Source organism: Rutilus rutilus, assembly GCF_951802725.1.
Source record: "Rutilus rutilus genome assembly, chromosome: 7".
In the NCBI taxonomy this organism is placed as follows: domain Eukaryota; kingdom Metazoa; phylum Chordata; class Actinopteri; order Cypriniformes; family Leuciscidae; genus Rutilus; species Rutilus rutilus.
The window spans coordinates 21,165,666-21,454,023 of NC_140221.1; the positions used below are offsets into that span (position 1 = coordinate 21,165,666).

Genomic DNA, 288,358 nt, shown 5'->3' on the forward strand with positions numbered 1-288,358 from the left:
GTTAATGAAAATATTTGTCTACAAATGTAAAATAGGCTCAAAGTAAATAAAAAATTCTGCAGTTTAAAGGATTAGTTCACCAAGAAATAAAAATCCAAAGACACCAAAGGCACTTTATAGTGATATTGACCCAAACGCTAATTATAGCCTAAGTAATTAAATTAATATAAAGGGGCGAATTTTCCACGAAGGCTTAAATGAACAACTTCTAGTCGACTAGAAAAAAATTTAGTCTGAGGCAGCCCTTATTCCACATATTTTCGAACCAGTCTCAGGCCATTCTGGGTTGAGCGAGCGACCCTGCGGAATGAGCGAGCGGAGCGGGATATTCAGAAATGCGCTCTCCGCTCAAGAGCTCTGATCGGAACAAACCCGAACCTCACTGTCTGCCGAACTTGCGCAGAAACATCAAAATAGACATAACCAGCTTTTTAAAATTGTTTTTAAAACTAAATATTTAGCCTACACTATTTTACCACAAATTATTAGCTTTTGTCGATTTTTTATAATTTCTGCCAAAATTAGAATATATTAAAAGTTTTTTTTGTTTTTTTTTTGAAGGAAATTTTTGGATGGGCCTGTTGAAAAGTGGGTGGGCCTAAGCCCGTCAGGCCCACCCATAACGCCGTGCCTGGCGCAAACAAAAAACCTCTAACAATTACACCTCTGTTTATTATTATCACACAAAGAGCAGCCTAGGGGCCCCTGACCACCTTAATCCGCCCCTGCATAGAAGGTCTGCTGGGTCCAGTGTTGTTTTGGACTTCACTGACTTTCATTATGGTGCTTATATTATGACAGAATTTAAATTTTTGGGTGAACTGTCCCTTTAAATTCACAGAGGTTCATGAGGGTTGACAGCAGGTGTCAGTAAAAGCACTGTATGTTGACTTCAGATGTGTTTGTGCATTTCTCTTCACACACAAATCCATATTTTAACAAGAAATGTACAAAATATCAATTCAATTTGTGATTGAACAAAATGGTGTCTTCGCCCATGAAGTTTTGAATTAAGTGTGACAGCATGACAAACTGCAGAACTGGTTTTAGAAATAAGAAAAACTAGTCTTAGTGCCCATAAAAAATCTGGTATTAACTGGAAGGTTTTGAAAAGAAATTTACAACCAAGATAATGATGGAAAATGAATGAGAAATATGAAAGATTCTGCACTATTTCAAGGTCATTAAGCAATATGACATTGACCATGTGAACCCCTTGAACGAAAGGGTAGATTTCCACAAGATGCTCTTTGAAACATGGATGAATATCATTTGTAATGCAAAAGGTCATCAGCATTTTCACTCGTGGTCTGGTCTCGGACCTTTCTGAAAATACATTTAAATGAATGTTTAAAGATGTTTGCTGCATTGTGTTGCTGTCAGAGAATGTTCACAGATTGGAGAGTTCACAGAGTTTTCTGGAGATATCATTAATTCACACACTTGAACACTTTGTATCTACTCTTATTATTCTGCAACTCCTCCGTTCCACAGACATCGACCATCTTACCCTTGTGAATTTTACATCCACTGCTGTGGTGGTCAACCATTTCAATGCTTGATTTTTCTGATGCTGTCCAGTTGTCTTCCCATACTGTAGCCTTGTTAGTCCTTTATGACATTTGTCAAAGACATGGTGTTATGAAAAGCTGAAAATAACAGGCTAGTCTTTCCTCTTTTTTGCTTTAACTTATTCAGTCCAATGAATGTGCAGTTTCACTCCCAATAAGACTGTCAGTGTAGCTGTCAGCATACATTCTGCTCTACAGTAGGTGCCACTTTTTGACTATTTAAATTCTGCAATGCAATTTCAATCAACCTTGGGGATAGAAAGAGAAATACAGCGAGTTAGTCACAGAAAACATGCTGGAGATTTTTAACATTTATATATTTATTTCAAGATGTGAGAAACAATTATGGTCAAATATGGGTCACAAAAACTACAATTAGTCAGCTATGTTTGTGAGTATGCAATTTGTATTATAGTAATGGATTAATGTGTGGCAATTTAATTAAATGAAAGCTATTTCATTCTTTATTTTTCACAAATCTTGCAGATGTTTTAGTTTTTTTACAGAATTTGTTGTAGATTTAATTAGATTTAATAGATTCTGCACAGAAGCACAATACATTTATAAAAAATTAATTATACAAAATAATCTCAAGTAATTGTTGTTACACATTTAATATTAAAATATGTACATTATATTAAATGTATTGGGTTATTTTGTTAGAGGGCAAATATATGGGGTGATCATGAAAAATAGCACCAAAAAAACTTTTAAATCCTTTCTAATTCAAATCTAATTCAATGTTCCAGACACCTCAATCAGTTCCCAAAAAGCAAAGAATAAGTAAATGTATATGTCAGTCTCTTAAAAATGACTTTTTAGTCAGATTGGTTGTGTTGCACCTCTTATCAGGTTTTTTTGATAAAGAAATTCCTTTGGCTCAAGTGTGCGGTTCAGATTATAGTTTCTTGACAGCTTTGTGTCAGAGATTAATAATACAGAGCCAACATTTTGACGGGTCTTAATTATTCAGACCTCATTCAGATGCAGGAAACGGACTGCCTGATAAACATAAACCACAGCTCTTCTTCAAATTGTTAAAACTTTCTGGGAAATAAACAAAGGTAGTTTGCTACATAGGCCTAATCCTAAGTAATGTAAAAATCAGGCAGGAGGGCATCTTTGTTACAGCTCTCTCTCTCTGTCCTGTGCCCATATATATACCCTTAAAAAGAGTGCTAATTGACACTCTTAATGGCTTTATTCCCAAATGGTCATATTGCGATCTGACCACTGATCCCTGTCTTCATTATTTGTTTCTGAAATTGTTTAGTCTGGTATATGGAGGGCAATAGTTTGCTTGAAACAACAATCAATCTACAATTCAAAAGCCATTCAGGTATATTGCAGAAATATTGATTACTTTAGAGCCCTTCATTCTTCAGTGCATAATTTGTTGTTCAAAAGCTGAATTGCACTAATTGGCTGTATTGTGTTGAGGGTCTAAGTGTATCATCCCTTAATAGCTGCCATCAATATGTCAAGCAGAAGAACCTGTCAAAAACACAAACTTCTTTCTCAACTTCGGATTTCTTTGGTCGGTAGTCTTTATGCACCAACATTCCCTGCTTTTGTACTCAAAACGGGTGTCATTGAATTTCCCATTTGCATTCTCTGGACAGATTAATAACTTTCCACTTACAGCCACTTTGATGGTTTTGCATTGATGTGGTACAATGCGTCAAATGACGCTTTTCCACTACACAGTACCAGCTCGCCTCGCCTCGACTTTTTTTCGTATCACCTCCGGCGAGGTTCTAAGCGAGCTGAGGCGATCTGAGGTGAAAACACGACAGACTGCTGATTGGTCAGAGAGAATCGTCACTATTCACTGCGTCATTGTACGCGCCAGACGGAGTATCCTGAATAAAAACAGCAAAAACAAAAACATCCAAAAACAGCATAGGCCTACACTTGATTTCCTCCATTGTCCTGTGTGTGTGGGTAGGGGGTGTGTGTCGCGTAGAAGATTTAAAAGAGAGAAAGGGCACAACATTACCTGATGGATCGTTGGTAATTTTTTTGGGATGATGAACATGTCACTGTTTAGCAACATTAATGCACACCTCCTCCTGAAGTGACTTGCGATGGCCCTTCGCCGCGTGCAGTGCATTAACACATTATTTTCGAGCCGCATCCTCGCTTCATTCTCAAATATTATTGTTTGTCTAAAGTGGTTTAGACAAACTATATAATAAAATATGACCAGGGAGACAATCAGCCCACGCAGTTGTCTCTCCATAGTAAACAGCGGAGTTTTCTGCCTGATTTTCCACCTCTTTGTTTACTTCTGGGAGTTCTGTTGGAATTTTCCCGCACGTTAATTCTGACCAATCGAAGTGCAGTTATGGAAATGCCTTCAAGACACATCTGGCCAACGAGTGATCTGGATGCTGTCACGTGACTGCATTTTGGTTCGTTTTATCAACTCATAAACTGATTCGGACCAGAGCAATCAGTGTGGTGTGAAAAGGAACCAAAATGCCTGAAAAATGCTACAATGTATAATGTTTCGCCCTTGGTCCGGACCAAATGAACTGAACTACAGATGTGAAAGCACCCTATATCAGCAGCAAACCGTACTGGAGTTCACATGAACCGTAGGCTACCCCAGACCACCTTTTTAAGCGGACTCGAGTACGGTTCGCTGGTGCGCACCCGAGTTCGGAAGACAGCGTTCACAACATCATCCAAATGAACTCTGACATCATTCAAACCCTGGTGCACACTAAAAGTGCTAGTGTGAGGGCGCTTTCATACTTAATTTCATACTTAATTATTACTATAGCGCCACCTTTTGATCAAACGTGACAGGCAATTTATCATATTTATATTTTTTCAACCAATTTGCCTAAAATGCCTAAATAAATATCTAAAATTGATCATTTTACAGTTGGTCTTAATGCGCAACAAAACCAATGCCAATGCCAAAAACAAAACCAATGCTTTGTTTGTTTTTCTTCTCATTCTGCCATGTTGTGCTTGGCCCCGATAATTGCTGCTCGCAGCTATATTTACTATATTTATCCTTTAAATTTAAATAAATGTTTGGCCTGGTCTGATATTTTACTTTCTAACGGAGTGGCATTTACAGTTCAAAGTGTCACTGTACACACAGTGGGATACATATTATATTCTGTACAGGGAAGGTTGATGAACTGAAAAACAGAATGTACCAAGTTAAGATGTCTGTGATTGTCACACATCAGTAATTATTTAAGAATCGACATTATCACTCATGTGAGCAGACCATCCATATTCTTCATTTGCCATCAGTGCTGATGGCTGCAGACTGACGCAGTTGATGTGTGAGAAATGTACATTTGCCCCTTAAAGGAACACTCCAATGTTTTTTGAAATAGGGCTTGTTCACCTTCTTTCCTACATTTAGATAGGTGGGCAAATGCATTTTTGTCTCAGTGCATGCATTGTTTTAGTTTAGGCGCTAGCTTAGCTTAGCTTAATGAATGGAATCCTTTGTTGCCAGCTAGCATGTCCTGAGTAAAAGTGATAAAACATTTTTTTTTTTAAACCCCACCTAATTAATCCTTGTGTCCTGCGTATTCACAACGAGTACAAATAGCGATGCAGATTAACATTAGGCGATTTCCTAGGCAGATATTGACTTGGGACTATATTAGGGGGAAGCACAGGCAAAGCACTGCTACTTGGGCGCAGAGATATCACGCAACACATGAAATGTGAATATGTGGTATAATATGTGAATGTGAATACAGGTATAATATGGGTCGATCTATACATGCGTCATGTTTAAAATAATAACTTACTCTGTGGACTGCTGTCCATTTGGTCCATTCGGCGTGGGGCGTTTTTTCCAGTTCACTTTATCACACCGGAAAAAAAAATCGAGCACTGTAGGATGGATCAACGGCGTGAAATCCTCGGTAGCTGTGACACAACTGCGGGCGCGCTCATCTTGATCTGACGCGTTGAGCCTGGTCATCGATGGCAGTAACTTGTCCCACTCGCCACAGCACAGACACTCTATTTCAGTCGGCATAGATTGGCATATTCCCCCACATTCACACCACCAGTTCGTGTTGGCTCTCATCCTCACGTCCTCAGGCTGTTGAGCGATCGCAACCTCCTCCTCCTGTCGTTCTATTTCCAAAGCACGCAGCTCATCTTCTGAAAACTCTGGTTCATAGAGGTATATGGTTCTGGATCTTGACTGTCTGAGAAGTCACCCTCTTCGTCTCTCACAAAATCAGCCATGTTCATCACCAATCATGTACTGTAGGAAAAATTCATGCCGGTATGTTGACGGAAGTCGTGGGATTCATGTGTTGCGTGATATCTCTGCGGCCAAGTAGCAGTGCTTCGCCTGTGCTTCACCCTAATATAGTCCCAAGTCAATATCTGCCTAGGAAATCGTCTAGTGTTAATCTGCATCGCTATTTGTACTCGTTGTGAATACGCAGGCCACAAGAAGTAATTTTTTATTTTTTTATTTTTTTGAATCACTTTTACTCAGGACATGCTAGCTGGTAACAAAGGATTCCATTCATTAAGCTAAGCTAAGCTAGCGCCGAGCCCGTCAAACTAAAACAATGCATGCACTGAGACAAAAATGCATTTGCCCACCTATCTAAAGGAAAGAAGGTGAATAAGCCCTATTTAAAAAAACGGTGGAGTGTTCCTTTAACACACAGTGATGAATTAGATTTTGTTAATTGATTTTCTGGCTGGTCCAGTGGCCTGTATATCACATTAGGTAAAGAGTGAGACATTTTTTTAAATTAATGAAGCAGTCGACTAAAAATGTAATCCAATGTGTTTAGCACAGACATGTTTAGTCATGTTTATACGTAAATAATTTTTCTGCACTATATGCAAAGCTACTACCAATCAATGTTCTCAAGGCTGACAGCATGTCAAATTAGAAACAATTTAAAACAGAGTTGTGTTATTGACCAAACAGACAGACAGACATATTATACACAATGTGTTTTCTCAGACTGCTGATGCAAACAGAGTGATCACCTGTAAAAGAAATGGCTGTCACTTGACAGTGCTTGTTTGGACTTTAAGTTTGTGTTTTGATTGGTTCCTGTTTTCCTTTGTTCTTTTCCCACCACTCCTTCGTTTCTATGGTTACTGTCATTTAGGTCAGCTGTATCACCTGTGTTTAGTTAATCATCGTCCTCTGTATCGCCTGTGTTCCATTAATCAGTGTCATCTGTGTTTGTATTTAAGTTCCGTCTGTTCAGTCAGTCTTTGTCTGATCTCTGTTACATTTTAGTGTGCGTTGCTACCTGTTCTGCTGTCTTGTGATTTATTATATTAAACCTTTGTTCTTGGAAATATATCTTGTCTCCGTCTGCCTTTCTGCAACCACCCAAGATCAGACCAGCCAATATTGATGACTAGGGCTATTTTTGCCGCCATTGCTCAAAAGAGCACAGAATTTTTTTCCTTCATGGTGAACTTTGTGAAACCCTCAAGCTGCTTTTCTGGATCGGGGCCAATTTCCACCAGGCCATCGACCTCTCAAACACTGATGGACTGAACTGGAGGGAAGCCATCAGCAGGTATTTGGTGAGCGTCGCGTTCCGATCCAGAGACGCGGGTCCGCCAGTCTCCAGCTCCATCGTGGTCGGTGGATCCCCGGTCTCCGCCTCCGGCCTCTGCGACCAGGACTCCACCTCAGCCCATCTGTCCATTAACTCTACCTTGGCTCCCACCTCCCTCATCTCCACCGTGGCCCATCAGTCCACCAGGTCCACCGGGCTCCCTCGTCCCTCCGGCTTCACCTTGGTCATTCGTCGGCTTGCCCTCGCCTCGGGACTACACTCCTCGTCCCTTCGTCCCTCTGGCTCCGTTGGGCTCCTCACTCCCTCCAGCTCCACCTTGATCCTCTGTGGCTCCGGCTCTACCGCGGCCTTCTGGATCACCGCCTGCGCCTCGGTCGCCAGAGCCGTCAGCATCGCCATGTCCCTCCAGATCCTCTGCATCGCCTTGGCTCATCGGCTCTCCTGCTCCATCCGGGTATCCTATTCCACCTGCTCCGCCTCCGTCAGTCGGCCCCCTGGAGTCACCTGCCCTGCCTCCACCATGGCTCCGCCCTGGCAGCCTGCACAACCTGCTCCACCCTGGTCCGTCCTGCCTTCTGTCTGCCCTTCACCTGCTCTTCGTCCTCCTGAGCCCCCTCCCTCCACAGTTGGTCTATCTATGGCGCAAGGAAGTGCCGAGGGGGGAGTACTGTCACGTGTCAGTGCTTGTTTGGACTTTAAGTTTGTGTTTTGATTGGTTCCTGGTTTCCTTTGTTCTTTTCCGCCACTCCTTCGTTTCTGTGGTTACTGTCATTTAGTTCAGCTCTATCGCCTGTGTTTAGTTCATCATCCATCATCATCATCATCATCTATATCACCTGTGTTCCATTAATCAGTGTCATCTGTGTTTGTATTTAAGTTCCGTCTGTTCAGTCAGTCTTTGTCTGATCTCCGTTACATTTTAGTGTGTGTTGCTGTTCTGCTGTCTTGTGATTTATTATATTAAACCTTCGTTCTTGGAAATATCTTGTCTCCGTCTGACTTCCTGCAACCACCCGTGACAATAGCCTGATTAATTTTCCAAGTATCATGACACCCTTAACTTGGTATTGATTAAATGTGTACAAGGCAAAATACAAAGACTTGCCTTGTTACGTCATATAGATTTTATAACAATGTTGAAGGAGGGGGAAGAGTGTGAAAAACACTTCTGCATCATAGCCCAAGTTTCAGTAAATGAGGACTAAAGGGAGACGAGCTGACAGGACAATGAATTTGGCAAAAGCTCCTCTGTCAAGTGTCAAACCCCTTGTGTCTTTTACAGATGAGTGATGGAGACTGTTACTAACAGCACATCAGATCAGCTCACAGCAAACACACAGATGTCCTAATATACCTTGGTTAAACTTTACAGAGTGTTAACTTATTTTAACAACTACATTTGTACTGCTCTGATGTTTTTTTTTTATTCTTTTTTTTATTACAATTCAATACAATCCTTATTACATTCTATTTGCATACCCTTTCTTTCCATATATATATATATATTATATATATATATTTTTTTTGCTTTTTCGTATTACTATTTTCTCCCATTACCTACACTTTATTTATAGCCAGTTGATTTAAGACTTTTTAATTATTTGAATCTGAAGTGTGCCTTGGACTATCTTTTTTTTTTCTTTGAAAAATAAATGATGCTATTTGTTGTTATTCCAAGTACAAAAAGTTTATATATCTACATAACTGCATTGTCATAATACAATACAATCACAAATCATAATAATCTGAGCAAAACAAACTAAATCTGAACCTTATATGAATATATAATAGGGTTACTAATAAATAATAAAATAATAAATAAAACAAACCCCTTTTTTCCCCATAGATGTTTTAATGTTTAGCATCAGTCAGCATTACATTTATTTCAAAGTCAAAAAATGTATTTCGAGTTTCCTGTTTGCTGCAGCCATAAATAAAGGCTACAGTTTCAGGCACGCTCATTTGCGGTTGTAAATTGTTTTAGTTGACATGCATGAGATTCAGCCATGAATATTCTTGGTAATATGACTGAAACACATTTTCTATTATACAAACCTAATGCATTACAATCCTCAGCCGCCGGGCCGGCTGTGTGCGGGAATGCTTCATCAGCAACACATCAGTTCAAGTTTACCCCAATACAACTCCATTTCCTTTAAGGCAAAGAAGTCTTTCATCATCAACACATATTCAATGCTCTGCAAATGTGGCGAAAAGCCTTGCATTCTCTATAGCATGCACTTTCCTCCATTGTTGCTCTCGCCAAAGCGTTTTTAGTGAGGAAAGACATTGAGAGTTTAATTGCAAGGGGAAATCTGTGCTCTCCTTGGCTCTGAAAGATTAACCATTAGAGGAACTTGAGAAAATGGGAAGTGGCTAGCAGAGAAGAAATGCCACAGGGTGCCATGGATCACTTTCCTTTTAATGGCCCAGTGCCGTTAAAAGCTTTTCTCCCCCTCCTGATCGTGACTCAAAACATAATTGACCTGTAAGGCCCTTAATGAACATCACATATCACAAGCCTCTGAAATTGTAGCATCTTATCAATGAGCCAAGCAGTCTGGCGGAACGAAATTAACACTCAACAGATGCCTGTTTTGTTGAAGGTCATGTTCCACAAACCAAACAAGCCCTCTTTATTTGATGCATTGATAATACCTGTTGAAGCAAACCATCAGGAATAATATTTGTACAGTACCTTTTATGTCTCAAGTACTTTGATGTTGAAATGTGGAGACTGATAAATGATATAATAGAATTGCTGCATAAATTTCATTTATATTATTATTATTATTATTAAAAATGTTTTCCCCCATAGCAAGGCTACACTGTTTTGACACACTGAGTTAAACTGGAGCACGATAACCTTTCCACTTGCAGTTCTTCCAGGATTCTTACACCAGCGTGAACTGCGAGTTTGTATTGATTGAGTGTCCAGTGCGGCAGACATGGATGCCCTTTGTGCTCTAATTAGCAAAGCTGTGAAAAATGAGCACTGCTGCAGAGCTGATAAATGCATTTGTCAGACTCGTACATGCACTGTGTTAACAGAGCTATTTCAGCACAAAATTCTTCCTGGTAGGGTGAGGTTATGATGCTACCTACAGGGGCCAGAAACAGGTTGAGAGGAAGCTAATAGGTAGGGTCCTGCTTTGCTGTTTGAGTGACAGGAGCTCATGCTTGCCTTGGAGCAGGTGTCCAGGCATGCTGTGGTGTTCACAGATACCTCTGCCACCGGCTGGGGTGCCACGTACAACGGGAAACTCCATGTTTCCTCCCTAACCCTAAACGCGGAGGTTCTTACCCCCAGAGGTTCTTAACACCATCACTTCAGCTCGAGCGCCTTCTACGAGACGTGCGAACGCCTTGCATTGGCTAGTTTAGTTTAACTCTAAGTAGACTGGCCTCTCTAGCGAGATTCCCATTCGTCGGTCTCGACGTGGCGTCTCCGTTCCCTCCTTCAGGGAACGAGGGTTACCATATGTAACCTAGACGTTTTTGTGCTAACGTTTTGAGAACATTATAAAGACCACATAACTTTGAACAAACATTCTGTTAATGTTTCTGGAGGAACATATGTTCATAACCTTAAGATAACCTATAGCCAAAGCTCTGAGAACATTCCTTTTATCTGGGATCACACCGCAAATTCATGCTCTCATTTCAAATGCAACTGGTGGCATTTCGCATCTCAGTTTGTTTGTAGTGAAACCTTTTTTTTTTTTATAATGTTACAATGTTCTTTCAAATAGTAGTAAACATAATTTCATTGACCTAAACGTTATACAAAATGCCTTGGCATGACAATAGGTGACGTAGTTCCCCCAGTGCAGGCAATGGGACAGGAGTCTAATCTTATTATACCAGAGGCAAATCTGAACCAGCCTTCATGTTACTTTGTAAAGATATCATGGCGTCAGGTTCTGAAGCTCAAATCATTTGGCTCCACCCCAGCAAGTGTGTTTGACAGACTGAACTGCCAGATAAGAACTGGACAATCATTTGTTTAGTGCAGCTACCTGAATAAGAGCATGAGAAATGTGTGATACTCTCCCCCTCTCTCCTGGAACACAAGGTCTTACTGTCCTCTCTGATAATGTGAAAATGATTTATGGAGAATTATTTAATTTTTTTTGTACATGCTGATTGTTTATTCATTGTCATCTGGTATGAAAATAAGAAAATAAAAGGCCTCCATAAAAGCATTTCTTCCAGATTTTGTTTGTAAAGAGAAGATACATTGTATAATTCAGTAAGCTGCCAGAAAGCGTCTATTATTTTAGTTAAATAATCTTATATGAAATATAGTATGATTATTTTTTGACCAAAAATATTATACACTGCAGTGTTCGCACGCTCCAGGTAGACTCTGTGCATTAGTATTAGGAATTTTCAGTGTATCTTTTGGCAGGTTGCATCATTATGCTATTAGGTGACTGTTTTTATCACTTTATTCACTCAAAAACACTGATACATTCAAGGACAAATAAATTATGAGTGAGTCATTGATTCATTCACTCAACTAATATTTTCCAATACACTGATTTATTCTAGAATTACAGTTATGAGTGAGTCATTGATTCATTCACTCAACCGATTTGTTGAAATACACTGATAAATTCAAGAACAAAATAAGTTATGAGCTGTAGTGAGTTGTACGGACATACTCTGCTGTTGATTCTGCATTGGCTATTTCCATCGGCAAAAACAAACAAAAGTAACTGCCAATTGTGTCTAAAATGTAAGTTACTGTTCTATAAAAGCAATATCACATATAAGCTGCTGGTCTGAAAATCAACACGGCTGTGATTCCGATAAGTAATTTGCAGGTAATTTGGAACAACATTCATCTTGATTGTGTGATATTATAAAACCTATATCCAGTGTACCATCCACACTGATTACATATTAATTGTTAGTAGTCTGTTCGCTGGGAGAATCATTACAAATTGTTTCAGTGGGCAGTCTCAGAGGTTTGTGCCCACTCTCAATATTGTATTCCCATTTTCTATTTGACATTTTTTTGTTAAATCTAGTTTAGATGGCACTGTTTGTTCTTCTGGGGAAGACACATTTGTTGCTTGTGGAGGTAAATAGTTTAACAATCAATAGGAAGGTCAATGAAGTACGAAAATAAGTGCAGTGAAGACCGGAATAGAAATATTGATTTCATTGCATACAGCTATGAGGCATGCACAACAGTCATGGTGTGTCATGAAGTCAATTATGAGGCTCTTTTGCTGGGGTGTGGGGCAAGGTGACATTATCAATATCTTTCAGCATATTTCTCATCCAGTAAAATCACCTTCCTGCTGTTCTCTAACCCATGGTGTTTCATTTCTCAGTGAAATGGTACGAAAACTTTCTCTTTCAATTGAAAAACACTCATAAACATCCAAACAACAATAAAGGATTATTAAGGATTGTTTATCCTTAAGGGAAACCACTTAAAATTTGAATTGCTAAGTAACCGTTTGATAGACAAGTCTGTGTGATTTAGTAATTGCTTTGAGACAAAGAACTCTCCCCAAATAAAACTTCAACTGAAACTGAACGACTCTCTCAGGAAATTTCAATAGTTGCAGAATGAAAGGTGATTAACTACTAGTTAGGGGTCTACACACTCTGATGTTAAGGCTTAAATTAGTTCTGGGCTGCGATTACAGAAAAACTAAGCTTTGTGACATGTAGGTGTAGTGGTCAGGTGGGATGAAATACATTTGCGATCAGGGATTCTTCATAAAATATGGAAATATCCAAACAGATACTTGATTATTTCTTCTCTGACTAAGTTCATAATGATGTACATGGACACCAGAATCTCATTAAACACTTTTTTCTTTCCCTCTCTCTCTTAATTCAGCTCACACAACTGCAGTGAAAACAGAGATTCACCTGCAGCTTAACTTGATGTAGCAACTTCACTACAGCAAATTTAACTGAAGATATTGGATTAGTGGCACATATGGACTGCGAGATCATACAGAGGAACAATGAGGAGGTGGAGAAGGTCTTTCTGTGAGATGTCCAATCCAAACCACAAATAGGACAACCCAAAATACAATGCCATTAAAAAAAAAAAAAATCTTTATGTGAGTTGCTTTAAAGACAATGTCAAAGTATCTGTGAACTGAGAGTTCTGTGTATAATGGAGTGTGGGGAGAGTTGTTTTGTAGCTTGTGAAGGAATATAATAAATGCCTGACCTGAATGGGTCAGTGTTCTTTTGGTATTCTACAGGGAGGCATGACATTTTCTTATCGACTCTACGATAAAGTTGGTTTCAGAATAAAATTTACTCTGCAAAACAAGGTTGGACTATATCAGCATTTAACAAATGTTTTGAAACTGAGAACACAGGTGCCGAATGAAAAAAACAAAAAAATTAACATATATCTAGGATATAACTCATACTCCACCCCAGCTCAAAATGGTCCACTATATTTTGGCCACTGCTGATAAGAGGAACAAATATACATACATTCTCAGAAAATAAAGTACGTAATTGTACCTTTAGGGTACAATGGCTTGTCACTGGGGCTGTACCCTCAAGGGTACAATATTGTACCTTAACCTTTAAAAGAAACGGTACATATATGTACTTTTTAATGCTTTTTGACCCTCAAAAAGGTACATATATGTACCTTGAGGTCCAATAATAAGCCCTAGGGCGTACGTTAGTGTAGATTGTACCTTGGCGGACAGAAATGGACTCCTACTGTACCCCTATTTCTGACAGTGTATGAACTAAAAAGGTTTGCCACCATTTTAGTTTTTAATTTCAATTAGTATTTTTATCTACCATCTAAGGATCATTTTCCTTAGACTAGAACGTTTAAAACATAAACAATTTTTAAACAGTTAATTTTTAAACATTTCTTAAACAGAAAATTTCCTAAGTGCTTTGTCATCAGTGCACCATATTCTCCATAATTATCTTTTGATATGCTTCTCAAATAAGGCAGTGTTATGATTGCCACCATCACTATATATATATATATATATATATATATACAAACTTAAAAGTCTCGTATGCCACTCCTCAAAAGTGCTAATAAATCGTCAAATTTTTCTTTCATTTTAGTTTAAGTATACAATTTCAGTTAAAGATGATTAAATATATTTGCACAATAACAACCAATTATGTTCACATACTGCTACTGCATCAGACTATTAGACTGTCTGTCTTAATCTATTACTAGGTTTATGGAGACTCTCACAGATTTCTCACAAATACAGCTAGAACTCACAGTTTAGTGGTATCACTAGTTGAAAAGTGCTGTCAAATGCCAGCCTGCCACCAAATTAATGGTCTTATCAAATAACACATACCTTATCACAGAGGAGCATAATAACCTTTAAAACGTGAGTGCTATTCAAATAAATAGCACCAGTAGAAGACTGTTTTAGTGCCTAACTGCAAATCCTTTCCCATCAATAATTTTCAAATCCTTATTCCCCATTTGAACCAGTACCAAGGACATGAGCTTGTTCTTTTTGACTTACCATACACATCCACACAAAGCTTTAAGAAGCAACAACAGGTCGAATCACCAGACTTTAAACAGGCCGTTTTGGGCTGTCCATGGGTTATGATATGATAAACTGCTGAGGAAGCCTTCAGGTCTATCCAATTAAGAGGGGATACAGAATCATGACTTCAAGGACCAGAAGCAATTACAAATTCTGACAGTAGCCTATTTATTATTTTATCCACATCCATTCCCCTCATGCTAAGCTATCTTTATCTTCTGTTGTAAGTTTGGAATCCATGCTGCTGTCAAGGGTTAGGTGTTTTTTCATGTTTTAGGCATCTTTGGGTTTCTGTTTTTGTTCTCTACATTAAATTAGTAAGTGTAATATGTATAAATTGTGTGTGTGTATTATAGCCTATATATATATTACAATGTCTTGTAGCTCCTTTTGTTGGTGCCTCAGTGTTTGTAAGCATCGCCGTGTCCTGTAAAGGACATTATCTGTTTTCTTTTGCAATGTTTATGCTTTGCACAAAAATAATGATATGCATGTTCACAATATTGGCACAAATACGGATGAGAAAAGTTTGACTGAATCTGTTGACAATATCTTTGCCTGTGAATTGTGCCTTCTGAGAACCACCTTTTTGTTTTTCATTATAAATAGTCTGATGCATAAATAGTCTGATGCAGATCTTCTAAATCCCCTCCACAGGGATAATAATGGCATGTTTCTTTCAAAAAGCACCAGGCAAAACAAAAAGAGACAACCCTCACAAAGGAGCAAGTGCCAGACAGTATATCTTACGAATCACCTAGCTTCAAAGTCTATTCAAACACACATAAAACTGATCAAAGAGATAGTACTCCATGGAAACTTCCTTTTCTTTTTTTGCATTCTTCTAATGTGCTGACATTCAGGGCTGTATAGAGGTGTATTTGAATACCGCTGTAGAGCCACATGTGGAATAGGGGGCAAGTGATGCCCTGAGAACAGAGGGTATAAACAAATAAAGTCATAACCACATGAGTGACATTTAAGCTGGTCAGTATTGCTGAGATTCTCAATCTCTCGCTGTATGTCGATATGACAGTGCTTCTCACCATCTCTGCGGGGAATTTTATATTCAATTACATTCTGCATGTTTGAAAACCTTCCAGTAAATGTCAAAAAGTAAATAAGATGGGAAGCCGTGCACCATGATTCCCTTGAAGATGGAGATTTGGAGTCACATGCACTTTGAAAGGAATATTGAGGCTTATGGTCTCAGCTCGCTTCCAGGTCACTGGAACATCGAGAATCAGCACAGACAAGCCCAACTGCCTCACCTTGAGCCCGAGCCTTTGTGAACAGATCTGACTTCCATAGAGGATAAAAAAACATTTATGTTTAGCTTACTAGTAACACTAATTCTAACTACAGTGTTTCAGCAGAAATAGGGGAAACTATAGTGTTAGTTGTCATATGTTGTACTCTAGAATATTTCTCAGGGTGAGTTTATTTCTGAAAGTCATTTTCTGTAGACACATACACGTAATTTGTATGGCCTTTAAAAAAAAAAAATAAAAATAAAAAAAAATCACTGCTAGAGAGAAACCAGTCACTTATGCGTATTTCATTTCAAGGCTACAATTTTTCATAGCATAGCACTACTTTTAGTAAAGCATAGCCTACTACTAAACCAAACCTTAAAACTTTGGTTTGAGTAGCCTATATAAATATATATGCAATGGAATAAAATGCTAAAATTAAAAGTTGAAATTTAGGGGTTAGGTTTTGTGACAGCCACCTACCAATTGAAAGGACCCAATAAATTATATAATTATTTTTATATATTAAGACTTCTGATATTTTATATATTATATAAACAAATGTCTTGAAACTGACGTGCACGCCCATCAATAGGGTTTGTGTAGTTTACCTGGCCTGACAGGACGAACAGGAAGTGGATTATAGGTTAGGCTACCGGATTCAATGTTTTAACTTAGCCAAAATGCACACGGGGAAAATGGTACAGAGCACTGTTAAATATAAAGTACTTGCAAGCGATATGCAAGATGATAACGACAACGATTGTACCGAAGAAGAAGACAATGAAGAAATTACGATAGATTTCCATTCGTAAGTGACAAAATGAAAGTAAAATGAGTTTGACGTCTGTTGTGCACGTTAATTTCAAAAGAATCTGATTTATTGTGAATTGCATTTTCTCTCATGTCGTGGCTGCTTTCATTGATGTTAGTACGAGTGTGCGACAACAGGTGCTCTACCCTGCTAGAGACGCGACGCGACGCGACGAGACAAACGGCAACGCAGAACACCTGCATTGACTGTAATCGGATCATCTTTCACGTTTGGCCGCGTCGCGTCGCTAGCAGCAGCAGCAGCAGCAGCAGCAGGAGGGTGTCCAGTGTAAATGTTCTCCTCCTGCCAGATAAGAGTTGTAATTAATTTTCTTCAGCTATACATTTAATCAGTAATCATCTAAAATTCTAGATTTTTTTTTTTTTTTTCCAATCATGCCAATCATGCAGCAATCACTCTTCAATTTAAAAAGAACAACAACAACAACAACAACAAAAATTGTTTCAATAAATCAGTCAAACTAGTTCACAAAATGGTCTGAAAGATTTTTTTTAAGAAGGAATTCTTCTAAACATGATAAACGTATTGTAAAATTAGCGCATATGACTTGCGGACTATATCACAAGTCTTGTGAAGTCATACAAAAACTTTGTGAGAAACAGACTGGAATTGATAAAATTCGACCAATTGAAGCTGATCATTTCAATTAGCATTCGCATTTAAATGGAAGTTAAAGCCACTGGTTCTAGTCTGCGCCTGGCACTATCGTACAGATGTAAACAATAAGACCATGAGTAAGTAATGACAGAATTTTCATTTTTGTTTGAACTATTCACTGTCCAACTTTGCATTGTATTCCAGCTATCAGCCACCAGATCAAAGTGATGGGCCAGCCACTAAAATACTGATTTAGAGCAGCATATAAAATCAAATAAAAACTACTTTATATTTGTGCTTTATGAATACAGTCCCTCCAGACTCTTATTGTTCTTACTCTCTACAGGTCCTTCATCAATCAGCAAAGACAGATAAGGAAAAGAGACACCTGTATCAGGGTCATGGTGGCTATGATTCTTCTGGGAATTGTTTTTGGATTTTTGTTGTATGAATGGAATTGCTATTGGCCTGGAGTTGAAGAGCGTCAGGACCTGTCACATCATCAGGAGCCTAACAAGACACACAAGACCTCTGAGGATGAAGACCACGAACACCACAAGCATGGAAAAGATGATGATCACGATGATGATCACGACAAGGACCACGACCACAAAGATAATCATAATCATGATCACACTCATGAGCACAGTCAACCACTGTACCACAATGCTGCTGTCATCACAGACTCAGGCATGACTCCTTTCATTAACATTTATAATAAAAATGTGTGTTATGACAGAAAATCCATAAATGTGTTTCAAAACATATCTTGATGCATTCAGTGTGACTTTTTCTTTATAGCAAACTGCTCCAGTATTGGTAAGAAGCTTCTCCAGGAGCAAGGGAATGTGGTTGATGCCGGGATTGCTGCTTTACTCTGCCTAGGAGTTGTTCATCCACACACTGCTGGATTAGGTCAGTATTGTGTACTTTTTATCACTTCACCTTCCTTCACAAATCAGATATTTCAGGGGAACAGTCTCGGTTGGTCAGAACAAAAAGTCAAATTCTCAGTGTTGTAGTCGAGACCAGCTCATTGGAATCTGAGTCAAGACAAAGAGCAGAATAGGGTTGAATCTGACTCAACAATTAGTCTGCATGCTTCTAAGCCCATTACAAGATCAAGTCAAATCAAGTCACATTTATTTATATAATGCTTTTTACAATACATATTGTTTCAAAGCAGTATCACTTTTACGGTGATAACAGGAAAATAATGCGACAATGTTTGTTTCGGCTGTACAGCAGCTCTGAAAGAAAATAGTGTTGTTGTCCAGCTTAAAGGGATAGTTCGGCCAAAAATGATATTAAACCCATGATTTACTCACCCTCAAGCCGTTCGAGATGCATATGTCAATCATTTTTCAGACGAACACATTTTCAGTTATTTTAGAAAATGTCTTAGATCTTTCAGTGGTTATAGTGTGAAGCTATGGGGTCCACTCCTTCAAGTCCCAAAAATGTGCATGCATCCTTCACAAAAGTAATCCATCCGGCTCCAGGGGGATAAACGAAGGCCTTCTGAGGGTAATCCGTGCGGTTAAACGACTCTTACTACGCTACGTCCTACGTCATACGCCAGCATCCATCTCCTGTGAACGCGCGTCGACCGTTGCCGGAAGCCAGTTATTTTCATTTATAAAGTTTTAAATATGTATAGTTTTACGACAAAACCGCACGGATTACCCTCAGAAGGCCTTCGTTTATCCCCCTGGAGCCGAATGGATTACTTTTGTGAAGGATGCATGCACATTTTTGGGACTTGAAGGAGTGGACCCCATAACTTGACATTATAACCACTGAAAGATCTGCTGCGTTCACACTGCAGGGCTTAATGCTCAATTCCGTTTTTTTTTTTTAATCAGATTTTTTTGCAAGGCCGTTCACATTTCCAATTAAATGCGACCTTTTGTGATCTCCTGTGTGAACGTGAAATGACCCAGAAGTGACCCGCATGGGCAAAAGAGTACTCAACGGTCAACGACGTCACTTGTTGTTTGCGGAAGTAGCTAAACTTCAACTAACTGTGATTCTCACACACACACACACACACACGAGCACGCGCAGCGACCGTTACACCAGTAGCGGTTTTTGGCACGGGCGAACCGGGCAATTGGCCGGGGCGGCATTTTTGGGGGGGCGGCGCTGCCGGCACGAGCAGAGAAAAAAAAAAAAAAAAAATCTGCGCCGCGAAGCGGTTTTCTATTATCTATCATTTCACTGTGTGGGGAATTGGCAAATTTGCGCCCCCTGCAGCTGCAGGTGCCCCTGCTTGCCGAGAAGATGCCGTGCTGAGAAGCTGTTTGTTTGAGAAGGGGAAAGGGGAGCGGGCGCGGAGGCGCGGGCGCAGATGACAGTTCACCTCTGGGTCTCTCCCAAATGGAACGGACAAGGGGGGGATCCATATAGTTATCTAAGTCAGTCACACCTCGACTTTCTTCCAAATAACGCACATTTCATTCATAATATTATAAATACAGGCCTCTATATTTCCTGCACATTTTTGTTTTTCTGAATTGTCTGAATGGCTAATAAAAAAAACGATTACTTGGTCACCACCACCAAGGTGAATTGGTTTAGTCTTGACTTCTGGTCATGACTTGTCGTGAGTGACAGGGGGGTGACTCGTCGCTCGAAGGGGGTCTCGCCCAGGGTGTAATTCAATGTAGAACCGCCACTGCGTTACACAATAGCCAGCAGCCGCCGCTGACCTATCTAATATCAGCACAAATAAGTTAACATAACGTTAGTCTACTCTTATTCACATTGGATATATAATGATGGTGGCCGTGGGCTTTTATTTATTTTTTTAATTAACGGGCTCGTCGAGGTCGACGCGATCGGCCGATTTACCTCAGCTCGACGAATATGCAGTCCGTTTTCAAACCGACGACTACTTCAACGCAGATTTATGACGTTTGTCGCGTATCAAAGACGTGCAGGTCGGATACATGCGACCTGGCCGTTCAGACTGAAGTCGCAATTTCAAAAGATCGGATACGTATCGGATTTGGACCACATACCCAAGTGGCCTGGGTCGCATTTTAAAAGATCCGATCTGTGTTGTTCAGACTGTCATGAAAAGATCAGATACAGGTCGCATAGGGGCAAAAAAATCGGAATTGGGTCGTTTCAGCCTGCAGTGTGAACGTAGCCTTAAGACATTTTCTAAAATAACTGAAAATGTGTTCGTCTGAAAAATGATTGACATATGCATCTCGAACGGCTTGAGGGTGAGTAAATCATGGGTTTAATATCATTTTTGGCCGAACTATCCCTTTAAGTAAGTTCAGTGTTGATTCATTTCTGTTGTAAAAATCATTAGTTATTAATTTAGTTAATTTTTCTATACAGCAGCTCTGGAGAAAACAGTATGTCCTCGTCCATCTCAGTTAAGTTCTCATACAATGGTGTCAGTGCATGCAGATCAATAATATTGTTGAATATTAAGTGTCCCCAACAAAGCAAACCAGAGGCGACAGTGGCAAGGAACTCAAACTCCATCAGGTGACAGAATGGAGAAAAAACCTTGTCTGGCCAATAAAACGAACAATGCATGAAAATGATGATTCAGGCAGGTCAGAAGTTAGATTGGGATTGGGACATTCAAAATTTTTAATCCAGTTCCATCTGGTTGAAGATCGCATTCATCACGCCAGTATGGAGACAGGTTTTGTTGAAAATCTAAAACGAAATTATGGTCTTGTATACACAATCCTCTTTTGGTCTTGGACTCGAAGGAGTTGGCCTCGACAACAGCACAGCCAATGCTATTAACATTCATTACTGATTTTGAGATATGTGATTGATTTTTATCTCTTTTCGAAGAGTGATGTAATTTCCTGAAATCAAAGTTTTAATGTTTAACTTCCAGTATTCAGTGTAATTCTCTAAAAATACCACGAGAAAGTTTTGTTGAAGTGTTATGCATTTCAAATGGTTTAAACAAGTAGTTTTAAGTCTCTTTAGATGTAAAATAATGTTTATGAAAGGTCAAAAAAATCCCTTCTACATGAATATTTGAGCAGTTTAGACTCTCAAATGCATACTGTTGTTAATGTCTACAACTAATTACCGCTGAATTTGCCTTTCATGAGGTTACTAAAAGCATGAAGTTTTGTTTTTTTGAGGCTGTTGAATGGTTCATTTGTGCTTCCCTTTTCTTCAAGGTGGAGTGTTTTCTGCAATTTTGTACAATCACTCGACAAAATCATTTAAAGCAATACATGACACCTTTCAGAAGCTGCCTACATACAGGGCTCCCTCATTATTGCAGGGCCTTCATCTGCTGCACTCCAACTACGGGCATTTAGAATGGAGTCGGCTTTTTGAGGGCGCCACGAAACTTGCTAAAGACGGTTTCCTTATCGATGGAATCCTCTCCAAGGCTTTAAAAGCCCACAAGGACAAAATACTCCAGCCAGGATTGTCCGATCTGTTCTGTGATACGGACGGCCGTGTGAAATCAGAGGGCGACATTGTTGCCAATAGGAATCTATCAGAACTTTTGCTGAACGTCAGCCTAAATGGCTTCCATTTCCCAGAAAAGCTAGCCGTAAAATTGGCTCAAGATATTTCTGAAGCTGAGCGGCCGGCATTCCTTGCTGCCGTTCAAGCCGGCAGCGGAGAAATCAATGAGCCCCTTATCTTGGAAAAGGAGAAATACATGATTCTTTCAGCCCCCTTAAATCTCGCAGGTGCAATGGTATCCAATTTATTAGATAGAGTGCGAGAGCAAAACCTTACTTTTCTGAGCCACGGAGATCTCGGGAATGCCTCTGCCTCTTATAATGCTCTCTTGCATTTGGTGAATGAATTCTTCAACACAAGTCAGAGAGAGATATTCACATTAAATACCACAAGCAGTCATGTAGGAGTCCTTGATAGTCACGGCAATTTCATAGTAATCTCCACCTCGCTCAACAGCACATGGGGATCCGGGCAATGCTTACCAAGTAGCGGAGTCATTCTCAATGACTTTACCTCAGACATCACTCAGGTTCCTTATTTTAATTTTCCTCTAGTGCTCAAGATATATGAAAACGAAGAGGATCAAGACGACGAGACGCTGTTTGTTGCTGTGACTGGAGGGCTTTCTGCTCTGATTCATTCTGTGGTTATGCTGAGAAACCTGGTTGACGTTGGGCTGTCTGTTCCTGAGACTGTGAGCAGTCCTCTGCTACATATAGAGCAGGGAGGTCCTGGGTCTCTGTCTGGCTGTATGTCTGTCGCCACAAACAACACTGTTGTCTTCCGTATGCTTTCAGAGCGAGACAGGTGGGTAAAGGAGCTGGGGGAATGTTCAGGTGGCTTTCTGTCCATGCATCTGCAGCTGAAAGCAAAACATGTAGGAGCCTATGGAGCCACTAAGGTTAATGCTGATGGATACTAAGGCAAAAAAGAAAGAAAGAAAAGAATTCACTTTAAGAGCACTGCACGCACACTCCCCATGACTGTTGTTATGTCCAGCCTCACATTACAGGGAATGTTCTTTATGTGAATGTAATTTTTGTGTTTTAGTGTTTTAAGAGACAGACTTTCAGCAATTCTTTTTTAAAAATAGAATAGTTCCCCTGTTATATCCTTAATGTTCTCTCCTTTCAGCGTTTTCAAATGCCCTCCTGAGATGTCTTCATATTGATTTTTTTGGTTTTGTTTGATCCTGTGAATCATGCAGTGACTATGCAGTGCACAGTGAATCGATTTTGATGAACCTGATGAGTGAAGGACTGCTGCTTTATAACGTTGTTTTGATAAACACCTACAGATGTTTTTATGAAGTTTTAATCACTTTTTTCAATGTTTGACTACATGAGAAAACTAAGTGAAGGTTTTTTGCTTCTGGAGTTGCTGATTTGTTGTTTGGAAAAAAACGAAAATGCGAGTAATAACTATTTCACGAGTTAGCGATTGTACCATGTGATTGTTATGGAAATTGTTTAGGGGAAAAAAGCTTCAAGGTCCTTTTACTAAAATGCCAGTGGGGTGCAAACAGATCTTACATAAACATATAAATGAGATTGTACAAATTTATACAACTTAGACACCAATTCGCCAAAAAAAAGTTGCCATGAGTTACGAATTGCCATGAGACTGCGTTGCTTTTGATAGATTGATAGAGTTTTGTAAAGATAGTTTAAACATTTTGTGCCAATGCAAAAAAAAAAAAAAAAAAATGCTGCTGAAGCAGATTTCGTGATTGTAAAAAAAATGAGGTGGTCTATCTTTATTGTGCTGATTGGCTGCACTGTCAGTTTTGATTTTAGTTCTTTGCTGTTCCCCTCATTGTCTCGGTTATAAAGCCAGGAATTATACGGAAGTATACATTCAAGACTATTCCATTTTTGTTGCAGAATCTGTCGTTATTGCTTAAAGCTGAAGTGTGTACTTTTTGATATTAAAATGCTTTTTCCTAGACCATTTTTTTTATGCAGAGACAACTGTAAAACATTAATAAGTTGATCCCTGCCAAAAAAGTTTAATTGCTGACTTTGTGCTGCTTTTAAATTCTTTGTTTGATCATCCAAAACTGCCCAACAACAGCTCAACAAATGGCATGAGATTGGGGCGGGATCATCAGATTATTTAACCAATAGAAGACAAGGAGTGTTTTAAGAAAACAGATTAGAAAACAGTCATTATTTCTGCAATTAGCTACATTTGATGACAGTAGGGGAAATACAGACAATAGATTTAAATGTCTTCTAACACCACTACGTTCTCCATCTTTAATACTGAAATAATGCAGGAACGCACAAACTATGACAGAAACTGCATAGTCCATTCATACTATCCAATGCACTGATGACACAGAGCAAGACTTGAGTAACGATGTTTGTCTGTTAAAATGTAAATTATGAATAAAAACACATGATTTAATGAAACATGGATCATTGTATGCATTTCAATAGTGACCTGTTTAAAACGTCTTTGTTCCTAAAGCATAATGCTTCTTTCCAGTTTTTCCAGAGTGTTAGTCACGTTTCCTGCTCAACCACTATACTTCATGTTTTAGAGTGGGTGTCAGGCTTAAGTGTTGTTCATTCTTTGGACTTGTATAATTCATGTGCTGTCACTCTGCTCTCAGTGGCTGCAAACACATGCATATCTTAATTAAAACATGTTATGCCGCTCCTCCCATTTGTGACACTGCGCCCAGTTCGCTGTCAGTTTAGACTCCTGCTGAGCCACTTCCTTTGCAATACAGACACCCAGACATTTACTGAAAGCACATGGATTAGATAAGAATTTTAATACCATGTCCTAATTACACTGCAAACTGAGGCACAGTTAAAGGACATTTTGTGAATTGAAAATGATTTTAAATGAGTGATATAAATGGCTTTCATTAGCTTAGAAGCCTACCTCGTTTACCTACTCGCCATCTAACCACGGCCAATCTCACCGTGTCCCCAATCTCAGCGTGACATCTCTCATCCATTACCATTTTGACTAGGAAAATTGCAAAAGATTGCTTCGGCACATGACAGAGCCTTAGAGAATGTGTTGTGTGAGGAGAAATGAGCATAAATGCCCTTTGGCAAAAAGCTGCATATCAAACACAAAATGCTGGATCACAGAAAATCTGGTTTAGGGAGGGCTTGATTTGTATGTGGATGTGGGAGGACAGGGTTCACTAAATTAAGATTCTTTATATGTTGATTATTATCATAAAATCACTTCATTCACTTTGTAAAAGTTTGGGGTCTGTAAGATTCAATGAATTTTTATTCAGCAAGTACAGTTGATTAAATTGAGTAAATTAAATTGATCAAAAGTAACAAAAAGACTTCCCATTGTTTTAACAAATTTAAAATAAATGCTGTTCTTTTGAACTGTCTATTTATCAAAGAATCCTGCTAAAAATGTATTAAAGCTTCCACAAACATATTAAAGGGGTGGTATAATGCCCTTTTCACAAGATGTAAAATAAGTCTTTGATGTCCCCAGAGTGTGTATGTGAAGTTTTAGCTCAAAATACCCCACAGATATTTTTATATAGCATGTTAAAATTGTCACTTTTTGAGGGTGAGCAAAAACGCACCGTTTTTGTGTGTGTCCCTTTAAATGCAAATGAGCTGCTGCTCCCAGCACATGGGGCGGAGCTGCAACAGTTTTTGTCCTTGTACCTCACACAGACATGCACTGAAAATGTCAATGTTTATGTTCAAACCGGAGAGACGCAAGAAGAAGTGACAACATGTAGAATGCAACAAGACATTTCTGAATGGTTAGTTGATGAATTTTTGATTTAATAAATGCAGCCTTGCTGAGAATAAGAATCGTCTTAAAAAAAAAAAAAAAATCTTACTAAACCCAAACTTTTGAATTGGTAGTATATGCCCAAAACATTCACAGTTGGAAGCGAAGCCATGGTTAAATTCAACGCTTATTTGCGAAATCATCACCAGGTGGCGCAAAGGGAGAGTTTGCAGCATTGCTCAGTAAGGCTGGAATTGTGACATTTTTACTTGTTAATCAAGAAAATAAATAATGAAATAAATTACTGGTAATAACAATATGGCATTATGCAGTTAAGGTCATAATGTTCAACACTGTTTCTGTGCAATGGAAAGTCAATGGATGTATGTATAACTAAAAGTGGTGTACAAGTTGTAGAAATGTTCAGCCTGAAGTACGATGATAATTATTCATTAACAAGTAGCATGACACATGATGATTCTTCCCTAGTCAAAGGCAGTTATGGTAGGATATATTGTATCATTGTGTGATCTCAAGACAGAAAAACAGTCCTGAAGCTGAAACTGAAATTGATGTGTGATATGAGAGCACTTTAAGAGAACTAGTGCAGTGATTACATTGATGCAGATGGGCATATCCTACAGGCCAAAGGAAACTGTCCTCATAGGCATCAACATAGTACCTGACATACAGAGGATGATGTCATAATATGAAGTTGTGAATAAACGATTTATTTAAAAAGAAATGGAGTTTTGAATCCCAGAGGCCTCTGCTTGCGGTTTCTCATCTCTCCAGTATACTTGGGTATGATGATGACAATCTATGCACATCCATTAGACATCAAAATATGGTGTCATTTTCAAGAAGTAACACATTACTCTTTCACAGGGCTACATATGAATCCGGTTTGATACCGAAAAAATAAAACGTTTATTTGTTTTATCAGTTGCTTTTGCTTTAAAATGTCTCCCTCTGATCCTCACTATACAACCGGAAATATGAGGTTATTTATTTGAGGTTTCATATTAAAACCTGGTCTTGGCAATGGATACTTTTCTAAACCCTCTATAAATCGACAATCAATTATGCTGCAATGGCAATACAATGCAATCCAAAGTACAATCAGACATTCCACTGAAAACAACTATACTATACATGTACATGTATACATTGTGACTGGATCATAACTATACTTATATATTTTAAAAATGTACAGTGTCACATTTTTGTGTCTCAGTGCAAAAGATGTTTAGAAAGAAAACTAAAAAAGCAGTGCCCTTAATACATCCACAAAATGTTCTTCCTTTGCATCCTCTAAACACAATAAAACATTTGGTCATTTGAGTGCCAGAAAACAACGAATAAATTACCTGACATTTTTTTTTTCATTTTTTTTTTTTTTTCATTTTACAGTCACTGTCAAGTAGCAGCAAAATCAGCTCAGAAGTTTTAAATAATGCACTAATAACAGTGCATCGCTGTACTGACACAAACCATTCCCAGATACTAACAATGCAAACGATATTAACGATAATAGTAATCCAAATAACGATGACAAAAAACTTGTACATATATGCGCGTTTCTGTGTCGAAAGTCAAAAGTTATTTACAGTGCATCAGTAAGTTCTCTGGCTTTGTTTTCCGTGTTTTTATATTCCAAAGGAAAGGAGAGGAAAGGCAAATAAAAGTCCACGTCGCTAAACTCCATCAAACATCATCAGCTGGTGCATATGCTGTTGATGGTAATGATCGCTGGGTCCACCAGTCCCATCTCCTCGTGCTCGTTCACACAGAGCTGGTAGCCGCAGCCTCGCCGCCGCTTCAGGGGAGTGACTTTCACGTCTGGTTTGGCACGTGGCGGAAGAAGGAAGCCGACGCTCCCGGCGATGAGCATGTGCCAGATGCTGTGGATGTAGAAGTAATTCTCCTCCGTCTCCACGAAGGCGTATAAGGCCACCGCTGATGTGGCAATGGTGGTGCCGGGGAACAGGAAGAAGACCCAGCGCTTCCAGGTCGGCGGGTAACAGCGGCGCCGGCGGATGGTGCGCACAGTCTGAAGAACACAAAGCAGGAGACACATTTCATCATGAATAAATCAGCGTGGTCTAAAACGCATGAACAATGAGAAAGACACATGAATTAATCAGGCACAAGGGCCAACAAGGCCCTCAGCCACCATCAAGTTCACCAAGTGTGGATTATGTCAAATTGTTATTCTGGGAAAGTCACTGAACATAATTGTGGAAGCCCATTTTTGTCACTAAATCATAATTATGACAAAAAAAGTGTAAATTATCAGCTAAAACTTTATAATTATAAGCTACAAAGGCCAAAAATATGACATAAAAACTTGAAATTATTAGAAAAAATGTCAAATGTCAATTATTTTGTCATAGCTGACTTCTCAATTTCAATTTATTATTATTTATTTCAAAATTATTACTCAGTCGAAACTGAAAGATACTAAAGTCAGAATTATGAGATACTATGTGATAATTTGACCTTTTATTTTTGAGAAATTAAGTGAAAGATAAGAGAAAAAGTCTTGACCTGACTTGTCTCATGATTCAGACTATCTCGTAATAATAACTTTATATTTTAATAAATATATTTAATAAATTATAATTTACCAAAGCATTTTATCCATGTGGCAGAAACAGGCTCCCAAAGTTAGGTAACTTTAAGATTAAGTCAACAAATGTTTAATTTCACACTGCTGTTGGTATTCACCATGAATCCTGACCTATTATATCATTTTTATGTAATAATTCAAACACAGATGCAACTGAACTTGACAGCCAATATGAATTTTCATTGTATGGAAAAAAACAACGACTTGAGTGGAGTGACCAAAATAAGACATAATACAGTATGACTGTTCACAGCATTTAAAACACCATTTTTACGTACAATAATTGTGCAACATTATTAGACACATTTTTGTTGTGGAAGTTGTATTCAAAATACAAAAATCTGTGCTGGGCCTTGCACCTGTCCCATCAGATTTAATGCCCACGATGCTTCTTTCAGACCAACAAAGATCTGATGTCCTCGAGCCACTTGCTATTAGAGTTGGATCCAAACGCACACACTTAAAGTTGGACATACAATTTACAGACTTCATCGAAATTCAATTCTCTAGCCTGTAGGGGTCCTGATATTTATGAACACCGTAAAGCAGGCTGTCCTCCCACACTCTGCACCACACACTCTTCACACCGCTCATGCTCCTACTAATGCAATTACATGGTTTTAATCCATCAGCTGTGCACAGAGAAACAGCTCAACAGATGTGTATAACATATGTAAACTCTACAGCTAGAACTGAAGAGGCACTTTTTAGCCCAATAGAATAGTATCACAATAATTCTGACTAAAATATACATACTGCTAAAATATTGGTTGTTGGAAACAATAAATGTGCTAAATGTGGAATTTTAAACCTACAAGTATATTTTTATGAAAGTGACCATTATAATGGGGTAACCAAATGCAGGCTAATATAATTAGTTTATGCTTTTGTTTTTATTTTTATTTTCATTTTTAGTTTAGCCTTTAGTCAATTTAAAAACAAAAGCATTATTTTTTAGATTGTAATGTTACAATGTTAGAATGTAATGTGATTTTTAACATAATATATTGCATAGCCTAACTATATTTGTTTCCATATACTTCAATATCAACATTGTTTGTAGGATATCATTGGGCAGAATGTGATTTTTTTTTTTTTTTTTTTAAATAAATACAGATTTTCTTTATCCAAATAGAAAAACGTAGAAAGTACCGAGATATATATCGTATATCGCCTTTTAATCAAAAAATACAGAGCTATGAATTTTTGGCCATATCGCCGACGCCCAGCCCTAGTTGGCTCCAAGCAGCATCTAATATGTGTCCATCAGACTTGCTCTCCCATCTATAGTTGTTCTCCAAATCATTATTAACCCTCCTCCTGACAGTGCAGAAAGAATGAGAGAAGGGAGAACTTTTCTCCCTGTCTGTCATGATATTTCAGTTGTTCCACTAGTTGACAACATGACTAGAGCTTTGCCACAGGTTACATTTTTATAGCCATGGCATGAGTTTTAACTGCCCTGTGCAGCTATGGGAATATACAATGTGAGCGCTAGCACACACTCAAAGCTGAGGTTTAATATCCTATGACAGTATAACAAGTAACAGGACTGAAAGCAAGGGTCTGAAATGGACGAGACACTTTAAATCTCACGATTCTACATTGTTACCGCTGTCAAGCATGTGCAGCAGCCAATCAAACACACACAGGTGACTGCTGACAACTCAATCACATTTGTGCTGCATATACTATAGGAAGGTGCAGGACCTCAGAGACATTGAAAATATCCTATTCCCTCTGATTACTGATTCAGCTCCAGCATTCGTTGGCTTCCTGTGTAATTTCAAAACTGAAGGTCTGCAAGTTTGTGAAACTTTTTAACGGCTGAGGAATTTAATTTCTTGTCCTCTGTCAAATTACAGTCACATACTTCAAAAGATCCTTATCTAAAAAAAATCCCGGAAAGGCTTCAAAGCCATTATATTTATTTTGTCATTTCCAAACAATGGAAAGAACTCTCAGTGAATCCTTTCTCACGCCGATTGTGCAAGTTTATTGAATGAACCGCACAAGCAGCCTTGACGGTTATTATACAAGCATTTCTCTGTCAAAATTGCATTTATGTTTTTTTCTGATGTGATTCAACCACTGTTTATGCCAAGAGCTATTCATTTTACTAAAGTATTGTCTTTGAAGACATTGAAGAGGTAGAAACATTCCTCAGATTATCTGTTATTTTGCTACAATTTACCTCTGTTTTAATCTAAATGAGAATATAATTTATTCAACAGAATAAATTAATATACATACACTTAAATAAAAATAATTACAACTACTACTACATTAAAGGTCAGTGCAGGTAGAAACAGTCCCTTAATGTAACTTACATGCTTAAGGGGCCTTTTATTTTTTGACCCTTAACTATTACTTTCTTTGGTGTAACCTAATGCAGTCATGTTGATTCAGTCATTTTAAATCATATTTTGACACAAAAAAAAAAAGATAAAATAATAATAATAATAGTGATAATAGCTGCAAGCAATAAAGTATATCTCATAAAGTATATCTCATCATCTCATCTCATCAAGCAGCAATTACCGGGTTCAAGCACTTTAAGGCCTTTATGGAAAAGACCATTTATAGCCAATACAAGCAATTCACTAAGGAAACATAGTAGCTAGTTTTAAAGCTTTTTAACAGTTAACGAGGTTGAGTCAAAAAATCTAGGACTAGTTCGCGAAAGTAGGTTTTTGAAAATAATCTCCAATATTTAATGAACGGTTCGATTGACAGCGGTGATCTTATTGGCAAAATTGCTGTGAATTAGGAGTTCTACCATGTGGTCTGAATGTCGTGGGCTTGTGCGAAAAATCGCGTGATATATAATCCTTTCCGCACATGAAAAACGCGAGGGCGCCCCCAGGTGACCGATAAATCTAAAAAGCCATTTTGTGTGTTTTGTTCATTATGAGCCAAAGATATAAGACACTTGAGCTTGAGACGAACGGTTTAGTAGTTATGAGCCATTACGTACTTTTGATCGCTGTAGCGCCACCATCAGGCCGATTGGGGCGAGCCTTGGTGACGTTGTAGACGGGATGGGTACTACCCATCCCTCAAAGTTTCAACTCTCTACAACTTCTTAGCTAACAGTTGCTTGGAGTTGCTGACATGTTTCAAAATGGTGCAATGTTTTAGCCAACAAGACAGTGATATAACAGTATCAGTAATATAAAGTATATTTATATTACTTTATAATATATATGACCGTAATATAAAGTTAGATTTGGTGGCGTACACACACCCAACTCAGAAACTGAAAAAAAATTACTTGCATGGTGTCAAAACACTCTTTGTCTAGTATCTTCACGAAATCTTATCAAAACTTTCCACAAATCAGCGGGAGACCGTCTTCTGGCAGCGAGAGAAAATAAGCAGAAACACAACCTGCTTGACCCTGACTAACTATGTAAAAGGTCCGTGTTACATTTAACCCCGCATTAGTTTGTGTCCCACGCTCCCCTATCAGTATCATTGTGAGCTTAATGAGTCCCACAGCATAAACCATTATGAGAAAGAAACATCCTGCCCTCTGTCAACATTTCTCCACTCATTAATCTTCAGGCACATAACAGGTGCATGTTGCAAAAGGAGAGAAAGTAAAATGGACGAGCTCTAAATGTGACATTTAACCGATGGGCCTAATCTGTACCAACCCAACCTAAACTATACCCACACAATGGCAAAACGCAGCTTCATATTGGTGTAGATCACAGCAAACCCCAGATGTCCACATCTTCATGCCGCATACTGTTTATTAATGAGGACTGTTCTCAAAATGTGCGTGACTCCCATATGTTCCCTTTGACTTTCATTGGAATTGATTCTCATTTATATTTCACATTATAAGGCAGCTGTTTTGACAGAACGGTTGGAATCCAACACCCATGGTTCTGACCACATCCTCAAACACTACAGGCTTCTCCTGAGATGATTCGCACTTATTTAACCATCTCTGAGAGTTATGCACTAATATATTACAAAGAATTCATCAGCCAAACAGGATATGCCTTCAGATATTGATTGGATGACGCATTAATCAATGATGCCTGGACAGAAGCGGAAACATATGTGCTTCACACCTCAGATCTAGTTAGCATGCTCTTGGAGCATTGTTTTGAGAGAAATGCTACAATTTATGAGAGCTAAATGTATTAGCCCACAAGCTGCTCAACATAATTGTTTGTTTTTCAGTAGTTATTTATCATTCTGTCTTTGAGATGTTGCATCATATATGAAGCTCAGTGAATGTATTCACATCACAATAGAAGCTTGTTACTAGCGACTGGTTAACATGGCTCAGTTAGCCCCTGCTGGTAGACGCTGTAATTACACCATCTGGCCACAAAGAGCATCTTTCTCCATTGATGCCATTACAAATAATATGCATGTATTCTGATGAAATACAATTTATATCAGAAACAAATCATTACTGTTTTATTGTTAACTATAACATTAAAACTATTAAAATGTTTTTTTGTTTTGTTTTTTTTATTACTGAAATAAAGCTGAAATAAAATGAAAATCAATATTAGGTGAAAGTTAAAAATGTCGTCTTGTCAACTAACTGAAATAAAATAAGTTAAAGCTAAAGAACTAAAATTACTAAAACTGAAATAAAAGTAAATTAAAGCTAAATAGAAATATTAAAAAATAACACAATTACTAAAACTAAAAGTAAAAAGAAAACTGAAAAAATATATACAATAAGTGAATTAAAAATAAATAATATATAAGCATATAAATAATACAACACACTAATATTTACATTCCCGCCTATAATATATATATCCTGAATTTTCTCTCAGTATCCCCCCAAAAAAATGTTATGCCATTTGATACTTTGTATTACGGGCCTCCCAGATAAATTCCTTCAATTATTGGGGTAAATCATAAATATTTCCTATTAATTTTACATCATAACATTCTGTTTAAAATTGCAAAAAAAAAAAAAAAAAAGACTTCTCAGATATTTAATGAGTAACATATTTCATAGGATATATAGCATAGCATGTACTATTTCATAATCTGCGTAAGAGGATCTATAAAGTGGAGTTGCTGAAGCTCATAACAATAAACCGCATGAGTCAAAGATCACCGTGCATGGAACAGAGCCATAAGCAAACCACCGCTTTGGAAGCATTACTGCTGATGAACACAAAAAGTTTGCAAAGACCTCCTCCAAGTTCCATAGCACCACTAAAACAACAAAATGTTTTATATTTGAGGGGAAAAAAACAATGTGAAGCATAGGGACATGTAAAGAAATTGGTCAGCTTTGCTGCATCAGGCCCTAATTGCTCTAAGACTACAGTATGTCTTGATGCTCAATTCTGATTCATTGCAAACATGATCTGACCTGCATCGGATTTAGGACCACATATTGAAGGAATCGAAAAGATAAGATTCCATGTGGTTTGTGCTGTTCACACGGTTATAAAAGAAACCAGATCACATACGAGCAAAAACAATCTGATGTGGGACACTTTTGCCTGCAGTCTGAACTTAGTTGTATCAGGAAAATCAGTGTTTGACTTTGAATCTGATTCTGAAACTTAAAGAGGTCATGCAACATGACATTAGTCCAAAAGTAGTTGTATATCTACATTGAGTGTATTCTTATAATGCCCGAAGACTTTAGGTATACCAAGAAGGGGTACTCATATTACTATGAATGGGAGAAACTTCAATGCGCATTATGGCGGAATAAGTCCCGCCTTCAAATAAAAGAGCCAATCACCAATTGGTAAAGTCATCGCATCACTGCAGCTGCCTTTAGAAGTTCTGGTTGTCGCAGAAACAGTCAATGTCATTTACATTAATTTAGCAGACGCAGACAATTTAATCATTTAGCAGACGCTTTTATCCAAATGAGGAGAACAATAGCAGTAATCAGACCAACAAGAGGGCAACAGTATACAAGTGCTGTAACAAGTCTCAGTTAGTCTAGCACAGGACACATAGCAAGGTTTATTTTTATTTTGTAAGTGCTAGTATTTATCGGTCAGGTGCTGACATTTTTGGAAAATGGTCAAATTGAGATAGGCAGGTCATTCCACCAGCTGGGACCAGTCTAGGAAAAGGTCTGTGAAAGTGATTTCGTGCCTCTTTGGGATGGCACCACTAGGCGTCGTTTCACTTGCAGAACGCAAGCTTCTGGAGAGAGCATAAGTCTGAACTAGCGAAGTCATGAGACGCTTTGGCTGGTAAGGTTTTTTAACGCTATTTGACCATTGGAAACAATATTTAAAGGACAGTTCATGTCAGATTTTGTTGCTGGTTTGAAATTTGTGGCAAGCAGTTTTTGAGATTTCAGCATTCCCCCATTCAAGTAGGCTTGCTGCCAAAAATGGCTGTTTTGCAAATATGTCCACCGAGTGAACACTTTCCTTGAAAGAGACTTTGTAATGGCTTAGTCAGAATTTTGACCTCCTATAAACTGCTGTGCCATAATCTAGAGCAGGCCATTTTAGCAAAACATCCCAAATATGTTCAAGAACCAAAACAATTCTGAAATGAAACACCAGTCAAAATACCTAACTGAAGGACTGATCAGGCACAACATAAACATTTCTTCACAAATAAATCACATAGGGGATTCCAAAAGGCTCTCATCCTTCCCCTCAAAACACTATTTTTTAAACATCCCGTGCCTTTATTTGGTTTGTAGGCGCTACTCAAGCATTATTCTACAATAAAAAATAAAATGTGTATTCCTCTAGCTAGCAGGTGTGATTTGATTTTAAGTGTTAGAATTCAAACAGAGGTTGTTATTGGACATAAGGAATGAAACTCAAATTTCAGCCAATGCAGTCAATGTAAGGGTGAGAGAGAATCTCTCTCTCTCTCTCTCTCTCTCTCTCTCTCTCTCTCTGTCTATTAATATATATTTTTTTCTCCATAAGTCTGGAAGTAAAAACCCCATTCATTTTCCAAAGAAATTAATTTTAAACAATAACATTAACCTTTCGAGATTTTATTAACCATGAATAGATTTTTTTTTTCTACATCTCAGAGATTTTCTTTTTGATCTCAAAGATTTTTTATTTTTTTTTATTTTTTATAATTAAAATAACTGATGACCAGTAAGCAAATAGTATTTTTTTCTAATACATTTTTGGTAACAACTTTTATGATATAATGTTGGTAGTTAGTTTAGTTCAGGCTTAAAACTCTTCACTAAATAATTTTTGAATAACTAAAACAAATATTTTGTCATCTAATTTAAGCTCATCTGTGTATATTCAGAATGCAGAGCCCAAAAACAAGAGGATCACAGAAGATAATGATAAACTGCATTGTAAAATATGATGTGGAGCATGTCACAAGCTTGATAAATTATAGCTTTTTTCCTCAGTTAAAAAATCACACTCCCAGAGAATCACACAGTGGGACGCTTTGTACTGTGTTTGCGTAGGCTCGGGGAGCATTGAAATGGAGGTGTCAACTGACATGTTTTAACTACAAAGAGCCATTATGTGCCATGGAGATGATAGACATGTGTATTTGACAGTCAATGTCACATTCAATGAATTTTAGACAGAATTAGAGTAATCTGTACACTGGTCTTTCAATCTGACATTCAGAAATGCAAAAACATTTCAGCCTACATTATTCATGTATTCCTAGTACGTAGTGCTTAATGTTTCAAGTGTTTGTAGTGTTCTATTAATAATAAAGTTATTTAGTAAATAAGATTGGACTGGACTGGAAGAACAACTGGTATTCCAGCTAAAACCAGCAACATACCTGCTTGGCCAAGCTGGGACACCAACTAGATCAGCTGAAAACAAGCAAAACCAGCTGGGAGAGGGAGACAAACTGGGAGTCCAGCTACACCAGCTAAATACCTGCTTGATCAGCCAGGAAACCCAACTAGACCAGCTGAATACAAGCATAAACCAGCTGAGAGACAAACTGGAAGTCCAGCTAAACCAGCTATAAATACCTGATTGACGGTGGAAAACCAACTAGACCAGCTGAAGACAAGCTTAAACTAGCTAAGACCTGCTTAAATCAGCTGGGATACAAACTGGTATTCCAGCTAAAACAGCTAAATACCTGCTTGGCCAAACTGGGAGACCAACTAGACCAGCTGAAAACAAGCGTAAACCAGCTGGGAGAGAAATTGGTATTCCAGCTAAACCAGCTAAATACCTGCTTGGGCAGGCTGGGAGACTAGCTGACCTGCTTAAACCAGCTAAAACCAACTTAAACCAGACACCACCATGTGCTGGTTTAAGCAGATTTTTTTAGAAGACAAAAACATGCAAACTATGATTATAGTGTTCAATATTAATAATAAAGTTACTTAGTAAATAAGATTGACTGAATGTGTGATAGAAATATTTTATGTAATGGGTATTTTCAACATTAAATGTACAGAGAAATGCAGACTAAGGATGCTCAGGTCAAAGGCCATATATACTTTTTTTTTTTTTTTTGAACATTATATTTATTGAATTTTTAACAAAACAAGCAAGTGATACATTTGACATAAACTTAATATTTCACAACCTAATCCCCAAAGTAAATAGAAAAAAAAATTTAAAAAAATAAAACACACATAACAGAGTAACAAAGACAATGATAATAAAGAACAAAAAGACCCCAAAACAGCTTGGCAGTCAGCTTTACTTTCTTAATTTCCTTCATAATGTCTCAGAAACTCAGTTAATGGTGACCATATTTCTTCAAAATTTCCTCCCTTTCCTCTAACAATATAACTGAGTCGTTCCAGTACAATACATGATGCCATCTCCTTCACCCACATATGATTTGAGGGTGCATCCATTTTCTTCCAGTACAGAGATATTAACCGCCTGGCCTGCAGTAGTCCAAAGTCAATCAGTTTTATTTGTCTGGAGCTAAAAACACAGTTCTCTGGATATATACCCAACACACATATTTTTGCCTCAGCAGGTATGTTTACTCCAGCAATCTTTGACAAAGTCTGCGTGACTGACTTCCAATACTGATGTAATTTTGGACAGTTCCATACACAGTGAAAAAAAGAGTACCCTTATCCATCTAAACATTTACTACAGCTATCTGGGATATTAGGTGACCAACGGTTCAGTTTAACAGGAGTTATGTATGTTCTCATCAACCATTTATATTGGAGGAGTTTCATCCTAGTATTAATTGACTGTTTTTTGGGCTTTTAAACATGCAGCTTCCCAGTCTGCCACCTTTATCTCCTCTTGGATGTCAGATCTCCATGCATCCAGCTTATCAGCGGTGGATTCCTCATCATGTGTTAGTAAAGCTGCATAAAATAAAGAAATATGACCTCTCCTTTCAAGATTTTGCAATATAATATTCTCTAGGTTTGACATCTGTTTATATTTCGACATAATGAAATGTTTAATTTAAGGCCATATATACTTCCTGTTCAGAAACACTTTTTTTTATACTGGGTGAAATGGTCCTTCCATCCTGATAGTAGTCAATACATTATGTGTTTAGAAAAAGGAATGAAAAAAATCAGACCTCTGTAGCAGCTGCAGGACAGTAAAAACTCTGACCAATCACTGCCATTCGGTGCGAATGTAAAGAACCAATCAGATGCCTTCATGTCTCGTGCCCGCCCCGAGCCCCACTGCACGCGCTGCCCTGCGTGCACTCATCACATGTCACCGTTCCCGGAAATATTCAGCTCAAAGCACCTGCATATGCAGTCAGCGAAGGCAAACCAGGCAAAAACTACTTCCTCGGACCCTGCCCGCACTCTTGAACGACCTCCTCTGCTTCGCCCTCAACCCCGGACCTGTCCTCGAACCGACGATGCGGTAACGTTACTTGTCTCCGGACTCGGAGTGTACGTTAGTCTTCATTAGAGTCAACAATGTTTTCATCATGGAAACTCTTACATGCAAAACACTGTATATGTTATGAATCTTACACGAAATTCACCTTCATCACAGTGTAACTGATGGTAATGGAAAAACGTGTATCAATGCAACCTGTTTTTAGTTTTGCCTTATAAATATAGCTCGTTACCGAATTAAACTTTACCATTATCGATATGCTGGCTTGATAGTGAGTACTAAAAGAAATCTTATTTGTTTATATTCATAGTGATAAAGTTAGGTATTTTATTACATGTGATTCTGACATGATGTCACTGTATGTACTGCCCTCCTTCCTCTCCACTCGTCTCAGGTAATAAATGCGTCTTGTTCCAGCCTGAGCGTTTGGCGTCGCGCGTTCATGTGTTTTGGGGGCGTGGCTTTGGAAGGAGCTCAGAAGGGAGGGGGTGGGAGTGAATGGAAATAATGAGCTGTGTTTATTGCAGATTAAAAGGTCTACAGTCACTCGATTTTTATATTTTCTTTTTCAGAGTACTTACATTTTAATTATGTATTGGTATATAAAGACAGTTTAAACAAATTTGGAATGTTTTTTTTTAGAAAAATGATTACCTACCCTACCTTTAACCAAAAAGTGCTTAACACAGTAGAACTAACAGTCATATGATTAGCTAAGATCATTACAAACCAATCACCAGAACAAATTACAGTGAAGAAGACTTGAGTGACATTGATTTTTACTCAACTGTATGACATGTATCTTTCTATTCAGGAGACTCACTTGGTTGTTGTGGTCGGTGATCTCCTGGCCGTGAATAAAACTTGATTTCTACAAAGAGCAACTTGAGAGTCGTGTCAGGTATACGCTGCACAGCTGAGAAATAGATTCTACGCTCAAAAGACAACAGCAGAACATCTATGTGTGATTGATAGAAGTACTAAATATTCTACGGTCAAAAGACCACAGCAGAGACAGTGATAGTGTTGGAAGACTATAGAGCCGCCCTCGGGGTGAGGCTGTAATACTCTGAGTTAGTATTAATGTGTCGGACCAGCGTACACCTGAGAAGGACGGTGAGAGTGTAGAGATGCTAAAGACCTGTGTGCTCATGTGTGATTATAGTAGCTTCTTGACGGGATGCCGTCACCTTACTTCAGGGAAGTATTGTATTGTATTGTAAGTATTCAGGTAATTCAGGGAATTACCTCGAGATACTGTAGTTATTATTTTTAACAACTGGAAGTTGTTTAAATTGTCCGTGGTGAAGAAGTCAGATTAAGTAGGTTGTATTCGTATTAAGAATTTCCACGACAAATGTTTAACACCATTTTTTTGCTGCCTTGCAAATTCTAGTTATTCATGACATTTTACCATTTTTATGGTAAAGTTCTGCAATTACTAATGTTTTAGTTGTCAAAAAAAGTGTTAAGGCAATGGCCTTAACTGCCTTAAATGCACACTGAGTCCGAAATTCGCATCCGAAATTTTTGCACGTTAAAAAAAAAATTCGACCTCACGTTATGTCAATCATGCTTGCACACTGTCTACGAAACTTTCGTCCGTAAAAAAAAAATTCGGATTGGGTTCGATTTTCTGCGTTTTTCGCATCCACAGCCAGTGTTTTGTGAGGTTTTTTGAAAATTCAGAGCCACCGTACAAGCGAACGACAAAATCCAGAATGACGTCTGACAAGTTGATACACTTCGTCTCGCAGCACAAGTACTGTATGAAAAACAAAATGCGGATTACAAATACACTGAATAAAATATAACCTGTATACAGCTGTTCTGTCTGCCCAGCGCTTCTGTGTGTGTCCGTCCATTGACATACTGCCAGTTTCTGTTCAGGATCGATTGGTTCACGGAAATTGGTGGTCTTCTTTTTAATATGTGGCTCCAGTATCGCTAGCAAAGCATCAAACTGTTCCACTGACATTCTGAGGTAAATTTTGAATCGTTTGGGATAATTTCGCAACTCCTTGATAAGGAGGTGAAACTCTCCTTCCTCTCGGCGCAATCTCAGGATTGGATGGACCCAATATTTCCTCTTTCTTTTTCTCTTTTTAAGAAGAAAGAGGGCAACAAATTCATCCTCACTGCTTGACGAATCCATTTAGTATTTTTTGCGTTTTTTTCCGCAAAGGTTTAATAAATACGCATCGGACTCAGTGTGCAAGGTTTCTGTGCGTGACGAATTTTACTGCTGACGAACACGAAAAAACGCATACGAAAATTTCGGACTCAGTGTGCAATGGCCTTTACAGTAACTTGCATCAAAAACACAGGTATAGAGTGTAGCAAACAACGATGTACCTCAAAACCAAAATTGCAACATCTAAATGTCTTTAATTCTGTCCCAATGTGTTTTTTCTCATAATGCTCTATTAGAAGCTTTATTAGTGCTTTCAGATGTGAGTTCAGAGTCAAAGGATGAAGAAATGACCTTTGCTAGTCATAGTTTTGTTGAACATTTGCTATTCTCTCTCATTATTTCTCTCTCACACAATGTATCTTTGTAGCTGCAGAAGAAGTTCACTGGCTCCTCTTCTCTCTGCATGTACAGTATGTCCACCAGCACATTTGACTCAAGGGAGGACGTGCTTCTCTCACTCAACTGTAATTTGCCAGAGGCTCTGGCAAAGACTTTTCCTTGTCCAACACCCATTTTTTTTAATCTTCTCACTTCAGAAAAACAGTGTGGTCGCTAGAGGAATTAGCATAAAGTACAAGCTGCCTGGTAATGGAACAGTGAGTGCGTCTCTAATACTGACAGAACAGAGAAACTTTTAATGCCACACCATGCTAATGCACAGATAAATGCAGCCCTAGGTAGCTCGAAATGCCTTCATAAATTATAGATATTGAAAAGGTGCTTCTTGTCACTCAACATTCAAAGAAAAAACTAGCGTTGGCATTTAACTGCCGGATCCGTTATACTGAAATAACATGGTTATTTTTGGACACATAGGCATGTTGCCTTTTAATATGATGTATTTACTACAGTACATTTACAAATAAATATCTTTTATCCATTTACAAAGCTGAAAAGCTTTGTTTTCCCTGTTAAAAAAAAAAAAAAACCTTTTGAAACCTAGACTGGTTTGCTTTTTAGCTGGGACACCAACTAAATCAGCTGAAAACAAGCGAAACCAGCTGGGAGAGGGAGACAAACTGGGAGTCCAGCAATAGGACCTGCTTGATCAGCCAGGAAAACCAACTAGACCAGCTGAAGACAAGCTTAAACTAGCTAAGAACTGCTTAAATCAGCTTGGAGACAAAATGGTATTCCAGCTAAACCAGCTAAATACCTGCTTGGCCAAACTGGGAGACCAACTAGACCAGCTGAAAACAAGCGTAAACCAGCTGGGAGACATTTGAGACAAACCAGCTAAATACCTGCTTGGGCAGGCTGGGAGACTAGCTGACCTGTTTAAACCAGCTAAAAACCAACTTAAACCAGACACCACCATGTCCTGGTTTAAGCAGATTTTTTAGAAGACAAAAACTTGCAAACTATGGTAATATTATCATCCATGACAAACAACAATGCCTTTATCTTGCAAACATCTCCAACATCTGTTAATTTTTATGCTCCGAGTCAGGTCTAGTATAACGGACATGCTTTCTAGCACGTTTTATTAATGTATTATACATAAGACGCTTTACAGTCCTAAACACACGGAATCTATGCATGTGCACAATACTACTTACCCAGGCGATGGCCATGATGCCTAAAGCGAAAAGGCTGGGCCCCAGCAGGTTCCACAGACCATGACGGTCCAGCTGTAAGGCCATGGACAGAGCCATCGCCCCCAGCAAGTACAGCACCTGGTAGGAGAGCGACAAAGAGGGAGAACATTAGTTCAAACATCAACAACTCATCATGCATCGAGGCGATAGTGAATCCCCAGTCCAACCCTCTGTCAGGCAGACTGTAAGTAAAGAGAGGTGCTGCTAAAAATGTCCTTCTCGTACTCTTTCCTTCCTCCGTGAAGTTCAGAACTGTTGTGACAAGGGTGATTTGATTAGTGTCTGCAAACTTCAGCACTCAGCAAAACGCATTCACAGGCGAGCACACACAATCACCTAACATATATAGAACCATTATGCCTGGAGGGGAGCTATTTTTTCTTATTCTTTCCATTAGATACTTCCTTCACAAGCAGAAGCTCCCTCACTTCATATCTCTGATTCTAAATAACACAAACACTGTTAATCACATTCTTACTGTCTTTCTCCCTGTGCTCTCTTTCCTTAATCCTTACTCTTTCCCTCTGCAGACAGTTGAGCAGCTGAAGACTGAACTAAAGAGAAAGTGAACCTGAAAAGTGTCCACCTATATTTACTCTGCTCCACAGCGAAATGTCACCATCATTATGACAGCACATGACAGACTGCTGACATTCGTATATTTACACTCTGTGTACGCTGTTTACTGAGGTGGACGGAAATTCTGCTCTCTTGCACATCTTGGAAAGCTCTTTTCCTGGCAATAAAGTCCATGAAAAACTACTGGCCTCTGTGAATCACACAAAATGAATTTATAGAAATTGATGACACAAGAAATAACCAGCATTTCTGGGCCCCAGGGTCTTCATATGTAATTTTAACCATCAGATTGTGGTTATTATATACAGTGGCCCATTTTTAATACTTAGACTATCTTTTAAAAGTTTGAGGTTAGTAAGATTTTTTAATGTTTTTGAATTTATTTGATCACAATTACAACAAAAACAGTAATATAATGAACTACTATTACAAATGTATTTATTTAAAATCGATTTATTTATATATATATATCTTCAGTGTCACATGATCCTTCAGAAATCATTATAATATGCTGATTTGCTGCTCAAGAAACATTTCTTGTTTTTATCAAAGTTGAATAGAAAGTTCAAAAGAGCATTTGTATGAATTGCTTTTCTATCACTTTTTATCTATTTAATGCATCCTTGCTGAATAAAAGTATTAATTTAATTTAAATTTTTTATTTCAAAAAAAAAAAAAAAAGACTGATAGCAAACTTTTAAAGTGTGTGTTATATTTAATGTAGAAACTGTACACACAAAAATATTTGATCTAACTGAATATTAGCAACAACTAAAAAACGTTTATGAGCACAGAGTTACAGACCACAAGGTTTATGGTAATTGAATATGATTTGTACCTGTTTGATAATGGATTTGAGTCTGGCCATGGCGATGACAGTGACCCATACAGACATGAGCGAGCCGAGGAAGTCACAGAACTGCAGCACGTCATACTCCATGATGCAGAAGACCACAATGCCTGGCTGGTCACAGGCATGATAAAACTGTTCAGGGGTGAAAGATGAAAACAAAAGGTCAGAGGAATCATGAATAAAATATGACACTCTGACATGTCACTGGTTCTTAACTATAATCTCCATACTTCAGCTGGCACTGATATACTGAACTAAGACTCATGATGGGTCTGTAAATAATACAGCACTTCTTCAAGCACTTATTACATTATTTAGGCATGTTTGTCCAAAGCCTGAGCAAAACAGAATGCAAATCTAGTATTAAATATAAATTATACAACAGTTAGTTCCAGTTCTATAATCTGACTGGTCACAGTTAAATTCATTTACAAGTTACAATGATTTCAACCATAAGCCATCCACTCAGAATTAAGAGTTGGGATTATTCCTTTTATAAAAAATATTATTCTTGAAGCTGTATATCTTTATTTTATTTTAGATGATTCATGTCAACATGCAGATAACAATTGAAATGCCTAATTTTGGGCATTTTTGACTGGTTTAAAGCAGATCTTCAAACTCACAGTGGAAAAGAACATGGTGAAAATATAGACAGATGCCTCCAGCAGGTAATGACTGCGGATGGCGATGGTCACAGGTGGGACGAACATCAGGTTGCTGAGGCACAGAAGGAGAGTGGAGAGCAGCTGGAACCCGTACGAGTACGCCTCAGTGTTGTCCGTGCAACCCCAGCCATCCCAACCTAGAGAAGCACACATGTGTTACAGACCACTCGAAACTGTACTTAACATGGTCCTGCACACTACAAGATACAGCAAAAGTGACAGTTTTAAGCGTAAATCTTGAAAGCTTCAGTCCCTGTTTACTGTAACTGGAAAAAATGTGGAAAACATTCATCATCAAATATTATTTTATGTTCAGCAGTTTGGAATGACATGAAAGTGAGTAAATTAAGACATAATTTTCATTAATGGATGCGCTATCCCTTTAAAATGAAGTACAATACTGTTTAAAAGTTTGGGGTTAGTAAGATTTTTTTTAATTAAAGGAAGAAATGAATACTTTTATTCAGCAAAGATTCATTAAATCGATCAAAAGCTGTTACAAAATATTTTTATTTCAAATAAATACTGTTCTTTCTATTCATCACAGAATCCTGGGAGAAACATGTAATGCACTTTAAATATTAAAGGGATACTCCACTTTTTTTGGAAATAGGCTCATTTTACAACTCCCCCAGAGTTAAACAGTTGAGTTTTACCGTTTTCGAATCCATTCAGCCGAACTCCTGGTCTGGTGGTACCACTTTTAGCATAGCTTAGCATAGATCATTGAATCGGACAAGACCATTAGCATCTCTCTCAAAAAAATGACCAAAGAGTTTCGATATTTTTCCTATTTAAAACTTGACTCTTCTGTAGTTACATCGTGTACTAAGACCGACGGAAAATGAAAAGTTGCGATTTTCTAGGCTGATATGGCTAGGAACTATACTCTCATTTCTGCGTAATAATCAAGAAACTTTGCTGCCGTACCATGAGTCCAGCAGGCGTAATGATATGACGCAGCGCCTGAAAATACGGCAGCAAAGTTTCTTGATTATTACGCAGGAATGGGAGTATAGTTCCTAGCCATATCAGCCTAGAAAATCGCAACTTTACATTTTCCGTCGGTCTTAGTACACGATGTAACTACAGAAGAGTCAAGTTTTAAATAGGAAAAATATCGAAACTCTTTGGTCATTTTTTTTAGAGAGATGCTAATGGTCTTGTCCGATTCAATGATCTATGCTAAGCTATGCTAAAAGTGGTACCACCAGACCAGGAGTTCGGCTGAATGGATTCGAAAACGGTAAAACTCAACTGTTTAACTCTGGGGGAGTTGTAAAATGAGCCTATTTCCAAAAAAAGTGGAGTATCCCTTTAAGCATTTAATATTTTATGTTTTCAATAAGAAATGTTCAGCAGAATGATTTCTGAAGGATCATGTGACACTGAAGACTGCAGTAATGATGCTGAAAATTCTTCTTTGCATCACAGAAATAAATTACATTTTAAAATATATTCAAATAGAAAACAGTCATTTTAAAATGTAATAATATTTCACAAGATTACTATATTCATGATCAAATAAATGCAGCCTTGGTGAGCATAAAAGACTTCTTTCCTGAACATTAAAAAAATCGTACAGACCCCAAACTTTTGAACGGTAGGCTACTGTGTGTAAAATATACTATTTTCCATGTCTTCAAAGCAAACTAAGGTACAAAAAAATTATAAATAAATAAACAAACAAACAACACACATAGGCAATGCATGTAAAACTAACAAAGGAAGGAAAAAAAAAAACATCACAGAAATACACATGTACTTTCTCCCTGGTTCGCACACACATTCTGTTCCTCATCTGTCAGCTGTTGTAAACAGCTTCATAAATATAGATTGGATTCGGGCAGCCTACTGTTATATAAACACCATGAAGGAAATAGATGCACTGCACCTCTAACCTTTCATAGAAAATGCCAGAAAACATTTCACAAATCTCTCTGATTACGAAGCCTTAATTAGCCATACCACAAACACAAATCCTCAAAGGCATGTAGTGATTGAAGTCTCACTGAGTGTCGACAAAGACGGTCAATTGAGCTTTACCAGACACTCGAGAACAGAGGAGACTTTGCGTGTGTGCTGTACCACAGCACTAAGCTGTTTGCCAGAAAACATTAATTAAAAGGGTAAATTTGTCTATGCAAATGACAAAAGAAACTATGTGTAGGAATCCAGAGGGAAAGTAAAAACGAGGCACCAGAGCTTCATAATGGCGCTGTAATTGAGAGGTTGTGATTAGCAAATTTCTCAGGATCATCAAATGTCCTCTAATTAAAAAAACACTTGATTTGTGATCTCATCGTTATAGAGCGACATGATTGGCACATGTGTAATTGAACCATTTAACATGCCAATTAACTTTGATTGGCATCTGACAGTAGAGGAGAAAGATATTAAATGGAATTATAAAATATTACAGTGATTATCATCATATTAACTGCTCGGGTGATCTTTCCCTGGGGAAAGGGGTAGACTTGTTCACTTTGTTAAATGACACAGAATTTCTACTCCTTTATTTTCCTAAAAGCTGAAGTGTCAAGGAGTTTTCAAGCACTGTAAAAAAATTCTAACCTCTCCAAGTCAAAATTTTCTAGTGACTGGTCACATCTAAATTTTTTAATTGGCCCAAGTGCAATTCTTGTTGCAATAGTCTGTTAACATTGGCTCAATGAGAAATAATACGTCAGACTAATTGAAAAATTTAGATGTGATCAGTCACTAGAAATTTTTGACTTGGGGATGTAATTTTTTTTTACAGTGAGCGCATGTGTCACATTACATGTGTAACAACCTAAAATTGCCCTGCAAGTCACCTCTAGAGATTACTAGGGGATTTTCTTTTAATTTGTGAAACAATTCCTATGTCTATGATGGCTTGTATGAGTTGATTGTTGTTTTATTTTATTGTAGGTTACTACTACTACTACAAAAAAATGCAAATCTATATTTGTAAAGAACAAAAAGCTATACAACCAAGCCAAACTGAAAAAAATCTATGAGAAGGTAAAACAAATTGTGGCATTAGGTAAATGTGCACTCAATTATTTCAACCAAAATCCAGAATAAGTTAATAATATAGGGGCCGTTTACACCACACTGTTTTCAACTAAAAACGGAAGTATTTTTATGCGTATGTGAATATGGACATCATCACAAGTGGTTATAAGAATTACACAAATCAACACAAATTATAACATATTGTTATTGTTGGAGAGGCTTTTGAACTGTTAGGTTCTGATTTGGTAATAAATGAGTAAACCCTTCGGGATGCCGGTCAGAGCACGAATAATGAGGAGACAGGTGATCAGATTAACTCTGTGTATTGGAGGTAGATGGATGAACCACAGAGGTATATTCAATGATGTACATAGTCTGGAAAATAAGTACAATAAAGATAATGAATAAACTAAATATATATACAATAATAAGCATTCACTGTTACATAATGTAAAATAATTATTCTTAATTCACATCAGTGACATTTCTCCTCAACATCCAGTTAAATAAACAGAAACGAGGTGTTCCACAGGGAAATAGGCTGTAAGCAACCATGTCACCAATAACATACAGCGCCCATATATGGATAACATTTTGGCAATATGAAAAGTATTCAAATGACGCTAATCACTCGTCTAGTATTATAACATCTTAACAGACCAACATCATATCATGAATAACCCATAACACTGATCTGCAACTTAATAAAGAATGAATAATCATACTTTAAATAATATTACCGATCTGAATAACATAACGATCTCTACAGGACATGTCCGGGCATGCACGTATGTCACGGATGAAAAAAACTCTGTTCGGATCACTTTAACACAAAAATAATAAAATTATCTTACTTTGAGGTCAGTGACTAACATCGTGACATTCCATCTGCAGCAATCACTACGAACCAACAGGAATCAACAACTTTGCAGCTAACAGGTCGAACAGATCACACAGACACAGCAGATAGCGGCAGCTCAACTAACTACTGTACAACATTACCATGACTACGGTTTCATAATAAAAGTCCCCACTAAATGAGCCTTTAATACAGCCGCCCCCAAAGATGTGGAGCATCTTTGCTTCCTTTAAAAGGTGACTTCACTAATCAGGGTTAGGAGCATTAGGGCCATTCTTTGGTAAGGCAGGCAGGATAACCAGGCGGGCTACCGGTCTGGTATAAACTTGGCCCTTTATCGCCACATCAGCTGACCGGATATGACCATCCGGGCTTAGGTGGGTCTTGATGACTTGTCCCACAGGCCATAAGCTCCGAGGTAGTTGTGGGTCTACAACCAAAACAAATGTTTTCTCCTTCAAGTCGGGAGGAGAGGCTTGCCATTTCTGACGAGTTTGGAGACTAGGAAGATAGTCCCTAATGAACCTGGACCAGAATCGGTCAGCTAAGACCTGGGAATGTCGCCAGTGCCGGCGACTTAGCATCTCTGATTCTGGGTAAATGACTTGAGGCAGAGATCCATCAGGCCGCCCCATGAGGAGACTATTTGGCGTCACCGGGTCAGCATCTGCCACGTCTGATGACACATACCCTAAGGGTTTTGAATTCAGGATGGCCTCCACTTCCAGCAAGACTGTCATTAAGACTTCCTCTGGAACTGACTGTGAACCCAAGACCGTGTACAAGGCTGATTTAACAGATCTCACCTCCCTTTCCCAAACTCCACCGAAGTGGGGGGCTGATGGGGGATTAAAGTGGAAATGGATCCTCTGGCGGGCAAGCTGATTCTGTATGTCAGGAACTAATGCGGCATAAGCTTCCCGTAACTCCCTTTCACCCCCGCGGAAGTTCGTACCTCGATCCGACCATAACTCAGCTGGTGTCCCTCTCCTCGAGACAAACCTTCTAAGAGCCATGAGGAAGGAGTCGGTACTCATGCTTGAGAGTAGATCTAAATGGACGGCTCTCGTGGTCAAACATTTAAAGAGAATACCCCAACGCTTCTCTGTACGTCTTCCGATTTTGGCCAGCAAGGGTCCAAAGCAGTCCATTCCACAAGAATGGAAGGCAGGCTTGAAAAGCCGAAGGCGAGCAGAGGGTAGATCTGCCATCTTTGGGATTGTCGGCTGAGCCCTCCACCGTTGACATTCTGGGCAGTCATGTTGAAATCGTCGAACAGCTTCGCGGCCACGTAGAATCCAGTAGTATCTCCGTATTTCCGCGAACAGCCGTTCAGATCCAGAATGATGTAACTTGTGATCATAATGGTGAATGATCAAGCGGGTGACTGGGTGATTAGGATCCAGGACCAAAGGATGTAAAACTGAGTCCTCAATGCCTGCAACTCTCCTCAAACGACCTCCTACCCTAATCAGACTACTGGACGGATCCATTTCAGGGGCTAGGGTAATTAGTCGACTTTTGGACCTGACTGACTTTCCACTCCCTAACAGTTTATAATCCTCAGGGAAGGATTCCTGCTGCACCCGTTTGAGGATATGAAGCTCAGCCTGATGGTAATCCTCAGCCTGTGGAGAAGTCCCTGGAGAAAGGGTAGTTCGAAGTTCTTGGGCTGTCACATCCAATAGTTCCTGCCAGGTGTGGTAGTTCCATCCATCAGTGTTGCCAGAAGAGGGAGGGAAGGTACTGATCCCACAGAAAGCAGATTTCCGCAGTTCAACCTTATCTGCCATGGTCTCAGCCTTAGGTATTACTGGCCATTCCTTGGGATCCTGGAGGAGGAAGGAGGGTCCTTGGGACCATCGGTTTGGTGCAGCAAGGTATTGGAGAGATTTCCCTTTCGTGAGGTCGTCGGCTGGGTTGTCTGCAGAGCTTACATAATGCCAAGAACACTTATCCGTCAACTCCTGGATCTCAGCGATTCTGTTTCCCACGAAGACTCTGTAGCGACAGGACTCCGAATTCAACCACTGGAGGACTGTGGTAGAGTCTGTCCACAGGGAAATAGACTTGATACATAGGGTCAACTCATTCTCAAGCAACTTAGCCAACTGTGCTGCAACTAGACTTCCGCAGAGTTCCAGTCTTGGGATAGAGTGAGTTCGTTTAGGAGTAACACGCGAACGTGCTAGGATGAAGGACAGGTAGGTCCGACCTTCCTGGTCAGTAGTCCGGAGGTAAGCCACCGCTCCATATGCCTGCTCAGAAGCATCTGAGAAGACATGTAACTCATGGGTAGCTCCACCCATTCCAACTTCAGGAGGGACATAAGGTCGGGGAAAGGTGATACAAGGGAGATATCGGAGTTCTTCCTCCCATGTATTCCAAGACTGGATGAGCTCAGGTGGTAGGTTGGGGTCGTCCCACCCTCTCTGCTTGTTCCACAGTTGCTTGATGATGACTTTAGCTCGAGTCGTATAAGGTAGAAGCCAGCCAAGAGGGTCGTATTGGGAAGCTAGGACCTTATAGATATTCCTCAAAGTAAGAGTGTTATATACCACAGGTCGGTGTTTGTAGGACAAAGTGTCCGTCTGCCAGTTCCAGCTTAGACCCAGCGTCGATTCAGGGACGTCTGACTTCTCCTGCGTTAACCACAGTTCTACACTCTCAGCTCGGGCATTGGTTGGTAGGTGACTCACCACGCCAGGGTCATTGCAGGCCCACTGGCGAATTTCAAATCCAGCTTCAGAAAGGATATTCCGTAGTCGGTCAATCAAACTTCGCGCTGCATCAACAGTAGGCAGGCTCTGCAGGCAGTTATCGACATAGAAACTTCTCTCCACCGAAAACCGAATCGCCTCATCCGTCTGGGGGTGTTGCTGTACATGGCGTTGTAGTGCATAGGTTGCACAACATGGACTAGAGGTCGTGCCGAAGGGTAAAACCTGCCACTCAAGAATCTTGGGTGCCTCATCCATCTTCAAGTCCCGCCAAAGGAAACGGAGTAGAGGACGGTCCTCAGGTAGAAGACGGACCTGGTGGAACATCGCCTTGATATCCCCACTCACTGCAACAGGATGTTCTCTGAAGCGGATAAGGACGCCCAACAGCGAGGCCCCAAGGGTAGGCCCTGGCAACAGGTACTGATTGAGGCTTTGTCCTTGATACTGATGAGAACAGTTAAAGACAATGCGGAACTTTCCATTGTGACTAACAATGTGGTGAGGGATGTACCAACATTCAGCTGAATCAGGCAAAGGGACAGTCGCTTCCCGAACAGCTCCTGTCTCAATGAGTTTCCTCATTTCCTCTTTATAGACCTCAGCTTTTACAGGGTCCTTCAACAGACGCCTTTCAACACTGCGGAGGGTAGGTAGGACTGACTCCGTAGGTGCATTCAACAAAGGCATGTCCTTTCGCCGCAGTAGGGGAGTAGCTAACCGATTGATGCCTTCCATCTGATGGGTGATAGTTTTCATTTCAAGCAGCTGAAGAGCCTCCTGATCTTGCTTTGACCGGGTTACCTCTTTACCCTCCCACTGCGGAACCGTATCCAGCTGCCACAGTCGTTGAACGTTCTGGAATAGTTCATCCTGAACTGGAGCCATGGAGGTTAATAGGCATTGCCGTGCTGCAGGAGGCCACCCCATGGAAGGTATGGGGCCCTGGAGCGTCCATCCTAGGCGCGTATGAACTGCAGCTGGCGCACCCGGGCCGCCCCATCGAACAGGCTCTGTCGGAGTTATGAGATGGGGCTGATCGGAACCGATGAGAAGTAAAGGCTGGACTTCAGTAAGTGTACGGATTGGAAGACCCCGCAGGTGTCTGTATTTCTGTCGTAGCTGTTCTACAGGGTAAGACTGGCGTGACAGGTTAAGACGATCTGCTGTGAAGGCATGTTTGATCTTATAACTGGTTTGGGGTTTACAGAGGGATGAGATCTGAAAGGATATAGAAGAACCATGAAGGACCTGAATATCGTCTCTCACTGTTCGCAATGGAAGATCTTCAGGGACACCCTTGATGCCCAAGGCCTTAACTGCAGTGGAGAGCAAAATAGTCCTCTCCGAGCCGTCATCAAGAAGAGCGAAAGTGTCCAGGGTGCGATCTTCATAATGTAGATTTACAGGAACCACTTTGAGCATGACTCGACCACCGACAGAGGGTTTATCCAGGAAGAGCCGATCTGGAGAGGAATTTGTCAGGCAACTCTTCTCCACCTGAGCTGAATCCTCCCTCGGGGATGGACCAACGTTCACCTCATGAAGAGGGCGGAGGTGGGTGCCTTGACAGAGGTTGCAGGGCTTCTTAAGGTCACATTGAGCAGCATGGTGTGCCCTAGCGCAGCGCCAACAACGGTTGTTACTCCGAATCCATGTCCTGACCTGGTCTGAGGTAAGCTTATTGAAGGATGCACACTGGCTCAGGTAATGCTCAGTCTTATCACAGAATGGACAATAACGTTTTACTTTAGAAGGCTTGGATTGTGAAACGGGACCTTTCCGAAAGACTGGAGTCTCAACCGGGGGTTCTCCAATCCCATGCAGGATGGTCACAGTTCTCTTTCCGGAGTCTGACTTGGCGTGAAAAACCTTAGACATTGGCTCGGCATCGTAGCTGTGGCACCATGTTTCGTAACGGAGCCAGTTTGAAAGGTCAACCAGATTAGGGGTTGTGCCGGCTTGGCGGAACATATGGCGACGAAAGTCAGCGCGCTGCTCAGGGGGAAGCTTACAGAGAAGGCGCGCAACATGGGACCCACAACTCAGCTCCAGTTCACCGTCACGTCCCAAAGTTCTCAGTAGGCCCACTAGTGACTGTACCTGGAGAGCGAACCTCTGGAAGGCAGAAATATCACCTCGCTTGATGTCAGGACTCTCAAGAACGATGGCAATCCTCCTTAAGGCTAGCTGATGCGGTTGGCCGAATTTCTCATGGAGCGCAGCCATTGTATCACTGAATGGGGTAGGTGAGTTCAAGTAAGCATCTGCTATCATTCTAGCCTCCTCAAGCCTAAGATGATCCACTAGGATCTGGTATTTGAAAAGTTCAGTCCCGTCTGGAGGGAGCAGGTTCTCCAAAGCTATCCGGAGTCGGGCAAACTCACCCGGATCAGGCCTGCTGAACTTAGGGATTGTAGGTGTAGGTCCTCTATACACATACTCAGACCCAGAAGGTGCTACAGGTCGTAGATGGGGTTCTGCCTTTGGCGCTAAGGCTGGAGGATTCGAATAAACAGGCACAGAGCTGAACTGTAGGGAGATAGGCACTGACTTGTGGTTGGCAGGCAAGGGCATGGCCGCAGGTGTTAACAAGTCTTGAAGCTCTTTAGGTGTAGGAGGGGGAGGAAATCCCCAAGCATCAGGAGCACAAGGTTGAGAAGGGCATGACTGAGTAGCTGTGGAAACAAATGGATACTTTCTGGTCCCTGGCATCACAGGTGGGTAAGTCGTGGCACCCGTATCAGACAACACAAGGGCATCCATCCGTTTTCTCAGGTCAACGTCAGGCTCAGGCCACGGCGGTGGGGGAAGCTCAGCGACGTGTCCAACTTCCGCTAAGGTTGTGGATTCATACAGCCTCGGGTGGGAACTGGATAACTGAAACGCTGTTGGCTGTGCTGGCGATAGGTTTTGTCCTCTAGCTTGACTGAGGTCGGCTCGAAGGGACTGAGCCACCTGAACTAATTCTCTGACTTCAGCACGGACTTCTCTCAACTCCCTTAAGTCGGCCTGGAAAGCCTGATGGGTCTGCATTAGTTGTGCATGCTCCTGGCGCAGATGCTGTCGCTCACTGTCATGTGCAGAGGTAGTGAAATCAGCTGCCAGTGGCGATGAGAAGGATGTCTGAGGGAATGCAGCATGCTGTGGAGGCATATAACCAGAGGACATGATCTGTGAGCTACCAGAACATTCCAGGTCACCACCAGGGGCGTTAGCATAAGGCTGGAAGGATGGGGGAGGAGTCCGGTGGACAGGTGCCTCCCAGGTGCGTGGAACATCATGCTCAACGACAGGTCTGCCTCGGGTATAATGTACCTCATACTGCTGTAGGTAAGCTGGAGGGTGAGTATTGCGCTTAGGGCGAGTTCCTCCAATCATCTCCTCCTCAGAGTCCATAACGTCAGAAGGGAATACTCAAATCCGGCTCGAAGGACCAATTTTGTTGGAGAGGCTTTTGAACTGTTAGGTTCTGATTTGGTAATAAATGAGTAAACCCTTCGGGATGCCGGTCAGAGCACGAATAATGAGGAGACAGGTGATCAGATTAACTCTGTGTATTGGAGGTAGATGGATGAACCACAGAGGTATATTCAATGATGTACATAGTCTGGAAAATAAGTACAATAAAGATAATGAATAAACTAAATATATATACAATAATAAGCATTCACTGTTACATAATGTAAAATAATTATTCTTAATTCACATCAGTGACATTTCTCCTCAACATCCAGTTAAATAAACAGAAACGAGGTGTTCCACAGGGAAATAGGCTGTAAGCAACCATGTCACCAATAACATACAGCGCCCATATATGGATAACATTTTGGCAATATGAAAAGTATTCAAATGACGCTAATCACTCGTCTAGTATTATAACATCTTAACAGACCAACATCATATCATGAATAACCCATAACACTGATCTGCAACTTAATAAAGAATGAATAATCATACTTTAAATAATATTACCGATCTGAATAACATAACGATCTCTACAGGACATGTCCGGGCATGCACGTATGTCACGGATGAAAAAAACTCTGTTCGGATCACTTTAACACAAAAATAATAAAATTATCTTACTTTGAGGTCAGTGACTAACATCGTGACATTCCATCTGCAGCAATCACTACGAACCAACAGGAATCAACAACTTTGCAGCTAACAGGTCGAACAGATCACACAGACACAGCAGATAGCGGCAGCTCAACTAACTACTGTACAACATTACCATGACTACGGTTTCATAATAAAAGTCCCCACTAAATGAGCCTTTAATACAGTTATCATGAAAAAAATGTAATTCCTTACAACAGACTCAAGGATGATACATGTTTTAAAGATTTGTGTTCAAAGGATTTGACATTTTCTTAAAGGAAGTAAAAAGGGACATTATATCAGAGGAGAACATTCTAAAATTGGGATTACAGTGAATGTAAGCTTTGCAAAGATGAAATTTATTATTATATAATTTAGTATTATCAGGATTAACAACCTTAGAATGAAAATCGGGCAAAATGTCAACAGGCATGTGCGTTTGGCTCGAGTGCACTGTAGTAAAAGAATGAGTATGTGTGCATGCAGGCACGTAGTCTTTCTTTACAAAATGACATCGCCAACTACTTGTCTGGCATGCATAATGCAGCGTTATTAGTCGATTTCGCGGATCCATGAGAACGGGGATCTTTTTGATAACGTTGTCATCTGTACAAAGAAAAAACTTTATAGTTTTTAGTACAGCATTGTCGTGTAAACATACCCATAGGCAACACATTAGTGTAGGGTCCAGTTATCACTAACTTTCCTTATTAGCATTTATATTACTAGGATATTGACTGTTTATTAGTACGTATAAAGCACATATTAATGCCTTATTCTGGATGACCATATTCTACATCCCTAATCCTGCCCAATATCTAAATTTAACAACTACCTTACTAACTATTCATAAGCAGTAATTAGGAGTTTATTGAGGCAAAAGTCGTAGTTAATTGTTTGTTAATAGTGAGAATTGGCCCTATAATCTAAAGTGTGACCATAATGTACACTACAGTTTCAAAAGTTTAGGGCCAGTAAGATTTTTGTTGCTGTTGTTGCTGATGAACGAAATTGATCATTTTATTCAGCAAGGACACATTAGATTGATCAAAAGTGACAGTAAACACACTTTCTACTTTCTTTATAGAATTTTTTTTATTTCAAATAAATGCTGTTCTTTTAAACTTTCTATGCAACAAATCATCCTGAAAAAAAAATGTATCAAGGTTTCCACAAAATTATTCAGCACAACTGTTTTCAACATTGATAATAATAAAAAATGTATCTTTTTGAACACTAAATCAGCATATTATAATTATTTCTGAAGGATCATGACTGGAGTAATGATGCTGAAAATTCAGCTTTGCCATCACAGGAATACATAAAAAAAATATATATACTATTTATTTTAAATTGTAATAGTTCACAATGTAAATATTTCAGTGTTTTTACAGTAATTTTGATGAAATAAAAACAGCCTTGGTGAGCATTTAGAGACTTAAAAAAACCATAAAAAAAAAAACTTAACGACCCCAGACTTTTGGGCATTTGTGTAAGTACAATGCAGACAAAGAGAAACAAATGAAAATAAAATGCAATATATTTCTTGACAAAGATATCACCAGGTCTTTGCTGATTCCAAGCCATAAACATTTTCTTATCTGAAACTTCAATTTAGGACACACACCAAGAAATTCAAAGACAATGCATTTAATTGTTTTTCTCAATGTTATGACTAATTTACCCCACTCATTTGATATAAGAGAACACATAAGAAAGTCTATGAGTACTCACCTGCTTTACACTCGCATGCAGCATACAGGTAGTTGTTGGTGCGCAGGAGTTTGCACTGGCCATAGGTGCCGCAGTCATTGATGCAGGGGGTCAGGTAGGAGCGAAGGTACACCTCAGCTGTTACATTAGTACACAGCTCAAACCTACAGAAGAGGGTTTTTTTAGGTTGAACTCAGTCACACTCATTGTACTTTCTTAGAAAATAGAGAGCAGCACAGCCTTATAAATAAATTATTTTGTGTTCCATGGATGGAAAAAAAGTCACACAGGGTTGGATCAACTTGAGGGTAAGTAAATGATGATAGAACCTTCATTTTTAAGGTGAACAATCCCTGGGATGGAAGTTAAAACTAATTCAAAATTACCTCACATTCAAAGGTGAGGAGACAAGCTATAATCTCTAGTGGGAAGGTAGTAGCCTATGCGTGCAATTTCAAATGAAGATGTCAAACTTTACCTGAACTCTCCCTGTCAGGGCTCATTTTCATTTTGAATGAGATAAAGTACGGTTATGAGAAGCTATGTCAACATAAAAGAGAATATATGAATTGTTTTAAGTATTTCAAAGCAAAGGATACACCCCACAGTTCACATGCTGCAACTACTGAACATGCTAAATGTGGATGAGGGTAAATATGTGGGGCCCTATTTTACACCCGGCGCACTGCAGCGCCAAGCGCGATGCAAGTTTTTTTTGCTAGTTTCAGCCCGACGCAGTTATCATTTTCACGTCCTGCGCCACGTTGTTTAAATAGCAAATGCATTTGCGCTCATTTGTGTGCCGCTGGTCTGAAAACGAGGTGTGTTCTGGCGCATTGTTGGACCGTTGCTATTTTGAAGCAACAGAAATAGACTGCGCCATTGACCAACTGAAACCTGGTCTAAAGTTAATGGCACAATATTTTATTTAAAGAGCGCATTAGAAATGTGCGCCTATAGGCGGGTCCACAACGCGCGTACACTCTGCTTATTACACACACAGGGACGCACATACATCAGAACACAAACATGCCAAATATTTAAAATAAAAGGATTACAATGTAAAAGATTATTATTATGTACATAAAGATATGGTGGAATTTGGCTTGTCCCGTAGATGGTCTGCTTGCGCACTTTTACCTCGAGCATGAGCAGTTCCGTTTGCGCTCTGGAGACGTTCGGTCTTTCCACTATCAAATTCTGTCATGTAAATAGCGAATCTGCCATGGCGCGAACGCAACTGCCATTTAAAGGGAATGGGAGATGAGACTCTGATTGGTTTAACGCACGTAAATCCCAAAACACAATTTAAAACCTATTACTCATTAAGAGAATAGGGAAAACCCTTTTAGACCCTGCGCCTGGCACGCCGACCATTTTTCCTGTCGTTAAACTAGCAAAAGTGGATTTCAGACTAAGTGAACTTGTGCTGTGCGCTTTAGATCATGCGCTTAGATCGTTAAAATAGGGCCCATGGAGTGCTATGAATATTCTACATCCTTTTCTCAGCTTCGAAAAAATGTATACTGCTAAACCGAGGTCTGATAATTTAGTGTGAAAACACTGATTCTAGATTTGATGAGATTCAAATGTCCTCACCCGTGTTCAGTGGCACACAGAGAGCGCAGGCTCAGATACCACGTTCCCGTCTGTGGGTAGGGTATCCTCAGCTTGGTGATATTTGTGGTGGTGTTAATGGAGAGATGAAATCCTGAAACTGATTCTGAAGAGGAAAGAGCACAAACAGGTAAAGGACAAGACAAATGCTATCAAATTCCACCATTGGTTATGACTGAACTCACAGTTATTATTGTGAGAGTTCTAAAGAAAACTGCACAGATGAGTGATGCTTAAAACTTAGGTTATGTACCATAAAATAAAATGAATGTGGTAGAAGCAAGTTTACCACATCCTGCCTGCAACTATGAGATGCAATTTCTGTGGCATTTGCATATAAATGGTGACATCTTCCTTTGTTTCACCTGAATTGTTTCCTAAAAAGGCACTACATTATTTTTAGTGCCGTGATTTTGGATCAAAGCCAATAGGGAACTTCATGCAATGGTATAAATTGAGAGATGTCTTCATGAACATTATAGCAAAGGGCATTGGCCCAAAGTAATTTAAAAGACAACCAGAAATAAATTTAAACATTCCCTACACTTTTTTTCTTCCCAAAATTCAGTTAAAAGTACATAAATAAATAGATAATAAATACATAAAATTGGTAGCCTGTGGCTACCAAAACGTTCACAGCAAATAATGTAATAACTATAATGTATATTCAATTCATGTTCATTCAACTAGCATATTGCTAATTTATATTAATACATATTAATACATGCTAATACATATTTAAACTACTAAAATCTGCTTTTACCATAAATCATGCTGACAACCACCATAATATGGTACAAAAGAAAGGCCACATCAATTAGTGTAAATCAAAAATACATATATAAAAATTGGACAGTATTATCCTCACAAAGACAAAATATGACACTAAAATAATGCCATCAATATTTACAAAACAACATTAAATATAAACCAGACAATGGCACATAACTGATTACAAAAAGAAACATACATATTTTAATAATAAAATAATATCAATCATTTTACTGTTTTTCACTGCAAATACATATAAATAGATCTAAGTAAACATATTGTTATTTACAATATAATGAATAATAATTAGTGCTGTCAAAACGATTAATCGCGATAAATTGATTCTAAAATAAAAAAAATGTTTATATAATACATTTGTGTGTATATACTGTAAATGTCACGGTTTTGGCTTTATTGTCATGGACTTTTAGTTTGTATTCTTCTGTTTCCTGTTTCCTTGTTCTGTTTCCCGCCACCCATCTGTTTCCATGGACACTGATCACCTTCCTCACAGCTGCCTGTCATTTATGTTCATCACCCCTGTGTATTTAGTCCCTGCTTGTTTTCAGTTCAGTGTCCGGTATTGTTGGTGTTATGTGGCTTGCTGTCCTGCCTGTATCCTGAGAATCTTGTATCCAGTGAGTGTTTGATTAAACAAAACGTTTATATTTATCTGCCTTCGTCTTCCTTGAGCCAGTACGTAACAGAATACCGGACCAACACTAAAGAACGCGTTTGTATATATATATTTTTTTTTTCCTTTTCGTGTTCAGTGTTTTTTGTTCCGTTTTCACCCCTGCTCTCACTATGGACTTCCCTGCTGTTCGTCTCATGTGCCTTGAGCAGGGAGATCGCTCCCTCGAGGAACACCTAGAAGAATTCTTGGATCTTGCCCATCAGACCACCTTCCCGGACTACTGCCTGTGCGGGTTCCTGCGACGCGGACTCAATGCTGTCACTACCGCACAATTGTCTGGGGAGGGTCCTCGAGGGAGCTTCGCTTCATTTGTGGAGTGGGTGCTGGCGTCCTGCGGATCTGCGTTCACCGTTGAGGATGCCGCCAGCCCCACTCCCCATCCAGTGCCCAGCCAGAGCCACCCAGACGGCGAGGAATATCGACCTGAGCCCACCGCAGGTAGCGCGACGGAGACCGCGACGATGTACGAGCCCGTGCCTATTAGAGTAACCGAGGACCACATCACGACGGAGCCCGAGCAGCGCGCGCCTGACCAGGTGTGTGAGCCGGCCGAGCCATCCATCGCCGAGGGAGTACTGGTGGACTTCGAGGGTTCGGAAGTGAGCCCCGCCCACCCCCCCGCTACTGAGAGTGCGTCTCTGGAAAGCACACCATTTGACTTTGAGTTTGGAGAGGAGATTTGTTTAGCGCCTGTTTTGTTGCCTGAACCTGTTTATCCTGAACCTGTCTGTCATCCGCCTGTTCCACCTCCTCTCCTAAACATCCCGAACACTGTTTTCTTCTTTGGTTTTTGCATTGGACTTCAGTCTCTACCCCAGTCTCCAGCCCTCGTTACCACCCAGCCCTCTATGTCACCCTTCAGTCCCTCGGTACCACCTCTGCCTCTCAGTAGTGGGATACCACCTCGGACCTGTCGGGAGTCATCTTCGCCTGAGTTAATTGAGCCCACGGCTCCGCCTACATCCTCGGTTTGCTACGATCTGTCTCGACCTGCTGACCTGGCTCCCGAACCTGCGCTCCTTCCTCCCTCGACCTCGCCGTGGACCATCGGCCATTCGGTCTCGCCGGTCTCCCTCGGGACGTCGGCTCCACCGAGGTCAGACGTCACTTCACCTCTGCTGCGGACTTACGGCCCTTCCGCTATGCTCTGGTCCTCCACCCCTTCTGCTACGGCTTGCTCCGCCCTTCCTCAGGCTCCACCTACGCCCTCGGTCGCTCCAGCTCACCCTCAGACCTCCGGATCCCCCCCTCGCTCTCGGGAGGTCGTCGCTGCGTCTCCGTCGCGGTCATCTGGTTCTCCACTATCTCTCCACTACCTCGGCTCATCGGCTATGTGGTGGGCTCTTTCCTCGCCGTCGTCTTCTCCACTCAGCCCCATGGCAGCCCTTATCACCATCTCTCCATGGCTCCTCCCTCCGTCGACGCCGCCGTGGGGTGCCACTCTGGCTGTGGCCTGGGGTACTTCCATCACGCCCCTGCTCAAGGCCCTCCACTGGCTCTCACCATCATCAGCACCACCCTGGACCCTTCTGTTCAGCCTCCTCCCGGTCAGCCGTCCTCCGCCCGAACCTCCTCCTGCTTTCTTGGTCATCTTTTCGTCATCTCCTGGATCCTCGTCTGTGGCATCACCTCGCCCACGTCCTAGGACCCTTCTGTCCCTGTCTCCTTCTGTTACGGCGCGAGGTCGCGCCTACCGGGAGGGGGCGATATGTCACGGTTTTGGCTTTATTGTCATGGACTTTTAGTTTGTATTCTTCTGTTTCCTGTTTCCTTGTTCTGTTTCCCGCCACCCATCTGTTTCCATGGACACTGATCACCTTCCTCACAGCTGCCTGTCATTTATGTTCATCACCCCTGTGTATTTAGTCCCTGCTTGTTTTCAGTTCAGTGTCCGGTATTGTTGGTGTTATGTGGCTTGCTGTCCTGCCTGTATCCTGAGAATCTTGTATCCAGTGAGTGTTTGATTAAACAAAACGTTTATATTTATCTGCCTTCGTCTTCCTTGAGCCAGTACGTAACAGTAAATGTGTGTATATATATATATATATATATATATGTGTGTGTGTGTGTGTGTGTCCGTGTGTGTGTGTGTGTATGAGGGGCCATAAAAGCCAAAATCCATTATTCTACTGTCACAAACATACATTCTCCTTTCACATACATACATTTCTACTCTCACATTCACATTCATTCTCCTTTCACATACATACATTTCTCTCACACACACTTACATTCTCCTTTCACATACATACATTTATACGCACACTCACATACATTCTCCTTTCACATTCATACATTTCTGCTCTCACACACACATACATTCTCCTTTCACATATATTTGTTGTTGTTTTTTTTGGTATCCATTAATTCCTCTTTAAGCAGGAAGTCACACTCAGACCCGGAAATACATATGCAAGACTTACTCAGCTCTTCATCACAACTTTACAATGATGCTATTCAAAGTAATCCTGTTTTCTTTTCAAGTACAGTTTTTACTTTTTGGAGTAGGCCTAAGTAGCAATGAACATGAAGGGCCCTATCTTGCACCCAGCGCAACAGACTTTGTACACCATGTATCATTCCTATTTTGCACCCGACGCACAGCGGACTTTTCCCTCGACAGACGCACGTCGGTAAATTAGGGAATGAACTTGCGCTCCCGGGGGCGGTTCAGCGAAAAGAGGAGGCGTGTTCCGGTGAAAACGTTGCATGGTGCTATTTAGAAGTTCCAGAAAACAATTCCGCCACAGACCAGGAAAAACCTAGTCTAAAGTCAGTGGCGTGTTTTCAGTGGCGCGTTCAGTTGCTATTTTAAGGGCGCATGCTTGGCCATAATGTAGCGTGTGCACAACGCACATACACTTTGCTTCTCTCACACAGACGCAGCAATTGCCATTTTTGCAAACCATACATAATTACAAGGAAAAATATTCCACATGAGGGAAATCATTGTGGTGTCCTTGAAGGTGTGAAAAAATAGCTTACACATTTACCAAAATTATTATACGCCTGTTTAACCGAAGCTAATTTGGGTGGGTTTCTCCCATCCCCATACAATGTCACTTTTCTGTCGTTTACGGCCCTGACGAGAACATCGGTCTCCTTGGATGTGAACCGCTCCTGGTGTGCGCCTGGCAAATCCGCCGTTATAATAGCAATCTGCCATGGAACAAGCATGCCTGCTCTTAAAGGGAATATGAGATGAAGCTCTGATTGGTTTATTTCACGTTATGCCCAAACCACAGCTATGAGTAATGTAGCTACTTCAGACCAACCCATTTTAGATTTGCGTCGGGCGCAAGAGTAATTTATCCCGCTGGTATAATAGCAACAGTGCCCGAGATCTGCCCACAAAGTTACTTGCGTTTCGCACTTGATACTTGCGTTTCAGATCGTTAAAATAGGGCCCGAAATCAGACAGTAATAATATGCTAGAATGTACTGACCAAATGCAAAGAGAAACAGATTATTTTGTGCATGATAGGCTGCATTGAGAACTCCGTGATCACATTCAAACCCTATGTGGATTTCAGTCAGTCTCAAGATTTGTTGAGGATTCAAGAAATAGAGCAGCAGTAAATACATTGGAGTCCTTATACGGACGTCTAAATGTAGTGCGGACTGCTTATGAATCCAGACAAAGAATCAGGTCTGAGAACAGTTCCTGTTATACACAATATCCTGTTGCACACACAGAAGAGGCTGTTTTTCTGGTGGCACATCTAATTTTTATTTCTGTCACACACTGTAGGCTACAATCTGCAAATTCAACAAAGACAACAATAAATTAGTTTTTGTTTCACAGTGTTGAAATAGCTGGCAGTGTGACTTCTTTGTGTCAAAAAGTGAAACGCTCTTTCAATAAACTCACATTACACATTTATCTGATACTGTATGGTCACAGAAAGTGAAACAGTGTATTCCACCAAATAAAACAATACTGACATTAACATTTCAATAATCAGATAAAGCTCAATTAACATACACCAACTCTATACAAGCACTTTACGTAGCTATTTAACTTTATAACTGTAAACTCTCTTTACAAAAACATTGAGTGCACTGAAAATGTATCTCTTTTAAAGTCCACCTGAAATCAAAATTGACCCTATTTACTTTGTTAGCGCATATTACAAGTCTTGTGGTGAACAATTAATCTGTGCAAGTTAATACACAGAAATTTGCCGTGGTAATCTTTAATCAAAATCTGAAAAGTTTCTTCCGGTCTGGAATGGCGTTCCTTCTCTGATGACGTCAGTTTGACGGCTAACCACTCCCCTCAAACCTCATAGTCAGTCTGCTATGAGCGAGAGATGGAGAGGAGGAGCGCTAAAGTAAAACCCTGCCCTCTGTTCAATATTCCGTTTCACTTAGAAATACGTCACAACACTGAAGAAAAGTCATTTGCAACTTCCGGTTCACGCGGACTTTAAACATTGTCAAGTCGCGATCTCCCGCACGACATCCGACAGCGCGGCTGCGGATATATGGCTAAGTAGCTAGTCGGATGAAAAAAGTTCTCTCGCTGCTGTTCCTGAATTTACCGTAATCATAGTAATAGGCGCAGACGCACACCCATTTTTTGGGCGGCTGACTTGACCGTGTATTTTCAAACCCCGGCTGGCTTGACCGCAGTCCGGTGACCCCGATCGCGCCAGACCTGCCTTCCATTTTCATTATACGCCTTTCGTTTCCACTATACTCTCTCTCACACATATACATTATTCTCTTACATGCACATATTTTTTTCAGACATACATACATTTTCTTCTTACATGCATTTATTATTTATAATATTAAATACATACTTTGAATGCATTTGCATAAGAGCAAAATGTATGTAAAAGGAGAATGTATGTGTGTGAGAGTAGAATTGTATGTATGTGAAAGGAGAATGTATGTGTGTGACAGTAAAAATGTATGTATGTGAAAGGAGAACGGTATGAGTATGAGAGTAGAAGAATGAATTTTGGCTTGTTTGGCTCTTCATAAATAATAATATATATTTTACAGTAAATCTTTCCAATAAATTTACTAATTGATTTTTTCCACTGTAAAGCCTACTGTAAGGTAATTTAAAGTTAAAAAGATTTTACCATAATATTTTAGCACTCTTTTTATTCATATTCCAAACTTTTTCACAGAATGGGAGGGTGAGGATAACTACAACATAGCTTAAAAAGTCTTACCAGATTCACATGAGACTGACGTGTTGTCATGAAGAGACAGCGGCATCCCGTGATTCAGGCAGCCAAAGATCGTAATATTCTCTCCTCTTACTGAAGACTAGAGGGGGAAAAAAGAGATAAAGTAATCCAGTTTGAATCCTGTTGAAGATAAGTGAACATCATAGTTAATTAACAAGCCGGTGACACAAAGCAGGTCAAAAGAGGGTTTGGCGGGTAAAGGAGAAGGCTGTGATATAATCGTTCGAGATGTGATAATTTCATAGGAATATCAAAGGGAAAAAGATTCTTTGTAGCTGAACGAAAGGCCAATCATCTCCCACCGCGAGCCTCCTATCCACAGACGTCTGAAAATAAAGACGTTCGCCCTTGCCTTTCACCCTGTTCATAAATAATACATGATGAATGGCTTGATGAATAAGCGAATCCAGGACATGAGGCAAATTAGTGATCGCTCTTACACAAACTTTGGAGGAGAGAGAGGAAAAATAACACTTTGAAGCAAAGTATCATGTTCTCTGACTAATCAGAGTTGTTCATTACATTTTACGATAGAAATCAGTCGGACAGCCTATGTTATTGGTTAATAATTCAATAACATGTCTTGTTCTTGGTGCCATTTCAATGCCAAAGAAGGCATATACTGTATATGTCCTCTGTGAGGGCTCCCAAAAGTCAATCATCTGGACCTAAAATACCACCTGTGTGTGTGTATATGTAAATATGTATACACCCATATATGTATACACATATATATATATATATATATACACAGAACTGTGCAAAAGTCTTAGGCATGTTAATACCCCCCCCCCCCCCCCCCCCCCCCCCCAAAAGGTTTTAAGTCAGTTATTTATATCTTTTGCTGTAGTGTGTCAGTAGGAAATTTCAGTTTACATTTCCAAACGTCTCTGAGATGCTTGAAGAAACCTTACTGCAAAGCTACCTGAAAAACTATGCGCAAGTGTACCTGGACAAAATCCGTTTTAAACGCAAAGGGTCGTTACACCATATATTGATTTGAATTAGTTCATAGAAGTTAAATCATAAATAAATTCATATATATACACACATATATATATATATACACACACACAGACAGACACGCACACACACACATATATATATATAATATACACGTAATATACACACACATATATTATATAAACAAAAACTTTGATGTTAGATGTGATTCATCGATTTGACAGCACTAGGAATATATGTACAGCGGGGGAAATAAGTATTGAACACGTCATCATTTTTCTCAGTAAATATATTCCAAAGGTGCTATTGACATGAAATTTTCACCAGACGTTGGTAACAACCCAAGTAAGCCATACAAAGAAACAAACAAAAATAAGTTCAGAAATTAAGTTATGTGTAATAATGTGAAATGACACAGGGAAAAAGTATTGAACACATGAAGAAAGGGAGGTGCAAAAAGGCATGGAAAGCCAAGACAACTGCTGAAAACTTACAGTAATTAAAAAGCAATCCAGCCCCCTGTCAGTGGAAATTAATAACAGCTGGTTCAGTCCCAAATGATGGCCTACAAAAAGGTCTCATTGCCAAGGTGTCACACAAGACACATCTCATGATGGGTAAAAGCGAAGAGCTGTCTCAAGACCTTCGCAACCTAATTGTTGCAAAACATAATGATGGCATTGGTTATAGGCACCATTCTAAGCTTCTGAATGGTCCAGTGAGCACTTTTGGGGCCATAATACGGAAGTGGAAAGACAATCATTTCACCATAAATTTGCCTCGACCAGTGCTCCTCGCAAGATTTCTGATAGAGGAGTGAAAAGAATAATTAGAAGAGTTGTCCAAGAGCCAAGGATCACTTGTGGAGAGCTTCAAAAAGACCTGCAGATAGCAGGTACTGTTGTCTCAAAGAAAACAGTAAGTAATGCACTCCACCGCCATGGCCTGTATGCACGCTCACCACACAAGACTCCATTACTGAAAAAAAAAAGCATGTTGAAGCTCATTTAAAGTTTGCTGCACAACATTTGGAAAAGCCAGTGAAATACTGGGAGAATATAGTGTGGTCACATGAGAGCAAAATTGAACTGTTTGGAAGCCATAATACACACCATATTTGGAGGAGAAATGGCAGTGCACATTACCCTAAAAACACCATACAACTTGGTGTTGGCTCTTGGACAACTTTTCTGATTATTCTTTTCACTCCTCTATAAGAAATCTTTCGAGGAGCACTGGTCGAGGCAAATTTATTATGTTTTGCAACAATTAGGTTGCGAAGGTCTTGAGACAGCTCTTCGCTTTTACCCATCATGAGATGTGTCTTGTGTGACACCTTGGCAATTAGACCTTTTTGTAGGCCATCATTTGGGACTGAACCAGCTGTTATTAATTTCCACTGACAGGGGGCTGGATTGCTTTTTAATTACTGTAAGTTTTCAGCAGTTGTCTTGGCTTTCCATGCCTTTTTGCGCCTCCCTTTCTTCATGTGTTCAATACTTTTTCCCTGTGTCATTTCACATTATTACACATAACTTAATTTCTGAACTTATTTTTGTTTGTTTCTTTGTATGTATGGCTTACTTGGGTTGTTACCAACATCTGGTGAAAATTTCATGTCAATAGCACCTTTGGAAATATATTTACTGAGAAAAATTATGACGTGTTCAATACTTATTTCCCCCGCTGTATATATATTAGGCTTAGTTATATTTGTTTTATATTTATATGTTTATATTCTTTAAATGTTTTTTCTATTGGTTAAATTTATAACCCTGTCTATATAAAATATATAAAAAATAGATGCATAAATATTATAATATAAAAATAACCACGTGCTGAGATATTCTATACTATTCCAATTTGTAATATCTTGCAAGCTTTACTCATCCATAACAGCAAATCTATGGCATTGTCTCTTCCTGTATAAGGCCTGACAGCTTTGCACAATAGACAATGAAAAACAAGAGCCGCTGTCTGTGACATATAAATATCTGCAACCATGTAATCTGAATGAACCAAGAGTGTCTCAAACACAGGCTTTTTTCGAGCCAGTGTTTTTAGTAATCAGTACAACAGCAACTGGAATTTCCTGGCTTCTCTTTTGCTCGATATTCAGCGTGGAGTGCTTTAATGTCAGTGCTGTGCCAAGCACCTGTGTTGAGCTGGCCTCAGACCAGACCCCAATCAGGGATGTACGTTTTTAACAATGACGGATGACCAGCTGAGTTCACTCAGGCCAGCTCTTGGCTGTCATTCAAGACGGTTTAAAAATTAACAGCCCACAAAAAAAGTTTCCTTCATGCATTTCAAAACTGTACTGACCACAAGATGGTTGACAGATCTGCCGTCAAATGTTAAAGCCACATCTACCGCAGTATTGGCATTCATTAGACAGGGCAACACCTGATGAGTGGAAAGAATTGATTGTAGAAGAAGCAATGATGAGCAGCATTTGCTGTTAAGAATGAATATTCCGCCAATAACTAGGATAAAATGGACTAGTTTTGTTCAGTATAATGTTTGTGGACGTTTTGAAACACACTTGGCAAAGGGAGCAATGAAAGACAACTTCAATGCCTTTTTATTTTTACCCAGAATGCTACCGGACTACTATTAAATTTGTGATGAAATGGAAGTAGCGACAGATCGTTCCTTCTGTTACACATAGTGAAACAGATTACCGAAAAAGAAAAGAACAGTAGGATGGAAACTTGTTTCAGTTCAATGGTTGTTGATTAGATGGAGGCAGATCTGAATGCGAGCTTGCAGTCGATTGTAAGAAAGGATGGGGTTTTAAGCTGACTTAATGATTGGAGAAGTCCGGCATACATCACCAGAGAAAAAGTTTTATCAGATCAAGTTACGACATTTTGATTACAAATTACGAGGTAAAAAAAAGTGATTTTCTGTATGAGCGAGTCATTCACTCAACAGATTTGTTCAAAAATGCTAATTAGAAATAGCCCGGCTAACGTCAGACCTCTTCTAATTGAGACGTGGTCTGGGAACCACATGTTCATTTTCTCATATTTGAGGCGTGGTTTACGAACGCCCAGAGCCGTTTATTGGGCGCTACGAATGTCTATCAAATGCGCCTGTACGTAGCTCATAGCCAATCGTTTCAATTATACCAGATGACGTATGTAGAGCGACAGAAATTCGACGAGGAAGAAGACTAAATAAACTTGCGTTCTAAACTACTTAGAACACTATCTAAGGCTGCATCGAAAGGTAACTTCGCGTCTGCTGCCATGTTGGATCCATAGATATAAACAAACTGCTTCGGTGTGTCGCATAGACGTCGTCATCGTCTTGCTGCTCCCTCCCCATTCTGTGATTGGTTCCCTTTTTGAGGGGAAAATCTGGTCCATGGTGTCCAGGCTGCCTAGCGGCGTGAATAAAATCGCGCTGCGCGCAGGGCAGCATAGGGAAACCCAGGCTAAATTAGAAATGGAACATTTGACTCAGTGAATCATACACACTGATTCGTTCAAAAATGCTGATCCATTGAGCAATGAAACGCCACTACTGCTTTTTGCTTGTAAATGTGCGGACTTTGTTTGGGACTATTTTTGCTGGCAGAGAAAATGCAGACAAAATAACTAGCAATATTGTATCGAAAATATAAGTGACTCAAAATTTAAATTCTTATTTATTGACCTGCTGTATAAAGAAAGTATCACACATGCAATCATGTTGCTTTCCTTGTGATAATGCTTAAATAAATACAACAATATAACTATAAAATTAAGTAGGACCTTTTTATTCTACTCCACTTAAATGTTAGCCAAACTGAAAGCATTATATGCTGTCAGAGTAAAATGGCTGAATTACATCTAATTAAGGGAAGCACAGAGAGCTTAATAAGCTGAAGAACAAGGAAGGAAGAATGACACTCAGATGGGAGGAAAATCGAGGAAAATCAGATTTAAAAATACACTCTGTGTCTCTGCTCTCCAAAGCTGATGGGGTCCAGTTATTTAGATCTGTTTCAGCTCTTTTCATGTGACAGTACTCTGAACTTTTTTCAGCTTTTCATCTTCAGTCAATGGAGTATAAAAAGAAAAAAAAGGTAATTCAACTGCAAAGTCTTTCAACTGCAGTGCCATTAGAATCAGGCTAGGTTCCCAAAGCACTATAAAACATTAGTCGCACATAAGTACTTAATATCTACGGCAGTTATCCCAAAAGCATTGTTTCCTAAGCAGTGAGTGAACATTTTTGTAAATGAGTAAGAGCCTCTGACCACTCGTAACCTATTACTTGAAGTTGAGAACTTACTTACTTTCCACTTACTTTTGCAGTTTATTGGGGAAAAGGGACAGAAATGCATCTTTATTATTGCAAAGTTACTGTATACTATATTCAAGAATAAAAAGTGTTAGTAAAAAAAAAAAAAATGTAAAACAATATTTTACAGTCATATGCATGTCACACTATAGGTTTCAATTTGCATAAAGGCAACAGGGTATAACTTTGTAAAGGCCTAATAACCTTGTCACGCTGAGGCAAGGATGAAGCAGAGAGAGAATCCATATGCAAGCACACATTTAATAAAACAAACAGGTAATCCAGGCGGAACACGGAACTCAGGACAAGAACAGGTAACAGCTACATTAAACAACGACCGACAACCAACAACTGAAGCACAGAGGTTTAAATACACAGGCAAACAAGCTAAACAAGATAACAAGGGGGTGTGGCTAATTAGAAACACCTGGGAGAACTGATAAGCAAGAAAAACTACAAAGGACTACAAAACATGACACAGAACAGGAAATAACTAAAGTCCACACAAGACGAGGGAAACACAAGACAGGAAACATTACATAGCCCCCCACTTAAGGAGTGGATTCCAGACACTCCTCAGAAAAGAAAAGTCCAGGAGGGTGGTGGGTCGGAGGCGGACCTGGGGGCGGGATGGAGGGCCAGGCCCGTGGGGCGGCAGAGGACCTGGAGACTGCGGCAGGATGGGAGGCCAGGGCGGATCAGGCTGTGCGGGCGACCAGGGCGGATCAGGCTGTGCGGGCGACCAGGGCGGATCAGGCTGTGCGGGCGGCCACGGCGGTGAAGACCCTTTGGGAGACCATGGCGTGGCGGCCCTCATGGTCCCATCGCGGGACCTACTGCCCCCCCCCAAAATCTTCTTGGGGGCAGCTACGGGGTCATAGGCTGGAGACACCGGCTCAGGAACAGACACCGGCTCAGGAACAGACACCGGCTCGGCGGCGGCCATCTTGTCAGGGGACACAGGCTCGGCGGCGGCCATCTTGTCAGGGGACACAGGCTCGGCCATCTTGTCAGGGGACACAGGCTCGGCAGCGGCCATCTTGTCAGGGGACACAGGCTCGGCGGCGGCCATCTTGTCAGGGGACACAGGCTCGGCGGCGGCTATCTGGTTTGGAAACGCTGGCTCGGCAGACGTGACGTGCACAGGCTCTGTATCGACAGGTGTGACGTGCACAGTCTCTGGCTCGGCAGGACTGACGTGAAGCTCTAGCTCTGGCTCGGCAGGACTGACGTGAAGCTCTGGCTCTGGCTCGGCAGGACTGACGTGAAGCTCTGCCTCTGGCTCGGCAGGACTGACGTGAAGCTCTGCCTCTGGCTCGGCAGGACTGACGTGAAGCTCTGGCTCTGGCTCGGCAGGACTGACGTGAAGCTCTGGCTCTGGCTCGTCAGGACTGACGTGAAGCTCTGGCTCTGGCTCGTCAGGCCAAATGAGAGGAGGAAGATCGCTGAAGTCATCAACCTCGAACATAGGCTTGGCGGGCACGACGCTGTCAGTCACAGGCGCGGCGGGCATGATGCTCACAGTCTCAGGGGCGGCGGGCACGACGCATACTGCCTTGGCCTCGGCAGCTCTGGCGTGAAGTGCGGGCTCGGCTGGACTGGGGTGAAGTGCGGGCTCGGCTGGACTGGCGTGAAGTGCAGGCTCGGCTGGACTGATGAGGGGGAGTTCTGGGACCACCGGAACAGGGACCACCGGACTCAGGACCACCGGACTCGGGACCACCGGACTCGGGACCACTGGAACTGGGACCACCGGACTCGGGACCACTGGAACTGGGACCACCAGACTCGGGACCACCGGAAACCAGCATGGCTCTGTGCTGGACGGAACCAGTGGCGAATAGGGCCCTGGGCTGGACATCACCAACCCAGGGTCGAAGAGGGGCCAGAATGGAGAGTGCTGTCGGGACTCCTCTCGACCACCTCCTCTACTGCGGCCTCCACGGGACCCACGAAATATGACCAACCGGGTCCCCTCAAAAGATTGTCCTTTCTCTGGTGGCTGGGGAAGAGACACTGGCAAAAATGCTGCTGGATTCATCATTAGGTCGGTCGTTCTGTCACGCTGAGGCAAGGATGAAGCAGAGAGAGAATCCATATGCAAGCACACATTTAATAAAACAAACAGGTAATCCAGGCGGAACACGGAACACGGAACACGGAACACGGAACACGGAACACGGAACACGGAACACGGAACACGGAACACGGAACACGGAACACGGAACACGGAACACGGAACACGGAACACGGAACACGGAACACGGAACACGGAACACGGAACACGGAACACGGAACACGGAACACGGAACACGGAACACGGAACACGGAACAGCTACATTAAACAACGACCGACAACCAACAACTGAAGCACAGAGGTTTAAATACACAGGCAAACAAGCTAAACAAGATAACAAGGGGGTGTGGCTAATTAGAAACACCTGGGAGAACTGATAAGCAAGAAAAACTACAAAGGACTACAAAACATGACACAGAACAGGAAATAACTAAAGTCCACACAAGACGAGGGAAACACAAGACAGGAAACATTACAAACCTATTCATAACCTATTCATAACCTAAGCATAACTAACCTAATAGAGGGATGATAAATGATCTATAATAACAATAATACTATTAATATTCATTTTATTGTTATTAATATTCTTCTTATTTATCATTATTACTATTATTATTATACAAGGAATATGAAACCCTGCAACAGTTCTCATGCATACATAAATAAATAAATAAATAACAATGACATTAGAGTGAGCGTCTCCTAAGTGAGAACACGTACAGTAAACCTTCAAAAGAACAGTCATACTGTGTATAATTACGCAACATACAATAACTTCTACTTAAAGGGTTAGTTCACCCAAAAATGAAAATTCTGTCATTAATTACTCACCCTCATGTCGTTCCAAACCCGTAAGACCTTCGTTTATCTTCGGAACACAAATGAAGATATTTTTGATGAAATCTGAGAGCTTTCTGATCCCCCATAGACTTCAACGTTACTACCACTATCAAGGCCCAGAAAGGTAAAGACATTGTTAAAATAGTGACTACATGTGACAACAGTGACGAGAATACTTGTACAACTTTATTTAACAATTTCTTCTCTTCTGTGTCAGTCTCTGACAAAGTTTGTGACATACAAAAAAATACAAAAAGTATTCTCATCGCTTCATAACATTAAGGTTGAACCACTGTAGTCACATGGACTATTTTAACGGTGTCTTTACCACCTTTCTGGACATTGAAAGTGGTAATAACGTTGCAGTCTATTGGGGGTCAGAAAGCTCTCGGATTTCATCAAAAATATCTTCATTTGTGTTCCAAAGATGAACGAAGGTCTTATGGGGTTGGAATGACATGAGCGTGAGTAATTAATGACAGAATTTTCATTTTGGGGTAAACTAACCCTTCAACGTGTTTACATATTGGTTGCCATTCCATTGTACAATAGCAAACGATACAACCTGAAATAATATTCAAAATGTGATTTGCAACATTATATGCTTATAATTTACTTAATACTTAAATTCTATTTGCAATATTTTTAACCCTGCCAACTAATTACAAATATGTTATTTTGTTTGTCCTCCTGAAACTGACATTTTTTGTTATTAAACCTTTGTTTTTACAATGTCTTCCGAGGGACCCGGTACATTCACTAGCTGCCTTCAGACTTGAAGGGCATAATTACCTCATGAGCAACGAGCACTTGGTTCCAGCAGAAATCACTTAAGACCTGACGGCAGGCCTGAGTCTGACTTGACCTCAAACTGTCCAGGAGAGCCATTCAGAGCAGCCGGAGAGGGGAACAATTCAACACACACGCACGCACACACGCACACACACACACACCCATCCTCTGGCCTGTACTGCAGCTCATTAGCTCAACAGCCTGGCTCAACTCTCCCCTCTTGGCTTTCTGTCAGGAGTACATGTCTGCTTGAGGACAAACTCATGAGATGAAGGGACTCTGTGTGCATGTGTATGTCAGAGAAGCTGCCAAAACAGCGGGTTCAACCATTTACAATTAAGCAGGTCTAAAAATTCACATTTCACATTGTTACAAAAGAATTCTATTTTAAATAAAATCTGTTTTTTCTACTTATCAAAGAATATTGAAAAATGTATCATGGTTTCCATACACATATTAAGCAGCACAACTGTTTTCAATTTCTAAAGGGTCATGTGACACTGAAGACTGGAGTAATGATGCTGAAAATTCAGCTTTGCCACCACATTCTATTTAAATATGCAAATAGAAAATAGTTATTTTAAATTGTAATAATATTTCATAATATGTATTTTTAATCAAATAACTGCAGCCTTTGTGAGCATAAGAGACTTCATACCGACTCCAACATGTTGTGAAAAGAAAAAGCAGGCTGGAAAACTCCAATGTGATCAAATGTGAAGACATTCATAGTAAAAAATTATAATTTATATGTTATGCCATTTATCACATATATTAAATACCACCTAATAACAACACGGCCTTGTTCCATCATATTCCTGTTTATCATATGGAAATGTAATAACAGTTCTAGCAGATCTTGCTGTTCTGAGTAAATTAAATTAAAGTCTGAATGTGGTATATGATTCATATAGCATTTGAGTGACCATATATTCAACATCTTATTGACTAAAGGCTTTCCATACTATCAAGCAGACGCACTGTGACTTGGGAAATCTCCATGCAGTGCCTTCTAGGCACATCATATCTAAAATCATTATCTCGGCAGTACAGGGCATCGGTGCTATTATATCAGTTTTTTAAAATTGAGACATTTCATCAAACAAGCCTGTAATGCAACTTGTGCTGCTGCAGATTTCTTTGGCCCCCTGAGTAATTGTCACTCTCATTTCATTAAAAGGCCATTCCTATTTTTGAGATTTTTTTCAAAGCTGCTCCTTTGAGTGGATCCGGACATGAGGACAAACCATTACTTCATCATTAGGGGTCGAGCACCAAAGCTGCTATGACAGTTCTTGTATTCGCTAGTACTCTTATTATTGTTCTCCTGCCCAATGGGAGCCACAAGAACTGTTTAGAGAGCTGTTGTGATATTTGGCTCACTGGAGTGGTCTAGAATAATCTCCAAAGCAAATTTAGGGTCCTCCACTGTTACCCTGTAGTGCCACGATCAGTTCAAAAATGCACTATTTTTATTCTATTTTTATTTAGCATTCAAACCCATTTTTTTTCTCTTTCCGTGATGATTTGAATGAACTCCTTAAAGTAATAAAAAAATACCAATTCTTCACCTATAAACTCATAAAGATCAGAATTTAGATCTCAGCATGATTTGGTCTGTCCTTGCACTATCATGGTCTCCCATGTCCAGAAGGTATCTGACCTGTGCAATTTTGTGTCTAGTGGTAAAAAGAAATTTTAATAAATGATAGATATATGCTTTTATTGATTTAATCATTTTTCATAAAAAATTCATTCTTTTGGTCTCTTTAGGGCTTTCACACTGCACTTAACCTTGGGTTATCTGCATTCTAAATTTCGCTTTCAATTCTGCTTTTAATTTAGGATAAGAATGTTCAGTGTGAAATGCCAACTAATGAATACCCAGGATTCATTGCAGGTTTAACTATTCAAAAGCTATTTTATGTGTTTTGGGTTATGAGAATGCCAACAATACCCCATTTATAATTTTCAGCCAATGCATCGTGACAATTCCTACTAAAATGAAGTGTTGCAGAGATCCTACGCTCCATAGTCTAGGGGCTACTCCTTCTAGAAATTCTCAAGTTGGCTCATGACATTAAGACCACTATAATGAAATATAATGGAATCTTTTTTTTAATTCAAAACCATGCTGTCACAGCAACAGCTATACTGGGCTGTGCTGACTCGATGTTCTATGTCTCTTTGGGCAGTGTGATGAGGTTGTTAAAGATCTGTGCTGGAGGTCAGGAGGCTGTTAGTTCAAATCCCACATGTGGTGACTCTTGAAGCAGTCTTGTTTCGTTCTTCCCTTTCAGTTATGTGTCGTGGTGAGTGCATGTTTTTTCTTAATGATGCAGTCGGGAGTGGAAACTCAGGAATGTGAAGGGCATCAAGGTGAATCGAGGACTGATCAGATGGACCCTTTCTAAAGAACCAAGATAAATAATGCAAACCTGAGGACATTTACCCATTGTGTGCCTTTCTGATAGTGCAGTCATGTTATTTCCCCCCTACTGCGTTCTGCTTTAGAAGATTCTTGGAAAACTCAGCCAGGAACTATTCCTCCATAATATACGTACTTTATGCTAGAATTCAGTTTCAAATTGTCTGCTCAGTCCAACTTTCTGATGACTTGCCCTGAGTCCTGGAGAGGCCAGGTGCCTGCCGGTAGAAACAGGAATGGCTCCTATTAAGCCTGGTACTCATAAAACTGAGTTACAGCAATGGAGCAGACATCCATCATCTAGCTGTCTTACCAAGATATTTCCCTGATGACAGCATATGGCTAGAAAACGGAAATCATTTATTTTACGACCATGGCACCCACTCATGGGGCTAGTCTGTAGTCTACCTTTGAAAAAAGAAAAAAAAAAAAAACTTTAAAATACCCTGGCCAGCCAGTAAAAGACAAAAATACCACCATCTTCATCTACCTTCCAAAGTGCTGGTTGGAGAAATTAAATCTTCTCCTCCATAGCCCAGATCATTTTAGTTGAAATGGTGGAGCAGAGACAGTCAAGACAAACTTGATAAGCAGCTCACTACTGTTATTATCATTATTATTATTATTATTAGTTAACTGGATCTTAACAATCAACAGAGGGAACTTTCTGATGTTAAGTTCCTGACCTGAGAGTTAAAGGAATTTTCTGGATTCAGTTAAGATCAGTCGACAGCATTTGTGGCTTATACACATACATATAAATGGAAGTGGATGGGTCCAATACATAAACGTTAAAATACTTACTGTTTGTAAAATGTTTACCTTACGGCAAATACTGTTAGCCACAAGACATAAACAATATGTATGTCAAAATGATTCCAATGTGATTTTTTTAAAACTTGTATTCAGCAAGGATCCATTAAATTGATCTAAGTTACACTAAAGACTTTTACATTGTTACACAAGCAATTCGCACATGAAATTTCTTTGCACATGAAATCCCCTATATGCCAGCAAACCAACGAGAACGCAGAACAATGATGACGATGCATAACAACAGAGCGTAGTGTTTTGGATTCAGTTAACCCTCCATAACTGTCGTTTGGCAAATAAATAAATAAATGACGGACAGTTACATACGTATTACCAACATTTTATTATACAAGCTTTATATTACACATCAAATGACAAGGGAATTTAAAGTAATTTATAGTATTAATATTAATTAGAGAGTCCACAAACTCATTCGCTCGAATGGCTTGGCTATGAAGAGCATTTGCAGCTTATGAACAGCACGCCCTGGTCCAATTTTACTACCTCGTTATTATGACAACGTAATGCCATGAAACCTAAACCAACTGCAAAAATTATTAAGAGAGAATTAATGCTTTTATAAAATTAGAAGCTTCACATTTCGGCTTTTAAATCCTCTAAAAAAGTATGTTATGAGCGGCACTTACAATGGAAGTAAATGGGGGCAGTATATATAAAAAAAGAAGAAAAGGTTTTTGTGGTAATGAACAAATTCTGTCAACAGAGCTTAACTTGTACTGAATCCAGAATATTACTTCAAGACAGTAAAGATATACAATATCATACTTTGGTTAAAGTCAAAGTCGTATAATGCTCTCAGATACTGATTTTTTTATAAGAACCACCTACTCTAGGAAACAGAAATGGGGCCATTATGTGATGACTCTTCACACCAATGCATTCGCAGGCATTTAAGCTGTCAAGAAACCTGTTTCCAAGCTTCATCACCAGCGATCATCCCCTCCCTCCTCAGCAATACAGTCATATAACCGCTCAGCCATCTCACAGCATTCACTCTCACTGCCAAACATCACACCTTTCAGCTACTGAAAGCCTCATATGTGGCTTTTTAAAGTAACCTTTGCCACGAGAGCTCATTCTTCTCTCCTTTTCCTGCTCGGTGCCGTTGAAGTAAACATCCATTAAATGCAGCAATAAAATCTAAGAGAGATGGAGGCTGTTGAGAGATATGTGGCCTTCAACACACTTTAATGTTTCACTGGAGGCATGACATATCAACTAATGAATAGGTCCATGTACTGTATGTCGTCTGTTTGTATAGAAGTGTGGACTTGGCATATAAACTTACAAGGAGTTTTTAATGATACACAAATGAATGCAAATGCACATTACCAACCACTAGAAGCCAACACTTTTCACCAGGCACCTGAGACGAAAAAGCATGGTGACATTTGCAACCAACCCCCTTTTAGTTTTAAACTTCTCATGCTGTGAGAACAGGCTGACACTTGCTAACATTTGATATTAATCAGGCTATGGTGAAATGAGTCTCTGCCACCCATAAGAATTTAGCTGAAGAGCTTCTGAGTCGTAACCCCAAGTCAGTTAAATGCCATATGGGCTCTGAGTTTTAGAAGAAATGTAAAGATCTGAATTATTCATAATCCTTCAAACACCTTAGAAGTTCCTGAGTGACTCCATCAAAGGTATTGGGCACCAGAGTCCCAACGGGTATTTGGGCACCGGCCGTCTGATCTTTCCAGCAGATGGAAGAACATAATATTAAAGATATTAATTTCAACAGCAATATATATACACACACATACATACAGAAGGAAGACTATAGGTTCCATAGTATTATTAATGGCACTGAAATTGCTGAAGCTAAAAGTACCAAAGATGTTTTAGTAGGATGCTGATAGTTGTAGAAATCTATGTTTATAAAAAATAAAGATTCAGGACAATAATTAATAAATAAAGCTAAAGCTCTGCTATTCTGCCATTTTGAGTAAAGTTATCATGCTTTTTTGATGGATTTTAGGCCAGCATGTGTAATACGCTCACAGATTAAAGGGTATTACAGATTTACGAATGCATTCGCTATGCCAAGAATCATGGTGGCTGATACAAGGTAATCCATTATAAAATGAAGTAAACATTTCAGAAGGTAAAATAAAAAAAGAATAGTAATAATAATAATGCTCTGAATGCTTTGAATGTTTATATCCAGGTAAAAAAAAAAAAAAACAGATTAAGAATGTAAAAGAGTGAATGCACAGTATTTCTGTAGCTCAAATGGTGCTAGCAACACCAAGGTTATTGGTTTGATTCCCAGGAAATGCATGAACTAATTAATAATAAAAGCATCTTCCAAATGCATAAATGTAAAATTACTAGCTAATACTAGCTAACATCACGTAAGAGTCTAACACTGCTTTGTGTTTCCAGTTTTAAAGAATATCTATTGGATGATATTTTACAATTAAAATTTGTGGCATACATTTACAAAAAAATACAATAAACATAAAAATAATATATATATATATATATATATATATATATATATATATATATATATATGCTATCTAGTAAAAAATGTAAATGATAATAATGATAAACAAATAAAAATGATAAACATATATATATTTGTTTATCTTTTTTATCATTTACATTTTTTTACTAGATAGCATCAACTTCTTTGGGAAGATTTAAACCATTTCAACTTACCACATTGAGTTTGAGCTCCATGTTGAGGACACCTCCACTATCCAGCACTGGCATTAGGTTGATGGCAAATATCGCTGCCCGGTCTGGAGGGATGGAGATGTTGGGTCCAAAGAAGATGTAAAAATGAACTGAAAATGTGTCCAGTTCATTTCGCAGCGTTGGCCGGATGGGCCAGCATTTATTTGTGTCGGGTATGGGTGCTAAGTAAGTGATGCTGTCTTCAGCGTTCAAAAGAGATCCTTGATCAGAACCGTTCTGGGGCACGTTAGGCAGGCTGGCTGCAGGCAGGGTCTCTGACAGAGAGAAACCCATCGCAGTGCCAAATGACTGGGGCATGTTCATAGCTGAGGAGCCCTTGGAGACACTGGGCTTGGAACAGTCTGCAGAGAAAAGATCAAAGGAGATGTTTAAAATTGGGACGGCGCACGTTTTTTCCGCTGAAGAAGCTAGTTTACAAGAGATGTGAAATAAGAATGAAATAAAGATGTCTTGAACTCTGACGAATCCCTTGACTGAAGCTGACAGCTCAAACTCTACACTCAGGTTACTCTGAGGCTAAAAGCATCTTCCTGTCATTCCAGTCTCTTTGTGCTAGATCTGACTAGCATTTCAGCGGAGACATACTTTTTTTTCCAGTTTCATGCATATACTTAGATGTCTGCGGCGAGATGAGAGGCCAGATGACTGCTGAAAGTGACTATGTAGTATGAATTGATCTAAGTGGGGTGTATGCTGTGTTTTAGGTAGGACCACAGAACGGCCAAGGGAACGGCCTGTTTCATCATATTTACTTTTATGGGTCTCTTAGCTCTATGCAACTTTAAAGTCACACACACAAAACACTTCAAAACCCTTATGTTTGGAGTGTGAAGTCTTCATTCAGATGGTGACACATTCTTTCATCACAAAAACAGTGTGTCCCAAAACACATTAAAACGAGGGCATGATTGTTCTTAGCATCTTTTAATTGCGGGCTTTGTCGTAACATGGTACTTTGTAAATTAGACGGGATTACAGAACACATTTTGATTAAATGTAAATTTGCAAAGCAATGCTGCGGAATTGAGATAACTAATTGGCACTGATGAATACAATAAGGAAATTCTCCACACATCTCATTGTTTCCTGATTGCCTCAGGGTGTGAACGTTCAAGTTATGCTACCGAGTAACTCAGGAGTCTTACAGTCATATTTCTCTTCGCACCCACGACTATTGCAAAATGCAGTGAAACAGGTGCATGGTTTCATTATTGAAATGTCAGGTCGCTTTTTTTATAGTGCGGTTCAAAAATTTGTGGTCATTAAAGCAACACTAAAGAATTTTTCCTCTTTGGTCGCCCTACAGGTTGGAAGCGGAATTGTCCATTACCACGACCCGATCTGGCAAACTTGCATAGTGTGGTTATGGCATATGTAGGGTCGCAAAGCGAATGCAGAAGTGCCTTTCACCCTGTTACGACTTGATTAACCACTGAAACGATTTTGGAAACATTATTTTAAGGTAAAAAAATGTTTTTTAGTGTTGCTTTAAGATAAAAAAAAAAAAAAAAAATCATACTTTTAATCAGCAAGGACGCATTGAATTGATCAAAAGTGACAGTAAAGACATTTATAATGTCACAAGAGATTTCTATTTCAAATAAATGCTTTAGAAATTTCTATTTAAAGATTCCTATAACAAAATTACAGTTTCCACAAAAATATTGAGCAGCATGTCTGTTTTCAGCATGATTGGACTGGAGTAATCACTGCTGAAAATTCAGCTTTGCCATCACAGGAATAAGTTACATTTTAACATATATTCAAATATATATTTTTTTCGTAAATAGTAATATTTCACAATATACAGTGCTATGCATAAGTTTAGACACCCATGCTAAAGTTGACTAAAAAGAGGAATAAAAAATCATCTTTTGGAAATTGAACTTAATGCCTTAATTTAAAAAATGAGGAAAAATCCAACCTTTAAGGACACCAATTTTCTTTGTGAATGAATAATGTATCGTAAATATATAAATGTTCTTCCTTAAAATACAGGGTGCATAAGTTTGGACACCCCTATGTTAAATTCCCATAGAGGCAGGCAGATTTTTATTTTTAAGTATTTTTTTTAATTTTTTGTTTAGGATACTATGCATCCTGATAAAGTTCCCTTGGCCTTTGGAATTAAAATAGCCCCACATCATCACATAGCCTTCACCATACCTAGAGATTGGCATGGGGTACTTTCCATAAGATCATCTCTCAATGCAAATCAAACTAGCTATTAGGCTAACTGAAATAAAACCATGCCAATCTCTAGGTATGGTGAATGCTATGTGATGATGTGGGGCTATTTTAATCCCAAAGGCCAAGGGAACTTTATCAGGATGCATAGTATCCTGGATCCATGAAGTAACTGGCCTTTAAAAATAAAAATCTGCCTGCCTCTATGGGAATTTAACATAGGGGTGTCCAAACTTATGCACCCTGTATTTTAAGGAAGAACATTTATTTATTTACGATACATTATTCATTCACAAAGAAAATTGGTTTCCTTAAAGGTTGGATTTTTCCTAATTTTTCAAATTAAGGCATTAAGTTCAGTTTCCAAAAGATGATTTTTTATTCCTCTTTTTAGTCAACTTTAGTATGGGTGTCTAAACTTATGCATAGCACTGTGTATATATATATATATATATATATATATATATATATTTTTTTTTTTTTTTTTTTTTTTTTTTTACAGTATTTTGATTAATAAATGCAGCCTTGATGAGCATAAGCTACTTCTTTCAAAAACATTAAAAAAACATACAGACCCCAAACTTTTGAACGGTATTGTGTGTTTAATTTATTGTCCTTAGAGGGTGAAATTGGGAGAAACATCTCAACAAATCCTGGCATGCTCGAGACTTGATTAGTACGCAAATCCTGCAGTGTTTATAAGCCCTCACCATCTGATCAAATCAACTCTTTTGGCTCCTCTGTAATTACATCTATTTTGCCATGAAATGTCATTATGATTCTTGCTGACAAAAGCAATGATGGACAAAAGATCACAATTAGTGAGCCGAGGACATCTTTGAGGGCTCGTACTTGAACATGCTGTCTGGTTCAGAATGAGGATGTGTCATCATGCGCTCTATCCAGCACCTGTTTGGCCACAGGTCCTGTAGCTAGAGGTTCGCTGTATGTGTACAGCTCAGACTGTGAAAATGACATGATAGAGCTGCATTTAGAATCCCTGACTCATTCTCCAACTTACTTTTGCCTATATAGATTTGGAGATGGGGAACAATATAAAGGGAAAGTGTCAGAGATTTCTTTGTCAAGGGATGGTTACCTAGCAACCAAACATCCAATCAGCGCAAAACAATGTCAGAGTGACTTTCCTGGCAAGAGTTTCACATGAAAATATATAATTATTTATATACTTTGTCTTTTTCGTACAGTATATACTGAAATTAACACATTCCAGTGTTCCCTGATGTTGTTTTTTAAGGAAAACAAATGTGGAAAACTTTGGATTGTGATGGATTTGCATTAAATTAGTTTACAGCAGTTGCACACCAATTAAACTACACTGTAAAAAATTTGTAACACTCCCAAATCAAAAATTTCAATTGACCGATAACATCTAAATTTTTCAATTGGCCCAAGTGAAAATCTGTACATTTAATTTTAGAATTTACAGAATTTCACTTGGGCCAATTGAAAAATGTAGATGTTATCGGTCAATTGAAATTTTTGATTTGGGAGTGTTACAAATTTTTTACAGTGTATTGATGATTTATGGGATGACAGTGTCATGTGTTAACAAAAAGATGATGATCCTGTTGTTCACCACTGAGGGGAAAAAACATCACAGATGTTGAGACAAGGCAACCTAAATAAATTCCGTAAGAATACTATAGCAAGTCTACATAACTGGGTAAGATTATCCTAATCACTGAAATATCTGGCATACACTGTTATAAGTCAACATTAGTTCTCATGATTCAGATACTTTTTTTTTGCCAAAAGTCATAATTAGTGGAATATTAATAAATCAGTTGAAATTAAGCAAAACTGTGATGTAAAAAGGCATTGAAAAAGTGCTCAGTAAAAAATAAAGAAAATAAATGGAAGGTGTGTTTTAGAGTCAAATGCAGTCCGTGCCAGCCACAGTCATGCTAGCCAAAACGCACGTAGCCTACACACATGGGCTGTTATGCACAGGCTGCTTTTATCAACAGCTCTGTGAACACCTCAAATATCCAAAAGCCGTGTGATGTGTTTGTCAAGGGACGCTACATTCATTGCTGCTTCACAGGTACCTTTAAACACTATGGGAAAAAAGTTCCTCACCTCCCACTGGATATTCAACTTGAGATTAAGGTGAACTCATCTGCAGTAACACATCTCTCTTTAGGGTCTCACAACAGTTGAAAGGGTTTTGATACTGACAGACTGAAATGATGTCGTCAAGCAGTGGAAAATAATTCCTCAGAAAAAGCACAACCAGTATATGTAGGTATATTTTTCCATGAAATTCACTCTTGGAGACCAATAAACCCTTGACACTGAAGCCAGCGTAGACCTTTTACTGCCATCAGACTGCTGTACACAAACTTCACCGTGTTATTCACTTGTGGTTGTCAGCGAGCGTTTGTTCATTTTTCACTCAATGTCAAAATCGCAACCGAACGCAAAGTCGCATCTAGAATGCATTTCCTTGAGGCGATACCTTTGCATCACCAAGGCTTATTATTACACTTGCAGGCTTTCTGGAAACAAACTTCAGCTGGCAAGTTCAAAACAAGAATGGCTTCTGACCGTTTCGTGAACCCAGCCTCTGGTGATATAAAAGCATGCAAATCTGCTTTCTAGGGTCTGAGACTGCCTCTCTGAGACCTACTCAGATCAAAGTTTCACTTCTTAACTAGTGCACATGGCTAATGCAGCTTCACTTTAGCTAAGTACCATTTTAATGGTACTTCTAATATGTATGATCAAATGTTGCTCAAATTAGGGGAGATGTGTGAGATGCGGAGCCTGAGAGAATAAGCTTGCACTGTTATGTAACTTTGAATTCATTACACTCACTTCTGCTAATAAATGTGTTTGTTTCGTGTGGTGATTTAGATAGATAGATAGATAGATAGATAGATAGATAGATAGATAGATAGATAGATAGATAGATAGATAGATAGATAGATAGATAGATAGATAGATAGATAGATAGATAGATAGATAGATAGATAGATAGATAGATAGATAGATAGATAGATAGATAGATAGATAGATAGATAGATTCTTAACTTCATCCTTGATGTGGTGATGCAATAAAAATCAATTGGAAGAGCATACAAAAGGTCAAAAGGTGTGTGTAGCAACGATGAAAAAAACAAATCAAGTAAAAAACAAACAAAGACAACATCATGCTGTACACATAGTGCAACTTGTCTCTCATGCTGAGTTACCAAAATGACCCCATTATCTGTGCATTTCTGATGGAGGGAATGGTCATTTCTGCCATAGATGTCTGTCCACCATGTTATTGTTTCTCTTTTTCTTCTCCTTTGTCTCTCTTATGACATGGGACACCAATAAAGCCTGGTGTGCATGCAGTGCTTTCTAATGAAAGTGTGCTGGGCTCATTATTGATTCAAATGCAATGTGAAAAGAGAGAATAATGTCACTGAGAGATTAACAAGGCAATATCTGTTGCTGAGGAAACAGGTTGCTGGGCTACTGAGCACTTCTTTCTTTCTTTCTTTCTTTCTTTCTTTCTTTCTTTCTTTCTTTCTTTCTTTCTTTCTTTCTTTCTTTCTTTCTTTCTTTCTTTTTCATATTCCCAACCACCCATTAATGATGTGCAAAACAATCCATCCATCGTTTATTTGTCTATCCATCCATCTATACGGCTGTCCGTCTGTTCATTTGCCCATCTGTCTGTCCATCTATTCTTCTGTCTATCTGTCCATCCATCCATCCATCCGTTTATCTGTCTGTCTATCCATCTATTTATTCGTATTTCTGTCCATCCATCCATTCGTCTGTCTATCCATCTATCCATCCATCCATCCGTCCATCCATCCATCCATCCATCCATCCATCCATCCATCCAACCATCCATCCATCCGTCTATCTGTCTGTCTATCCATCTATTTATTCGTATTTCTGTCCATCCATCCATTCGTCTGTCTATCCATCCATCCGTCCGTCCATCCATCCATCCATCCATCCATCCATCCATCCGTCCGTCTATCTGTCTGTCTGTTTATAAATCCATCCATCATCCATCAACCTGTCTTTTTGTCTCTGATTGAATGCTGCACCCGCTGTGTATGTGAAAATCACAAGCACAGCATAATATAAGCTTTAAAACTATGCTGATTCTGAAATAATGGAAAAGGTCAGATCTTACAGTTGAGCACAAGCTGAGACTTTCATTAAACTCCCACAGTGGCATGAGGAGATGAATGAGAGGAGTAGACAGATGAGATGTGGGTGGTTGGTGCACGTTCCTCAAGTAGATTCCTCCCACAGACTCCTGCCAGTGCGAGTCACACCCCCAGTCAGAAGGCTACGATACACAAGACTGTACTACAGTAGAAATTATGCAAGGTCTCTCTTCAGAATCAGAGGCGGTCTAGGTCCTCTTCTGAGATGGCCTCTGGTGGAGGTCAAGTAAAACAGAGAGGAGAGAGGAAATAACTCCTGCTCTATTGCTATGGCAACTGTTCTGTGAGAGGAGAAAGGTTTAAGAGAGCATATTGAACAGGAGGCTTGCACAAATGCCTTTCTCTTCTGCAGAGAATTAAAAGGTGCTAAAAGAGTGCTATTTATTCCTTTACATTGATACAGTAAGGACAAACTGTACTTCAAAACATGAGGACTCTTGAAATGTATTCAAATGTAAATATATTTTCTATCTAAAACTAATTGAGGATTCAATAAATAGCCCAAATGAGACAAAAAGACAGAGCTGAATGTATCAACATACTGTGCAATGATGCAAGTGAATAAAATACACTCCAGCTGACGTATTTCCCAACGTTTTAAAAAGTTCATTCATCTGCAGAACAGATGAATGAACACCATTCACTGTAGCCCGGCTTCATTGGTAGAAAAAATTGAAATCTTGATGAAATGGCCATTTTCAGAGATAGCAGATGTTCTTTTCTTTATTTCTAATGTCATCATCATGATCTATCACATTCTATTGTAATTACTAATTACCAAAATGTATCATTACAAGACATGATTTCTCAGGCTCAAGGTGTCTCAGAAGATCAATAAAAAGACAGACAGATAGACAGAACTGTTCTTGTTTTACACTGTACAGATTTGTCAGGCACATCAGACACACAACTCTGTGAAAGAAAGAAGAGAAACTTGTTAATGGGGACTTTTAAAGATTTTCACATTTGACCATGCAATACACCATGAGCAACACTGATAATCTGCCAAACATTCATTATTCAAATCATTTTTCAGGCTCAACATCCAAGCAAACAGGCAAAACCATCTCTGAACCTGAATGTACATATATTCTTCTTATGACACTGCTATGTACAGTGTAAAAACTGCCTTTGGCATGTATGACGCATAAGAAGCTGACTTTCAACTTGACTTTTCCATATTCTTTAAAAGTAAAGGATAAAGCCCTTTCCCCAGGGTTGCATTAGTAATCTTTCTGAGGAAGCCCAGTGTACCTGCAGTCTTCTGCTGAGAGAGACAACAATACTTCCCTTATTCCACTGATAGCACCTATTGTACATCAGACACTTGCACTTCAAAGGATACTTCACAATTTAAAGATGTCTGAGCTACCAAGTGTACATGTCTGAAGTCTCACGCCATTGTACATGTATAACAAATACAAAAAAAGTTCTCCTTTTATTTCCAAATTAAAACATGATCAACTGATGAAAGTAAGTCAGTAACAAACAGAACGTGACCATCAAGATCAAAAGGCGAGGAAGCACAGCACCTCGCCACTTGGTCTATCTTGAAGAAAACAACCGAGAGGAACTGAGCAACTGTCTACCATATTCATAACAACATTCAACCTGAGCTCCAGTCACTTGCTAAAAGCTTTAGTTTTCATGCTACAGCAGTTTGGAAGTGTTCTGCCCCTCACAAACTCTTCTGTACGTAACAGCGAGGTCTTGAGCTCACAGATGCTCTTGTCCTCTGTGGGACACACGTCAGGCCCACTGAGATCTCGAATGTTCATTCTATTCACACTCGCTAAAAGCAAAAAGTGGTTAAAAATGCAACCAGTGAGTAACAAGCACAAGCGTTTGCTTTTTGCAAGACATTTGCTTTTTGTGTCATGAAGAGAGAGTTTTGATAAAACACACTTGTGTAGTCAACTTGATTCAAAAACTCATTGAAATCTTAGCACAAAAGTATTGCAATAACCTAAAGCACATTCAAGTTCTCAGACTCCTCAATTCTCCATAAGATTACGAAGAGTGCCAAATACCGCTGTTAAACAGGTAACCAGTAACCTTCTTCTTTCTTAATGGTGTGTTTCTGCACCACAAACGGAATAGCTGTTTTCAAACAGGATTTCACACACATTCCACCCATCTCCCACTGGTCAGACAAACATATCTAGTCCTGCTGCACTATTGGTTGAGCCAAAATTGCTGTTTCAGGATAGATGGGATGCTTAAAAAAAAAGGTTCTTGTTTTGATAGTGCTACAGAACCAGTAGTCTCAGCCTCAGACCCAGATTGGCTGTACGTCTACTCTACTGCATATGGCACGCAAAATTGGAAGCACTTCAGGAGTTTCTAAGTCGTCATCTAATTTCTGGGAGATGTGTGTGTCGCATTTTTTAACAGTCTGCCTGGAAACAAAGGCGCTGTGATGCCAAACCCCCTCATGGAAGTGTGACAATGAGTGCTTATCGGGATCAACTAAACATTGGATTTAAAATACAGTTTCATGCCCCTAAACATGATGCGGAACAAAACAAACTCTTATTGGTTGCTTTACTTGTCAGTTAGACGGCCTCTGGACGGTCCTTGGCCAATGAAAGCTGCTATGGAGTCCAGACCTTCTGTCGTCAGTCTGAAGGTCTGGCAACGCGAGACTACCAAACCAGTGTTTACACTTTTCAGGGAAATAAAAATATGAATGGCTAACTTACAGTCTTTGTATATTGTCTGTAAATAAATTAAAAAAAACTGTAAAGAAAGTATTTTAATAGCATTAAAAAGCTTAACATAAGATTAAAGTGGTGTTCTCAGTGTATAACACAGCTTGTGTACTGTACACTCAGACCTTAATAACAGGGAAAGATCATCCATTAAATGCAAGAGTACTACCTTTAGACATCTGGGGCCGTATTCACAAAGAATTTAAGGCTAAAAGTAGCTCCTAACTGGCGAATTTAGGAGCAACTCCTAAAAATAATGGGCGTGTCACTCGTAATTTTAGGACTCCTAATATTTTTTGACTAAGAGTAATTCACGAAGCGTTTTAGCCCTAAAAGTAGCACCTAAGCCTGGGACAGCTTAAAAGAAGTCGAGAGGACTCCTAACTCACTAAGACCTATTCACAAACCGCTTTTTGTGGCATTTCACGTTGCAATGTTTTGAAATGCGTATGCGACGGCTACAGGAGCTTCCAATCGCGAGGGAACAATTTTGCATTGTAGGCATTACTAGGGATGCAATAACGCCACCAACAACAACCAAAACTATAGGCTACTCATTGCATGTAAACTATTTGTAACGTTTCATTGTGAATCAAATAAAATGTTCTTCTCTTTGCAAACGTAGGCAGTGACAGATTAATTCAATAATGTTGCAAAGATATTGCATCAATCCATATGTTTCATTAGGCTACTAGGCTATTTGTTTTGCCTTACTCTTTATTCATTTAGGCTATTTATTCAGTTATTCATCATCTTCCGTCCTTCGCAATACTTGTGTAGCGCACGCATTCTCAGACCTGTCACCTGTCACTCATCATCGTAGTGGAGGTGTTTGGAATCATTCCCGCGTTACAATCATCAGCCAATCAAGGTGGTCACTTCAGTCAAGCTCGTGCATGAGTAATGACGTCATCCATAGCAACGAAGACTCACTCTTAGTTTAGGAGTTGTCATTTTTCTTTACTAAGAGTAGGTCTGAAAGGCGTTGTGAATAACTTCTAAGAGAAAACTCCTAGCTAAAATCTTTTAGTGCGATATAGGAGTACTCCTAGATGTAAGATAAAATGCTTTGTGAATACGGCCCCTGAAAGACATATTTGATCATTAAACCGAAGGGGAAAAAAAGGTTTAATAAAAAGAGAGCAGGTGTTTTATCCTGTAAGAACTTGTCTGCATCTGTCACTGTCAGCAACACACTTTGAAAATGACAAACTACTTCAGGTACTGGCAGCGATATTGACATAAACATCAATTTTTCTACCACCAAGCTTTTGTTATTCTACAGAATAAATCCTGATTTGAATATATATATATATATATATATATATATATATATATATATATATTTTCACAAACATCATTACAGTTTTTGCCCTCCTGAAGCTTAAACAGTACCGCATGATTCTAGCAACGCCAAGGTTCATGGGTTTGATTCCCAGGTTATAAACTGATAAAATGTATGTGATCACATTGGATAAAAATGTCTGCCAAATTCATAAATGTAAATATTTCAAATGCGAAAAATGTGAAGTGTAATTTACAGAAAATACAAACTAAGCAGAGGCTATTTACCAAAATTATTTCATGAAATATCTGAATTTCATTATTCATTTTAGATATTTATTTTATTATATAGAATCAAGCATTCCAGAGAGCCATGTAATACATTAAAATTGTATTAACACATTCTGGAAACTTCAGTTCTCGAGGGACTTAGTTACAGGCAGAGCAATGTAAAGGTTGAGAAAACACACTTTCAAGCTTGCTAGGAGAGACACGGTGTACATCCACAGAGAAATTGCTGATTTCACTATCTCCCGACACCAAGAACGTTAGCAAATGCACTGATGTGATCCACCAAGACACAGGGGCGCAGACAGGTCCTCTGTCCTTCTGTAGCCGACACAATACCTCTCGCTGTAGACATCTTCCTGACAACAGTACTTACAGGGATTCCTGTGCCGTACCGAAAAATGCAATCATCTCTGTCCGGGCTTTATTGTCTGAGGGGGATGAAAAGCTCTTCCCAACGTTTGACCGTTATCTCAGAAAGACGTTAAACAAGGTCATCTTCTATCTTGTAAGATGGATGGAGTTATTATTAAATATCTTTGCAGGCTAATGCAGGATGCCTGTCTGCACAGAGTGGCATTAAAGTTTAATGCATAAGGTGTTCCGACACAAAGAGGTAAAAAGATAAAAGTAAACCAAGAATATTTTGGGAAGATGAATCCCCTTCATCTGCAATTTGACACAAGATTACTCATGGAATATTTACAACAAAACTCAACTATTTTTTGTTTGCTAGACAGTCTCCTGGCAATATGCATCTGCTGGTCTCCCTGCCTGCTTCAGTACGACGTGCACATATTTTTTTATGCTGTTCACAAACATAAGTGGAAAATGAAGCACACTCTAAATCCTTTTTAATTGGTCCTTTGATTCCACAGAGTCCTGATAATGACGGGTCAACAAGCACAGGGAAGTTTTTTTCCCCCAGCTGAGACGCTGTTGTTTCAGGTTAGACTTATTTTCTTTTCCCTCTTTTACCCATTATAATTTCTTTCTTTTCTGTGTTTAATTCTCACTCTTGCACAACCATAACAATAAATGGCAGGAGGGCCAGTGTCAAACGGAGGCTTATCAGTCTAAAACACACGTGCTTTCTTTTATCATCAACTTTGCATACTCTTCTCATATTGGAATGCCCTTATTTTTGGTGTTCGTGTCATGTGTAATTGTATTTTTCAGCACCCCGGCCAATGAATATTAAATTGAGGAGCGAGTGGCCCTTGTTCTAACTGATTTGTATTGGTTTGCTGTTCTGTTGGTCAAGTCAGACTAATCTACATTGCCATTACTTCAAAACAGAATAGTGAAATTAATTGAATCTTTTGAAAAGAAAAGAAAAGAAAAGAAAAGAAAAGAAAAGAAAAGAAAAGAAAAGAAAAGAAAAGAAAAGAAAAGAAAAGAAAAGAAAAGAAAAGAAAGGCACATTAATTAAGAGTTTTATTTTTGGAATAGTTTAAAGTCTTACAGCAGCACACAAGCTGTGATAAGCAAATTCTTTATTAATTGCAGCCGCTTTATTCTGGACTTCAGTTAAATGAGCCTGTACCGAGGAACAAAGAAAAATAGGTGTGGGCCAAAATTTATATGGTGGTCATGAATTATTATTATTATTTATTGTTATTTTTTTTATATATATTTTTTTTAAATGACCAGGTTCAGTATTCTGCAGAACATAAAATGCCATTTAATGTGAACAAACATACAAGCAGAACTTTTACATTAGCATGGCATGAACTAAAATCGCCTTATTTCCTTTGAATGTAAGTTGTTTGAAAAAAAAAGGCATGAATTCCCATTTTCTTGTTGTTGGGACACCACTGAGTCACAACGAAATTCATTTCAAGTTTTCTTTTGTGGAAACTACAAAGCACATTGCAACAAGACGTTCTGTGCAAATTTGAACAAAGTGACACTTGATGGATATATCGTGACCAATCATGAGATTCTGTGAATTTCTGTTCCAGTCACACTGAGGTAAAATATCTATGACATACTTCATTTCTGAATTCAGAAAAAAAAGAGAGACAGGAGGGAAAACATCAGACCTTCTTTGCGAAAGGTACATTTCCCACACAGCAGCTCATAGTGCTTTCAAACACTGCTATATACAAAAATTTCAAACATTTCTATAAACTACCAATGAATCACTAATGTAAGATTGTCAAAAGTGCATACACATATACACACGCTTTGGGTTTTAAATAAATTAATACATTAGATTTATCAAATGCCACAGTAAATACATTTATAATCTTGACTTACAAAAAAATCTATTTCAAATAAATTCTGTTCTTTAGAACTTTCTTTTCATCAAAAAATCCTGAAATCCACAAAAATAACAGCACAACAGTTTTCAATATTGATAATAATAAAACATATTTCTTAACACCAAATCAGCATATTAGAATGATTTCTGAAGGATCACGTGACACTGAAGACTGGAGTAATGATGCTGAAAATTCAGCTTTGCCACCACAGGAATAAATTGCATTTTAAAATATATTCAAAAAGAAAACAGTTATTTTAAATTTTAATAATATTTCACTATATTACTGTTTTTACTGTATTTTTGATCAAATAAAAGCAGCGTTGGTGATGATAAGAGACTTCTTTCTAAAACGCATACACTTGCACAGAGGAAAAAGGGGGGAAAAAATCCTTGTGTCAGATGACAGGGTAAAAACTAAAACTTATTTGCATGTACAGTATAATTGAATGCTGACAGACTGTAGAATGAAAAAGAAACACAGCAAAGCCAACAAATAAGTAAACTTTGGATGTCAAAGCACACAATGCATTTCTGAATATTTAAAAAGAAAATAATATATAAACAAAACATAAAACTGATGAGTACAAATTGCACCGATGCCACTTTGGCATGATATGAGGCATGACGTCATATAAGACACAGTAATGGCATTATAACAACTTTGCTATCTAATTTTGTTTAAGAGGCACATTACTTATTATTTTAGATGGGTTTATGTTGCTTTTTAGCCCTTATCAGGTGGCCTGTTTACGGTTATGCTTTTAATAAGATAAAAGAAAGAATGAGAGTAATAACTCTAAGAGCAAACAATGTCTAAAATAAGCAGGAACAGTCATAAAAGTGAAACATTTCCATCAATACGATTGATTTTATAGGAAAAGCTCAGCGTTTATTCTGGCCTTCCCCCACCTGCCACAGTAAGTTCTGTAATATCCAGTGATGGATTCGTTATAGCTTGTTTTCCCCGCCGTGTTGAGCATACAGCAGGTAATTAGTTTACTGAAACTAATGTCTTGTGTTACTTCTGCACCAAAGTCCTGCTTCACTTCACTAATTGACTGAGTAATTACACCAGTTATCTGAAGCCATATCAACATATCGGCCTGCTGACTAAGTGCCTTTTGATTCATTAACGTATATAAAGAGAATGACTCTATCAAACTTGTCTACTGTTATTTTCATTTTTAAAGCTACAGTCAATAATGTTTGGTTCAAGTTTCATTGTCTTTTATTTGTCCCAATAGTTTCATACTGACACATACTGTACCATGGATTAATTTAGCTTATTAACCACATGGCATATCAAACTAAAGTAGTTTATCTCTTTTTTTTTTTCTTTTTTTTTTTTTTACCCCCCACCAGTAAAAATGTTCATCATGCACATTTAAATGTATATTCATGGCTTTGTTGTAAAAACTTTAACTATGCACTTAACACATTGGTTTTCCTTCTCTTAAATGAAGCGTGACAGTCCAGTGATGCGCAAAAAAAAATTCTCTTAGGTACTTACAACTCAAAGTGTTGTGCTGCTGATGGAGAGGAATATTTTTCATTTGAATAATAATAAAGAGAATTACACATTTTAATTATGCAATGGCATGTCATCTAATTATGAAAATTATTTTAAGAAATCCACATGAATGGCTTGAAAAAAAATATGATTGCAGGCTTTTCTGGTTAGTGTGTCTGTGAGAAAATAAACAATAAAACATTCAATCACAAAGGCGTTGATGCCGTTGAGTGCTTTTGTACACATGGTAGAGTCGCTGTAAAATGAAGAAAACAAACGTACTTGGTTACTTACGTAACCTCGGTTCCCTTAGAGATAAGGGAACGAGTACTGCGTTGCAAACGCTATGGGAAACTTCTTTTCTTGAGAATATTGAAGCCTTTAAATTAAAACGCATTGCAGCTGCACAGCGAGAGCATCATAGCTCGTCTGAGCGAGCTGATTGGCTGTGCTGCGGCAACTGCATGAACCTATGGCGAGTTAGCAGAGGCGTGCGGTCCAATCGGAGCGCTTGGCGCCTTGCCAGCCTCGAGTGCGCCAAAATAGGCGTGGCTGAAGGGTATAAATTCAGAGAAAACGTACTCGGTTACTAACGTAACCTCGGTTCTCTCTAGAAGAGGGAACGAGTACTGCGTAATATCTTACGCAAGGGGAAAATCTCTTTTCCGCGAGATATTGAAGCCAAAAATTATCCTTAATTTTGAAATAATGTAAAACGCGTTGCGGCAGCATGCAGACATAGGCAAGACAGCTCGCGCGCCTATTGGCTGCCCTGTGGCAACTGCAGCAGCCTATCGAGAGAGGCCCCTCGTGACGTCAGATCCAATGGGGGCGCTCCACGCCTACTGCGTCACGTCCCGCCGAAACAGGCATGGCTTGGGCCTATAAATACAGCTCGACAGGCTGATAGAATCTGGTTTTTCATCGCCGAAGCGAACCAGAGCGTGTTGCAGGCACGGCAAAGATAGGCAGTACTCGTTCCCTCTTCTAGAGAGAACCGAGGTTACGTTAATAACCGAGTACGTTCTCTTACGAGAGGTCTCCCGTACTGCGTAATATCTTACGCTAGGGGAACACAGTGTAAAACGCTGTGCGTGCTGAGATCCAACACCAAAATCCTAAGGGCACGTGCCCGGGGCTCATATAGTGCATGATCACCAGGGACTCGCAGAGAGTCAGGGAAAGAGGGGCTAGAACAGCATCATTCCCGTAATAAGTAGCGTCCTATAAGGAGCAAATTATATCAATAGTGTTCCACACAGTCCGATGAATATTATGGGTCTTACACACTGCCCATAGAGTTATTTAATCGATCAGCGAGCAGCGCTCAAGCAGTTTCAGTATTCTGAGCCGATAGCATCTGGGCAGACAATACTGATTTATTAGACCGAAAGCAGCTTAGCCTGCAAGGCGAGAACCTCTAGGTTATAAAACCTTATAAATGTAGACAGGGAGGCCCAGCCTGCCGCCATACAGATATCTTGCAAGGCAATCCCACTAGACCAAGCCCACGATGAGGCCATGCCTCTTGTGGAGTGCGCTCTGACACCTAACGGGCACTGCAGGCCCTTAGAAGTGTAAGCCAGCGCTATAGCATCAACTATCCACCTGGATAGACTCTGTTTCGACGCAGCTAGTCCCTTAGAACGTCCGATGAACGAAACAAAGAGCTGCTCCGTCTGTCTGAAGACAGTCGAGCGAGACACATAAGCCCTTAATGCCCTGACCGGGCAAAGGAAGCCCGCGTCCTCTTCCTCATTAGAGACCGGCAAGGCCGACAGGGAAATCACCTAAAAAACACCTAAACGGTGTGTTGAGGGATTTAGGAACGTACCCGTGCCTTGGTTTGAGTATGACTTTCGAGTCATTAGGCCCAAATTCCATACACGTCGCACTCACTGAGAGTGCTTGCAAGTCCCCTATACTCTTTACCGAAGCGAGAGCCAGAAGAAACACTGTCTTGAAAGACAAGTGTTTGATATCTATTGATTGGATTGGCTCGAATAGGGCACCTTTCATGGCTTCCAAAACCGTAGAAAGGTCCCACATGGGGACTGAGGGAGGTCTGGGAGGATTCAGCCTCCTAGCTCCTCTAAGGAAGCGGATGACCAGATCGTTCCTTCCAAGTGACTGGCCAAGCGTCGGTTTAGTAAACGCTGCTATGGCCGCCACATAAACCTTGAGCGTGGATGGGGTTCTGCCCTTATCCAGTAGCTCTTGCAGGAAGGAGAGAACCTCCGTCACCCCACAGTCTGGGGGTGATATGCCACAAGCTTAGAGAACACAGACCATTTCGAGGAATAGAGCCGTCTAGTAGACGGGGCCCTAGCCTGCGTGATCGTGTTTAACACTCCCACCGGGAGGTTAGCGGGTACCCGTTGATGGCGGGACCAAAGCTCTGGGCGAGGATGCCAGATCGAGCCCTTGGCCTGAGAGAGGAGGTCCCTCCTCACTGGTATCGGCCATGGGGCAGTGCTTGCCAGCTGCATCAGAACTGGGAACCCAGCCTGGTTCTTCCAGAACGGAGCCACAAGTAGCACTGAGCATCCGTTTTCCCTGACGGGGGGAAAAGCATAGAGCGGGCAGCGGGGCCAGACGTGGGCCGGAGGGCTGTTTTGAGCGGCCTGCTGCAGAGCTGGAGCGCTTAGGCAGAAAATGTTTCATGGCCTGTGACGTTTTCTGCACCTCAGCGAATCTATCCGCGAAATCCTTGACGGACGATCCAAAGAGGCCGGCAGAAGAGATGGGGGCGTCGAGGAACACGGTGCGGTCTGAGTCCGACATCTCAGAGAGCGTCAGCCATAAGTGTCTCTCCGCTACGGTGAGAGAGGCCATGTTCCGCCCTATGGCCTGTGCAGCAGACTTAGTGGCACGAAGAGCTAGGTCCGTGGCGCTCCTTAAGTCTGGCACGCTGATAGCTCCCGGTCCTTCCTCATCCAGCTTATGGAGAAGGTCGGCCTGGAAAATCTGCAGGATGGCCATCGAGTGCAACGCAGATGCAGCCTGTCCAGCGGCGGTGTAAGCGCGACTGTGCATGGCTGAAGTCGTGCGGCAAGCTTTTGATGGTAGCGCTATCTTGGCACGCCGTCCAGCGGAGGGCGGGCAAAGATGGGCCGCTACGGCTTCTTCCACAGGAGGAAGAGAATGGTATCCTTTGTCTTTAGCACCGTCCACCACGGAGAATGCTGCTGAGACAGAGGTACGCATTCTGGCTGAGAAGGGAGCGTTCCAAGATTTTGCGACTTCTTCGTGAAGCTCAGGAAGAAAAGGCGCAGGTCTTGAAGACGGTGAAACGCGGTCCCCTTGCAGGAAACATCCATCCAGCCGGTTGTGCGCAGGCTCCACGGGTGCCGACCACTCAAGGCAGAGGCTCGCTACGGCCTGCGTGAGCAGACGCATCAGCTCTGCTTCAATGCTGGCCCTTTTCCCAGAAGGCTCGCGAGCAGAGGGGGCGAGATCCACAGAGCTCGACCAGTCCTCACTGCCCGATGCCAGGATAGAGCATCTGTCATCCTCCACGGTGGCAGACGGCGGCCGCTGTCCGGCAGTGAGAGACTCGGGCGAAGCAGGCAGCAAAGCTGGCGGGCGAACCAGCGAGCTTTTGCGGGTTGGAGAAGGTTCCGGGACCCGCTGAGCACAGCGCTCGGCGAAAGATGCCAGGCGAGTCCTCAGAGTCACCATGGGCATCAGCTCGCAGTGAGAGCTCGAGCTGCATCCGGAGAGGTCAGCGAAACGAGGTGAGTAACAGAGCTCGAGCTGAATGAGATTAAATCTGTCATATGGCGAGTTTTCTCTGAATTTATAGCCTTCAGCCATGCCTATTTTGGTGCGCTCGAGGCTGGCAAGGCACCAAGCGCTCCAATTGGACCGCACGCCTCTTCTAACTCGCCATAGGTTCATGCAGTTGCCGCAGCACAGCCAATCAGCTCGCTCAGACGAGCTATGATGCTCTCGCTGTGCAGCTGCAGTGCGTTTTAAAATAAAGGCTTCAATATTCTCGAGAAAAGGAGTTTCCCATAGCGTTTGCAACGCAGTACGAGAGAACCGTTCTCGTAAGGGAACCCCAGTGTTTATTAGAACAATAATAATAAATTAAAGACTACACAGTTAATGGAGTGGGAAAATTTACATAATTAAATCACACAATTTTTGGAATGAAACATTTCTGAAAAAAACTATTTCTGCATTTCACATTCAACAATGAATGCTTAGCATAATGTAGAATCGGCTGACAACAAATCACCAGCAGGAGCTTTCAGGTTGACAAATTTAGACAATGAGTGAATTGTTTTGAAAAAGCAATTTCCTGTAAAAAATCTCCAGCATAAGATTGTTCTACGCTAAATTATTACATTAATTCTAATTTATAAGTATATATATATTTAAAAAGTATATATAATATTCAATGCAAGGGTTAAGGTTGATTGGTTTCTGAAATGCAATAAACATTTCAAATGTTGTTGTTGTTGTTTTTTTTTCTCCATGAGAGCTGTCCCCAAAAACCGTTAACCAAGTTGACACCTGTCATTTGGTACAGATGCTGATTGCTCACAGACTTTGGTGTCCTGCTTTGGCCTTCAAACACATTTATTTCGACATTAACAACAGATCCAACTTAACCCTTTAACCCCTGAATTTGGAACATTTTGCTTCTCATGCCAGTTGCAGAAAATGTAAAAGTCAATAAAAATGCAATTCACTGTGTGAAATTGGTTTATGGCCCCATGAAGGTTGGACATTGGGTAGTCATGGCTACCAGCAGGCAAATTACACTATAGTTTGCATTTAAGATGCTGTGTTAGAAGGTCACAGCTTCAATATTCTCAAAGTGAGAAAGCTTTTCAATATTGGTCATACGCATGCACTTTTTATTCATCATTTAGAAAATGCAACTGTACATTATCATAGCACACTTGAGCTCTAAGGTCTATAGGCCAAGGTTTTTTATACAAAACATTTTCTACCTTAAAGGGTGTTAAACCATAACCAAAGTTAAACTCACAAGAAAATACCAGATATTCATGAGACCAGCTAAACAATCAATAGCAATAACAATGGGGCTTTTTGAAAACACAATTATGTTTAACTACCTTATTTGTTCTCCATTTTGTGTTACGGTTCCCAATCACATTTGTGCTGATGCCATTACTGAAGAGAAATATGCCTCTGTAGAGAATGTAGTTATTTCATTCAGTGTTGAATTAGCTCATTTCAGTCCTTGGAGCTCTGGAGGGTCTAGATCTATTAACGGTTATATCACCATGTTAAGACACTGTAACTCATTATTAACGGTGATAAGAACACATCAGTCTCAATTAAGCCTCCTTTTTATTGTGTTTTAACCTCCTCGTCTCTTTCAAGATTAAATGGATCCAACGAGCAGCAGAAAAATGTCGAAAAAATTCAAATCTCACATTTGCATTGTGGCTCTCCCAGTTCATCTCCAACACGTGTGGCGTGAGCCTCAAACCCTTTCTGTTGATGCTTCAATTACAGCTGTGTGATGAAGTGCAGTTCGCAGGCTAAAATTTGGAGCTCATTGTTTTGAAACTGATTTTGAAATCCCACTACTGGGATCTGTTTCTATTTGGCTCTGTGGATGTCTCTCAAACAAAAAGGACTCCCTGAAGCCTGGAGCTCATGAGTGATTAGCACAATTAATGATACTATCGACATGGCCATTTGGTGTTACCAATGGCAACATGGGAAGTAAAACTAGGGGAAAAAAAAGAAAAGAACAAATTCAGGCTCAAACTGCAGTGCCATGAGCTGCAATACTGCAAAAATCAGGCTTTACTGCAAACTAAAATTGTACTGGGGTACAACAGCTGGAGCAGTACACTTAAAAGGACAACTTTGGACAATCTACTGCTAAAATGTGCATATTAGTACCTTGTGTACCAAAATGTACTTTTAAGGTATTACAAGGTACAATTCTGTAGTGTTGGTGTTTAGGTGGAGTTAGAAGGTTGTATAAGTCTGCCGCCCAAAGAAAAAAAATCAATGAGGTGTTACACTTTTTAAGGATTTAAGCAGATTGATTTTTGTATTTGTAAAACCTTGGTGTATAAAGTCCAGGGGTCAGTTGCATGAAAAAAAATACCATATCTTTTTTTATATTTATGGTTGGTATTGTAATACCATACAATATCTTACTTATCAGAGTCAAATGAGACCAATCTATGTTTTTATGTAACTGAATTCAACAACTTATCGCTAGTCTTAAAGAAAAGAATTAGAGGAACATTTTGAAAAACTGTTCTAAGCCTCAGAACTTGTTGTAAAATAAAAAAGTGAGCACATGGACTTGACTAAATCTAATTTACAAGAGTATGAATGAATGCTATTATTGAAACGAGTGAATGGGAATGTTTTAAGCATAATACAAAATTGAAAAAAAATTCTCAAATCATCCAGCAGTTTGACTCCTACACGTATCATGTGTTTGACACCCCTGATCTAAGAAATCAACTGAACGTCCATAGCATGTCTTTATTTAGCAGACGTACTAGCAACAGGCCACAACAATATATCTAAAAAAAACTTGTGTTTGTTTCGTTCTGGACATGATTCACTCAGATTAAATATTCGCTGTATCTCATGCAGAGAAGACCTGACCAGTCATGATAATAATAATAATAATAATGCTGAAACAAATCCATTGTCCAATTTCACATGACTATAATAATGTTTGAAACTTTGCCAGCATTTTTAAAACATCTACTGGTAATTTCATGATATTTTAGGCTATTGCATAGCAGTAGTTTAGTTCATCAGAGTATCATATCAAATCTGAATTTTAATCATTTTAGTTTTTCTGTGAGTTTGACATTTGTTTCACCCAACAAGTTTGTTGTGAAAATAGCTGAGAGGAAATGGATTCTATGCACAGCACAGCAACTTGGTTCTTGTTAAATTTACAAATGGTCTGTTCTCTCCATTAAGACCATCAAGAGAACTGAATGGTGTAGAGAGACAGCAAAGGAAGGACATGAAGAGTCAGGCTGGCTTGGAAGATGGGAGAGATGTGGCAGCCGGCCAGTATCTGGTGTTCAGTGAAATTGATCAAGGTAAGGGGAGCTGGGTTCAGAATAATTGAATTAAGGCTGACAGAAGCACTGACCAAAATCTTCAGACACAGGTGATACTACAAGGTCATATGATACAGGGTATGGACCATCATAAATGGTGAAAAATAGCACAGAGGGGAAACGAATGACAGTGTTAGATTATGTCTAACATTACCTTGATTGCAGTGCGGTTGGGTCACTAGATTAGCCACAATTACATTATAAGTGGTACTAATAATGGGTGAACAAAGGTATAGCAGGACACTTAAACTTAATCACCCATCATTTCGCGTATATGCTTCCATTACTATAAATCTGCATTCATCCGAAATTATGCAATTACATTGATGTGTCCATTTGATTCATGTTTCAAAAACAAAGCCAGGGACAAAATATCAGAAAGTGCCTCACTTTATATGTACTGACTATCGTTTTACTTTTAACAAATATATATTCAACTGTAGTCTTTGCACGGAAGAATTTAATCATCAACAACAAATATGAAATATCAACTAGGAGCAAAAACACTGTTAATGCAAAAACCTCCCATGGACTGCTGTAGGCTAGTAGTAAAAATCTTAGGTACTTATTAAGTTGATTTATGACATGAAAAGAGGACTGAATGCATTAAAAAGGAATGCGAGAATGTGAGATTACTTGCAAATATTCAGCCAAAGACTGAAATCATGTTATTTTTAATCTATTGTAATGTTGTAATCTTTTGACAGCCCAAATTCATTGAGCAAAAAAGATTTTGTTCCTCCTTTATAAATGCAGCAAATAGTCTGAGGTGACAAAATTGACTCTCAGCCTTGAATGTGACAGAACGTCACTGCAGTAACTCCTTGCTAGACAGGTTTTTCCTTTATCAGCTCCTTACGCACACAGATAATGCTCTCCGCAGGTACACCGTCTCATCATGGCCAATTGTTTCCCCCTGTGAGTGCTTTATCTAAGCTGGTCTGAGACTGTTCAGCCTCATTGAACATCAATGGCCCTCCTCTTCATCCCCTCTTACCGAGCCATCAGCGCCAACATCCCTTGGCATCAAGGCTGTAACAAAGGCAGGGATTCTGCTGCACCACAGGATGTGGAGGAAAAATGGGGGAACAGATGAACAGAGGAAACCTCAGACAAAATGAGAGAACATGGTAGATTTGATAGAAGCAGAGTGGGGGATTTTTGCTAAAAGTGTCACTCCTGTGAGTGGGGAAATTATATTTTGACCTTGTGAACTAGAGGTGTTTTAATAGGAAAGTCACTTTAAGTTATAATATAGTAAACAATTTTTAAGTGCTCTAAAAATTGAGATCCAATCAGACATTCTGATAAAAGCAGGTCATATGAACATACATGGATGAGCTAAAACATTATGACCACCTGCCTCGTGCATCGATGAGCCTTGGACGCCCAATACCCTGTTGTCGGTTTGTGGTTTGTCCTTCCTTGGACTACTGTTGGTAAATTCTCACCACTGCTGACCGGAAGCAACCCACCAGCCTTGCTCCATCGCCTTGCCATAACAATTTGGCCCTTGTCAAAGCCCATTTCTCCTGCATCCAATACATTGATTACGAGAGCTGATTGTTTGCTTACCTTCTGATCTACCTAGACCTTAATATGTGGCCTAGTTAGGAGATGATCAACGATATTCGCTTCACCTGTGACTGGTTTTAATGTTTTGGCTCATCAGTGTACCATAAGCTACAGCTGTGTAATTTGAAATATAATGTACAGATTTAAGCAGAAAGAGTCAATTTGACTCAAAGCGAGTCTTTTAAGGTGAGCATGCAACTTCCCGATGATGCAATGATACGGTCCATGTGACTGAATTGAGTCCCCCATCTATTTCACACTTTGCGAGCAGCCCAATTGCCATATTTATCACAATGACTCAAGACACGTAAAAGTATGTAATTCATCAACACTTCATTGTAACATCAGGCAGAAAAAAGGCGGAGGTTCCAATCCATGACAGGGTCCTCATCTGAGCCCACTGAGGTTCTAATTTGTCACAGAGATTCATAACAAAACCTGTCTCTCTAAACACACTTTAATTTTCCAACTCCACCTGGGCCATGAGAACACCTGCCTTTGTAAAAACCCTTCTAGCAGTGAAGTCTGAATACATTCCAGATATGCTCAAATGCAATTCATTGCTATGCTGAAACCAAACAATGACTTGGAGCCATATGCCTGTAACATTTGTACTGTCGAATCCTAATAAAGAATTAATGAAGCCCGGATCAAACCATCAAGCTGTTGCCATCTCATTTGTGCTGGACTAAAATATTTCCACCAAAATCTGCAGGGATTGTTGCAACCAAAAGCCACCTTCCTAAAAAAATTATGGTACCAGGTGGATCTATTCATATAGTGTGATTTCATGTTACGGGTGGAAAGCCCATGGTTATGACATGTCAGAATCCAGAATATTGATTCTACTGTATTGTTGGTTCATTACAATAAGGATTCCTGCCCCTAAATTTAACCAGTTTAATATACACTCACCTAAAGGATTATTAGGAACACCATACTAATACTGTGTTTGACCCCCTTTCGCCTTCAGAACTGCCTTAATTCTCCGTGGCATTGATTCAACAAGGTGCTGAAAGCATTCTTTAGAAATGTTGGCCCATATTGATAGGATAGCATCTTGCAGTTGATGGAGATTTGTGGGATGCACATCCAGGGCACGAAGCTCCCGTTCCACCACATCCCAAAGATGCTCTATTGGGTTGAGACCTGGTGACTGTGGGGGCCATTTTAGTACAGTGAACTCATTGTCATGTCAAGAAACCAATTTGAAATGATTCGAGCTTTGTGACATGGTGCATTATCCTGCTGGAAGTAGCCATCAGAGGATGGGTACATGGTGGTCATAAAGGGATGGACATGGTCAGAAACAATGCTCAGGTAGGCCGTGGCATTTAAACGATGCCCAATTGGCACTAAGGGGACTAAAGTGTGCCAAGAAAACATCCCCCACACCATTACACCACCACCACCAGCCTGCACAGTGGTAACAAGGCATGATGGATCCATGTTCTCATTCTGTTTACACCAAATTCTGACTCTACCATATGAATGTCTCAACAGAAATCGAGACTCATCAGACCAGGCAACATTTGTCTAGTCTTCAACTGTCCAATTTTGGTGAGCTCGTGCAAATTGTAGCCTCTTTTTCCTATTTGTAGTGGAGATGAGTGGTACCCGGTGGGGTCTTCTGCTGTTGTAGTCCATCCGCCTCAAGGTTGTGCGTGTTGTGGCTTCACAAATGCTTTGCTGCATACCTTGGTTGTAACGAGTGGTTATTTCAGTCAAAGTTGCTCTTCTATCAGCTTGAATCAGTCGGCCCATTCTCCTCTGACCTCTAGCATCAACAAGGCATTTTCGCCCACAGGACTGCCGCATACTGGATGTTTTTCCCTTTTCACACCATTCTTTGTAAACCCTAGAAATGGTTGTGCGTGAAAATCTCAGTAACTGAGCAGATTGTGAAATACTCAGACCGGCCCGTCTGGCACCAACAACCATGCCACGCTCAAAATTGCTTAAATCACCTTTCTTTCCCATTCTGACATTCAGTTTGGAGTTTAGGAGATTGTCTTGACCAGGACCACACCCCTAAATGCATTGAAGCAACTGCCATGTGATTGGTTGATTAGATATTTGCATTAATGAGAAATTGAACAGGTGTTCCTAATAATCCTTTAGGTGAGTGTATTCTGGTAGTAATATGATAAAATAATAATAATAATAATAAATTATACACATGGTGGCCCCAAAAAATATTTACAGTACTAGTAAGTATCAATGCATTAATTATATCATCCCATAGTAATAGATAATAGTAATTATAACAATATACAACGCACTAAGGATTGATGAGCTGCTGGGTTCATGAATATTAATCACGGTGTCAGCATTCGCTCAAACTGATTTGCTGAAATCAAAACAGGGAAGGTAATAGATGAGCGCCAGCCAATGAGATTGCCGTTTGCACATTAGTTCCGCCCACTACCAGAGAAACCGGCATATCTTCAACTTGTTCTTAAAATCTGAATAATTCCAAATAAACTCCATTATTGTGACAGAAAAATACGAGAAAGAATATCAGTCGATAGACCGTCGATTCTTCGTGGTATGTAAGAATCTCGCTCTCTCTCTTTGCGTGTGTGTGAGAAACACAGCACTTTTAGCAAAACGACGGCGAGTTGTGCGCATTCACACTAGTGTTTACAGTACGTCAAATACAGGTACCCTGCACATCCATTGAGCTGACACACTGGCGAGTAAAATCTAAGAATGTATTAGTCAATGGCTAATGATAGACATTATTTAGTCGCCCCGAGTGAAGATTTAGTCGCATATGCACTCGCACTAGCATTGTAGAGGGTTGAGAAGTGTGCTGAAACTCGCGGTTATCATAAGGGGTGGGACATTTCGGTAGACCAATCACATGGTACTGATCCAGCCGACCATCAGAGCACACTACACTTTTCAAAGGGAGGTGCTTCAGAAACTAAACAGAGCATTTCTGACAGACTGGGAAGAGAGGTATGTGAAAAGGTTTTTTGAACATTCAAACATGAAAACCTTATCTAGTAGACCCCAAAAACAAAATCAAGACTTTGTAAAAGGGGATTGTAATGGCCTCTTTCAAACAAGTTCTTACCTTTAACCTGAACACCAATACGAAAGTAGACATCTGAGCTACTGAGGTAACGCTCCACCAAAATATAGTACCACTGCTCCCAGGATGGCAGAGGGACCTCTAGCTCACAGGGAACATTCTCTCTGCAGTCCATTGCGCTGGAGTTATGCACCGGCGGGGCCCTCGAACGGATCTTCAGCAGAACCGGACAGCTCTCCCCGCTCCTGTTCTTTGTATTGCAGTCCACAAGCTGTACCTTCACCCGAGAGATGTAGTTTGGGATGAACACTCTGCCAGGTACAAAGAAGAGAAAGGTAGAGGACATCTGCTTTAAAGCTACACTGACTGTAGCTGACATTGTCTACAGAGACTACACTGAACAAAATTAGTACGCTTATTGAAATGCCAAGGAAACATTTGAATGGGAATGTGTTTTTGTACTCTCAGGAGAACTTTAAACTTCAGCACATTTCAGCAAACTTGTTGACAATGCATAAAACAGTCAAGTGATTTCACTTGGTCTTAATTTTCTACATCAATAACAATTAATCAGGAAGCTAATGCAAGTTGCCCTTTTCAATTGAACAGAGATTGAGAACAACCGTGAAATTAGAATAAATAATTAATATCTACATTTTTGGCCATGTCTGTTGGTTTTTGATAATTAACGATATGATAACAATACGATAATTAACGATATGAACAGCATACCAACTGCTCAATCAAACAGAACACAATTTGTTTACAGATCCGCTGGATTGCTTTGGGAAAAAAGCGTCTTGGAACATAAACTTGATCTTTGCAATTTGCCTTGAAATTAAAACCTTAAAAAAATAATTTATTGCATGGTTCATTTATCCCTTCGTTCAATTTTATGCTGCATTGTTTTGCATTTCACAACTGATTAAATACTATGTCCAAGTTTGAATAATACAAATTCTTATAAAAAACTTAATTTAATCTTTGTCAGTCTCAATGACGAGAGCTATATAAAATAGTGTATACTAAGATCCAGACATCCATTAAACAGCTAATGTTCAAGTCTCACAATATGCAATTTACTGTCCTTCTGAAATGTCCACAGGAAACCAGCTTTTAATGATACAAAAAGCCCATCTTCATAATGTCCAGTGCTCAAGGTCTTTTCTGTGTACCCTGGTGTTTATGAATGCATTTCATCACCTCTCCCTCCTCCATTTTCCTCTTTTTCATTTAGAAAGACTTTATTTGCTAATTGAGAGGAGAGCTTTAATATCTCGAACCTAATGAGAGTAGAAGCCTGAAATGGAGGGAAGCTTGAGAGAAGGATGTGTGTGGAATGGTAAAGTGTTGTGAGCAGAAAGAGGCAGAGAGAAGGTGAGAGAAATGCACGGTGTGTGCGTTTGAGTATCTGATAAGGAAAGGAAGTCTGCAAAGGCACCAATAAAGAAATGTTCACATCTTAAAATAATGAGTTATTACACCACTTTTCAAGAGTTTGGGCCCAGTAAGATTTTGCATTTATTTGATCAAAAATACAGTAATATTGTGAAATATCATTTAAATCTAAAATAACCATTTTCTATTTGAATATATATTTAAAATGTAATGTGTTCCAGTGATGTCAAAGCTGAAATTTCAGCATCATTACTCCAGTCTTAAGTGTCACATGGTCCTTCAGAAATCAGTCTAATATGCTGATTTGCTGCTCAAGAAACAATTCTTATTATTATAAATGTTGAAAACAGTTGTGCTGATTATTATTTTTGTGGAAACCGTGATAAAAGAAAAAAAAAATCAGGATTCTCTGATGAACACATTTATGAACATTTATTTGAAATATTTTAAAAGAAACATTATAAATGTCTTTACTGTTACTTTTGATCAATTTAATGCACCCTTGATAATTAAAAGCCTGGTAAACCCTACATTATGGGAACAAAGTGTCCCCACAAAGATGGCAATATCCGAAATCCTTGTCCTGGAGGGGACATGTTTTGGTCCCCATGAGGAAAACAGCTTACAAATCATACTAAGTTATAATTTTTGAAAATGTAAAAATGCAGAAAGTGATGGGAAGGCTTATGGGTAGGGTTAGTTTAAAGGGATAGAATATACAGTTTGTACAGTATGAAAATCATTACATCTATGGAAAGTCACCATAAAACGTGTGTGTGTGCGTGCGTGCGTGCGTGTGTGTGTCATTTAAAATTAGTCACTCACTTGTAGAGTACAGATCTATTGTGAAGAGGAATCATCTGGTCAATGAAGTAACCAGGATACAGCACTGAAATGCCAATGAGCCTCTGTACAATGAGCTGAGGTTGAAAGAGGTACTGACATTCCTCATGAAGACCCTGCACAAAAAAGTGAAACAAACAGGAAATGGATTAGTTACAAGCTAAATCCACCCAGTATCCATATTCAAATAGACTGAGCCATGAAATACAGTATCACAACAAAACACATGTGTACATGCATATCATGATATGGAAATGCCCGTGGAAGGAGGGCAACTCCCACTGAGAGCCTTATGATCACTTCAAATGGAGGGAAACTGTCATTGCATATGCATCGCTTCTGATGATTTGCTGTGCGATATTTCTCATGCCCAACTGCACAACAACTCCCACCTCAGACTCTAAAGAAAAAGATCAAACACTATTGTCGTTTCTCCACTTGGTGAATAATTCAGATAAAAGATTTTGAACTGTCTACCATTTTAACTGATGCCAAACAAGTGGAGTATCCAACCAATAGCTTGCGTTTATTAATTCTCCTCTACATTTACGTCTCTTCATACAGAAGACACTTTTATGCAAAGTGACTTAAAAATGAGGAATACAACATAAGTGATTCATCTTAAAGTGGCAGGAATGCTTTCTTTTTTTGAGAATATAAAGAAGTGCTGGGAATTAAAAATTCATGGATAAAAAATAAATAATAATAATAATAAAGAGCTCAGGGGGAATATGATGCATTTATTTTGCCGAATCGGATTATGCCAGACATAAAACGATCTGTCAAAAAACATTGGCTGCTTGTTGAAAGCGTAAGGTCTTAAATCCAGCACCTGTGTAAACAACAAATGGAAATCTAACCATAAAAAAAAAAAAAAAATCAGGTCAGTATAATTTTTTATTTATTAATAAATAAATAAAAATAAATAAATACAGGTATTTTGCAAGGACACATTAAATTGATCAAAGTGGCAGTAAAGACATTTCTATTTCAAATAGATTCTGTTGTTTTTATTTTTTTAATTGTCAAATAATCTTGAAACAAATGTAGGTATCACGGTTTCCACAAAAATATTAGGCAGCACAATTGTTGTTTACATCGATAATAATTAGGAATAACATTTATAACACAGTATTCTAGAATGATTTCTGAAGGATCATGTGGACTGACTACTAAAAACTGTTTTGTTTTCACCTTTACAGGATCCAGGTTGGTAGTACTATCAAGAGATTCGTGACTGTAAAAAACACACTGATTTCAGCATATGACAGATGTTGTGGTGTTAGCTCTAATTAAAGATCCGATGAGTTTTATAGATTCACAGACAGTTTTCACAGCGCAATTGCATGAAGAAAAGGCAGGTGGAGGGATAAAAGATGAAGAGGAGGTGGGAGAATTTACAAATTACAAGGTGGCAAATTACAATGCAGCATTTCATCATGGAAACCTCGGCTTCTCTCACGCAGGTACTTCTGCCCTAAACACATTCATCATTGTCAAAAGGCGTAGTACAACCCCTCCTCCCCTCTCGGCCAACCCTTTTCTTACCATGTTCACAGAGAAACACAATCACACCAAACATGCAGGTTTTAAATATCTAGAAATCATGCTAAAAGAATACATTATCTTTCCCGAGTGCACATTCCCCTTTTTCTGTCGTTTGTACTGGACAACAGCCAGAGACGTGGGGTCATTTTCACTGGCTTTTTCTATATGCACAGCCGCTTTCGAATGTCAACCGCATATCACTGCTGGCTTCCTGTTGAGGTCAGTCAGCCATGTTATTACCTCATAAGGTAGGGTGAGAGAGTCTGCTGCCACATCTGTCAGTTCAATGCAGTTGAACAATAACCGTGTGACGGCAACTTGCATTACTGAAGAGAGGGGGCGGGGCAACGGAAAGAGCTAATTGGCTTGCAGTGGATTGTGATTAATTATGCTGTGGGTTTCACTTCCTAAATAGTCATCCTGTCAACAACAAATGTGTCTGTGCTTCATTACACTTTCAAAATTCTCCATGATGCGATTTAGTATATCATGAACATATAATTGTGAAATTAACAAAGGCTTTCATCCACTAAACACTGGGACACGGATGATGACATTGTGCATTAAAACATAACATTACTGTATAGTACATCATCGTGCATTTTCATTGTACAGCAGCTGTTGAAAACTGCAGCAAAATAAGCGTTCATAAGAACTTGCCCAAATTTTTTTGGTTAAGAACACTACCATTTTTTTTAACACAACCATTCAAAAGTTTGGGGTCAGTAAGATTGTTTTTATTTTTATAAATAGCTTATATTCAGCAAGGATTGGGGTAAAGACTTTTACACTGTTACCAAAAATGTAATTTATTTAAAAAAAAAAATTCTGTTTCTATTTTCTGAAAAGAATCCTGAAAAAGAAAAAAAAACTTATTATGGTTCTCCAAAAATAGGGGGGGGGGGGGGGGGGGGGGTTGGTACTTTTGTCTGCATTTATTGTCCTATACTGTTGCTATTTAGTTATTGTGATTGTCTAGAATGTGATTTGTAGAATCTCAGTAGAATAAAATTGCAGAAGAAAATCTAAATCCGATAAAATACTTCACAAAAATATTTGCAGGGCTGTATGCATCATGCACATTAGAGATGATAGAAAATTACTCTTTTAAAAACAGAAAAATTAGATTTTGTCTTTATATAATTACTCTTGGGAGACTTAAGCAGACAGTTCTGAAGTAAATGTAATGAGCTGCCGAAGCATTTTTGTAATTGTCAAGGGATTGTATGTTTCAGTGCACTCGAGCGATTTTGACAACGGGAGACCTTAGAAGCGACTGACTCCCTGGCCAGTGCACTGACGACGTCCCATTCACAAAGTAAGCAAATCATCCACCATTTATTCTTTGCAGCTTTCATTATGGGAGTAAACATCAATATCAATATTTTCAGAAGAAGCACCTAATCAAATCCACCTATTTTTCATCATTTGCTCTAATGCTTAACCTAATCTCCTAACATCTCAGAACCTTCAGTTCATAAATAGCCTTGACACACTAGAGGTATTCGTTTTAATGGCTGCAGAACACATTCTCATTTAATTAAGATCTATTTGGTGGATTTGCACCACTGGGCAGGTGTCATTGCATAGACGGTAAAGTCATGTGTCGCTCATTATCTCTGGTGCATTATCAAGGTCTAATTCGCTCTCAGCTTGATTAGACGACTCATTCATTTCTGTAAATCACTACGCCAGCCATACACCAGAACTAAGATAGTCTCAATGCCTCCTAGGTAATAAGTGAGACATTTACATGGACAGGCAAAGAGCAATTCATTGATGGCTTTAACAATCCTTTTGTTATCTTTCTTTACAAAAAGCTTAATATTTTGCGTAGACTGCAGTTGCCCAATGCTATTGCTCTAGTATACAGTTTATATGTAGGCCTATACATAGTATGCAAATTTTCTAGATTTTCTAGATACCTAGATTACTATAATACCAGAATTTTTTTGCCAGCCAATATTACCACATTTTTATACAAAGGTTGCACTGGGGCCTAATGTTTTTGAAATAATCATTTTATGCTCACCAAGGCTGCATTTATTTGATCAAAAGCACAGTAAAAACAGCAATATTGTGAATACCATTTTTTTATCTTAAGGTCCCCCCTGTAGTCAATAATTTGATCCCTTAAAACTCATCCTTGATCACCAAAATGACATCTTTAAATAGTTTTTCCTGCAAAAAAAAAAAAAATCGCTTTAATGTACACCCTTTCTTCATTTAATATACGCGGTCCATGGATATGCTAATTAGCCCCGCCTCCACTCACTCACACCATTTTTACTCAAGTTACTGTAAACCCTGCACAAAGGTCTGGCTCTTTAACGTCGGACACATAACGGTTATTGATATGATTAACCTTTTGCTTGACTACGTTATCAAGCAGCTAATAATGTGTTCCTAATGTTACAAAAAACATGTTCCTGTTCGCCACTTCAGAGTCAGAAATCTACCTTCTAAAAATCAGCATCCATATAAACGCTTTGAACAACTTAGAACATCAGTGGAGAAAGGCATAGGTCATCATAACATCGTAATATACATCATATACATAAATCACCCGCTATATTGCAATGTACCCGATTTTTTATATCAACAGAAAAATATACCGGGATAACCTGGCTTCTCTTGAGACTCCACTACTAGTCATAGTTAATGATATGCTAAAGCCCACCCACACGTTGACGTGATTGGTTACAAGTTAGTTTGTGACGTCAGAAACGAACGTCTTTGGTTCACTGCAGTTTTAAAGAGAAAATACTCAGCAATGGTGTTGACATGACTTTACACATGGTTTGTCTGAAAGCATATTAAAAACACCACATAGACATATACAACATTAATTTTTTTTTTTTTTTTTTTACTTTATGTGTAATTTATTCCTGTGATGTTAAAGCTACATTTTCAGCATCATTACTTGTCACATGATCCGTCAGAAATCATTCTAATATGCTGATTTGCTGATCAAGAAGTATTTATTATTATTATCATCAACAAAGTTGAAAACAGTTGTGCTGCTTATTATTTTTATGGAAACTGCTACATTTTTTACAGGATTCTTTGATAATTAAAGTTTAAAAGAACAGCATTTATTTGAAATAGGAAAGATTTCTAACATTATAATGTCACTTTTGATCAATTTAATGCATCCCTGCTGAATAAAAAAAATCATGCTGACCCCAAACTTTTCATTAGTAGTGTAACTATGAAAAATAAAAATATAATATGATATAATATAATATAATGGACTGGAATGGAATATAACAGATTGCTTGAGGGAGGAAATTGTTCTTAAATCTATAATGTCTGCCAGAGGGAAGTAGTTAGTAGGGAGTATTTCGATCAGCAAGGTTTATTAAGGATTAGTGTCCTTCTGCCACGGATTCAATGTTTCATGTAAAAAGAGTAATTTTACTACTACAGAGTCTGCATGCAAGTAAAAAAAAAAAAAAAAAAAAATCAGTTCTTAGCTTAAAATGGCAGATTGGAATTGTAGGTGGGATAATAGGGATGGAAAAGCAAAACAGCGACCATTAAACAACAAACTGAAGAAGGAGCCCCATCTGTTGTTTGTCCATGGCTGAATACATAAAGCAGGCACAGCTGGTGCTGGTGGAGGCAGACACGGCCTTGATTCTGTACCCCCGCCCTGCTTCCACCCGCCCCGCGATTTTTTGCATTGTGTCTGACATGCAAGATTTGTCAACTCGTGACGCCTCTGCCCCCTTACAAATTCTTCATTGATCTGATTTGATTAGGGGGGATGTTTGCTACTCATGTGCCAGCGCAGACACACAGCACAGACAAAAGGCAGAGAGAGAAAAAGATGCAAATAATTGCTTCCCTTTTCACAGCACAAATTTGGCAACTTTGAGCAACTAGTGAAATAATTAGAGCCCTCTGTGCAAGCGTGCAGAGCACCAAACAGTACACAGAATTGATAGCGGACTGTTGTTGGCATTTTGCATGTCTAATGTGGTCTCCAGCTGTGTGAGGGATAATATCTCTGACACGCTGCTCATGCAGAACGAGGAGGAGGAGTCCATATGGCCAATGAGAAAAAGATTTCTTTATTACTTACGGTGGATCACGGTTGACTCAAAACATGTGTCTGGTAATGCAACTAACCCAAAATAAAAGAAATCTCTCTCCTCTCTGTATATGATTGTACTTGAAAAAAGTACTTGTGCATGAACCCGCAGCATATAACTAAGGCAGTTGAGCGTAGCTTTTCAGCCTGGTATGAAAAACATTTATCATTTGTCAAGGAACAGAACTGCAGGGATCCACAGTCTCATTACTGGTAAAGTCTGGTGTTCCCCCACAATTCTCCACTTCTGCTCTGTGCTTTGGCTCCCAAGTCTAGAAATAAATCAGCGATGACAGAAAAGTTCTGCTTTCTTACTTCTATCAACAGTTGGGTGGTTGTAGCAATCCTTTTTCGCTTTACATTAGATGTGTCACCAAACCACCGGAATTGACGATAACCATGAAATATTGATATTATATTAATAGATATATGTGACCCTGGATCACAAAACCAGTCACATGTTGCACAGGTATATTTGCGGCAATAGCCAACAATACATTGTATGGGTCAAAAAAAAAAAAAAATGCCAAAAATCATTAAGATATTAAGTAAAGATCATGTTCAATGAAGATATTTTTTACATTTTCTACCATAAATATATAAAAATATATATTTTTGTGAGTGAATGCAACAATATCGCGAACATAAATGGACAAATCCAAATGGTATCTTGGCCAAATATTGTCCTATCCTAACAAAACATACATTAATGGAAAGATTATTTCAGCTTTCATGATGATGTATACATCTTAATTTTAGAAAATTGACCCATGTGGCTGGTTTTGTGGTCCAGGGTCACATATGATAATGTAAATAATCTAGCACCAGTAATCTGGTTGACACTTATTAATGTAGTTGGCATATTGCACCTCATCACTGGTTGCCACTCGTCATAAAACGTGAAAAGACGAATAAGTGTGTAGCTACTACTGCAGCTCAAATCATGTTGGAGAACATGACAGGAGTTGAAAGCAAGACACTTTACATCCCAGACAAAAAAAAGTTAGCTCATCCGTGTGGGAGTTTTTTGGATCCTGTAAAAATGGGATGTTAAATACCTCAGTCTGCAGGAAGTTCTGATCAACAGTAGTTTCTATTTTTGTAAAATTATGTTAAAAACTGTCTTTCTCCGCCTCTCTACACTGATATTTTGAGTGTCATTGGCTAAAAGAAAGAAAGAAAAATAAACTATTGCAATATCTATAGAAATATTATTGCTTAATGCATCATTTACTTACCCTCATGTTGTTCCAAACTTGTATGACCTTATTTTGGAACACAAAAGAAGATATTTTGAAGAATGTTTCAACTGTTTTTGTCCATACAATTAAAGTCAAATGTCAACAGAACATTGCATACCACTGATTATATGTATTAAAAACAATCATTTAGATTTAGAACATAAGGGTGACTAAATGATAAGAGTGAACTGTCCTTTAAAGGCGAAGTAAGTCATCTTTTCACCACTGTTTTCACAGAATTGAATTTCAAATCTAAGCTGTTCTCAAACAGATTTTAAACATTTTCTATTGGCTAGACAAACCCCCAAACTCACACCATTTGTTGAGACAGGGCTGGTGTGTCAAGCTGGCTAAGATGTAAACAAAATTATATTTTGATAGAGCAACAGTATTATTTCTAATGTAACTGAACTTATTTCATAATTGATGAACTTTCATTAAACTGAACTGAATCAACACTGAACTGCCTTCTGTAGAGCTGCTTTACAGCAGAATTTGAGTGTTATATCTATAAGAAGTCTGCATCATTGATTCATATTTTCCTGTTTATTACTGTGAAGCTGCTTTCAAACAATCTGTATTGTATAAAGCACTGTAGAAGTAAAGGTGACTTGACTTATTTATACTTTTCATTGGAATCAACCTACAGTATGATTGAATGCCTTAAAGTTTGGATGTGTTAACTCTTTCCCCACCAGCGATTAAAAAAAAAAAGTTGTCAGCCGCCCACCGGCTTTTGAACATGCAAAAGAAAGAAAAGACCCTACTTTTAAACAAAAACACTCATTTTATTATAGCTTCATGCATTCTTTTTTTTTTTAACAACACTTGAATGTGGGTAAGTTTCATAAAAAAAGCAACATTTTGAGGAAAAAGCTGAGTAAACTAATTTCTGTCAAAGACTAGGTCTGGATCGGATTCAGAATGATGATCAAAACATAGATGGAGTAGATCGCTTGTTTCTACATCTTCTTTGCATTTGTTTTGATCAGGAGATTTCTTTCAGAAGATGCGTAATAGCATCTTCTAATAATAATATGCGGTAACACTTTAGAATACTGTTCCTTCATTAATGAATAACTACACAGGAACAAATGAGTAATGCACTATTAACATTGTAGTAACTACTATTAACTAACAAGAAACGCTGATTAACGAATTAGTAAGTTATAGCGTTCAGTCGAATGTGTTAGTTCACAATTATCTAATCAGTAACTACTATTTTTCATACCTCACTGAAGACTACTAAGAACTACAGTACTATATACAGGTTCATAATTAATATTAATAATGCATAATATATAATAAGGTAATGGTAACTCATTAGTAATTAATCAAGTGTTACTACATCCTTCTAAAGGAACTACTAATAATTTGGATCAGTATTCTAAAGTGAAAAACATGATAAATACCTAATATTGACTAAAGTCATTGCAAGTTTTAAGGCTTTTGTAAGATTTTTGATAGTAATGACTCAAGTATTACTACATCTTTCTAAAGGAACTACTAATTATTTGGATCAGTATTCTAAAGTGAAGATCATGGGAACACACTAGTAATGACTAAAGTGTTACCAAATCCATTGGAAGGAATTACTATTCAAAATCTTACAAAAATCTCAAAAGCTTACAATGACTTCAGTCAATATTAGGTAGTTATCATGTTTTTCACTTTAGAATACTGATCCAAATAATTAGTAGTTCCTTTAGAATGATGTTGTAATACTTGAGTCATTACTAGTGGGTTACCATTACCTTTTATTATAAATTATGCATTATTCATGTTAATTATGAACCTGTAGATAGTAGTTCTCTGGGAGGTATGAAAAAAATAGTAGTTACTGATTAGCTAATAATGAACTACTACATTCATCTAAGCACTATTACTTACTAATTTGTTAATCAGAGTTTCTTGTTAGTTAATAGTAGTTACTAGAATGTTAATAATGCGTTACTCTATTGTTCCTGTGTAATTATTCATTAATGAAGGAACAGTATTCTAAAGTATTACCTAATATGCTAATAGTACGTAATAGCACCCCTACCGTATAACAGTGAAAACACGGAAAGCCGGAAAAATTCCGTCAATGACGGGGAAGCGTTTTCTCAAATGATGGAAATTTCCTAAAATGAAATCTAACTAAAATGGCTGATCTTCTCCTGCTCCCTGACAATCATAGACTAGACCCTATTGAACGGTTGGGAAATATAGGAAATTAAGGCATTTCATGAAACATAAATATTGGCATCAACTGACCAGGCACACCTAGAATATGTTTTGGTTTGTTCACTATCTTTAAAAAAAAAAATCAATACAGAGATAAACAGACAGAAAACTGACAGCCCACCTCCCCACTTGTGTAGACCTTACCCAAAACAACAAAGATGCACTGAACGATAACACATCTCCAAGTGCTGACAGATTCCAATTAGTTTATTGATTTACTCCAAGAATTTAGTTAGTGCAAGGCAAACTGTCAGGATGCTCCGCTTCTGGTCGCTGCTTATCCACTGAGGCAGTTTCATCCAGCAGAGACGGCCGGCTGATCTTTACTGCGTGCTTGACTCTTACTCACCCCCCTTTCCTTCCTTCCTTCCTTCTTTCCTTTCCTCTCTCTCGGTCTCTCTCTCTCTAGAATTGGCCATCTGCTTCTGTGACTGCGCCTGTAGAGCAGGGTCCGGCTGCTCCCTGATTAGCCTCACAGACACTGTGGAGCTCATCAGCTGAGAGAACAGACTTGCACTTTGCTGAGGGCCGCTGCAGCTTTGCTCTGCTGGGATTCACCTCTGTGCACCATGTGTCCACGGAGCTGCGATCCTGCAAGCTGTTACTCCACACTCAGTTACAGGCTTGTGAGGGGTCATAGCAGTTTACAATCATGATGTGAATTTCAAGATTGGATTTTAATCATAATAATAGTATTAAAAAATTCTTTTTATTTTTATTATTATTGAGATTGCTGTTGTGAACGTGGAAAAGAGAAATAATAATTCAATTCAATTTACATTTATTTCCACAATACACATTGTTTCAAAGCAGCTTTATAGAAAATTCATGTGTCTGCATTACAATAGAGTGATCTGTTATCAGAGGTGACTGTGTCCAAGTTATGGATTTCATAAATGTATATAAAAATAATCACGCAGTTAGCTAACAACACTCTAAAAAGGGATGTTAAAAAACAACACACAGCATGTGTTGAAGATTTTTAACACACAATGTGACCAGACCATGTCTTCAATGTCTTTTTCAAATGCTGCTTTCACCGCGCTTTACACTTGTTATTACTAACCACTGTAACCAGATTGACTTTATGTATGTCAGATGTCTATATCATTGCTCTTATTGAGAATTAACAGGTTTTGGTGTTGACGATTCATTGAATGTTTCATTTGAAGTCACCAGAATCGTGATTAGTGGCACCTTGACCCTTGACTCGTTAACATTAGTTTTTCTCTGTTTGCTCTAACTGTGTATTTATTTTGCACATTTGAAACAGCAGGAATAACCAAGAGAAAAATATGACCAGATAATAATATTATCATCATGTAGTTTTGTTAAGCTCAGCAAGAGTTTAATATCTGAAAGATGGCTTTTAAAAAGGTTTAGCAAGATTAGCATGTTGCAGTTAGCTTGAAATTTGTTTTTGAAAACACAGTGCGTACAGGATCTTACAGTCTACGGTATCAAACAGACATCAAGAATCAGCACATGAATCTTAACAATGGTGACAAACGAAAAGCTTCATGCCGCAATGCATGCTGGGTGCCACCATAGTACAAAACTCATCCATGACTCCCAGCATGAGCACACAAACTACATGTGTTAAAATCTACACAACATGTGTCATTTTTAACATCTCTTTTTACAGGTTTTTTTTTTTTTTGTCAACACATCATTTTATAAGAGCACGCCAACACTCACCAACAATGTGCATTGTATGCAGTGTTCGCTATGTTCTCAAACAAACAGGCCAGTGTAAATAAAAGTTATTTATATACAATATTTTGTCAGTTGCTACATTTTAATTTAATTCAAAGTGCAAACTCGGTTAACTGCTATCTCTTCATGAGCTTTTCTCAAAAGCAGCATTATCAATTAGGGGTTGAAGCGTGAATAATTGAATAATGTACAGTACAGTAAGTCTGTCCAGTCCTTGAGCTTGAAATATTGTCTTGTACTTTATTGTGTGCACATGCATTCTGTACTCGACTATTGATTAAGTGGTTAATATTTTTAAATCTGCCCCTTTCGCTTTATTTTTTAAATTACATCTGAGTATGTAATTACCTGACACAATTTGTGTGTTAAAATTACTTACACATTTACTGTGTTAAATTTAACACAACATGTGTTGTCCCTGAGCACACTCACTACATGTTACAACATGTGTCATTTTTAACACATCTCTTTTTAGAGTGAATGTATTAATTTAAGGCAGAAACAATGAGCTCACTGAAGTAATGAATACATGTTGTTAACAAATGATTAGGATATATAGAACAATTTTGCATTGGTGCATGTTGATACACTCTCTCTAAAATAAAAATGATTGTTATTATTATTAATAATAGCAGTAGTTTTTCAGTTGTATTTCTGTATGATTGATGTTATTATTTATCATTATTATTGCCAACTTCCCATGTGAAATTCAGAAATACTGTAATGAAGAGATGGGACCACCCATCAGAAAAGAGAAAAAGAAAAAAATGCAGTGTTCAAAATGGCGTCCATAGCAACGAAAGTCCCGCCTTTCAGTTCAAAGCACAGAGTTTGTTTACTCTAAAATGCCAGCCTGAAAAATACAGTTTTTAACGTGATTTCAGCAAATTGGTTTAAACAATGGAGAAGGACTGAAATCTCAAAAACTATTTACCGGTGAGTAAACAAGAGCTTATTGCATACTGCACACACAGAAAATGAGGTGAGCGCCAACATTACAAAGATAGCCACAGAGTAAATTTGTGATAGTTCACAGTCTCACAGTCCCTTTCAGCTGCACAGAAGTGCTATATAACATAACCCCCATTTAACGACACGGACTAATAAATAAAAAATTGCATTCCTCAGGGAAAGCGCGGTCTCGCTTTCCACACTTCTTCCAATTACTCCATCTCAGTAGGTTCGGCCATGAGCTTTTCTGCTCCAAAAGTTCTGTCATTCCCCACACCAACAGAAAGGAGAAAGCCTTTGTCGTTCCAAGCATTGTCTCTGTCTAATTGTCTGGCACTATGACCCTGTGGGCTCAGAGGAAAATGGTGCCCTTAAAGCGGAGTACACAGTGTAGAATTATTGCTCTTAATCCAGGAGAATGGCCTCCACCACCACCAAACCTGCTGCAGTTAATTAAAGAGAAAGGCTGAAGTGCAAGCCTGGTGGCTCTGAGATAAGTGAGAGCAGGGAAGGACAAAGCTCGGCAGAGGGAGAGTTTTTAAGATTGTGGATGGAGATTGAGGTAATGCTATTGTGGACGTGAGGATTCCAATTAACGTGAGGAGTTTACTCCAATGTGAGATTCATTTAGATGCGATGCACTGTAAAGATGTTGTTAAAAATCGTATATTACCAGGGAGGTAACTTAAAAAGGATTAGTTCACCCGACTCACCCTTGCATCATTCCAGACCAATGCGACTTTCTTTCGTGGAAGTTTCAATTCATGCGCTGGCTATTCTTTAAGCAATTATGGGGACTAAAACTTTAAAGCTTCATAGTGCAAAAGCACCATCAAATATTTTGATGTCATGCATTAGCTTGGTGCGAGAAACTGAATTTAAGTTCCTCTCTAGTAAGCTATTAACCCACACGCTGAATCAGCAAGAACCAGATCAGTTTGATCTGTGAACGAATCATTCAGACTGGGTTTGTAAACTGAATCTGATTCCTTGCAAAGATCCGATTCAAAAGAGTTAACTATTCACAAATTGGACATTTGTCATGAGCTTTCAAAGAAAAAGAAAGTCATAAGCGTTTGGAACGGCATGAGGGTGATTCAATTTATGGCAATTTTCATTTATGGCTGAACTATTCCTTTAAAAAATAAATTGAATTTATAAGTTTTACTTGCACAGTTTGAAGATGTACACGCTAGAGGCCAAAAACACACTTTGGCTATTGTTGTTTTCTAATATAATTAAAGCAAGCGCATAATCATATTTCAGGCCTTTTTCCCGAGTGTAATAGCAATTTTCTTCCATTTTACAGAACTGTCAGATATTGCCTAAATTATGCATGGTAGCACAATTAAAGCAGACGTGAGTCTCAATGAAACAGAGAAAACGAGTTCTCCATATCTACATGCAAATATAAACTAGTGGAATGTATCCAGTTATAACTCTGTAATGCAGACATAAAATTAATCTTGGCATATCCATTCTTTTCAGAAACAGAAGATTGTGTGGCCTGTATAATATACACTGGGGGCTAAATTATTTGGACAGCATCCTTTTAAAAATAATGATACAAACATGCCAAAAATAACACACTGGTCTTGTCATTTCTGTGGAACTTCCCACAATGAAAAAAAAAAAAAAAATTCTTACAGGGAACCATTACACACTTTCATCATATCTCATATTTAAGTCTTTCACTGGATTACTTCTAAAAAGAAAGAGTGTTATCCACTACATTTGTAAGAAGAACCGTGAATGTAAAATAAAATAAAACCTTGCCCCACATGACATTGTTGTGCAACTATTTCATATATTTATGAATCTGTGAAATGCACTTTCTTTTAGAGAATTAAAAATCAGCATTATGTGAACTCAGTCGCCACTGTGAGCCAGCAGCATGAGCCCTTTAAACACTTTCCACTGGCTGATTTTCTTAAAACTTTTAACTTTTACTTATTTATGAAAATAGCTTTGGCGTCCTGCAGTAAGGGAGTCAGAATAAAAAGAAAATTGCCACTTTATTGATACTTTACATATCCCAATTGTAACTTTATAAGTCGTAATGTAATTTTACACATCACAATGTGACTTTATATGTCAGAGTATGACTAATTTAAATCTCGCAGCTGCAACTTTTTATCTCACAATATGACTTTCTTATTCTACAATTTACCTCACAATTACGCTGTTTATTCTAGGCGGAAATATGCTTCCATACTGCAGAGAAATAGGTGTGTGGTTTTGTGAACAATAAGAAAATTAACAGTTTTAAAAAAGCAATGACCTTCTAACTTAATGTAATCGATATAATTGAATATTCAGGACATTACACTAAAAAATGCAATTGCCTTACTACGCATATGACAGGAAACGCATATATAATCACATTTGAAAAAGAAGTTCATGACAAGTTCTGAAATCACAGCACTCACTTTTAAATTAGTACCCATGAAGGCCACCCACTGACTGTGCGGAAGTGAGCAGCTTCAATTATAAATGCATAAATGCCGAGAGGATCGTACGTGCACAACCATGAGTATAAGGCACTTTTCATCATCAACAAGCTTAGCTCTTGTTAAAAGGAGAAACGATTATCTAATTTCTGAGCCAGTGATCACTGAATGCTTTATCCTCTATGTTTAAACTCACCTTGACAGAGATCTTCCCCTCATCCTTTGGTAAGTGTGCAGCCAGGAACCAGTCTCCAGGGAGGGGGCTGGTGACATTGAAAACTCCTGTGGTGCGGTTGGGCAGCGTCCATGTCAAAGTGACAGCGAAGGAGCCTGGTATGACGGTGTCCTTTGGAAACCGTGTCTGGAGGGGGTTGATTACAGGTGGAGCTCCTGACCTGAAGTACCTGTAAACCAAAGAGAAGGTTACATTTCAGAACAAGCTGTGGACCGTTTCCTTGGATGAGACCAAATGCAAATGAGACTGTCACCGTTTACGTTCCAGTGTGATGCAAATGAGGCTTGAATTTCCTATTAAAGCTGGCACAAAACAGAACTCCAAAAATAATGACTGTTTTCAAACACTCAGACATTAGTCTGTCAAACAGATAATCCCCGATTCACGCCACTGGATGAGATTGTGTTCAGTGCATCTGGGATGCTCAAAAAACAAAATGCAATTCTGTTCGGTGCCACTAGTGATGCAGAAATTACACAATTTACCTTAATGTTTTCATAAACATAGAATCATCAACTGTCCCCACAAGGATAGTAAAACCTGAAATTACTGTGAGGAGTGAGGAGACCAGCCGACGAACTCCACAAGGAAATTACTTAATAAACATACTAAATAATGTCTTAATGAACATGTAAAAATTCAGAACGTTTTCTAAAGTAGATGTAGGGACAGAAAATATCATTAACCTAGTATAAATATGGGTATCGATAGATACCCTCTTTGAAAGATACCCTCTTTCTATGATAGAAGATGTGGAAGTTCTCTCGTATGACAGACAAACTTGATTTGTCTTGACTTCTAAATCTAAAAGAAAGAAAAAATCCCTAACCTCCCTTTTAAGATATCCGGGGATGTGCTCAATTGGAAAAATGCTTCATATGTGCTAACAAACAAACAATTTTTTTTTTTTTTTTTTTTTTTGAAAAACCTAAAAAATATGTCCTCAAGAAATTGAAAGCTCAAAAGTCAATGAGAAGTATACCCAGATTTCAAGTCCAAGATAAAGAAAAACAGATACATGTGATTGCACGCATGTTCATTTGAAAGGGATAGTTCACCTAAAAATAGTTATTGTCATCATTTACTCACCCTCAAGTTGTTCTGAACCTTGAATGAGTTTCTTTCGTTTGCTGAACACAAAAGAAGATATTTTGAAGAATGTCGGTAACCAAACAGTGATTGGACCCATTGACTTCCATAGTATTTTTTTGTCCATACTATGGAAGTCAATGGGTCCATCAACTGTTTGGTTACTCATATTCTTCAAAATATATTACTTTGTGTTCAACAGAAGAAATACATTTATACAGGTTTGGAACAACTTGAGGGTGGGTAAATTATGACAGAATTTTCATTTTTGGATGAACTATCCCTTTGAGTAAGCTAATATATAAATAAGAAAAGAAACACAGAGCCAGAGAAAGCACATTGAAGTCACTGTGAATCAATTAGAATGCAGAAGATTGAGGAAGAAAATGGAACATTGTGACTAACACTAAATTATGCATTAAGTGAATCGTAAACAAATATTCCAACATTTAACTCCGCCGGTAATGTTTTGAGCAATGCTTACAAATTTAGGAGGCATTGATTTGGAACAACGCCCTGACTAGGCTGCAGTTACAAGAAAAGGAGAGACGAAGAATGAAAGAGACAAAAATCATTCACTCACATCAGACTTATTTTCATCACAAAACCACACAGCAATTTTCTTTATTTCAACATGGGAGCACACAGCCATGAAAGTAAAAAATTCTTCCCTCAGTCCCTAGCCTGTCAGTCAAGATACAGACACAGCCAGACAGTAGGAACCTGCAACAAATCATGGAATGACACTTTTTTTCTAAAAGGCTTCACTGTCTGCAATTATTTTTGCTCAATGCATTGTTTGGTGTCTCCTGTAGTTTGTCAGTCCCATCAAAAAAGGCACAAAAAAAGCCTATCAATTACTCTTTTATTCTCTGTTTTTCTCGTTTTCAGAGGTAGAAATGGCTTTGTGAGACAAGTAAAAATGGCAAAAGACAGCACAATCATGTGTATGATTGTCACGCAATGATTCAGAGGTGTCCATGATGCAAACTGATATTGTTATACATCACTATCTGACACATTTTTAGTGCTCAAAAAATTTATTTTTACCTCAGTCACTGTGCACAGCTAGCTAAACACTCACCCAAAGAGGTCTATAATACCTGGAAAAAACTTTGCGCTAGCATTCCCAGTCATCCTACTGGCAGTTGCTCAGCTAGGTTTATTTTTGTCCTATTAAACCATAAAAATGCGCGCAATAACTTGAATACACCTCTTCTAGGATTGCTTGGTTGGTTGGGGTGCGTTTCCCAAAAGCATCATTAGCCAACTATGGTCGCAAGTTCCGTCGATATAAGCATAGTTTAAAGAGTCGAGGAACATTCGCAAGTAGCATCGGAAAGTTTTGTGGTTGGAACGACAGTTCTTGAGCTGTGGTTAGAAGCATAGTCTCTTGTTTGCATGAAGTGGACTCAATAAATCCGTATCTTGACCCAAATAAGCAAGCTGACATTCAGTACAATATATATATTTTATTTAGAATACATACAAATGTCATTTATGTCTTTTAGTTTACGTCTTTTAGATTTAAAGCGCCCTGGATCCTTGACAGATAATAACTCAAAATACTGCTGCTGGAGCTCTGCAGGGTTATTAGATAAGTCATTTATGTCCTTCTTATACTTCTAGTGCAACTAAAAGATGTCCCATCATCTAGGGTCTTATTCTAAGACGGATACCCCATACTGCTCACATGAATGTGACGACACTGGCCAGTTGAATGTTGTTAAAGCACAAGCTTGTGTTCTGCATTGCCAGACTTTTCCTTTGAGGCTGCAAGTGGCATCTCCAGATTGGCTTACTATATAAAAATAAAAAAAATCCTAAATCAATTGTTTCATACATTAAGTATTAAAAAAAAAAAAATGATAGGCTACATCTTGAAATGAAAAAAAATAAAATAATAATTGTTAGCTGTAAAACATCACTGTTAGTTAATGATTCTAATACATTAACTAATATTAAAGAACTGAACCTTATTGTAAAGTGTTGCTGTTAAAGTGGTGGTTATTTTGATTTTTGCAAACATATTTTTATTGAATTTTACAACACATTTAGCAAAAGAACAAATATAGTCCTCTTAAATACAAACATAACTTACTCACAACCCTCCTCTCCCCAATAACCCAGGCAGTAGTAAAAAACAATAAATAAATAATAGAAAAAAAAAAAATATATATATATATATATACATACACACATACATACATATACATATATACATACACACATATATACATATATATACATATACACACACATACACTTCTGTTACAAATTAAGCATTTACTACAACTTCACACATCTATAGCCTCTTCAATATCACCTTCTTTGACAAATCTCAAGAACATATCCCAAATTTCGTAGAATTCAGAAGACTTTCCCTTAATAACATATGTTAGTTTCTCAAGGGCCAAACTGGAAATCAGGTTTTTTAGCCAAAGTCCAAGGGAAGGACAACTTGTATTCTTCCAGCAAAGGGCAATTGAACGCCTGGCTTGTAGTAGGCACAAATCCACCAGTTTTTTCTCTTTGTTGGGCAGAGAATAATTGTCTACATAAATACCCAATATAGATATTATCGGGCTTAAAGATATAGGGGTAGTCGTAAATTGGTTATTTTGATTTTAAATGAAAGTGAAAGTGAGAGAGAAATCTCGTGCCACTGCCAAGCAAATTCCTGACAGGTCAACCACTTGCTTTTTTACTGTTGCTGAAAAAGCATCAAAAACGTCAACGTTGAGCATGGTGTAATAGTGACACATGACTTGGCCATACACCAATGTCCGTTTTTCTAATTAACTCAACATGTACAGTAAATAGAAATTGAATGAATGCATTTAGTTAAGCTATCATGCATCCTTAATGCTCTTATCTATACAGTTCAAATACTTACTCTCACACAAGGTTTAAAACATATGGCATGTAAATTATGACATGCCATATAGTATGCAATTTGTTGCTCCAAAAACCTGACGTCATTATCCTTTGCAGAACATGCAATCCTAGCATATTACTGCCAGGCTCAAGTGATATGACCTATATGATCAGAGTCCAAGCTGTATGTAAAATAGACCTTTAGCAAACAGATCATCATAATCAGATCAACATGCTCTGTAGTCAATTCATTTCCTCCCACCGTTTAAGGTCACACTCTATGAATCCCAAGTTGTCAATTAGACTGGAGAGAGTTTGAAACAAGGTGTAAACAAGGTTTGGTAATTAACTCGAGGCAGGTTAGCTACAAAACACACACACACACACACAAATGAGTACTCACAAAATCTGTAAGATAAAGATAAGAATGACATTAATTGTTACTGTCAATCTATTATAGCTATTTATAATACATATATATTTTCTGAGCTCCTAAATTAAGGTAATTCAAAGGTAAGTAAGTAGACATGTGCCTGCATTCAGTAATTAATATGCACAGTATTTTTATCGTAGGTATTTCAAAATACTGTGTGACTAAAGTCTATGGGCCCTATTTTAACGATCTAAGCACATGATCTAAAGCGCAGGGCACAAGTTCCCTTAGGGCGTGTCCGAATCCACTTTTTGCTAGTTTAACGACGGGAAAAATGGTCGGCACGCCAGGCGCAGGGTCTAAAAAGGTTGTCCCTATTCTCTTAATTAGTAATGGGTGTGTTTTGGGCTTTACGTGCAATAAACCAATCAGAGTCTCATCTCCCATTCCCTTTAAAAGCCAGTTGCGCTCGCGCCATGGCGGATTCGCTATGACGGAATTTGATAGTGGAAAGACTGAACACGTCTCCAGAGCGCAAATGGAGATCTGCTCGTGCTCGAGGTTAAAGCGCACTACGGGACAAGCCGGATTCCACCATATCTTTATGTACACAATAATAATCTTTTACATTTTAATCCTTTAATTTTTACTATTCGGCAAGTTTGTGTGCTGCTGCACGTCCCTGTGTGTGTAATAAGCAGAATGTACGCGCGTTGTGGACCCGCCTATAGGCGCACATTTCTAACGCGCTCTTTAAATAAAATATTGCGCCATTGACTTTAGACCAGGTTTCAGTTGGTCAATGGCGCAGTCTATTTTTGTTGCCTCAAAATAGCAACGGTCCAACAATGCGCCAGAACACACCTCGTTTTCAGTCCAGCACGCCCATGGGCGCGCAAATGCATTTGCTATTTAAACAACGTGGCGCAGGACGTGAAAATGATAACTGCGTCGGGCTGAAACTAGCAAAAAACACTTGCGCCGCGCCTGGCGCTGCATTGCAACATGTGATATGTATCTTATCTGAATTGTGTTGATTTTAAGAACGCACATTTGTCCATCAACTGGTTACAACACTGCATATATGCTACACAACGAGCTGAATAAAAATGCACATTAATTCTATAGAAAAGGAGTAATAATCCAGTTACCACAGTAAACAACATTTGTCAATTTCTGACATTCGCAAACACCCATTCAGATTTTTGTATTCACTATAATGTTTCAAACAACACCAAATGCTTAAATACTTGCTTTGCACTTATGCAGTTTACATTTTAATCTGGAATAAAACATGCCAGCCCAGAAAAGGTATCTAGATATTGATTGAATATGTTCAGATTCTTTATTATTGTTCTATGCTCTTTTTAAATTTAATGTGTTTAAATGTTTATTTAATTAAACTTTTATTGTGTATTGTTTTACAGCATTTAAATGATCGAAGATCTTTTAGTAAAAAAAAAAAAAAATGTTATTAGGAGGACAACACAGAAGACAGTATTTTCATTTAATTCAATACTATGATAAAAGCTTCAACAATTATTGTGCTTATGAGAATTGGATGTCACATGCCTAAAGCATTTAACAGACATTACAAAAAGTTTTTTTGATGTTAATATATTGTTAATCTATATATTTGAACATGGGTTCTGTCAAACACATCTGATTCAAAATATCAGCTTGTTATTCGAGACTCAAAGACCTGAAATGGATGTATCCGATAAAGGAGAAATCTAAATGGGAACAGTGCACATTTTGTATGTCTCCCTAATTAAACACACCTGATTCAGGTCATCAGCTAATTAGTAGAGGCTCCAAGACCTGAAATAAAGGGTACGTTTATACGACAACGATATGCTTAAAACTGAGAAGCTTTTCCTTTGAGTTTTCCGCGTACAGACGACACCATTTTCAAAACGTTGAGTTATTCATATAACTACTGTTCCCAGGAGGAGTCATTTCCTTTGTTCAGTCCAGCTCTTCACTGAGCCTCCGACTGCGCAGGGCTCAGAGGTTTTGTACCTTCTTTCCCTCCTTCTGGGAACAGTAGTTCTATGCATAACTCAACATTCCCATTCACGCAGTACAACACATGACTATGGGACATATTCACGCCCCAGCCAAGTCACTGAACTAAACGTAAGGGACCAGCACCGCCACATATCATGGCGTCATGCGTCATTAGCCTTTCAGGCGTGAATAAAGGTGTCTTCAGCAGATGGCGCAAGAGTGTGATATCCCATAGTCATGTGGCGTACCTCGTTACCCTCCGACTGGGAACAGTATAGTTATATGCATAACTCAACGTTTTGACAATGGTGTCGTTTGTAAGTGTATACGTACCCTCATTTCAGGTCTTGGAGTCTCGACTAAACATGAGCTCAAAATGGACTTTGTTCTGTATGTAATCTACAAAAACTTAGAGGTTAAAATGAAAAAAATTGACATGTAGTCTTTGTGTTTTTGTCACCCATCTCCTAGTTTATGTCTTGATTAGGTCTGTTGACAATCTCATCCCCTAGATCCCGTATTATGCAAATGAATGGCATAAATCTTGCTGTTCATGTATTTGTCTAAACAAACAAGCATGAGATGCGGATTGAGTGCTGCAGTCTAATTGAGGTGAGGTGATTTCCATCATAGTTTTGCTGTCTCGCATTACCATGCCTCATGCATTGACTACGCGGCCCCTCTGTGAGCATGTGAGATGAATTCGAACTTAAGATGATTAATGTGCATGATACTCGCTGTCTTATTATTGATGAGGGAGAGATAAAGCAAAGTCTTCAGGCTTCAGCCAAGAGGTCAGAGACAGACTGGAGAGTTGCAACTGTGACCTCAATTATAATGTGAAAGTGAACATTACATCACTTATCCCTAAAAACTTGTGCTGAACATTGATTATCCGATGTGGTGTGTCAGTTTCACATTAGAAGACTTCCCAAAGGCTTTAGCTTGATGTTTGAAGGATGATCCATCGAAAAGGGACTGCTGGGAAGACCTCAGGAGCTCTGTTTCTGCCTAGGCCTATTGGTTTGTATGGGCCACAATTAGAGTTGTCATGGTCTGTCCAGCAGCATGATATTGATCTACGGGCTGTAGCACAAGGCTGTTATCCACTGGACCCAGTCGTCCTGCTTTCTCCCATTTCTTTATCTTATCCTCCCACTTTATCTCTCCCCCGGCACTGAGTTCAGCCTGTTTTAATTACCATCTCTCTATGGCACCCCCTGCCTGCTATCTGACAGCTGAATCGACAGAATGGAGCCCTGCCTTGTTCATTATGAAAACAGCAAGACGACCTGGGGCCTCATGACAAAACTTTGTGCAGTAAATGTTCTGTACGCACAAACAGTGTAATCTATGGAGACACAAAATGATTTATAAAATCATTTTGTGTGGTTCCCTTTTATAATGTGTATATTCCTAAAATGTATAATAATTTTGATCTATCTATCTACCCATGTATTCATCTATCTCTCTATATCTACAGTATATCCATCCATCCTCTCTATATTTATATCTTTATTAGGCCTAATAAAACGGTTAGTTCCAATCCTTGATTCTGATTGGCCAATAGCTGTGTTTTATTCACGATAAAACACGGCTATGACCGTTTCACCCAACGGCTCTATGTATCTCTATACTACACCCCTAGCAACCACTCTTTGCAATGTAAACAAATGTTTGTTCTCATTGATATTGTTCATTGAACAATGCGCCAGAGAAAGGAGGGCGCCGCCATCTTTAGAATATTGTCTTTTAACTTCCGTTTTTGCGGTCGCTCTGTATATTTGCTGTTTCTGTCCAGGAGTAATTCGCTTTTGAAGTAGACTTACTTAATGTAAAGTTAACGAAAGTTATCATGAGGACTGTGATGTTTAAAGCAGATGACTTAACAAATGTCAGTCGACTGGGAATATTTTAAAACGAGCCGCTGAAAAGGGGCGGGGTTACATAAGGTCTATAGAGTAGAATATTGTGAGAGATTGAGTAAGCAAGTGTACCTGCATTTACAGTAGATATAACATTTTCCTCCAGGTCCGTCCTGTATTCATAATTTAAAAAATTTGTTTGAATGTCCACTGTGATACCATGTTCTTTTAACAGTTTAGGGGTTTTCAGTTGCGTCTTGCTTATCCATGTTCAAAAGTTTCAGTCCTTTCAATATAAAAGTCTTCTCTACTGACTGACTCACTCATAAAGACAGTCTTTGCCGCCATCTAAAGGTGAAATAATGTAACTGCTGTTGCTGTTCACGGTCAGGGCCTATTTTTTCCAGCGAAAGGCTTTTAGTGATTTTACTTCATGAAAGTTCCATAGATACAGATTTTTTTTGCTTTAATATTTCTATTGTGTGGTAACCGTTTTATAAAAGCAATAAGGTACTTCACTTCGCGTTGTGCCTAACAACACCCTTAAGCCATGACTTATTCACGATATGGCACAGCCTCTCGTACCTTTTTGCTTATTAACTATATTTATCCATCCATCCACCATCTATCCATCTCTATTCACCTATCTATCATCTATAAATCCTTATATCTATCCATCTTTCTTTCTATCCATTCATATCCATCCGTCCATTTCTATATCTATATCCATTCATCATCTCTATATTTACATCTATACCCATCTCAAAATGATCTATATCCATCCATTCATCCATCTCTATTCACCTAACTATATACACTCACCTAAAGGATTATTAGGAACACCTGTTCAATTTCTCATTAATGCAATTATCTAATCAACCAATCACATGGCAGTTGCTTCAATGCATTTAGGGGTGTGGTCCTGGTCAAGACAATCTCCTGAACTCCAAACTGAATGTCAGAATGGGAAAGAAAGGTGATTTAAGCAATTTTGAGCGTGGCATGGTTGTTGGTGCCAGACGGGCCGGTCTGAGTATTTCACAATCTGCTCAGTTACTGGGATTTTCACGCACAACCATTTCTAGGGTTTACAAAGAATGGTGTGAAAAGGGAAAAACATCCAGTATGCGGCAGTCCTGTGGGCGAAAATGCCTTGTTGATGCTAGAGGTCAGAGGAGAATGGGCCGACTGATTCAAGCTGATAGAAGAGCAACTTTGACTGAAATAACCACTCGTTACAACCGAGGTATGCAGCAAAGCATTTGTGAAGCCACAACACGCACAACCTTGAGGCGGATGGGCTACAACAGCAGAAGACCCCACCGGGTACCACTCATCTCCACTACAAATAGGAAAAAGAGGCTACAATTTGCACGAGCTCACCAAAATTGGACAGTTGAAGACTGGAAAAATGTTGCTTGGTCTGATGAGTCTCGATTTCTGTTGAGACATTCAGATGGTAGAGTCAGAATTTGGCGTAAACAGAATGAGAACATGGATCCATCATGCCTTGTTACCACTGTGCAGGCTGGGGTCAAGTCAACCGGATCATGAGATAATGATCATACGATGTACTGTATCTATATCACTATTTTACAAGATAAATCACAATTCTGTCAAAAGCAGGATTTTTTTTTTTTTTTTTTAATCACAGGCAGGCCATTTTTAGTACTTGATAGGCCCCGAAGACATATTTCATTATCACTCAAACTGGAACATGGGCATACTTACTGTAATTATGAAAGGCAATATGTTCCCCTGGAGTTATGACTGAAATTATGAGTTTAAAATCCAAAAGTTAACACAGAGATCACTGTTTATACCGCAACTTTTTTATGTAGCTTTCCCTGGAGGCTACCAGAGAGGTTTTTTCACAATGTTATATATACCCTTGGAGACATGAGTGGGTTCTTCTATATATGCAGTCTGAAAGAAATCTGCCATCAAAGAAATAAAAGAGCCAAAGAGCATACATGGAGGAAGTGCTTTTAAAACATCATAACCTGAGCTTAATTAATGTTACTTTTAATGTCAATTATAAGGTCAAAGAAGTAGCAGCGGCAAACAAATTAAACATACGCTAATGCATGCTGAATGCATAAATAGCAAACATCTGTGATGCGGATATCTGTCAGAAGAAACCAGTCCTGGAAGATTGACTCAAGGACAGTCTATCCTCCTCTTTATTATGTCACACATTAAAGACAGCCAGGAGTTCCTTCCTCACCACTTATGATGTACATTCAGTGACAGGCAATAACAAGGTCAGTGTTTTGATGGAGCTTTAATGACAACCAGTGTACTGGGATTTGAAGACCTGAGTATTCAGTGAATAATATTCTCCATTTTTTATTACCCCAGGGCCAAGACTAACTTTAACAACAGCGGTTGTGTTATAGCACACCGTGTGCTGGCTATGAAAGTGCACTGGGATCATTCAAGGATGACTTGAAAGAATTGGACAGAGAAAAATAAAGGCTAAAAGTACACCTTATGAAGTAACTTTTTCTTCAATGGAGGAAAATGTAAAAGAGTGAGTGTTTCACACTTCATTTCTGGCTTCATTTGTGCCTAGGAAGCAAGATCAATCAACAGTATAACGTTCATTTTGTCCATCAGTTTCTTTTACAAACCTGGGCTACAGTGAGGCACTTCAAATGGAAGCAAATGTAGCGAGTCAGTAGGAATTAAAATTCTCACTTTTTCGATAGTATAGCCACAAGACAAAGGATTTTAGTGTGAAAATCACTTACTAACCTTTTCTGTGTAAAGTTATATCAAATTTTACAAACTTTGCTGCTCGATAACATAACCCCAAAAGCCTTAAAACAACAGTAAAAAAAAAAAAAAAAAAAAACTTTATAAACAATACAAAGTCTTAAAATAATTAACTTAAGTGCATTAATAAAATTACACAACTTCACAGTCAAAAATAAATAAATTCACGGTAATCAACATTGTGCCACAAATGCTGTGGACTGAGCTTACCTCGTCCTGAACCCTGAATATTATTTTTCAAATTAGTTTGAATTATTTTTATCCCATACCCTCATCAAAGCAAAAATGGCCTTTTTTTTGTTTTGTTTTATAACCTTGAACTGAGAACCAAAGGACTCAATGTCTTTTATGACTAATAAAAGTAGGGCCATCCTAATTTTAGAGGCCATTTAATACGGATTAGAACTCTTAAAGCAATTCTACTGAATGTGACCCTGTGAAAATTAGTAAAAATGTGAAGATTTGGATTTTAAATCTTATCTGTCACTTGGAATTTTATGCTTATGGATCTCCAGTGTGTAGTTAGGATGTGAAATCTGCCGGCACCACACTTGATAAATGCACACTTTTTTTTTTTTATGGAGAGCACAGAAAATGATCAGGATCTGTGAAATGATTCTTGGAGTTAGATTTTTTTTTATTAGGGCAAACAGAGAATACTCTTCAGCGTGAGCATCAGAAAGGTCATTATAATCATGCATGTGACATTTGGCTTTTACATATCCCTTTCTCTCATTTGAAATGCTGCTTGGACATATCTGACCTCATCACATTGTTGTCCTTGTCTGCCCCCAGCCCTAAATGAATGTAACCTGGAAGTTTAGCCAACTCACACTGTCACGTTGCGGTCTGGGCAGCTGTCTCCGAAGGTGCCCCCTTGCTCCTTGAAGGTGATGAGGTTCCAAACAGCCACCACGGTGTCTTCAGGCACGTTGAAGTGGAACAGCTCCACGCTGGCAAAAGAGCGGTAGGCATTGAGCTTGCGAGGCGTCCGGGTGAAATAGTCAGTTACAAACAGGCAATCTAGGGAATGGAACAAGGAGAGAGTTATTTAGATGAAAGATGGCAACGGGCTGGATGAGGGAGAAGTTGGGTGGGAAGAGGGTTGGAGGAATCAGTCTTAATGCGGTTTGGTTGACCTTCCTTCTAAAAGCCCCACCAGTGATTTAATCAAACTTGCCGTGGGTCATGCGTGCTTTGGCTTTGATTCAAAAACCGAGACTCTATGCAAAATTAATTTCGTTGCTATCCTTCAATACAAGGCCAGAGAGGAAGCAGCAAAATGACATTTGCAATCTGCCTTAATGAGCCGTGGCTTCCTATGGCTCCATCATCAGAGAGCCTAATGGGTTTGTAGATCTCTCTCAAATACTGATAAAAATAGCTACTTTCAAGTATGTTTAGGTTGGAACACTTTCTGTGTCAGGTGGGTATGACCAATGCAAAACTAGGAAAATGCTATTTTATCATAAACTTCATTTTATTTAAAAATTCTGTGAATGAACTTGCTAGCATAGGCAAATGTTAATACAGGCATCCAAGTAGAAGCCTGTTCAATGTAAAATTTGTTGCAAAAGTCAGGTCAGTTGGTGCAACTGCAATGTCTCTATATGAAATAAAAAATAAATAAAAAACATTATTTAAGCTAAATAAATAATACATTTGAGCAAAGATTGTCAATTATTCAATTATTGTTCTCAAATTTTAGTTTTAAGTTAAATATGTTTTACACTTTCAATTATTTTCAAGATCATTTTAAAATAATTTAAGATGCCACTATCATATCAAGTAAAGAAACATGGGTCACACTTTATATTATTGTGGCGAGCAGGACGAGGCCGAGTGCGTGATTGATAATGAGCAACACCTGCGCGACGCACAGGTCTCGTATCTCTCACGGAGGAGCGGAAGCATAAAAGGAGGAACGATGACAGTGAAGGACGAGAGAGGCCAGGCCTGGACTATTTTATTTCATGTTTGCTTTATTTGATGTGACAGCAGTCATCCGTGAGGGGCTGCTGTCTTTTACTTTTTTGTATTTGTTTGTTTTATTATTAAAGCTGTTAATTGTTCGCCGGTTCCCGCCTCCTTCTTCCCATAACATCTAACCTCGTTACAATTACCTTCAATGCATTTTTTATATTTTAATTTAATATTCCCAGTCATTATTAATGTTGTCAGGTGGCACAACTGATAGGTGCAACCATGTCAATTCTTGATTTAAACCAACAAATATTAGTTTAAAGTGAACATCTAAATTGTGAATAGTTATTGTATTGAATGCATTTACTGGTATACTTGTATGCCTATTTTTTATTATATTTCTTTAAAAGCAAAATCAGATGCTAAAGATACTAAATACCAATGCAAAAATTATAAATTATAAACACAAAATAATAATCTGTTAGGCACTGTAGACACTCGTTGGGTTACGTTGCTAAGATTTAACTTGTAAATAAATAAACAAATTGGAATTATATATATATATATATCCCTAGTCAGGATTTGTTCATTTAAAACCCCATATAAAATGAAATTACAAAATAAAAATTGAATAAATTTGATTCTGAGTAGCTTTAGGTATTTTTTTATTATGAGTAGCATTTTAAAGTAGCTTCCCCACCACCACTGTAATACACATTCAGAAAAATAATGTAGGGAATTAAAAATAAATGCAGTAGTCACTCTCAATACTTTGTTCAGATTCAGTCGGGCTACATAGACAGCACAACCTAAATCTCCATGACTGAGGAGATCTGAAACGCACAACCTCAAAGCTCAGGAGTAGCACTGCAGTGTAAATATCTCTGGAGATTTGAGCTTGTGTGTGACATACAGAGAAAATGAGAAGAAATGCATAAGACAGGCAAGCTGGATGAGCGAAGACAAATGACAGCACCTGTATGTCAGTTCTAGCCGTCTGTTTAATCTCTTTCCCGTCGAACCCTTTGCTTCTGTTATTAACAGACATAACAAATCAACTGCCTTGACACTTTTATTAAGCTGATGGACTCTCAGAGGTATGACGCCAATATGGCCTCTTCATCTGTTAGCTCAGACAGCAGAGCACATCCCACTGATGGGCTTCACGCGCAATCACTTACAGTGCGAATAAAATTACTGAGTGAAATATAGCAGATGGACCCACATCATTTGGTACCGTATGAACTGCAACAATGTCCATCCTGGGCTAAAATTTAACATTTATAACAACTGCCTCACTAGCATCTAAGGTGCAACATTATTCAATGATTGTGCAAAAAAAAAAAAAAAAAAAAAATTTTTAACTTTAAGTTCAAAATGCATTCACAAGAGAGATTTACTTTCTCAAACAAGCATTTCTGTCAGATAGAAACCCTACCGGTGGTCCAGTCAGAAGTGGACAGGCTGATTACCCCTGATGTCAATCAGAAGCAGAGGCAATGTCATGTGGTTTGACTGTTACATGGGCTGATGAATTGCAGGTGTGTTGAAATATATGGCCTCTTGTCTTGACAAACCAAGCCAATGATATCCAGCAGGATACTAGGGTTCAGAAATTACACCAGTACACTGAGATGTGAATTCAATGAACATCTCAAGTTGAACCACCCACAAACCGCTTAAACAGGTGAAATCTATGCAGTATTGGGCTATGGCTTATGTATTTATGTTATTCTAATCAACACAAACATTCCTTATTATAAATTAGAATTAAAGTCACCATGAAATCAAAAGGGACAATTCTCATTTGTTTTTATGGTATATTGCAGTATTTACTACAAATGATTTATCCATGTACATCACTATTATTTTTTAATCCATAGGCCTCAAAATATTTAATAAAAATAACTTCCCTCCCTCTTGCAGCAACATATCTTCTCTTCTCTGAAGATGTCTTCACGGTCTCATGGTAACCAGTATAAAAAAAAAAAAAATAATAATAAAAAAACACCCAAACAATAAACACTCTCAACATCATTCCAAGCCTGTATGACTTTCTTTCTTCTGGGGAAAAAAAAAGAATGTAAGTCAATATAATGGAAGTCAATGATAACCAAAAACATTCTTCTAAATATCTTCTGTTATGTGCCACAGAAGATAGAAAGTCACACAGACTTGGAATGACCTGAGGGTTAGAAAATTATGTCATACTTTTTTTTTTTTTTTAAACCAATGCAGACATTGCGTGCAAATAAACAACGCTATCAGCAGACGTTATTCATTTTTAGTGGATTTCCCCTTCAGTATGCAGTAAAAACTGCCCTCCACTGAGGGGAACAATATTTATCCATTGCGAAATGTATTAGTGCTATATGATTCAGCCTGAGACTAGCATAGCTATTGCATCAGTTTTAAAGAGGGGTCATCATCATTTGAAACTTAACACTGTTTTATGTTTCCATTCATAATAAAATTTCACTGAATACACGTTTATATCAACAAAAACACATTAAGCTTGTAATGCATGAGGAGTGGCTAGCATGTGGATGAAAACATGTCAAATTCTAATTCTAAGAAATTCTGTCCCTCCAGAGAACATCTCGCTCTTGCTGTTCTCACAGAGAACAAATCCTGCTTTAACACCTTGTATTACTGGCATCTCACTGTTTCTAATCAGTATTGACTATGAGCACTAAAAATGGGCACTAATTAAAAGGAAACAAAAAAAAAGCATGTGTTTTTGGAGAACGGAGAGACTATCGCATGTTTCTGTGAGTCTTTTATCTTTTTGCCACTGCACAGGCCACAAAAGATGATTCGCAATGGACCAGACGAGTAATAAATCACAAACCCTTTTATTACATTTCATGTCAATATTCCCCACACAACAAAGTTTACTGCCGCTCAATACAGGTTCCCGTCTTTCAATCTAAGCCTCAGATTGAGGAGCATTAAAATTAATATCACTTTTTTCTTGCAGTCACGTTACCTCTCCTGCAGTGATGGGAATCAATAATTAATGATGTCTCTCTCTCACATATGTAGAGACCCATATTCCCCACTGTCATTGTTTCTACACACACAAGGCGCAGAGATATTGAGGTCAGATTGCTTGTACGGCATGTCTGCTCCAAAACACAGGCACACATTTATGAAAAACATTCTGTAGTCTGGAGAGTTTGCATTGTCTAAAATATGAATTGGCCTTTCGGCAAAGATCTATACCTTTGTGTCAGAACCTATAGATATGTATACATACATACCACCTTAGACATGGTTCCAATGGAGCGCGATACATAAGCTGTCCACCATATTGAACAAAGCTGGTCTGTGAACACTCGAGATCAAGTTGACCGCGCATTCAGCAATAAGTTAATTACGTGTGTGAATATCTATATTCTTTAACAGCTGATTTTAACAGGATTTATTATTTATGTTAGATATTTCTCCATATGGTAAATAAATAATATTGGCTATATTGGCTCATAGACAGCTCTTATAGATATTACTGATCATCAGAAAACCCTACCATAGATATTCAACAAAACATTTACTGAGAAAAGTCTTGATATGAAAATAATTCAAATACATTATTGTGGCAGATAAACACATTGGGGGGGAAACATTTTAAAAAAGTTAAAAAATGCATTATTATAATGTTACTATAAAATATTTATATTAAAATATAAATCAATGTTATTAGGGATAGTTCGCCCAAAAATGATATTTAACCCATGATTTTCTCACCCTCAAGCCATTCGAGATGCATATGTCAATCTTTTTTCAGACGAACACATTTTCAGTTATTTTAGAAAATGGCCTTCGTTTATCCCCCTGGAGCCGGATGGATTACTTTTGTGAAGGATGCATGCACATTTTGGGACTTGAACGAGGTGGACCCCATAGCTTCACACTATAACCACTGAAAGATCTAAGACAATTTCTAAAATAAATGAAAATGTGTTCGTCTGAAAAAAGATTGACATATGCATCTCGAACGGCTTGAGGGTGAGTAAATCATGGGTTAAATATCATTTTTGGGCGAACTATCCCTTTAATTAAACTAAACTCAATCTAAATTTACAATCTTGAAAAAAAAAAGTTTCATGGTCATTCTCAGTCACACCTGGTCTCTCCCTCACAAAACTGAAGGGTATAATCAATTTACCACACCATTCTGAAAACTCCCCACACATATGCCTACTACAACCATTAGTGTTGCAGAAGCTCCACTACATGAGTGGAGGTGGTCTCTGCAGACACGAGGGGGGATTTGTGCTATCAGGCTAGTATGGAGAGAGCGTGTCCTTGCAGCAGGGGAGTTTTACAGAAAGCTTGTGGAGTTCTCAAAAAATCCTCAAATGCCTTCTTAGGACAAGAACACTGGGAACGAATCCAGAAGAAACCGAGCTGTTAGCAGGCACACACATTCACACATAGACAGGCTACTATATTTGTGCATCTACGTCATTCTTCTCCCCAAGGTTATACAGTTTTGGTGCGTTCATTTCCTCCATCTCTTGAGTAGCATATCAAGGCAGAAGCTGTTCCGTCAGTTTTCATCATGCTGGAATGCTGTGATGAAGAGATGACTTGTGACATGTGCATCATAAAATTACCATCGGATCATATCTCCAGAGAGAAAGTCATCCAATCCCCGAATCCGCAAGTACTGCCTATGTTGCTTTTAGCAAGAGCACAGAGACTGGATGGGGAGAAAGTGTTTCAAGGGAGCATATGGGATAAACGATGTGCATGTGTAATGGAGGACCAAAAGTTGAAAAGCATACAGATACGGAAAGAGAAATATGATTTATGTATGCAAAGAGTATAAAGAGTGTAAATATGTTCTAAGTACAATTGACACATGCCCCTTTTTAGCTACAGCCACATATGGAGTGACTGAAGTCAGAGCTATTTTACAGCAGAGTGGATACATTATTGTGGTGAACTGCGAAAAACATTCATTTGCAAATCAGTTCTCAATTTGTTTCAATTCATGGCCATGATGGTCGAGTCAGTAAGATTTTTGTTTTTGGGAAAAATTATTTTATTCAGCAAGGACAACTGGTCCAAAGTAACATTAATAACATTTATAATGCCACAAAAGATTTATATTTCAAATAAATGCTGTTATTTCTATTCATCAAAGAATCCTGAAAAAAATATACAGTATACTGTATATTATGGCTTCCACCAAAACATTAAGCAGCACAATTGTTTTCAACATTGATAATGATATGGAATATTTCTTGAGCTGCAAATCAGCATATCAGAATGATTTCTGAAGGATCATGTGACTGTTTTGAAACAGTCCACTAGCAGGTGCATTGGTAGGCATAATAGGTGAGGGTATTGTGATTGAGTGTAAAAGGAGCATCTCAGTATTTGCAAGCAAGGTGGGTCATGGCTCATCACTTTGTACCAAATATCATGAGAGAATTGTCAAACAAAAATCACATTTCTAATGCAAGATAAAAAAATAAAATAAAAAAAAAGGTCTTTCTCCATTTACCATACATAATACTGTAAAAAGATTCAGGGAATCCAGAGATATCTCAGTATATGTAAGGCAAGGCAGGAAACCTCAGTTGTATGTGTGTGACCTTTGAGCCCTCAGATGGCATTGCATGAGAAACCATCATGCTACTTTGTTAAATATATCCACATTGCAGTCTGCCGCTACATCAAAAAATGCAACTTGAATCTCTGTTACGCAAGGAGAAAGCTATACAACTGTTCTATGCCGAGTGGAAATGTGTGCTGCGGTCAGATGAGTCCACGTTTCAGCTTTGTTTTTGAGAAAAAACGACATTGAGTTCTCAGCAACATTATCAGCGAAAGGTACAAAAGCAAACATCTGTCATGATATAGAGGTGCATCAGTGCAAAAGGCATGGGTGACTCGCATATGTGTGAAGGTGCCATTGATGGGGACGAGTTTATTGGGATTACAGAGACATTTAAAGGAGAACTCCGGTCAATTTTAACATTGAGCTCATTTTTTTGTACATTTGGAGTGCTGTCAGTACAGAGAACAACGACAAAAATCGGTGTTGCCTACAACGTGTTATCCTCGTTTTAAAATTTGCACCCTGTTGACTTCAATGGGGCAAGTTTTAAACCTGCTTTTAGCCTCTTAACATCCTTGATGTGTCATTACAAGTGCACAGGTCATGTGAGTGATTCCTTCGGAGTGAACGCGGGTGAATCTGACTGCAGTCGATGTGAAAGAAATATATAAAAAATGATGTTTATTCAGCCAGCGCACATACCTGTATTTACATCCTGTTTTCGGTCGAAGTCCACAGTAATCGATTGTTGAGTTCACGCGTATAGGTTTAGTACCTATGATCACCCGCGTTCACTCCGAAGGAATCACTCACATGACCTGTGCACTTGTAATGACACATCAAGGATGTTAAGAGGCTAAAAGCAGGTTTAAAACTTGCCCCATTGAAGTCAACAGGGTGCAAATTTTAAAAAGAGGATAACACGTTGTAGGCAACACCGATTTTTGTCGTTGTTCTCTGTACTGACAGCACTCCAAATGTACAAAAAAATGAGCTCAATGTTAAAATTGACCGGAGTTCTCCTTTAATGGCATCAAGATCTTGATCTTCCCAAGAACATCTTTCAAGGGAAGCAAGACAATGCAAGGCTTCATTCTGCATGTGCTACATGTGGTTTCATAAACTCTAGTCTACACCGTAGAAGGGATGTGCTTGACTGTCCTGCCTGCAGTCCAGATCTGTCTCTTACTGAAAACGTATGGCCCATCAAGAAAAGGAGAATCAGACAACGACGACCATGGACTGTTGAGCAGCTGTATTTTATCAGGGGAGATTGGGCAAAAAATCCACTTGCAAAACTGCAATTAGTAGTTGTCTCAACTTTTTTGGAGTGTGTTGCAGCCATCAAAAAAAAAAAAAATGTCCCAACGTTTCTGCATTTGTAAATCAGAAACGGTTTATCAAAATATTGAATATTTACCATAGTGCACTGCACTGTGTACAGGAATTGCCTTACAATAACCAACTCAACATGCAGCTCATGAAGAAAAATGATTGATGAGACCTCAATGATGAAGACCTCAATGATTCTAGATAAAATATAGAATGTTTTGACAGAAGCCACAAACACTCTGCAGCTCCCTTTGCAGTTCAAGCATGTTGCCAAAAAATAACACCAGCCCTAACCACCAGCAAAACTGCTCTTGCTTCAGGCTTTAGGCAATCAGATTTATAAATTGCATCAAACAAATATGCACATTTGTGGGTAGCAAGCTGGCATACTTCAAGCAATGTCTGCATCTCCCAGACTAAGCTCTCAAGGCAGGTTGACCTGGTAGATGCTCTTCTCGGAGTTCGATTTACGTTCTCTCCGTTCATCTCCCACATCCGTGCCCAAATCCACGGATTACAACCTTCAAAGAGATGCTCACAGAGACACTCCAAGCAAAGCCTGGTGTAATCTGCTCTGGCAACATCATTACCTAGGCCGCTAGTATTTCAGCACATCCCGGAGGGGGAGTAGTTAAGAAAATACCACAAGCTTAGGCCTCAAAACTCTGCCTGTGTGAAATCGCCCTACTTGAAATGTTTTAATAGCTGTGAATTAGCACCCCCATACATCATGATGACACATTGTTGCTATTTTAGCCCGTGGTTGGACATAAAGGAAATATTTCAAGACGCTGATCAAAAGAAGACGGCCACAGGCCACCAATGTGAGAGATCAATTTTAAGTGCCAGTTCTTGACCTGCCAGAAACAGTGAGACACTTGCTCTGCTCCAAAGCTGCCAACAGAGGCTGAATTTTAAGACATCAGAGCTCAAAATGTTTTATCCAAATTCTAAGGCTATGTTTACACGGAAACGATCTGAAGAGAAAACGCAAAAGTGGCGTTGCGTTATCACTTTTTTATTCTGCGTTTAGACGAGCGTTATGGGGGGGAAATCTGCGTGCATATGGTGACGCAAAAGTGTGTGAAATTCGATGTAGTATGCACTCCAGGCGGCTAGGTGGCAATGGACCGGTGATCGGTGCCTTAACTGTCTAGCAGACTTTTGCGTTTTTACCCTTTAGACGGGAACGCGACGGTGGAGCGTTTTTAAGATTTCCACTCTGGAGGGTGGTTTCACTTTTTTGCGTTTTTAAGCCCCAAAAACGCCGTCGCCGTCTAAACGAAAGGCACATCTGATCAAATATTTTTACGTTTTCACTCGCGAGCGTTTTCGTGTAAACAGGGCCTAAAGCAGCATGTATCCTTTGTGCAGAATGCTACCCCAGAATTCACTGTGAGAAGATCAGTAAAACTATCCAATGTGGCAGACGAAAAGAAAGAAATGTCGATAACAAATATACTTACAATTCATTCGATACTGTAAAGTATCTACAAAAAAACGATATGGAAATTTTGGACTTAATATAAATATTTATATTTTGAAGCCAGTAATTAATATATTGGCTAATATTAGATGATATCTACATTTTGAGACTGATCACAATAAATAATATGCGCTTCAAAAAACTAATTTTAAATGTATTAAAAAGAATCTTGCAGGTGTAAACATACATAAGGGGTGGGAATATTTTTGGTACCTCGCAATTTGATTCAAATGTCGATATGATATATGCATAGATTTTTGTTTTAGTGTACAGTTTTGTGTTACTTTTCCTATTTGACTGCAATAGGCAGTTTAGTAGGTCTAGAATTAAAAAAAAACTCTCACTGAATTAATTGTAAACCCTGAAATTTATTTCGTTTTTTCTTCCCATTTTAATCCACCCAATTTTATAAAACAAACGTCATTTAAGCAGACTGCAATCATTACGCACATGACTCTGGCTTCTGTAATAAAGCAAGGCAGGCCTAAAACAAAAAGAACAACTTTTGCAAATATAAAACTAGTAAATAAAATGAAAATAATAGTGCTGTCAAATCGATTAATTGTGATGAACCACATCTAACAAAAAGTGTGTGTGTGTGTGTGTGTGTGTGTGTGTGTGTGTGTGTGTGTGTGTGTGTGTGTGTGTGTGTGTGTGTGTGTGTGTGTGTGTGTGTGTGTGTGTGTGTGTGTTCACCGGATTTAGGAACAGACTTTCTCCAGTCAAAAGTAAAAACCTGCTGGGATATAAAGGGTGTTTCTCTCAGGAAAAATTACTACAATTGTCACGTGTCAGACTCAGGTCACCTACATGATCAATGTCATGATTTGACATCTGCTAAAAAAGGTAGCAGATGTCAAATAGGAGGCTATCATGTTGAAGACCGGCATGCACTTTCAAAAGTGCGCAGACTCTCGTTAAAGGCCAAATGAGAGAATGTGCCAGGGAGAGCACAAGGTGAGAGAGAGCAGTGAAAGCCATCCCATAAGCATCAGTCACATTGCCCTTGGTGAACCCTGATCATGCAGTCCTGATACTTTGCACCTCGACAGCAATTTTCGACTTGCTATATAACCTCCTTGTTAAAGTAAATGGAAAGTGCTTTTTTATAAAATCTTGGGAATTGCCAGTGCAGCCCAGGGTTTCGGTAATGTGCCGCCCTGAGACTGACAACTCATTCTACCTGCATAAAACACAGTCTGTCTGTGCACACCATTGCTGTCTGCTCCATAATTAATGGCAGCGAGCAGAGTGCAGTTCTTTTCTCCTTCCACGCATGTTTCTGGGTCTCTATCCCTGATAAAAGCGCAGACTGCTGCCTTGGAGCTCTTTACCACGGCTCTGTCACTTGCCCTTTACATTCAGCCTGACATAACAACATTCAGCCGAGGTTCCACATTCAGCGATGACTGATCCAGACTGACATGAAAGGATGTGTTTCCAGCCCAGAGCTTGAATACTGGAGCGTCGTCAAGATGGTTGAAAGTCATGAGGTATTGCAGCAGCGTTTGCAAGATAATGCAATACGCATCGCGAGTTTTAATTGAGTTTCATACAGCATTACTTTTGCCAACTGTTAGGCAGGAGAAGTTGTTGTTAGAGATAAATTTGCACAAAGACTTTTAAGGGGGAAAAAAAAGCATTAAGATCAAATTAAACACCACAACGCACAAGCTACACTATCGTTCAAAGCTTTGGGGTAGGTTCGATTTTTTAAAATGTTTTTAAAAGAAATCTCTTATGCTCACCAAGGCTGCATTTATTTATATTGTGAAATATTATTACAATTTTAAATAACTGTTTGCTCTAATTGTTAATACATTTTAAAATGTGATTTATTCCTGTATTAATTTTCAGCATCATTACTCTTCAGTCTTCAATGTCACATGATCCTTCAGAAATCATTCTAATATGCTGATTTGCTGCTCAAGAAACATTTCTTATTAATGTCTGTGGAAACCATGATGCATTTTATCAGGAAATATATATATTTAAATTATAGCGACTTTCAAATGGTACTTAAACACAAACTATTAGAAAATCAGGAATTTTTTTAAATAACTGTTGTTATGATCAACAGAAAATCAACAGGAACAACAATTTAGTGAAAGTCATTGTGAAACTACATTCACAACCCATTTCACCTCTGTATAATGTGACGAGGATATCCAAATTAAACCGTACATTCAAGGGGGAAAATAAATGTAATTTAGCAAGTTCATTCATTTTGATGAAAGATTACAAATGTTTTCTTCTTCAGAATAACAAGCACTGATGAATTATGCACAGCAGCAAGTACTAGGCAAATAGGGTGAATTTTGATTTCATGTTGAAATTAAGGACTACTTTAAGAAGCATTACACAAAAGATTCTGCAAACAAACACACAGTTCAGCAGCCGCACAATATGTACCGACAAAATACTTAAATCCTTCACTCAACAGGGTCTAATTTCTCTGCATTTGACCCCAGTTGTATTTCTATCAATCACCCGCCTCAGCTGTCACCGGTCAGTGGAGCACAGAAGTGGATAAATGCAATCAGGGCTAATGAGTCTCATATCGCTCATCTATGCAGTGCTGTGGAGTGGATCAGCAGTGGCTGTAAACACCAGGCTTGGCTCGAGCAAGGGCAAACAAACAGGCCTGCCAAACTCTCTCTGTCTCCGTCTTTGTCTCTCTCTCTCTTAATACTTATCTCAGCACTCATCAAGCTAAGACCTCAGATCCTACCATCAACATACAATGGAGAAAAAAACGGACACTGCTAATAAGGTGCGTGATGAGGAAAAAAAATATGCGTACACCCTGAAAAGACATGCTGTTCTTTATTATGTCAATATGACAAATTTTAGGGCCCCTTGAGAAGGAACATATCAGGGACGTAAACAAGACTTATTTTGGGCAATTTAAAGTTTAAGGTTTTAAAACCAAATTTAAGACTTTAAAAGACATTTTTAAGACATGCACCAAAAAGATAATACTGTCCCTACAGAACAAACCCAAACAATCTCAAAACAAATCATGTAACAGCATTTAAACAGGCTGCGTCATCGTACAATTGCAAAACAGCAAATCAATTTCAATACATATATTGAACAAAAGATGTCTTATGTACTAATATATCAATACATTCGAAGTGTAGGTTGATCGATATCATACCAAGCAAAATCCGATTCCCAATGTGATTAATTAAAGTCAATAAAAAAATGATTGTGCCGATACTAGTCAAATTTATACATAAAACTTTTGTAATCTATTCAGTCTATTTAATATGCAACTGAATAGCTACATTATATACTTTCACATGCCAAAATAATGTAATGTAACACACAGAATGTGTTTTTGACACAGGTCAGTGGAACGAAAAAAACCCACAAGGTTTAGAGATGCATTTAAGAACAGTGTGTCAAGCACGAGGCGTTGTTAAAGACACGAGCGCAAAACGCACAAACATATCCTTCTAGCGCATGTTTACAAAGAAAAACAATGGAAAGGAATCTGTTCTGTCTGAACGGTCAGAAATAAATGTTATATGTGATTAATTTAGTTTATTAATTGGCATACAATTTATTTCATTAAAACACATATATATATTTAATATAATTTAAACAAAACCGAAAGCCCTGTAAAAAAACACACACACTTACACCTTTATAAAACATGACTTTGCTCAAGATTAGATGTGTAAAGTCTAATACCGTCCCCTGAGACTGGGTTGCCTGTAAACTTTTATCACAAGGTCGTCCTCTTAAAACAAAAGAGACTCCTAATTACATTTCTATGCTCTCTGAATTGATTAATCACCTAAAATTAGCTTCCTAGCATCTGGGTGAAGTGTGATATAACTAACCGCTGTTAACAACTCTTCAGCCATTATTTCCTTAATGTATCCATGACTCCTCTGGCTTAATGCGCAGTGGTTTCATTGATCCAAACTGAACAATGTGTGCTTGTAAGAAAAAGAAGAAAAAGAACAGAATAGATACATTTGAGAGATTAGAATGAATTTAAGCAGTATGATCATCCATTTCACATCCTTTCAGAGACCCATGAATTAAAAAAAAAAAAAAAAAAGATTCTGGAGAGGTAAAAAAATATATAAAAAAAACAGCTCGTAATTAAAGTTCTTTTCATGGTCACAGCAAATCTCAGAGATAATGTCATGTGTGAATAGCAGCCTATTTAATTGTTAATTAGTATGCAGTCTTTTAAGGTTAAGGCAAATGAAAAGAGGCCAAGGATGGTTATCAAGACCCTGAATTGAAGACTGCGCATGGTTGGTCAAAAGACAAACGTCTTTTCTTTTTCTTGCATTTGCCTCGCTCTGTCTCTCACTCTCTCTCTCCTGTGTGTTTCCACAGCCTGTCCTCGATAAACCCAGACACTTGCCTGAGCAAATATGACATGCCCAGCTTCACACACTAACCTTGAAAAGGCAACTGGTCCCTGTAACTTGGGATTACCATAACCTCTCTGTGCAGAAACCCATGGGACGAGTGAATACAATAGGGACGGAGCCTAACCATTGCAGTTTGTTTGTGTCTTACAGGGTGGCAGAAGGGTCAGCAGGATACGAAGATCTTCTAGAAGGTAAAAATGGCACAATTCCAAAGGGCATCACCACATGTCAAAATGACAAATGTCACATGTTGAATAAGGGAGCAACCCTGGTGGGCTAACACTCTTGCACGACACTTACACGCACACAACTTCCAGTCTTAAAGGGCATGACAGGTCTAATAGAGGAGAAACGTGTCGTACTCTGAAAGGAACAACATAATTATCATGCTTTGTATTTCTGTTGAAAGAGTTCAACTTTTCTGTTTAAAAATCAGACTATATAGTTGGTATGTATTCCTACAATACAGTTTAAAAGTTAATCTTTTTATTTAGCAAGGACGCATTAAATTGATCAAAAGTGACAGCAAAGACATTTATGTTACAAGGGATTTATATTTTAAATAAATGCTGTTCTTTTGAATTTTCCATTCATCAAAGAATCCTGAAAAAAAATGCATCATGGTTTCCACAAAAACGTAAAACTGTTTTCAACACTGATAATAAGAAATGTTTCTTAAGCAGCAAATCAGCATATTAGAATGAATATGATAATCAGAAACAGTTTTGAACAGTAGTGTATTTAAAAAAATACCATGATATATATATATTTTTTAATATTAAGGTACTTTTGATCAGTTATGCATTAATGCCATAAAATTACACTTTCAAATAATTTATTCCAACAGCAGTTATATTTCATATGTATGCATGTGTTTTTGAATTGATACATTTTAGCTGTGTCTGAAACTGCTCACTCGTTCACTCGTTCACTAATCCCTACATAGTGAATGGCAGTTGAGTGCACTACATCAGCAAAGAGTGAACGAAAATGAGTGAGCGAATTCGGACGCTGACATAATTATCACGCGCCAGAGAGCTCGGACAATTTCGTCATAAACATTACCTACCCATCTTTAAAGGAGCCGTATGTAAGATTGTGGCCAAAACTGGTACTGCAATCACTTTCAAATTACTGTAGAGCGGTGTATCCCCCTGACTCGAGGTTGCCAGATATGCTGCAGGATCCAGCAGGAACGTAGGCTGCTACAAGGAGCTGCAGCTGTGGTAACTAGAGCAGAGCTGGCAACCCGGATGCCGAAACACTACTGACTTCGTGATTGGTAGATAGGTGGAGGGTGGCGCTTCAGGCCAAAACACAAGATGACAACATCAACATCAGTTGAGGGCTGCAACTTCACTTTTTAAATGACAATATCCTGGCCGGACTACTGTTGTCAGTGATATAAGTATTTGAAATGAACATGATTTCTTAATGTCTAGTGACATATCAGGGCCATTTTATGATTAATTGAAATACATTTCTTACATGCAGCTCCTTTAATATTTCCCTTTTTGGCTGTATGAATTGTATGTAACAATTGTATGTATTTTTCACGTTTATTGCGTTATTTGATAAAAAAAAAGATAATAAAAACACTTGCTTGTCATATTTTATTTTTACATTTATATGTGAAAATAAAAGAGAACAAAACACTACACAACACATTCGTTTATTCAAATATAACAGTATATATATAAATAAATAACCAGGCGTCTGGTCTTATAAATGATTGTTTTCTATCTCGCGTGCACCGTTGCCATGGTGACATTGTTGCTGTCCGCCATATTTATTTTTCATTCGCGCTCTATCGCCTTATCGTGTTGGATTGTGGGAAATAGTGTCTCAGCAAGTGTACATCAGATGTACACTCGAATTCAGAGAGGATTGTGGGTAAAAGTAGTGAACGAATGTAGGGAATGATGTCGTTCACTCAGAATTCGGACACCACTACAAAATGGCCGACACCCTAAATAGTGCACTATATAGTGGATAGGGAGCGATTTCAGACACAGCTTTTGTGATACGTGTCACGCAGGCAGTGTGCAAGCTCTAACCTGTTAACATGGGAGCCGAAATAAAAACGGACATGCCACGCAGCTGAGACGCTTACGCCACGCATCCAGTGTGTCACCGGCCTTAGTCATATTTTTGGTCTCGACGTCATAAAACTGATGATGCTACAGCACAATAAAAATACCTGCTCTGCACTGAACAGAGCAATAACATTTAAAAACGCCTTTACATTACAGCTACGTGCTAACGACTATTAGCGCAGTAACATTTGCTTGTCTGGTAGTAAATGGATCATTACTAATGTGCTACTTATTAGCTCACCCCAAAAATAGTGCAGCGCTCACTCAGAGCGTATAATTATGGCGCAGCAGTGTTATAGGATAGATTGATATTTGTGGAGGCAGCTAATGTTTAGCCTTCTGACTGAGCACCCATCTGCCAAACCTAAATTAATATGGCCTCAATGTAAATCTTTCATTTTAAAAACTTGCAAAACAGGTTTTTTTTTTGTTTTTTGTTTTTTGCCATTTTAAGAATGCTATAATGTATTTCATTCTGTAGAAACAATTGCATGTTGTAAGTTTGCACAGAGGTTGAGTAGATTTTCGTTCTTCTTGATGCAGCTGCCATCATGAAAAGCTTGTAAAAGTCTTTTTGACTTAGGCAAAATAAGTCACACTCTTGACATATGCCATTATACTACAGGGGTAGAATTGCATGATCTGTTCAACTGAGGATGTGGGTGATTTTACCAGAAGTGGCCAGCATCATGAGGAGATGACTTTTGCAAAAAAAAAATCATTTTTGTCAAAAAATGACTTAGGCAATTATTTTAGGAAGGTGAGGAAATGTAATGCATCAATGAAACAGCACTCAGCCTTTGAGTGGTCATTCAGAGCATCTGAATCTGCAGAGGAACTGAAATCACATACCATGTAGTACCCTTCATGCACTTGATTCAAAGAAAACCAAGCAAATACCTTAGTCTGGTAAATGTGGGAACATGTATCTGAGTTTGTGCTGGTTTGCTACGTGTTGAATGGTTATCTGCATGCCTTGTAGATAAGTTACAATGACATAATCATTAATCATAATTGTGCCACTGACTTATCCAGCCATAATCATTCGCAAACAGCATTTACTTCCAGGTCGCAAAACATATGCACTATTGTATTACGTTTGAAATGCCAATAAGGCTTTGTGTAAATGAGAATCTAATGAGTGACCCTATATGATTTGTGCTCGTACATGTTCTTGAATTAAACTGGTAAGTCTCGGGTACTGATGATGCTTCCTGCATGAGAGCTCTTCTCATCTCCTGATATTGATCAATGTGATCATGCATTTTTAACAGTCTCCTATTGATTTGTGGAGATGGGCACTGTACACCTGTTTAATCTTCAAACAGGTTTGGACTCAAATGAATCTGTCAATATACATACCCAGCAAAAAAAAAAAAAAAGAACAATTACAAGTGAGACAATGGAATTTCTTTCTGATTTAAGACAGAATAAAAAAAATGATACAGTTGGTATACTTTGTGAAAAAGCTGTACATACCTATTAGTGTATATTTATTTTTTATTTTTTACTATTTTCCTCTTATTAAGAGTAATAGTCATAAAATCTATGAAAGTTAGTGACACAAAATGTTACAATAAATCAAAGCCAATCTATATTTCAGCTTCTTCAGAGTTTCTACTGTATTACTCGTCAAAATGGGTGCTTTCCTTCCTAACCAGTCCGTAAAACTAAATAGGCTAATAGATAAAAAGGAATTAAATACAAAAATACAAGTAATAAAAATGTGGTTTTGTAAATAAACACATTTGAGCCTTTAGAATAGATTAAAAAAAGATCCAAACCTGTCCAGACTTGGTGGTGTAGAAAAAAAAAATCACTGTAGTTTAACTTTTAGTGGTCTAAGACGCATTGCATAAAATAAGACTCTGTGCTGGGTCTCTTCTGTAATATGTTGCTATGGTTTAATATATCCTTATGCAACACAGACATATCTGCTTTTATGGACAAGAAACCAAACAGACTGTCCTTCTCTATATGGTTACTAAGTGGTGAGTGCTTCCTCCATTTGGTGGGGAAATAGTCCATGGCCATTCAATTATCAACAAATATCCTGAAATGGATGGTGGAATTGACTTCTTTAAAAAAAAGCAATTGATTTTTTGCACCACTGCTAGACACCCCGAATTGGAAAATTTCAGGATGGATTGCTTGACCCAAATAAAACGTAGTATACTATATCAAACCCTAAACAGACCAGATGTTGTCTAGAGACAGAAATTCTCTAGTGCTGGTACATGCATTTTTATTTCATATAAAAGTCAGCTGTCTAGTCAGATGTTAGTCTGACCAATAGAAAACCAAAATAGACTATAAATATAATTGGTAATTAGTGAAACCACACAAATTGACATAAGCAATGATTAAAGAACTATTTCTACCTGATCCGATTTTTGAACAAATATGTACACACTAATGCATTTAGGTCGATTCAGTCAGGTTGAATAGTTTTAACTTTAACTTACTCAGGTTATTAAACAACAACAAAAGATAACATTTGAAACATTTTATTCTTTTAGTTTATGAAATGTGTTTATTCCACATGACAATGAGTCAGGTGTGCTTTATTTACTGTCATAAAAGGCCATGTCTAAGTGTGCATATGAGATAACATCCACTGATTGCATGGCTGTGCTGTTCTTAGACCTCCTATTCAAATGACACTATAAGTGCATGTGACTGTCGCTGAGAGTTGGAGGTCACTGAACTGAGCAGGCTCAGGAAAGAGTGAATGAAGCTCTATCTTTATGAGGCTGGCCAAGGTGATAAACAGGCCATGATATGAAGGGGGAGGGTGGTTTGATAAACTGGACCATTCCTGTTATTGCACTGCTTGCAGAGCCCAGCCAAGGGCTTTGACCTAACGACCATCAGTCTCACTCCATCTCTCCTTCAAATCGATATTCACCTTCATGAGGATTTATGACTGTGGTTGCGGCTTGCTATAATAACAGTCAAACATGAAGACACACCAAGCCAGTATGTTGTGTTGTGGTTTTGTTATTGATGAGCAAAATGTCTAAGAATAAAGAGATTGCATGTAGCTGACCTTATCTAGCATCACTTCATGAAAGGTAAGCATCATGTCCTGTTTCTGTTTCTTATTATGAACTGTTAATATTTTGTAAATTGCATTGTAATTATTTTGTCTAATTTGCCTGAACATCGTACAACATCTAAACAAAACTCAAACGAACTGGTTGAATGACTGATTCAATGGCTCACTCATAAAGACAGCTGCACAGACTGATTTGTGTATGAAATCAAAGTACCACGAGAGCGATTAGAGAACAGACAGGTCCGTATGCTTTCGAATCACTGTCGTGGTACTTTGATGTCATACACCGATCAGTGCCGCTTCAAGTCGAACACACCTAGTGAATTGTTTTGTTCCTACAGTCAGTATACGAATCAGTGTTTGAATGAATTAGTTGAGCAAATGATTCAATGACTCATATATAAACACAGTTACACATTTAATTTTTGATTGACAAGCGTTTTTGAACTAATCGGTTCAATGAATGATTCAATTACCTATTCATAAAGACAGCCAATTGTTTTGTTCCTATATTAATCAGTATTTGAATGAATTAGTTGAGCAAATGATTCAATGACTCATACATGAACACAGTAACACTTTTCATTTTTGATTGATAAGTGTTGTTGAATAAATCGGTTCAATGAATGATTCAATTACCTATTCATAAAGACAGCCAATTGTTTTGTTCCTAAATGAATAATGTGTTTGAACGAATCTGATTAATGATTTAATAATGCTTAGACCCATAATCTATCAGTAATGTTCAGTATAACTATTAAATAAAGTTGTTTTTCATTATCTCACTGAACATAGCCTATTCATCACATTAAAGGAACTGTTTACCCAAAATTGAAAATTGTCATCCCCCCGAATTCAAATTTGAATAATGCATATTGAAATTACACTAATGAGATTTGAGAGTGACTACTGAGTATATTGTTGTTGTCTTGTTTTTGTTTTTCCTTTTTGGAGCTTGACAGTGCCTTCATTTGTGTTCAGGGGAAGAAAAGTAAGAATTTATACAGGTTTGGCATAATGGTTGGTAAATAATGCTAGAATTTCTTTTTTGGGTGAGCCATTCCTTTAAAATCATGACAGTAATGCAGCAAGGCCTTTGAATAATGTGCCAATAAACTCTTGATTTGAAAACCTGAGGTTATATTTCTACAAAGAAGTATAAAGAGAGTCTGTTTCCATTTAAACTCCTCGATCATGCAAATGTCGCCTCCACACTGTGATATCTTTCGCTTAGTGCATACTCTATCTTACTGAAATGATAGAACTAAGCTGCTTAAAACAGAGTCGAATGTGAATAAGTTTATAGGGCATATTAATTCACATGGGGATTTTTGCATGCCAGAGGTAAATTGTGAATATCTTTAAACTTATCATAAAATGTTTTGTCAGGTAACAAAAATGCGATTCATGTGGGACCATCTAATTGAAGTGGTTTTAGTCATCCTGAATATACTTTAAAATAATTTAATATAACTGAAACAAGACACTATTAGGTTACACCAATGAAAATATTTTTAAAGAACACATCAGATCAGATAGAAAATGTGTCCTTAAATAACACCACCTTATTTGGACTTTTTTTCAATGTGTAAAAGAAGGGAAGCGACAAATCAGTAATTATTTCTCACTGCTTCCAAAAAAAAGTTCTCTTTTTGAGGATAAACAAACCACAAACAAGCAAGTAGAGCTCACACTGAGTGCAGGGATGAATCAAGTCGAGTTGAGAGTTTCAAACTAGGTCAGAGAGCACACACGGATTTAGCAAAACTAGAAGAAAGAACAGTAGGGGGAACAGTGGGACCTGGATGAAAGTCCACGTGCCATACCTGGTCAGGCAGTGCAAATGCTCCTGTTATGCAGAGAAGCCAGAATAGCTACTTTACATCATTTCCACCATGGCACGAGCTTGTCTCATATTCCAGGCATGCACCAGCGTTGTCCCTGAGAGACAATGACCTTGCCAACACATGTCGTATAGCAGCCCTTGTCCTTTGAGGAAACCTTGTTTCCATTTCCCCAGAAACACTCGCTACACTTGGGGAAGATACAGCGTTGTTCCCCTGCAGCCTTCTGATTGGACAACCCGAGGCCACCACCTGGCTCTCCGTACTGATAGAAACTCTGCCGGGTAAGCATGTTTCGGTGTGTACATTGTATAAAGGCCCATAAATCAGCGCTACCTTTGCCATTTGAATTATTCAGACTGTTCTATTAAATGTGAAGGCATCAACAGTGTTTGCGCTCATTATAAAATGACAACAAAAACTGACAAAAACTGACTCTCTCTGGGACCGCGTCCTAGAGAAAACTAAAACGAATAAATAAATAATCGAAATAAATAAATAAGCATAAATTGAGTGGGGAAAATAACTGTGTAAACGATAGAACAAAGAGTTGTTTGTGACTGCCAGGAGAATTTCCTTAGCATATGCAAATTCATAAGACGCTGCATGTGAAAAGTTATCATTAATAATGACCAGGATGAACAGTTGAGAGTTACTTGCTGCAAGTGACAAGTGAAGTTTTAAAGTAGTTGAGACGATAAGCTTGCAGCATCTGAATTCTTTATCTTGGCTTGTTGACAACGTGTTTAGAGAGAGTTTTATTTATTTATTTATTCATTTTAAAGCACAAGCACATCCTGGCAGTGAGCAAAAATTGCAAAGATTCATCATATTAAAACATACAAGAACATTTATATTACAGTTAAATTACAGCAGTAAAGGTTTTTTTTTTTTTTTTTTACTTGCACATGCAGTTGGAGCAGTAGTCCAGCCCTGTACAATATGAGTAAATCGCTCGCATATGCGGCCAAATTTCACACTGGGTAACTAAACCAATGGCTAGTAAATTGTACAATTTCAGTCACCTGAGAACTGAGAACGCCCTCTGTCACTTTCTCTCACACGGAAAGCCGTGTCCGACAGCACGCGAATACTGAATTGAGATCTCTTTCACGTCTTCTTGCACTTGAACAGACAATTTCACACAAAATTATGTCAAAATGCCAGAGTATCCTAGTAAACATCGGTTATGTATTAAAGGCACAATATGCAACTTTTTTGCTTTAAAAATAGCAAAAATCACTATGTTATATATATTTTTTTAGTTGTGTACTTACATTATCCCGACTGTTTCCAACAACTTTCAAACCAGGAGAAATTTGTCATTTAATTCGAAGACACGTCCCATTTCTTTATTTCCGTTTTGTCGCCGTCAATGGCGTCATATCTGCGTTGTCCCTGGTTTCCGCTCGTACTGCCATAGCAACCAGAGCCCTCTGATAGTAACCAAGGCGACTGACGTGGACAACTGTGTAGTTCGCAATGTCTATCTGCACGCTGTTGTTGTTTCGTTCAAACATTATGGACCATGGCAAGCAGACTTTGGATAAAAAAGGAGAACTAAAACGAGAATCAATATCAGCGCGGTGTTTTCGAGATGCCGAGAGCTCCACGTCTGAGACTTCGACCGCTCCTACATGTACTTTATTAAACAGGTGAGCACATTTACATAAAACTAATCAATGTTATATAGTTCAACAATGATAAAATGTTAGAATATGATCTGTATGTTATTCTAATGTTGATCTAGCTTACTCTGCTAGTCTCATACAGACAAACTAACACATACATTTCAACACATTCAAATGCAGTTTAGTGTGATAGTGTGATGTTAGACCAAGTGAAACAGCGCTGCATTACCTCACAAGTTTAATTTGTCTAATAAACTGACCTGTGAGAAGTAATTCTGCACTTGCGCGTAGTTCGGTAGAATGAAATGTCCTTTTTCCTTTTATATCCGCGGGACTCGCGTCGCGTGTGGAGCTGATAGCTGTCTCTTAGCAATCCCGAACTGCTTCATATCACAGTCATGATAAAAACATCGATGTATTCAGTCATCCATAAACATTATTAGATCGGTCGGCTTGACGTCGACGACAAGATCCATAATTCTTAGCAAATGTTGCGTCATCAAACTACACCTTTGTTATTGTAAGAGGTTAGCGACCCCTAGCGGCGAAAAATTCCATACTGTACGTTTAAGTGAAAGTAAACAGTCGAGAATGAAAACGCATAAAGTGACAGCAGCAGCTGTTAATAAAACAACAAAAGACTCACTCAATGCTCTCGACTTAACTTTTGTAACTTTAATAAGGATTCAGATTTAATTGATATAGTGAAGACTATGCAGTGTTATTTTACATTTGATTATTACATTTCCGATTCTAACTAGTGTTAGATTTACTTGAAAAACCTGAAAAGCACTGTTTATTTCATTTGTCTCTTGTGTTTATTTGTACTTTTGCTTGTAGTTTGATTATTTGTTCTTATTTTATTACAGACTGTTTACTTGTTATCTTTTATTATATTTATGTAGATTTTACTTCAAAAGTTTAAAAAGTTGACAAGGAGAAAATTGAAACCAAATGTCTGAGAAAATTTCAGTTCACAACTGATTATCTAGCTTATTAAAGAGGTCTCTGTAACTTCTTTGGTGTGTAAAACACATAATAATTTATGTAATGTAAAACAAATCAGATTGTACTGTAAGTCAGTGTAGTAAGAAAACATATGCCAGGAAAATAAAAATACCGAGGCGATGCTTGGCACCCACGCAGTTGGTGTGCCTTCATCATTGTTCAGTTAGCAGGCCTTACAGAAAAAACATCAACATTCACATCAGAGCAACTTGAAGTCTCTGCATCGCAACTTCACATTTCTCAAAGCCAAAACATAAGGAGGAACGATCCGTGCTTTTGTGTTGCATGGCAACCTGCTTAGAACCTATGTAGTTAAATATGGCCAGGGTTAAATAAGGGAAAGAAAGGAATTGAGCGAAAGGGAAAGATAAGGGCACAGGAAAACAATGAGTTGTCGACAAGATGGAAAAGTGCTTTTTCTTGATATATCTATATAAGATTGCGAGTCAATTCCTTTGTAGAGGCAAGAAAAAGAGTCATGATTTTAAAGAGGTCAGATTCATATTTTCAAGTAACCACATCAGTCTTTTTTACCTGTAATGTTTTGACAGGGTCCTGCAGTTTTATTTTTTATTTTTTTTACTAGCAAGCCAATTACAGCTACAGTATATGTGCAATTCAATGAAAGACACTGTCTTTTTAACTGACTTTAAAATCTATTTTGGTTTTAAGAGAAAAAATATACTTAACCCAAGCCAGCTGTTTTTATAAATAATCAAAACCAGATGGAAAATAATTGTTAATTTAGCTATGGAACACGCAGGGATAGAATACTGTACATGATTTGTTTAAAGTGAAGGTGAGGACATATTGAGTTGTACTTATGGCAGGACATCTTTCAAGACCTTAAATGCACAGATCAGCACAGGATGGTATTTTATGCTTAATGGCAGAGGGATTCATTAAGACACATCTTTGCAAAGGGGAGGCAGAGAGCACATGTCGATAAGTACTCTCAAAGCTGGTGTAAAACCAAGGGTAAATTTGATTTGCCATTTATGACCGGCGTTAACCCAGTGCTCTGTAAATAAACTTTATGGCATAGTTGGTTTTAATACTCCAGCTGTGCATCTTAAAACATGGACTGCAATCATCAGAAAGTGGGAGAAAGAAGGCTTTTTACCTGCGTTTGACTTTTCAGACTGGCCAATGACTGAAAAGTGATTTCGGATGAGTGGTAAGTGTACAAGCCAATCACATGTGCTCAATTTCCTCCAACATCTCTTATTTACAGAAAAGTGTCCCAATGTGTCCCAAAGTGTTCCCAATGTGATCTCATTGGCAATCATCTGCATTGATCACATACACTATCATTCAAAAGTTTGGGGCTAAGACTTGGGGTACGTTTTATGTCTCTTATGCTCACCAAGCTGCATATATGATCAAAGAGACAATACAGTAATAGTGTGAACTATTATTATAATTTATTATTATTTTAATTATTATTAATATGTGTTTTAAACACTATTCCTCAGCAGTATACAACCAAAACCTTTTGTTGTGTTCTCACCTTTTTTCAAATGACTGCTGAACCATGCAGTTCGATGCAGATCAGAGGTTAATTATACAGTTATAACATCTCATCTGAAATGTAAGAGAGGTATAACACAAAGAATTACTACTGTGAAATGCCCTGCACAAGTCGTGCTTGCGAAGGAGGTTCGGGTTGATCACCTTGTTCTTATTGACTGTCATTATCGGACTCGGGCTCGAACTGATATGGCTAAATTGGCATAGTTAGCATAGTTACAACGCCTCAGGAAGCCTCCGGAGATGCTCATTCTAAATGGTAAACCAATCAGCGCTTTTTGGAAGGCGGTTTTTAAAGAAACCAAAAGTAAAAAAAAAAACAGAGCTTTCAGACATAAGGTGAAAACAGGTGCTGCAACAATGTAAATTATAAGAAAAATAGTTTTTGAACATTAAATGATGTAAACATATGGACATCTAGTAAACCCCATAAACAAAAATATGAACTTGGAAATGAGCATAATAGGGGCCCTTTAAAACAACTGTTTTCTGTTTTATATACAAGTCATTTATACCTGTGATGGCAAAGCTGAATTTTCAGTCTTTAGTATCTTCAATATTTCACTGACTAGTGTACTGTGCATAGACAGGTTTGTATAAACACTGAAACATGCATTATTAATGTATCGGCAGCTTATAAAACATAAGCATTTTAAGTACAACTTTAGAGACATATGAATGTTTTCATTTTAGGCTAATTAACGGAATTAATAGGTTAATAGTTTTATTCAATGACATTAATTATATGTTCAATGCCATAATTTTCATCCTGTTCTGAGATATTTCTGGTGCCATTTTACAAAAATATCTATAAAATAGCTAAACATGACTATGCAAATTAAATTTTATATAAATAATATAATAATTTATAATATAAAAATAGAGAATCCATAATGATATTTACATTTCTAAAGCTGTGCTAGATTCTGTGAAAATTTCGATATTGAATGTTTTGTACAAATAATAAGATCTGTCTGGTTTTTGGCACTTCTATTCTGATGTAGAACTATGCAGATGAAATTGCCAGTAACCAGCGAAAAAAGATGAGCAATCTCATCTTGAAATAAAATTACGAGGTGGCAGAGTAAAATATAAGATGTGAGACAATCAAGGACAAGGGTTTTCCACAGAAATGAGAAGCAGATGATGGGGGTAAAAAGTAATCCAATTAAGCAGCTCCCAGGAGGGAGGTCAGCACAGGACTTTATTAGGGCTCAGAGCAGGTCATTAAGCATTTATAACACTTCGGAAATGCAATTATATGACTACGAGGGACATTTCTTTTGGTCACTATCCAGTGGCATTCAACTGAATGACTCGAGAAGCCCATCAGTCTCTGTGGCTCAGATCTGTCAGAGGTGTTATGACGGCCTTTCTAATGCGTTCTCAAGCTTCTGGGGTAAAAAGACACTCACAGAATTGCTGCAGAGCCCAATGATATGCTGTCTGCAGATTAGTAGCCCTGGGCTCACATTGATCTCCAGCAGCATGAGGAAGGTCTCAGTCCATGTTGTGGGGCTTATTGCTGTTACAGAGTTTCTGTAGCCCGGTATATAATTAGATTAATACTATTAAAAAAGTGTGTACAGTTTTCATCTGAGTTTAAGAAATGATTTGATACACATTTCAGCTTGAAAAACATGCAAATGTCAGGGGGTTTTTTTCATACGAATGGCTGACTCAAACAACTGTAATCTATTAAAGAACAAATATATTACATGAAAAGGCCACCAGCGTGACATTGGCAAGGCATCAATCCAAAATAGCACACTGGCACTCAGCAGAACACTTCCTCTCAGCTGAGGTATGCTAATTGCCTTCTAAACAAGCATTGTAGCATTGTTTCGGGTGCTAGCTTACAGTTAAAAAAAATATATATATGTATATTCATGTTCACTCTTCATCCATCAAACCTTTAAAAAGACCAGGCCTGCCAGGCCCATTTACTGCTGCCAAAAATGAAGCCTTGTCTCTGGCGTTTGGCATATTGCACCTGACAGGACCCAGGGCAAAGACCGAGAGCCAATTTCAGCTTCTTGGCAGGGCTGCATTGAGAGTTCGGTGTGGCCTTGCTGAAAGGTGAAAGACTGTAATAAAGAAGATGTGAGCTTTTAATATTAATGTTAGCAAGGGTGAAAATGGAGATGTAGGATCTGGTATGAACAATTGAGAGGGCACTCAGAGAGGCCTAGAGTTTGGAGGACTGCTTGCCCGCTGGGTCGTGCGGCTCTGAGAGTGTGCTGAGTGCAGGTCATTTTGACTGATTGAAGATTGTGGGACTAGCAAAGGACGCAAAAATACCCGAGCACTTCAATCATTCAATATTTAAATGCTATTTAAAAAACGTGTCAAAATAATATTTCAGGTTCAGTACCAGCTCAGTTTAGTTCACTTGACAGCATTTGTGGCATAATGTTGACTACAACAAATATATATGTATTTTTTTTAAAAGGTACAAATTGAGGTTTCTCCATTTGTGAGGCACTTCCAATTAAAGTGAATGGTGAAATGGAAAGCACTTACATTAAATCTCCTGTTAAAACTTGTGTATTTTCTGAGCTGTAAAGCCTTTAAATAATTTTTATAGTTGTTTTAGGGTTTATGGCGTCACATTGTTATAACAAAGTTTAGAAGAAGTTTAGTAAGTGATTTGTTTCACAGTAAAATCGTGTTAACACACATTTACATCTTGTGGCTATACTTTCGAAGCAGTACTTTAATGCCTATGAATCAATCAACAAGTCACAAGTGCTCTCGAGTCTCGACTGAGCTGAACCCGGAATATTTCCTTAACACAATAAAAGGGGAAAATATCAAAAATGAATTTACGCTACAATTTCAATACCAATAAACTGTGCAATGCAGCGATTAAGTGATTTTGAGTCACTCTCTGATGCAGCCAATGCCCTTATGCTCAGAGCTATTGATTTCCTCTTTTGCCTTCCTTTGACACAGGAAGACCTCCTAAGGGGAGTTTCCTCATGCCCAGATGCCCCCAGTAGCTTACTTTAGGTCATGAATCATTCAAAGCATCTTCTGCTGAATAAAGACCCACGGCAGCAGTGCAAACAGACAGCACAGGTTCAGAAGTGTGGTTGGCTCTGCTTTTAGGCACGCAGAAGAGGATATACAAATGTTTAAAAAAATAAGACTTTTGATCTTGTACTGACTGTCTTTAAAAGGAATACCTGTACCTCCTATCAAAAAGATGCTTTTAGCAAAAGGGAATTCATGACTTCAAGAGAACCAGCCTAAGGGGGTTTGCTAGTCTTAGCTGGTCTCTCAACTTGGCTAAGTTGGTGTTAAGCTGGTCTACAGATGGTTGCCCAGCCTGGCAAAGCTGCAGCTGGTCTTCCATACTGACCAGATTAAAAGTGCCTGCACCACCTCTAAAACCATTAAAACAGACAATTCTAACCAGTTTAGCCAGGCTAAGAGACCAGCTACTTTAGGATTTTTTTCAGCAGGGAATGTAAAATCACTATATTTTTAATATACTCAAAAGCTTCCCAAAATGAGATATATGCAAATATCTCATCTGTAATCATTATGACTGGTACTATATTACAGCAATAAAACGCATTTATATTGCAGGGCTGCAGTACCAATCTCCTTTTACTGAACTACAAATCTTGATTTAATTGAACTGAAAAAAATTATCACGGTTTTAACATTGACAATAATATGAACTGCGTCTTGAACACCAAATATTAATATTAGAATGATGAAAGGATCATGTGACACTGAAGATTGGAGTAATGGCTGCTGAAAATTCAGCTTTGCCAACACAGGAATAAACTGCATTTAAAAGAAAAAAATATATAATAATTCACAATATTGCTGTTTTACATTATTTTGATAAAATAAATGCATCCATGGTGAGTTAAAAAAATAAAAATAATAATAATAATCCACAGACCCCAAACTTTTGACCGTTAGGACATGAAATGTTGGCAATTAATTGGAACTGATAATCATGAATAAAATACGCATATTATTACAATAGAAATATTCAATTAATATTAAGATAGGGTAAATAAAAACCAGCAAAGCCTGTACAATTACTGAAATTTGCCCAAAAGACAGATCTGTAATCATGACAATGGCAGCAATAAAATGTATATTTATATTGCATGTCTGCCCATATTAACTCAAAGCCAATTCATTGTTGGGCCATTTCAACCATTATGACTTGCCCTTTTAAAAGGGAGCAGCAAAAAAATCCCTGTGACACTTGGGCATTGCATAAGCAATCAAAAAAGAAAAAGCCGAAAATACCACACTCAAGAGATGTCACTGCCCAGACTGGGTCTGTTGGAAATAAGCTCAACACCCTTGGCAGACACAAAAAAGACGCCCACACACACACAGAGACACACAGACAGGCTGCAGCAACTCTGTGTGTGTAGGAATCCCCTCTCTGCCTCTCTGAGCTTGATGTAAATGGGCCTCTGGTGCGTTGATAATAATTAATGATAATAAGAGGAATGATGGATGACGTTGCTACTGCGCTAGCAGACACAGCAGAAAAGTTCTCTGCTTTTCCTTTCTCTCTGTAACTCGTTCCCCTCCTCTCAGCATCCAGACTATCCGTCCGCAATTTTATCTGTCAGGCCTCTCAGCACACCAGCCGCTCTGGATGGCCACAGGCAAAGCAGCTGTCAGCCTCACGCTCTCGCTTTCGTCTCTCTCCATTTCTCTCTCCTGTCCTTGTCACTTTCTCAGCATTCATATTTACGCTCCCTCTTGCTTCCTCTCTCGCTATTTCGAGAGAAGATATAAAGTATGGTCCATAGATATCCTAATGGAAAAAGTGACAGGGCCTGGTTTTGACCTTGGCTCATCGGGAAAATGCACCTCTACCTACATTTTTGCAAAACTCCAAAAACAGAATTCACTGCAGTTTCCAAATGAAAATAACACTAGTGTCAGTAAAACACTAACAACTTTAATTCCTTTTCAGATCAATTATAATTACAGGGGCTTGATTAATAAATGATTGATTAATGAAGACTTATTTTCATGTGGCTGCGTGCACAATACTATGTAATGACCCCCACTTTTCTCAGAAGAAAAAGTCATACAGGTTTGATGGTGAGTAAATGATGACAGAATTTTCTTTTTTGGAGGGGGTAGCTATCCCTTTAACGTTCACACACACTCTGTCAAAATGTCCATCTCTCTTATGCAGACCAAAAGCAGGTGGTTCTTCCCCACCAAGAGTAGCACAATATCCCAGAGGAAACTTTAGTTAGGATGGAGTTGGATTACATGTGGATTAGTGTTCCTAATGGCTCTGATCTCTCCTAATTCCCATCAATCCTTCTCATCTGAAACATGAAGAACGGAAAGAGGAATCCCAAAAAACCCAGCTTACGCAAATCGTAAATTTCGGTACGCACTGAATTTTCTGTATAACAGAAAGGCAAAGCCGCTCGGGTCAATGACATGACGTGCATATTTTTGTGTCCAAGTGAATTCTTTCCTTTTAAAATAATTTGATAAATCCATGAGATGTATCCCTTTATCGCTATAAGAAGTATTCATTTTCAGTACATTCAAATAATAAATATTATTTTAAGTTTTGGTATCTTAAATCCGCAAAATGTCAGGTGGAGCAACCGTATGTGCAAATGAACAGACTAAGAAAACTATTTAAAATGGTGTTTTAATAATAAGAAAATCTAAATAAAATTTGAAATTTGAAACCTTTCATATAAACAAATTTTATATATACACAAGTAGTTTTAAAGCTGTTGAGATTAAAGTTTAAAGCTTTTGTCCAGGAATTTGTATATTCTCAAATGTTAGGATGGGACAACTGCAAACATGGCTCTTTTATTGTGAATTAATAAGGTAATAACAGTAATCATGAAAACGTTTGTAAATATCTCTAAAATACTGATAAAATCAGCTACTTTCAAGTATGTGTAAGCTGGTACACTTTCCATGTCTGTGGTACAACCAATCTAAAACTAGGAAACTGCTATTTTATCATAAACTTCTTTATTGTTTTTAAAATGATATGTATGCACTATGAGCAAAAAGTAATACAGGCATCCAAGTAGGAGCCTGTTCAAAGTCAGGTGGTGCAACTGCAATGAATGTCCCTATATGAAATAAGAAGAAGAAGAAGAATTAAGCTAAATAAGTAATACATTTAAGCTAAGATTGTTCTAAAATGTAGTTTTAATTTAAAGATGTTTTACATTTTCAATAATTTTCATGATAATTATATTAATAATTTTAGATGCATTATCATATCAAGTAAAGGAAAATCGGTCACACTTTTAATATTAAAGGACAAGTTCGGTATTTTACACTTAAAGCCCTGTTTTCATATCGTTTCTGATGAAATAGAACGGTTAAGATTGAAATTCGGACACATGCTGCTGGCCCGAGAATTTTCGGTTTCTGTGGTAGCACCCCCCCCCCCCCCCCCCCCCCCCCCCCCCCACCTCCACAATGGCTGCATAGGTGCACTGGAACAATCCTTCCTAAAACGCATTAAACTTTCGTTTACAAAGACGTGAAACTCACCGAGTGGTCAGTGGTCGCTGCAAAAGATGCTTTCCAACAGGTTTTATCGTAGTTTTTGTCCAACTCCATTGACTTGTATTGGATGTGCTGTGAGGTACGGTATTACTCCGCCGCCGGAAACGGAAATGGGGTTGTTTGTATTCTTTCTGTAGTCTTATGCAGTCGCGGTATCGTAGGCTATGCTATCCAAACATTTTTCCAAACTGCTTCTTCTGTGTATTTAATGAAATGCCAGTGGTTTGCTTGCAATTGGCAAAGGTGCATTATCGCCACCAACTGGGCTGGAGCGTCTATTATTCAAGCTCTCAACGGAAGAATGTACGGGTGTGAGGCGTTTGGAAAAATAGGTCCACAGTTTTACAACGAATGGTAAAACACCTGTTGGAAAGCATCTTTTGCAGCGATTTTTGTGTGAGCATCGGGGAGTTTAACGTCTAAGTAGACGAAAGTTTAATGCGTTTTAGGAAGGATTGTTCCAGTGCACCTATGCAGCCATTGTGGAGGTAGGGGGGTGCTGCCACAGAAACCGAAAATTCTCGGGCCAGCAGCATGTGTCCAAATTTCAATCTTAACCGTTCTATTTCATCAGAAACGATCTGAAAACAGGGCTTTAAGTGTAAAATACCGAACTTGTCCTTTAAGTGTCTTTACTATTTACTCACATGCAAAAAAATGGTTAGGTATGATGTACTTGTTCATGAGATGGGATACGAGTAAGGTACACGTTTGAGTAGGTTTAAGAGTGGGTTAATATTTAAGGGGCAAAGGGTCATCAGATGCCATTACAGAAATTAATTACAGATGTAACATGCAGGCATTTTTTTTAAAGTACAAAGTAAAACTTGTATATGTACACAATAAGTGCATTGTATCAAGTGATTAAGTAAAATGTTAGTGCATGGTAGTTAAAGAGAACTCAGCACGACAGGGAGCGCATTAAAAATGATCCGGCTGCAAGAGAAGCATCTTGCAGAAAGAAAAGAGAGGTGATTAATCTTTATCAGTTATTACAGTGTTCCATTAAAGTTGCTATGCATTTAATGGTTTAAACATTTTGATGAATGCATTTTTGATATTTTAACTGACTTAAGCTGATACATTTTTTTTGTATCAATATAAAACATGACTTTGTTGTCCTTCATCACAATCAATTATTACAGTGTATTCTAAACAATCTATTGCACTGTAACCAAATGTGATGTTATGGGATTTATTTTGTTTTTGATCAATTTACTACTTTTACTTCAATAGAGATTGTTGACTAAAAGACTTGTATTTATTTTATTTTTCTTATATGTAATTGAAACGGGGGTCAGTTAATTAGCATATACCCAGTCATTATTAATGTTGTCAGGTGGCACAACTGATAGTCATCAGATGGTGCAACCATGTAAATTCTTGATTTAAACCAACAAATAATTGGCCAAAGTGAACAAATGGCTGAAAACTAGATTGTGAATAGTTATTGTATTAAATGCATTTACTGGTATACTTGTAAAGATTCCAAATTCCTGACCACTAGAATGCAATAATTTTAAATAAATATGAATAAAATACACAATCACAAAATAATATGTATAGACACTATAAGGGTTACTTTGCTTAAATTTCACAATAAATAGGAATATAGGAGGAAAATACAGTATAGTATACAGGGATTGGACAATGAAACTGAAACACTGACCACTAGTATTGGATGTTTCACGCCTATATATGAGTGGCCTGGTGGCTATAATCTTCACTGATTTTACATTCCATCAGTAAGAGTGTGAAGGTTGAATTAGCAGAGCAATCGCACAGCTGTGCATAAAATATTGCAATCCACACAACATACTGGGAGACAAATCAGAGCTCAAAAGAGGACATATTGTTGGTGCGCGTCTCGCTGGCTCATCTGTGACCAGGACAGCAAGTCTTTGTGGTGTATTGAGAGCTATGGTATTCATGGTAATGTCAGCATACACCACATACTGTAGGTGTGACGGTGTGGAGAACCCCAAAGAGGCCTAACACCCTTGGATTGTTGCTGCCCAGAGTAAAGCACAGGGTGGATCAGTGATGGTTTGGGCTGCAATATCATGGCATTCCCTACTGTGCTTGATGAGCGTGTCACTGCAAGTACTACCAAACCATTCTGGAGCAGCAAACCTTTTTTGAAGCTTTATTTGATCCGCTTGTTAATGATTTTCAACTTTTTTCCTCTAAGCCATTGAACTCAATACATTCCGTAATCAAGAACTTTAACTTGACTCTTGAACTTGAGTCTTTCGGAATTGAAACAAGAACTTTCCTCTTCAGACGGTTCCGCTAATTAATGTTTTCTTGAGGATGAGAGAAATGTGTCGCGGTAACCTTTCACAGCAAGCTGCGTGAATTGGAGGATAGTGTCATGGGGAGCAAGAGTGTGACTGAAAAAAGAAGGCATAAGAGATTCTGATGAGGGAAAGAGAGCTCTTTTCCCCTGGTAGCAGTTGGTGACTCAGTAAGAGAACGGATGTGCAGAGCCGAGTGCAATTAGCAAAGTGGCCCTAATGCCAAAATCACACAGAGAGAAGCAGAGGATGACAGACCAGCCCTCTGGAGTAGAACACAAACCCTGGTATGGTGTACATCGCACCGTACATCTCCTCATTCCAACAGCAGTGAGAAGAGTATTGCTGGTGTAAATTGAATAAAGCCGCTGGATCAGAAGGTGGCACTCAAAACAAATGCAATCTGATAATGCCATCCTCCTCTCTACTCAATACGTTTTTTGTTGGTGTTATGCTCAAAAGCGTTTAGAATCACTTCAGCTGTCACTCGCACAAGTGCCGTCAATGTCAGTTAATGGACGGCTTTATATTACATTTTGGTTTTGACTTTTTTTGTGATCCTTAAAGTGATTCATGGTAAATATAGCTTGGCAGTAATAAATGACAAACAGGGCGTCTGATGCAGATATAATAAAATCAAAGTGATAAAACTGTCATCTTCACGAATAAGCTAAAACCAATAACATTTGGGTTCATCAGTTACCTTCTGTATTTCCTGACAGTCATTTCTTGCTCTCTCTGCATAATATATATATATATATACATATATATATATATATATATATATATATAATGTGTTTGTTTTTAGATCAGGACTGCATTGTACACATTACTTGTACAACATAATTCCACCCACTTGGTGAAGGTTTTTTTTTAATTATGTTTTGTCCACTACTTTAGTTTTGAAATTGCTGAATATTATTTTCACAGTCAGACTGATCTTTAGGGCTGTAAGCTATTTCATAGGTTTTTCTAAAACAAACTGGAAAAATAAATGTGTTCTGAAATATCCCACGATGATGATTCATTCATAATGACTCATCCTTGCTAAGAAGTATTGGAAAGTGAATTTTTGATTGAAGTCTTTTAGTGACCCTGGGAAATGTCTTGGTTTTAGCACCAGGTTTTGTTCCGCACCTTATTGGCACGCATCTGGCACTTAGTGTGACTAAGGTTATAAGCAACAACAACAAAAAAGAGAGCAGAAAGTTAAAAGAATCTACATTATGACTTAGTCGCATGAACACAGTACATTTTCTGCAGGTTTTGAATATTAAATACAATGATTATAATTTTTGTGATGGGTGAATTAATGGAAAAAAAAATGTTTTGGCATTATCAATTGCCAATTAGCAAATATGCACAGAAAAACACATCTAAATTTAAAAGGCCTAATGTAGGCCTATTTCAACTAAGTACTTGTTTTGTTAAAGACCAAAATATAAATTATTTAAACTGACTGCATCAGATCACTCATACACCAATGCAATTGTCACATCAGGTAGAAATAGCTCCATATCCCTATAACAGGCCTTTCTACTGGTAGAGCCAACCCGATCTCACGGCAATTCGTACGCATTTTACGAGGTGGCTAATTCGTACAAATTTTACATATGAATTTGTGCGAATGACCTACCCCTGACCCCACCCCTAAACCTACCCATCACTGGGGTTTAGACAAATCGTACGAATTTGTCACCTCGTACTCACACATTTTGAGTCATGAAAACTTGATTAAATAATCTCTGCTATTTGTATGCTGTGTTAAGCACAAAAGATATTAGTTATTACTGCAGTTTTCAAGAATACACAAATAATTTCAGGATTTAAGAAAGAGTGAAATCACTCATTATGTGTGACCATATTAATAGATCTTTCTATGGCATTTTTATGTAATACAATTTCAGAGAGCTTGTTTTGTTCTTTGTCTGGTTGTGCCAATTATCAACTGCATATTTTCCTTTAATTTCCTTGATTTGTGTGCCCTTTCATTCAGAAGTTAGTTAGATGATTATTGTTGTTCTCCTAGCTATTTTTCTGGCAAAGCAAGAAGAATTTGAGAAGCATTCATTATATAAAATGCAACAGACCTTAGGACATTATGAATTATTTTTCTCAATAAAGGAAGAAGCCACAAGGATGCCCCAAACATAAGATCTTGAGGAACAGATCTAGGAAGCTAGAAGGGTTTCCATCTGTAAAAACTTGAAGAATTTATCCAGGGCTCCATATATTATTTATAAATGCTTTCTTTCCTCATCTTTATTTCTTTATCACTGACTGTAAGATTTTCCCACAGTTTGGATGCAACATGGCTCAACCATCTGAAGAACTTTTTGACAGTGCACAACAATTTAGACATCACAAAAGCATATTTCCATTAGTTACCGGAGACTTTGAGATTAGCAGCTCGGTGCGGTGCATATTGAATTATGCGATGGCGTCGCATCAATCAGAGAGCAGTGACGCGCATTCAGCGGACTGAGCAAAGTAATGAAGCCCTAAATCTCCCTGCGGGTTTGTTGTGGCGCCGTTCATCTTGCAGTGTTTTAATTGATTTCAGACTTGCACGCGAGTAAAGGTGATATGCGTTGCTGCAAAGGGACAGCTGATGAAACCCAGGTTTACGCTGCACAGGAGTGTAACTAAAGCAAGGATGTGGAGACTTTGTGGGATATTATTTCACATTCATAAAAAATGATTGTCTATATAAAGTAAGGCCTCACACAAAGGCACAGAAGAGATGTCGTGTTTTTGAGAAGTATAGCAGAGTAGAGTAGAGTAGAATAGCAATGGGTTCCCTCAGAAAATTCCTAAGGGTTTACAGAATAGCGCTTTGGATTTCTGAGTGAAATTTGGTCTGTGGTTATTTGAAGAGACATAAAATACCTCTAGTGAATTTAAATTTTTTATTTTTTATTTTTTATTTGTATTGTCATATTATCATCAATGGCTATTTTCATGGCAAACCAAAGTATTTTTAAAGCAACAAACAATAGTCAAACAGGCAAACTATTTAAGAACTTTGCTAAAAAAAACTTGGTAAAAATTCTAAACGTTTTGAATGTGTGACCCTGGACCACAAAACCAGTCACATGGGTCAATTTTTTTAAATTGAGATCTATGCATAATCTGAAAGCTGAATAAATAAGCTTTCCATTGATGTATGGTTTGTATATATTAATATAGGATAATATTTGGCCGAGATAACTATTTGAACATCTGGAATCTGAGGGTGCAAAAAAATCTAAACGTTGAGAAAATCGCCTTTAAAGTTGTCCATTTATGTTCGCTATTGTGCTACATTCACTCACAAAAATAAATGTTTTATATATTTACGGTAGGAAATTTACAAAATATCTTCATGGACCATGACCTTTACTTAATATCCTAATGATTTTTGGCATAAAAGAAAAGTCGATAATTTTGACCTATACAATGTATTGTTGGCTATTGCCGCAAATCACTGTAAAAAAATATCGTGATTTTAACGGTCAAAGACTGTAAAAACACTACAGTGAAAAACTGTTTATTGGTTAAGAGAAAGTTTCCTTACTATATACGGTAAACAACTGTGATAGATCTAACGGTACATTTAATGTAATTTTACTGTAAAATACTGTTAAATTTACAGTTTTGGAAGTGAAAAAGAACAAGTCATTGTATAATTTACATTGAAAAAACGTAAATTGACATTCCCACAATTCCCTGCGTGACACTTCACATTTGATGTATTTTTGTTGAAATAACTGTTTCTTCATAGTTTTCTTAGTTTTTTCTAATCAGTTATGACATTAGGGTTTTATGTTACATTTAATGTTGTTAAATTAATGTTTATTGCATTTTTAAAATTTCACGTGTGTTACCATGATGGTGTTTAGTGTTTGTGTGAATGACACTGTGCAGCTTCTATATATTAGTATTAACTCTCTTGTGAAAGAGCTGCTTGGGATGAGCTTTAATTCATCATGTGATTTTCATCTCCACTGTGATTGGTGGTTGTCAGTGTATTACTATGGTACAAAACAGATATAAATACTTCAATAGGTCAGTAAATTAACATTATGTCAGATAATTAAATACGGTTTATTACTGTAAATTTAAGTAAAGTCTGTCAAATCTAAAATGTTGCTACCGTATTTTTTACAGAAAATTTCTGGCAACCACAGCTGCCGGTATTTTACCGTAAATGTTTGTACAGAGTGTACCCGTGCGACTTGTGACTGGTTTTGTGATCCAGGGACACATATTGTTGTGCGCTGCAAAAATGTACGTTACTAGCAAATTGCTAAATAAGGAGCACAACGATTGTCCAATTTGTAAAGTACATAAATTCACATCTTTGTGTCAGTTTTAGTTTTTTGTCCAGAAACATATACATTTAAAAACCAGGCAGCAGCTTCATAATTCAGGTATGATGCAAAACACGAAAGTCTCTTCAAATAATGTTAACCACAGAATTTTTTTCTACTCTACATTACTCATAGATCTTAAATTATAAAGCAATCTAAAAACCGATAAGAAATCCACAGTCCAAATTATCCAGTTTTATCACAATTAGGCTATCGGTTTCACAACAGGAAAAAAAATCTTCACTGGTCACTCCACATCTAAACTGCTGATACAGATGAGCCACAACAACGGCTGTCATCCTCATATGTTTAACTGAGTTCAGTTCAATAATAACACGTCACCTACTTACACAGTAAATGTGAGTGTTAAGTAATGTACTAGCACTCAGTGCAAAGCTTCCCTTCACGGGTCAAGTCTCAGCATAATGGGATCTCACAAGCATGCCTCGTTTTGACATAAAAGTCACTATCGCATTCGAAATACTAAAAGGTTTTTCACACAAACAAACACTGTAGATAGATAGATAGATTTCATGCTTTTGTCCCAGCAAATCCCATCTTGACTGCAACAGATAAAAAACAGGACAGAGGGTAAGATCGAACTAAGTCAAAACATTAAGAGGTGTGAGCGATTCCAGACCGAACAACTAAGACAGAGGCACAATCGGTAAGCTGAAAGTCTCTTCTCTCACTCACTGAGTCACAGCCCTGCTCTTTGTCTACGTCTGTCACATTGAACTGTTTTCTTTGGTCTGCTCTGAATTGTTCTCCCATGAGACTGGATGGCTCATTGGTCTTGCTCCTTTGTGCTAGCCTCAGAGCATCACTCCGTTCCTGCAGCTTGTCAATACTGTGATCAATGCGAGTGCGCAGCCAAGTCCTGTGACTGGCGGATCACCTTGCAATGTGTTTGGTGCCCTGTTAATCAAGTGATGTTTATGAATTGCTCCTGCATTATGAATCTCGTCAGCAGTAAGTAAAGTAGACACACACACACACACACACAAAAAAAAAAAAAGAAAGAAAAATGTATTTTCCCCAATAGACAACTCTCCTCGTTGCACATGCAGTGCAGTTTTGTACAAAATAAAGAGTGCAAATTCAAGAATTTCTGTATAAGGTCAAAAAGTCAAAATAACAATGTATATAAAATCTAAACCTTGACGTTAATTGCAACCTTAAATTTGTAAGTAAAAATCAAAGTGGGGTAACACTTATTTTACGGTGTCATTGTTACAGTGTAAATATATATTTAAGTACTGAGTAATATCAACTAACAACATGTACTTACTATAAGGTTAGGGTAGGATTAGGATTTGGTTGAGGGTTAGTTGCATGTAATTATGCATAATTTACTGTTATTGCTACATGTAACAAGGACCCAATATGTATTCGTCTTTTTAATTATGAATGAAAAATTACAGAATTACAGAATATGTGGATGAAAAAAAAAAAATGTTATAATAATACGCTAATAATGATGAAAACATTTCACAGTGCATATATAAATACAAGCTATTTTCACCAATATCCTTTTTTCCAAACAAACAACTGCACGCTAAGCTTGTCAGGTTTCCAAAATGAACCAGCAAATATCGAATAATATTATACTATTATAAGTTTGTGATGTGTGCTACTGTGCGTAATCAAACAATTATTATCCATGTATACAGTAGCCTACAGAAGACAAACGAGACCACAGTGCCAGTTATTCCTTAAGCACAGCAAGTCCGTGAAGTCCGTCTCGGAGCTCAAGTACAGCTGACAGTAAAGCAGCACAGCATCCATCAGATGCGCTTTCAGGCACGGCAGCGCAAGTATTGTCTTGCTCTGGCAGCCAGATTTACTTCCTTATCGATGAGATCTACAAATGCATCTCCAGATAAACAAGAAACAACTCGGCGCTCTTCTAGCGCTATCAAGCGTTTGATGACTAGAGGTAAGTCTCGAGACTTGCACGTTGACATTAAAAAGCAATAATTGGATAATTGGCCTACATATTTCCCGAAGGCAAGTGATGCTGATACTATGGGAATCACGCTAAACTAAAACTGCTTATTGGCTACGAGAGAATAAAACTGAGTTAAAACAATATAAGCCAGCATACACTAGGGATTTAAGGCAATAAAGTGCGGTTCGATACGGAACATAATACATACTTTGCTCTCAGTTTAGCTCTACGATATAAGTCTTGCTAGACGTAAAGAAGCATGCACTTCTCGCGCGAAGCTCCTCAAGAATGTAGCACACACTGTAGTCTGTGCTTTATCCTCGGGGATGTGCCTAGGACAACATTAAAGCATAAAATAAATAAAGAAGAAACGCATTCCACCTGCTGTGTGGCCAAAGTGCACTAGCACTGAATGTGATATAGGCTACGGCCAAGCCATTCAGTGCTGAATAGTTCAGCACCAGCACAAAGGACAGCTCCACTGCATCAAGATAGAGATCTCACTTCAACCCTCACTGATCGACTCACCTCCGAGAGAGCAGAGCAAGGTGTAAACAAGCAACAGGATCTCCAGGCGGCCCATCCCCGACCTAAACCCTTCCAGCCACCACATCGTGATAAACTGACTGTTTACGCCCCGACGGCACGGACGCGATTTTTATATCGCTACGCTTGTCCACATTTTCAGCTCTTGCAACGGACCAGCTGTTCGCGCATGACGTAATAGTGAAGAGGCTATTCCGAGAAAGCCCCGCCCCATCTCTGCAGTGATTGGAGGTTCGCCACACATCCATTCAATTGATTGGCGGATGAGAACGTCGGTCAAAGGGACTGGCGTCTCGCTCTGTCCTGGTAGGAGACATGAGCAGATTGTCCGACAAATGAGCAGCATTTCAAGTTTACTTCCTCAAGAAACAAGTTACAGCTATGGTGCTCCGTGCATTTATTTTCCAAGAAACCTTTTTATGGCTGTAATTTAATTCATTTTAATTTACAACATCTTGATGAAATCATTTCGGCTAGCCTATGAGAAAATGCGTTGGTTAAACGTAATTATTTAGCTTTTATTTATTTTCTTTACTTGAATTGTCACTGTAGCGTTATTTATTTTTACTACTTCGAAGCTAAACAGAAAGGAACATTATTTTTGCAGTAATGAAATACGGTTAAATTTGAGATAATGCTCATTAGATTTCGTTGAACCTGTCACCCTGTCGAAGACGGAGGGCAATACTGCCATCTATTGGCCGCTGACTGAAACAAACATCTCTCGGTGAAGTTGGAGAAGCATAAGAAACGACAAAAAAATCTGCTTGAACAGCTGGAAGCTGCTGTGACCAGCTGGTAATGCTGGTTCTTCTAGCTGGTCTACCCGCTTGGCCAGCCTGGATCAGTGCCAGCAAGAAACGAGCTTAAACAACCATGTTCCGAAACACAAATGGGCCTCAGCTGCCTGAATCACGGTGAATTTATTTTGAATAGTGTTTAAAAAGCCATTGTAAACGGTTTTTTTTCAGTGATTGACAGTTTGCATCGGAAACTGTCCATCACTGATAAAACTGCGTTTACAGGTAGCCTAAATAATATGCCACCAAACTTACATTTCGTCAGGGAAACGCTTTGTAAAACTACTGTATGACAACAAAGTTCGGCGGTCGATGTAATCCTGGGTGAAATTTACTTACCTTTAGCTAGGCTGAATTCTTTGTTAAGACCACGACTTAGGCCTATGTGTTGGACATCTTCTTGGCACAATTGTTTCCACGGAGATTTTAATTATTATTTAATAAATTATTTGAATGCAATAAATCTTGACTTATGCATGCCTATGGGTGTTTATCACAGCCACAAACAAGTCTAATGTTGCTAGTCAGACTCAGGTGCCCTGATGATCATTACTTCTCTCAATCACAGCCTTCATGTTTTCACCGCAAGGTGTCGCTCCTTCCACATCACTGATCAGTAGTGCCAGGTACAGTTGTTCTCCATTCTCTTTAATGATGGACTGAAATGATTAAACATTAGATTAGATTAAAGATTAAGTTTCCATTCTTGTATTTGCTAATTATTATCTTCTTTGGTATTTTATTATAATTAACACAGGCTAGTCATCATATGTTCCATAAACAGTAAAGAATTAAACTAAAATTACTTCTTCATCCCCTACTGTTTCTCATCCCAATCAACAATCCCATTCAACAACAGGGACTGACTGATATTTTCACAACATCTGAGCAAACTGAAGAAGGACATCATGTCTATGATCATCTGATGCTCTTCGTTTTCACCCTGAATATGAACAATATCTGAATAATGATTTAAATATAATGGACGCATGCAGCTGAGGGAGCTAAAAAGCTAAAAAATATATATTTGTAAATTGTATCGGGAGAGTCAGTGAATTTCCCTTCCTATTGTTTTTCTTTTCATTTTCTAAACTGCTTATTTTGTCACCTAATAATAATAATTAATAATGTTATTATTTGTATTTATTATTGTGAAAATAAGAGCAAAAAAATCTAAATGATGCATTTGTTGAGAATGCATTGAATAATTAATTATTCTCTGTTAGTCAAACACCATCACTGTTTTTGACAAGTCTTTATAGTTCCCAGATGCCTCTCTGTAGCCCTGAGGATCCATCATGCTGTTGGAACTGGAATGGAGGATAGTGTGGAAACTCTGTGTGTGTGTGTGTGTGTGTGTGTGTGTGTGTGTGTGTGTGTGTGTGTGTGTGTGTGTGTGTGTGTGTGTGTGTGTGTGTGTGTGTGTGTGTGTGTGTGTGTGTGTGTGTGTGTGTGTGTGTGTGTGTGTGTGTGTGTGTGTGTGTGTGTGTGTGTGTGTGTGTGTGTGTGTGTGTGTGTGTGTGGAGGACCACCCACATTATCCACATGCTTAGTCAGCACTTGTTATGTTTCTTGTCTTGTCCTCTCTGCTGCTCAGACTATATAAACTATATACAAGCAGTAATATGTATGTGTATACTGCCATGCAAAAAAAAAAAAAGAAGAAGAAGAAAATAAAGAAATTAATACTTTTATTAAACACAGACACAGTAAATTGGTCAAAAATGACAGTAAAGAAATTTATAATGATACAAAAGATATCTATTTCAAATAAATGCCTTTCTTTTGAACTTCCTATTCATCAAAGAATCCTAAAAAACTGTATCACAACTGTTTCAACATTGATAATAATAGCTGTTTCTTGAGCAGCAAATCAGCATATTAGAACGATTTCTGACAGATAAAATGACACTGAAGACTGGAGTAATGATGCTGAAAAGTCAGCTTTGTCCTCACAGGAATAAATTAAATAAAAAAAAAGTAATATTTCATAACATTACTGTTTTTACTGTATTTTTAGTCATTATACATTAATTGCAGTCTTGGTGCATAAGTAATTGTGATATTAAGTTGAAAATAACTAAAACAAAAGTCACAATAATGTGATATAAAGTCACATTTACAGATAATTACGAGAAATACATTTGCAATTGTGAGATATAAAGTCACAATTACCTTTATATTTCTTTAACTAGCAAAAGCTGCCTAGATATACAGAATATACACTTTGTAATAATGTGTTTTTTTGTAATATGAAGGCTGGCTAAGAAATCCAGGAGAGATGGATCTAAATGCATGTTTACTTTAAGGATATAAATGAAGAAGATAACAACCAAGTAACACAAGGAAACATTGAGAAAACTATACAAACAACATCCATGGAAGGACAATAACCAACAACGAACAGAGGAAATACACACACACACACACACACACACACACACACATATATACAGTATATATATATATATATATATATATATATACAGTATATACATGCACACACACACACTCCTGGGAACAATCAAGACTAATCAACAGAGAAAACTACAACAAACTACAATCATGGCACTTGGTACACTTCAAGACTATGGGCAAAACTGTCACATCCATAACGCCAACACAATGCCATGGTATTTAGTTGGCGTTATGGATGTGACAGTTTTGCGCGGAATTGCCCCTATACTTAAAGAGGAATACCCATCAAAATCATGTTTGTACCATGTATTTTATTTTTCAGTGCAGTCAAAACAACAATATTTAACAGGGATTACACTGTCTGGTATTAATGTAGCATGTACTCCAACTTTACTGTACAGGCACATGTTTGAAGCAGGAGATTTTAGGGGAGATATCCTGTTGTAAGGTCATGTTCTTAAATTCAGTGGGGTTCTGTGGTTTTGTCGGGGCAGTAAACTCAACCTGAGTTGGGCCAGGAAACCATATCATGTGCATCCTGAAGAAACGGTTTCCCTCTCACCTGTTTTATGAATTTCTTTCCTTTTTGTCTTATAGCATTTACCAGATTGTACATTCTAACTGAGTCACAACTAGAAAAAATGCAGATTGTTCTTTCATGGACAATGAAATCAGAAAAAAAGAGCTGATCAGACAAATAAAGATGGTTGCATTTCATCAGAAGTCAGTTGCTTTCAGGAACTCGTGTGCATGTGATTTCATGTGGTGAAGACATTCATCCTTTTTTCCCAAAAGTGACAATGCAGTTCTGCCCTAAAATGACCTGCTTCCATCATATCATCCTGCACAATACTTAAAGACAAAATTATGGAGAAAGGGAGTGTCATAAACATAGAGAAAACATGAAGAAAAGGAGTGTCATAAATCCCTCTTGGAGTATTTAAAACTATAATTGTGACCACCAAGAGAAAAGGATAAAGAAATGCACTTTCTTTTCACACTATGAATTAGTGCCGTTTTTCCCAACCTAAGTATTATCCTTCTGAAAACAGTTCAGTAACACTACATAAGTGGGGGTTTTGATGAAGATTTCTGCTTTGAATGCACTCAGGCCACTTATGGTGTTGGAGGAGTCCTATTGTCAATGCACTGTTTAATGTCACTCTAAGTCTACCCACAAACAATGCAGGCAGACTTTGAATAGCTGAAGTGTTCTAGGGCAGAAAGCCACTTTACACCAGAGTCAAATGCAGCATTTGTTCTTCATCATTCCCATGAAAGCATTTCTTCCATTTATTCAGAACGAAAAAAAACAGATGGCTTACAGTGTATCCATTACGGACTAATAACATATTTTGCAAGAGTGAAAGAGTTCACTCTGCGCTCTCTCTTCTCACATGATCAAAATAATATAACCTAATTTCAAATCAAATCTAAATTGTTCATTATTATACATTGATAATGGATAAGAATGAAAATGTAAGTCAGCTTATCATTATCGCAAAACAAACCTATCAGAGTTTATTTTGTGATAATGACCGGCTTGTACACTGTAAACCCTAATAATTTGAGACTATACTCAAATGAAATACTCAAAACTCTTTCCCTCGATTTAATGATTTAATTGAGTAATGGTGCCTAACAAAACTTTCCATTGAATTAACTTAAATATTTAACCACAGATAACTTAAAAGGCATAGCCTACTTAATTAAAATTTGTTGCATTTACTCATATTGAACATGCAAGAAGTCATCAAAGCTTTATTAAGGTTTGATCCCTTACATTTCATTGCTGAACTTCAATAAATTGTGATTTAACAGCATATTAACCATATTTCATCAATTAACAAAATACAATTATACGTATTTGAAGTGTTAAAGTATAGGCTAGTTGTAAGTAACCCTATCAGACGATAACTAGTGACTTTGTATCGTCAGAACTTCAAATCATATGCTGTAAGGTAAAAGGTTTTCACGGTTGTGGTAGATGCAAGTTCACGAACGCAAAGATGAAGATCAAAAACGGGAGTCTTTAATATTCCATAAGAATATTGCTCACGTCACATCGACGAGACCGGACCAACGCAAATGAAACAGGGAGACTTAAATACAGGGGACTGACAAAAGGAACCAATGAGGGCACAGCGTAAAAGAATGAGAAATCAAATCAGAAGCCATAGAAACAAATAATGAAGCTCCCCCTCCCTCCTCTGTATACATCAGAGGAGGGAGGGGGTTCTGGAGCAGGGTATGAGGGTGGGAGGAGCCATGGGGAGACCCGGAGCATGGGATGCCCGGTGGAATCCCAGAGCCCAGTCAAGATGGAGGTCCATGGTGGCGTCGAAGGAGGGAGGAGCCGTGGCGGGGATTGATGGCGACAGAGCTGATGGTGGTGGAGCCCCAGGTGCAGACGGAGAACTGATGGAACCAAGTGACCCCAAAGGCTTCAGTGGCCGCGACGGAACTGCAGTGACGACCCCCCCGAGTTGGAACGCAGGTCCGGCTCGCAGGTCCGTGGAGCCGGATAGACGACATCCGACCAAGGTGGAGCCAGTGGTCCAAAGGGAGCCCGGTGAAGCTGTAAGCCAGATGGTCCCTGGTGGAACCTAGGGAGGGAGGAGCAATGGCAGAGAAGTCAGGGTGACAAGCCGAAAAGGCGCGACGGGATTAGCAGCTGGAGGCGGAGCCAAGGGATCCCCTTGTGCAGGCCAGAGGTGGATCCACGTCACAAAGGGTAAACGGGAGGTACCGGGGGCTGATGGAGGACAGCGATGACATGTTGAAGAGGTGGCGGGAGAGGGAGGCTGGGCGGAAACACTGGAGAAACAGGAAGTTCATCCTCTTCAAACATTAGCACACAGTTTATAGAGCCCAGTATTGATACACACACTGTGGCGGGAGGTGGGCAAGGCTCCTTTCCATCCCCTTGTACTCCACAATGACTCCCTCTGTGGCGCATGATGATGCCGGTTCATACACCTGGTGAGACGTCTCGTGAGATCCAGGCTCCGCGGAGATGGTGCTCTCATTCGCTTCTTTTTTGCGTCATCGCGGCAGGCGTTGGCTCTCCGTCTGCGGGGGGCTCAGGCATCATGTCCACGCAGCGGGGTGGTGTAGGGCTGGACTCGGGAGTGGGGCTGGTGATGTCCTCCTCTGGGCCGATGGTGAAGATCGGTCCATTGTGAACCAGCACCCACTCCACATTGGCGGCAAAATCCTCAATAGGACCGCTCACTGGGAGACGTGCCTTACTCTGCTCACTAAGGCCAGCATGGTAAAAAACACAGAGCGAGTTGTCTGGGTAGTGCGTAAGACACGCCATATCTAAAATATGTAGTTATATAGACCATAGAAACATATTACGAACACAGGCAAGCAGAAAGAAGGCAAATGACTGAAAAAACTCTAAACTGAACATAACTGTGACAAAGGTCTTCCCATCTGTCTCACGTTTACCGCTCCAGTCTGTCAAAGCCACTGCGTGAGGAAAACACAGCTTTTACATTTTGAAAATACCTTGCAAATAACATTAAAATAAAACATGTAATGACATTAGGAAAAAGTGCATACATATTTTAATGTCTACCTACCAATTTAACATTCTCAGTGTACTTTCATGAATTTGTCAAAGCTGCTGCGTAATGGAAATTCTCAAATATATTTAAGTAAAGGTAAGTTGTGATAACTTGATTTCTATAATAATGACAACGTTAGGTTTACAGTATACATTATTCCACTTCAAATCCAAGATTAGAGAATCTAATGAATCTATGGAGAGTTTTAGAAAAAGTGCTGGGATTTGATGTGAGAACAGACTATAAATGTAGTAAACAGGGTTTAAATGTTGCTGCAGGCTTTTGCAGTAATACTGGCTGTAGTGGATGTCCTCAGGTGGTAAATCTGTCTCAAAGAGCTCAACGGCTCTCCGGGTGGCTCTTCTATCCTGAACAGCTTCTTGGCCAAAGGATAGATGCCACTCTATCTTGTTCAGATTTCCCATTTGTGTGAGTACTTTCACAAGAGATGTTTTATTTCTTTTTAGTTTAGTGATCAACACAATTACTCATGTCAACCATCTAATTGTTGCCTTAAAGGTGCACTGCATAATTCTGGCTTCTCTATGATCATCTGTGGCTGAAACATAAAATTGGCATTTGAAATGGCCTATATATCTATGGCTTCATCATATCAGAACAGATCTCACTTTTGGGTTGCACTTTATTTTACAGTTTATCTAAGAAAGTACTTGGTAATATAAGTTAACTACATGGGTTAAGGTTAGGTTTGGGGTAGGTTCAGGGTTAGTACCTAGTTAGTAACCAGTTATTGCAATTACTATTATAAGTACATAGTATGTAGATGGGGAACAGGACTGTAAAATAAAGTGCTACCCACTTTTTGGGGGGATAGTTCACACAAAAATGAAAATTCTGTCATCATTTATTCACATTTATGTCGTTGCAACCCTGCCTGTGGAACATAAGGGAAGATATTTTGAAGAATGTTGGTAACCAAACGTTTCGGTTCCCATTGACTTCCATTGTATTTTTCACCAAATATAAGTCAATAGGAACCAAAACTGAGGTTAACTGAGCCTCGTCTACACTTTTAAATGCAGAGTGTAACCTCAACAAAAAAAAAGAAAAAAGAAAACCTCTGTAGTGTACCTGTAGTTTTATTTATATTTTGATTGATTTTGGATTGTTCACTGGTTTAGTGTTGCTTGGAAAGTCAATCTAACTTTAAAGTATATATGTATTTTTTTTTACTTTGCAAAATAGACTACGTGCTGTTAAAACAAAATGATGAAATCATTTTTGCAGTGCATGTACACATTGTCTAACTACCATTACATCCCCAGATTTTTTATATATCTCTGTGGATTAGTGCCCTATAGTTCCACAATAGCATTTCTCTTGACTTTAGTCTTCTCTTAGCACACTAATAAGTTCCATATGTGGGTCTGTAAGATTTTTTTCTCTCCATCAAGCACAGAAATGTTTTACTGGACAAGAAGGAGAGGGGTACGGCACACTGTTGTACATTATATTCAGCATTCGACAAGGCAGCCTCTGTTGTACCTTGGGCAGCAAGCCAGGCTTCCCTACCTAATACGTTAATACAGCCACTAGTTGGTATAAAAAGGTACTTTGCTCATGTTTGGGCAGCATTGTCTCTTCTAGATTTGAACACACTCTCAGCCACAAAACACATAAATGCTTAAAGTCCTTTGTGCTCGCTGTGTAAGACCGCAAGAGCCCGGGCCAGGATTCTCAGACCGACTGCCCTCTCACTTCAAAGGAGAAAGACCACTAGCTTCCTCCTCTGACAGGGAAAATGAAAACACTAAGTGACTTTAAGAACGCTCAAAGACACTTGTAGAAATTGGGAGCCTCTCTTAGGCTGGAAAGAACCGTCCTGCTTGAGTTTGTGAAGGGAAATTGAAATGTAAAGTCTGTCACCCACTGAGGCATTCCTCACCAGTTTGGCACGAGCTGCAGGGTCCTTCAGTGTCCACTTGTGAGGTGACTTTTTAGAAAGACTATGGTAAACAAACACAAGAGTACTGACTAACTCACATGCAAGAACAACAATGTCAGAAATGTGCTGCAAAACAACACAGGATTTACTGGAAAAGTTGTTTTCTGTTCTGTTGAAAAAAAGTTTGAAAACACTTCTAGGTATCTGTTACATCTTCATTGAGAGAAAAGGAAAAAAGCTGAATTTTGGGAAAGGATGTACCTCCTACATTCCGGGAATGCTCTCTCTGTCATTCTCTCTCTTTTTTCTACTTTTCCTGCTGTGAATGGGATTTAATACATTCCAGACTGTCATTGTAAAAATCATGAGCATTGTGGGGGAAATACATCTGGTGTCCATTTATAGATGATAGCATGTTCTTGCTTACGCCACTCACATTGGAAGTGGTAAGAAAACCAAAATTGCTCATCACAATTTTCTGTTCGTTCATTGTTCCTCCTTGATTTACCATTTTCATACCACACTTAGAAACAGAAAACGTTCATGATCTTTGACATACACCTTGGGATTGTTTCATGAATTGTTCTGATTTGAACTGCAGTTTTCTGTCAGATTCGAGTGTTTAGATGTAATGCGCTCTTCACGATGAGCTTCCGCCCTCCCACACACACTCTGACAGTGTAAACTTGGCACATGTCTTGTGTCTCACCGGCTCTTGGAATGTAAGTGTCAGCATTCTGGGAAAGGCAAAATACTCAGTGTGAAGAACACATTGCAGCTCCAATGGGCTAAATGTGAGCACGAATCATTTTTATTTGAGTCTTAAAGAGCACCACGCAAAGGCATTTACTATAATACATCTTGTTTTATTTATTTATTTATTTGAAACATTCTTTATTTTTCTGCATTTTTACTTCTGCTCTAACTTCTGTAGTACTCTAGCTTACTCTTGAAATTGACATTGCGGCACTATGAGCTTTTTGGAATGGAAATTGTAATGTTCCTCATTTGTAGGCAGCTTTGCATATAGGAGCATCTGCTAAATGACTCAAAGAATTAGACAGTATTCTGTCATGTTTCTTCTGATTAGAGTAGAAACATGAAATAACTTCATAAGAAGAAAAGACTCGCTAAAAAACCTTAGTTTTGGAACATTGTTGTGGATAAACATTAATATATGAGTTTACATGTGTTCAGTGATAAGATATTGGGATAAGGCAGCACTGGGAATCCTATGTGAAGGAAATGTCTTTGAGGTTTTACTTCATTCTTAACCACCCAAACATTTGGTGTAATACAGTTCAGCAACAAAGACACGCCAGTGTCGGACCGTTCGACGCACATACAATTGACTGGATTCTTCCTCTCATAAATGCAAGAGCCTCAGAGCCAGTGAATGTGGCCTTTATTTGGCAAACCCCAACCCATTGAAGGGGTTCCTGTAAAATATGAGGTAACGTCATTTGACCACTGAACTCGGGGAGCCTTGGATGAATGGCTTGCAGTGGCCTTAGAGGAGACGAGGCACATTTCAGGGTGGAAGATCTTCACCCCCTACTTTCCTATTGAAAATTTAAATTATCCATCCACACTTCCTTTCTGAATCTATTTTTTAGATATACTATCCAGAGAAAAATACCTTCATATGTCTGCCATTATTTGAAAAGTCAAATAGTAAAACAAGCTCTGGGCGTTCAGCCCTGTTATGGACCCATCACTATGGTAACTAAGCTTCATATTGGCCGAAATAAAGACTGCCGTAAGCTGGGGTTTAGAAGATGTTTAGCTTTGGAGTTTGAAGGCACGTCTGGCGTGGATTAAACCTGGTTTGTTTACAAGAGCTTTTTCATTTTGCTGTTTATTTTGACGCTAATAGAATGGCACAATATATCTCAGGACTGGTGTCATCTTTTCTCAACTCATCACTGCTAATCTGACTACTGATTGACAGTTTAGTTGGAGATGGATCAACCGCACACCCAGGAGTTATCTAGACCGTTGCCTTTTTTTTATTCCACCGAGTTTTGCGCTCAACAACAATTGTGGAGCAATCATCATTTTAAAATGCCTTTTTCCTTTGCAAAGATTTTAAATATGTGACTCTTTTTCACATGTTTGATGAGTCGGCAGAAAAAAAAGGGAAGTGAGAGGGACAGAAGGAGGGACTGTCTGTCATTTCAAGGGCAACGAGACAACCACATATCCTTTTCACCTTTCTGTGTCTTTCCTGTGTCACAGTTTATCTGTTGGAAACACTGTTGTGTTAATGTGCAATATGAGCATTTTTATGTTTGTGCTATACAATATAGGGTAGAGTGGGGGAAAACGCCCCCCTTAAGGAAAGTGTGACGTTACAGTGAAACAAAACATAAATGTGACTAGAATTGCCATCCCGGTTTTGAGTGACTATGGCAGGAGTTATTCACCAAATATTAAAATTGCTCAGCCTTCATAATTAATTAGTATTTTCACTGAAAATATTTTTGTACAAAGGGGGCGTTTTGCCCCAGCGGTGGGGTAAAACGCCCCCCAAGGTGGGGTAAAATGCCCCCTTTCTTACCAACCAGTTTGCTTCATAGATCAACAGCAAAATTAACAGACAATAGTTTTTAATCTCTAAAAGTAAAAGGCAAGTAATGTATCAACATGTATATATATTAATATTTATTTCAGCAATGTCCAAAATAGCCAAATTTAACTACCTTCCATCAGTGAGCTAACTTTGCTAGCAAGCTAGCTAGTTAATGCTCACTTGAGGTAATTTTTTCATGTTTTGTTCAAATATTTAGATTTTACCACCTAGTTATACTGCATTAAGTGTAAAACAAAGGATTTGATAGACATAAATATTTTATTATAGTAATTATGATAGAGAGAAACTATGCCCCCAGGGGGGCGTTTTACCCCACAAGCTATGACTTTTTAAAAAAATATTAAATTTTTTAGATATAATTATATTCCTTATAAATACCATATGATCTCAAACTACAGACTTCACTATTCATCTATCATACATCACTGCGATATCCTGCAGAACAATATTGTATTAAACACTTGTTTACTAATCTGAAAATTATAGCATTTACCCTGTAGGCTAATCCTCTTCTCTTAAAATATGTCGCTGGTGTCAGCTTCTCCATAGAGATTTGTATATCCCCGTTATCAACGTAGTGCATAGCAACAGTAAAAATGTATCTCCACTACTTTTAGTGATCATTTTGGGAAAAACAGGTGGGGGGCGTTTTACCCCAGGGGGGCGGTTTCCCCCACTCTACCCTATACTGTAGTACACCACGGTTTATTAAATATTTCCACTCAATATGTTCACATTTAGCCATATGTATTTTATTAGAGTCAGAGATTACAAAACAACTTAATTCCGCTTCTGACTTACACTGGAACACAAGCTTTACTTTTTGGTGTTGTACTGTAGCCTACATGTTGTTCATTCATACACTGACGTCAGGGAACAAAAAACATTGCCTTCAGCAGCAGCAGCGCTCTCCTTAGGGCCACATCTTAACAGTTTCCTGGCCTGAGGTTCTTCATGAGAGGGAGTAAAAAAAAAATTTTTTTAAAGAACTAAAATACTGTAAAAAAATATATAGAATAATAACATTTTCACATTTGGCTCCTAAACTCTGGAATAGGCTTCCTGATAATGGTCGGTGCTCAGATGTACTCTCCCAGTTTAAATCTTTTGATTACCTCGGAGATTAAAGATGAATCTCTTTAGCCAAGCATTGATATAATGCATCTCCTAACCATATACAATTATGTCAGATCAGATGCACATTATTATATTTGCTTAATGTTATGAACTGCAGCTACGCAAATTATTTTCCTTTTGCTTTTCTGTTTTTTTCTTGAGATTCTCATCCCGAGGTAAGAGAGTTACTCCAGCTCCAGTATGAATCCAGCCTCTTATGAAGACTTCAGATGACCCAACAGTCGCCTCTGATAACAAATCACTAAATTGTAATGCAGGCACATGCATTTTCTGTAAAGCTGCTTTGAAACTATAGCCTATCTATTGTGAAACGTTATAAAAAATAAATGTGAATTGAAAATTATTAATTATTATTATTATTATTATATTCTAATAATAATAATTTCCAGTATTCTAATAATATTCTGATTCTGGGAGTATAAATAAAGTCTAAAACACACAGCACAAATTGATGTAGAAAGGAAGATAGTCCTTACAAAATGAAAGAAAATGAAAGAAATTTCTCTGAAAATCTACAATATTACATATAGGCTACAAATGAACAAATTACTCCGTATATTACTTTTTTAAGTAATAGGCTATACTCTTTAAGAAAGTTAATGAAGTTCAATAAAATAAACAATTTAAAGGAGCCTATGTGGAGAGTTGTTGACTGTACAACATGTACAGCTTGCTGACGGTAAAGTATTGCATAATTTCTTTGACTGGAAACAGCACAGCGTGTTGTAATGTCCTGCTGAAAGTATGATTGTCACTACTTATGTCATCCAGGGGGAAAAAAGGTGCACAGGCTAGCGAAATGCAAGAAATCAGTGCCCACAATAAAAACAGCCAGCGAGAACGCATTCGAAACATTTGGATTACACGATCGATCATGTGTTGTGTGATGCTGTAGACGCAGTGAATTTGAGGAGAACCGCCGTCTGGTCTTCAGAGGGTTAAATTTCCCTTTGAGGGGGAGTTACTGAATCTGCAGCAACATCAGAGCGCATTCCTCAGAGCTGCCAACATCCCGGGAATAAGACCTTCACCGTCAACATCTCAGAGCCACATCCCGGGAATATACCGCAGTACCGGACACGCGTCGTCTCTGTTGTCAAGCCGCGTTTTCTCTGCTGGTTCGGAGTATGCGAGCTCCAGGATCCGCTCAATGTCTTAATGTAGGTGAGCATATAACGTTGTCCTTAAATGAATTAGTAGCCTAATGTGTAAGAAAACCTGGCGATTTTTGCCAGCTTTTGATATCGTGCTTTAAACAAACGAGTAAACGGGAGAGAAAAATATGTCGGGGTTTTATTTTAAATATGTATTTATATTAATATGATCTGTTTCCATTCACTGCAGCATGAGCTTTGTTACTGTCTAAAATCCTCATACTGTCTTTCGCAATGCCGTCTTATGGGCTATATTTAAAGAATTCCCACTAAACACTGAAAACATTATCACAGTAACGCGTGCTACTGCTTTAGCACAGACAAATGTGTCATTCTAACGCATTCTAATGTTTATTTTACCGTTGAGTCGTCGATACATTCATGAATAATCATTTACCGGTCTTACAAAAATGTGAAATATGTATCTCATTATAATGTCCTTATCAAATCTATCCCAGATCTTTTTCTGTTTGCCAATTGAACCTGTTGATTTTAAATTATTTCCTTAAAAAAAAAAAGTGAAAATAGGTTGATATGACATTGATGTTGGCAGCTGGTCTGACCTAAATTCACATGTTTGCATTCACCAACAGTGACCACATCCGTTAGCAAACAGCTTCATATTGACACCCCACTCAAAGGCATTTGTCAGGTGTATCTTACCAAGATCTAAAATGACATAAAGTGATACATGCAACAGCATAATCAGTATTTTCTAAGGATTGCATACAAGTTTGAAGACACCTAGGACTATACTCAGAGCTCCTTGTCTTAAAGTTCAAAGACATTTCTAAAATTTTGTATTTCTGAAAATTCACTTTTTAGACTTCCCAGCAGAATCACAGGCCTGATTTTAATAAGGGCCTCATATGACCTTAAATAGTGCTTATTAGTTGTTACAAACAAGATGTTGGATTGCTGTGCTGTTTTGAGCAGCTCAAGCTTTGGTGACTCAGTTTACGTTTGGCTGCAGCTATGATCTCAGTTAAAGGGAATGTATGTCATTATGTCCCGGTTGATCTAAATGGCAGGGACTTGGAAAAGCTAAGCCTTGAAGCGTGAGTGGCATTACAGTAAGAGTTATAAGAGGACACGCTCATTTTCAGTATAACTTTAACTGTACTCGGTCATTGTGATTTTGCCAAGTAAGACATGTTCCTGGATCCTGGAACAACATTCTTGTCCAAAAATGTAGTCCTAACCCTATCCCTGCTCTTAAACCTAAACCAAGCCATAACTTATCCCTAAAATCAGAGTGGAATAATATGCGAATAACACTGATGTAGAAGCACCTAACCCTGGTTGTAAGCCTAAGCTTGACATAAACTGTAAACTTGTCTCTCAATCTGATTGGTAGATTGGAATGTTCCAGGATCAACAAAGATGTTGATCCAGGAAAATGTTGTACTGAAATCACGCTCACCAGTTACTTTCTATTCCCTGTATGCCATTTTCATCCCCTTTTGCTTCACCATCCCCCATAGTACTTTTGGAGGAGGAAATACCACAGTAAATATGTTCCTCTTCCTCTTACAAAGCTGGAAACGTTGAGGGAAAATGTAACCCTTTTTTAGTGAGCTCACTTTCATGTAGTAAAAAATAAAAACCTATTTGAAACATTCGAAAATGTCTTTGTTCCTCACATTGGACATGGACAGATGCTTTCAATCATATTGAAAACAGCAAATGTGTTTTTACTTAAGTATGTGTAAATTACTTTACCACGGACAAGGAGCCAACACTGTGTTTAACTGTTTTAAAATGTGAATTACCATTTAAAAATGATGCTGGGTATGACTCACGTCAAGACATTCTTCTTTCTCCTGTTGGTACAATGTGTGCTGTTTTATTGGAACCAGATGTTGGCACTCAACGTAGTTTCTCTTCTGTCTCTCATTCTGAACTCTTCAAATGCTGTCCAGCACCTTTCCTCCTCCCTCTCTCTTCATAAAAAGACCAACATATTTCAGTGGAGAATGTAGTCCAAAAAAGAGAGAAACAAAGGCAACTCTCCATCACTTCGGACCTTTATGAGACTCTTCTCCACTAACTCTGCTGTCTTTTCTTGCCTCTGTGACTTTTTATTAGACAAAAGGGACTGTTATTGTATTTCATTGTAGACATATATAGGTCAGTAGAGAAGTCATGGCTGCTCTTTTATGTGTAGAATGGTATTTCACTGTGTTGGCCACATGCTGAGGTAAGTGACCTTTGCCCCAAGTGTTTGTTTGTACTGCACTTTCCCCCCTCCTAAAAAAGGAATGACTTTGGAATTTTTCCTTTACACCAGTAAAGAAAGAAAATGTGCTTTAGGTCCACACGTGGAAGCCTTTGCTTTTCAACATTATCTGCTAGGATAACACTTGACCTCCACACACTTAAAGGGATAGTTCTCCTGAAATCGGAAATTCTGTTATCATTTACTCACCCTGACGTTGTTCCAAACCAGCATGACTTTCTTCTATGGAACGCATCTTTCCTGGATAGTATTTTCCAATGCACATACCTTTTTAATCAGAGTCTGATAAATCTGGTGCAAATTTCTGCATGGAACGCAAGTGAGTTAACATTTATACAACATTTATACTGACACTGTCCAGGCTTTGACCCATGACAGGACAAACTCTCTTGCCCATCTTGTTCAGGACAGAAACTTTGGAAATCATTAAGTCATTGTGCTGCAGACATTTAGCCTTTACTGAAGCGCTTCATTTTGGCTTTTCTAGAAACCACTATTTACAGTGTAGTTTCACAAATGACATCATTTAATCCTCATTAAGAGTATTGTGTCCAAGGTTTGTGTATAAAACAGTTATTTAGTCTGTTCATTTAGTAGGTCTTGAGCAATCATGTGGCTTACTGCACTGTTTGTCCTCATTCCATTCCCTGAAACATTATTTCAGCAAAGGCTAGATCGAACAGCTTACAGTACATAATGGCCTCCTACAATTACTGTGTGAAAACTGGATTTACATTTGCTTAGTGTTCTATAAAAAGTTTGTTGTGTCACTAGATGAACCCAGTTATGGTGTTATGGTGTTAAGGTGTTATGGGTTAGGCAGTGTTTGTACACCAGACATTTTAATGCCTCTTTTGTTCCAGAACACATGAACGACCACACAAGCAGAGAGCTAAAATTATGGTTTACGGTGCTTCTGAAATGTTTTTACTTATAAAAAAACTCTACTTATCATGGGACCTCATGCTGAGATGATTCATTATATAATAATTTACTGTGAGGTAACCTAAATATCACTGGATAGGCCTAACACTTTAACAGTGGGTTTGGTCTCCTTCTGTTAAAAGGAAGGATTCAGATGTTAAATCAGAATTTTCAGTATCATTCCTCCAGTCTTCAGTGTCACATGATCCTTCAGAAATCATTCTAATATGATGATTTGGTGCTCAAGAAACATTTATCTTAGTATCTTTCTTGAAGTGATACATATTTTTTCAGGATTCTTTGATGAATGGAAAGTTCAAAAGAACAGCATTTATTTTAAATAGAAACCTTTTATCACTTCATAAATGTCTCTACTGTCATTTTGGTCAACTTGCTTTGAATTTTTGATGTAATCGTTTCTTCTTTTTGAAAACTGAGTTGTAATTTCTTCTTCTGAGGCTGCGTACTGTGTTCCTTGCCCTCATTTTGTTTGATTATGTGTCTTGGATGATGGATTGTGTGTTTGCTGTGCAAAGCCAGCCTGTGAGTGCAGCACTATGAAAAGAGATGCCCATACTTGTCATCGGTTGCCATAGGAACCATCACAGTCCAAAGCCATAAGGGTCATACAATAATTGGCTAGCCACATGTTGCATTTGAATTGCAAAATGATACATGAATCAATATCAGTATCACCTTAGCCTCCTTTTCTATGGCCGGCTTCTGCTCTGATCCCCATCCTCAGGCAGTTCATTATCCTCAGAAAGAGTCTTAAACGCAGAGGTGTTCTGGCCATTAAATGCATCGTTCGGTCCTGCATGTGGCACGAGTACAATCAGGTCTTTGTTCCTGGTTCCCCTATGTGTTCCTTCTAGTTATCCAGTGTCCTGTTGACATCTGACAACACACCCCTGGAGATTTTGTCTGTCCAGTGTGTTTACCTCAGATTCTTGGCATAGAGCTGGGGAGGATGTGTCTTCTTGGCTTTCTTTTTTTTTTTCATGTGGATATTTACACATACTCCATAGCTTATGTTAAGTGACAGCCTTGGGGCCAGGAATAGGGAAGAGGAAAGATGGTGTTTATATACCCGTTCTTAGTCCTCTCTGGCTGCTGAACCAAGCACTGAAGACCCGCTGAGATGCCAGGCAGGAGAAAATGGAGACTAAGAGGGCTTCTCAGGCCAGCAAGAAAGTGCAAATATTGATGTTTTCCATGCGCTTTGACTGGGAAGCACTAAAGTCAGAGTGTGACAAATATTTTAAAGATACAATACCCCATATATGTACAAATAACGGCAACTTATGCGTCAAATGGTGACAATATGGTTGGTCAGAATATACAGTTCACTGAGTTTTATTGGCCAGCAGAAGAGCATGAATTGCCTGTTTAGATGAAGCTGTCCAGTTCAATACCTGATGCCATGTAGTCATTGTAAAAAAAAGTGATTATGGATAATGTGTTTTTGTGATTGAATTTGTCACATTTGTTTTTCAGATGTGTCACATTAGGAGGTTTTGCTTATGCAGTCCTCTTTCTAGCATTAGCTAAACACCCCACTAGTGTGAGGTCTGTGGGATGTTATTTTGAACAACTAACTCCTGCAAATGTTTAAATTTTTTTCACTCATGCTTCCTGTATTTCTGTACCTTGGACAAGTTCCAAATATGTGCTGCAACTTTTACTTTTTAAAGCTTTTCACATTGTGCGGTTTATTAAAGCAATAAGACGTTGTACTTTCCAATGATTTTGTATTAAATATTATGGCTACAAATAAATACTCATATGAGTAATTATACCTTGAATAAACATTATTATATACACTGTTTCGATGGTTTGGGGCCAGTAGGATTTCTTTTTTATAAGGAATTAATACTTTTATTTAGCAAGAATGCATTAAATTGATCAAAAGTGACTGGAAAGTCTTTTTACATATAAGATTTCTTTTTCAAATAAATAAACAAAAAAGTATCATATATTGATTACAATAATAAGAAATGTTTCTTGAGCAGCAAATCCGCCTATTAGAATGATTTCTGAAGGATCATGTGACACTGAAGACTGGAGTAATGATGCTGAAAATTCTGCTTTACCATTACAGGAATTAAATACATGTTCAAATACAATTATTTTAAATAGTTTTCCACAATATTACTGCTTTTACAGTGTTTTTGATCAACTAAATGCAGCCTTGATGACTTCTCTCAAAAGCACCTTACTGACCCCAAACTCTGAATGTTAGTGAAGTAACCTGGCCAAACTGTAAGCTGTTTGCTATTACCGCAATGTAGCCACTTGCTACTTAAATGGAATCTGCAGTGTGCATTTAGTCATACCACAGCCGCTTTAAACGCAGTGCATCCAGCCAGATTTAAGAGTCATAACTGTGTTTACTACAATGAACCCTTGCGTGTTGTTTTGTAGGATACACCATGTCAGAATCTCAAAAGTTTCTGTAACTGTTCACCTTTGAACACCTAACTGAATTCATTATTGAATGGTTTAGAAATCCTTCCAGGAATAAAGTGCTCGTAAAATGATAATGGTATGAGATAGTGGCATTTTGAAGATATCTTTCTACTTATTTGTACTTCTAATATATGTATCTTTGAAACTACATAAACGTCTATGGACATACAGTAAATGTGTATGTGAGCTATTCACACAGTCTGGTATCTAAAATATAATTTAGATGTGCTCGCTGACAGTGTGGTAGATGTACACACATAATATGTTTTCTTTCGTCTCTTGGTGTAGACTTATTAGGATAAGCTTGTCAGCTAGATAGTTACCAAGACTTTACTCCTGACTAGAACATCTTAATACGTCACCGGCATGACACATTCTTCCTCTGGTTCCATCCTTCCTTTTTGCCTGGAAGGGAAGTCACATGTCTATAAAGGACACTGCATTTGTGGATATTTTGTGCCAAGGTTGCTCTGTCTACCGTGAGTTGCCAACAGCTGTCATTCAGGGAAGAGCAGCTGGTACTCTTTGCTCTTATAATAGAATCTGCTCACTAGCTATAGATGACCAGCAGAAGTCTGGGGTCACACGTGGGTCGCCAGTGTGAGAGGTGAAGCTGATTATGGGTTAAGAACTATTTATGTCTGGTGAGACACAAAAGCATACCATTTTGAGTTGGACTAGATAACAACTTTGACTACAGGAAAAATAATATAGCGTATTTCAAAACCTGTGAATTTACTTGGTCTTTGATTCATGAATGACTGCTTCTAAAAAGTTTTATTTGATTATTATTTACATATGAAGAGTTCAGATGAAAAAGCCTCTAAGTGCCATCTGAAATTTTCTTCTAGAATGATCATTTTTATCAAGCTTGTATATTTAAGTTCAGTAATTTCACTTAAATGACAATTCATAGGTAATTTTCATTGCCATTTAAGTGAAATTACTGACCTTTAATATACGAGCTTCATAAAAATGATCATTCTAGAAGAAAATTTCAGATGGCACTTAGAGGCTTTTGCATCTGAACTCTTCATATATTATAGTCTTCTTTATTAATATTTTGAATTAGCTTTTATTTATAGTTTATTTTTTATTTTTTATTCCATTGTATTGAATGTTCTACAGGAAGGCTATTTCACGGAAAGTGTATGTATTTATAGGCAGCTCGAGTCGGTGAGTTGAGGGTAAAAACATCCCAAATATTTTCATGTAAGAGTGACTTTGATTTTTTGATTGAAAACAAATGTACAAAAATAGCCTGTCTGTGGTATGAAGAAGGTGGAGAATGAATAGATCCCAGATGGAAGGGAAGCTGTGACTTCCTGTCTTTGGGTGCAGGGCGGTATAATTGCAATGCAGAGACAGCGGGAGATAGAAGCTAAGGGTACTGTGGTCCTATAATAGATATGCCAAGAAAGGACAGGTTCGAGAAAGCAAAAATGTCTCAGTGACCTATCATCTCGGATAAGTCTGAGCCAGTTATCTGTATTACCTCAAAACATGAATGTCACGTGGGTTGTTAAAGGCAGCGAGTGGAGAGTATTTATGGCTGAACAATGTCACCACAGAAAAATGCTCCAGAGTTCAGGATGTTTATTCAGCTTCTGTTTAAGCACAGCCACTTTGTATTCCTTGTGGACTTCAGTCCACTAAGATAAAACTGGTTAGCACATTATTACAAAAGGTAACCAGCATTAGAGAGCAAGCGATTCACCAACATCTGACATGCTAATGCTTGTCTCGGCACTCCGGACTGCGACTAATGTGTGTGTCCATATACGGTTTCATCAGATATCATATAGTTAGAGCATGTAACAGTGTTTTTAAATAAGTCAGCCAAAAAGCTTCACGACTCAAGCTCGCTAAAGAATTAGAGGCTTGAATCAGACTCAGTCCATGAATCATTCTGAGCCACTACTGAGTTCACAACTGACTCTCTTACTAAACCTCAAGTCATTTTTCAGTTATGTACAATTCTAAATGAACTGTGATGTGTACTTTAGGTCCCTGAGACTCACATTAGTTTATTGACTAGGTAATTGTTCATATGAGAACGTGGAAGTTAAGAAGATACATGCTCACAACAGAGTTTTGTTTAAATAAATTGTAGGGATAATGTTTAACAAGAAGCGGAAATATTTTACAAAAAGTATTGATTTTTTTTTGGTCCAAATGTAAGGTTGAATTTACTTTAAGTTAAACTTTGTTGGAGTGACATTTTGGAAACATAATACACAAAACAGCTTTTTTCTGCAGACAAGCAGAAAAATGATTACAAAACAGTGATATGAATAGACTATGACACAAATGTCATCAGGACATAATCATTGTAATGTAATAACTAAAAAGTAATTTGCTCCTAAATGCTTCATATGCTGTCATATCGATCGATTAATCACGATTAATTGCATCTAACATAAAAGTTTGTTTATAAATATACAAATATACATATATATACACACACACATATATAGTTACATTTATTATATAAACACAAACTTTTATGTTAGATACGATTAATCGATTTGATAGCACTAATATACTCTATTATTGTCTGGAGCCCTGTTGCCTACACAAAAATCTGCTAAATAATGCTACAGTGGCTTTATTTTCCTTTGATATGTACATTTGTAAACCTCTACTAAATCTGTTTCCTGTTTTGCTTTCTCTCCCTGTCTCCTTCCTATCCAGTGCAGGCACTGTTGATCATGGTCCACTGCTGAGTCAAGCTGTGGTGCACACACTGCAGAGAGGAGAGCAAGAGGGCTTCAACTGATCCTGTCTTCACATTTGTTTTGAACAAGGCTGGCCTTCAAACATGTCTGCAGAAGTGGAAACCAGCACACCCCCCGTCGAGCAGGCACCTTTTAAGACACCCTCCAAAAAAGAAAAGAAGAAGGGTATGTGACAGTGACACTTTTCACACGTCAATATCTTGTTTTGTTTTTTTATAAAAAAGGCCAGACCTTGGGTGATTCAAGTGGTTTAAATACTTTTAGACCCCTTTTTTAAGCACAGCTTTGGCAATGATTGTTTGACAGGCTGCAATCATTTGACTTTTTACTTAATTGGGGGTTGCTCAGTAAAAGCCTCTATTATGAGAGAAAATGCAATGACTTGTTTAAAGAAAGTACAAAAACTGAGTAGACGTCTTTGCTGACCTACTTGTATCTACTAGCACATCATTAGTGGTATAGTGAGTATCCCACTGAGATTTGCTGTGAGTCTTTAGCTGTGTGTAATGTGAGTGTGAGTTGCTCCTAGCGTCCACGTCTCCAGAGCACCTACAAAAACCAAGCTTTGATCCATTACAAACATGTAATGAACCTATTCTGAGGTAAAACTAAACCCTCATAAGAGTTTTGAAACTTAAATACATCTATTGTACTTGCCACCTCCCCAGATGAAAAGGCAGTTTGTTTAGAGATTTGATCTCAGAATTTACATGAAGTTATGCGCTGGTTAAGAAAACCATTTTGTGATTACATCCATGATTTATGCTTCAGAATCCAAAGGGTTTGCCATATTGTTCTCGGACTGTACAGTTGGAATCAGACAAAAATGATTTAATAGCTATGTCTTAACCTAAATTCATCAGTTTATCAGTAAATGTGTGCTTTCCTTGGAATGTTTCAGTCATTAATCTGTGTTGTGGAATGTTGAGCATGGGTGGGCTTTTATTAGTTTCATAGGATATTACTTTAAGCCTTCTGGCTTTTTAATATTGTAATACATTTAGATTTTTTGACTTCTTCATCTAGGGACATTTACAGATGTGCAACTTATTTATTTATTTGAATATATTACCTTTTCCCTTTCTCCCCTACTTTTATTTTGTCTATAGAGATACACTGTGCTTGTTTGCAACCTAATTACAACTGTACAAGTTTAAAAAGCTGGTAATACAATATACAAGCAACCTGTTTTCTATATGTATTATACTATTAGCACATTTTCAGCAAATTTTAGACATTCCCCATTTAAACCTGGCCTAAATGCAAAGCTGACCCAATTGTAGCATTATGATTGTGTTGTCATGTATATGACCCAGTGATTACATCTGACAAATGGTAAAAAATAAGGCACTGTTTCCTCTCAAGAGGACAGTTTGAGTTCATCAAGTTCCTTGACATGTCGTGTAGCGCAGTGCAAAGTTGGCGAACAGCCACCTGCAGAAACCTAAAATCCTCCGTCCAGAGCTCCAGGGGCCTCTTTGACCCAATATTTCTCTGGATTTATTTTTCTAAGCTGGAACCTGGTGCACAGTGGTATTGTTTGTCTTGCCTAGCTCATTCATACCAACAGAGCACACTAGTGATGGATTCCATTACAGTTCTGTTGCTGTTTCCACAATACCTTCCAGCTGCGACGGCAAGACACTCTCCAACATGTGTATTTATGAGCCTTTTCCACAGGCATGAAAACAAGCAAGATGATTCCCACAGTCTCACGCGGAATAGCCAGCAGTGATTTGGGCAATGAGGTGCATCTGGGGTTGAAGGAGGTTTCATAGTCATGTGTTGGACATAGAAACAAAAATATATTGGTGCAACATCACATTTGATCTTTCAGCCACATTGTTATTGCAGTTCATGTATAGCCCCATTTTTCTTTCATTTCTTTAACTTTTTTATAGATGAATGTGTTTTTGGCTTACCTTAATGATCAGGCTCATTTGTGAGCAATAGGGAATATTTTTTCAAATTGTTCACTCTCCACATACCCCACTCATGAGTTTTTACTTCCAGACCAACAAAAATCACTTGTCATCTTGATTGAGATCTTAATAGTTATAGGTAAGCCTATAAATTACTGTGTTGGTGCTTAATCTTACAACTATGCATGCACCTGTATTAAAATTCTGTCCGATAGTGGTAAGGCGATAATTGATTTTGTGTTATGGCCAATATTAAAATTGTATTTACATCTTATCTAAATAAATAAAAAATAAAATGCTTAAAACTTATAGAAAATCATTTACATGCTACAAGTGAATTTAGGCATCACAACATTATAATGTACAGTATGATAAATAAAAATGGAAATATTTTAAAATGTGATAAAGATTACATATAAAGTCAGCATGAAATTAAAATTCACCCTATTTTCTATTTTATTTTGAACGATTCATCCGTGCATGTTTCATTGTTTTACTTTTTGAAAACTATGTTTTATTTTTTTACTCATAATGTTTAAGCAAAATGTCATAATTCATCTTGCAGTGAAACGACAGACTTCTCTCTGGTGACATATGCAGGACTTCTCCAATCAGCCCACTTAAACTTAAATAACCTAAATAACTTTGTGTGAGAGTTAGATGCGGCACAATAATATAAATGTTAGATTGCTAATTTATACATTATACATTTATAATTTATACATTTATATGTAGATACATTTGAAAAAAAACCTCAAATATCAGCCAGACCTGTAGATCTTACTTTAAAAATAGGCTAACTCAGTCTATGAATATTCTGTTTATTTTAGCCAATTAAAAAAAACAGACAGAACAAAAAGGTCTACACATGCCATTTAATGAAAACAGTAACTAAACCAAGCACTCATATTTATGGGTATTATATGTTCACGTTGGGAGGGGGTTATAGAGCTGAAACCTCAAGCCTGTAGAGTCCCTGCATGGGATGAATGTCAATGTTGTCCCTCAGCTTGGCCACAGAAGGCATGAGGTCTGGGCCTCGGCCAGACTGTTCTCTCTCAGTCTCTTTTTGTTTCTCTGCGTCTGATTCACTCTTTCTTTCTCCGCCTCTGCCATCTCAGCAGCTCCACTGGCCAAAAGGGGACATCGCCACATAGTCAGCTGAGCTCTGGTTTTGAAGTGAGACACAGGGCAGGCAGACAAAATAAATGGCCAAAAGTCAAGAAGAAAGAAGAAGGATAGTGAGATACCAAGAAGACCCAATGAAGAGCTCATAGAGAAGAGATTGGTTGTTTCCAAGGGAGGAGGAGGACATATATGAACTCTCAAACTAGCAAATAATGTGGCACATATCCAAAACAACACAGTTTTAAGACTAAAACATGGCCAAACATTGGCCACACAAAAAATGCTCTGGGAGGAGCCAATAAAACACAATGATCAGCATATTTTCATATATGTTTAGTTTCACTGTGTTTTTGTTTGGTTCTGTTCTGTTCTGTTCCTGTTTGCCTGTGTTCTCAATCCTTGTTTGTTTCCGTGGTTTCTGATTACATTACACACCTGTCTTAAGTTTTGTTGATTAGCCTCTTGTATTTAAGCCCTGGCTTGCGTTAACGTTGTGTTCCTTTGTGTAGTGTTATATGGTTCCTGTTTATTAAAAGTTACTTGATCGTTCGCTCTCTCTCTCTCTCTCTCTCTCTCTCTCTCTCTCTCTCTCTCTCTCTCTCTGGTGGATTATCTACACACACGAACATTGCAGAACACAATACCTAGAATAGCTTCTTTTTTTTCGGTGAAATACAACTATGGACTTACCTGCTGTGTGTCTCCTGTTGCTGGAGCAGGGAGATCGCTCACTTTAGGACCACACGAGGTAGAGTTCTCAACGGGCCTGAAAATAACAACCCGACCCGACCCGACCCGGCCCGTGGCTTTTAAAGCCCGGACCCGATGTAACCCGACACATCAACATGAATTATCTGCCCGAACCCGGCCCGCGGCCCGACGGAATTTTTTTTTCTCATACACGTATTACTATTATCATGACCAGCAGACGGAAATTCAAATCAACCTTTAATGTTAACGCCTTTTAACAATACAAACAACTGAAACAATAAACTTTAAATATATAAATAGGCTGTAGTAGCGACGGTGAATTCACCTGAGGCAAGTTTACTTTTCACCAACTCCATCTTCTTCTCCAGGCTAAAGGCGTGCACGCAGCGGCGTCAGGTCTGCCCCCGCCCCTCTCCGTGATGCGCTTGCACGCAGCAGCCAGACTTTCTTTACGGTGAACAGCAGCGATGATTAATAAATGTTTTTTTTTTTTTTTTTTTCACTGACTGGAAAAGATTAAGCCCGAGGTCCGACCCGACCCGAGTCATTTGATTATATTTTCGACCCGAACCCGCGGGTCCCGTCGGGTTTGTCGGGCCGACCCGACCCGTTGAGAACTCTAACACGAGGGACTTTTTAGATCTGGTATGCCTCACCTACTATCCGGACTGCTTGCTCTGTTTATTTTCCGCGTTTGTAGAGTGGGTGCTGGTGAACAACGGATCGGCATTCACCGCCTGCCCTGTTGAGGAGGAGCCAGAGTCCAGTCAGCCACCTCACACACCCTGCACGGAGCATACACCAGGATCCACCTCAGACACAGAGTCTGAGCCTGCCGCGATGCCAGAGTGGACGTCTGAGCCAATCATTGCCCCAGAGCCCAAGCCCAGCGGAAAGTCTGACCAGGTGCGTGAGCCGGCAACATTGCCCATCCCAGTAGGTGTGCTTGTGGAGTACGAGAGGATGGATTGGAGCCTCACCCATACTTGAGGCCTCCTGCATCTCTGCTGGTCCCGCCCAGCTCCAAGTCTCCTGTGTTTCCAACGATCCCACCCAGCTTCCTTCTCCCACCTCCTCTACCAAAGATAGCCAGTCCTTCGAACCCATCTCAACTGGTTCCCTTCAGTTCCTTGGCTCTTCCCCTGTTTACTCCACTCTGCTGCACGGATCTGCCTCGGGTCTTCCAGTCTCCAGCTCCGCCTTGGCAAATGGATCCCTCAGCTCTGTCTTGGTTGAACAGTCTGCTCCACCTTGGCTCCTCGCCCCCTCGGCTTCACCTGTGACTGTGGTCCTTATGGCTTCACCGGGCTCCCTCATCCCTCTGGCTCTCAGTCCAACTGGCTCCGACTCAGTCATCCAGCACTCTGGCTTCACTTTTGCCACTAGTCACCACGGCTCAAGGACCTACGGTGTCGCCCGGTCTATGTATCTCCTTGACTCCGCCTGGATCTCCAACTCTCCTGGCTTCGCCGCTGGTGGTCGGATCTCTGACTCTTTCCTGGCTTTTACCTCCGTCATCTCCACCGTGATGTAACCATCTGCTGGCTGTCGCCTGTCTCAGACTCCTCGTCCTCCTCCAGAGCCACCCTCCCTCCTCTGTTAAACTTTAGAGCGCGAGGACTTGCCTTCCAAGAGAGAAGATACATGTTTAGTTTTGGTTCTGTTCTGTTCCTGTTTGCCTGTGTTCCTGATCCTTGTTTGTTTCCATTATGTTATGCACCTGTCTATAGTTCTGTTGATTAGCCTCATGTTTTTAAGCCCTTAGATCTCCTCAATGCTTTGTCTTGTGTTAATGTTGTGTTCCTATGTGTAATGTTATATGAATACTGTTTATTAAAAGATACTTGATCGTTCATTCTCTCTCTCTCTCTCTCTCTCTGGTGGATAATCTGAAGCACTTTGTGTTCATTTTATTCAGCCTCCTTCAGATCTTTTTGAGTAATCGCCCATATTTTGAAATACGCTTGGGTAACTTGCTGACATTTCCAGTGATTGAGTAGCATTCAGACTGAGATTCAGAGCTGAAATTCAACTAGAGATAACTCTGTATCTCAGACAGCTGGTACCATCAGCTCCTTCCGAATGGCATCAATCCCAGCGACAGCTGTAATTATGTCTCTGAATCGTTTCTCATTCCTCTAAGAATAAAGGATTTCGTAAATGATTCTTCACTGCACTATTCATTCCCATTTTAGAATGCTTTTTGTTTTGAATGACAGCTGCATTTGTGATGAGCCGCATTTGCCTGCTGTAAACTGTAATCAGTTAATTATATGGAGCAGTATTTTAAAAAGGTTAAATGACAGGGGCTCGTCCTATACTACAGAAAGGACACTTAATTAGTGGTTTCATGTATGAGTGAAGAACTTGCTTTTTCAGCTCTTTTCAAAAGGATAAACCTAGCCAAGAAATCTAAGGCATTTTCTCAGAATTGTTTGATGAAGTTCAAAAGAACTTTATATGATATAATTTTTTTGTAACACTTTTGATCAATTTAATGCATCTTTTCTGAATAAAAGTATTAATTTATTAAACTGTGCCCAAAATTTGGAAGTCTATATTTGTACATATTAAAATATATGCACATATATATTTTCATTTCCTAAAACTCGACTGAAAAAAATCTCTGGTTGGTAATTACTGGCTTAAAGCCATAAAAAACGAAGTCTTTTTTATATGTTGTCTCAATCTCTCCATAAGCGTTTGAGGTAATTGCAGCAGTGTATATGTTCATGGCAATCTGCGTCACAGCAGTCAATCTATTTTACAAATCTGTTTAATAATAAAGCATTAAATTATTTCTCTTTTGCAACACACTTTAAATTAAATACTTTTAAATCTCACAATATTTCATTTTATGTTTTAGATTCAAATCTCTCTTTTTATCTGCTTTTTTCAGCTGCAGCGAGCCCAGAGAAAACAGATGAGTTCCTCCTTGCCAGGTTCAAAGGTAATGGAGTTCGCTACAAAGCCAAGTTGATCGGTGTAGATGATGTCCCTGAAGCAAGAGGAGATAAAATGAGCCAAGACTCCATGATAAAACTGAAGGTCAGTCAGTGAAAGGTCAAGCATGTTTGTTTTTTAGTACAGTATATCTTAAAGGGATATTTCACCGCTGGAAAGATGAATGTGTATTTAAATTGGGTCATTTATGTAGTAGAAATGTGAAATTATTTTAGAAGTTGGTGCCTTCTAGACTGAGAAAAGCCAGAAAATGTATTTTGGGCTCATGTGGATGAAAGACAACAACTCCCAGAATGCACTTGCTTCGCTGCCACTCCCAACGAGGCCACTCCCAAGCCATGCCTACCGGTTACAGAGGGTGGTATCAGATGAAATTATACAACTTAGCTACTAGTTGACTCGAAACTGAAAAGACGCCGTTTTATCGTGAGATCCCACCCCCTATGGGCAGGTTGAAAACATGCGGAACTAGCTCCTACTCTCTAGCTCCTAGTCTCTAGCCTCTGGCCAAAAAAGCCTCCATTGACGCAAAATTACGATTTTTGCCTCATCTGAGTTTTTTTTTCAAGCACACAGAAATCTCTCGCCTCAGGGGGACATGAGGGAGGGAAGCGCGGTCATTCGAAAATACTACCGGGTTTCTACTGATACAAAGCTTAATGCTAATCGGTGAAGTATCCCTTTAAGTGACTTCTAGTAGCCGAAACTAATGGCAGAAACATAGGACAAGATGGATTTATTTGTATTGACTTTTCACAATGCATGTTGTTTCCCAGATAACAAGGAACATTCTCAGAACTTTGGCTAAAGTTCTGGCAATGTCATCTCAAAGTTATGAGCAAACATTATTCCAGTAAAGTTAATATAACGTTTGTTCACAGTTATGTGGTCTTTAAAATGTTCTCAAAAATTTTGCACAAAAAAAAATATTGTTCATTAATGTTCATTAAATTTTAGTATTGTAATTGAATGAATATTGTTCTAAAATTCTTTTCATTTTAGTTTGATGTTTGTCTAACATTTTTTTACTGTTGCTAATTGTTTCAGAATGATTAGAGAGCATTCAAAAGTAACGTCCCCATTATGTTTGCATAATTACAAAATTAAAATTAAAATTCAAACAAAATTTTAAGCGTTCAGAGAACATTCAGAGTTAACGTTTTTGTAACTTAAAAGTTAGCGTAGCAAAATGTTTTAGAACATATTTTTGTTAGCTAGGTTTAAAGCCTTAATATCTCCAGAGAGCAAACTGTGTCAATGAAATATACCCTTAGATTGTTAGATTTGAGGAGAGACATCTTTGCAAGAAAGAGAATAATTGAGTCAACACAATGTTTTCCAGTATTTTTGACATAAATATGACTGGCGTGAAGTAATTAATTTGGCTGTTTTTAGTTTGTTCTGATTCAATATTTATGATATTTTAAGAGACAGAAATATCCCTGTTTCCAAAGAAGTCCAAATGGTTTAACAGACATTTATTTAGCAGGACACTGACTACATGCAAGAAGTCAAAATGATTTGTTTTTTATTCTCAGCAAACATTTATTTGTCTTTTCTCTCTGCGATCCCAGGGCAAGGCAGTGGCAGCTCGCTCTGCGGGCAAACACAAGCAGAGAGTCTGGGTGAACATCTCCCTCGCAGGAATTACTGTTACTGATGAGAAAACAGGGGTCTGTCTCTCTCACTCACTCTTTTATTTATACTGACTAGAATAAACTCTTCAACAGATATACCGTTTGATACCCAATATACAGTATTCATTGTTACTTTGTTTTTATTTCTTCAGGCAAAGATACTGGAGCATGCAGTAAATAAGATCTCCTTCATCGCACGGGATGTCACTGACAGCAGAGCGTTTGGCTATGTGTGCGGTGCGGAGGGCCAGCACCAGTTCTTTGCCATTAAAACGGCACAGCAGGTCCAGTGAGATTTTATGGAGCAAAGCTCTTTCCTTCTTCACACACTCATGCCTTAGGCACACACAGACAAACTTGTTCTCTCTTTCTCTGTTACTCATTTCCCAGTAGTGCGTTTTTCTAAATGCATTCCCACAAAAACACATTCCCCCCTGCTCACAAACATTCACTCATAAACCTGAAGGAAAAATGCCTTTTAACACATTGTTTGTGTTTCCACTCAGGCAGAGCCTCTTGTCATCGACCTGAAGGATCTTTTCCAGTTAATCTTCAATATGAAGAAAAAAGAAGTTGAGGGTTCAAAGAAGGTGCGAGACTCCTCAAAAATATTTGTAGATGTATCTAGACTGTGTATGAGCCAGTGAGAAACTGTTATACTCATACTTCAAGTGTAACTCTTTCAAAATGCAAGAAATGAATGTACCATTCAAAGTTTGGGTTGGGTTTTAAAGAAATGAATACTTTTTAATTCAGCAAGGATGCTTTAAATTGATCACATGTCACGGTAAAACATTTATAATGTTACAAAACACTACTAATTCAAATAAATGCTGAACTTCATGTAACACTGAAGACTGGAGTAATGACTGATGAAAATTCAGCTTTGACATCACAGGAATGAATGGCATTTTAATTATTATTATTATTAATAATTATTTTTTGTTCAAATAAATGCAACCTTGGTGAGCAGAAGAGACTTCTTTCAAAAACATTTAAAAAAATTACCAACCCCAAACTTTTGAACGGCAGTGTACTGTATGTATATCACCACAAACTAAACTACTCAATCACTGTTGTGTATAGATAGCTCTTTTTGTCAAATTAGGTACATTTTTATTTCTAATCAGATCTTGTTTTCACTTCAGGATGAAAATAATAAAGTCATAGAGGTAAGTATTGAGACATTAAATAAACATCTGCTAAATGTTTTATCATACTGTATTTTGCTTCTAACTTCTGTCAATCTTACCTCAACAGAATGGCAGTGAAGGCTCACACAATGACAGAAAAGTGAGTATGATTTACATTCACCAAATGGTCCTGATATTGTTCCACAACAGTGAAAGAGTTTTGTTAGTGGCCTCCAACCTGAAGGCTCCCAGATGCCAGTAGAGTTGTGGCTCTCTGGCCCAGTTCCTAAAGCCCCCTGCTGGGTTGTCTTCATGTTGTTGTTCACCATTTGCACACTGCACCTAAACTAGTCTCCTTAGGGGGTGAAAGCTAATTAAGTTAGCAGACAGGAAATAACTGAGATGCATCACATAGCAGCTCTGGACATTCTCCCACCACTCCTTTCACTCACAGTCTTTGGAAAAAAAACACAATTCTCCTCATTCTTCAATGCTCATTTCCTCCCATTCATCTGCCCTCAGAATGAAAGGCTTTTCTATTAGGTGTTTTGGTTACTCTGACTCTGTTTGGTGTCAACTTTATTTTCAACTCTGTTGCAGGGCGTTGAACAGCTGGACTTGTTTGGAGACATGTCGACCCCACCTGACTTAAACTCTCCCTCGGTAAGACTGTTGGGCAAGAATGAGTCATGCATATTAATGTATAAATACACACATTCAGACTGAATGTGAGACGTTTTCACTCCAATTTTGGTTTGTATTGACGGTGACACTCTATTAACACAAGAAAGATAGACTACCATTATGAATGCTATTTCCATGGAATTCTATTATACACCAGCTCATTTACCAGACCAAAGCAACATTATCCAAATGAGACATTACGCCGTTTGAAAGAGACTAGTGGCGTTTAGACAAGTCTCGTATCCTGCTATAGTCCTTGTTTAGTCTCTGGTGCTTGATTGACCTCAAATGAAGAAAATGCTGTCATGGGGAGAAAAAGGCTTGGGCTCAGGCCAACAAAAATAACAAGCACTAAAAACTCAACAAGGCTCAGTTGTTTGAAGACACTGCTCTATAGAATAACTTCACAACTATATGAGGCAGTTTTTTCTCAGTATGATTAATTCTAAGGCCTTTGAAATAGTTAAATATGTTACATGTAAAATACATGAGTTTCCACAAAAAGAATGAATCTTCCCTTATCCGGTCATCTTCTGCTTGCTGTTTACTTTCATGGTTGACTTTTTACAAGTGGTGTTGATGCAGAGTTTGTTCTGTTCTTCTAACTAAACATTGCATTGACTGTGAGAGAACAAGTTCAGGTAATGTGTGCATATACTGTGAAGTTTATTCATCCATTTTTAGCCATCCATTATTCAACCAGTGTTTTGTTGTCAAAAGCATGGTGTATTGGGGAAAAACACTTAAAGGGATAGTTCACCCAAAAATGAAAATTCTGTCATCATTTACTCACCCTCAAGTTGTTCCAAACCTGTATGAGTTTCTTTGTTCTGCTGAACACAAAGGAATATATTTGGAAGAATGTTTGTAACCAAACAGATCTCGGTCCCCATTGACTTCCATAGTAGGAAAAAAATATACTATGGTAGTCAATGGGGACCGAGATCTATTTGGTTACAAACATTCTTCCAAATATCTTCCTTTGTGTTCAGCAGAACAAAGAAACTCATACAGGTTTGGAACAACTTGAGGGTGAGTAAACGATGACAGAATTTTCATTTTTGGGTGAACTATCCCTTTAAGTAGGGTTGCCAACTTTAGTGGAGTATAAGGGACACCATTGCACCAATGAAATGCACAAGAAATTGACAGAAATCGATTGTCCTAAGATTTCACCATAATTAGCTAGTAGTAGCTGCCCTCTCTTCTTCCTCATTCTTCCCCCACTGTCAAATGTAGTGTCTGTGTAGCAGTTTCTAATATCAGGGCTCTCAATTTATAACTCACTGTGTTTCACTTTCATGTTTTGCAATTTGTTTTCTATTCTGCTCTGTAGCTTCTATTACATTATGTGCAGACATATAAAAGGTATTACAACAGTTACAAAACAGATGAGCTTTCTGATAAAGAGAAGAACAGGTCAACACACACATACTCCCCCAACAGTAAGGCCATTAGAAGAACCCTACATATTTAACTAATAGATGAAATAATAAAATAAATAAATGTATATACATACAAAATATACTCTACTCTGTAGTTTTAACATTGGCACTTGTATATACAAAGTTTGGGGTCAGTAAGATTTTTACTTAGCAAGGACACATTGAATTGACATTAAAGACATTTATAACGTTACAAAAGATTTATATTTCAAATTAATTCTGTTCTTTTGAACTTTCTATTCAAAAACTTAATATACTAAATATTAATCTGCACAACTGTTTTCAACATATAATAATAATCAGAAATGTTTCTTGAGCATCAAATCAGCATATTAGAGTGAAAGATCTGGAGTAGAAGACTGGAGTAAAGGCTGCTGAAAAATCTGTGGAAATCTGTTATTTTAATAATATTTCGCAATATTACTGTTTTTACTATATTTTGATTAATTAAATGCAGCCTTGTTGTGACTTTTTTCCTCTTCAAATCTTGCCAAACCCAAACCTTTGAACGATTGTGTAAAATTGATTCACATGCAAAAAAGATATTGTTCTTAACGGTGTTGGTACAAGACACTTCCCTTAAAGACAGAACAATCCTGTTTTATACGAGATGGTTGGCAGCCCTACACTTATGTCATGAACGCACACGCTTGCATTTCTGATTGATTAGACTAAACAGCATTTATATGGAACAAGTTTATTGTACTTCATGCATGACTTCATCTATATACCTCTTAAATAAGCATTCATGTATTATTGACATCAGCTTATTATTTATTTATTCTTCTCTTTCTGTTTCTCTCCCAATCCTCCAAATCTTCCTTCAGGAGTCTGAGAACATCCTGTTGATGGATCTGTCCACTGAGATAGACAGCAATCAGAACTGTGTTAAAGGAAACCCCTTCACCTCATCTTCTATCCCCAGAGCCCCGTCCAGCCTCTCGCCTGAGAACCCCTTCTCTTCTCAGCTCAACTTCTTCCCCGCCCCTATCCATGACCCGTTCAGTGATGACCCATTTTCAAGCGACGACCAATCAATCAGGGACTACCCTGCCACAGAAAACCACAGCACTAATAACTTGTTCAATGGTGGCCCTAAGAATGGTGACTCAGACTACTTGGGCCAGCAGTTCGACCAACTCTCCAACAGGACAGTCATCCAGGCTCTCAGTAATGGCCACTGGCCTTTAGATGGCAGAGCTGCAGAAGCCACTAGCTGGACTCAGAATACTGTCCCAGTTCAAGAGCAGAACGGACATGGGAAAGTGACCCCTAATCCGTTTGTCGTAGATTCGGAGAAGATGCAGCCAGTGCAGAATGGAGTGAAGCATGAGAATGGAGGCATGGGAGAGCTACCTGTCAATCAAACCAAGGATTCGGTTATTATAAGCCCTCCACCACTCAATATGAAAGCTGGGAGGGGCAGGAGGAGTGTAAAGGTAAGGTTACATTAATGACTGTATTTTGATAATTAGATGGCCTCTTTCACATTCTACTTTTCTTCTTACTTCTTTCTTATTTATATCTAACACCACTTCATGATCTGGTAATGTTGTTTACCTCAATTTTTAATGCTTCAGTGACTTGTACTTGTAAGGTAAGGATTGATTTGTTAATGTCTTTCCCATCACATTATGAATATATATATATATATATATATATATATAAATATATGTTCATCAAGGCTGCATTTATTTGATCAAAATACAGTAAAAAAACAGTACTATTTTGAAATATTATTACAATTTAAAAGAACTGTTTTCTATTTTCATATATTTTAAAATGTCATTTATTCCTGTGATGTCAAAGCTGAATATTCAGCATCATTACTCCAGTCTTCAGTGTCACATGATCCGTCAGAAATCATTCTAATATGCTGATTTGCTGCTCAAGAAACATTTCTTATCAAGCAGCACAACTTTTTCAACGTTTATAATAACACAACATTTATTTTTTCCCTAGAATTCTTTGATGAATAGAAAGGTCTAAGAACAGCATTTATTTAAATATAAATCTGTGTAACATTATAAATGTCTTTACTGTCACTTTTGATCAATGTAATGTGTCCTTGCTGAATAAAAGTATTAATTTCTTTAAAAGACCCTTGTTAACTTTTTAACGGTAGTGTGTATATATATACGATTTTTTAAGGTTCATTTCTACTGGTATAATTTTTTTTATTTTTTTTTATTACAATTTATTAAGCTTGTTTTAGCCTGTTCTGTTCTGTTTTTTGTTTGTTTTTATTTAACCTGGTTGGACTCTGTTTTATGATCATTTTCTATTCTTTTATAGTCCCCTTCAAATGAAAAACTTGAGATGGATCTATTTGTTTCACCAAATCAATCAGAATCACCACCTCCTCAACCCGAGAGCTGCCCACTCAACTCTGTCAGTTTGTTCAGCAGGAGCCCTTCCTCCACTGACGCACTCACAGTTCTTGGTAAGACACTCGAGACAGTAAATAAATAACTTGACATTTGTGAGTTTCCAATAAAATACTTTTTCAAAATGTCAGTGATTCTTATTCAAATGAAAGTTTAAGTCTAGAATAAGTGTTCTTTTATTTATATATTCCTCAAACAGTAGAGCATGGTGCTAGCAACGCCGAAGGTCATGGGTTTGATTCCCAGGGAATGCAGGAACTGATCAAATGTGTATCTTGAATGCAGTGCAGGTCACTTGGCAAAGAAAAGAAAGTTTAAGGTTAATTACTGTCAAGCAAACAATGGAACGGCTGTCCTGTGGGTAGTGCAGTTCCAATCTCAAAACTTTTGTGATGTTACCTTTATACAGTATATTATAAATATAGAGCTTAATGAATTACATTTCATCTACACTTCCTTTGAAAAGTTTGGGTTGGTAAGAATGTTTTTGATGTTTAAAAAAAAAACAGTAATATTTAAAAATATTATCACAATTTAAAATAACTGTTTTCTATAGCATTATATTTTAAAATGTAATTTATTTATGTGATGACAAAGCTGAATTTTCAGCAGCCATACTCCAATCTTCAGTGTCACATGATACTTTCTTACTTATAATGCTTAGTATTTTTGTGGAAACCGTAATGCTTTTTTCAGGATTCTTTGAGTATTTTGAAGTTCAAAAGAACAGCATTTATTTGAAATAAAAATCTTTAGTAACATTATAAATGTATTTACTGGCACAATTTAATGCATCCTTAAAGGTATTAAATTCTTTCAAACATTTGAGGGATATTGTACAGTAGAATAATATTCATAGAAAGGGCGGCTGATATGGTGATTACTATTCTGTTTAGCACAGTAATTACAAATTTAAATTAAAATAGCTTGTTGTGTCCAAAGAATTGCATGGTCCGTTTAATAATTGCCTAAAGAAGGAAGACTGAATAAGTGCAGCTTTTTAATATTTAACCTTCTTTTTATCAACTCTATATCTTCTCTAAAGAAGGGTTGTCTCTACAAGCTCCACCTGCAGTTTCCACTCCTGGAGCGGCTCCGTGGAATCAGCCCCTCTCGTCCATCTTCCCCAGCACCACCAGTGCCTCTCAGCCCTTCACTCAAGTACCCGTTTTCTCCACTTCTCCTGGGCCTGCCTGGGGAACTACTCCTGGAGGTTTTGGAACCTCGACCGCAACCCAACAGCTTCCATCATGGACCACCCCCTCAGTTTCCAACGGATCCAATGGATCCTGGACCCATCATACAACCCTGGGGAACCCCTTTCAGACCAGCATATTTCCACCCAGCCTTGTGGCCAATGGACCACAGAGCTCCAGTCCCCCTCCACTGGTTCCACCTCGGGCAGTAGCCACCAAAGAAGCTCCAAAGGTGGACAGTGATGCTTTTGTTGACCTGGATCCTCTAGGAGAAAAGGAGAAGAGAGATGTCAAGGAGATGTTTAAGGATTTCCAGATAGCTAAGCCACCAAACGTGCCAGCAAGGAAAGGTAAGCAGATATTGCTGTATTTGTAATTAAAATCTCACCTGTTTTAACGATTCATTAACACCATCACTGCATCTGCTGTGAGTTTGAGTCGCTTATAACGTGCATTTGGGAACGCAGCGTATGACAGGATCACTTTATTACACATTCGCATAATTTTCTAAATTTTTGTGGACATACATTTTTAGCATTTCACCAGATTTGCAACGGGAGCGTTTATAAACCTGTTGTCAACTAAACACAGAGGTCTTCCTGCAGTTTTCCAACAAAATAAAATCTTGAAGATTTAATGTTTGAAAGTGAAAAATTGAGAAAATAAATATTAGTACTGTAACTTGTAGTGTAAAATACAATTATTATTCTAATTATCAAATACTTATTTTTGTATTTTTCAGTGCAATTGCATTATTACAATAGTAATATATTTATGACTTTATTTTTTTTATAATTACAGTCAAAAATAATAATGTGAAAACAATTTTATTATTATTATTATATGCAAATTGATTGAGTTCCTAAAAAACAGTGTGAACATGATGTGGCATGACACTATTACATTTAAAAAGATGTAAATGGATATACTGTAAATAAGTACCTTTACTAAGAAAAAATTAAAACACACAAAAAAATTAAATATTTTATTTGTTTACCTATGTCATGTGACTATTTGCCAACAACCACAACATGCAAATGTGTTGTTAAATTATTAAAATATTAAATTTTTAATTTTACTTCAAGCTAATATTTTTAGTCAAAGGGTTTCAGCTGAAAAAAAGTTTAACTGGAAACATCTTGACATGACAAATAATTTTTGTCACTGCAGAGCCATTGAAGATTGGAGGTCAGAACCCATTCGACAACTCCTTTGGAAAAGATCTGTTTGGCTCGTCTGTACCTGCAACTGTACGTATATGTGCATCCTTATGAAAAATTTTATCATACAACAAACCAAGTTTTTTTTCCCGAGAACCTCAAGAATATTTACATTTCTTTTCTTCTTTACCTTTACAGAGTGCTCCTCCCATAAAGGCAGTGGGCTTAGATCCTTTCAGAGACCCATTTGGAAACCCATTTGCATGATAGCCGGCCACCTTGATGACTCCATAGGGTCCTAGTATGGATCAAATAAAAATCATTGAACAAGAAATTATGCAAAAACAATTCCATTCCAGATGCTTCTTACAGCTTCATAATGTTTTTGGTTTTGGCAACTGTTTTTTACAGAGCACCATTTTATGTAGCTTTCCCACTAAAGTGCATCCTGTTCAAGAGCAGGTCTCTTAGCTCTGATGTCACAGCCAATGTCTGACAGCCAAATTAAGTGTGTGCAATCCTCCTCCTTTCATAAACCAGAATTGGATCTGCATGGTGGTCGTGGGCAGGCTGAAAATAAACCATCATCATCTAGTGCTGGTATCCTGTTAAAACATGATTTTCAGTGCAGTTTGTCTCTAAACAACATGGTGAGAGTGGTTTTGTTTTGTGTACTAAAAGCACTCAAAAGCAATTTTGTCATTTTTGCACCAGTAAACAAGGCATTGATGTCTGTTGCAGTATTATTTTGACTTTATATGTTTACTTTTCCACATTTATCAAATGCTTTATAGGGCATGATTGGTCACTAATTTTGACAAATGTTTTTATGAACTGGCATATAAACTGAATAAGATTCCAGATTTAAAAAAAAAAATCCAATCCTGGATTATATTACATGTCCAAATACAAACCAACATGATGGACAGCATAGAGACAATGTATATAATATCTGTAGGGATGCTTTGATATGATAACTGTGCAATCAACATCTGATGATCTGATCTGTACTAATCACATGATACATACTGTACTGACCTGTTCATTATAAGAGAGCAACTGACTCTAATCAACCTGTATTTGAACTGAATCCCTTGCGAGACGTTTTTTTTTTTTTTTTTTTTTTTTCATGAACTGTATCCAGTGCTGTTATTTGTGAGGTTGTGAGCTTGCTGCATTGACTAATATATACAGTATGTACTGTTGTGAGGTTAAAAGTTCTCTGTTTTTGTTTTGATTTGACATTGTACTGAATGAGTAATCTTTAATTGTGACCACTGGCATGTTGTCAATGGTACTGCAACTATAAACACCTTCAAAAATAATATCTATATCCATAGTGTTGGAGGATGTTGCCTGTATGAATTTTAGGCGATACTTATTAAGCACATTGTTTTGCGTGAAACATGATCATCCAGAATGTTTCAGGTAATACTTGATATAAGTATATTGATGTGTCTGTCTGATTGATGACGTTTTAGTACACTGCTCTTTATTTTTAATGTTTTCCTTTTTGATAGATGAGGATATAATCGTTTTCCACCAGACAAATTAAGTGGGCAAACATATGAAATTGCAAGGCTTAACAGTGTAACGGATATGCATTCATCTCAGTGGATTAATGATAAAAAAAAAAAAAAAAAAGGAATGCATTTACAATACTGGATGTTGAAGCCTTGTCAGAATGAACTATGTGAAGTATCTATGTGTACATATATAAATATCTGCTCTGTTATGCACTATGCCATCTATACCTTGGATGTTATAGAACTAAGGTGTTTAAAAAATGTAGTCTCGCTGCAATAAACTGGAATTTTAGTTAGTGAGAATAGATTAAGAATTGTCCTATTTATCTTTTGCAAAGTTTGTATTCAAGTCTGAAAGACCAGTTAGGTCTACTTCACATTAAAGTGACGACTGACTGATTTGAGTCTCACATGTCTCATATATTTCATATATTAAAATTGGGAGAGTCTAATGGTTTATATATTCTATGAATGGGATCCCCTTACAAAAAATAATTATTCTTTAATTTCATTTTATGAAGTATACTTAAGTAAGTAAAGTGTATTTAATATATTTATACGAGTATAATCAAGTATATTTTTAAGTATACTTTATGTAGTAAGTATATCAATGTTCTAGTAGTATACTTGTAAGTGTACTATTTCAATATTGCTTTGGACTAAATTGGCCCACTTTTTAGAATAAGTATACATTTAAGTGTACTATAAGTTTAACATAAGTAAACTTTAAGTGCATTTGTACTGCATCTGTACTTACTACAAGTGAACTTATACGTATACTTGTAGTTTATTATTTAAATAATTGCAGTCCATTAGTTTATGAAAGTACACTTTGAAGTTTACTCAGTAAACTACTAGTTTAGTAGTTTTATACTGCAAGTATACTTGTAGGTTTTCTTTAAGTGAACATAACATCATACAGTACTTATAGTTTACTGTTTATATTATTTTTTTTACTTGAAATAACTGTACTTTAACTCCTTTAAAAAAAAAAACATTTTTATTCTAGCTTCATGCATTCTTTTTTTATCAACACTTGAATACAGATTCAGAATGATGATCAAAGCATACATGGAGTAGAATGAGTCCATCAACACCCTCAAAGCTTCACAGTCATTTCCCCTTTCATGGGTTCGACATTTCATTCGGTAAAACTAAGCAGTTTTGAACTTATATGCTGTTTAATGTTTGATGATCACGTTGTTTACATTTGCATATATAACTTGTTTCTGCTTCTAATTCATATTTTGATCCAGAGATTCTGTACTAGAAGATGCATAGTAGCGCCCCCCTATACCGTATAACAGTGAAAATGGGTAGGCGGAAAAATCAAGTGGTACTTACTGCAGTCAAATGATGTCCAGCTCCTCCTCTATGGACGTCTAATGAGGTGGAGAAAAATAGAATAAGCCTTTTTTTAAGTCACTACATCAACATCTCTCATAATGGGAGTGGGGGAACGGATTCCGACAGCTGGTTTGTTTGCCGTCAGATTCTGTTTCCCCCATGTTTCATACACAAAGAGGTTCTAATATATCAAACTGATGCTGGTAAAGCTCCATCCATACACAGAATTGAATAAACATCCATTAAGCCACTACATCAACACCTCTCATAATGGGAGTAGGGATTTTGACAGCCGGATTGGTTGCCGTCGGATTCTGTTCCCCCCATGTGTCTTACACAGTGAGGTACTAATATTTATCAGACTGATGTTAATTCAGTGGCCCTGATAGCCAAGTTGAGCTTCTTTTTTTTATTTCTTTTTTATCCCATTCTGTCCTATCATAATAAAAGGAAAAAACTCCAAAGAATCATTATTTAAACTGATGCCAGTTAAGCTCAATCCACACACAAAATAGAATCAGCCTTTTTTTATATATAGGCTATAGTATATAATATAACAGAAATGGCTGTCCCCTCAAATAACGTCCTGTTTGAGGGTATAGGGGGCAATTTTGGATCCAGCCTTAGACTTTTCTGTCAGTATAAGTTGAGTATAATACTTAAGTGCAATTGTAAGTATATTTCTGAGAAGTACAATATATTTTTGAGAAGTAGCCTACATAAAAAGTAGACTGAAAGTATACTTTCTTAATCTTAGTTTAACGGTCCCATGTCATGAAAATTTCACTTTATGAGTTTTTTTTGTTCCCTAGCCTGCCTATGGTCCCCCAGTGGCTAGAAATGGCGATCAGTGTAAACCAAGCCCTGAGTATCCTGCTCCGCCTTTGAGAAAATGAAAGCTCAGATGGGCCAATCTGGAATCTTCTCTATATGTCGTCATACGGGGAAATGTTAACTCCCCTTTCTCTGCTTTGCCCGCCCAGAGAACTTGGCCCGCCCATAAGAAAATGAGCTACGACCGTGCGAGCGCGATTTTGTTTTTTCCTCGAGAGACATCATGGCTTGCAAACAAGCGAAGCATGGCAGTTGCTCAGTGTTTGGCACGATATCAGACATTTAAATTCAAACATTTTAAAAGAGAACAATACATCACGGTTGTTTAAACCAATGAGCATACAGCTGTGTTGTCAGCAAGTCGTTTCCCATTGTGCTTTTGATCAGCGCAGTCATTGGAGCAACTGCGCTCGACTGCAGAATCCGACGTGAGAGTTTTTTGACATACGTCAGCATGACATCAGAGCAAGTCGAACCACACTCGGGCTGCGTTCCAGTCATAGACAGTATATAAACTGGACACAGCGACCCCATAGGTTTCAACGGAGAAAAGTGAAGTAAATTAGAAGCTCTCACTTCCTGATGGCTGACCGTACTGCGCAGACTCAAACTGAGCTTGGCGACGTAGATGTGACGTGAGCAACCCGTCTGTCTTCTAGTAGCTGTGCCAAGAGAAATCTGAATCATTCCCTTCCGAAACTTGCAGAGTGTGAGTAGGAGGTGTCCATGAGCTAGGAGCAGGAGCAACTTTTGCTAAGTATTCTGATTAATTACTTTGTCATTTTGCCTCCACGTCCCCCCGATCGCGTGCGAGCTTCTCCTCCTGTCCGTACAGTAATTTCTCGTGGTTATGATGAAATCGTTAGCCTATTTTTACAAAAACTGCATCTACGGGGCCATAACGTAAGATACAAGGTAATGGAGCCTTTTATACATTTTCGTGTTTCTTTAGAAATAAATAATGGACAAATGGAGTCTTTAAACGCCTCAGATGTAAAGTTATTCGCTGTCAAAGTGACGCCAAAATGAATGGGAGTCAATGGAATGCTAACAGCAGGTGATGGTCGGCTAATCAATGGCGGCGCCCGGGGAAGCTTCAATGTTTTCTGAAACCCTGCCCCCCTGGTTCCAGTCCACTTTTAGACACGCACTTGCGAACTTCCCTAAGCACTTCCCCTTGGAGGAATCCCTTCCGCCATTTTGAAGTGCGTTCCACTTCGTGAAGTGGACGAGGGAAATTTATATGGACAGACCCTAGCTCCCTCGATTTTGACAGAGGGAGCGAGTCTACTTCATATGTACACTTCAGGCAGCTCCATATACCACAATGTAACATGATTGTGACGTCAACGCATATTGCGTTTAATTTACCCCACCACAAACAACTCTATGATATATAAAAAAAAAAAAAAATTTAAACAACTCAAACACACCTATATACAATTTCGTAAGGGAAAAATAATAAAATAAATCAACCCCAGAGTGGATTCTAAGTAATCAAGGGCTTAACACGTTCCAATTCAGCCTATTGCAAAGGTTCTGCCAGTAGTGGGCACTCATCTATGTGCTTAGATCACACAGATCTTTACGAGTTGAATGCACATGAACGCCACCACAATGTCGTAAATACGAGTGGGGAGCTCGGGATTTTCTTTAAGTCCCGATCTTTATGAGTTGGGGGCGTGTCAGTGAGAAACATGGCGGAATACCACAATACGTCAAGGTATCTGTGATATTGTCAGGCTTTTCTATTTACAGCGAAGTAAGCTAATTGCCTGTGCACAGAATATGATAGCATTATAAAATAACAATGTAATATGTAACAATAAAGTTTGCAGTGGCTTCCTAAATTAACTAAAAACATAAAAAAGCAATTGCACATCTTATGCAAATCCTTGTTCTTCATTTCCTAGAACTAGAGTTTAAGAACCTTGCTGTATTTTTGTGTAATTAATTAAGAGAAAGTACACCGCCATCTTACTCCGACGAAAGTGACTTGAACGCACCTGCCGTCGTAAAAACGACTTTCCACATCGTAAGTACGAACTTCCCAGGAGGACTTGTACGCACCATAACTCCACGTCAGATACATAAATTCATCAACTAACCATTCAGAAATGTCCTGTTGCATTCTACATGTTGTCACTTCTTCTTGAGTCTCTCCATCTTTATCTGACTCTGCTTTGAACATAAAAGGCTAAAAGTTATTGAAATGTTCAGTGCGCGTCTGTGTAAGGTAATCGGAGCTGCTCTTGAAGCTCCACCCTCTGTGCCAGGAGCAGCAGCTCATTTGCATTTAAAGGGACACACACAAAAATGGCACCAGTTTTTGCTCACCCTCAAAAAGTGACAATTTTAATTTACTATAAAAAATATCTGTGAGGTATTTTGAACTAAAACTTCACATACACACTGGGGACATCAAAGACTTATTTTACATATTGTGAAAAGGGCATTATAGGATCCCTTTAACATTCAATAGTACATACTAGCACTACCATCATTAAAAAGCACACTTTAGGTATATAGCAGCTCATTTGAATTTCATTAATATATTTTTTTGTTTTCATAATGTGCACATACTACAAACTGAGGAAGTAGTAAGAGTAATATGCTATGCTATTCTAAAACTCGCTAGTAAGGCTATCTCATGAGAAAATAATGTTAAGTAGCCTACATCAAGAGTAAGGAAGAAACACTGTAACATGCTTTAGATGTTACAGCATTTTTAAAAATGGGCTTACATTATTTGTAGTTTATTATTTTAATTTTATAGCATTGCATGTGCTCAATGACATGCCTTCAGTCAGAGTTTTGCTCTCCACGTGTGTACTATCAGTCACAGCTGACTTTCTGAAGCTGCTGGGTAATGTAGTTTATAGCGAGAGAAACGAGGCGAAGAGAGTAATGGTAAAACTACAAAGACCCACAATGCCTTTCGCTGAATGAGAGGTGTCGAGTGGCGTGGTGGTGCCTGTCCAGACCGGCCGGTGCGCAAGGAAAGTTACTGCAGGGGAACCATGCGACCGGCAGAAACGGCATTTTACCATTTTAACCGCGGCAATCACATTGACAGGGTTACACTGTGATTTGAACTGAAGTAAGGCGTGTTGCTTTTCTGTTGTCATTACACATTTACCGTGTTATCGCTGGTAATTTAGCTTCTAAATGTCTGTCAGCAGGCAATGGGAAATGAGTGTGGACACCACACTGAGGCATGCGGGAATCTGAGGCGTCCACCGAGTATAATGTGGCCAATCTAAGATTTAGAGTTGTCCCTTTTATATTTTTAATCTCAACCACTATTGGTATTTATAATTTACTCAGTGAGCAAAATATAAAGACCACGGTTTAGAAATACATTTATTAGGCAGTATTGAACAATATACAATTCACAACTTGGCTAGCAGCCACGCAAGAGATGGCCAACACCATATCGATGATATCAGTCAGTCTTGACCACATGACACGGTTTTAATCTTTATCATGTAGGGTTTGTCCTGATGCAACTGAGGGCAGCTTGAACTCAGTCACGTGACACAACATCTTTATATGGACGTGTTTATGACATGCAACCGTATACATGACTTGATCTTACCACAGTGATCTGACGAGGATGCGAAGAGCAAGAATTAGTATTAAGCCTAATGTCAGGCCAGGGGGTCGAGGTGTGGCGCCAGGTGCAGAGGACAAGAGTTCCCAAAAGTCCACAGCTGTTGACGACACCCAGCAAACACCGTCACCTCCACCTCCACAGTCTCAGCTGGACGTGAGAGAGTCTGCTGTGGCGACAGGAGATGGAAACGTTCCCGGCTCTCCCTCAGAGAAAGCATCACTTAACACGTAAGCAGGCGCAGCACACCCAAAGCATCCAGAGATTTTTCAAAAATATATATTTTTTTTTCTCCTTCGAACCATTTTTTGGAAGTCTGGTTAATAAAAAAATAAAATAAAATAAATAAATAATAATAAAAAATAACCTTGCTTTAAAGAATATATACTTTGGGGTGAATTTGCACAATCTTATACCTGCAAACGGTGTAGGCATTAAATTGAACATATGATTATAACTACCATTCAAAAGTAACAATGTTGCAAGTGTTTTGAGGGTTAAGCTGCTCTTAAGGCACTTTAGCTAAATAATTCCTGCACAGAATCCAGAATGATTTCAATATACAGCAGGACTTTTATAGCATGGATATTGTGCTATCTGATGTCAGTGTTGTTATTGTTGAATAAGTCCATTAAAAATAGCTTCTGTTGATTTAAAATAAAAATATTAAATGAAAATGTTGCTTTGACTAGTAAGTTGTTGTAACTACTAATGTTGCTTTGTTGCTTCTTACTTAAGTTTAAGTTGAATTAAAAGTACTAAAACTAAACTGAAATAAAAATAAATGTTAATTAAAAATATTAATGAATACCATAAGAATATATAGTTATGAAATAGCACTGTTTGATGTTTGTCTTATTCTGTTAATGCTTATTCTGTTAATTCAGTTAATCCTTATTCTTCTGTGTTTTGGTTCTTTCGGTTTCATCATAATCCTTGACTCATCTTTCTATTTTTCTTAGCATAATCTAGATTTATCTTGCTGTGTTTCTAACTATTGCGTTGGTGCTGCATACGAATGTGAACTTTGAGATTTCAGATATTTATTAGCTAGCTACTTTGAAGGGAAAACAGACAACTGTCAGCCAAGCACAAGAATGTAAATATGTGGAAGAGTATTTTTTTTTTTTTTTTTGCCTTTTCTGTAGTGTCTTATTTATGAATTAACATGACTGCCTAACCTACTCTAAAATGTAGTTAAATTGCAGCTCTGCTTGAGTCTGATTTGATCAAAATTTGAGATTCAAAAGCTTCTCAAAGTTCTTTTTTTTTTTTTTCATTGACAGTAATGGAGCGCCATCTAGCGCCAACACACCTGCAACTACAGCACTTCAGAGGAGGAGTAGATTATCTGCCACACCAAACCTGGCCAGACCCAAAGTCCGCTCTGCTCCTCCTCCATCTACTGGAAAGACTGCTTCCCTTCTATCAGGGCCATCCAATACATCATCCCCTGTCCAGGCAGCCTTTCCTCAGTCCCCCGTCCCGGTTGCTATCAGCAGAGACGATTCTCAAAACTCCTCATTCTCCGATGCCACTACAGAAGCCAACTGCCCTCCATCTTCACCATGTCTTCCATCCACCTCTGGCTGTCCAGAATCTCCATCATCTCCACCGTCTCAACAAGAGCCCCACCAAACCCCTAAAAAAATCCCAAAGGAAGATTTTGGGCCCCAAGGAGGAGCCACTCCAGATTCATGCACACTCTCACCGTATGTGAAGCTGTCACGTGTTGATGGACCAGACTCTCCCCTCAGGAACAAAATGTTCTCAGACAAGCAGCGGGTCTTGAGAGCCCTCAAATTGAAAGAATTGATGAAGCTGGAGAAGAGGAAAGAAAGAACGGTAAAGTCAATATTAAAGCAATGAAACACATTTGGACCGGAGAAATGCCACATTTAAGCTTTTCACAACCGTTAGAAAATAAGAAATCCATCAAAACCAATCAAAAACTCTTAGTTTTCCATGAGTTTTCCAAACTCAAATTTCCATGAAGCAAGTACAAATGAAAATGACAATATTCAATTCTTATATGCAAACTTTTTTTTTTTTTGGCAACTCAAAGGAGAAGAAGAGTAGACGGCACAAGCAAGAGCATTGTATTGAGCTGGATCGTGACAAAATGTCCTTAGCTGACTTCATTTATTACCTGCCAGAGTCAAATCCTATGACGTAAGTTTACCCTAAGATAATACATCATTTTGCTTTCTTTCTGCTTATGTCCTATGTATGATCAGAATAACTTGGATATTATAATGCTGAAAGCTGTGGGTATGGTGGATATTGATGTTATTGTATGTGTTTACATTGGTTTATCTCTTCATTACATGAACAGCTCCTCCCTTTCCACAGAGGAGACTCAAGCACAGACCATTGCTCCATCGTTTCCCATGTAAGTGAAATGAAACCTGTTTTGTTTTATTCAGCAATATTTACTCTGTATTTAGTTTTAATTTGCATGTTGTCTTGATTAATGTCTTTCAAGATAATGTCAGTGTTTTGTGTCTCAGTGTGCAGAAAAATATTGCTGAAGCAGATGGGGACAATGATGATGATGATGATGCTGATGACGATATGCTGGTTCCCAAAGTCAGGGTGGCAGAGGATGGCTCACTGATTTTAGATGAAGAAAGGTATGGTGGTCTGAAAGAATCAGTAAAATCCAGTCCCTAATAAGGGAAACTGGTAACACTTTATTTTAGTGTCTTTGATACACATTACATGTACTTACTATAGTAATAACAGTAAATGATACATAACTACATGCAACTAACCCTAAACCAAGTCCTGACCCTAACCCGTAAGTACAAGTTGTTAATTGATATTACTTGGTAATAAAATGTACACTGTAATTAAGACACCTTAAATTAAAGTGTAACCAGGAACCCTTTCACAACAGCATTCATTTTTAATTGATTGATGTTAGTTTGTTTGTTGAAAGTGGAATTGCTTACTTTCATTTCCCCAACTGCTTCTCAGATGTACAGTCTAGCCAATCCTTAATAATAGAGACAATTTTACTTTACATGTTCAGTGCAGGGTTACAGATGTAAAGATGCCATTTGGCATGTCCAGTAACACATGAAGAGCCCCATATGTTTCATCATATATAATGCATAATTGTTAGTAATTACGGATTGATTGTGTTCAGTTTGACAGTGCGTGTTCAGAGGACGTCTGATACAATTGTTGAGAATGCAAATCCGCTGTTTGAGCGAGGCTCTTCTACAACATACTCAAGTTTCAGGAAAAATACCTATGTGAAGAGCTGGTCTGTCAGAGGTATGAATACTAAATGTTGCATCTGTTGGCTTATGATTGTGTAGGAGCATGAGAGTTGCTGTTTGCTCATGTCAAGCATGAATGTAGGTTTAATGCTAAATTATCAATACTTTATTGGTGCATTCACTTATGTGAAGAAACCCCTTAAGAGCATCTTAAAATTGTAATGTGTGTGTTTCAGAGACAGATATGTTCTATTTGGCCATCAGTATGGTGGGAACGGATTTCTCCATGATTGCTCAGCTGTTGACTCACCGTAGCAGAGCAGAAATTAAGGTACCAGCCCTAATCACAACAAATATCTTCATCTCACAGACATTACCCTGTGTATAAATGTAATACCTTTGAGAATTTATCCGTTTGTGTGTTTTCGTCTTTCTGTTTTTGATAGAGAAAATTTAAGAAGGAGGAGAGAGCGAATGCATGGCGAGTGGATAATGCATTCAGTGAGTCTTTTGTACTTTTTACTCAAATGCATCCAGAAATCACATGCTATCTATCTATCTGTCTGTCTGTCTATAGTGTTGTTAAAAATCTACTGTACAATCCTTGGTCTGACATTTCAATTATTTAGGAAACAAGCGGCCATTTGATAGCGAGTTTTTCAGTTTCCTGCTGAAGAGGATCTTGGCTAAAGACAAACAAAAAGGCAAATCCATAAAACTGGTTGTGAAATCCAGTAAAGAAAAGAAAGGCAAAGGTATTGTTCTCAGGAGTGGTGGCTTCAGATCTTCTGATCCCACTGTCACACTATTTTATTTATTTTATTTACTCTAAACACTTTCTCTTCAACCAGGTGGTAAAAAAGCCAAACCGCTTGAGGTTGAAGACTCCATTAATGATGATGATGATGATGAATTGCGCAGTGTGGACAGTGTCTGTTTTGATTTAGAAAAGGAAAACCAGGACGGCTGTAATGTGAATGAAGCTGATGTGCCGTCAAGCACAAGCAAGAAGCGTAAACGCACCAAAGACACTAAGCCAAAAGTTTTGTCATGTGAGAAAACATGCAAGCCAAGGAAGAAAAACAAGACACCGAAAAAAGGTTTCGCACTGTTTATTACAAAAACGTTATATGTGATTGCACATAATTGCAATTCAGATTTGTCCATGCTGTCTGTCATTTGTAGTGCAGGATGGTCCAAATCCCATACGGTGTCTGAACATAATAATTACCTGAATGACAGTTCAATCTATTTATCATTTCAGGCAAATGCTCAGTTGAAGTGGAGGGAAGCTCTGTGAATGCAGACAATGAAGATCAGTCATGTGTGCCTGTATCAAAAAAGAAACGCAAACAATCAAAAAAGGGTGATCAGGAGCAGCAGGAAGATAAAAAAGATGGCAAAGAAAAATGTCAGAAAAAGAACAACAAAAAGAAACTTAAAGGTTTTTGTTTGTTACTTTGACTTTACTGAGCTTACGTTAAAGACCCCCTGAAATCAAAAGGCTTTTAGTCAGTGTGTTAACTGTGAAGCCTTCCATGTTGTTTTGAAATATGCTAAAAATATTCTTCAGTGTCACATGATCCTTCAGAAATCATTCTAATTTGCTGAGAAGAAACATTTTTAATTATTATCAATGTATAAATACAGTTCGACTGCTTCATATTTTTGTGGAAACCTTGATACTTTTTTTTTTTTCTCTGAAATAACAGCATTTATTCTAAATGGAAATGTTGTACCATTTATAAATGTCTTTTGTGATCAATTGAATGCGTCCTTGCTGACAAAAATGTAGAATCTTGCTCCAAACTTTTGAACTGTAGTGTACATATTTAAAATACTCTTTGTAAACTTCACAGTACGGAATGAAGAACCTACTGATGGAGAAAGTTACGCAGTGAATGAGGAGCACAATGAGGCGTCTCCCGTCCCAACTAAAAAACGCAAACGCTCCAAAGGATGTGCAAAGGAAGAGGAAGCCACAAAAGGAAAACGGAAGACTAAAAAGAGCAAACCGTCAAAGGAAGGTTAAGGATTTTTTTCTTTCCATACTTTGACTTTACTGAGCTTATGTTAAAGACCCCCTGAAATCAAAACGGCTTTTAGTCAGTGTGTTAACTGTGAAGCCTTCTATATTATTGTGGAAATAATAATATACTAAAAATATTCTTCAGTGTCACATGATCCCTCAGAAATCATTCTAATTTGCTGAGAAGAAACATTTAATTAATATCAATGTATAAATACAGTTCTACTGCTTCATATTTTTGTGGAAACCTTGATACTTTTTTTTTTTAATAACAGGATTTATTCTAAATAGAAATAATGTACCATTATAAATGTCTTTTATGATCAATTTAATGCGTCCTTGTTGATTTAAAAAAAAATCGTACCCCAAATTTTTGACCTGTAGTGTACATATTTAAAATGCTCTTTGTAATCTTGACAGTACGGAATGAAGAACCTACTGATGGAGAAAGTTACGCAGTGAATGAGGAGCACAATGAGGTGTCTCCCGTCCCAACTAAAAAATGCAAACGCTCCAAGTGTGCAAAGGAAGAGGAAGCCACAAAAGGAAAACGAAAGACTAAAAAGAGCAAAACGTCAAAGGAAGGTTAAGGATTTTTTCATGTTAATGTACACTCTAAAAATTGCCATTTGCTTGGAGAAATTAATCAGATTTTTATGTTCTACACAGAGTGTACTGGATCTGAGCTGGGAGCTGATGGTAGTGAAGTCTCGACAGCAGCCCCCGATGCTGAAGTGGATCAAGGGTATGCAAAATTATCTTCCCAAAATCAGAGTATGGGATTTTCTTTTAACAGTTTTCTAATTACAAATCTTCATCAATTGTCTCATAATGTGTCAGGGAGAAGCTCAGTCTAGAGAGCACAACTCAGGAGGAGATTTCACAAAGCTCTTCCAAGCGTTCGAAGAGGCCTTTGCCCAATTTGGCAAAAAGAAAGGCCAAAAAATGTTCTCAGCCAAAAGCAACCGTAGAGATTAAAGACGTAGAAGAACCTCAAGATGAAAGCTGCAAAGAAGCTGAGAATGAGGTATGTTTTCACATTTTCGAGTTTGATTCCACACCTGCTAGTCCCTTTTCGCAAGAGGTACATATTGGCTTTTTTACCACCTTAATGTTCACGTTTAGCGGCCTGGCCATTTGTAAATTTAATGTGTCTGGCTTCCGGTGTCATCTGCTTCTAGTTTTTTTTAGCTATACAAAACGGCTTGTTATGCTGCTTGATATTGCAAACTGGTATTGCTTACCTTATTATTTTACTGTATTGTCTAAATTAACACACTGGTCTGTGGCACAAACAGTTTTACTGCACTTCTTCTCATTATTTACCTGTAGCAGCTTGGACATTCACAGAAAATAGCTTACTTCCGCGTTGAAAAATAAGGTGGATCGGACCATACAGGATAAAACGATAATTCACCCAAAAATAAAAATTAATGTCATTCCAAAACCTGTATGACAATCTTTCTTCTGTAAAACCCAAAAGAAGATATTTTGAATAATGTTGGAAACCAATTAGTTTTGGTGACCATTAACTTCCATTGTATGGACAAAAAAACACAGATGTTTCTCAAAATATCCTCTTATATCGCTTTATTTTTATTTTCTTTAATTACATTTTAATTTAAAAAAAATTTTGCGCTGGATTTATTTACCAAACAGAGTTTGCATGTTCTACTCATGTCAGCGTGGGTTTCAAAGTCCAAAGACATGCAGGTTAGGTGGATTGGATATACTAAATCGTGTGTGTGTGTGTGTGAGAGAGAGTGTGTCCTAGCACTGGGGTTGCATGAGTAAGTGCACTCTTAGTGCTGAGTTGAGTCAAGAAGGCTCATAATTCCGCTGTTGCGAACCTTAACAGGAACAGCCCAAAGCAGATGGATTTATTTACTACACAGAAATTTTATGCACACAAAACAGTATGTAACTGCAGTTACATCTACCAAACAAACCATTTTGACATTAAACACAAAAAAACACAAAAAACACAAGGGCACAAATTCTTTTCTTCAGTGATCACTGGAATAGATCATTAATGTGGATAATCCTGAAACATTATTATTTGATTCTTATAGTTCAACATCATCTGTCTTGCTGAGGAACAGCTCCAGACACAGCCAGTAGTTGTTCTGGAGAGAACTCCTCCAAGGTAAATGGTTCATTCTCTCAGCACATCACTTGCGTTACACAGTGATCTCTTGAATTACTATTTATAAAAAAAAAATATATATATATATATATCACTTCACAGGCTTAAAGATGTACATGGCTCATCTGAAAGCCAAGACCAGCCACAGTCCTCTCAGAGCCCACTACATTCTCCTGGACAGAAGGCAAGAGCGGAAAAGGTGAAGCGAAATCTGACTGTTTCAGGTGATGGTATTGAAGTCTCGACAGCAGGCCTCTGTGCTGAAGGGAATCAAGGGTATGCAAAATTATTATATTTTGACAAGATCAGAGTATGGGATTTTCTTTCAACAGTTCTCTAATTACAAATCTTCATCAATTACCTCATGTGTCAGGGAGAAGCTCAGTCTAGAGATTTCACTAAGCTCTTCCAAACGTTCTCCTGGACGGAAGACGAGAGCGGAAAAGGTCAAGCACAATCGGACCGCTTCAGAAGGAGAAAGGATGGACCAGTGTCAGACTGGGTCAGATACATCACCAGAGGACATGAGCAGCACTGCCATGCCTTATCAAGTGGTCACCCAAGACTCTAAAGACATGGAGGAGGTAAAACAAATAACTCTTATTGCGTTTCCACTATTTGCATTATCAGTAATGCATTCCTACAGTAATTAAAAGAAAAATGAGTGGCTATACATTTGTGTAGCATGATGGGAATCTGCTTGGCCTGCATTTACATGACGCTAATAATCACGTTCAATGCATTTGTGCTCGCAACAAGTTGACCTTTTTGTGCTCTGTAATGCTTTAAAACCTCAGAGGATAATGTTTATAGCAATGATCTTTATATGTATAGCTCTTTGATTATCTGGTGCATTGTGCATAAATAAAAAAATCATAGATATTCTTGTTATACAGTATTTTGATGTGGAATGTTATTCTACATTATTTTTATTTATTTATTTTTAAATATCAAAATATCACGTTATGTTCAGGGTTTGAACATAACGTGACCAACAGAAAGACTTAACTACTCATTTAATTTATATAATACACCTCTGTACCGAAGAGACAAAGTACCTTTTTTTTTTGTTTTTGTTTTTTTTAGTGTCGCAATTTGCATCATTTAGAGCTTTTGACTTCATCTGAAGAAAATGGTAAGTTGACTTTCATATTAATGTTTTTGTAATAAGACCAATTAAAGAAACTGAGCACTTACTGAGTGTCTTGTAGAAATGTGTACTTATTTGTCTTGCTTATTACCATTAATGTATTGTCTATTTTCATACATTTTAAAGTGTAATTTATTCATGTGATGGCAAAGCTGAATTTTCAGCATCATTACTCCAGTCTTCAGTGTCACATGATCCTTCAGAAATCACTCTGATATGCTGATTATTATCGGTGTTAAAAACATTTGTTCTGATTGTGAAAAAATTAAAATAAAAATCAGGATTCTTTGATTTAATAGAAAGTTCAAATGTTTATTTGAAATATACATCTTTGTAACATAATTCTTGCTGAATAAGTGTTTTTTTTATTTTATTTTTTATAAATCTTACTGAACCCAAACTTTTGACCTGTAGTGTATTTGAATGCAAATAGATGATATTACCAAGTATGTTTCTGATCTCTTTATCTAATACCAAACATTACCTTTTTTGACGGAGTGCAACAAATAGTTGAAATGGGTGTAATGCTTCTTTTAATATCTCCTCAAGGTCAGACATTACTGAAAAGTCCAGTTGTGTTGGTGTCTCATGAAGAAGTGGAGCGCTACCTAGGGATCCGAGCACAAACTGCTGCAGAGGAATCAACGCCCTCCAGAGGCGATCATGTCAGTACTGGATGAGTTTGTTCTGTGCGTTGTAGAGTAAACCAGTAGTAATCAGCTAAGAGTGACAGTTGATGTGGTTTACAGGTGGGAGAGCATACGGATGGTCTTGAGGAACAGGGCTCTTCTATCGTTACTCTAGAAAAGAGCATCTCTCAAGACCCAGAAATAAAAGAAGCTGACACTGCCTCCATTTCTTCCCAACAAAACCTATCCGAAAAAAGGAGATTTAATAAGCCAACACCCTGTCTAAGCCGGGCAGCACAGACTTTCCGCAGACCTCTCGATGTACAAACAACAGAATTTAGAGAAAGTGAGCTTCAGATGTATATAAACATTGAGCTAAGAAACCCGTCCGGTTGCCTGTCCCAGCAGCACTGTATTTGGTTTTCTGTACTGAATGTGTGTATTGTGTTCTTTTCCAAATCCGGATACAGCATCTTTGAACCGTGACTGCACACAGCTGCAGTGTAGCAGTCCTGTGGAAGTCCAAGTGAAGATCGCCCTGAATGAATGCCTTTCTGAGTGTAGCGTTACTCCAGAAGAAAACGGCCCTTGGGATGTTCCGGTGAGGGAATCTGTCTCAGGAGTGAGTGACTTCAGTGTGTGAAGCCAAACACACAATATCTGACTTGCAGTGAATTTTCTCTTCTTGAATGTCCAGGATGATGCCAGAACTACAGCAGAAGATCTGCCTTCCTTGACGTCAGCTGGTGAGATTAAAAACTTTATTACCCTTTGTTATATTCAGTTGTTTCATTGCTGTATAAAATCTTCCTTCCTTTCTTTCCTTCCTTCATTTTCTTTCTATCTTTATTTTTTCTGTCATTCTTCTGTCTTATTTTTATTTATTTATTTATTTCTTCTTTCCTTCCTTCCTTCATTCTTTTCTTTTTCTTTTTTTTCTGTCTCTTTCTGTCATTCATTTTCTTTCTTCTGTCTTTCTTATTTTCTTTCATTATTTCTTTCTTGCCTTCCTTCATTCATTTTCTTTCTTTCTGTCTTTTTTCTGTCTCTTTCTGTCATTCTTTTTCTTTTTTTTCTTCTGTCTTATTTTCTTTCATTATTTCTTTCTTTCTTTCTGTCATTCATTTTCTTTTTTTTCTTCTGTCTTATTTTCTTTCATTATTTCTTTCTTTCAACTCATTTTAATTTCCGTATTTGTCTCTACTGCTTCTTTAAATAAGCAACTTCTCCAAGACCGAGTAAGACTGAGGACCAGGATGTTTCATCTTTCCTTGAGAAGCCTCAGGTTCCTGACACCACACCATCAGACAAAGGTGCAACATTTAACATCAAAACCCTAAATTAAGAGCTTAACTTTCAAACAAAAAAAGTACAAACGAATGACTTTTACAGATGTGAATGAAAGAAGAACTAAGCTTGAAAAGTCTGGATCTCAGATTTCTGAGAATAAAGTTCAAATAACTGATCAAGATTCAGAGCCTAGTGAGTCTGCTGTTACAGACACCATGATTGAGGAACCGCAGACAGAGGTGAAGAGGATTGTTCCAGTCAGGTGCGCACTGGCAATTAAATAAATGGATGATTCCAAATGACTGGGTTTGTCTAGAGTGTCTTTAAAAACGTCTTGGCTTTGTGGTGTCATCTGTACAGCTGTTCCTCTGATGGTTCCTCAGTTTGTACTCAAGATGGTATTGCTCCAGAGAAACACATTCAGTTTGCTAAGCACACGTCCAACCTAGAATTGGCATCTCAGGTCATGATCAACCCTCAACAGACCTCCGAGCCTAATGAAGGTGAGACTAATGTTGTTCAGATTGAGAATGTTGCTTTAAACGTCATTTGTGTTATTGCCAATGATTGAGACATGGCATCATTTAGATCCTGCTGAGAAGCCAGAACATCAGAGCCCAGTTAAAGTCCAGCACTGTGATTTGGATCATGACATAAAGAGAGTCTCCAGAGAGGATAAGCTTGTGGTATCTGAAGTGGATTTGCAGGAACGTAAACAGGATGAGGATCTAATGTCTCCTGTCCTGTTACTTGGCTCAACACAAACTTCAGCCCCAGATGTTTCTGTGGACAGCACTGGTAAAGGAAACGAAGAACAAAATGGTAAGTTTTAAAATATTACCAGTTGTTTTGTTTTTTCTATAAATAATTCATATATTTATTAGATTTGATTTGATTTAATAAAGGGATAGTGTAGATGATCATTATTTACAACAATATTAAGTCCACAAATTTAAACTCCATGTTAAAACCTAAAACTGACTAGGAAGGAACCCGCCTTCATGGTTACACACAAACAATTGAGTCTGTTAATTTCATCATTCGTTTCTCATAGACCCAGTTCTCAGTGATACTTCATCAGCACCATTTGAAGCACACAGTCCGGTTTCATCTTTTTATGATCCTCCCTCTGAACATACAAGCAACATGTGTGAAATGGACACGTATGTACAGTGTTTGTAGTTTTTATGTAGAATAGAGTAGTTTATGCAATATTATTAAATGATTGATAATATGCTTTTTAAGGATGCTGTTTAGTGAGTCTGCAGCTGAAAACATTCATATACCAGATGAGCAGGATTCAGAAAAGCAAGATGGCACAGAAGAGCAATTAGAAGCTCATGAGGTAATGCGCCCTGACAAACATTACACCTTGTGTATTCTGCGTTCACTGAATGAAATGAACACCTTTTAACTAATTAATGTTTTCTGGCAGGATTGCATTGCCACTCTCGATGGAAATGGAAAATCTGAAATCTCAGGTTCAGCTGGAGTGGAAATTAGTGCAACTGGTAATTGTGACATGAATACATGAGCCAGAAAAATTAACACACTGTAAATATACTGTATAATATAAATATTACTAGAATATGTTGTGTGAAGTGATTACAATTTAAAGGTTGGGGTCAATCATTTTAAAGTTCGCATATGCTCACCAAAGCTGCATTTATTTGGCAAGGCAAGTTTACTTCATACACAGTGGTAATTCAAAGAAATTTATTTTAAAAAATAGCAATTATTAAAACATTACCCTCAAAGAAGACCCTCAAAGAAAAGTAAAAATAAAAAAGGATTACATTTGTTCAAATGAAATAAGATTCTACATTAAAATTAATATGAGGGACATAAAAGCAAAAGAGGATTTAAAAAAAGAACCGTGCAGTGCGATCGGTACAACGCAGAAACTATGCTTAATCAGGAAATGCACAGTTCAGCAGTTGTGTTTTTTTTAAATCTCGTCTTAAAGGTAGCTAATGATGGGGCACATCTGACATCCTCTGGCAGCTGGTTCCAGCTGTGGGTGGCATGATAGCTAAACCTTCCGATCAGAGAACTCGATTTGTTTTTTTATTCTACCAACATATCTGCTGTGTATTTTGGTCTGAGACCATTATGGGGTTTGTATACATACAAAGCATTCTAATATGCTGATGTGCTTCTCAAGAAACATTTATTATTATCAATGCTTAATGTTTTTGTGGAAACCTTGATGCATGTTTTTTTTTTTTTTTTTTTTTTCAGGATACTTTAAATAAATGCTGTCCTTTTAAACTTTCTATTCCAAGTAAAAAATACTCTGGAAACATTATGTCTTTATACTGCCACTTTTGATCAGTTTAATAAATCCTTGCTGAATAATAATATTAACTTACCAAACTTTTGAACGGTATTATATGCTATTGTCTTATCTTATTGTGTTATTGTCTTTCTTTCCTTGTCACAGATAATCAGTCAGAGGAGCCCACCTTTATTTTGACTCTGTATGAGATTCCAACCTCTCAGCTGTTCCATGAGGCTGACTGTGGCCAGCAGGATATGCCCCCTTATGAACTGCAGCCAGCACAAGTCCAGACATCCTCACTGATTACATGCAGTTCACAGTCTCTTTCCTGTACATTAGAGGCTTCCAGGTACATTTCCCTTCCAGTCCAGATTTAATTAAACTTTTTTTCTCAGTAAAGCAATAGTCTTCAATCATCCATTCCTTTCATCCTTGATGACCTTGTTTTGTAGTGCTTCTCTGCACATGGAGTCAGAAGAGACCAATAAACCATGTCAAAGTGTTTCTCACAAGGTCCTAGACGATTCCCTGGTTCCTCTTTCAAAGGATGCAGCAGAAGATGCAAGTACACAATTGATATCCTCACTGGAAAACAGTCGTGATGATGTGAACTTTTTAATTAGTCCACCTGAGATGCTCTCCTGTAATTCTGCCATGGTATGATGCAGTACTCCCTTTTGTTACCATAATTAGAGTGATTATATTTTGTAGCAGTTTTGGAAATTAAAGTGTTCTCCCTTTTGGTAAAAGCCAACAGATGTGCCAAAGTTGGATGAGATCCCGACAGAATATCCAGAAACTAAAGCTGCCACTCAGAGGAGAAGTAGGAAATTAACTTGCATTCAACTTTAATTTATGTCAGTTACTATTATTAAAAATGGTATATTCAAGTAGACAAGACGGTAATGTCCTCTCTGATCTCTCCCTCAAGGCAAGATAAAGGTCAAGCCGAAACTAAAGCCATGTGTGGTTGGGCCTTCAAACAATGGCCAGTTTGACTGTGCACCCAGTCAGACTCTGATAACATCTCATACTATTGTGCAAGCTGAGATTGAGTCCAACCAGAAAACATCTGCACAGGAAACAGTTAGTCCTAAAATCCACTTAAGCCATGAAGACCGTGAGTGGGGAGCCAATCCTGGGAATGACGGTGTGATATCAACTGCCATTGTGCCAGGCTCTGAAGATATGAGAGATGAGAGTCAGGTGAAGTGGGAAAGTCCTCTCAGAACAGGTCTCCAGATGGATGAGGACTCTGTTGTTGACCCTCCAGTGAGTCACTGGCTGCTCTCTGTTGAAGCAAGACCATTCATGCTGTGTTTTGCTGTATTCAGTCGTTCACATAAGTGTTTCCTTACAGGTGCACAGGGTGTTGGCTGATGCCTTTGTAGTCGCCTCAGGAGAAATGGAAAATGTTTTTAATAAGAAGGAAATCCCTCATGACAGTGAGCTCCAAAAACCTGAGGACTTGTCTGTATGCCTTCCAGAGAGTTTGAGAGCACTGTCTCAAGTAAGTGTGTTTCTATTTTTATTTAAACAAGACACATTTCAATCCTTTTTCTCCAGGAGCCTATCACTATTAGCAAACATTAATGATCCAATAAATTCCTGATAGACATCATCAAGTCCAGCCCTAAAAAAATATCTTTGCTATATCTTAAGTATATCTTTGCTCAGATATACATCAAAATGGGGGGTGGGAAGATGACTGCAATTTCTGTCTCATGCCAATTTTAAAAGTTTAAAGTTAATTAGGAGCACATCACATGAGTTGATTAGTACTTTTGTCCACAGAAGGAAAAAATGGCAGATATTTCTAAAAAGCCAGATACTTGCAGAGAGGCATCAAGTGTGACACCATCAGTTTCTCAAGAGAAGACTGTGCCTTTACAAAGAAGAGGTAAGGATATTTCCCTTCATAGTTCCTTTTTAAGCTTTAATAAGATTACCAAAAATTATTGATATAAAAAACATTTTTGACAAAAAAATACCAAACTGTTACTGAATATTATGCTTTTTTTGTTTGTTTTATAATTACATTTATGTATTTCATTTCATTTACATTTTATTTGTATCTTGAATGTTATCTTTTTAAGGCAGGATGCAAGTGAAGCCTAAAATCCCCAAAACAACAACAACATCTACTAAAGATGATTTCTCAAGACAGGAGCAAACTGATATTGGATCTAATGAACCAGCCACAACTCAAATCATTTTACCAGCATCTTTGATTAAAGAAGAATGTGTTAAAGTGGAACTGAGCGAGAGATCTGAGCGAGAAGATTTCTCTGATATTCCAAAGGAGTCGTCAGACACAGAAAACATTGAAGAAGTCACAAAGACAAAGCAGCAGACCCCATTCGCAATTGTGGAAACATCAGCATGGTAAGACATGTCTATCTTTATAAATGTCCTTGAATCTGTTAAGTCCTTAACTCATTTTTTTTGTTTTAACACTGTCATAGCACTGAATCATCACCTGTGGAATTGAAAAGAGAGGGTGGGCACAAGGACGTGTCGCATGTGGTGTTGTCTGATATATTGGTGCCGGTTTCCATGGAGAGTGGAAGTCCTGTCCAAAGCAGTCTCCAGATGGGTGAAGAGAGCCAGCAGGTCCTCGCTGCTGAGGAAGACCAGGAGACACATTCACATGAGGGTGTTTCACACATGCTGCTGACTGATATATTCATACCCGTCTATGAGGACATGCAAGATGATCTGAGCAAGGAATGGATGACAACTGGAAAGACAAGCCCTCATGAAGCAGTAAGATCTGAGGTTAGTTATGTAATTTAAATTGATTTATTGGTATTGGTTGATACTGTTTTTACTTGTACATTCTTGTTTCCACCTACTTTACACTTACAAAGATTAACTTAATCTTTAAAAACACTCCTTTAGTTCTTATAACCCTGATTAATATTTGATGACGTCTTCTATTTGAAATCTATACTACAGATGAGAGAGGATCCAGATACTGTGTCACAATCATCAAATGTGGAACCATCAATATCACCCAAGAGTAAAAGACACACTCAGGGGAAAGGTGGTGAATAACTATTAAAACAATGTATCTCAACACACTGCTTAGTTTCTGTAACAATGTGAGGAATTTTCTGCTTTTAAGGCAAGTTATTGGTAAAGATGACATTTCCCAAAAGGACAGCTGGAGATTCCCCTAAGAGTGGCGAGCAATCACAAACCGTGCCTCCGTCAACCTTAATGCCAAAGCAAGAGGTCGATGCTGCTCTAAATTCCCCAGAAACTGAATGCATTTCAGAACCCAAAGTGGAGTCAACACAATGTAGTTTTGAGACATGGTATGAGTGACTGTATTTTCTCTGATATGCACAGAAATTTTAATGAAAATGAAACCACTGATGGTTTGGTCATTCTGTCATAGTTCTGACTCGCTGCCCATTGGCTCAGAGCACCATGAGGCGGCGTGCGGAGGGGTTTCTCATATGTTGCTCTCTGATATTTTGGTGCCTGCATTGGATGAGTCTGCAGAGAACAACCTTCACAAAGAGGCCTTATCAGTTGGTCTTCAAGAAGATTCAGTCAAAGTATGTTCACGTGTTTTGACAGGTCTTTGGTCGCTGATAAAAAAAATTCTGATGATTTTAAAATGATGATAATGATTTACTGAGCATCTATCTAACTGCCACAGGTTGAGAAGTCAGCAGATATTGAGAGACCAGCAAATACTGTAACGGATGAGACAACAGCAAGTCAGTCTGTGTCAGTGGAATGGAAAACACCGTCTTGTAGGAGAAGTAATAATGGACATTTTTAAGTAAAAATAATATAATGCAAAATATACTATCTTACACCCCTAAAATAGTGGTTAAAGTTAAAAATGTAATAAATTAATAATCATTTTTGCTTTTTCAATGGGAGTGATGGATCCAAAAAAAAAAAAAACTCAATCTTGATTTTTAATTGATTGTTAATGGTGTCTATCAACAGTTGATCAGATGATTTTGATGTATTTGCTTCTAATACTTTCAATCTATCTTGTATCTATTCCTCAAGGCACACTGCGCCCAAAGCCTAAATTATCACAAAAGAGAGATGATCCTTTAGAAACCGACCTCTGTCAGCCGGGCTCTACACAGACCTGTTCAGCTACTCCTCAGCTGTCCCTGGACCCTCAAGCAGAGGAATGGTCCCTCAGTAGCAATATGCTGCCCATGGACTCAGATGAGATTGAGAATTGGTGTGAAGGAGTTTCCCACATGTTGCTGTCAGATGCATTTGTGCCTGTTTCTGAAGAGATTGGAGAAAACAGCACAGATCTAAAAGTATTTGTCTCAAGCAGTTCTCATGAGGAAGAGCAACACGCTCTTAGTCTGCCAAAGAGTGAGGAGACACCCTCTGAGATTCCAGATGAAGTATGCTATTTTAAGAAGCATTTAACTGCAGTTCATTATAAATGTACAATTGTATGGGATAAATCTCATGAAAAGAGCCCAGATCACATTTTACCAAAATTTTGCATGAAAAGTATACTCTTGTGATTTTTTTTTTTTTTTTTTTTTTGCAATTATATATTTGTTGCATTATGTAACACAAAAAAATATTTAGATACAATATACAAATTATTGTAAATGACTGCCTTTATTCAAAATTAATTTTAATAATTTACAAAAAAATGTAAATTCAAAAACCTTATATTTGGAGAATAAAATGAACTTAATCATGGGCTTAAAAATACTAAGTGTCCTACGAGTAGAATTACGTCGTCTTCATGCAAAATAAGTGTTTATTCATTTTTGGAGTGAAATGTGACCTGGACAGGCTGTTTTGAGATACACCTATATACACTTTTAAACATTGCACAGATGACAATGCAAAAATCTGTTTTATAGGTACATCATTTAGACACTATTTCTGACCTGCCAAAGATTGATGAGTCAAACGAGAGTCTGCCAGCATCACAAGCAAAAAAATCACCAGCGAGAAGTCAGTCATTCTTCATCATACACAATATTAGTCTTTGTCCTCATTATACTTTGTACCACAATTTTTTCTCTCTAATTTATCAATTTCTCTCACTATTCATTAATCTCTCTCAAACAGGTACATTTCAGATGACACTAAGATCGCCTGAAAGACGCCTTAAAGGTCAACCCAATGTGCTAAAGACAGCCCAAGCTGCCCCAACAACACCTCAGCGAGCTCAGACATCAAAAGTGAAGGAGTCCATGAGAACCCCACCAAAGCAACACACAGGAGAGATCTCAGGTGTGTGTTGGGTACAGCTAGAGAAGTTATCTGTAGAGGAAATATGCACTCCCCAAAGTGTCCTGCAACCAAAGCATCACAGCACACCCGTCACTGTGAAAACCACTTTGAGAGGGTAAGAATTATTTCCATTTCATGCCAATGACTCTTAGTATCTTTTATAATCCTTTTCAAATTGTTGAAATCACAATACTTAGTGCTGTTCACAGTAAAAAACAACTACTCAGTTGCATAGTTAAATTGCAAAAATCCGTTTGTACTCTTAGGAATGAGATGGCCAAGGCATCTCTGGCTTTGCATGGAAGCAGAAGCCCTGGTTTAGAATTGCATGCTGATGAGGAGCAACCCGTGCCTCCAGGATACTCACCAAAGATTGTCCTTCATCGTGTACCAATAACTGATGCGAACATGCCTACCTCGTCCCCAGCTAGAGTGTCCACCACAGCCTCACGACCACCGGCAGATCATCAGGTACATGCTGTGATTTATTTGTGATCAAATCATTGTATTATTAAGCCTTTAGTTGTTTTCATTAATATTACATTCTCTATCGTGCAGTTCTCCCAAAACAGCCCTCCAATCTCCAATTTGGATGCTGATAAGGATCCTGGTCAAGTGTCCCAGTTCTTCCTGGATGACATCTTCACTGAAGTCGTGGATCCGGACTGATTCTTGTTTGAGACGGTTTTCACTGCTGCTATTCCTGTTCATTGCACTGGAGTGAACATGTACAACACTGTTACACTGCTAATTGCTGACCTATTAGAGAATTGTATAGTAATTTTAATAAAATTATTCAACTTTCACGAAGGAAAAACACATACATAGATTATATAAATTTGTTATGAGGCCTTTGCCTTAAGGTTTTTTTTTTTGTTTTTTGTTTTTGTGATGAGACATGCAGTGATGCAGGTTTAGTGTCAGCTCTGTTATTTATTTGTATTTATTTAATGCTGAACATCGCACCACGTTTTTTTTATCAATGTGGTTTTTACTGACTGCTTTTGAGTTTAAAGATCTTGCTTTGTTCAATGCAAATATGTTTGTTTTTATGGTAACTGTGTTACTTTTGTTTTCGTTCTGAGAGCAAAACCACTTTTGTGAATTATAATACAATTCTCCAGTGAGAATTTATTTTCAAGAATGTGTAATTAAATATTATCAATTGGCAATTATATTGGCAATTGGCGGCACAGTCTGGAATGGATATTACATCAGTTAAGTATTTATAAATAAGTTAATAAATTGATATTCATTTCTTCAAACTTAAAATGTTTTTTCTTTCTTGGGAAATACAGTGCACTTGAATAGGAAAAACGAGGGGCTGGGGAAGAGATTTAAATAGAACAGATTTTAAATTTCAAGTATACTTTTTTTTTTTTTACATACACGCTAAGGAAGAAGTTGCTGAAAGAAAGGAGTGTGCAGTTTTTTTAGCACATGATGAATATGAGTTTTGTAAAAATCATATATTTAGTTAAAATCATGGTAGTTACATACCAAGTACGTAGGCTAACTCAATTATTGAGATCACTAACTTTATATGCAAGCACATATGTTCGAATAAATTCTTAATATAGAAAATTCATGTCAAAATATTATATCATGAACGAATGTTTCCCAGCAAAAATATGCACAGCGAACGGAAATTATTCGGAATAGCACATATACTATTCTTTGTTTATTAAAAAAAAATAAAAAAAGAATAATATATATATATATAATGTATAAATGTATGCGGGGTTTTTTTTTCTTCTTTTTTTTTTGCAGAATGTGCATACGACAGGGAACAATCAAAGACTCTACCATTGAGACTAGCACAAAGTTTGAATTTGAAAAGAAATAAAAAAGAAAGGGAAAAAAGAAAAAGAGGAGAATGTATGCTGTTACCGCTTGTCACAAGTTAGTGTGTTCCTATCCTATCCCCCTATTCCACAAGTTTTCATTGGATGTTCAAAGGGGAGGGGAGCAAAGCTTTCAGCGTTAACCGTTTGCTGTCAGAGGACATTGCGTGCTGAGTTCGTCCTTAGACCTGTCAGTTAGAGGATGAATCATGATTCTGCACTATGCTAGACCGGTGGTTTCACTCATTCGGAGCAGGAGTGTAAATGTTGCCATTTCCAGGCTATATCATGCGGATAAAGTTGCAACAGTGGGCTCGCAGCCCGACTCACAGTCTACGGTTTTTCAGGTAGGCCACGTATGAAGCCTTGGACTCAAGTTACTGCAGCCAGCCGGCAGTGGGGATTCATCTGCTGCGGCAGTTGTGCATGTCCTTGTGCACTTATTTAAAGAGACAATGACATTGTTCGTATAATACACACATAGAATAGACGAGTAAACTTTTATTTGCACCTTGCACTAACCGGTCAGATTTGTTACTATATACTATACTTTATAACTAGCCTATATGTTTCTGCTTTTGATACATATATGATATACAGTATGCTAAAATATTGTTATTTTGTCACCACTGACTGTGAACTGTCTGATGATGATGAGTCTGGTGACATTAAACCATACTATATTAAACCATACTTAAGATTTCAGTCACGTTCTGATTATTTATATTATAAACTTTGAATATGGTAATTTACTAACTAGAAATATTTCACATTGTAGGAAAATTATGAGCGAATGCAAGCACTGGTGAAGGAGTTGAAGGACAGAGCAGAGAGGATCAAACTTGGTGAGCAAGTTGAAAGTATTTACTGTGATACCACTAAACACAGCATATGAAGCCATTACATAGGGGTAGTTTATGGCAGCTTTAGCACATTTCCTTGCACCAATGTTTACAAAACATTGCCGTTTTCAAAGGTGGAGGAGAAAAAGCGAGAAACCTACACACATCCAGAGGAAAGCTCCTGCCTCGGGAACGCATCGACAGACTGTTGGATCCTGGGTAAAAACAAACTCACTGTTATAAAAAAAACAACTAAAATGTCATCATTACAATGTTGTCCATTCAGACTGTTTTCATGCTGAACTTGTTTTTTTTGTTTGTCTGAATGCAGATCTCCCTTTCTTGAGTTTTCCCAGTTTGCTGGTTATCAGTTATATGGTAAGGAGGAAGTTCCTGCAGGAGGCATAATCACTGGTATCGGTCGAGTCTCAGGGTGAGGAACATACAATTAAATCAACAGCCCCTTTCACACATTAAAGCCAGTCAGTCAGTTAGCATTAAATTACCAGATTTACTTTTCTGGCGAATGCACAAATGTGCTGTTCACACAAACGACTTTGTTCCATCTTTTTACCAATAGATACCATTTACACATCAGTACCAAAGTACCGGTAAACTGTGATGTCAATCATCGGAATTTACCTTTAACTGCAGTGTTCTCTTCATCTGCCTGGATGAGAAGCGCTTTAGTTTCACTTTCTACTTCTGAGTGACATGCATAGGGGGATGATCACATAGAATGCGTTTTTGCTCTTAAAAACACATGATGTATAATACTGTCGTTATTAACAGTTACTAGGCTATAGTGCACTATAGTACAGTGGTTCTCAATTCCAGTCCTCGTGACCCACTGCTCTGCACATTTTGTATGTCTCTCTTATCTGACACACTCAGTTCAGTTCATTGAGTTTCTCCTAATGAGCTGATGATCTGGTTCAGGTGTGTTAAATAAGGGAGACATACAAAATGTGCAGAGCAGTGGGTCACGAGGACTGGAATTGAGAACCATTGCTATAGTATATGCAGCGCAGCGGTCTGACGTCCGTCTAGCGCATGTTTACATAGATGTGCTCATACCGGTAATCCTATTCTTTGTTCAAACACACCATCATACTGGGAATTTACTGGTAATGTTACAGCTTCTCATAGCAGAAAATTGCTAGAACAGATTTATTTGTGTTTTTGAAAAGGTCCTGTTCACACACATGATCTCTAAATGGTAATTTACCAGTAAAGACTGCATGTGGGAAAGGGGCTAGTATGCATGCATTGATAATGCTGTGCAAGAGTTAATGGTTTATACATCCTGCCTGTGTACAGGGTGGAGTGTATTATAGTTGCGAATGATGCTACTGTCAAAGGTGGAACCTATTATCCGGTTACTGTGAAGAAGCACCTGCGTGCCCAAGAGATTGCACAGCAAAACCATCTACCATGCATATACCTGGGTGAGTTCTTTCAGAGGTTTCAAATTCAGTACAGAACAACATTTTTCTATGCTTTCATTTGTTATGTTAGGTGTTGAGATGCACTCTGATCTGTTTTTCTATAGTGGATTCTGGAGGAGCCAATTTACCCAGACAGGCCGATGTGTTCCCAGACAGAGATCACTTTGGACGCATCTTCTTCAACCAGGCCCGCCTTTCCTCGGAGGGAACTGCACAGGTCTTTTTTTTAATGTGAAATTTCTATTTACATATTAGCCTGTGGTAGTCAACCCTCAGTAACTGTTGTTTTTATTGAAGAACATACAGGATCAGAATCTTGGATCTTCTGGAATCAGTAGTTTCATTTAATATATCAACACTCTCAGTTTCTGTTAAAGAGTCATGAAACTATGGAATGCCAAAGCTGACTTTATTATAAATAAATAAATACATAAATAAATATACGAAGAAATGTAAAAAAGCAAAAATACATAAATAAATATACAAAGAAATGTAAAAAAGTACAAATAAATGAGTATTTATACTTTTATTTCCTTATTTACGTATAATTGTATTTTTTCACACATTTTTTATTTCATTTATACATTTATTTCCACTTTTATTTTTTTCCACATTTATGTATATATATGTTTTTATTAGTGCTGTCAATCGATTAAAAACTTTAACTAGATTAATCACAAATTTTTTCTGTGATTAATCGCAATTAATCGCAATAAAAAAAGAAATGTTTTTGTACGTTTTTAATATATTTTATAATGTAATAATTTCACAGTTAATCAAATTAATGTAGAAACAACATAAAGACAGTATATTTTAAATACTTGTTTAATGGCATCTTTTTATGAATGAAGGCCAGTATTACTGATATTAATACAGCTACTGATTTTTTTTCTTTTTCACATTTATTAGGCTTCAAAAATATAACAGTTTTTAATTTAAGTGAACTTAAAACAATGCTAACATAAACCCATAATAAATGTCATATTTATTCGTGCCCTTCCTGTCTTACCAGTTAGGAAATATACAGAAATTTAATAAAGTTATCAAAGTTATATGCAGTCTGCACTGCATAAACTATAAATTAAATAGTTAATCCTTATTAAAGCTACAAAAGTTATTTAGTCAACAGCAGTGAGTCATTTTCTCTGTTCCCTTTGTTCTTTAACTTTACTGACAGGAAGCTTTATTGGCTGCTGTCCCTTTAAGAGCAGACACACACACACACACACACACACGCGGATCTCACCGTTTATATACTGTCTATGGATCTCACACGCGCCTCATTCTCTCGCAACTCTTTGTTCATTTTAGACATTATATAAATCATTTAAGACTGCTCTTATGAGGATAATCGACAAAACGGACATTTTGGGATTGTTATTGTTATTGTTAGTTCAAGCGCGAAAGAGAACTGGATTCTGGCGCCCTGTCTATGTGTGTGTGTGTGTGTGTCACATAAGGACATTCACAGACAGCGCATTATTTTGTCTTGCCGCGCTTGAAATGTTTAAAAGCATTTAAATGAATAAGAGCGTGATCATAAAATGTAAAGCTAGCCAACGGATGGCAGAAAAGACGGATGCTGCGTTAATTGCGTTAAATATTTTAACACGTTAAACCAGACAAAAATTAATCGCATGCGTTAACGCGTTAACGTTGACAGCACTAGTTTTTATGTCTACATTTATTTATTTCCACATTTATTTCCACATTTATTTATTTCTACATTTATTTATTTCTACATTTCTTTGTCCGTATGCTAATGAGGGGGGCATGTTTTACCTCAGACATCAGCAATGGAGCTCAGAGTGGCAGTGCTGAAGCTTTGAGGCCACAGTGACACCTTGTGGTGTGACCAAACGAAACGCAAGAGGTGTGCAGACAATATCACATTTTAAGTCGTGTAATATCACCCTAACTATGTAGGCTAGGCTATATAGGGTTAACATACATAGCACACATGAACAGAAACTGCACTTCAACGGGTCTGATAGCAGACACTTGGACATGGAAGCGCATGAAAGTAGCCACTATTAATAACAATGTAAATGCGGTGGATAGGTCTGATAAGAGCTTGCGTTTGGCTTGCGTTTATTGTCGATGAGACTCGCACAACAGCGCAGAACGCGGAGAGAAATAATAATTTATTAAATAAATAAATGTAGAAATAAATCAATGTGAAAATAAACAAATGTAGACATAAAAACATATATACATAAATAAATAAAAGTGGAAATAAATAAATGTATAAATAAAAAAATGTGTGAAAAAATACAATTATACGTAAATAAGGAAATAAAAGTATAAATACTCATTTATTTGTACTTTTTTACATTTCTTTGTATATTTCTTTGTTTATAATAAAGTCAGCTTTGGCATTCCATTGAAACCCCCTGTTTCAGCAGCAGTCAGTTCTCACCAGTCACCACTGTTTTAAAAAAAATTCTATAAAAGTGAGTGTGGTTACGCTGCGGAGTGGAAGGGAAAGAGGGGAGACTTCCAACACAGCAACGGCTTCAGATTCAGACAGTTTTATTTCGCTCTCATTAAAAGCATCACAGCTTCCCACAAATGCACGCTGCAAAGTACCATTACATGCAACAAAATATACATATGGTTTTGTAAGCCCACAGTAAATTACACCAATATATACATATTCTGTGACAGTTAAAATTGAATGCACAGCCATTCGCATGTGTTATCTGTATTGAAAGAAAAAAAAAATATATATATATATATATATATATATATATATATATATTACAGCATTTTTATAAGCCATTTGATCGGTTAAAGGGCCGTAAAGTCGGGTTACACTCAATAGTGTGGATGAATCGCGTTTTTTCGAAGATTCAGGATCTATTGAAGAGAACTTACCAGAAACTCTTGCAAAGCGAAAACAAACACTTGTTTTTGATCCATTAATGCATCTCTCACTTACTCTATGCGATCATCTCACTGTTAGAAAACTAATTTAAACCCAGAAGCTGAAAATAGCTAGCCTGACTACGTCAGACTTCTTACTTCCGCTCAATTTCATTTCGCTTCTGTACTCAGTCTGAGACAGCGTAATAGCTTTCCGTTTTCCTCCGGCCTGAAAACAGCCAGCCAATCAACGAACAGAGGGCGAGCTGAGAGCCGTGACGTAGACACTGATTGTACCGTGGATGCGTAGATTTACTTCACATAATCTGCAAAAGTCGTTCACAGCCATGTTCACTCCGGTATTTCGCTCGATGGTTTTGTTTTCGCATCATACTACATGTGTTTACAGTGGAAGTTAGATGCGGCTGAGCATGCGCATAACACACGCCATAACCAAACGTTATGTGATTGGCTTACGGGAACCAATGATTTTAAACTTCAGACAAGCGCCTCCCCGCGAGAAAGAAAACGCTTTTCAATTATGCCATGCCAGACTCTGTCTACGAAGCAAAGCGAAGTAGCAGAGTTTGGTATTACCAGGCTAGAAAATAGCGCAAAAAGGTTTAAAAAATAACTAGTTTTCTCCTATAATGAAAATTAACGGATGGTAGCATTGGCTTCTATGATGTTCAACACGCATAACTTTTTAAAAACAGCGTTGTCATAAATGCAAAAAAAAAGTTTCCTTTTGCTTAATTGTGTATATATAAGAATGTGACGCTTTTGAAACAAAAAGGCTGAGAACCATTGATACTTATAAGCCATTTGTGTTTATATAACCATAAGCGAATATAAAATGTCGTTTGGTAATTGACACGTCATATGGCAGTTTGCTGCTTTCATACGTCTATCTCAATGGGAGCTGATGCATCGTGATACATCAATTTTACCTGTTATCTTTCAGATTGCTGTTGTGATGGGCTCCTGTACTGCAGGCGGAGCCTATGTGCCTGCGATGGCAGATGAGAGCATCATAGTGCGCAAACAAGGGACCATTTTTCTGGGTGGACCACCACTGGTATGTGTTAATGTCCCCAGGAGTGCAATATGACTGGCTGCTCATGTTTCGCAATGGTAAAAGTCCATCTGTGTATTTAACAGGTAAAAGCTGCTACTGGTGAAGAGGTGTCTGCTGAAGACCTGGGAGGTGCAGACCTTCACTGCAGGTTAGAGAAACACTTGTATTTTCACATAAACACTTGTTTTGAGCTTGATTGGCCTTATGGGTCTTTCAACATTTGTGTCTCTTCAGAAAGTCAGGTGTAACTGATCATTATGCCCTGGATGATAATCATGCCCTTCATCTTGCTCGAAAAGCCATACGGAGCTTGAACTACAAGAAGAATCTTGATGTGAGGACACAGCTGCACTCCTGATAGATGTTCAATCTGTCTGATTTTTTTTTTTATAACTTGATGCTGATCGTCTTGAACTTGCCCCACTGTTCATAAGGTTACTGTGGAACCTCCTGAGGCTCCTCTGTTTCCTGCCGATGAGCTGTATGGTATTGTGGGGGACAACCTCAAACGCAACTTTGATATTCGAGAGGTATTGGTCACTTTATCACTGGAATTCAAGCCTATTCAAATGTTGCCTCAATAGATAGAACTTAATGGCAATTATGAATTTTAGGTTATCGCTCGTATTGTTGATGGCAGTAAATTTGATGAATTCAAGGCATTCTACGGAGACACACTCATCACAGGTGGATGTTTTTTTTTTTTTCATTAATCATTAATCGTTATTTTTGAATTTCGGCATTGATTTCTTACTTCCTTTGTACTGGATTTCTTCATTTGCTTTTTAGGTTTCGCACGGATATTTGGCTACCCTGTGGGAATTATTGGCAATAACGGTGTGCTGTTCTCAGAATCTGCAAAGAAGGTGTGCATCTCCTGATCATTGTTCTGACTTTTCATGCATAAAGTTCATGAGAATAATGTCTTTTGCACTATCTGTGCACGATCACTTCCGCATTTAACCTCAGTGGCCAACGCAACTTCTGGTGCAGCGTGGAAACTGAGAAAAAAAATCTATAGTTAAATACTTCACATAAAATTGAAAATTCATAATTTACTCAGCCTCTTGAATCATGCATGTTTTTTTTTGTGGAAGCCCAAGTAGCAGCATCTTTCAGGTTGCTCTATTTTCCATACAATGAAAGTGGATAGACTATATATTTTGAAATGATTACTAGAAATTTCTGGAAACATGTTTTCAGAATCTTTTTTTGTTGTTGTTTAATAGGCAACTCATTTCATTGAGCTTTGCTGTCAGAGAAACATTCCACTCCTCTTTCTTCAAAATATTACAGGTCAGTAGTATGCATACTTCATCTGAATGTATACATTTAATGTTACACACTGATGACATGTTTTCTGCATTCATAAAGCATGCGCGCCTCAGGCTCTCACCCTAATGCTGGTTGCCATTTTATCACGTCATCAAAAAAAAATTTTTTTTGGCTGAATAATTTTGGTTGCCGAACATTTGGTGCATCCCTAAAACATATATGTATGCCTAGTGAAATTGCTACTGCCATACACTCATGATGTTCTCTGTTACTCTTTTTATCAGGCTTCATGGTTGGCAGAGAGTATGAAGCTGGAGGTATTGCTAAAGATGGAGCTAAAATGGTGACCGCTGTAGCCTGTGCCAATGTGCCTAAGATTACCGTCATCATCGGAGGATCGTATGGTGCGGGAAACTATGGCATGTGTGGCAGAGCCTATAGGTAAGCGTTATTAATAGCGAACGTTATTTCCTAGACTTGCACCTGCTCAAAGGTACAGCACTAAAAACATGCTCAAGGCATCCAGTTGACGTCAGAACGTAGGGCTGGGCAACGGTATCGGTATTTATCGACGGTACACCATTGTCGGTAACGATTAAAAAAAATTCCGATATAGCGCTCTATTTTCATTAAAATGAGCACATCGCCTGAAGATCATAGCAGCCTGAAGTTCACATATCGTGTCTAAAAACGCATGGAAAGCGCGGCTATGCCGCTGTCTCCTTCTTTCCAAAGCGCTCCCATGGCATCTGTCGTTTCTATGCAACCATGAACTGCGCTCTCCACATCATGTTGACTGAAGGTGCGTTCCATTCGACCGTAAGTGGACTGCGAAGTTAAAAATGGTGCGACCACCACAATGTTGCCCAACATCAAATGTCAAACGGAATTAAACTGCGCTACTCATTATGTTGTGCTTCACGGACCGTTTATCAGTTTGGACCAATGTCCGTGCAGCTAATCCAGCTACTAGCTAACGGTATGCTAAAGTTAGCTGCTGACTAGCGTCACGTGTAGCGAAGCGATGTTTCTGTTATTCTAACGTCCATTTTCAGAGCATCCAAGAGAAGCACAGGCATAACAGTAGCACCGAAATGAAGCACAGAAATCCGCGTTGATATTCGGTCCGGTAGAACGGTCGTTAAGGCACCAGTGCCGTATTAGCACCGGGTCTGTGTGTAGCTACTCAACCCTAGCAACGACAACGCTAGCAAAGCAAAGCCAGTCCTTCACTTGCCTATAGTGCGTTGGTCTCTTTTTTTTTTATTACTTATTTCTTATTTCATAATTTAATCCTTACAGTTTTCTCCAAGGAACTTAGCTCCTTCCTTAAGCACTGTATGAGGTCTGCTCACTCTGCTGGAAATTGACTCTAGGGGCAGCGTGCGTCGAATACGTGTTCGACAACAACAACGCTAGGCTGCCCACAGATGCGCCTGCCTAATAATCAGCTTGATATACTTGGATATTGGCTGATGCCGATTATGTTAAAAAATGCAAAAAATCGTCCAACCGATTAATCGGTCGACCTCTAGCCATAAATTAAAGGAGTCATAATGTTGTGTTACCTTGGATACCCAATGCTCTATTATAGTCTTTCAGGCACTTCTAAAAAAGAAAAGTGGAAAAAAAATCAACACAGAGCCCCTCAGACCCTTATTTCTAAAGGCATTATTGTCTCGCGAGATCTGATGCGATGTTTTGGCTGTCGTGGACGGTCATTATAATAATGCAAATGAGGGGCGCGTTGATTGGTCGTAGAAAAAATACACCATTTCCAGATACATTCTTACAGAAGCCCCACTAACTGAAAGCTATTTTCAAACTGCATGTTTTGCATGAGTTTGGCTAATAATGTTTAGTGGTATATTGTTTTCATACTTGCATTTAAACAGTTTTAGCCACTGAGCATGGACTCCTGTACCGTCACTACTGTAGCTGCTAGTGTAAAACAAAGTGGAAAGATGTGGCTAGCATTCGTAGAGTCCATTCCCCGTGTTTACCTCGAAGGTAACGTTACATACAATAGCCGCATTAGCAGTTAGCTGCTATTTGTTAACCACAGTAGAGCAATAAAAACACAGTCTTACCTTTTCAATTTCTGGCAAGTCCCTGATGGTTGGGATGGCACCTTTTCCCAAACGGAGCTTCGAGGCCAAGTTCGCCTGATATTGCCCCAAATTTGTAAAAGATTCCGGTGTAAAATGTTTAGCACACACACCTAACGATACGCCACTTGAAAGAGTTGTTGGGACAGCGTCATTAAAAATGAATTTCATCCACTGTTCCCTGATAGTTTCGTCCGTTTTTGGTAGATAAAACACATTTGCATGTTGTTTGTGGCAGTCACCCACAGAGCATCTCAGGTGTGCACTCGATTTCTCCATCTTTCTCGAGTCAACTAAACTGAATCTGAGGGGGAGAGGGGCGGGCTTCCCGCGGCATAGGTTTGCGGTGTCCATATTTGGTATATCCTCCCCCGTCTTGACGTCAAGAAGGGGAAGAAATCAAAATCTCGTTTTTTCGTGCGCGTGCACGTGGCCTATTTTACAAACCCCGAGGTAAACAAACGCTTCACTTTTAAATATCGGCTTCCCGGCCAGTGTACAATCATTATGCAATCATAACATACATTGATTCTCGTGGAAAAGTGAAATTTCTACATTATGACTCCACACGCTTAAAGTCCACAGATCAGCAACATTCACCATGGATTTAATGTCGTAACACTAACTGTAACCATGGAAGTTTGGCAGGAATAGTAAAATGCTTTCAAGTACGTCACACATCTTTTTCCAGCACTTCAAAACTCAAATATTATTAAATCATATGTTATTTATTTTTTTATGTGATGACCAAAACATTATTTGTTCATCCTTCAAAGATTACCCCATTAATAAAACTAAAAGTTTCAAGATGTAGAAAAACTCACACTTATTTATAATATAATAATTTCTCTTTTAATAAATAATACATTTTAAAAAATCAAGGAAATTTCTCTGCCATTTTTCTCTTTGCTGTATTGAAAACGTACCGAACCGTGACACCACTGTTGTATCGAACTGAACCATGAATTTTGTGAACCGTTACACCCCTACTTATTACAGATATTGATCTACCTCAAAGTTTGCCTCGATTGTTCTGTTTACACTTTTACATTGCTCACATTTTGTAACATTTTATGTAAGTTCAAGAGTTTCTTTAACACTTACTTTTTTATCTTAATATAAGACATAAAGAAGATATTTTTATTTACATATTATTTAGTTTTTGAATGCTAAAACTAATAATTTGTTGTTTGCCTTAATAACGTGGATAAAAAAAGAAAAGAAAAACTGGTTTAAATTCAAACTTTTCTAAAAAAAGGTTATAAAAAATGTCAATAATTATCGATACCAAACGATATGAACCCTAGTTGATCCTATGTGCACCTTGCAGCCCCAGGTTCCTGTACTTGTGGCCTAATTCACGCATCTCTGTGATGGGAGGAGAGCAGGCAGCCACTGTGCTGGCAACCATAACTAAGGATCAAAAAGCCAGGGAAGGAAAAGAGGTACGAATCAAACACAGGAAATTTACTTAATTTCATCTTTTATCAATCTTAATACATCTAGGGCTTGTTTTCTTTCTCTTACAGCTTATTTTTTCTGAGAGTTTAAAAAAAAGTTTGTTTCTGAGAAAAGCATATAGATTATGTATCTCAAGTAAATAATCTGTTTATTTTCCAGTTTACCCCAGAGCAGGAAGCTGCAATGAAAGAGCCAATTATCAAACGCTTTGAGGAGGAGGGAAACCCATATTATTCCAGTGCCAGGTAACTAGATAGACATGTAGATATGTATGTTTGAATTGCCAGGGATGCAAACTTGCAAAATGCGTTTTTAATCCAAAATAGGTCATTTGTGTGATTCGTATGGATCCGATGTAGTCACAATGTAAATGAGATTCATTGTGCAGTATGTAGTAGGGCTGCACAATGAAACCACATGCAATTTGGCAAAGGTTGGATTATTTTATGTGCAGCTTGTCAGTGCAGAACGGCTGATCAGTAGTAAATGCTGCTCGAACGAAGGGAAAAAGAAAGTTCCCTTCATCTAAATGGCATGAGACTTTATGACTTTTCCTACACTCACTATACTTTATTTGATAAATCCAAAAGCAAAGCATGGGAAAATAGGCCTATGAGGGAGTGGAAATGGGTTTATGAGCTAAGGAGTGAGCCTCTGCAGCCATCTACTGGTTATAATAGTCATTTTATGTCATTTTCATTTTAAAAGTGTGTTTGTTTTCCACCAGGTGACAGAAATAGTTAAAGCATGGCAGGTTTTCCATGTTATTTCCATGTGTAGATCTCCTTTAAAGTGAAAATATAATGTGTCAATATAATTTTATGCCCCAGAGGGTTAAAGGGGGTGCGTTACAATGGAAATTGGCTTGGGGTTGGACGGGGCGTCACATCTTTGTCACCTTTGATTTTTGCCTTAACTGTGTGATGCACTACCGTTAAAAAGTTGATGTTTTTGAAAGAAGTCTCTTTTGCTCACCAATATTTTATATTTCATACATAAAGTTCACAGATATTTTTATTTATTTTTTTGGTCACCTTTAAGCAGTTTAATGCATCATTGTTGAATAAAAGTATCTATTTCTTTTTTTTTAAACTAAAACAAAAAAAATCTTAACTGGTCCCAAAATTGTTGCCAGACAACAAGGGCATATTCTTTTTTTTTTCTACTACTCCCTGTGCCATGTCTATTCTTAACTTTTGTTGCACTTCCTCTAACTATCCAGATTGTGGGATGATGGAATCATTGACCCCGCCGACACTCGCCTTGTCCTGGGCTTGAGTCTGAGTGCTGCTCTCAACGCCCCCACACAGAAAACTCGCTTTGGTGTCTTCAGAATGTAAATCTGGTTTTGTAAAGATTAGACATTTAGATTTAAATCAGTTTCCACTGTCTTCTGGGCAGTACACACTAACTTTATAAACTTGTTTTGTCTTTGTATGTTTGACAACATTAAAATCTGTAAAGCCAAACATTGAGTGTTGTCTCGTATTCTCAAAGATTTTCTAGTTGTTTTATACTCTTGATATGTAGGACAGCACATCACATAATATTGGCTGGTGTAAGAACAGAAAAGTAAGCGCATGTTTTGTATGTTTTTTTTTTTTTTTTTTTTATGCATTAGTGTGTCTGTATTTGTTCCGTTTTTTTTTTTAACAATAATCTGGTTTTACAATTACATGGTTCTACATCTCTTTTATGGGCCATTTACACTGCATAGTTTTTAACTAAAAACTTAACTTTTTGTGCATTGTGGCCATTCATTTACACAACAACGGCATTTTAGGGGCCTGAAACCGCAAACTTTTAAAATCAGGTTTCAAAGTGCACGTGTTTGAAAAAAATAGCGTTACTGTCTGTGAAAACAGTGACGTGTAGTTTTTCTTTACAAAGTGACCTCGCCATCTACTGGCCTGATACAGCGTTTTTAGTTTTTGCAGCTCCGTGAACGGGGATCATTTTGACAACATTGTAGACTACGCGAAAAATGTACAGGAAAAACTTTTCCGTTTTTAGTACATGATTGTCGTGTAAACATAACTTAAGTATACTGTTAATAGTTTAAAGTCAAAGGTATTGTGTAGGTTACATCACTGCTATTTAACAAAACTATTACAAAATCAATCATATTTTTTTTTTATTCAGTTTACTTAAATTCAGCGTTCTCTCTGGAAATCACCATACAGCACTGTGTGAACATCAGTTTCAGTGTAATTTTAGTATTATTTATATACTAATAAAGTTTTTATTCATATTTTGATTACATTTTTAGTTTAGGTTTTAGTAAATCTTATGTGCTTTTCTCATTTTGTTAAAATATTTCTACATACATAGCTTTATATTTATTACATTTTTTGTTTTAGTAATTTTAGTACTTAAAAAAGCAACATTTCTATTTTTGTATGCAATATATTTTATTTCAATGAACAAAAACGAGTTTTAATAGTTTAACAACATTGTAGGAGACATATTAAACAACAGAAATTATGAAAAGGTTTATTTGTTGAAAAAATATATAGTGATACAGTTTAATTCATTTTAAAACAAGCATTTAAGTTACTTCATGTGAGTTTACAAAAGGACATAACAGATGGAGATCATCTCATGATTGTACACTAACTTTGTGTACAGAGACAAAATGGTCATATCCAGACAATATGAGGAACCGCAAATGTGTTGTGTTTGATACATTAACCTGGAGAGAAAAGAAAGAAAAAAATCGTGAGATCTTGGTTTTGAGTGTCTATCTGGAGATTCAAATCTTTGAGACGTAACTCACAGAAATATCATTAGCCTGTAGGCTGCTCTCTGTTTGCTCAAACTCTGAAACAAACAATATTCGCGTGAACGAAACTCAAAAGATTCGAGGAAGGGAAATAAATAACGTTTTCAGACCTAACGTTACCTGTGTCTGCAACCGCTTCAAATTTATCAGCATCCTCTGAAGTGCCCTTTTCTATTCTCAGCCTTTTAACTGAAATGAAATATAAATGTGAAGACATTACAATGTGTTATTATTACCATATTAGAGACAGATAGCGTTGCATATGAATGCGTGCGTTTATAAGGTGTATTTACTGTTGTAGCTGTGAATGGAAACAGTGGAAATGTTCATGTTATCTGGAAAGCGGATGACAAACTCTTGCGGAAACATGCCAGTTGAAATCCAGAACGTCTCTGTTTTTCTATAGAAATAAATCAAATGCATCAGTTACATCAAAAGTTATTGTTTTAAGTGTTGTGGTAACATTAGCTCACTTAAGTTAGCTGTTTTTACTTCCAGCAATACAGACCCGTCGATAATGTTCTCCGGTGGATGATTCTCATCGCTTGATATAGCCAGCACAACCTGGGCTCCGTATGAACTTAAAGCAGCATCCAGCATTATGAACTTAAGATATTATTATTTACAGGTAACGTTAAGTTAAAGATATATGTCAGAGGCAGGATTTTCACGTTGAGGCAATGCGAGTTGCCAAGCAACATGTAACGTTAAGCCCGATGTGCCTCTGACTGACTCATTTCCGCGAATCGGTTCATGCGAACAGTTTGTTTTAAAGAACCGGTTCAAAAGCAAATTCAGCTGTTATATTTTTTCATGACGTATTTTAGTGTTCAACTAAACTGTCTGTGACAGTAGCAATATGCATCATGTATCCCAGTTCGTTTTAGCCGTGATTCGGATCATAAGCAAAGTAATTTAGAAACGTATTTAACTTATACTGTAAACAGTTTTGTTTTTGTTTTGCACAGAACCCACCAGCCAAATCCGCGGTTCACTCCAGATGGCTGCTCGGTTCATTATCGAACGTCGTTCACGAATTGGACATCTCTAGTGTCGCGTGATTTGAGCGTCATCAGCTGCTGGCATACATCAGTGGCGCACGTTGCACTTGGGAAATATTTTGCTATACGGTTTTATATTTAAAATACTCATGGCAAATGGTGCGGAAGATGTCATATTTTGTCGTGGGACGGGCAATGTGAGTATTGAACCATTTTAAAAGAGAAATTACGATGTAAGATTTAGCTAGACTCGCATGTATTTTAGATTCGTATTAAAATACTCGATTCTTTTGCTCGTTAGTTAGCATTTTGTTGGCTGCACATTTAGTCCAATAGTTCTAGTTTGCGGTTTTTGCGTTCTTTGACTTTGTGGTTTTGGTCTTACAATCAGTTGGAATAACAACGTCCAACAAAGATGTAACGTTAGCATAAAGCATGCAGAGGAGTTCAGTGGTTCATGATCTCTTTTTTTTCCCAGAGTGATGATTCTGACATCTGGGATGATACAGCTTTGATTAAAGCATATGATAAAGCGGTTGCGTCGTTCAAGGTAATGACGCTTCAAAGAGGTGCGACTTTGCAGCTGATACAGTGCCGTTTACTTTGCTTCTTCAGTAACCCTGCTGTTGTTTTGCTCCCGTTCCTCCTCAACTCACCAGAATGCATTGAAAGGAGAGGACAGTGTGACACCTCACAAAAAAGATAACCCTGGAAAGAAGCGGAAAAACAACAAAAAGAGCAAAAGCAGAAAAAGATGTAACGCAGCACCTGATAAAGAGGTAATCTCGAACAGCGTCAGTACTTGAGTTGATTTGGAGTTCCAAATAATACAGGTGAACTGAAATGTGTTACACAGTGGCAGGTTGGGGACTCCTGTTATTCTTTCTGGACTGAAGATGGGAACTTGTACACTGCTACCATTTCCTCAATCGATCAGGAGAAGGGCACCTGTGTGGTCGTCTATACTGATTATGGTAATGAGGAGGAGCAGAACCTCAGTGACCTTCTGACAGAGGCATCAGATTTGGATGAAGACACTCAGAAAACTGCAGATGGATGTGGAGTATGACACTGCTATCAGTTAGACACTGTAGTCGTTTAAGAGATTAACGATGCAGGTGTTTAATCTTCTGTTCACTTGCCTAAATGCAGGTCAAGGAGGCTGAGTCTTCGACAGAGGAGAGTGATCGATCTTTTACCCCACAGCAGTCCGGTCATGGGAAGCACAAATCTAAAGGCAGATCTCCCATGGGACCTCCATCGTGGATTCCTGGTTTCCCACCTGGACCCCCACCTGGACCTCACTTCCAAAAGGTGAATGTTAAAAATAGGTCTGTCATGATTGATTAGTAAAGTCACATTTATTTATATAGCGCTTTGTACAAAACAGATTGTTTCATAGCAGCTTTACAGTGATAAACAGGAAAATAATTATTCAAAAATGCAAACAGAATCCAGTTTGGCTGTGGAGCAGCTCTAAGAAGACAATAGTAAAAAGTTATTATTCAGTTGAAATCAGATGAGTGTTGATTCAGTTTGGTTAAATAACTGTGGAAAGTTAATCAATTATGGAAGGGATTCAATTAATCTATAAAGCAGCTCCGGATAAAAAGTGATGTCATCATCCAGCTCAGTTCAGCTCTGATTCAATAGTGTCAGTGCATTGTGCAGTGCAGAAATGGAGAAATAAAAACGTTGGGATAAACCAGGCTCAGTCGGGGGGCCAGTTCTCCTCTGGAATTACAAGTCATGCTGTGTGTGGATTAATCAATCATTTGATCTAATTGCAATTATTTGAGATAGCTGCAATAATTGTGCTGTTAAATTTCAATCACATTTTGCCAACCAAATAAGTTACATTTAAGAACTTAAAGAAATGCCAATGTGTGATATTGTGTCTAGTTCTGGTGTGGTAGGGAGAAGCAGCCAATCATAATCTGGCAGAGTAAAAAATAAATCATATTTAAAAAAAAACCCACTTACAACGATGGTGCATTATTGCATTCTATTGCAAGATTGCATTATATTGTATTATCATATAAATAATTATTGTATAAATATTATTTTCACAGAATAAAGTAAATCATATGGGCCTATTTTATTATCATATTTTATACAATTCCAAATGAAAAAAGATGTAATGTATTAGGCTTAAACTGAATTATTCTCAATTATTTGTATGGCAGTTAATCATCAGTGCAAAATTCATGATAGTGACAGGCCTAATTAAACATCTGTGACTGCCATCTTTCCTTGTTATAATATAATACCTTGTTATATTCAGCATTGCAAAGGGATTCTCAGCTTGCCAGATAAGTAGCTTTTTCACACAAAAGATTAAAGATCCTTCACACCAAGAACAATAACTAAAAATAACTATATTAGCATCCACACCAACACACGGTGACATTCTGTTTAATAGAAGTATGCACTGCAGTTGTCGTCTGCCACTTTAAATACTCAAGCTCTTTAAAGTCAGGTTGATTCTGATTGGCTGTCAATGTTTTTGTCATTCATCAGCTGGAAAAAACATTGTTCTGAAACTAAAGTGATCCCAACGATATCATTCCTCTGTGTTGTTATCGTTCCAGTGTGGACTTCCGGCTCATATAGAATTATAATGATTATTAAACCGTTATAGTTCTAGTTATCATCACAATTATCGTCCTTGGTTTGAATGGGCCTTAAGACTCAGTTCTCTCTGTAGACGGATGGCAGACGATCAGAAGGTCCTGGACATTTCTTCCCTGGATGGCCTCCCATGATTCCACCCGGTCCCCCGGTAAGAAGCAGCTGGAGACCTTTCAAATCTGTTAACTTTTTTTTTCATGAAAAGTGATCTAGTAAAAAAAATGACAGCTTTTGATGGGGCAAATTAACTTTTTATTTAACTTTTTTAATTTTTATTGTTGGTCCAGATGATCCCACCGCCTCCACCAATGAGTCCAGACTCTCTAGAGGATGACGAGGCTTTGGGCAGTATGCTTATTTCCTGGTACATGAGCGGCTATCACACTGGATACTATTTGGTACAGTTATTCTTCTTGCTGTTCACAAACATCTTTTTGTGCACATGGTTGTCTTTTATTATCAGAAAAATCTCTCTCAAATGTTTTCATCTCTTACACAGGGTTTAAAGCAAGGTCGAGAGACAGCAGCATCTAAGAAGTCACATCGGAAATGAAGAGACAGCGGTTAGTTTTTCAGCCCTATAATTTCACAGATTGTTGCTAAAATTTTACCTTTTACAAATTACTTTAATTTTAGACTTATGGTGGAATTGGGTTGGGTAAATATACTACAGTGTATAAATAAACAACCCAATATGTTAACATTAAGACAGTGTTTCTGTATTTTATGAATTTTACTGAATTATTACTTTTTTCACCATATAGAGCGACATATGAACCTGATGCTGCAGCAGATTTGATTCACTTTTCATTTTTTGTATTCTTTGTAAATAAATAAATGAATTAAAAGTAATTGTGTTCTTTTCCAAAGTCTGTTTGGTAAAATTATATTTAATTCAGATTTCATTAAAGGGATAGTTCACCCAAAAAGGAAAATTCTGTCATTTACTCACTTTCATGTTGTTCCAAACCTGTATGATTTTTGTTTTCTTCTGTTGATGCACAAAAGAAGATATTTTCATTTTGCAGTGATGTTAAAGTGAACCATCCCTTCAACATATTTTTGCTGAATGTCACTGATGTGGCTGATGCCACCTCCAATATGTAAAATCATTTCATTACATAATTCTCAAATTCAAGGACATAAGTTGTCTTTATTATTTCAACCAGCCCATTTAAATTGTAATTGTAAATGTGACAACTTGTAATGTTTAATGTGGTTGTTCTCAACCCTGGGGCTTTAGATGACTTAAAATGAAACGAAAACAAGTATTATATTAAATGCAACTAAAAATCAAGCTATTTATTATTTTAATGTTAAAAAAGGAACCAGGGTTCCCACTGTATATATGAAGTTGCATAATTTTAAAAGTGTGATTTCTAAACTTGGTAAAGTCATGTATTTTAATAAAATCATAAACCTCCATAAGACACTCAAGACTCACACATTTTACTATAAAGAGAAAATTCCCCAAATTGCTCTTGTCAGAATTCACTGTTCATTAAACTTATTTTACTGGCTGGTAATACTTCTACCCCTTTGAGGTACTTGTTTTATTTGGTTTATACTTTAGAAAAGGTTTTAACCAAGTAAATCCAAATTTAGTTTTAAGGTTTTGAGAAAAAATTCAACCTGGGTCTCACCATGGATATAGCCACAGAAGCTGGCATGGCATTGAAAGGGAATGAAAGAAAACAGTTTTTGACACTTGAATATACAACATTGGGGGTCCATGGAGTTGTCTAATGTAAGTTGACATCTCTCTTGTTTAACAAAGCCTTCCTTTTTATCAAATATCTGCAATGGACCTTAATTTGTGGTGGTTTATTTTCTGTGAAATCCATTCTAGAAGACTGATGTCCTCATCATCTGGCTGTATAGGCCTCAGGTTGCATCGGATCCAAAGCTGGAGCTGGTGCCATCTCTGTTAACCTTGGTATTAGAATTCCAAGACACAAACAGGAAAGCAAATGCAAAAAGATTAGCGTAGCCGCTGTTCATATTATTTTCAAGATTATCTTGGGAATTTGTGGCAATTCCGGCAGACTAACGTATGTGAATTATTGAATTTGGTCTTTATCCTCTCTCTCTCTCACTCTCACTCTCTCTCTCCTGGCAGTCGGTACAGAGTAGTTTTAGTAATAGGCATATCATAACATTTACTGATGATTCTGTAGCCTATTGAGTGAGGAGAATTCCATGCATGGTCCTGTGGTTGATTATTAAATTGTCTGGTGTCAGAATGCTTTTTTTAAACTTAAAGTTCTGAAAACTAAGGAGATGATATTGACTTTAGCTCGAGGAGGACATATATTCAAGATAAGCAAAGTATTAATGGAGTGGGTATTCAGAGTGTTGAACAAGTATTTGGGTACTGTCTTAGATAACAAATTGACCTTTTCTCGAAATACTGATGCTTTGTGTAAGAGGGGGCAGCAAAGATTGTATTGTCTGTGGAAACTAAGGTAATTTAATGTGGATAAAACATTGATGTGAATGTTCTACAGATCCTATATTGAGTCGCTGTTATCCTTTTCATTGCTGTGCTGGTTTAATTCTCTGAATGTGAAAAATAAGAATTGTATTGAGAGGATTGTAAATCAGGGAAATAAAATAACGGGGAGGAAGCAGATGACTATGGCCCAGCTATATCATAGACAGGTTTTGGGTAAAGCCCATAGCATATTGTTATATGATTCCCACCCTATGTATTATGAGTACCTCCACCTTTCTGGCAGTCGGTACAGAATTAAAAATTAATTTATCCCCTCAGCTGTAAAGTTTTTAAACCTAAGGTAAGTTCTTTTTTAGGATGAAAAGTGTGTAGTTTGTAGTTTGTGTGTGTGTGTGTGTGTGTGACTTTGTCTTATGTGTATGCTTGTATGCTGCAACCAAATTGTCTTTGGGAAATGAATAAAGATGAACTGAAATGAACTGAATGATGGAGACAAGGCAGCGGCTTAGGAAACCAGAGGCTTGACAGTGTGATGTAGAGAAAAGTCAATTCTACAAAAAAAATGACAGGATCTAAAAACAAAAGAATCAAAACTCCAAACTTGCAGGAAGCTAGAGACAAAAATAAGAACTAAAAATCTAGAGAGAAACAAAAAGGCTTGAGAGAACTGGAGCAAAGACTGGAACTTGTCTTTAAGGAAAAAAACGAGGACTAGACAAGGACTAAACAAGGGGGCGTGGTAACGGGAAACAAGGAGGGAACAACAAAGAAAGACAAAGCCATGTGCTGACACATAACACAAACATAGAGACATGAAACAAAGACAATGCAGACAAGGCTGCCAGGGCAGAAACCTGACAGCAATGGTATTTTCCAAATGTAATAAAAGAAATGTGTTTGGCCAGATCCTCCCTGTACCACACCAGAATTCCTCCCGAGTCTCGTCCACGATGGGCTGTACCTAATTTAACTAAGGGCACTATTTTTTCAGAAATTCTGGGTATGTGCTTTTAGAACCAAAATGTTGAATTGAAGAATGAAGACCCTGAATATTCCAACAACTTATTTGAAATGAACGCATTAATACACTCCTGAACAAAATCTTATGACCGGGGGAAACATTGCAAGTATTCGCATTTCGACCTGGTGGATCATAACCGGGTTGTAAGTACTGCTTCAAAATGGCAAAAGAAGAAACAGGAGCAAGAGACAAAAAATAGAGAGTAGGCAATTTAATGAAAACTGCATTTAAACTCAAACAGGCTGTTCTGATCAAAAGTTTAAGACCATAGCCCAAAAATAAACCCACAACAGAACTAAAAGTGTCAAAAAAGGACTCAGTAGTGAGAAGCCCCACCGTTCTTGTTGATCACTTCAAACAATCGTTTCGGCATGCTTGATGCGACTGTTTCCTGGAGGCTGCTGGGAACATTGCTCCATGTGGTGAAGATGGCTTCATGAAGGGCATCCACGGTCTGGAACTGACGTCCGTTTTTGTAAACTTCCCTTGCCATCAATCCCCAAACGTTCTCAATGGGATTTAGATCAGGGGAACACGCAGGATGGTCCAAAAGAGCAACGTTATTCTCCTGGAAGAAGTCCTTCGTCAGGCGGGTGTTGTGAATTGCAGCGTTGTCCTGTTGAAAGACCCAGTCATTACCGCATAGACGGGGGCCCTCGGTCAAGAGGGATGCCCGCTGCAACAGGTCCACATAGCCAGTCGCCGTTTGACGCCTCTGCACAACCTGAAGCTCCATTTCCCATTGAAGGAAAAAGCACCCCAAATCATGATGGAGCCTCCTCCACTGTTCTGCGTAGAAAACATCATCTCCGGCGGGATCTCCTTGTCACATTGGAAGCCATCAGGACCGTCCAGGTAAAAAAAAATATCGTCAGAGAATAAAACTTTCTTCCACCTTTCAATGTCCCATGTTTGGTGCTCCCTTGCAAATTCCAAACGGGCAAGTTTGTGGCGTGGGAGGAGACGTGGCCTTTAAAGACGTTTTTTGTTCTTGAAGCCCTTCTCTCGCAGATGACGTCTTATGGTTATTGGGCTGCAGTCAGCATCAGTAAGGGCCTTAATTTGGGTCGAGGATCGACCTGTGTCTTCACGGACAACCCGTCAGATCCTGCGGATCAGTGCAGGTGAAATTTTTTTGGGTCTACCACTTGACTTTTTTTGTCCCATAACTCTCAGGATCTTTTAAGAAATGTAAAATGATTGTCTTACTGCGTCCAACCTTGGCAGCGATGGCACGTTGCGAGAGGCCTTGCTTGTGCAGCTCAACAATCCTGCCACGTTCAAAGAGAGAAAGCCTTTTTGCCTTTGCCATCAGGAGATCATGACAGTGTGACTGCCTGAAGGAAAATGACATGAAAGCCATATTTTTGTGCAGATTTGACCTTTTTACGGCAATGGACTTAAACTTTTGATCAGCTGATGAACAGCCTGTTTGAGTTTAAATGCAGTTTTCAATAAATTGCCTACTCTCTATTTTTTTGTCTCTTGCTCCTGTTTCTTGGCATTTTGAAGCAGTACTTACAACCCGGTTATGATCCATCAGCGCAAAATGTGAATACTTGCAATGTTTCCCCCGGTCTTAAGATTTTGTTCAGGAATGTAAATTTTTAAAAATAAACCTTTTTGGTAACACAGAGAGAAAATAACATGTGAAGCATGAGAAATGTACATGTGAAAATGTACATGGCAAACAATTTACATGAGTATATTTTTGTAGCGCACTGTGTTTGTGAATGTTGTTCTTCTCTCTCTATCTCTCTCTCACTTTCTTAGAGTAGCCATACAAGTTGCTTGCTATCTATAAATAAGCAAACAGTTCCAGTAGTTTACAATAGTAAATTAGCTTTTCTGCATCAGAAACAAGTAGCTTGTTTTATAGCTTAGCAACATTTCTAAAGTGGAATGCTGTTCTTGAAACATGAGAAACTATACTGAAGGTCTTTTAACTGTAGTGAATGAAGTAACAAGAAATCCTTAATTTTGTTCCTCAGATTGTAAGACTTTCAGATGTAAGTGAATCACATGCGCCTCACCATGATAAATACATGGTACTTATTATGCTCATTATGCTCCATACTTACTCTAAATCATGAGAAAAAGCTTTTCACCAATAACTCGCAGAACCTCCGTTTTCTTGTTCTGTTCCTCCTCTCTTTCTGGTGCCACATCCACTTTCTCACCAAGGTCTTCACTTTTTTTTTTTTTGTCCTTTCTTCCTATTCTCACCCTTTTTTTGGTTTCCTTTTGGTCTTGTGGTGGATATTTCCCCTACGCACCTGACTTAAGTTTACCTGGGGCGTCTCCAGTCGACACCCAAGCGTCTACAGTCAACACTTTCAAAAAAATATTCTCAGGTGAATTCACCTCTGACGCGTTGCTTGACGCCTAAGAGTAGCTATTCTGACCGCATAAAAAATGCGTAAGAATTATAGTTACCTGACCACAATCTAACCCCGCCTAAGAGTCTCACACTGAGTCGGACGGTGTCTCGTTCCTTTTTGAACACTATCACTTGGGAATAAGGTCTCTAGTGTTCAACTACCTGCTGCGCAGCAATAACTAAACAAACTCCAGACAATGCCTTCAAATATGCTTTAATCACGGCCGGAGGACCTCAGACAAATTTCAGAGAGAATCCCCCCAGCAAAAAGAATACAACAGTTTTTATAGAAAAAGGCGCATAGCAAAGATACATTACATAATTTCCCCACAATTTGATTTGTTCATAGTATGCAAATCCTTCTGTTACTAGGCAGAAGCAAACTCTGTTTTCTTGATTGCTTGTTTATAAAGTCACAAGTTTATAAAACTAGACATCTGTCTAGTTTAATTTCCCCTTTTGTTATATTCGGACATGATTCAGACACGCGCACACTGACTGAGTGTTTTTGACCAAAGAGTTTTTAAACATTTAGGATTCAAAAGCATATGAATGTTATTAATGCAAGAAAAATACATGTTTGTTATGATTCATTAAAAAATCACAGTCTCCATTTGTTTTTTCACTGAATAAGTTTATCTTGCAAAGTTTTACTAGAATAATTTTCAAAATATACTGGTTCTCTTTTTTTCTTTTGATTCTCGCTCACTATCTTTCTTCTCTAGACTCTCTTTCTGCTTGTCTCCTTCTACCTCATCCATGCCACAACAGTATATAGAATGTTCATAACCTTTTGTTTTGTTTTGCTTGGTTACTCTTGCTATCTGTGTGTGCCTTTGAAACACAACATGGTGTGTCTTGAAATAATTTAAAGAGACATTTCAATGTTTGATTACTTAGATTTTATTAAATGTGTTTATTATGAATTGATTAGTTTCAATGAGAGTTTAATTTGATTGACCTTTCTTACTAATGTCATCAGAACCCCCCCCCCCAAACACAGATACACACACACATACATACACATTTTAGCAGTAATGAAGAAGCATTCTATTTCACAATAAATTATTTAGAAAAGATTATTAATACAAAAAGAGTATAAATTATTGAATGCTGTTGGCTGAAGAAAAAGTCATACAGCACATTAGCCTGGATACCAGCCGAACTTAGCCCCGCCCACAACATTTTAGGTCGGGAAGTTCGGTCTGGACTTGATCCGTTGTGGAGCAACTATGCTCGAACCAGAGCTGTTAGGACCAATCAAATTGTCTTTATACGATGGGCTTTATACGATGATGGACAGATGATCAACAGTAACGTAATCATCCACGTCACCAAAGAGCACTTGACTTGCGATAAGATTAGTTTGCTGTATTGTCGAGTTCTAATCCTAAACGGAGAACTTGTTCGTATAACACTGAAACATGCCCCATAATCACAGCCCAATGGAGCAGTATCAGACTTATATTCTGACTAGAATCTGAGTATGACAAAGTCAGGCTAACAGCACATAGAAGACATTAGAAAAAAATCTGAAGTATCGTTCAGAAACAATTTAATATAAACAAAAGAAATGCGCTCAATAAACTAAAGCCATACAATTTCCTCTTAAAATAGAGCATTTTAAATCACATCACATTCCCCCTACTATAAGGATACATGAGTAATCAATCCTGTTTGATGTAAATAAAAGAAAAAACTATATTTACATCAGCTTAAAGAACATACATAGTGGAAAAACATTAGATTCACATTAGTTAAATTTGGTTCCCAGTATCCCAGCTTGTGGTAAAACTGTGAATGAACTTTATATGATGCAGCAGATCTCTGTTATTAGGCTCCAAAAATGTCTTCATGGTATCTCTTCTCCACCTGCCAACAAAAAAGATCATGATGGCGTGAGTTCACTGGTTACATAGCAGTTCATACAATGACATGAGGATTGAAACAGTGAATCACACCTTCAACCTCTCTAGAAATTCTCCAGTTTCTGTGATGGTCATGCCTGTTTTATTCGCCAAGATATCTTGCAGAGTGCTAGCAACATCACGGGCCATGTTCATGCCACCACAGACGTACAGATGACCTGCGTTCTTGTGTAGAACCTCCAAGGCCTTTTCAGATAGCTGCTCCTTCAAGACATCCTGCACATACATCTGTTCCAAACAACACAAGCTTGGTTACAGACAGAAGACACAAACTGATACCAGTGTAAACACATCTGATGAACAGCGAGAACAGACTGAGAGAACCTTAATTATTTTGAGTATAGTACTGGATGAACAGAACTTTAGAGATGTACCTTTGGTTTACCAGGTTGGCGAGAATAAGCTGTATTGATATTGTCCAGAATGCCATCAAGTCTCAACTTCAGAGTTTCTACTTTATACAGATGGTCTGTTTGTGAATCACGACATCCAAATAGCAGTGTCATAGGAGTCATTTGCAGACCTAAAAATATGTCAATTAAATAAGGCAATTCATTTAGGGTTAAAACTTTGAGAATTTAAAATACAAATAACTACAGACAGTTTTATTTGAACTTAAATACCTACAATATACAACAGTACTGTTTAAAAGTTTGGGGTCAGTAAGAAATCTAATGCTCACCAAGGCTGTATTTATTCAATCAAAAATACAGTAAAATTTTGTATAATGATATTACAATTTAAAATGATTGTTTTCTCTTTTAATATATCGTTGAAAGGTAATTTATTGCCGTGATGGCAGAGCTGAATTTTCAGCATCATTACTCCAATCTTCAGTGTCTCGAGAAACATTTATTATTATCAATTTTGAGAACAGTTATGATGCTTATTAGGTTTGTGGAAACGTGATATTTATAAATGTGAAAAAAAAATTGTTTTCAACAAATCAAACTAAAATCACTTAAGATACTGTATAATCTTTTTTTTTTTTTTTTACTTATTGACCCCAAACCTTTGAACAGTGCATTACTGGTCAAATAAAATTCTGGATATTGAGATAAATGGTTTGGATCGATAGAACCTCTATGTCTCAAGGCAAGAGTCATAAAATACTTTTGTGTCTAAACTTCATGACCTTAAATTCAGAGCTCACATGTATTACCTGTCTTTTTCATGTCTTGAATGCGCTGTTGCCAGAAGCTGCGGAAAGGAGCAATACCACTGCCAGCCCCTATCAGAATAACTGGAGTGATGGGGTCTTCTGGGAGGTGGAACCCACCTGAGCTGAAATAATGAGCAGTAAACAAGTCAAGTTTTCTATGTTATTAAGATATTGAGAACATAATGTTAAAATGCCTTTATAAGTATTTAAATGAGATATTCATATTCAGCATTTAACTATGTGTCATCAGTACCGGTGAACGAAGCAGGGAACTGTGTGTCCTCGTTTGATGGTGTTCAGCCATGTGCTGCAGGTGCCATAACGCATTGGGCCTTCTCCATCTACGATACAACAGAACACAACGTTATCCTTACATCTCACGTGGTGTTTGATTATAAAAGAATTATCCAATGTCTTTGTTTTGTATGTTTTGTACATGTTTAGTATCATACCCTGGGTGTGGTACTCCACCACAGACACTGTGAGGTGCAGCTCGTTTGGATGACGGTCCAATGAGGAGCTGACAGAGTACAGGCGGGGTTTGAGCAGAGGAAGCTGGCTGAGAAGGAAGGCGGTAGGGACTTTTAGAGAAGGAAATTCTACAAGCACCTCCAAGAAGGTGGGCCTGTAGAAATCTTTCCATGTAGAATATTCCTGGAAATCCTATGGAGAAATGGTAGAATGCTGTAAATGCATCTATTGGTAATATGTGTAATTTAGAATAAAATCAAACAACGGTCCCATTTAAATTCTTATAAAGAATGAATGTAAAGCAATTACCGATGCAAGTGCCTCAAGTCGTTTGCGATCCTCTTCCTGACCAGCCACTGAAGAGAGTTTGCGCAGGAGGCTTTGTGAAGGTGGAGTTGTGACATCAAGGAAGTATGTAAGAGCCTGGACTAGAGTGCAAGCAGGGATACACTCATCTTTCTGCCATCTCATTTCTACTGAAAGACAACACAGGACAGAGTCATAAAAATAAGCTTGGATTTTGGGCCTCTTCTCAAATTTACTTGCATATAGTTTATTATTACAGCCATTAGTGATTGTTACCAGGGCTAGAGTCAGAGAGGGACTCCAGGTGAAGGCTCTGGTTAATAGGAGGGGCATCTGGGAGATGCTTCACAATACCATCCACCAACTCTGCAGAATTCTCTGGAAAAATCCCCACATGATCCCCAGGGGCAAAGTTCAAGACCTCTGTGTTTCCATCCGTCTTCAGCTCAACCAGGATAGTAGAACGACTGAAAATAGAAAAAATAAGTTGAAAAACAGCACTGTCAAATGTGTAAAAGCTCAGCTGACAGTGAATGTTCTCAAAACATTCTTCCAGTAACTTTAAGAGAATGTTTATTCGAAAATGTCTGGTCTTTAATAATGTTCTCAAAACATTAACATAAAACATAATTTATACATTTCTCATGTAACATTTTTCTAAAACATTTTAGTTGGATGTTCGTCTAACATTTTTTTTAAATGTTCCTAGTTTTAGAATGTTCAGGAAATATTCAAAAGTAACATTCCCATAATAATTGCAAAAACGTTCTTAGAACATATTTTTGTTAGCTGGGAGTTAGGTAATGAAATTATGGATTCAAACCTTGACTGAGCGCTCTGCAGTTTCTGCCTTCTTTTCAGCGTCATAGGAAACACAGTTTTAGAGTGAAGAGCAGACAGTGCTGTAAAAACAGAAGATTCATATGTGTAAATACTGTATAATTGAAAAAATGTACTTATATTACATACCTGTATTATGGAAATAAACTTTTTTTTGTCAGTGTTTTGATAAGTAGAGGTAGCGGTTTACCTGTAATTTGGTCCAGGACACAACTGTCATGCTGAACTCTGTATCTCTGTGGGTCCCAGCCGTCCAACTGTTGCTCAACACCCTTCAGCTGTTTTTTAATGTTAAACTCCTCACACGCATCCTTAAAAAAAGAGAAATGCCATTCATTTGTTGTTCATTGCTGTATTAGTATAAGATTTATTTGAATCATTGAATCATCCAAGCACAGAGGGAATAATAGAAACCTCACCAACCTTAAAAGCAGTGCAAGCCCAGGCAGAGAAGGCCTCGTCCTGCCCATTAAGTTCATCTCCCTCCCCTGTAGCAGTCAGACGCTTGGCCCCCAGCTCAGCAAGCTTGTCATCCACAGCATGGGCAAAAGCACAGAATTGTGGGTACACACGTGAGCCAAGGCCAAACACACTGTACCTGTATTGAGAAGAGGATATCAGGGCTCCTGTTTACAAGAGCATATTGACAGGTGATAAAAGTGAAAATCTTAGCATTGCTAGGCTACAAACCTGACATTGTTTTTCAGGTTTTGCAAGCTGAAAAGCTGCTTCCTGAAGCTCTGAGGGAAAGAAAATATTAATGTCAAAATCAAATTTTGAATTCATGTGGAAATTACCATATTTTTACACTACTGTTCAAAAGTAATTTATGAAAAAACTAAAAAATCTTTGATTCAGGAGGCTTTAAATTGATTAAAAAGGGACAGTGAAGACGTAACGTTACAAAAGATTTCTAAGTCAAATAAATGCAGTTCTTCTGAATCAAATATCAGAAATCAACATATTAGAATGATTTCTAGAGTAATAGCTGCTGAATATCACATTTTAATATACATATATATATATATATATATATATATATACAAATAGAAAACAGTTAATATGATCATATTTCAATTATGATAATAAATCTTAATGACCCCAAACATTTGAATGGTATACAGTATTTATATTATATATTTCTATATATTATAATTTTAATATATTTATTAACAAAATGATGTCCATACCACTCCATTTCCCGGACTTTCCCCATTGCCAAAAGTACTGGTGACCACCATCAGAAGGCTCTCTGTCTCAAGCTCACTGAAATCATAGTCCTCCATGCATACCAGCTGTATTAGAAAACAAGAGTGAATATTAGTTTTGGATCACATTTTTGTTATTTGTTCATATACTGCACTGTTAATAATACAACATTTGAAATCATTTTACATAGACAGCATTTCTTACCCTGGTGTCGAAGGCACAGTTGAGCATGGTTTTCAGTTTTTTGGCAAAGGTCAGTGACTTCCCTGTTTCAGTGGCATAGAGAACAGTGCAGCGCACTCTTTTGGCCATGACTGTATTGATGAGCATTTGAGAAAAAAACACTGCTCTAAGAAGAAAGAACACAAATATTTTGATGTAAATGGCGTTGGTCGTTGGCATTAATGAAGTACAGTGTTGTTTTGTTTGGAGAAGCTGCTGGTCTGTTAGTACCTTATCAGTCCTTTGAAGCTGACCTTACATCTCCGAAGTCCTTTCTTCTCATCTTTCCACTTGTGTGTTAGCCATGCATCAGCCTTCAAAAAACACAAAAACAGCACATTTGTTGCTCAAGAAACATTTCTTATTTTTATCAATGTTGAAAACAGTTGTGCTTGTTAATACATCACATCTCTAGTGGGGTCTAAAATGTTCCACCCCTTCTAAAAAATATGATAAAATATGATTTTTAATCAGAAAGTTTGATACCTGATAATAGAAAAAGGGAGAAAGGATGTAGTTGAGCATCTCCTGATGGTACACAGGGGTGAGGGAGCCAGACATGGGTGGGACCAGCCACACCCAATCAGCTGGACAGCCTCCACGCACACGAACTTCTGTCTCCATGTGCTGCATGAAGGACTCGCTTGCTGTATGGTGGTCCGTGATGGTGACCTTATTTTTCTGCACAGCAATATAGCAACGTAAAGTCCAATAAATATCTAAATGGCTTTATCTTCTTTCCTAACTCTGTTTTTAATATGTATCATTTCAGATACAATAACAGTGAGATGATCTTAAATCAATTTGCATATCAATATTTCAACAATACAAAAGTGGAAGGACACTTTACCTGGTAACTATGAATTACTGCAACATTAATAGCCACGAGTGCCTGGTCTTTCCACAGTGAAGACAGCTTGCGTGTCTCTAAGCCCATTAGCTGTCCAACGCGCTACAGGATATAAATCAGTAAAAGCAAAACATAAATATAAAAATGATCAAGGTGTGCTTAGCTACCGCCATGAGATAGTGAGGACAAACTACCTCCAAAACGTTGTAGCGCTGGCTGTCACAGAAATCCCTCACTCCAATCTCTGTGCCCATGTACCAGCCGTTGAAAGGACATGCTGTGAATTCCAGACCACCGATTTCCATTAGCATGTTGGCTACTGCAGGAACTGCATACCACTTGAGGTTTAGATCTTTGAACCATTCATACCTGGACAAAGGCAAGCACAACACCATTTAATCAGAGAATAACCTGTAAACATATACTTTTCTCAAACTATAATTCTTCAATTCTTCAAAATTAGAAATCAAATATCTCCTCCTTTTCTCTGAAATGACCCAAATGACTTACTCTGGGTGCTCTATTGGGACCTCCAGAATCAGTTCTGAAGGAATATCAAAAAGTTCAGGATCCTCTCCATTCGCCTGCAGGACTAGTGGCAGCACATCAAAGTGACCATACTTTGGTTTCCATCCAAGCTGAATACACACCTATAAAGAGTGCACAATTTCTCATCATGTGATTATTTCTTAACAGAGGCAAATGGTTGGCAAATGCCATTTTAAAAAAAGGTAAGAGATCATATAAAACAGAGGACATATATTTGTCCTCCTCAAAGCTTCTATTTTAATTACCTGTGTAAACTCCACACCTGCTGGGTCTCCGATCACACTGCCATCTTCCATCTGATAGCCAGCATACTTTAAAAGCTGACCGTTCCAAACACGGAAATCATGATCTCCATCCGTTCTTTGAGGAAACACAGTGATGACAGACCTGCCAAATCCAAAGGAGTTCCTCAGTTAATCAAAGTCAGAGTATAAATCAAAATCCAGTTTCTTCACACACTGCCAAAAGTGTTTTCACATTATCTGACCCTAAAATTACGTTAACTGGTGTAATAAAATATAGTCGTACTTATAAGCTGATTCAGTTCGATAAAAGCAACATAGATGTTCCCACATTAAGTGCATTTTTAGATTGACAAAACATTTTATTTGATCATTTATATATAAAGGATTAAATAAGATGTATTTATGGAAGCCCATTCCCGCCACATAAGAAAGAAAATCGAGCATAAAAAGTCAAATTCATTGAACATATTCTGATGTGTTATTATGGAAATATCATCTCCAGAACACTGCCACCCTCAGAATATGTTGTAAAGCATGGCCACGATTTCATTAGAGAACGAATTTATCTAGCCATTTCGCTTCAGATGTTGATCTGAAGCGAAAGGGCTAGATAAATTCGTTCTCTTCAGCAAGTCAGCAAGTCATAATTTCGACTAATGTTATGTTATAGCCTAACTTCTACTTTTAAAGTCATAATTTCGATTTAGTAGGCTAAGTCATAATTCCGATAATTTTCGATAATTTTTTCTCTCATAATTATGACTTAAGGGTGTCAATTTCGGGGGTTTTTTTAATGCTCAATTTGTTTTCTTCTGATGTGGCGGGAATGGGCTTCCATACATTTGACCATCACCTGACATCAGAGAACTTAATTTTTTACTTAACTTAATTCCAGATTACATGCAATCAGTTACTACCCAGAACTGATCCTATTTTTTTTTTTTTTTACTTTTCTTTAGACATTTTAAAAAATACTGTCTGATGTTGGATCAAAAACCTCAGTGCAATATTCTAAAAACATAAAAAATTGGTTTGCAAAAAATTATTTATTTTATTTTCTTTGGTCCTGTAATTACTTGCATTGTAATATTTCTGCCTTGGTAAATCTGATGATAATGCCCTTCTTGCAATAAATACATTCAACTCACCTCAAGTTTCCTCCATTGGTGGCATACTTAAGATGAGTACACAAGGCATGAAACATGTCCTCGGCGGTCTTGCACTTACGCGCATCGAAAAGCTGCAGAAGAGATGTAGGCTATATTAGTATAAATGCACAACATGGCTTTGGAAGTGCTAGCTATGATCTATGTAAAAAAAAATAAAAAAAAAAAATAAAAAAAAAACTCAAACCTGTAAATTAGTCCACTGGATCCTGCCAATGCACCTCGGCGCATTTCTCCATGCCTGTTTGGCCCCAAAAGCGAGTTCATCTGTAGTGAGTGAGTACGACCCGGTCAGGGTAATCTCCAGTGTGACCGTTTCAATCCGAGCCTGGTGCTCCGTTGGATTGGGGCTGCACAAAAGGTAAGAATGAGTTATTCACTTTGTAAAGTAAACCGACTGTTACATTTCCATCCCTGTTTGTCAAGTTGAAAGAAATATATTTGTTACTATTTTCAGTAACCTAATAAAAAAAAAAAGTATTCGACTTTGTCAGGTTCCTGAAATCTCACACCTCTCACATAAGGAAAGTCTCTCGGAGTAAAAATGAAATAAGGCAGTTGACAGGATCTCCACCTCTCCAACCAATCACATCTCAATACACATGCGTGATTACATTAGCCTATCAGGAGTGTTTAGCAATTTCAGGCTGGTTGCATTCAACTCAGAGGGGTCCTCCTACTTATGGTATAAATTGAGTTTTGAATTTTAAGGATGGCCTACAATAATTATTCATGAATGTATTAGAATACTTGTCTGTAATGCTTAAATTAAAAGTTAAATAATATTTTTATTAGAGAATGCATTGCTCCTACATTTTGAATGATGTGTAGTACTGGTTGATGAAATCCACTGCCTGTGTGAGGATGTCATCTGAGGAAGGTGTGATTTTGGAATGACCGCGTATCAGAGATTTGGGATTCATTATGGAGCCCTCACAAGTTTTTGAATTGCAGGACGTATTCTGGAATAAGATATAAGAATAAGAATAAGTAATTTTTCAAGCTATAAAAGAAAAATTATTTATACGTAAAAAAAAAAAGTAAAACCTCATTCACATTTAGATTTTTAACTTCTGCATAACATCTACATAATTCTTATCATGTTAAGCTTAAGAAAACTGTTGAAAAAAAAAATCATCAATCCTTCATTACTACACCACAAATCTGCAGTAAACATGAAGTTATTTTGATTACAATTTAAAGATACCTTAGCTGCTGAGTGATGCAGTTTATCTTGGTGGGTCGAGCCATCCTTATAGTTTCGCAAATGAACAGCGAATGGACATCGAACTGGGCGATCGACTGACAACTGTTAGTGTGAAAAATTTATATATTATTCAAACAGAAGGACACAATAAATATTTTGTGAAATATGAGATGCGTTACTAACCTTAGACTGCACAGTCGGACTGTCTTTTACAATGGTTGTGATGTGGGCTTGTTTTCCCATCCTGCTGAAAATATTATTGCAACCAAATCTTAATAATGTCTATGAGATTTACTGTATCATTTTCAGTTACAGTGTTGCTATAACCTGACATCGAAAATTATGCAGAATAATTACGATAAAGAGCAAAAACATGGTGAATGCAAGTTAATGAAAGTTTTCATTAAATTAATGAAAGAAAGAAAGAAACACAAATGTAGTATTTACCTTGTTCAAGTGTCTCAGTTTCTAAACAGCAGTAGTAATCTGTTTCACATTCTGGTTTTAACGTCCTATTATATAATCCAGTTAAGGATGCCACACTGGGCGGATGTTGCCTCCCATGACTGTAAAGGGTGTGAGTTGTCGAAAGCAAAACGGAAGGACCACAAAAAAGATAAAAACTTCCTTGATTGAAAGCAAGACTAATTCAAATTGCTTTCCTTTTTCCTCAGTAATATAAATAGTACATGATCATTTGGCATAACCAAGTTGCTTAATTGTACCTCTCCACTTTAAAACTCCAAAAATGGAAGACTATGTAAAAAACAACAAGAACAATCTAGAACACTTGAACCGTATGATTTGATTTCCAGCATTGCAGGCAACAGAAAACCTTTTGCTGGAAAATAAACATATTAGACATTAAATAGATTAGAAACAGGCATTATGATGTGACTATGACAATTGCAGGACAATGTGGAGTTATCGAAATGTATGTTATGTAGTTATGTAATGTGTAGTATGTTGCATTTTTCATCAGCTTTCGCAGTGCCATTTCCAGTTTTTTTAAAGATGGCCGATGATACTTATGTAACAGTTTGCTCATCAGTCAGCTAATTGGTTATGTCCACAGACTGATAGACAAGAATTCGTTAAATAAACATGTACATTCTAGCTTGATGACAGATGACAGATTTACAAGACATGAAGACATTTCCGTAAATGACATTTCCTCATTTTTTTGCATTTGAGTTAGCCTACATAATTTTTCCATGCTCAAAAAAAAGCAGACGATGCCTTTTCTGATAATCTGATAAGCTCAGACAACAATAAACAATGCATCTCATCATTGACGTATAGATTTCCATCAGCGATTCCAGATAAAGGTGTGTTTTCTCAAGAAACACAATTGGGCATATTTTACCTTAAACAAAAGCTTTTGAAATGGCTTGACATATTTAAATCAATAAGCCACGTAGTTCCTGCACATTTGTCAGTAACTGGTTTAAGGGCATTTGAAATGAATCTTATGTCACTGCAAGTTGTCATTATAGATAGCTAAAACATGAAGGTCACTGCTGAAAGCAATTTTATCTTAGTAAAACTATATAATTAAAAACAAAGGACTCATGTCCAGTATTTCATGTCATATGATGGATTGCTGTCAAGAAGTGTGAAATTGTTCATAGGATTCCTTGAAAAGGCTGCCATGGAAAATGAATGCGATGTGGCCTGAAGTATATATATTTTTCTTATCTTGATTTTCCTTAATAGTCTAATAATCATATGTTTTTAAACACTTTTCTGCTGATCGCTGTTCACGTCTTCTTACCTCAGTGTTTATTTCAAAATTTCACAGTGAACTTCAAATAACCAAGATGGCAGAAAATGTCTTGAGATAGTCAGGAACTGATCATGTGCCCGATACTGTATGTGTCATGTGTACGGATAGGATTCTGAAGAACCATTGTTTCTGAAAACTGATGTGAATAGATAGCTTGTGAAAAGGGTGAAATGGTTTCCTCAAGTTATTTATATGGCATTTCAGAATAGTAATCTACTTTTAGAACAAACTAGGTAAGCCTTTTGACTATTTCCTTGTACATACTGCCCAAAAAAGGATTTTATGTTATGCAGGAAGTTTGTTTCACGAGTTCACACTTACAAATATAGCGTAAAAGAATATGCGTATTTGGCGAGCTGTCCAGGGCTCCTATGAGATCAAAATACTGCCTAAAGTATTGCAGCCACGGATCAAAAAATAATAAGCGTGAAAAATATATTGCACAAACTGAAAAAAATAATGCAAAATGATCAGAATAGCAAACAACGTGGTCACGGATCAAAATATAATAAGCGTGAACCCAAGAAATAACAAGCATGAATAAAAACTTTAAACGTATTAAAAGTTATTTTGCACAAAACTTAAACTTATGGTCATGCTTTCTTAAAAAGTATGTTTTCCTTGGTTTTATTACTCTGTACTTTGTGCTCTCTAGCATTTTCTGCTCATATTTTACTATATATATTTTACTCTCCATAAAAATGGATCTATCCATCCATCCATCCATCCCTTATATCCACTTAGGGTCACGCCCGTCACAGGGATATAAAAAATATATACTATTATATTATTTGTACATATGTTTAAATTGTTGTTGCAGAGAACATTTTAAATAATGCAGGGGTATTTAAATATTTCATGTCACAATATTTTACTATACAAAAATGCAACAATATTGTGGATAGCAGCAATATGAAGTAAAGAGACATTTATAAAGTTTAGACATTTAGTTTTGTGTCAGATATGTCATCAAATATGGCAGGCTAAACTAAGGGCACACATTAGAGCTTCCATTTTATTTATTACACATACACACATTGTATATGTATGTATATACACTGCTCAAAAAAATTAAAGGAACACTTTGAAAACGCATCAGATCTCAATGGGGAAAAATATCATGCTGGATATCTATACTAATATGGACTGGGTAATGTGTTATGAACGAAAGGATGCCACATCGTTTGATGGAAATGAAAATGATCAACCTACAGAGGATTGAATTCAAAGACACCCCGGAAATCTGAGTGAAAAAATGATGCAGCAGGCTTGTCAATTTTGCTGAAATTTCATTGCAGCAACTCAAAATGGTACTCAGTAGTTTGTATGGCCCCCACGTGCTTGTATGCATGCCTGACAACGTCGGGGCATGCTCCTAATGAGACGACGGATGGTGTCCTGGGGTATTTCCTCCCAGATCTGGACCAGCGCATCACTGAGCTCCTGGACAGTCTGAGGTGCAACCAGGTGATGTCAGATGGACCGAAACACAATGTCCCAGAGGTGTTCTATTGGATGTAGGTCAGGTGAGTGTGGTGGCCCTTCAATGGTATCATTCCTTCATCCTCCAGGAACTGCCTGCATGCTCTCGCCACATGAGGCCGGGCATTGTTGTGCACCAGGAGGAACCCAGGACCCACTGCACCAGCATAGGGTCTGACAATGGATCCAAGGATTTCATCCCGATACCTAATGGCAGTCAGGGTGCCATTGTCTAGCCTGCAGAGGTCTGTGCGTCCCTCCATGGATATGCCTCCCCAGACCATCACTGACCCACCACCAAACCGGTCATGCTGAACGATGTTACAGGCAGCATAACATTCTCCACGGCTTCTCCAGACCCTTTCCTGTCTGTCACGTGTCCAGGGTGAACCTGCTCTCATTTGTGAAAACCACAGGGCACCAGTGGCGGACCTGCCAATTCTGGTGTTCAATGGGAAATGCCAATCGAGCTCTCTGGTGCTGGGCAGTGAGCACAGGGCCCACTAGAGGACGTCGGGCCCTCAGGCCACCCTCATGAAGTCTGTTTCTGATTGTTTGGTCAGAGACATTCACACCAGTGGCCTGCTGGAGGTCATTTTGTAGGGCTCTGGCAGTGCTCATCATGTTCATCCTCGCACAAAGGAGCAGATACCGGTCCTGCTGATGGGTTAAGGACCTTCTACGGCCCTGTCCTGCTCTCCTAGAGTAGCTGTCTGTCTTCCTGGAATCTCCTCCATGCTCTTGAGACTGTGCTGGGAGACACAGCAAACCTTCTGGCAATGGCACGTATTGATGAGCCATCCTGAAGGAGCTGGACTGCCTGCGCAACCTCTGTAGGGTCCAGGTATCGCCTCATGCTACCAGTAGTGACACTGACCCTAGCCAAATGCAAAACTGGTGAAAAACAGTCCGAAAAGATGAGTAGGGAAAAAATGTCAGTGGCCTCCACCTGTAAAACCATTCCTGTTTTGGGGGTTGTCTTACTGTTGCCCATCTAGTGCACCCGCTGTTAATTTCATTAACACTAAAGCAGCTGAAACTGATTACCAACCCCCTCTGTTACTTAACTGACCAGATCAATATCCCAGGAGTTTAACTGACGCGATGCTATTCTCTGATTAAAAAGTGTTCCCTTTATTTTTTTGAGCAGTATATATACACACACACACACACACACACACACACACACGTATATATATATATATATATATATATATTTATGTGTGTATATATATATGTGCGTGTATATATATATATATATATATATATATATATATATATATATATATATATATATATATGTGTGTGTGTGTGTGTGTGTGTGTGTATATGTATATGTATATGTATATGTGTGTGTATATATATATATATACAGTATATATATATATATAGGTGTGTGTATATGTATATGTATATAGGTGTGTGTATATATATAGGTGTGTATACACACACACACACACACACACATATATATATATACACAAACACATATACATATATTATACACACACACATATACATACACATATATATATATACACATACACATTATACATATATACATATACACATACACATATATATACATATATACACATATACACACACACACATACACACACACACACATATATATATATATATCAGGATGTCAGCTGTGGGAACAATGACTCCATGTTGTGACTCATAAGGCAGGCCACAATCTTCCCAGTCAAGGTATCGAAGGTACAGTTCCTAAAACAGATTAATCAGTATTTTATTTATAAATTGTACTATTACATTTCTTTATATCAGCAGTTTATATAACATAGCTTAACTAAATATTTGAATAACATTAGCTGGGTCATCAAGGTCAAATTTATGTCTTCTACAAAAGAAAGCTTACAATGTTGTTGCAGCGATTTGATTGATGACATTTTATTCCCTCAGGGTTTTCAAACTCTGGCTCTGCCACCGCATGCTGAATGTTTGCAATCTCCCAGAGCTGATTGGGTGTCATGTTCACCTCAGTTCAAATTGGGTGGTTATCCCATCCATCATGAAATACGTCCAGGCTAGCTTGTATTCTGGGCAAGAACACATAATGGTAACTGATAACTAAAAAGATGCATGTTGTAAGATAGGTCAAAGAACCCATCATCTTCCAGTGAGTGCAGCACAATAGTATACTGTGGTTACAGCACACCACACGTCTCTCCACAGCCTCTCAATCCTGAAAAAGTGATATTTTATAAATAATTATTTTCATATTTTCATATTTTATATGAAGTTAGTCTCATTCCAAACATATTGTTTCATGTAGATATATCATTACTTTTTTCTTAAAGCAATGGCAAATAATCAACAGCACAGGTTTTAGAGCGCCACTATAATTTTTTTTATTAACAGATACAGATAGTGAAATTAACAGATAGTGAAAAAAGTATAATTATACTTTTACTAGTCTCATTAAAATTTTGTTTTTAACACATTTACATTTACATTTACATTTAGTCATTTAGCAGACGCTTTTATCCAAAGCGACTTACAAATCAGGACTAAATTAAGCGAGTCATCATGAAGAGGCAAAAGACAACAACGCAAGAAGTGTTCAGAATACGAAGTTCAGGCATTATTCAGAGTAGCATAAGCATGATAAGTGGGATTTTAAGGGAAAGGTTTTTTTTTATTATTTTTATTTTTTATTTTTTTTATGAGTTTAGGTGCTCATGGAAGAGATGGGTTTTCAGCTGTTTTTTGAATGTTGTCAGGGATTCAGCATTCCGGATGAGGGTGGGGAGAGTGTTCCACCAGCATGGAACTGTGAATGAGAATGATCTGGAAAGTGATTTTGTGGCTTTCTGTGATGGAACCACGAGACGTCGCTTGTTGATTGATCGTAGGCGTCTGGTGGGGATGTAGGCTCGTAGGAGTGAGTGAAGGTAGGAGGGAGCTGAGCCTGTGATAGATCTGTAAGCAAGCGTCAATGCCTTGAACTTGATGCGAGCAGCGAGAGGTAGCCAGTGCAGAGAGATTAACAGAGGGGTGACGTGGGCCCTCTTGGGCTCGTTGAAGACAAGACGAGCTGCAGCATTCTGGATCATCTGAAGAGGTTTGGTAGCACATGCTGGAAGTCCGGCCAGAAGAGCATTGCAGTAGTCAAGCCTAGAAATGACCAGGGCCTGGACGAGGAGTTGTGTTGCGTGCTCAGTTAGGAAAGGCCTGATCTTCCTGATGTTGTGCAGCGCAAACCTGCATGATCGAGCTGTCTTTGAAATGTGATCTGTGAAGGTCAGCTGGTCATCAAACGTTACTCCCAGATTTCTGACCGACCTTGATGGGGTGATTGATGATGAATCAAGCTGGATGGTGAAGTCGTGCTGTAGAGACGGATTGGCAGGGAGGACGAGCAGCTCAGTCTTTGCCAGGTTGAGCTGCAGGTGATGTTCCTTCATCCATGTGGAGATGTCTGCCAGACAGCTCGAGACCCGTGCAGCTACTGTGGGATCATCTGGTCGAAATGAGAGGAAGAGTTGTGTGTCATCAGCATAGCAGTGGTAGGAGAAACCATGTGCCTGTATGATGTGTCCCAGTGATGTAGTGTAGATGGAGAAGAGGAGGGGACCAAGAACTGAACCCTGGGGAACCCCTGTGGTCAGTTGATGTGCTCTGGATACCTCGCCTCTCCATGCGACTTTGAAGGACCTACCTGTGAGATAGGATTCAAACCAGTCGAGTGAAGTTCCTGTGATGCCCAGTGATGAGAGGCTGGACATAAGGATCTGATGGTTCACGGTGTCGAAGGCAGCAGACAGATCAAGGAGAATGAGGAGTGAAGATTTGGAAGCAGCTTTTGCAATCCGTAGGGCTTCTGTGACCGACAGTAATGCAGTCTCAGTTGAATGCCCTTTCTTGAAGCCAGATTGGTTGACATCCAGCTGGTTGTTTAGAGACAAGAAGGATGTTACTTGGTTGAAAACAGCTCTTTCAAGTGTTTTTGCAATGAATGGTAGGAGAGAGATGGGTCTGTAATTCTCTACAAAAGATGTGTTTAGCGTTGGTTTTTTAAGCAGTGGAGTGACCCGAGCCTGCTTGAATGCTGTAGGGAAGGTGCCAGTATGGAGGGATGAGTTGATGATGTGTGTGAGTGCTGGTAGAAGTGTGGGAGAGATGGCTTGTAGAAGGTGTGAGGGGATGGGGTCTAGAGGGCAGGTGGTAGGGTGACTGGAGAGGAGAAGTGTAGATACTTCTTCCTCTGTTAGCGGCGAAAAGGAGGACAGAGGGGTATTGGCTGTGGAAGGGGTCGGTCTGGGTTCCTGTGTGTGTGGAGCTGAGAATTGACTGCTGATAGTTGTTGTTTTGTTGGTGAAGAAGTTTGCAAAATCATCGGCAGTTAAGGAGGAGGAGGGTGGTGGTGGAGGTGGACAGAGGAGTGAGTTGAATGTCTTGAAGAGTAGTCGTGCGTTGGAGGAGCTGTTGATCTTGTTGTGGAAATAAGAAGATTTTGCAGCATGAACATCAGCAGAAAAGGACGAGAGGAGAGATTTATACATACTCAGGTCAGATGAGTCTTTTGATTTGCGCCATTTCCTCTCCGCTGCCCTGAGTTCGGTCCGGTGTTCACGGAGAACCTCAGATAGCCAGGGGTTAGAAGGAGTAGCGCGTGCTGGCCTGGAGGAGAGAGGGCAGATTTTGTCTAGAGTAGAGGTTAGTGTGGAGCATAGGGTATCCGTTGCAGTATTCACATCCAGAGATGAGAATTGTGAGGGTGGGGGAAGAGAAGAAGACACGGCAGAGGAGAGATGGGAGGGGGAAAGTGAGCGTAGGTTTCGCCTGAGGGTGACTGGTGGTGGGGTTGGTGGCGCAGGGGTAGCGAGTTGTAGACTGAAGGTGATGAGGAAATGATCTGAAACATGGAGAGGCCTCACCAAAATGTTGTCTGTGATGCAGTTGCGTGTGTAAACCAGGTCCAGTTGGTTGCCTGATTTGTGAGTACCTGTGGTGATGTGTCGTTTGAGATCGAAGGAGGCTAGTAGAGAGGTGAAGTCTGTTGCATGTGGTTTTTCGAGATGGATGTTGAAGTCACCGAAGACTAGAAGTGGGGTGCCGTCCTCAGGGAAAGAGGACAGCAGCACATCCAGCTCCTCTACGAAGTGTCAGGAAATGTCAGGAAACTTTATAAATCTGCCATTTAAAAGCAATGGATCTTTAAACCAAATGTATCCTATAGACAACCAAAGTCCTACAAACATCTAAAGCAAAAAAAAAAAAAAAAAAAAAAAAAACATAGCAATACATTTGAAGAGAAGAAAAAAAACTACCTGTGGACACTCTTTCCAGCAATAAAGCTGGACCTTCCTGTGCCCCATACGGTGAACATCAGGCGTGCTATGTCGACATTCTCTATGTCATGGTCACCTCTTACTCTAAAGAAGAATTGATCAACGGTAATCATGCTAAAAATAAATGATAAATGCAGCATTTATAACAATTTCCTGTCAAAGCCTTCTTTTTTGTCGCTTCATATAAAAATAGTCAGGATAGTTAACCCAAAAATGATATTCTTTCATAATTTACTCACTCTTATGTCGTGAAAAACCTGCATGACTGTCTGTCTTCTGTGGAATACAAAAGAAGAATCTTAAAGAATGTCAGCATGAAAATTCTTAAATTCCCTTTCTGGTCCATAAATGGGAATCGAAACTGTTTTATTAGTAACACATTGTTTATATTCCACAGGAGAAAGTAAGTCATACAGTTTGGAAATACATGAGGGTGAGTAAATGATGAATAAATGATCATTTGTGGGTGAACTAACCCTTTAACATCATGCATGGAGGTTTTATTTAGACACCCAAATAGAACTCTGAAAACTGCAGCATGTGGAATTTCAGCTCAATACTGTTTAAGGCTCGAATTAGCAGGGTTAACCGAAAAAATAAACACACACACTCATACAGTATATATATATATATATATATATATATATATATAAGGAAACATTATCAGCTCCCTCAATTCCTGTGGTCTCAGAGCTGCCAAGTCAGGTGATAGCAGCACTGCCAAATCCAGTAGTCTCGGTGCATTTGGGTCAGGTGGTTCCAGAATTACTGCTACTGTGGTCTGCGTCATTTTGTGTGTTTTGGCCACACACACTTCTCCTCCAGAGGCGCCGCCAACCGCTACAGCTCCTCCCGAGACGCCGACATCCACTTCTGAACTCTGTGTTTTACCTGTGCACCCTGAAACTAAACTCTCTATCTACCTTGTCATGGAAAAGGTGAATGGATATGAACTTTGTCTGCCCTGTCACAGCCAAGAAGGCCAAATCTGAACTCTCTTTCTGCCCTGTCACGGTCAAGGAAGCCGAATCTGAACTCTCTTTCTGCCCTGTCACGGCAAAGAAGGCAGAATCTGAACTCTCTGTCTGCCTTTTCACGACCAAGGAAGCCGAATCTGAACTCTCTTTCTACCCTGTCACGGCCAAGGAGGTTCCGCAGTTATGTCTGCTCTGCTGTGGTCTTAGAGGTCTCCTGCTCCGCCGGCTCCTCCCTGCTCACTGCCAACTCCACCCTGGCTCCCTAAACTCTCAGCTCTGCCCTAGTTTCCAGAACTACCGGCTACGCCTTTTTCTCTAGGCCCTCTTCCTGGCCCTCCATCCCTCCCTGTTCTGCCTCATCTCCAACACCCTCCTGGACTTTATGTCAGTTTTAGGAGCATCTGTAATCCGCTCCTTAAGGGGGAGTGTTCTGTCACTATTCACTGTGTCTCTGTGTTCAAGGACTTTTTTATTTTGATGATTTTTATTTTTATTTTCACAGTTCCTGTGATTTAGTTCCTGATTCCATTGTTATCTTGTTTGTTTCCATAGTTACCTTTTTTGTTACTGTCATCTATTCACTTACACCTGTCCTTCATTTAGCCCCTGCTATCCTGTGTATTTAAATCTTCAGTCTTTGTCTGTTCTTCGTCTTGTGTTAGCCTTTCGTGCTGGTATGTAGCCTATCTCTGTTTGGTTCCTATAGTGTTTATTAAATGGTATTTCATTGTTTATCTTAGCCTCATTGAGATGGATAATCAAGTCAAGCCAATTCATGGCACATTTGCTAAACAAAGCAATCTCCTGTTTTAGTTACTCTTTGATTAAATATATAAGTTCTGGTTCCTTGAATGTTATAGTGACTGGCCCATTGTTCTCATTAACTGGGATTAAATTTGGTGAATTAGATCTGCTATCTGTCTGCTGATTGCCTGCTGTTGTCCTTTTTAAAGTTGATTCATACAATAGATAAAATATACTCTATAATTAAAACTGACAGTTTATACATCAACCCTAGGGTCAACGTGTGTTAACAAAATTCTAAGTATGCTTGTCCTACAAAATGTGTGATGATACCCTTTAATTAAGTCTTTACTGGGTGTGTTCTTGTAACTACAGTCACGACAAATAAAAAAAGTGAACTTGTTTTCAAAATGTGTAATAACATCATACAATTAAACCAGTTTGTTTGTATTTTATACATTAAGCGTCACAACAAATTCAGATTGTATAAACACAGAAGGAAAATGTAACTTTCAAGGTGTGTCTTTCTTTGAAATAATTTGGTTAGGCAAGCTTATCTTGTTTACAGGCGGGAATGGCATTCTTGTGGTATTATTATAATTGCAGGGTAGTAAAAAAAAAAGAATTGTACTGTTAAAAATAATAATGATTTTTGCTTGTCTTCCTGCTTTTAAAACTAAAAGCAAAAATGTCAAAGGAAGATTTGGACTAGTTGATACTTATTACTGTTCCCCTTTTTCAGTACCACTTTTTTACAGCATCTTTTACTAATGTTTTTGTCACATTTTACTGGATCTGAATGGTCTAAGATATGTTGTCATTGTTCATGGTAATTCATTCATAGAATTGTAGGCTGTTTTTAACTTCACAAATCCACACACAGAAAGCTTACTTCTATAGCACTTACTGTGTAAAAAAAATATTTTAACTTAAAAAAGAATACAGCGATTTGATTCAAGAAATGTGTTTTTAAAAAACTGTACAGTAATGTTGTTAATGTACTTAACTAATTGATGCACAAAATGCTTTTGCTTCTAATAATAATCCTGAATAACTCATTGGACAAACTCAATTTAATTGAGGGCAGGATTTCCATCCAATAAATATGTGTAGCCCCAACTCATAAAAAACTAATTCATGCAATGAAATGTAATTAAGTTGGTCCAACTAAATTTTTACCAACTTAAATGAGTTGGTCCAACTCAATTTTGACCAACTTAAGTGAGTTGGTCCAACTCAGTTATGACCAACTTAAATGAGTTGGTTCAACTCAATTTTGATCAAATAGTTTAGATGAAATGGATACATTTCTAAAATTAGTTTTATGCTTCTTAAACTTAAATTAAAACATTTAATTGAAAAATCAATTAGGAAATCCTTCTTTTGTACCCCATAGAGACAAGAGACAAATCTTGTTCGAGATGTTTTTATTTAAAACTCAATAGTGCAATAGTTATTTAATGTGAAAAGTACTTAGAAAAATGCAAGTACACATTTTAAAGCCTTTTTTTCCAGTCTGGAAATTTGCCTTTGTGGCACATGAACAGTTTATGGAATTCCAAAGTCAAAAACTTGACTATTAAAAACAAACAAAATAAACTTGACTCTAAAATAAACTTCAGAATCATATATGCATAATGGCTTGTCTTAAAAGGGATAAATGAAAATGTTGTCATCATTTACTCGTCCTCAGGTTGTTCCAAACATGTACAAATGTCTTTGTTCTGTTGAACACAAAGGAAGATATGTTAAAGAATATGGGAAACTGAACAGTTCTGGGCCAGCATTGTCTTCCATAGTAGGAAGAAAAAACAACAACTATGGAAGTCAATGGTGGCCCAGAACTGTTCAGTTTCCCATATTCTTTAACACATCTTCCTTTGTGTTCAACAGAACAAAGACATTTATACAGGTTTGGAACAACCCCAGGAATAGTAAATTATGACAGAATTTTCATTTTTGGGTGAACTTTCCCTAAAGACAAGAACGACTAACTAGAAATACTAGAAATACACACAAAAAGTGTGTAAGAAATAGCATGTAAGAGTGTATAAAAAAGAAATGTACTTTTTTGTGTGTGTGGTGTGTGTGCCTGCATAAGTATGTTAATGACTCAATATACAACAATGTATTCTCAATTCTCATTGTGTTCTCAAAAAAAGTGCACATCTCATGCAAACAGCTTGATTTTAAGTTGCTGGATCTTTGCATTCAGCCTATGTCCATCCAGGTTCATTAGGATTTTCTGGATACACTCGAAGGTGTACTTGAGGTTGTCAGGAAAACTAAGGTCAAGAGCATAAATGAGACCGAACAGCATGATGAATGCCAGGATCACGCAGTCTAGGTTGCTCAAAACCTTAATGCCTTCGATCACAACTCCTATGTCTTCTGTACAATCTCTTCTTCGGATTTTGTGAATCCCCATGACTGTGTTTGGGATTTCATTTTCTGCATCCTCAGTGGCCTGGGCAAAACACAAAACACTTTGGTTAAGCCCAGGTGAATTTGACCCTTTATATTTTAAAAGTAATCAGCAAATTGCATTGCTACTTTTTAGTCTGAAACTTAACATCTTCCTTAACTTCTTGGACTGTTTGATTTGGCATACACAACATTGATAGAATATCAATAATACGCTTTACAATATGGTTCCATAATGCATTAACTAAAAAAATATCAATACATTTGTTACAGGATTTATTAATCTTTGTTAACGATAGTAAACAATCCAAATGCTCATTGTTAGTTCATATTACTATTACATTGTTGGCTGCCATTTACTTCCATTCTATGGACATACACATCTGAAATCTTCTACAAATTATATTGTGTTCAGATGAACAATGAAAGGCTACACATGGAATGAAAAAAACACTGCTCCTGGAGATTATTCCACAACATTTATCGAAATGTTACCGAACATTTACCTATATCGAATATATATTCGAATTTGGAATATTCGTTGACGTTGACAGCCCTAATACTCATGGGAGTTGTAGTGTCACACTTATTTCAGATGCCTTTTGAAAAGACTACAATTATTCAACCCGCCAAAGTGGCTAGTTGGAGTGACTATGTTACCCGCCACAAGCAAAATCCACCCGCATTTGGCGGGTTGGCGGGTGTTAATGTCAAGCCCTGTATATATACAGTATATATATATATATATATATATATATATATATATATATATATATATATATATATATATTTTTTTTTTTAATTATAGCGTTAATCAAATAGCGTGTTTCCTGCAAAAACAGACGACTATCGTCCATTCTGTCACATTTTTCAGGTGTTCTGATGTAGGCTAACCCCTGTCTGTCACTTGCTCTGATTTACCATGGGCAGCTCAGCTGCGATGTTGTAAATAGGTAGTTTACATGATAAAAGTAATCTTAATATTGAGATATAAGTTACCTCTAGTTTTAATAATTTAAACAGGCAAAAACTATGTTTTCGTGTATTTTTTCCCTCCCACAGCGCTTAATGTCATATGGTGATTGTGAAACACGGAACACCTCATTTCATGATTTTATGGTGAAATGTCTTATTTTTCATGTTAGGCAGGTCAAATTTGATCAAGAACAATTTGCACTGTGGCCAATTCAGTGTGAGTGATGCAGCAAAAATAGAAGCCTCCAATTCATTTTATGACGGATATATCAATCCAGCTAGCCAATTAGTTAAGAACCAATTTTGCACAGTTACAGTCAAATTCTGAATCGTTAGACTGGTCTAACACAGAATTTGCACGTTGCGTGAGTAAGTTACAGTTTTTTCCAATTGCTAAAACACAATTTTGCAAACTAGGCTAGTTTTATCAAAATACTTAACACAATTTACAAAACCACACACCCAAATGGCAAAATACCTCATATTTCCTGCAAAATGAAGCACTGCAACCAAAACTACACATAGCAATATCAAAATCAAACTTTTGCATGAAATGGCACACACTTCATTCATATTACCAGATTTCTGTCTAACCAACTACACACTGTTGGGCATAATGAAAAGCACTCTCATCTTTAGTATGCTTTGCCATAATACTAAAATAGTTCAAATTGTAGAAAATTCTTCAGATTGTTACAGTTTTTCTCAGTCGCTTTGGTGCATTTCTCACATCACTATTTACATTTGCACAACAGTTAATGCAG

General features: G+C 38.2%; 8 protein-coding genes across 15 annotated transcripts; 5 read left to right on the forward strand and 3 right to left on the reverse strand.

Annotated features, from left to right (window-relative positions):
- The first annotated feature begins 16,533 nt into the window (after nt 1-16,533).
- ggt6 (gamma-glutamyltransferase 6) lies at nt 16,534-23,500 on the forward strand. The gene is made up of 4 exons (XM_084415189.1): nt 16,534-16,722; nt 17,690-18,033; nt 18,145-18,258; nt 21,513-23,500. Exons 1-4 carry the CDS (start codon nt 16,595-16,597, stop codon nt 22,733-22,735), a joined length of 1,809 nt encoding a protein of 602 aa, XP_084271315.1. The 5' UTR covers nt 16,534-16,594; the 3' UTR covers nt 22,736-23,500.
- Nucleotides 23,501-26,262: 2,762 nt separating this feature from the next.
- tmem8b (transmembrane protein 8B) lies at nt 26,263-175,057 on the reverse strand. 2 transcript variants are annotated; one of them, XM_084415233.1, is made up of 14 exons: nt 174,883-175,042; nt 134,153-134,342; nt 122,289-122,496; nt 114,747-114,773; nt 107,847-107,980; nt 105,666-105,934; nt 79,428-79,807; nt 64,513-64,609; nt 57,838-57,961; nt 56,260-56,402; nt 43,801-43,979; nt 43,160-43,306; nt 41,704-41,820; nt 26,263-27,598 (listed from the first exon to the last, which is right to left on the reverse strand). In XM_084415233.1, exons 1-14 carry the CDS (start codon nt 174,965-174,967, stop codon nt 27,263-27,265), a joined length of 2,436 nt encoding a protein of 811 aa, XP_084271359.1. In that variant the 5' UTR covers nt 174,968-175,042; the 3' UTR covers nt 26,263-27,262. The 2 variants fall into 2 exon arrangements, with proteins under 2 accessions (XP_084271359.1, XP_084271360.1); XM_084415234.1 differs by lacking the exon at nt 114,747-114,773 and having other exon boundaries at nt 174,883-175,057.
- Nucleotides 175,058-188,085: 13,028 nt separating this feature from the next.
- Nucleotides 188,086-215,145, forward strand: LOC311294030 (disabled homolog 2). 3 transcript variants are annotated; one of them, XM_084414653.1, is made up of 14 exons: nt 188,086-188,493; nt 196,810-197,018; nt 203,514-203,662; nt 205,153-205,251; nt 205,368-205,499; nt 205,722-205,805; nt 206,364-206,387; nt 206,476-206,508; nt 206,949-207,011; nt 209,305-209,916; nt 210,773-210,920; nt 211,910-212,410; nt 213,231-213,310; nt 213,419-215,145. In XM_084414653.1, the coding sequence occupies exons 2-14, from the start codon at nt 196,937-196,939 to the stop codon at nt 213,485-213,487; spliced, it is 2,076 nt and encodes a 691-aa protein (XP_084270779.1). In that variant the 5' UTR covers nt 188,086-188,493; nt 196,810-196,936; the 3' UTR covers nt 213,488-215,145. The 3 variants fall into 3 exon arrangements, with proteins under 3 accessions (XP_084270779.1, XP_084270778.1, XP_084270780.1); XM_084414652.1 differs by having other exon boundaries at nt 188,144-188,489; XM_084414654.1 differs by having other exon boundaries at nt 188,318-188,489; nt 211,913-212,410.
- Nucleotides 215,146-219,824: 4,679 nt separating this feature from the next.
- bdp1 (BDP1 general transcription factor IIIB subunit) lies at nt 219,825-240,047 on the forward strand. Of its 3 annotated transcripts, none has more exons than XM_084413366.1 (48): nt 219,825-220,027; nt 220,531-220,770; nt 221,827-222,385; nt 222,606-222,712; nt 222,876-222,932; nt 223,051-223,173; nt 223,692-223,822; nt 224,004-224,098; nt 224,214-224,268; nt 224,397-224,522; nt 224,619-224,867; nt 225,032-225,211; nt 225,627-225,794; nt 226,217-226,381; nt 226,466-226,541; nt 226,637-226,823; nt 227,869-227,942; nt 228,045-228,218; nt 228,316-228,526; nt 229,029-229,077; nt 229,642-229,757; nt 229,842-230,067; nt 230,192-230,343; nt 230,419-230,467; nt 230,942-231,034; nt 231,114-231,273; nt 231,372-231,514; nt 231,600-231,833; nt 232,066-232,174; nt 232,257-232,356; nt 232,447-232,522; nt 233,455-233,641; nt 233,745-233,949; nt 234,043-234,115; nt 234,224-234,564; nt 234,653-234,802; nt 235,087-235,192; nt 235,389-235,677; nt 235,758-236,070; nt 236,251-236,338; nt 236,420-236,612; nt 236,696-236,858; nt 236,963-237,068; nt 237,328-237,686; nt 238,164-238,257; nt 238,375-238,654; nt 238,806-239,010; nt 239,098-240,047. In XM_084413366.1, the coding sequence occupies exons 2-48, from the start codon at nt 220,544-220,546 to the stop codon at nt 239,206-239,208; spliced, it is 7,734 nt and encodes a 2,577-aa protein (XP_084269492.1). In that variant the 5' UTR covers nt 219,825-220,027; nt 220,531-220,543; the 3' UTR covers nt 239,209-240,047. The 3 variants fall into 3 exon arrangements, with proteins under 3 accessions (XP_084269492.1, XP_084269494.1, XP_084269493.1); XM_084413368.1 differs by having other exon boundaries at nt 230,192-230,322; XM_084413367.1 differs by lacking the exon at nt 219,825-220,027 and having other exon boundaries at nt 220,198-220,770.
- A 443-nt stretch (nt 240,048-240,490) lies between these two features.
- mccc2 (methylcrotonyl-CoA carboxylase subunit 2) lies at nt 240,491-252,929 on the forward strand. The gene is made up of 17 exons (XM_084413509.1): nt 240,491-240,730; nt 241,162-241,228; nt 241,360-241,444; nt 241,557-241,658; nt 242,546-242,673; nt 242,778-242,890; nt 246,503-246,616; nt 246,700-246,764; nt 246,851-246,950; nt 247,051-247,146; nt 247,231-247,303; nt 247,406-247,482; nt 247,846-247,912; nt 248,176-248,332; nt 251,330-251,444; nt 251,620-251,705; nt 252,683-252,929. Exons 1-17 carry the CDS (start codon nt 240,593-240,595, stop codon nt 252,798-252,800), a joined length of 1,701 nt encoding a protein of 566 aa, XP_084269635.1. The 5' UTR covers nt 240,491-240,592; the 3' UTR covers nt 252,801-252,929.
- Nucleotides 252,930-253,857: 928 nt separating this feature from the next.
- On the reverse strand, nt 253,858-255,297 carry hspb11 (heat shock protein, alpha-crystallin-related, b11). 2 transcript variants are annotated; one of them, XM_084413904.1, is made up of 5 exons: nt 254,751-255,297; nt 254,536-254,642; nt 254,363-254,431; nt 254,237-254,280; nt 253,858-254,152 (listed from the first exon to the last, which is right to left on the reverse strand). In XM_084413904.1, the coding sequence occupies exons 1-5, from the start codon at nt 254,840-254,842 to the stop codon at nt 254,060-254,062; spliced, it is 405 nt and encodes a 134-aa protein (XP_084270030.1). In that variant the 5' UTR covers nt 254,843-255,297; the 3' UTR covers nt 253,858-254,059. The 2 variants fall into 2 exon arrangements, with proteins under 2 accessions (XP_084270030.1, XP_084270031.1); XM_084413905.1 differs by having other exon boundaries at nt 253,931-254,152; nt 254,735-254,914.
- Nucleotides 255,271-259,012, forward strand: smn1 (survival of motor neuron 1, telomeric). Its single transcript, XM_084413903.1, has 9 exons — nt 255,271-255,440; nt 255,722-255,793; nt 255,903-256,022; nt 256,100-256,306; nt 256,396-256,557; nt 257,951-258,025; nt 258,162-258,272; nt 258,374-258,437; nt 258,639-259,012. The coding sequence occupies exons 1-8, from the start codon at nt 255,393-255,395 to the stop codon at nt 258,425-258,427; spliced, it is 849 nt and encodes a 282-aa protein (XP_084270029.1). The 5' UTR covers nt 255,271-255,392; the 3' UTR covers nt 258,428-258,437; nt 258,639-259,012.
- Nucleotides 259,013-264,620: 5,608 nt separating this feature from the next.
- On the reverse strand, nt 264,621-274,388 carry LOC311293912 (nitric oxide synthase, inducible-like). Of its 2 annotated transcripts, none has more exons than XM_084414474.1 (26): nt 274,333-274,388; nt 274,069-274,129; nt 273,886-273,987; nt 273,492-273,640; nt 272,866-273,028; nt 272,661-272,752; nt 271,513-271,654; nt 271,229-271,368; nt 270,913-271,087; nt 270,719-270,820; nt 270,355-270,549; nt 270,100-270,182; nt 269,851-269,995; nt 269,628-269,732; nt 269,128-269,177; nt 268,861-269,035; nt 268,628-268,748; nt 268,421-268,499; nt 267,874-268,064; nt 267,601-267,767; nt 267,273-267,483; nt 267,074-267,161; nt 266,821-266,942; nt 266,033-266,181; nt 265,692-265,886; nt 264,621-265,602 (listed from the first exon to the last, which is right to left on the reverse strand). In XM_084414474.1, exons 2-26 carry the CDS (start codon nt 274,126-274,128, stop codon nt 265,564-265,566), a joined length of 3,240 nt encoding a protein of 1,079 aa, XP_084270600.1. In that variant the 5' UTR covers nt 274,129; nt 274,333-274,388; the 3' UTR covers nt 264,621-265,563. The 2 variants fall into 2 exon arrangements, with proteins under 2 accessions (XP_084270600.1, XP_084270599.1); XM_084414473.1 differs by having other exon boundaries at nt 274,069-274,132; nt 274,333-274,377.
- Between the last annotated feature and the right edge of the window lie 13,970 nt (nt 274,389-288,358).

Coding starts and splice junctions, on each gene's coding strand:
- ggt6 (XM_084415189.1), top strand. CDS start 16,595: ATGCACACGGGGAAAATGGTACAGAGCACTGTTAAATATAAAGTACTT. Junction 16,723..17,689: donor ATTACGATAGATTTCCATTC/GTAAGTGACAAA, acceptor TACTCTCTACAG/GTCCTTCATCAATCAGCAAA. Junction 18,259..21,512: donor TCCACACACTGCTGGATTAG/GTCAGTATTGTG, acceptor CTTTTCTTCAAG/GTGGAGTGTTTTCTGCAATT.
- tmem8b (XM_084415233.1), bottom strand. CDS start 174,967: ATGTGGTGGCTGGAAGGGTTTAGGTCGGGGATGGGCCGCCTGGAGATC. Junction 79,808..105,665: donor TATTGGTGTTCAGGTTAAAG/GTAAGAACTTGT, acceptor TTTTCTCTGCAG/ACTGTTCCAAGCCCAGTGTC. Junction 27,599..41,703: donor GCATCATGGCCATCGCCTGG/GTAAGTAGTATT, acceptor TGTGTTCTTCAG/ACTGTGCGCACCATCCGCCG.
- LOC311294030 (XM_084414653.1), top strand. CDS start 196,937: ATGTCTGCAGAAGTGGAAACCAGCACACCCCCCGTCGAGCAGGCACCT. Junction 205,252..205,367: donor TTACTGATGAGAAAACAGGG/GTCTGTCTCTCT, acceptor TTATTTCTTCAG/GCAAAGATACTGGAGCATGC. Junction 212,411..213,230: donor AAACGTGCCAGCAAGGAAAG/GTAAGCAGATAT, acceptor TTGTCACTGCAG/AGCCATTGAAGATTGGAGGT.
- bdp1 (XM_084413366.1), top strand. CDS start 220,544: ATGCGAAGAGCAAGAATTAGTATTAAGCCTAATGTCAGGCCAGGGGGT. Junction 225,795..226,216: donor GAGCAAACCGTCAAAGGAAG/GTTAAGGATTTT, acceptor TAATCTTGACAG/TACGGAATGAAGAACCTACT. Junction 235,193..235,388: donor TGTGCCTTTACAAAGAAGAG/GTAAGGATATTT, acceptor TATCTTTTTAAG/GCAGGATGCAAGTGAAGCCT.
- mccc2 (XM_084413509.1), top strand. CDS start 240,593: ATGATTCTGCACTATGCTAGACCGGTGGTTTCACTCATTCGGAGCAGG. Junction 246,765..246,850: donor GGTGCAGACCTTCACTGCAG/GTTAGAGAAACA, acceptor GTGTCTCTTCAG/AAAGTCAGGTGTAACTGATC. Junction 247,483..247,845: donor TCTCAGAATCTGCAAAGAAG/GTGTGCATCTCC, acceptor GTTGTTTAATAG/GCAACTCATTTCATTGAGCT.
- hspb11 (XM_084413904.1), bottom strand. CDS start 254,842: ATGCTGGATGCTGCTTTAAGTTCATACGGAGCCCAGGTTGTGCTGGCT. Junction 254,643..254,750: donor CCGGAGAACATTATCGACGG/GTCTGTATTGCT, acceptor TTATTTCTATAG/AAAAACAGAGACGTTCTGGA. Junction 254,432..254,535: donor TTCCATTCACAGCTACAACA/GTAAATACACCT, acceptor ATTTCATTTCAG/TTAAAAGGCTGAGAATAGAA.
- smn1 (XM_084413903.1), top strand. CDS start 255,393: ATGGCAAATGGTGCGGAAGATGTCATATTTTGTCGTGGGACGGGCAAT. Junction 258,026..258,161: donor TGATTCCACCCGGTCCCCCG/GTAAGAAGCAGC, acceptor TTGTTGGTCCAG/ATGATCCCACCGCCTCCACC. Junction 258,273..258,373: donor ATCACACTGGATACTATTTG/GTACAGTTATTC, acceptor TCTCTTACACAG/GGTTTAAAGCAAGGTCGAGA.
- LOC311293912 (XM_084414474.1), bottom strand. CDS start 274,128: ATGGGAAAACAAGCCCACATCACAACCATTGTAAAAGACAGTCCGACT. Junction 268,065..268,420: donor CTGCAGAGCGCTCAGTCAAG/GTTTGAATCCAT, acceptor TTCTATTTTCAG/TCGTTCTACTATCCTGGTTG. Junction 265,603..265,691: donor AATTTCTAGAGAGGTTGAAG/GTGTGATTCACT, acceptor TTTTGTTGGCAG/GTGGAGAAGAGATACCATGA.